This window comes from Lissotriton vulgaris, chromosome 4_1 (assembly GCF_964263255.1).
Source record: "Lissotriton vulgaris chromosome 4_1, aLisVul1.2, whole genome shotgun sequence".
In the NCBI taxonomy this organism is placed as follows: domain Eukaryota; kingdom Metazoa; phylum Chordata; class Amphibia; order Caudata; family Salamandridae; genus Lissotriton; species Lissotriton vulgaris.
The window spans coordinates 1904892494-1905180851 of NC_141691.1; the positions used below are offsets into that span (position 1 = coordinate 1904892494).

Genomic DNA, 288358 nt, shown 5'->3' on the forward strand with positions numbered 1-288358 from the left:
ACTCTCTGGAAATGTGGTGGAATAATAGGATTGGCCTGCGCATCACCTGGCATCCACACCGGTGGAACTTCACGCATGGGATACTGACCAGGCGTCGCCATCCACTCCTCAGTTTCATCTTTAAACAATGCTCGGGGTATCACAGTAGGACGAAAAGATAGAAGATGCTCGAGAGCACGTCGAACATTGCTATCCACTAATATACCACTCGCAAACTGAAGCTGAAGTTCAGTTACGTCAACCGGTACTTCGTTGACCTCATTCTTAGATATTGCTTCACGTAAGAATTTGCACATTTCGTCAAACACAAATCTCTGTGTTGGCTCGTTGAATTGGGAGAAAGTCTCAACAACTATGCGCGGGGGATTTTTAAAGGGGTATCTAATCCAATTACGCGCCATTTTGATTAATGTATCACGTTCCCTACCACCAGGAAGCTGACTTCGTCGTTGGGGAACATCAGAATCATCAGACCCAAGAAGCGGTCCAAAAGGAGAATAAAGATTAGCAACAGTGTTAGGAATGCGTCGCCGAACAGACGGAGAAGAGGAGTAAAGTACAGGAGCAACAATATGAGGGCTAAAGATAGGAGCAGCAGGAGCAGTAGGAGTAGCCACAAGAGCAGAAGTAGCGGGAACAACAGCTTGAGAAGGTATAGACGGTGGAGCAGTAGGGACAGTAGCAGGTAGAGGAATAGGGACAAGAGGATTCGCAAGGACAGGAACAGCGACAGGCTGATTACCTGCTGCCGGAACAGCAGGTTGGGGAACAGGGGGAACCACAGGAGCTGTGGTATCCTGTGCATAGGGAGGTGGCGACTTCAGTAGATAGGACAACAAAGGGTCCTCTACTGCTTCCTCTCCCTTCTTTTCCGTACCCGTCGGTAAAGCGGGATAACATTTATCCACTGTCATACGTTGTAATCTATCAAAAATTTCCTTTTCACTTTAGGGATTTTTGGGGGGAGTGGTTGGGATTGTTTTGAGGACTCAACTTCTGCAGTAGAGTGAAATATACGCTGCTTTTTAATTTATTGTAATTTGACGTACTTGTGTTTTTTTTCTTCTTTCGTAGTTGAAATTTTGTCTTTTGCTTGTTTTTTGTGTGGATTTTCTACTAATTCTGTTCAATGAGAAATAAAGACTTCTGTTTTTTCAAAAAAAAAAAAAAACAATTCCTTTTCCTTCTCTTCTTTATCACGCTGAAACTGCTCTGCATTTCTCATAGTGGTAACGATACCTTCTCTCTTATTACGTTTAAGCTGCTTGATTTCTTTCTGCTTGGCTTCTTTACGCCATAACCGAAAGGAATCAAACATGGCCGGCCTTGCTTTCTTTTGAAACAATTTAGCTTCAAGATTATCTAGAATCGGGGTCTCAAAACTACCATGAGGTGGCCAACTAAGGACACCGTCATTTTTAGTGTAACGAACCCAACAATCATTGAATGTGATAGGACCCACACCATGGCGACTATATAATTCATAAATTGGAGTTCCAACTGGAGGTATCGGACACGAGTCCTCCAATCGGGAATCCGCACCACAACCTCTAAAGCAACTGAACAAAGTGCTACGGCCAGGCATCATGCACACTAACCGAGTTTCACAAACGTCAAGGGTTATTGGATTACAATGTCCCTGCAAAAGTGCAAAAACCCTCGGTTTTTGGCGACTGCAGACGTCAAATAGAACAACTAAGAACAAAATACGAAGAACCACAAATGCAATGGAACCATGCAACAACTAAGCACCCACAACAACTAAGGATTTTGGGAGCGACCCACAAATACTTAACTCAAAGAACAATGGCGTCACCAGGAAGGCCCGTCAATCGTCTCACTGTACCAAGGTCTACGCCAGGCGCCAAAACAGGTCTACAGTCAGGGCAGCAGTCCGTCGCAGCCGTCAGGAGGCGGGGATCTTCGCGGGAAAAGTCTTCGGGCCACTTGTTTCGACAACAGGATCGATGAAGCGGAGTGCACCTTCCCTCAGAGATTTCACACGAAGTTCCTCACGATCGTCAGGCTTTGGACCGGTACCACTGATGCAGGCCCACGTTGGGCGCCAACTGAAGGACTGGGTTTTCTTAAGACCCAGCGGTGCCAGGGATAACACCTGAAACCTTTGTGTGTTACCTGTTCCGGCGTACAAATGACAGAGACACGGGACACTTCCTTCTGCGTCAAAGATTCGAGGTTTATTTACTGCAGGGAACACAGAAGTCACGAGAAGTACATAGCATGTATGTTCACGGAGACTGCTTCGAATTGTATCTGTGGATCGCTCCTTTTATACAGTTTTTCGTCATAAGATAACATGGCAAACAAAAGGTTACAACCAGGTTCCCACAGTAAATTTCATAGGGGGTCGCTTTCATGTATTCAGGGCTCGGAAAATAATTACAGTAGCATTTGCCGGTTCCCAACCGTAAAAGTACATCTTCCCACCATTAGTGCATTCCGTTCAGCTGTAAACGAATCAAGGAAGAGTCAGAAACAGGTGCAGAGGAAGACGAGGATAGCGAACAGATCGAAAAGAGTGTAAAAGGGGTGGTATCAGGAAACACGATTGCAGGGATCAAAGGAGACTTGCCTAATGAATGCACAACTGAGACAATAGACCGGCACGGCAAGATGAGCCTCAAGCGGGGCCATCTGCCTTACAGTATCATCCCCCTTGTCATAAAGACACCCTCAAAGGAACACGTGTCTTCCGCAAGAGTTTGGGAATCCCAGGGTCGCGAAGCGGACAGTGTCCGTTCGCTGGCTACTTGAGGGCAAGAAACAAAATGGATGCTGTATCTAAAATGGAACCCGTGGGTTCAGATGGAGAAACCCACGAAACAGACAAACGGTTTAGGTTAGCACAGCGAAAACGCGTACCCCCACTAAACTCGTCATTTGCGGTTCATAGATACCAAACTCGACCATATTCGGGCGAGTCGAAAACACCACTTAGAATTGTCACGGAACCTCAATAGTGGACAAGGAAAGCAAGTAGATCGATTGCACACCTCTTCGATGAAGAGGGCCCTCTTTTTTTTGAAGATCTCAGAAACCAACAGGGTTTTTCCTCGAAACAGATTGGTCACTGGGTCATGCCTTCTACCATCCGCCCACTGGTGCAGCGCCACCTTACTGCATTTGAGATATGGATATTATCCAAATCTAATAATTCCCACCTTATATCGCAGATATACTGTTCAATAAGACAAGCCCCAACACCTAATAAGACGCCAAGCCAAAAGAGATGGGAACTAGAATTAGGACATACACTTACCCAACAAGAATAGGAGAAAATCTACTACAGAGCCAAGCACGCTGCTCGTAACGTGGCTAGTGTAGAGACCACCACTAAAATAAAAACCTATTAGTAATTTATTGCTGTCAGGCTCCACAAAGGCAACCCAACAAAAGACTTCTTGTGCTGGCGCGGATTCGGTTCACCTGACACTCTGACACACATATTGTGGGACTGCCTTCAATCAACTCCCTATTGGGCGCAGGATATAGATTCTCATTTCGACCCTAAATTGCCCTGGTTTCCAACATACATTCTCCTAGGCTTACCGAACGCTCTCATGATCCCTCTTAAATCACGCAGAGGTTGCCAAATAACACTGGCCCTGGGGGGTGTCCCTCCAAAATATCCTTGCACATTGGGGAACATGCCGCCTCCCACCCACACGGGATGGTTGCATCAGATGTGGCAACTATTTATATTTAGCATCATTCATATCACAGACTTGATTTCTTACTCTCTGATGGCCGTTGTAGATATAAGAACATGTCTTACAATTCAGGTTATTTCATGCATTATTTAGAGATATCAATTATATTTTTAAACTTTAGAAAATAATAGAGTTGTCAGGACCGGCAGAGTGGATTATATGGACATTTCACAAGGTTTATCAGATGTCTTAGTAGAAATAGAGAACTGTAATCATATTGACTAAATACTAAAATGAATAATTCTTGTTGGTATCAACACCTCTGCAGAGCAGGTTGAGTCCAGCAGTAAGAGCATGTGAGGTGAAGATATCGAGTTTCTCTGTTTCTCCCTCTATGATCCCTTTCCCCTTTTCTCTGATCTACTGCTGATCGGCATAGATATTCTTCACATGGTCATAAGTGGATTCAGGACAATGTGGATACTAGCATCACTACTGTTTGGTTTGGATTGCCAGGTTAGTGCAACTCTGACACTTACTTGCCCTAATAGTCAAATATGCCTGCAGCAGGAGTTGAAGCACTTCCTTGAGGCATCACATGGGCTTCCCATCTGAAGCTGTTAATAGCAATGCCATTCAGATAAGTGACACTGACGTTTTGTAAAACCTGAATTATAAGTCTCCGGAAGGAAGTAGGAACATTTTTCAAACCAAAAAATATTAACTTGAACTGAGAGTGCTTCATGGGTGTGGAAAATATGGTCTTCTCCTTTATACCTCAGGTTGATCGGCCAATTAACAGATGTCAGGCACTTAAGTATTTGTCTGCCACATGTTAATTAGCTCATTAGCTCAAAGTATGGGCGGTGCATCAGTCCCTAATCTATCTAGAATCTAAGTTCTTGGGTCCTTCCTTAAAGGGTGCTTTTTCCCCTAGAACCACTGGATCAGAGCTAAATCTACTCAAGGAGTAATTCACCCCCCCAGGGGTGGCATCTTAGAATCTTGTAATGTGATGCTGATGCTTACCCTATCTGACAGCATATATAATTGTTTCGATAGGTACGCTGTTACCTATGTCAAAGATTTATCAGTCAGTGAATCCAGATTTCATGAGAGCAGTGCTGCAAACTGCCCCACTAACTGGAGACAGTCTTGCTGCTGTTCCTCTGTCAGAGAAGCAGAGAGTACCACTCCCTCCACTGAGCCATTCTTCTTGATTCTGGACAGGAAGTCATGGAGGGGCTCATTCATCTTTTCCTCTACTCCGTCTCTCTTCATTCACATATCCCTATCATCCCTGTCAAAGTTAGGTTCCAGGCCCTCACCCTCATCTCAGGGTGGCAAAATCCACAAGGTCAGTCAACCCACATCTCTTTTTTCTATCTCTGTGTGTGGCTATTCCACTTATTTTGGAGTGCCACCTCCACCAGTCACACCTTCTTGCCTGGCTGGTACCCTTCAATGTCCAAATGTGATCATACGATTATTTTATTAGTTCTTGTCTTGCCTTCAGATGTTTGTTGGCCTTTTTCATGTACTGACCAGCTTGAGCTTTTAAGACTAGCATTTAGTCCACTTTGTTTACTATGGCTTTCTTAGAAGTCTTTCCCATGCTTATCTCACAAGACCGAAGGGGTCGCTTACACTATGTCCAAACAGGATTTCAAAGGGATTGAAGTGCCCTGCTTTTTGTGGAACCACGCTGAAGGCAAAATGCATGGATGGTAACAGGGTGTCCCTCTTCACTGTTTTGAACTCCTTCCTTTGATCAACTTCTAATTTTAAGTTTCATTTTATGCATATAATTGTAAAATGTAGCCCTGTTGCTCGTATGGGTTTGAGTATATTATCCAACCATACAAACAGTCTAATGTTTTCTGATGCACTGTTAGAACAAAGCCCCAATATTAACAGTGCTTCAGAAGATCATATACTTTTGGCTGAAAAGCTCTGGCTGCTATCCAAGGTCACTATGACAGTGAAGTATCTAGATTTTATCTTTGCATTTCTGAATAAGGCAATTTCTCAGACAATGTGTTACAGGTTTTGCCGCAGAAGAAGATTTCGCTGTACCAAAAACACCAGAGGGTATTTATGATCATTTTCCAATTGGAAATGAGGTACAGTGCGACTGCAGGTAAAATGGTGATGTTACAAAACATTGTACCTTTAGGAATGCATCATGGGCTTCTATTTGTCCATTAAGATGGAAAACACCTGGTAATAATGCTTGTAGATGGTTTTCTTAAAGCCATGCTGGTCCAATAAAAAACCAAAGGGATAGTAGATGTACTGAGAACTTTCTCACTACATTAAATGTGAAAAAATTCTGTTAGGAACCTATATTACGCATTGAGCTCTATCACTGAACACATTGATTCTATGTAGTAATATTGAATGTTCCTTTTGTTTTTCCAGGGACCAAAGGAATCTGAATGGTGTATCTGCGAAATAATTGCTTTGTAACCTTTGCATATCATGCAAAAATCAACCTATTCGTGAAATGAAGCTTAGTTTTGAATCTTAGAGATTCAAGTAGAGAAACCAAGGAAAGGGGTTTCTGTTGATCAGAATCTGAAGATACTGAATAAGCGGATTTATTCATTGTCTGAAAGGGGTTCTTCTACTTTTAAAATAATAAAGGAAAGGTTAGAGTCTCATTCTAAAGAGCAGACTCAATTTAAGACACTATTTCAGTTGTAAACTGTACTTGAAATGGCCAAGTTTAAGCACATCCCTTGGAGCCTGTTAATGAAACAAGGTTGTTTGAAGATTATGATCTTATTTGCAAAAAACTTGCAATGTTCAAGAGAGAAACACTGAATAAGTTAAGACCTGTAGAGAAAATAGTACGTCCAGTCTAATTGTGGACTGATACTCCTAATGCCTCTCATCTGCTTCATGGTGGGCTAGGCAGGATTCTAATATTAGCAAAAGAGTACAATAAGTGCACGACACTGAAGTATACAGGTTTCAAAACATTGAGAATAGGACTCTTCTATTCAAATAAAGTTTTAAGTATGAAAGCCATTGTATCTCTGAAGGAAAACTGGGAATTTACTACTACGGGACAATGTGCAAATGAGTTGAGCATGATCTAAACATGTCAGCAAATAACACTGCATGAAGCTTGTAGTAAGTCATCCATAGCTAACAGGTGCGTATTAATAGCTTCAGCTAAGCCTAAAACATGTGAACTGAATAAACTGGCCATTATTGTTCCTCAAAAAACTTTGACCCAGAGCAAGAGAGAAAAAAAACAACGGGGAATGAAGGACAGAGAGAAAGTTTTTTAAAAAACGGTGATAATGGGGAGAAAACATGTATGAACAAGAACCTGCACGAGTGAGATAAAGAGGCAGGGAGTGTCTGGGGTTGGATTAAAGAGGCACGAGGGGGAATCAAGACTACACAGCCTTGGTACTCGGCATCTCGACCAATAAACGAGAAGCAAAGTTATCCGTTTCCATGAAACTTTGTTCATTACAAACTTAGGCCTTCGGTTTTCGAATTCTTTATTTGCTTCAGGACCTCCAAATAAGAAGTGAGCACTCCTTTTTTTTCACAGCAGATTTTATTGGGTTTTTGAAATAAGACAAGGCTATGATGGCTACATATTTCAAGAGCGAATGATAGGGTCCATGCCCTTGAATAACAATAACATGGAAAACTGGCACAGTCCTTCTCAATTCCCCCCCAAAACCAGGAAAGACCCCATGGATCCCCACTGCAAGTACACTGGTGGTTCATATCACGTTCCCTCATTTGGTATCTCAATGTCCAACTGGGTGTTGACAGTACTCACCGGGGCTAGGACAATGCCCTTATAATTGGCCCACTGGTGCCATATCTTGGGGTGTTTTCGAAGACAGCCCCTGGCTTGAAAGACAACTATTTATAAAAACCATATAACAGTCCATACCTCTTTTACATGCGCCTGTGGACGGTGGGGAGTTCGCTTTCCACATCTTAGCTATGCCCCTCTTGGCCAGTGTGAACCCCAAAAATAACTGGTGTCATTTATAGCTGTTCCTACCGCGACCCTCTATGCTATGAAGCATCTGTTTGGAATCTAGCAGGATCTCCCTAGAAAGAACCTCTGCCAGGCAAGATGTCACTCGCTGCCAGAACCACTTCAAGGACAAACAATCCCACATTGTGGGTAGTAAGGTGCCCTCGTCTATCACACACCGAAGGCACGTTGGCTACCCATTTTTCCCATGCGCCACAGGTGGTGCCTGGTGAAATAAGCTCTGTGCAGATATTTTGATTGAATCAGGCAAAGGCGAAAGGAAATAGTCACTTCACGGGGTTGTATGGCATTACAACACAGGCTTTTACCCCGCATGCCATTACAAAGCGTGGATTACAACGATAGTCGTTACAACGACTTTCGCTGGAGGGCGCTGGATAGTGGAATAGTTTAATTTTCTATTCCAACTCCAGCTCACGTTAACAGTAGAGAAGGTGTTGGATAGAAAATTAAACTATTCCCTATCCAACAGCGCCCTCCAGCGAAAGTCGTTGTAACGACTTTAGTTGTAATCCCTGCATTGTAATGGCATTGCAGGGTAATCCCCGCGTTGTCATGGTTGTTCACCCTTCACGGGGGACCCCAGGGCCTCGGTCCAGTCATCGGCTTCTACCTCACCAAAGTCCCCCATCACATGTCACCCGAAGAGTGTGTAGTGTTGTGGTACTATGTGTGATCAGTGACTGGTAGATTTGTGTAATTGTATGCATGCCTATGTCACCCTTTAATGGTTTGCCCTTCAGACGACTGAACTCTGGCACTCCTGAAAGTCACATAGATGGGGCGATATGGCATGACGGAGCTGTAGCTACTTATAGAAATGGCTACAATGAAGCTGAAACTCGGTCTGCAGCTAATGGAAGGATTTCAAGACGGGACCTTACATAACTTCGCCCAGGGGACAACCCTATATCATCCCATTTTTGGAACCCATTTAGTAAGGCTACCTGATGAAGAAGCATACCATGCCACAAGGGAGTCTCCCGTGACAATCTCCCCCACCACTCCATCCGCCGAAGGGAGCAACACCATATGGATATAACTACCCGCGTCGCAGGGGGAAGAAAGCCCAGCCCTATCCCACTGTAGAGGAGGTTCAGGAGTGGGGTTCCACCCATCTCCCATCCCTCCGTGGCATATTCTGGGTCATCTTGAGATATACCACCAGTCATTAATGATCAGTCGGTGTGAGGCAGCATAGTAGGATTGTACATCGGCGGACGCTATTCCCCAACAATAAGTGAACATGTCCGGACGGCAATGTGTGTTGCACCACCACCCCATAAAAACTGGTTTAGAACAGCATTAATCTGTTGGAACCATGACATTGGAATAGTGTGGGGGTAATTCTGGAGATGATAGGGCATACGAGGAAGAGAAACCATTTTAAAATTGGTCGATCTGCCCAGCAGGGAGACAAGTGACAGCATTGGGCACATTTTGTGGGACCATTATATTGAGGGGTCGGGGGACATAAATACCCCCAGATATTTGAAAGAATGTCTAGCCAGTGTTAAACCAGCCGCAGACTCCATGTCCAAAATGATCAGAAAATAATAAGACTATCGCACTCCCAATTGTGTTTGGTGTTTTAATCAAATAAACACATTTGCTCCTGGGCTCAAGACATTATTAATACTTAGATTTGATGCGTTTTCCTTAAGAGGCTTGCCATTAAAGGAATGCTTTAAGAATATAACATTATGATGTTGTAATGTGACAGTAACATTACCGATGATTGACTAACGGAAAAAAGACAGAAAAAAAGAAAAGAAAAGGAAAGCAAATAATTTGAATTTTAGATTACCTTTGGGTTACCATTTTATTTCTTTAAATACAATTGAGTGCAGATTGGGGACGTTTTCGCCTCTTAAGGAAAATGCATTGAATCTAAGCACACTCCATGTCGCCAGCAGAGCCTCTCACAGAGACCACCACTGACTTCCCAGCATTCATACATAGTCCAGTAGTGGCTTCAAATATCTGAATAATCTGCATAATATGGGGCTCAGAAGTCCGTGGATTTGTAAGAAAGAACAAAACATCATCTGCGTATAGTGCGATTCTGTCAGACCACTCCGGCGACCACTCAAAAGTCACGTACCTGAGCGTCCACCCTTAACCATGCAGCCAAAGGTTCCATAGCCAGACCGAACAACAGGGGAGACATCAGGCACCCCTGTGCAGTGCTACTATGGGTAAGGAAGGGGACAGACACCTCGTTTGCCACCCAGATATAAAAAGTAGACCTAGGATAGGAACCGCAGGGCAAAATTCAAGTTGAACGCTTTGTCAATATCCGCCAGGAATATGACTGCCAGACCTCCTAGACAATCAACCATGGCTAGGGCATTGTGAACATGTTGGATATTGTGGTGTGTGGGTCTATGAGGTATGAAGGCAGCCTGATCCGGCTGGGCCATGTCATGCATATGTCCCATGAGTCTGTTGGCAAGAGTTTTGGCGAGGAGGTTCACCTCGATATTGAGGATAGAGCTAGGGCGAAATGAGGAGTGGTCCTCAGGCGGGCGGTCCGGCTTAAGGAAGAAACCTTTTTCAACATGTCTCCGATCCAGTGGGAGCACTGGGTCTGCTAAAAGTAATTTAAAAGGACAGGATTAATACACGCAAAAGCAAGTGATCTGGGAAAAATCTACATATAACTATAGATCCTCAAACCTGGTGAGACATGGTCTCGCTTGAGGGATAACTGCATGTACCCTTATCCTCTTGCAATGGGCACCTTGATAGGAGGCAATGAGACCCAACTTTTACGGGTCCGTGAGAGGTGGATTCCCTTAAAGTTCTGGTGACCACTTTTTGCATCGCATTTCTTTCTTTTAATTTCTATTGCACTGACTGGCTCATTGACAGTGCATAGCAGAGTGACTTTCTGTAAATCCTGATAAATGCCCATACACCTTATCTAAGGGTAATTCGAAAGCAGAAACATATTGACCATAGAATAATTAGGGATACACAGATTTTTCCCTAATCACTCGCTTTTGTTTGTTTTAATTCTGACCTTAATGGACAACAATAAAATCTATTGTCTGTTTAGGCGATAGTTTTAACTTCACTCTGTACACCTTCTTACTCTCTGCTCCACTCACCCATATATCTTATACACATAGGGACAATTTAAGAACATCCAAAGAGCTTCTCTAAATTTTAGGAGTTTTACCCCACACCACAACTTTGTTGAAGTGTGAGAACGAACCCTATGGTGAAGCATGCCACCTGTTGGTGGATGCAGGTTTTCGTCCTGAAAAGAAAATATTTCTTCCATACTTAACAGTACATGCCAGCTCAATTTGTTGATTATCAAAAAGCCTTTTCTAGACCAGGGTATTTCAGTGTGCTTGTTGCACCCAATGCAAACCGCCGATCTCTCCAACCTTGGAAAAGATTCAGCGCAGGACTCTATGTTGGCTATTGCACATAACCAGTGGTGATATCTGCCACTTGACTTCATCTTAGGGATTCATTTTGGAGCAAAGAAAATATGCTATTGCCTTTTTATTACTGTAACCTGAAGTCATAATTAAAACACGCAGGGTAGCACAAAAGGATAAAGAATGGGGAAAAAAGCACTGGCAAAGTAAAAATTTGCTCCTCAGCCCTAGAACTCAAGTGCACTTCTTTTATGCACATGTGCATGTGCGATCAGTAAAATAGCTATCCCTCCTGGCGCAAGAGAGCCAGTGTTTGAAGTGGGCTTGCCCATTGCCCAAAGCTGTTGTGAGCAGAAACAAAACATGAATAGATTAATGGATAAAGGCTAATGTAAAGCCCTCCTATGTATGCATATATTTATGTGTTTAGTATTTATTTATGTATTTTTCCTTTATGATTTGTTTATTACATGAGGCTGGTGAGATAGCGAAAGCTGTATCTAGCTCAGACTTAAAAACTAAACTAAACAGCTTCATTTTAAAATGTTCAGCTATACAGGTCTATTCATTTATTCACTCACTCAAACAATCTCTCGCCTGCTAATAATGTGCCATAGAATCCAACGTTTTTCTGTTTTTCCTTTTCTATGGCCCGTCCACAACCTCCTCTTGCTGTTGTCTTACACATATTTATCACAGTGATTTTATATACTTTAGATGAATGGAGCCAACCAACCGTAGTATAATAATATTTGAAATGCTGTCGCCTCGTACGCCGAGTCTTGCTAAAATATGGACGTACTGAATGGCACTCACTGACTGTGGTTTCTCTTTATTGATTTAAGATACGAAATAAACTCATGAGAAGTGTATTCTTCTGTAAATGACTACAGTACACGGTTTATATTTCTATAATCAGTACCTTCAGAGGTATCCAAACTGGGAAACACTCAAAGAAAGTTTTATTTTCACACGTGGTACATCACTTTCGTAACAGGTGATCAAAAGGCACTTCGTTGACAGTATATAAATATCTTCACTTAATTAAAAGGCTAGAAAAGACCTATTAAACAATATATACAATAAAGAGTTCTATACAATTTTAATAGCCAGATACTGTTCTAAATTGCCGAAAGGGACATTTTTCTGCTTTCCCAAAATGACTCATATAAATGAAAATAGTTGAAACATGGCTGAAAACAGAAATAGGGCAAAATCTGTCTAATAAATGTTTTTCCGTACAGTAATGTCTGATTTCCCCTCTTTCTAATCTAACTATATTTAGAGACATGATTTTTGGAATGATAAGAACTACAAAAATCATACAACTGAAGAAAGCCTCATTGTTCATTGTACATTATGCATTATGCATCCTTCATTCGATTAGGAAAATACAATACAAAGCAGTGTTGTGCCGAAACATCGAAGGTTTACAAAAAGTTCTATTCCTTTTTTTCTCAAAAACTGCGCAAGCCCTGAAGCCCTTGTGACGACAGCGACAAGTCCACTGCCCTCAGTTGCATGACAAAATAGTTTTATACCATATGTGACTCGTTCCTTTGTCATCGGATGTTCCTAATAAAATAAAGCCCATACACATCTGGTATCATATAACCCGGTAAAATTGCACGGTGACGTAACACTCGCCGCTGACATCTGCCATGATCTGTAGTCAATGTGTGACTACTGGCAAGGTCAACTGGGTCTTCTGTCGTTCCGAGATGACTTAATTCAAAACCATTCCATTGGGCAAAATTATTAGCGTTTAGAAACAGCATAATTGCGATATAAAGCACTACATAAAATATATAATTATTATTATTGCAACTTCAAGAAGAAAGGAAATGCCAGAACATGTTTGTAGTTTCTTGCCTGGAAAAACCTTACTCACAGTAACTCATTGCAATTTAATACATTTCTGAAAAAGTAAGTACCTTGCACTGTCAAAGGAGGCGAGCATTGATCTGACACATTAGTCTGTTCTATACAGCTTCTTAATAGTGATGCACAATTTCAAAATCACAGATTAAAAAGATCATTTGTCAACCACTAGTCCAACATAAAAGGTGAATTTGCTGTCTTTAAAAAATCTAGCATTCTTAAAAATATATTATTTTCACTTTGTTCGCTATTATACGCATTGCAAGCACATGATACAGCCTTTTCATGAGTTGGACTTTCAGCTGGAAGATGTCGAGCTTTCTTGCCATTTTTCTCCTCGTGTGTAGACTATGTTAGCAAGGCCTTTGAATTCATCTTTGCAAATTGTGAAATATGAATCTAGTGAGAAGAAATAGATTTTATTTGATCAGTTTCTTGAAAAAGCTTCTGGGTCTTGGGTGCAGTCCGAGATATACTTGTAATCCTAAACTTTCTTGCTCACTTTGGAGAAGTTTGTATGTCCATCTAAGTCGAAAGTTAGGCCCCCCAGGTAGAAATCAAAATGCATACCAATATCATGATGATCAGGTAAATCGGACTTCTTGCTATGTTGAATTCTGAAAAAAGGAGACAAAATTAGCTCAAAAAAGCTATTGAACTTGCAAAATACAAACAGCAGCATACGCATTTTTTTATAAGGTACTGTATTTAATGAGTATAAGTGGAGACAAACACAAGGCTGCTTTAATTCAAGATGTTCATGATGTGAAAGTGACTCAACAGACCTCATGGTGGTGATAGTAAAAAGCATGTTAAGAAGCAGAAAGAGGGGCTTTGCTACTCCTAAACTGAGACAAAATCCGAACTTTACTACTCCTAAATGCCTTTTCTGAATACCGAAAGTCGTAAAGTTATGATTTTGTCTCACTTTAGGAGTAGTAAAGTTAGGGATCCTAACTTTACTACTCCTAAATGTCTTTTTTTGAATACCGAAAGTTCAAATTTTGTCTCAGATTACTTTTGGGAATCAGGCCCCCTAACTATACTACTCCTAAATGCCTTTTTTTGAATACCGAAAGTCGAAAAGTTAGGATTTTGTCTCAGATTACTTTTGTGAATTTGACCCAGTATATTTGACATGATGTTTAGTCCACACAATATCTTTTCGAAATACCTATCACCATGCCACGTGATCAAGCAGCAGTAAAACCAGCACAAGTGTCATGATGTGGTGGTCATGCACATTAATTATAGTATAGATTAACAGAACGTTAAAGAATTGTACCAGAAATAGTTTACAAACTCAATATGTGATTCCAAAGACGTAATGCGAAGTGTAGAATAATGAACGAAGATTCTATTTTTTTTATAAATGTTCTTTTTTATATATTGGATGTTTTAAGTAATGTAATGATATTATATAGTGTAATGATTTTAAAATACCGACATTTGAATAAATTTGACTTGACTTGATTCCAAAGAAGTAATAATGGCTGCCAGATTGAAGTAGAAAGCTTTCATTTCCAAGGTCAATATCAATTATGAAACTGAAAGTGCAGGCACTGCATATTTGGTGAGGCAGATTAAAGCTGACCTGGCACTTTTAATCCCCCCATATGCTCACCTGTACCGTTTTGAAGGCTGCTGGGGCTTCTTTGGAGTTGTTGCTGCACATGGGTGCAAACGAAGCTCAGAGCAATGAGCTCCTGCTATAGGTGTCTCCCTAGGACTACAGCCTTCATCCACAGCGCCTCCGTGCCAAGGGACTCAAATGGCCAACTTTCCATTATGATTTAGCTGACCACTTTGCATGAATGAACACACACTGCAAATGTGGAGACGGAGGACATTGTTCGGGGAGTGGAGCGATTATAAGTTGCCTAGCACCGTTTTTCACTTTCGTTCTACCTCCCCTACACTAAATCAGCCCATCTTATAAAATATAGCTAAGATGGATATTGAGTTTATCGAGTATGATTATTATTATTCATACTGTGAGTTTCACTCCCTTCACCACTTAAGGAAGACAGTCAGGGCATGCTATACTGAAATCAAATCTGCTCAGGTCTCGTACTTTGACACCAGAATCAATGCAGCTGCCAACTCCCCCAGAGAGAGATTCAAGATCACAAAAACTCTGCTTGAACGAACGTCTTATGGCCCACCCTCTGAATCCACCAATGAGAGGTGCAATGCATTGGCCAATTACTCTGACACCAAAATATCGGATATTTACCAACCTTTTCAAAATGTACATGTAGGTTCTTACCTCCTCCCCTTGTACAATAGTAAGGAGAGTAGTTCTCCTATCCTTTCTGAATGTCCCCCTCTGACGGTTGATAAGTTCATTGTCTTTTTTAGCCAAATCACTTCTGGGTCCCCCCTGCACCCCCTGAAAATTCTTACTTTTGCGGCAGCAAACATCTTCTTGATCCTGCTCTAAATAGTCAACCTCTCTCTGGATTCTGGAACAGTACTACAACCTCTGAAACATGCAGTGGTCGAAGTCATTGATAAAAAAAATTGATCCCACATGCCAGGGGATCTTTTGCCCAATTTCTCATATTCGAGGCATCAGCAAAGTTGCAGAGAAATATGTTAATAGACTTCTTTCAGACTTCCTTGAGACTAACCCCCTTTTGCGCCACACGCAAACTGGCTTTTGGCCCAAGCACAGTACTAGGACTGCCCTTTTGGCAGTTGTGGAGGATGCTAAAAGGAGATTGACCAAGGACATGACTACCATCGTACTTTTGGACCTGAGCGAGGCTTTTGACACCGTTGATCCTGGAAAGGATTGGCATGGCTGGTGAGCAGGTAAAGCTCTGCACTGGGTGGGCTCCTTCCTGAAGGAACGATCCTTCCCAATATTTTATGAAGTTTGCTCCTTAGACATTTCCCCAGTTACCTGTGGAGTGCCACAGCCATCTTCCCTGAGTCCCATGTTATTTAATGTGTATCTGCAACCACAGGCGGATATTACCTTTGAGATCTCCTTAGTCTCTTACGCAGATGACACACAGCTGTTTTTTAGGTCGAGCAGACCTAAAAAGCATGCGAAGCATGCTTTGTCTGCTCGACATCTTTTGCTGGCGTGTCTGGGGGAATGTGAGACAGCGATCACCCACGCGCCTCGCTGTCTCAGATTCCTCCTCGAGGGCGCGCACGTCGCCGTGCACATCCCCTGCCTGCCATTCACTCTCAATCACACACAGCCACACTCACGCATGCGCGCACACACACATACACCCACGCAACACAATGCATACAAACACACACGAGCGCCCATGCACGCACGCACATACATACATGCAGAGACACCCCCGCACACATACACACACAAGAGCACTGAGGCCCCCCCAGCCCTTTGGAACTTACCGGGCCAATCTCGGGGGACTCCACTCGCAGCACGCTCCTTTCCCGGGGCTCCCACTTGGTCAAGGGAGCCCGCAACACTTCCGCAACCTCCTGCTGGCGGCCCCGGGGCTCTCCACCGCTCACAGGAGCCCCGGGCCGCAAGACGGATTTACGCCTCCTGCCTCCTTTCCGGTCCGAACACGGCCACGCCCCCGTCACAAGGCGACCTTGCCTGACTTCCGGTGCGGCCGTGGCCGGATTCACTTCTGGCTTTCAGTTTCCCTCCCCCTGCCCCCCTCGGCTCCACGGATCCAGATCGCCCTGGAGTTTCTACCCGCATACACTGGACCGTTCTTCTTCATCCCACTTTCACTGATTGTTTGGGGTAATATTTCGGCTCTGCTGTATTTGCGTGTAATGCGCATGTTACATACACGCAATGTCGAGTGCGATAAGTTCACGCTGTGCAGTGGTTGGAAATATTTCATTTGACATTGAACTCTCTGAGCTGTGAGGTCCGTGTGATATTACACCGACTACCAATCAGGGACGATTAAGGCAAATTATGACCTGTTCATATATATAAAGTACTCACTCACTCGAAATTATTAATGTTCTGACCGTTCACAGGTCATGAGTATACATTTAACACTCAGTACACAGCCCTGAGTTTCAGCCCCAGGGAGTAGAGTGTTTCTGGCATACCAAGTGTTGGGCACTTTATGGTGACTTGGTACCCTGTGTGCTGGCATTGGCCTGATCAGCAGAGCAGGTATTCTGACTCAACAGTGTCACTCTGAAGTCTTGCATCTGGGGGGAATCGTGTAAAGATGCCTAATGAGACCAGATAAGGACCCATCAGTCTGTGCACCCCTGTTCGTGCACACCAGAGGCCAGCCTAGGCTCCAGAGCAGCCTTTGTAATCACACTCTAGGGGTGAGTTTAAAGATGACTCGTGTGTGTGTGTGGGTGGAGGGGGGCACACTATCACCCTGTGACCCCAGCTATACTGGCTAGTTCAACTTCTCCCCTTTTAAAGGAGCCACCCTTATCTTCAATTAAAACCTTATCTTCAATTAAAATATTGCCGTATTGTGTCAATTCCTGGTTATATAACCAAAGCATCTCTTACTCCCGGGCTTACCCGATCCCCTTTTATTTGTGACACGTGACTCTCTCTCCCATTCTCACCCTCAACCCACATTTCCTTTCTTCCCCTCTGCAGTGCTTTCACACAACGTTAGGGCGTTTAAGCACTGCACAATTACTCACCTTTACACATTAGCAGGTGCCCACCTCCCATATGCTGTACACTCGCCCTATGTCTGGTGCCTACTGCCCTCTCATGTCCTTCTCTGCCTTATGTCTTCTTTCCGCACTCAGCGCTTTAAAGCAGAGTCGAGAAGGGGTAAAGCCCTATAGAAACAAGCATTTGCAGTGCAATAGGGCTCACATTTGCAAGAATTTGGGCAGTTGACATTGTAAATGACAATGCCTTTTATTCACGTATTGACTTTTTAAAAACATAAATAAAAGACATTGACATTTGCACTGTCAATAGCTTAAACTCTCGCAAATGCGAGATATATTGCATTGCAAATGCTTGTTTCACTTGTTCCTGATGGAGATCCCTCAAACCCCACCTAGGGACCTTGTTAATGTTAATGTTAATGTTAATGGGTGTCTTATATAGCGCACGGCTACTCCAAGGAGTGTCCCGGCGCTTTCTGACCCACAGCTGAAAAGAAAGATGAGGAAATAAGGGACAGACCAGTTATTGACTGTAAAGCCAAGTTTTCAAGGCCTTTCTAAAGGCCAGCAGATTGGAAATGCGGCGAAGATCCACGGGAAGGGAGTTCCACAGTTTAGGGGCGAGATGTTTAAACGAGCGACCACCTATCCTGGCTTTCCTAATGGATGGGACAGTTGCCAGGCCAAGAGATTCAGATCTGAGAGATCGAGTGGGCTTATAGAAAAAAAGCCGTTTCTGAATGTAGTAGGCCCCGACCGAGTGGAGAGCCTTATGGGCCAACGTAAGTGCCTTGAAAACAATCCGCTTCCTGACAGGAAGCCAGTGAAGGGAGAGAAGCAACTCCGATGCCCTAGCATGGCGGGGTAGGCCAAAAATGGCCCTTGCCGCGGAGTTTTGGACCACTTGAAGTCTTTGCAGGAGGTAGTCCGGAAGACCGAGATAAAGGACATTGGAGTAGACGAGCCTAGAACAAATTAAGGCCTGTACCGTCAACCTCCTGTGGACCAGAGGAAGCAGAGGGAGGAATTTGCGCAGCATTTTTAACAGACCGAAGCATGTGCCCGTGAGACCTGTTATTTGGGATTTCAGTGAAAGGGTGTTATCAATTTTGACCCCAAGGTTTTTGGCCACCGAGGAGGAAGATGATGGAGGTGACATACTCACCGGCCACCATTCCTGCCAAGGCGGTCAACCTGACAGCCAAAGAAGAGCACCTCCGATTTGTCAGGGTTGCACTTGAGGCTGCTTCGCTGAAACCAGTCAAAGACAGCCCCAAGGCAGCCACGGATGCTCTCCCCGTCAAACTCCGCACCCTTTTTACAAGTGAAGAGAAGCTGTGTGTCGTCAGCGTATGATATGATCTGGGCACCAAGAGAGTCCGCCAGTACCGCCAGTGGAGTCATAAAGATGTTAAAAAGGGTCGGGCTAAGCACCGACCCTTGTGGGACTCCGACCTCCATCGGCGGCACCTTGGCAGAGTACGGGGGGGCCCAGGCCACTTGTCAACGACCCGCTAGATAGGATCTCAGCCAGCTCAACACCATCCCTCTGAGACCGATCTCATAGAGTCTACTCAAGAGTGCCTCATGGGGGACGGTGTCGAAGGCCGCCGACAGATCTAACATCACCAGCATAGCTCTTCCACCTGAGTCAAGAGCTTCCTTGATGGCTTCATTTACTTCCAAGAGAGCGGTCTCAGTGCTCAGATTGGAGCGGAAGCCTGACTGGGTGGGGTGGAGTAGACCATGGTCTTCCAGGAAGAGGAGAGCACAGAGTGGACGTGCTTCTCGACGATCTTAGCTAAACTAGGTAGGAGAGATATTGGTCTATAGTTTACATGCTTTTCCGGATCAAGGCCAGGTTTTTTCAAGAGTGGAACAACCATAGCCTTTTTCCAGGCCGGCGGGACAGTGCCACTTGTCAAGGATAGATTGAGAACAGGATTTATTAAAGGGTTCAAAATCTTGGCATTACTAGCTAAAAAGGTCGCCGGACAGGGGTCCAATGGAGAGCCTGATTTGATCCTGAGTAGGAGATCCAGAGAAGTAGATGTAGACAGAACTGGAAACTCCGATAAGACAGGACTGGATTCAGATGAAGAGGACAAAGGATTACAATCAGTGAGAACTGAGCTGAGGTCAGAGGGAGGGAAAGATTCTTGAATCAGTTTGATTTTAGTAGTGAAGAAATTTGCCAGCTCATTTACCCAAGGTTCAGAGAACTTGTGCTGAACTGCACTGGCTTTGGAAGAGACAAACTCCTTGACAATAGTGAAGATTTCTTTACAGGAGTTTGATGCTGACTCAATTCTGTTGGAAAAATAGTTCTTTTTTGCCTCCAGAATATCGGCGTGATAGGACTTAATAGATGATTTATAGACGGACTTGGCTTCCGCATCGTATTGCTTCCGCCAGAGTCTTTCTGCTAACTTACAGTTACGCCGAGCCAGAGCAAGAGACTCTGAGAACCATGGCGCCGAGCTACGCTTGGTGGATGAGCGAGGTGTAGAGAGTGGAGCAAGGTCATCTAGCCTCTCAGTCAGCCATTTCTGTAGCGTATCAAGGTCACTCTCCAAATGACCTGATAGAATGCAAGGATATTCCTGATATGCTTGAGCGAGGCTTTCAGGAGTGACTTTATGGTAAGGCCTACTGGGGTGCCTGAGATGGTTAGAGTTTGTACAGGATGGTTTACTTCTGCCCTGAATTAGAAAACAGATCAAAGAGTGGTCAGACCAGAGAACAGGGATGGGACAGGTCGTGATAAGGGGGATGGTGGAAAACACTTGATCCAAAGTGTGACCCTTATCATGAGTCGCACTCGACAAGTATGGAGTTAGACCTAGAGGGGCGGTGATGTCATTAATTTTGATTGCATCACTGTCTAACTCAACATCCATGTGAATGTTAAAATCCCCTAGCACTATACAGTGTTCACCCTTCAAGCAAAGAGTGGTGATAGCTGATTGAAACTCATCAAAGAAAGAAACCCCCAGGCCAGGAGGTCTATAAATCAGGAGCCCAGAGAACGATTGATGAGGGGACAAAGTGATGGAAAAGGCAAGAGATTCGCAACCAGAAATAGGCAAAGATGGTATGACTACACAAGTGAAAGATCTTTGAACTACAAGTGCGACCCCTCCACCCTTACCCAGTGATCTATCCTGTCTGTAAAGTATATAGTCCGGAGGAATGGCTGTCGCGATATCCGGGTTGAAGACTCATTGAGGCAGGTTTCCGTAAGCATAAGACATAATGGTTTTTCGGATGTCAACAACTCAAAAATGTCTAAGGCGTGCCTATGCAGAGAGCGGGTGTTAAGTAATAGGCACTTGAAGTTGTTAATGGGGAGTAAATGGGACCCCTCAGAAGCCCGGTAAATACTAGGGTACCACCCACAGCCTTGTTTTGAACAGATGGTCAGCTGACAGATAGAACTCAGGATTCTAGGGAGGAATTCCTTCCCCCAATAGGCCTTGGATTGGCCCTATGTCTTGGCCTTCCCCCAGCTGCCAAAACAGCAATAAAAAGCTTGGGGGTGTGGCTTGATAAGGCCCTAGCTATGGAGACCCAGGCCACTAATTTATCGGCCAGTTGTTTTAGAATCCTGCGCATGTTGCACAAGATTCTGCCCGTGCTCCCTCAGACCACAATAAGGCTGGTAGTTCAGACATTGATTATTTCATATCTGGACTACATCAACCCATTTTATTTATGCTCTCCTAGGGTAGTTACTCTGAATTTACAAGTGGTGCAAAATGCTGCTGCACCCATCCTACTTGGGAACCCTGGGCAGGAGTCAGTCAGACAGGGCTTGATAGATTTTTATTGGTTACCTGTTGCCCAGAGAATGGAAATCAATCCCTGTGCACTGTCTATGGAGTTTTACACTTGCAAGGTCCTCCTATCCTACACCAGCTCATCACCCACCATAGTCCAAATAGGCCACTCAGATCCTCTGATTTACATCTGGCTACCGTCCCCTCGGTTAGACGAGCAAGAAGTGGAAGACATTCTTTTAGTTTTAATGTGGCAAACTCTGGAACTCCTTTCCCTTGGCCATTCGAAACATGGATAATGAGCTAGAATTTTTCAAGGCCTTTTCAGGACCTGAAAATTTCAATGTGCTCTCTGACCTCCGTGGGATATTCCCTTCCTCATCCAGTGCTGGGATGCCTACGGGTCTCCATCTGCTTTATAAATCCAGTAGCATTATTATTATTATTATTACATTTCTTATATAGCGCCAGAATCGACCCCCGAAGGGGTATCTCCGCGCTTGCATTGGGAACCCGTCCTGGTTTTTCCCTGTGAGATAGCCCCTACAGGGCATCCCCAAGGTGAAAGCCAGGCATCCCGCCGCGTGGGGCCGTTGTGGAGATTAAGCAAGCTTAATGCCCAGAGTTGCAGAGTGTGAACCCATGATTAGGTCAGGCACCGAAGCGAGAATTATCGAGTCCGTGGACATATGAGCTCAACACCCTGCCGCGTCGGGAATCGAACCCTGGTCCCGGGTCTGACCTCTGCTTCAGGGTCTGCCTGCTCTAACCAGTGAGCCACACTTCTCCACCATAACATAACATACTAGACTCAGTTTGACTGCTCTCTATTGATACCTTTGAGAGGCATGTTTACAAAATGAACAATTTATTGAAATGGAATGAAATAGTCTTAAGCCCTGATACGTCATTGGCCAACTCAGAATTTTTTCCTATTATGTGAAAATATTGGACTAAGTTTAAGAACAGGCTCAAAATACGTAGAAAGTCCTATTAAAAGACAAACGAACTAAATAAGCTCTAGTGGGTGCATTTCAGCCATGGAACTAGAAAATTCCCATCTAATTTCGGCTTTATCACTCCACCTAAGAATGCTGGAAATAAACACTACATACTAACGGGGCATGGCCCACAAAACAGTGCCATTTCTCTGAGAAGGGTAGTTCCTTGGCCTTGAAATCAGGATGCTGCATTGTGCAGGAGTTGTCCTGTGATGCAACTTTTCTTTCCCAGCCACTGACAGGCACCTCTTTTCCAGCTTATATAGGGCTAATTGACTTAGATTTGGATATCTGGCCATTCTCCTCATGGTATCCGACCTGGCAACTTCACCTTCTGGGCTTCTGGGCTTGTGAGGTGGCCAAAGTGGTGGGAACCAAAACCACTGCTATCCTGCAGTGCAGCTTTATAGGCAGATTAATAGGATTGCAGAACAGAGCTGCATAATGCAAAACGGTTGGCTGGGCTACACAGGCCATGGAAGGAGTAGGGGTGTTGCTGCATGGGTGGCCTGGCATTTGGAGTCAGGTGATTGTAGAGGAGAGCATGCTTTAGGCCTAAGCAGACCAGACTTGAGCCTTAGTACACACTGCACCAGCCCAAGGAGCTGGATCCGAGGCCTAGCTGACCCGGCAGGTGCTGGGGACACAACAGGCTGTGAGCATCCGGAGAGCCCCTGGCGCTGTGGAGGAGACTGCACCTGCCGTATAGGAGACACAACATCAGGTCAAGTCTGGCAACTGTCAGCACTCCAAGTAAGGGGTGGACGTAGTGCAAATGAGAAGGGACGGGTGCAGAGAGTATGTACCGCGTATCCCTCATTTTGACCACTGCTTTGACAGTTCTGACCCTCTAAGTGGGATTTCTGTGCACCACATACTTAAAGACTCCCATTTTTCTTAGACCCCTATGTCCCTGCCTCTCTTGGCATCATCCACATTTTCCTTTTACTAGCCCTTGCTACTCTTACTCCCCTTCTTGGTACCATTTCCCTTTGCACTCTTTCCAGCCTTACATCTGGCCTCTTCTTTTCTGAAACAATGCTTCCTTCCCATTATAATCCTTGCTCATTATAATGGCCTCCCCATTTACTGGTACTCTGTCCTGGAAAGCCTTACAGGGGGATCCCCCTGACCTGGTTTGTAGGCTTTTTCGCCTCCTACTCTAGTCTGGCGTTCGTTGCTCTTCGCCCTGGCCACCCACCTGCCCCTCTCCAATGGCACTTACCTGTCCCTCTTCCATAAGTAGCCATCTGCCCTTCTTTCCCAGCACCCACCTGCTCTTCTTCCATGACAATCCCCTAGCACCCAGCCATCCTTCTTTTCTGACACCCCCTGGTGAACTTATGTGAGTTCAGTGGTGGGTCTGTATGAGGGCAGAGTAAGCATTGCCTCATTAGTGCAAAGGTGTGACACAAAGGGGGTAAAGGGGCCTATTGAGTGCAACATCAGCTGTTAGTGGAGTGTGAGCAGTGTACCTGTGTGGGTGGAAGATGAGTGGGGTGCCCATGTAAGCGATCATTAGGTAAATGTCTTTATTGAACCTGAACTCTGCCTGCATTTGCTAGTGACTTCACTCTCATTCTCTGCTTGCCACAGCTTTTCAATCTGCTGATTGAGCAGCTGGAAACAAGGATTTGACTCACTTCCCAGGATTGACCCCCATCAAGTAAGCACTTGGACACGCAGCGGATGTGCACCAAAGGCAAGTCTGTCTGCGCCGGTCCACGACCATGCTGCACCTTGCGTCAGAACCCCTATCAGTTCTGTTCTAGAGAGTAGCTCCTAAACTTGCAAAACTATGGTAACTCATCGAAATGTATATCTTTTATTGCATTCGATGAACTTTACCATAGCAATAACAATAGCTGCACCTCATGTGGAATTATTTAAGATCACTCACTGCACTCATCTGTAGTTCAGTCCCTGTCCCTCCAGCCTGCCATCCCCCAGGGAAGTGAATGTCTCCAGGAAGGCCAAATATATGGGATACCAGAATAATACCAGGTCTGTTGTTAAGAACAATGTGGACTTTGCAGATTTTATCAGGACACACAAGCCTGAATGGGTCTTTGTCACCAAAACCTGGGAAAAGAGGCATCTGTTCCTGGCCGGGTGGACACCATCCCCCCAGGCTTTACAATTTTTGGACTCATAAAAATAAGTACTCATGCTTCATGGAACCGCTTTCGACTTTGACCTACTGTGAAGTGTTACACTTTTCCATAAGAATAATGCCTACCAGCTCATTTGTTGGACCTACAGCTGCCTTAAAATCTGAGCATGCGCACCTAATGGAACCACACCTAGGGAAACACAACCTCATGATCCTAGGTGATTTGAACTTCCATCTGGAAGACAATACATGCAAAGACTTGAGGGACTCTGGGACATTTTGACATGTTGTGGACTCTCACACCTTGTCACAACACTCACACATGGAGCAGGCCATACTTTGGATGCCATTTTCTACGACTCTTGCCTGAAGGCCTTTGAGCCCCTAACACTAATCTGGTCCAACCACCATGCAGGCCCCTTCTCCCTTTCCTGGCCTCATATACAAGAGGTTCCTAACTGTGTGAACAACAAAATGCTTAAAAGAATCTGGTAAGGGCTCTCCCAAGAAACTCCATCTCTGGCCTTAAACAGCTGCAACATGACCGATCATGAGGACGTTCAACTTGCAGCCATAGAGTTCTCCTCCTGGCTCACTTCTGCTATCAATACTGTCACTCCCATTAGGAATTTGCACACACGTAGGAAGCTACTGACTTCCTCATGGTTTTCTGAGAGGCTTAGCCACCTAAGACAATCCTGTGGTCTCCAAAAACAGGCTTGGCGTAAAAGCTATGACCCGCAGGAAATGGCCCCCTACAAGTTGGTTAGGGGTAAATACAAAGCTGCCATTAACCCCTGTGCTGCGGCGGCTATTCCACCGCAGCACTAAGAGGGCGGAGGGACCGTGCGGCGCGCCCATGCTGGTGACGGAACCGCTCCATCACCAGCCGCGGTCGCGCTGTGCTCATGACGGAGCGGTTCCGTCACGGCCGCGTCCGCTTAATGGAACGCTCAGCGCAGGCGCGGAATCCGCGCCGCGCAGGCGTGCCGAGCGGGCCGTGACGGAACCGCTCCGTCATCAGCACAGCGCGACCGCGGCTGATGATGGAGCGATTCTCTCACCAGCAGGGGAGGGGTTAAATAAGAGAAATCCCTTGAGTGAACCAATAAGTTTGAATCAGCCAAATCTTCTAGAGATCTCTTCAAGCTGGTCAATCTGCTCTCCGTACCCTCAGGCTCCTCCAGCATAGAAGTGTCTCAGGATTTCTGTAATCGAATTGTGAGGTTTTTCAAACAAAAATACTCAATATCTATAAAGAACTTGATCTCCTTAATGCAGAGTCCCCTACCTCTCCCCAATGGGACACCTATGCAAAGAAAAGTCCACCAGAGACTATGGTAACCAGGGATAGTCTGATAGCATCCCTCTCTTGGTTTACTCAGTTGACACCTGAGGTAAGAGTCTCATCTACTTAAGATGAAGTCAGGCTTGCCCTTTGAACCTTGCCCTCCTAAGAATTAACGACATTCGAACCATTGTTGATGAAGGGCAGTCTGATCCTTTTGGATCTCTCTGCAGCCTTCGATACCATCTCCCCGATCCTGCTGGTGGGACGGCTGAAGGAATTGGAGCTCACAGACTCAGCGCTCAAGCTTTTAACTTCCTTTCTCAGTGACAGGTCGCAGACAGTAATCTTAGATCAATTCTTTTCTGAGCCTATCATCCTGCCATGTGGGTCTCCTCAGAGCTCCTCCCTGAACCTGACCCTATTCAATCTATATGCTAAGCTCATAAGGTCTTTTTGGGTTTCAGCCTCTCTCGTAAACTGATGACATGTAAATCATTGTGTCCATCACCAAAGATACAGAGTCCATTTACATCAACTTTAGAAACTGCATGCAGGCAGTATCCATCTGGATGCCCAAAATGAACTCAGACTTAATGGAGACAAGATTAAGGTCTTGATCTTTGGGAGCCAACCATCCATTTGGAATAATTCCTGTTAGCCAGAAAAGCTAGGCCCGTAACCCATTCCCTCTCATTCAGCAAAAAATCTTGGAGTGTTGGTTGGCATCAATCTGTCGTTTGACCTGCAGAATTCTCAGGAAAGATGCTTCCCTATATCTCCCTTTCAACAAGCAAGCAAGTGGCCCTTGCAATGATCTCATCCAGTTTGCACTATTGAAATGCGTTTTACCTGTATAGTAACAAAACTGCTGTTGCCAAGCTACAGCCGGTACAAAATGTGGCAGCAAGACTGATTCTCAATATTCCTAAATCTCAATCAGTCTCTGCAGACATATCTAAGCTCCACTGGTTACCTGCGGACAAACTTATTGTCTTTAAAGCTCTATGCATTGTTCACAAGGCATTGCGCATCATTGGGCCTGAAGTTCTTAAAACCACGTTTCAATAGTATACTTCCTCCAGACAGCTCCAGTCTTCAAGCCATAACCAGGTGCTTGTCCACAAATGTCGATAGGCAAAGATGGGGAAGCAGAGCTTTCTCAGTGACAGCAGCCTGGCACTGAAATTTCCTTCCCCACCTCATCATTAGCCTCAAGAATCACACCCCATTCCAAAAGGTCTTAAAAATGGGGCTCATCACTCTCTAAAGGAGGTTTCAAGGTCACTTAACGCTAAAACGCCTTTTTTCGGCTGTGCTCCCTCCCCCAGGTCTAACCGTTATTAGCACCTGGATGCCTTTAGACCTTTGTTTGCACTCTATGAATCCTTCTTCATTTCATTTCATATCTTTTGGACCATTGTCAATCTGGATTTCATCCCTACCATACCACTGGGTCAGCTCTAATCTCTGTCTCTAAGGAGTTTTGCTTGGATCAAGGTGGAAAAGCCGGGTTCATTCCTATAGACCTTAGTGCTGCCTTTGACACCATTTCTAAACCTATGCAGCAACACACTAACTTCAGCACACTGCTCTTAGGTTTCTTCTTTATTTTTGTCCAAGAGGACTCAGGCAGTCTACTTTGCTCCCTTCCATTCAGCCCTCAAACTAAGAAGCCTGGAGTAGTGCAGGGTTCCTCTATAAGACTCACTATATCATCTTTAGGTCTCCCCTGTTTGCTAATAATTTTTTTTATTTTTGGGTACAGTTTATTCTTATGCTAACGGCACCTCAATTATCATTTCTTTCAAGGATGAGTACCATTCTACCACTGACAATTTTCAGACCTGTATGTCATCTGTAGCCTCCCTGATGTCTACAAATGCACTTAAAACTCAATGGGTACAAAATGGAACTCCTGATACAGGAGTCTCCCTTTGTCGTGTAGTTCCTATGAACCTATATAGGCTCTGCATGTTTAGACAACATACACTGCGGGCTTGCTGTCCAAACTGATTCCTGTGGGCTTGCTGTCCAAACTGATTCCGGACAGCCCCCAGAGTATGTCAGCCTGTATACCAGCTAGCTCACAGTGCCACTAGAAACCACTCTTACCAAGGAGAAAATAGTTCTTGGCAACTATCAAACATGACAACCCTGATCCCTCAGAATCGTGAAAACAGTGCTACTAGTCGATCGGTCATTCGTGCTCACTTTGTCTCGGAGAGAGTTACACAGAATAAACGATAGGGACATTTCTCAATAAGTATTTATTGAACCAGCGTCATTCTAGTGTAAAATAGATGTGCTGAGACAACCATTAGACAGTAACAGATTATATATGATTTTAAGAACTAACAGAGTAAAAGGAAGGTAGATTTCTACCATACTGCTAAAACGATAAATACAGGCAAGTATTAGAATACATGACAGTAATAAAAGCATACTCCTACAATGCTACCCTAACTAGATGTACGTAAGTGTACCTAGCATGGATGTGGGTGTAAAGCCAAGAATCCCTCTAGGATAAAGTCAACCCTATTACCTGAAGTAAGAGACTGTGGGACCCCGTTCTAGTCTCGAGGTGGACAACCCGCAAGAGATGTCAGACCACTGCGAGTTGGAGTGTCTGCGTGCAGGAGCCTCATTGTCTCACATCAGTGTGTCGGCATGAATGTCCTTTTCTCCTCTCTCTACCTTAGCAAGAGATGGTGTATATATACCCAAAGTGATACCCCTTGGGGATATACCTTGCTGTGTCATGTCGAACTAGGATGACAGAAGGAATAACCCTTGTACATAGTTATTATGCAGGAGGTGTTCGGCCTGCTGTCCAGCTGTGATTCCAAGAAACTTCATGCATAATGATTAAGGCCTTTCGGAGAAAACCCCAGGTCCTCTCGTCATTGCCTCAACTAGGTAAAAGGTCAGTCCTAAGAACCGTTCTGTAGTACAATATGAGGGCAATGAAGGTGAAAGGTGCATTTAGTAGCTGAGCCGATATTGGGGTACCTGTATGGAACATAACACCTTCAGTTGGACTTCTAGATGGTAGCCCTCTCAGTTAGGACTGGGCCTGACTCCCAATCTTTTAGCTAAGAACCTTGGTGTACTATTTGACTGTCAACTCATTTTCTTTTATCAAGTGACCAAAGTATCTTCTGCCTGTTTCTTCTAACTTAGACTGCTTCTTACTCTGGTCCTTTTGGAGCACCATGAAAGAGTTGTCTGGTCCCTCATAATTTTTCGCCTGGACTACCAAGTTGTTTTGAACAATGCACAGGACTTGGTTACCTAATAAATGTGTTTAAACTAGTAAACTACAATTCTGATAGGTAATCCATATAAACCGCCCAGTGAGGCGTGATGGTGCTTTGGTGATTGAACCCAAAGTTACTTTGAAGAAAGTGTGGCTATAAGAACGTTGACCCTCCCTCGTCAGGAGCAAAGGAGTGAAGAGCTAAATATATCAATACCCACTGATGATTTAGCTAGTTGGGACATAAACATAAAGTCACTCCATGGTATGAATGGAAGCATTGTGTGTGAGTAGGGGTAATTCCTCATGCATGCATCCTAATATGAATGGCGGTGCCTCCAAGATATCGCCACCATATTGAGTCCCTTTTTCGCCCGGCCAGCAATCCGACCGGCGGAAAAGAGGCGGACAGTCTTCCCATCTGCCGCTGTGCCCCCGCCATACTAATATGGCGGGGTGAACCAGGGAAATTTGGCGGGCGGATCGCCACCACGGGCCGTCATTGTCCATCGCCGGACAGGCGGTGGTGATTCGCCCAATATCATAATGGGCCCCTTAGTTATTTTGTAAAGTGCATGGATGCCCAAAGGCTTCCCAGCGATGAGTAGTTGAGCTGCAGTGGGAAACTATGCCTGTTGAGGTTACGGGGGGAATAACCATGTCTTAAGCTTTTTCCTAAATCTGAATTCCTCTTCTAGCAGTCTCAGTTTGCGGGGCAAGGCATTCCAAAGTTTTAGGACCAGACGTGTGAAAGACTTGCCGTCCCATCTTGCTCTCTTGATTCTTGTGGTTCTAAGGAGGTGATCTTGAGATGATCTGAGAGTTCTGGTGGGGACATGTGGCAGGACCAGACCTCTGATTTTAGGGGGACCTCTGTTATTTATTGCCTTATGTGCCACGCAAAGGGCTTTGAATTTGATTGTTGCATCATCAGCCAGCCAAAGATGCAGTTCCAAGTACTCCCTCACTGATTCGTGAATTGGAGTTTTGAGGAGCCTAGCTGCCGCGTTCTGCAAGGTCCAGAGTTGCTTTATAACATACTTTGATGAACCCAAGAAAAGGGAATTACCGTAGTCCAGGCGTGAGACCACCAAGGATTGAATTACCGTTTTCCTTAGATGCTCAGGGATAAGTTCCAAGACTTTCCGGATCATTCTAAGTAATCCTAAACATGTGCAAATCAGCTTTCTTGCTTGGTTGTCCATTATTAGTGCTTAGTCCATCCATATTCCTAAATTCTTGATGGGGCACTTGTGGACAGGGGAGTTCCTCATAAAACTCGGCCAACTGGACAGAGGTCTGGGGACAGCGTTGTTCCCCAGAATCATCAGCTCTGTTTAGTCACCATTTAATTTCAAGCAGCAATTGGACATCATGTAGCCACTTTTTCCAAACAGGGTGCCTCAACATAACATTAATTTTATGGTGCCCTAGCAGGTTAATAAACTGGGAGTGTTCTGCAGTTTATGCTATTTGTTTAGTATATCCTTTTTGGTGATAGCAGGCCTATATAAAGTCTTGATTTTATTTTTTGAACCCACATATGTTAATGGACACATCAACATAGGGGATCCCCAGATCATTAGCATGGATCTCTGCTTGGGGATAGCTGCAGGAGGGCAATCCCCAAGCAGAGATCCACCACTAGACACCAAGAAGGGGGGAGTGGCCCCTTGACAAGGGCCTTTCCTCCCCCAAGGGGTTTGGGCATAATCAGTATTTCTGCCCCCCCCTCCACCCCCGGGGGCAGATAGGGGCAATAGCCCCTGGGTGGCAGAAAGCACACTAGAACTAGACACAAAGGATTTTTTAAATGTAAATTTAGGGGTGAGGCAGCCCAAAATAAGCTCGCAAATGCCCCCACCCCCAAACAAACTTGATAGTCTTTCTGCCCCAGGGGAAACTGGGAGCAGTTCTGCCCCCCCCCCCCGCCCCCAGGGGGGCAGAAATCCCACTAGGCAGGGATTATTTAGTTTGAAAATGTAGGGGGGGGGGCTGCCCAAAATGGGCATGCCAATGCTCCCACCCCCAAACACAAATACCCGGAGACGTGGGGGAATGCCGGGTGGGTGAAAGTTTGCAGATTCCACATCTTTCCCACACAAGTGAAGTATCAATTTTATCGAGAAACTTGGGGGAATGCTGCGTGGGTGGAAGTTTGTGGCTCCCCGCAGATTCCAGAACTGTCCATCACAGAATTGTGAGGAAAATGTGTTTTTTTTATACAAACTTTGAGGTTTGCAAGGGATTCTGGGTAACAAAACCTGGTGAGAGCCACACAAGTCAACCCATCCTGGAATCCCCTGGGTGTCTAAGTTTAAAAACATTCAGGTTTGTTAGGTTTCCCTAGGTGCCAGTTCAGCTAGGGTCCAGAATCCACAGCTAGACACATTGTGAAAAAAGGGTCAGTTTTCCGTGGAAAAATGTGATATGTACGCGTTGCATTTTGGGCTGTTTCCTGTGACAGGCACTAGGCCTGCCCATACAAGTGAGGTACCATTTTTATCGGGAGACTTTGGGATATGCTGGGCAAGTGGAAGTTTGTGGCTCCCCACAGATTCCAGAACTGTCCATCACAGAAATGTGAGGAAAATGTGAGTTTTTTTTTTTTTACAAACTTTGAGGTTTGCAAGGGATTCTGGGTAAGAGAGTCTGATGAGAGCCACATAAGTCACCCCATCCTGGATTCCCCAAGGGGTCTAGTTTGAAAAAATATACAGGTTTGATATTTTTCCTAGGTACCGGCTGAGTTAAGGTCCCTCAACCTACAGCTAGGCACATTGAAAAAATGTGATGTGTACATGTTGTGCTTTGAGCCGTTTCCTGTTGCGGGCACTAGGCCTAACCACACAAGTCAGGTACCATTTTTATCAGGAGACGTAGGGGAACACAGAATAGTGGAACAAGTGTTATTACCAATTGACTTTCTATGCATTTCTGCCTTCAAAATGTAAGACAATCTGTTTAAAAATAAGTAATTTGGAAAAATGTCCTCCGATTCACAAGCTAGTATGGGTATCCACATATTCAGACATGTGCCAATAACCACTGCTTCTAAACTCCATAATTCGTTCAAATTTCGGAAATTCATAGGTTTCCTTGATACTTTTCACTCTTTATATTTTACCAAATTAATTGCTGTATACCCAGTTCACAATGAAAAACCATTGCAGGGCACAGCTCAATTATTGGCTCTAGGCACCTTGGGTTCTTGGTGAGCCTTCAAGTCCATTAGGAGCCTGTCAGACAGTCAGAGGCCGGCCCGTAATCCATATGGAAACGTTCCGATTACGATGCTCGGTTTCCAGCAGGCTTTCCATGCTGGGCTTTCCAACATGGAAAGCCTGTCGGAATGAGAGTTTGGAGGCCCCTAGCAGGGCCCCCTTCTGGTTGCAGCCTCCGGTTAGGGGCCTGAGCGGGCACCTGTGGTGGCCCCTTGTTGATCCCTGCACCATGTGGTAGGCACTTTGCCACGCAGTGCAGGGATGAACATAAACTCCCAGTTTCCTATGGGAGCTAGTGCTACAGCCGGTTTATGAGCATAGCACATGCTCCGATCAGGAAATGTGAGTATATGACCGCAGCATGTGCGGTCGCATTGTAATTAGGTGGTCGGGACCACTGACCAGATGTCGATCGGACCTGTATCCATGACGGTTGACATCGTGATAAGCCCCTATTTTTTTGTTTGTGTTTTTAGTAAGATAATTTATTATGTGTGAAATTGTTTAAATTTGTCTTTTTAATTGTATTAATGTCTAAACATGATGGATTTATAACAATTTTTAGCGGCAGGATTGTGATTTAGGGGATAAAGGTGGGAAGATTTTTAAGAAGTTTAGATTTTTTTGTGTAAATTAATGTAACTTATTTCAATGATATACAATTAAATATTTTCAAAAATGTGCAAATTATTTTCTTTCATTAATAATTGTTATAAATAGATATTAATTATATTCAAAATATTGTAAGTATTAAAATAAATATTTAACTTGCAAAAAAGAAAACATTAAAATATATTAAAATAAAATGTATTAAAGTTAAATAATTTAAAACATTTTTAAATAACAAATTCCAAATGTATAATTTATATAAAAAAAATTAATAGCTGTAGCATATTTTGAAAACAATGAATTTTGAAAATTAATATCGTAAAAATATTTATTTTTGAATGCTTTAAAAAAATTGGTTTGATATACTTTTTTAATTTTGCGGTTGTCCATTTGGGATTATTATTTTATATTTTATTTTATGGTTCTAAGTTTGGGAATGGTAGCAAGTATTTAAAACATTATAATAATTATTCTTTTATATGTTAATGTTTAATTATGAATATATAGGTTTTCAGTTTTGGTTACTGTGTTATTAAGTATGTTTTAGTTTATTTTATAGATCAAAAATTATGTTTCAGTGTAGAGTATTGATTGTGTATATAAATGTTTTAGTATTTAGCCCTTTGCATAACATGTTTTAGATTGCAAAGGAAATAGTAAATTTCACTCCTTTAGTGTCCATCACCTCCCCCAAATTGTGTTAGATTGGAGTGGGAATAGTACATTTCACCCCTTTAGTGTCTAAAACCTTCCCCATATTGGGTTAAATTGGATTGGCAATTGTAAATGTCACCCCTTTAGTGTTCAACACATTCCTGAAATTGGGTTAGATTGGAGTGGGAATAGTAAATGTCAGCCCCTTAGTGCCAACATCTTCTCCAAATTGTTAAAGATTGCAGTCGAAATAGTAAATGCCACCCTTCATTGCCCAACACCTCCTCCAAATTTGTATGGATTGGAGTCACAATAGCAAATGTCACCCCTTTGGTGTCCAAGACTTTTCCCAAATTGATGTAGATTGGAGTGGGAAAGGTAAATGTCACCCCTTTAATGTCCAACATTTTCCAAAAATTGATTTAGATTGTAGTGGGAATAGTAAATATCACCCCTTTAGTATCCAACACCATCTCCAAATTGGTGTAGATTGGATTCAGAATAGTAAATGTCACCCATTTAGTATCCAACATCTTCCCCAAATTGGTTATTATTTGAGTGGGAACAGGAATGTCACCCTTTTAGTGTCCAACACCTTCCCAAAATTAGTTTAGATTGCAGAGGGAGTAGTAAATGTCACCCTTTTAGTGTCCAACACCTTCCCCAAATTGGGTGAGATTAGAGAGAAAATAGTAAATATAATCTCTTTAGTGTCCAACACTTTCTTAAAAACGGCTTACGTTGGAGTGTGATTATTTATTTTCATAATTTTAAAGTAAAATCCTTTGTTTAAATTGTATTGGCATGTAGTAGAAATAGTTTAGATGTGTTGATTAGTTGTGTTGGTGTTCAGAAATATAATAAAAACTTGTTAGTGGTATGTTGTAATAAATAATATAATTAATTACATATGTTTATAAAATAAAGATGTTACATGTTTCTAACTTTATTTATGTTTTCACAGTTTATTTAATGTATATTTTTACATTTTTAAACATATTTCAACTTAAAAAACACTTTCTACATAAATAAATAAAGAAAACATTTTATATTACATTGTTATTGTTACTTAAAAAATGTATATCATATTTAAACTGTATTGTTTGTCCTACATTTCCCACTTTTTCCCACTTGTTTAATTTTTTTTCAACATTTCCTAAATTATTGTATCTACACATTTTCAACATCATTTTAGTATACATTTTCTAGTATATACTAAGTAATTGTATTTATTTTATACTATTTTAAATTTATACTTTACAATTTCTAACAACCTTTTTTGATATGTTTAACATCTAATAATATTTAAAAAATTTCAATACATTTATTCAACCTTTTTAAATTATTGCCTATTCATTTATATGGGGAGATAGTCTTTTTTTAGTTTAATTTGGCAGGCCTTTTATTTTACCACTTCCTTCTATTTTTTAGTCTATTTGGGTCATTTGTATTCTATTTTCCGGTGAACCAAGTTGAGGTAAGGTGCTGCTGTTGTCAGAACAGGTAAGTCCTTTTTAAAGGTTTTTTAACGGTTTTTAGTGTAGGGGTGTGGGGGGAAATCTAGATATTAGCTATAGTACTTTTTTGTACATTTGGTATATTAATAGTAGTGTTTTTCACTAATATGTAGTTGTTCGTTTTCATGCACTGTTTAAGTAATTTATCGTTATGTTTTGTTATATTATGTTATGTTATTTATTTTATGCTGATTGAGTGTAATGTATATGTATATTTGGGAATGTAATGTGTTTTGCAGTTGGGTTTTCATTGTTATTTTAAAGGTTTTTGTCTACGAACATGTCTTATGGGCAATGGGAGTTACTGTTTTATTTTTAAGGAAATCAATTTTGGTTTATATTAAACCAATATTTGTGTTAGAAATTGGATTTTTGGTTGGCTAAGGCTTGCGCCAAAGCCAGGAAGAAACCACCACTCTAGTCAGGGCAAGGGAATTACACGCCACGATAACCCCTGCTCACCCCCTTGGTAGCTTGGCACAAGCAGTCAGGCTTATCCCGAAGGCAATGTGTAAAGCGTTTGCGCAACACACACACACACACAGCAGCGACACACTAGGCACACCACAAAAAGGAACTCCACACAAGGTTATATATAACAATAGCCTTTGTATTACCATAAACACATTAGATCATAATCACACAATTACACTGTGCTAACTGGCACTGGGCAGTATTTACAGGGGAATTTTTTTACCAGACAAGGCCACGTGGGCCACTGTCAGAATCAGCACTTAGTAGAAATATCACTTAGTAGAAATAACACTTCTAGAACATAGAATAATTGTAGCACACAATAACACTTGTAGAACACAACCAGTAACCACTGGTTAAAGGTAGGTACACACTATGCAATACTAATACTAATCACCATAAGCATAGATCAGGCAGGAAAACATAAACTCACTAGCATAAACTATACTAGGCAAAACAATCTCCTAAGCATAAAACACATTTAAAGGTATACGACAGTCATAAAGGCATTGCACATTACGCATAAATCACATTAGGCATTAGGTAATCACCATCACAAACATAGTATACCATCACCTTGCGCCAGAGTCACATCAGGTACTGACCCCAAGCCAACTGGCCTTCCAGGGGGCTCAAATGCCCAATGTCATGATTACTTTTGTGAATCAGGCCCAGTATGTTGATTATTTATATAAAAATGATTTGTCATGTTTGTTTAGATTTTGGGACAGTTTTTGGGGACTTTTGTAAGTTACTATTTTTTTTTAATTATGCTTTTGACTAACATTTCTAAGTAATGTACTTCTTTGTTGTTCATGAGGAGTTTGACTTTAAATTGTAATGTGCCAATCATTCTTTAGATTTGTATACAAAGTTTAGGTGCAATCTGGCTTACTGATTGCTCCATCCATAGTTGTTGGCAGCTTTGCTCTTTTTGTGATGATTCTATAGTGGATTGGAAGGCACTGTGCCATCCAGCCACTGCTTTGTTTGTTTTGGCTTCCTGTGCCAAGGTGCTGTCATAGACATTCCGCCATGGTACTTGGAATCTGGGTTGGTGTCTGTATCCGGAGCGATGCAGTCTGCCAACCGAAATGTTTTTGAAACAATCTATAAGAGGACCTAACTTGTCTTTGTTTAGTTGATAGTAAGGGGTTTCTATAAGTAAATTGTTGGGGTCAGCTAACTCTGTGACAAGGACATCACCAAGTGCCATAATTTGTTTTATTTCACTAGCAAATTGGGTGTTTGTAGCATATTCAACACTTAGGGCCGATTGTTGGAGGTGTATCTATATCCTTTGAATAACTGGTTGAAATAGTCTTCTATGGCTGTGTGGGGTAGATTTTTAAAAGGGTTTAAATCATGCCTTGTACAAAGTCTATGGTTATTTTTTGTGGGTAGTAATTATATGTTTTATATTTAATGTGATTTAAGAGTGTGTAGTAAGTGCTGCTTTGTTTATTTAGTAGTTGTTATTTTATGTAAGGGATGTTTCTGTTTTTATATTCACCATGTACAGCAGGTTATTACTTTTCGAAGTCTTAGGGCCCCATTACGAAGTCCACTCGCCACAGTAACGGAAAACGGGACTGACCGCCATAGGTGCGGTGGTCCCGCTGGGCCAATTAGGATGCGACCGCCACTCTGGCAGTCGCATCCCGCATCTACTACAATGCGGCAGGCAGCATCATGCGGTGCCTGCCACCTTGTGCATGCCAATGCCAAATGCACCCCCCAACACCCTCGGGGCCCACAACAGGCCCCCAAATCCAAAGACCGCATGCCTTTCCATGGCGGAAAGGCCTGAATCCGCACACATCGTGATATAACAGGCGGTGCCTGCTAGGCAAAGCCACCATATTATGGCCCAGGTCCGCAAAGTAGGCTATCGTAATGATTGCCTGCCTGCGGGAAAAGCGGCGGACGGTCTTTCCGTCCGCCGCTGTACCCCCCGCCATTGTAATATGGTGGGGTAAATGGCAGGAGGGCAGGGAAAGATGTCAGGTGGCCGACATCATAATGACCCCAATAGTGTTTTCTTTTAGGAAGTACATATAAAAAGATAGAAGTTGGGAAGTGGTTTGTTAATTATTTGTATTTTACATTTTTAATTTTATTTACAAGCAAGTTTTAGTTTAAATATAAGTTTTACTTACTTGGGTAGGTAGTTGATGAGATGTATGTATTTCTTCTTTAAGGGTCTGGACAGAGAATGCAGCAGAGTTTCCACTTCTTGTAGCGTTTGTTGTTTTTGAAGTATTTAGTTGATAAAATTTGTGTGAATTTTATACTGTTGATTTGTGTGTCTGATGTTATTGGTTAAGGTTGTTTATAGTTTGATTTTATTGGTTAGTTTAGTATTAGTTCAAATTTATTTTAACCTGTTATATCCTTATACGGTAAACATTAATTTAGGTTTTAATTATAATGTTTGATATATAGTTTGAAAGCTTTTAAAATAATTTTATATATATATATATATATATATATATATATATATATATATATATATATATATATATATATATATATATATATATATTCATTATTATTTAGATTGTTGTATAAATGTTTGCAGTAAATGCACTTTTTTTGGGTTATATTGTTATGAATTTAGTAAATATTTTATTATTTCATTGGGACGAATTATCAATATTTTGCTAATGTAATATATTTATTTCTAATTCAAACATGCGTATACAGTGTTTTATGTTTATTTTAAATCATTGTTTTATGTAAAAAATGCTTTTATATTTATTAATGGTAATTACTTTGGTAATATTATTGTAGTTGATATTAGGTGCATCAATATTTTTGACATTTTATATGATTATTGAAAGGTTCTGATATTTTTGTTACCGATTTTTGCGTTTTTGATATAAGTAAAAATCGATATTTTTAACAACGATATTTGTGTTTTTGATATTTGTGATTTTATTAGTTAAGTATAGGAAGGCGATGTTTTTGTTAAAAAAAATCATTTTTCAATATTTATGTGTTTCAATATTGTATGCATCGATATTGTATCAGTGATCCCTCCTGTGCAGAAGACAACAGCGGTCTCTGTCTTCACCAATTATGTCACATACAAAAACTTCCTAGAGGGCTGGTGTGCCTTGATGGTGGTTGGAAATGGAGTCCTGTTCCTGCTGATACGCTCACCTCCTACTAGCCTCAGACAAGTAAAGAGGCCAAGAGACGTCTCTCTCATGTAGCCTGACCCTCCAGATGTTGAATGGGTGACATGTATGAATGCAAAAACAACAGTTGATGGACAGAATGAAGAACAATGTCATACATTCACCCCAGTACAGAGATCTGGGACCAGGGCCGGACTGGGGACTTGGCAAAGTGTCCTGGGGGTTGAGGGTGCCGCCGAGCTCTTTGCCAGGGCCGGTTTTCGGCCGATTTTGTTACAGGGCCGATTTTGCAGCTATGCTGCAAAAATGGCCCTGTAACAACAACAGCCCCCATGGAACCCAAGCCAGCCCCCCACCTGTGCGGCGCACCAGGGGATTTCCCGGTGCCCGCTACGGCCAGTCCGGCCCTGTCTGGGCCTAAATCCACCGTTTTTTTGCTCATCATGCCATTCCAGTTTGAACCCAGCCATATGTAAATCAGTCTTGAACCTGTGCACCATGGGAACAGTCCAACCCGAACTGCCAATCCAGGTCCACCCTGGACTGGAAACAAGCATCCTAGGACCGGTTTCGGTCTTTCAGCCCTCATCTGCCAGGATAGCTTGATTCCAGTGGCATGGAGAGCACGGGGCTCACGTCTGAGCATACCCGTCCCAGGATGCTTGTTTCCGGTCCAGGGAAGACAGGGCTGGACTGTTCCCATGAGGCACAGGGGCAGACAGATTTGCATATGGCATGTCTGAACTGTGGTGGTGGAGTGAGCTAAAGAATGATGATGGATTAAACCCAGATCGGTTGACTGGGGGTGAGTGCTTGCATTGTTCAACACTCGGTCCATCATCCCCTTTGGTTTTGCTTTGACATGTATGAATGACACTTCCAGTAAATGAATGGCTTACAGGATTGATCCACCCTACATATGCCTTCCTATGGACTTAATAAAAGTGTGAATCCATGAAACAACATCTGAAGGAGCTTGACCAAAACCTCCCACTGTATATTATATTTTTCTTCATTAGATAAGCTCTGGCAAACAGCGAATGCTGAGAGTATAAACAGAAATTTTGCTGGGGTCCTGCAGATTCTAGGTATGTTATATGGGTGAAGGTTTTACAAATCACCTGTATTATATGGTATAGTAAGTCAAAGAAGAGAAGTATGATTCCTTATAGGCAGATATGAGAGTCACAAAGTTCCTCCTTCACTTTCTACAACTTTATTATGTCTAAGGATGGGAATGGAGCCTTGCCACATAATTAAACCACACCTAGTAATGCCTCCTACCAATTTTAAAACATATCTCCCTCTGATACTATGCAGATCAACATGTACCTGACATTTTACTCCTCTACTTCTAAACATGGAGTAGTGTCATGCTACACTACTCTGTGTTAGATTTGTAAACTAAATGAAAAACGTAGATTTACTGTGATTGCGGAATAATAAATAGCATGATAAGTTCATCCTAGGAGGGACATAATTTAGGAAATAATAATTGATGACATACCAAAATCTCTCAGATTTCTTTCACAGAAGTATCCAGGCCTTGTGTTGTAAACCTTTGGAGATAGAGTGAATCGCGGTTTTATTGGGCGTAGAAATGCCAGGTGCCTGGGAGAACGTGTAGTATTCAAGAATGGTCTTCTGTTGTGTGATATCCACTGTCTTTGATCATGCGAAAACTCACAACTATCTGCACAAGAGAGAATCAAATTAATATGATAAGGTCCTCAAATCACATGTTCTGAAAATACCATATATGATATCTACACATTACACATAATGCCTTTAAGGGTATTTTAACATAAGGTAATTCTTCAATGCTTAAAGTGATTACAAGATTGAATTTGGATTCTGCTGCATTATGCCGCATGTGAGCTACGATACTCACGCATCTTGATACTGATACGGGTCCGAAGTAATTTGCCAATAACAGCACAATTGATTGGATTGTGGGTCATACACCAAGACAAGCTACCACAATACTATCGCCAATAGAAGTGGAATGATAGATTTGACACTTTGGTACAGTCATCAAAGTTTTCAGCATTGATTGGGCATCACGTTGTTATGTTGGGAGTCTCTTGAAATTTCTAGCTGACACCAGTGCAGTTATACCCACAAGCCCTGAAGCCTCTGCTAAGGGACGAAATGCGTTGGCAACACTGAGATTCAAAGAAGAAAAGTTTGATAAAAAATGACCAAGAAGATTGTGAATAAAGAAATCTTTTTAAGAAAAACTTCGATGGAGTCTGTGCACTATTTAATCTAAACCATTTGTAAATATCATATATATCATCTCAGTTGCAATTAATTCTTAAATGCTGTTTTCACTGACTCATTTGTTTAAAATTCATAAGAAAGAGATAGACTTACAAAGAGAACTATGCACACACATACAAAAATGTGGGGGGCAATTATATAATACAATTGTTGGAGGACATTGCTGAAGAAGTGACATGACATGTTATGGCAACACTGCAAAGTTTAGTGGTGAGCAGTTTAGTTTCCACTGGTGGTAAAGGGACGGACGTGGTCATCTATGTAGTGTGCCCTATGCTGGCACTTTACACCCCTCAATGGCTTGGTCTTCTCATGCTCCCCATGCAATACAAATAGATCTTGGGGGCTGATTCAGCATATTGTCACTCTGGCAAATCCTTGGGTTATCAGACATGTGCAATAGTGGGAGTAGGGAGTGGTGCCTGTGTAGCAAATTAGTATCCAACATAGGTCCATCACAGTCAGATCCATGGCAGAAAACATACATTTGCATATTATTCATTTAAATGTACTCATTTTCACAGTCTTTGGTACACATGTTGGGCACACACACCACTGTTGCAGGAGGAGCTCATGTAAGCAACCCATTGTTTGGTGATTAAGGCCAGAAGGATACATCACTGCGATATATGCTCACTACTGACATGCGTAGTGATCAGCAGCTCACGAGTTAGATTCTCAACAAGGCTGACTTAAGGCTTCCATCCTTTTCAGGTTGTTGAAAAAGAGTACCAGTAAAATGGGCAATAATAAAACCTGCTGTTTATTTTACTTAAAAACGGCAGAAGTGTGTGATTATGTGCTGTACAAACACATAATAATAATAATCATTTCTTATTATTTTTGTTATTGTTGTTGTTGTTGGTATTATTGTTATCTTTAATTGTATTTGTACAGCTCTTAATCTCAAAATACTGTTCTTATTATTTATATTATTATCTAATATTATGCATAGGATTCTGCAATCTCTATATCAAATCCTCTTTAATTTTTATTAGACATGTGACATCTTTATTCACCTGTAATAAGAAAATGAAACAGCTGTTCAGCTACAATAACTTGATACAGTTGAGATGTGACACCACAATGCCTACTGCAAGAGCCAGAAGACAATTTGAAAGACTGGTTGTGGAGCAGAATTACAGCTACAAAGGGAATGAGAACTACTTTTTTAGGTCGTCTGTTCTGTTCTACCACTAATAGAAAGGAGATATTTATGGCAGCATGTTTCATTTTTGCATATTTATAGATATACACAAAAGTAGGAATCTCTGTGCATGTCACCATACATGCTGAACTACAGTCGTTTTGGAAAAGTGGAAAAAATAAAGTGATTCTGAGACTGCTCTGGCTCATGTGATTCTGCTGAAGAATTCCTGCATTGTAATATCCCGTCCTATGGAAGCAGCTGAAAATAATTGCAAGTGAAATCAGCTGTGGCCAATTTTTCAGGTCAGTCTTGACAGCACAGCTGTCTGCAGATGTACTGTAACCAACTCTTAAAAATAAACACAGAGAGTGCTTTGTCTGCACCTGAAGGAGTATCTCTCTCACCTCATGCTATTGACTGTTTGGTGTATCATTCCACCTCCTATGCAGTGTTTGCATGAGGGACCATTTTACATCTCAAAAGTATACTTTGAGTCATCACAATTTAAATGTGTTTTCTTGAGGGTGCGTTGAATACAGAAAGCAATACTTTCTTTGTTTTATCTTTTCACTGATGCAGCCTGTTTTAAATGTTTGGTGAGGCTGAAATAAACCAGACCAATTGGCTTCGTCAATTCTTGTTCTCACTGCCCTTGCATGTGAATCCTTGCGGTATAGGGACATAAAGTACATAAAACCCTGAAGAAATTACATTTGAGGGTACTGAGCCTCATTCCAAGAACCTATATTTCTAATATATATTTGAACACTGAGAGAAGCAGATCATCTGAGATGATTTGTGCATACTGATACAGCTAACCTTCCCATATTGACCTTCCAATATATTTGAACTACAGGATTTTGATTTTCTGAAGCCTGCTGGGAACGTTTACTGCGACTCAAGGGACGGTGTGATTCTTCCTATTGGATAGTAGATAAGAGCAACTCAAAGTAGCTTTTGAGATGATGTGATCGTCCCGGGTGACTTAAAGAGGAAAAGCCCTGGCTCAACAAATGTTTACATATGTCATGTCTAAAGCACGGTGGTTGATCATTAAAAATATCTTTTGAGAATTTTCACAGAACAGAAGTGGTAGACACCTCAAGACCTTGGGTCCTGGCACTAAACTCTTCTGACGTCTTCTGATTTAGAATTCAATCAAGATACCACAAGAATGGTCCAGTTTTCAGACCAAAGTGAAGAACATGGGCTGTGTTTGTGCCACAGGGTCAGCAGCCAATCCATGGAGGCATTTATACACCAGAATATGGATTTTAAAGACTGTCCTTGTTTTGATAGATAGTCCCTGTGTGCCATGTACCACCAAGTGTGGTATGAAGAGCCTGAGAGCTGGGGTCTGTTTTGCAGGTGAGTGATAGTTATGAAGGCGAGTAAGGGAGATTCACAGGAAGAGCTGAAGATGTTGATCTGTTTTCTGTGGTTGGGGTGAATCTGGGTGCCAATGCGGGTAGAGACTGTATTCAGGGTATTTGGATCAGGCACAAAAGGAAACAGTGACTGAGGTGAGGAAGTAGGAGGTGTTCAAGGCCCGGGCCCTTCCCAAGCACTAACAGCACCAAATACAAGTTGTATTTAGATTCCTCTGTCTTTGGATTTGAACATCTGAATGCAGATGTCGTCGGTGTCCTATTGAGAAGCAAGGATGTTTGAAAGGTGAGAACGTTGAGTATGCTCCTGTTAATATGGTGTTTGGGTAAGGGTAGCCTGATTATATTGCCAAGCTTTCATTCAGCTTGCAATTCAGCGGCTAGGTGGACCTTTGATGGCGGGGGTCGGGAGGGGTTAAAATTCACTAGATGACGGAAATGTGGGATACCCTGTTTTGCTGGTATTTGAAGCTATGTATGTGAGCAAAATGGCCAAATATCTTACAATTTTGTGCTGGTGTTGTAAGTTGTAAGCTGAACTGTAACTGTTAGGAGGCAGTCCAATGTAGAGTACTGCACTAGATATCAGTTAAACCTACATTCAGCAATGTATTCATTTAAGAAGGTACAGATTTATCCAACAGAAGACTGATCTATTGTAGGTTTTCTAGATTACTTCTTAGAGCATAGCCTACTACTATTTTGTATATAAACTGATATGCTGATATCCTGAAAATAATTAGGATCAAGATCATAATCAAAGATCAATAGCTTATTAGGCAAAACACATCAAAAACATTTAGTAATATAAGGCAAAACTCGTACCTCCATGTACAATTAGAAATCCCCCAGAGGAAACACGTCTTCTCAAAATCTCTGGCCTTGGATCACTTCTTTGTCCTTTCTCAAAAGGAATGCTGGGTCCTGCTTTGAAAAACAAATAAAGGTACCCTTTTTATACTGGTGGAATAAGCTTTAGGTTTATTATATGTAGAGTACGGTATTTACTTACAAACTTATAACAACTTATAAACTTATAACAAGAGAAGCATTTCTAAATATATGATTTTGCAGCTGTTGGTAAACCAGATTTTGCTTGAATACAGAAGTGAGTGTCTGGTTTCCATCTATAAGGAATTGGCTGCAATATTATTCTCAAAAAGCACTTTTAGGGCTCAGCTTCTGATGGAATTCCTGTTTTTTTCTGTCTAACTTGCTGTGATTCACACTTTGTACAAGGCCCTGTGGGGGGTTTGGTCCCCGGGGCCAGGCCCTGTGGCCAAGCTCCTACCCCGCACAGCCTAAGGTCGAGTGCAGTGTGAGGTTGGCTGCCATTGGGGTGGTTGGCCTTGCTGCAGGCCAGGCCTTGTGGCCAGCCCCCCACTGTGTACGACCAAAGGCTGTGCGCCTTGTGGGGTTGGCTGCATGTGGGGTATTGGGTTTACATTTGGTAGATCATTTATTACTTTATGTTTAAAAAAAAATAGAAATTCACTGAAAAAAACAAAAGTCAAAGTAACATTAGAGTTAGGTGAAATGTTCAGTAACAACTTACAGATAGAACTCTAAAAACCACTGAAATTCACCAGTTATTGTTATAGTTATCTCTATTAACTATAACTTGTGCCCTAAGGTACCAATAACTCATGTCCTTGCCATGCACTGCTAATTACCCCACATATTACATCACTCATGACATCTTCTATGACATCATTGATAATATATATAAATGTCAAAAATAAAAATATCACTGCAACATTTGCAATTAAATTATTGACACAAAAACAGTGCATAGCAAGGGCGCCAGTTATAGTTACCTTAGGGCACTAGTTACTTGAGATACCTATAACAGGTGAAATTCAGTGGATTTTAAAACATTACGTTGTAACTGAACATTTCACCTAACTATATATATATATATATATATATATATATATATATATATATATATATATATATATATATATATATATATATATATATATATATATATATATATTACCTACTGGCGATAGCCAGTAGGTATATATAGTTAGAATTTTTTCTCTATGGGACTTTTGAAAATTCTATGTCTAATAACTTTGGCGTTTGTGGACGGAATCGGCTGGAATTTTCAGGAAAATGGCACATTTTGATTCTGAGCAGCCCCTGAAAATTTGGTGGAGTTTCGTCAAGGGGGGGCTGAGAAAAAAGGGGGGTCCCAAAACGCGTTTTTTCCATTCATTTTTCCATAGGGCGGTTGGACTCACTTTTAGCTCGAACGGCTGAATGGATTTGCACGAAACTTGGCAAAATTGTAGGGACTGTTAGCCCGATGTGCCTTTGCCAGGTCTCAATATATGTGCTCCAGTAGTTTTTGAGAAATTAACGTTCAAACCAAGATATATATCTGTAACAGCGCTCTGGGCAGCGATCCGGTCCGCTTACTTTTCGCTTATCGGAACTTTGCGCGCAGAAAGCTGATTGGCTCTCCGCTGTCTGTCAACATTCTAAACAGTCCGGAGCGGCCGCCATCTTGTCTCTCGGTAGGATCGAGAGAGAAGAAGAGGTGGCAAACGAAAGGGGAATTTAATGAAAGGGGGCAAGGTATCCACCTCTTGACCCCCTAGGAATGTTGTTGGGGTTATTAAAGGGTCCCGTGGGGAAAAAAAAAAAAAAAATGATTTTTCACGGTAGAAGCGCTTCACGGGCCGCGAACTGGGCCGCAAACTGGTAGCGAAACGGGAATTCGCCATTTTGTGCTTCGTTAATTAAATTACTAGGTATAAGTGGGTGCGGGAGACGTATCCTAATCCCCTATGTTTCCTGAGGGTGGCTGAGGAGGCTGATATATGTTGATACATCTCTTCCAGCGGCTGTGCGTGAGCTTTTTTTTTTTTTTGCTGCGTGACAGTCCGGAGCGGCCGCCATCTTGTCTCTCGGTAGGATCGAGAGAGAAGAAAAGGTGAAAAACTAAGGGGGAATTTAATGAAAGGGGGCAAGGTATCCCCCTCTTGACCCCCTAGGAATGTTGTTGGGGTTATTAAAGGGTCCCGTGGGGAAAATAAAAAAAAATGATTTTTCACGGTAGAAGCGCTTCACGGGCCGCGAACTGGGCCGCAAACTGGTAGCGAAACGGGAATTCGCCATTTTGTGCTTCGTTAATTAAAGTACTAGGTATAAGGGGGTGCGGGAGACGTATCCTAATCCCCTATGTTTCCTGAGGGTGGCTGAGGAGGCTGATATATGTTGATACATCTCTTCCAGCGGCTGCGCCATCTTGCCTTTTTTCCAATGCCACAATTTTGTCGTGCACGGCAGCCATTTTAGATGCCAGGCTGGTCCCAGGCTATCACCTAACCCTGCGGATGTAGTTTATGGCCCCAGCTGTAGAGAATTCAGACATGCCAATCCTCCCGATTCAGGCGTGTGACTACTGATTTCAGTGCTAGTCTCCCGCCTCCCGATTTCTGCAAGCAAAAACCCGGGGGCATATTACGAACAACTAGCGATAATTTTTGTCTCTAACTTGTTTAGAGACAAAAATTATCGCCGTACATCGGAGATTTTTATCGCAGATAAACCTTGCTATTATCGCAGAAAAGTCAGCGATATTCATGTATTATCGAGCAAATGCTCTTCGCCATGTTATCCACCTCCCATTGGATAACATGGCTAAGAACTGCTCAGGGCAGGTGTTAGATTTTGGAGATATTCGCGCTTAGCGCGAATATCTCCAAAAGTTGGTAATAGAAGGTAGCGATGTTAGGGACTGTTTCCAGTCGCTAACATCTTGGCACGCCACTTTGCATGTCATTAGTGATAAGTATCACTGACATGCAAAGCGGGGCCCAAGATGGTCGCTATCTCCTTTTAGCTGTCACTAACTGGTGTTAGCGACAGCTTGGTAATAGGGAGATAATTTTATCTCCGCTTTCAAGGCTTTTAAAGCCAAAGAAGCGGAGATAAACCCCCTTGATAATATGCCCACGATTCCTTGGGGGTTTCAGCTGACAGGGCTTGGTATTGTGTTACATGGTAATTTTTCCAGGAAACGTCAGAGGGTCGATGCAGGGGTTCTAGAAGAGGTGATAAACCATTTAAGCCTCATGAACAAGCGCATGGTCTTTTAAAGATTTGTGAAGTACTCGGAGCGGCGGTGTGTGTGTTTCCTCTTTCAGGAGCGGGCGGGGGGGCACTGCCAGCAACTTGCTAGGTCAGGTAGTGTTCAACACGTGCATCACCCTTTCTCTGCTTGCTATTGCGCTCCATGCTTCGGAAAGGTAAGAAAAAGAACGCGCATTTGAGTTTGAAATGTCCGATCCTGCAGCAGCACACTTCCAAACCCACACATGACAATAACCCGATTCAAGGCCCCATTCACCCGTTTTTAAAAAAATAGATAACACTCCAACAAAGTAAGGTTATAAAACTTTATTAACTATTAACTTTAACGAACGGAACAAAAACTAAAAACATTTAAACATTTCTCAACACAAAAAGCAACAATGGTTAGAAGCTGTCTTTTGTGCGAATAGTCCCAAGGTAGCACAACGTGCAGAGTTCTGGACGGCACCCAGGTGATGTCGCCTGGGTGCCGCACTGGTTTAGGGATCCTACAATGCAGCACAGAAAAACAGCGTGGGGCGTCCCGGGTGGTGCGGGGGGAGGCCTCGTCAGTAGCGGTCTGTGTCCAGTGTCACATGGCTGACACAACATGTACGACAGGCACCCAGGTGATGTCCAGTAAACTGCCGCACTGGTTTTGGTATCCTACAATGCTACTCCGAAAATTGGCGTGCGGCGGCCCGGGGGGGGGCGTGGGGGAGGCGGCGTGAACGGGCCTCCCCAGGTGGCGGCCATCTAGCTGAGTTGCGCCCGCTCTTGCGGCTACAGCGTCTCGCTCACCATGTTGTTGAGTTGCTCCCACTCTTGCAGTGCAGCGATAGGCGGCTGCCACATGGCTCTTAAAATGGCGGACGGCTCCTCGGTTTTGGGCCTGGTCCACTGAAATGGCCCTGGGACACTTTGGAACTCGGACGCTTGCCTGCTAGGGCTTGGGCTCCATTCTCGAAAAGCGTCCCCTCAGCCGTGAAGATTGTACAAAAGTCTTGGGGGCCCCCGACTCCCGCAGGCTTCCGGTGGGGAGCGGCTGCCATGATTGCTCGCGGAATGACCACGACGGAGCCACGAGATGGTGGTGCTCTCATGCTGACGCCAGCTTCAGTCTGAATGATCCAGAAACAAGGTGGGGCTTTCATCGTTTGGGAAAAAAAAATGTTCTAAACCAATGAAAAGTGTTATTTTTAGGTCATATGACCAAGCCTTCCATCTTTAGGAAACCAAAAGTAAAATGAACCAATGAAAAGTTTTATAAAGAAGTCACATGACCTGTTATGCGGCATAGGGCTACAAAAACCGTAGAAAATCCGTTGGCACGTGAGGCGGCGTCAGTAGCGGACCGATGTGCGAATAGGCCGAAGGCAGCACAACGCGCTGAGATCCGGATGGCACCGAGGTGGTGTCAAGCAAATTGCCGTACTGGTGTGGCCATCCTACAATGCTGCGCCGAAAGACGGCGTGTCCAGCTGAGTTCCGGTCACTCTTGCGGTACAGTGAGTCGAACGCGCCGAGATCCGGATGGCACCGAGGTTGTGTCCAGCAAGTTGCTGCACTGGTGTGGCCATCCTACAATGCTGTGCCGAAAGTCGGCGTGGGGTGCCCCGTTGGCTTATGAGGTGATGTCAGTAGTGGACCGATGTGTGAATAGGTCGGAACCAGCACAAGGCGCCAAGATCCGAATGGCAAGTCCTGGATATTGAGTGCCATAGTTGAGAGTTCTGAGCTGTGCTTGTAAGACTATCTGAAGCTTATTTGCACCTGCTGCAGTTTCACTGTTGCCCAAGGTGGTGTCCAGCAAATTGCTGCAGTGGTGTGGCCATCCTACAATGCTGCGCCGAAAGACGGCGTGTCCAGCTGAGTTCCGGTCACTCTTGCGGTACAGTGAGTCGAACGCGCCGAGATCCGGATGGCACCGAGGTTGTGTCCAGCAAGTTGCCGCACTGGTGTGGCCATCCTACAATGCTGCGCCGAAAGACGGCGTGACCAGCTGAGTTCCGGTCACTCTTGCGGTACAGTGACTCGAACGCTCCGAGATCCGGATGGCACCGAGGTGGTGTCCAGCAAGTTGCCGCACTGGTGTGGCCATCCTACAATGCTGCGCCGAAAGTCAGTGTGGGGTGCCCCGTTGGCTTATGAGGTGATGTCAGTAGTGGACCGATGTGTGAATAGGTCGGAAGCAGCACAAGGCGCCCTGCACTGTTGAGCTTTTTTCAATGCCTGTTTTTTGTTGTTTCCCCTCCATCAAAAACAAAAAAAATATATATAAAACTGTGCAAAAATACAAAAAAATGTTTAGAAAAGCAGTGCTTGTAAGACTGTCTGAAGCTCCTTTGCACCTGCTGCAGCTTCACTATTGCCCTGGTGTGGACAAAGATCGCCCATGACTTAGGCTGATTGAGAGTTTGTAGAAAAATGGCTTCAGATTTTCCACATATTACTCTTCAACATTCTTCCTAAATGTAACAATGTGAGACTCACTAGGAGAACGGCTGTTTATCTTTCCTTTCAAAATGCTGCCAACAATATTTTCTGAATGGAAGACACCATCTTGTAGCATAAAGGGCCGAAAGGGGTTCTGGTCTGGCCGATTGTTGGTGAAGACATTTTGACTATATCTTGGACCTGCCCGGCCTCGCCCAAAATGGCGCCGGTATAAATGGGACTCGTAACTCCTTGCCCGCAAATGTATATCTAGAAAATGTTATTGTAAGTGGCCCTGTCTTATTTTAATTACAAAATGTACGTCCACCGATTCCGCAACTGTTAGACACCTTAGTTCTTGCAACCTAATGGCCCGCTCGTTACGTTCCTCTACAGTGTAAATGTCTCCTCATCATATACGATTTCAGTTTGCTCCGTGGCCGGCCCACGTGGTTATAGGCCCGTATTTGTATACTGATATTTTCACAATAAAGGTTTTTAAAACAAAACACGGTAGTAGTATTTACATTGGTAAAGTTTTTACTTTTAGTCACTGTTTTCGAATCAGTAAAAGGCAAGTGAAATAAAGCAGTCCAATTACATGACGGATAAAAGGTATAATATGTAGGAACGCAGTAAAGATAAATGGTCAAGGGCAGTTGTGTTTTTCATTTCTGCAACATAAAGTGATCGATAAGAATCTGATAATCAGGCGTATCGGCGACTAAGACAGCAGGCCGAGTCTCTCTTACTCAACGGCTCCGTCATGGAACGAAGAAACGCCCTTTTTCTCGAAAAAGGAATATATTTTACTTGCAGGACAGTTGTAAATTTTCCGGGAAAGTACATTAGCCTGGAATATTATAACATATGTTTGAAAAAAAAATAATGTTCGAAAAAAATAAAAAGCGTAATTTTTAGGTCATATGACCAAGCTTTTCATCATTAAATTAACAAAAGTAAAATGAACCAATGAAAAGTTTTATTAACAAGTCACATGACCTGTTATGCTTACGTTACGCGCTGCGCGCCGCGCCTCGGATCACTTCCGGGTGCGCTAACGCGGCGTGTCATAAAACGCATTACGCGACAACGTAGGTCAAGAATATAGTCTAAATGTCTCCACCAACCAGCGTTCAGAACACAACCCCTTTCAGCAGTCCAAAAAGTTCTGTTAAATGACAACAGAGGGGACAGGCAACAAGAACCATCAGTCAAAGAGGGGAGGGCAAATTCTTCTCTTCCGGGTCATGTTGGGGCGCTACCGGAACTGATCGAATTGGTAGTCTATAGTGTTTCTGGATGTTTCAGACTAAAGCTGGCGTCAGCATGAGACCACTACCATCTCGTAGCTCCGTCGTGGCCATTCCACGAGCAATCATGGCAGCCGCTCCCCACCAGAAGCCTGCGGGAGTCGGAGGCCCCCAAGACTTTTGTAGAATCTTCACGGCTGAGGGGACGCTTTTCGAGAATGGGACCCAAGCCCTATCAGGGAAGCGTCCGAGTTCCAAGGTGTCCCAGGGCCATTTTAGTGGACCAGGCCCAAAACCGAAGAGCCGGCCGCCATTTTGAGAGTCCTGTGGCAGCCGCCTATCGCTGCACCGCAAGAGCGGGAGCAACTTAACTACATGGTGAGCGAGACGCTGTAGTCGCAAGAGCGGGCGGTAAACAGCTGAATGGCGGAAGAGGCACAGTGTAGCAAAAGCGGGCGGAATGGCAACTAAAACGGTAAAGGGGCGCCCCACTACAGCGTGTCTTCAGGTCAAACGGATTGTGGGACAAAGTCCAGAATAGAAGAGTCATCAAAAGGCAAAAAGTTCCGCCGGACCCCGGGAGCCGGCCGCCTATGTCGGGGGCGATCTCAGGCTACACCAGTGCTATAAGACTTGGGGAGGGGGTCGGAGCCAAGCGTCTTCTCCGAGTCCGTGTCATCACACCGCCCCTCGGGGGCCTCCGTCAAGCGGTTTAGGGAGGTACCATATAACATTGTTTTCAAATGCAGTCAGGTCCACAAACGACCCTCACTTACTTTGGAATAGTGAAGCTGCAGTAGGTGGAAATAAGCTTCAGACAGTCTTACAAGCACTGCTTTGTAAACATTTTTTGTTTTTTTTGTATTTTTGCACAGTTTTATATATTTTTTTTGTTTTTGATGGAGGGGAAACAACAAAGCACAGGCATTGAAAAAGGCTCAAACTCAGAACTCTGAACTATGGCACCCAATATCCAGGACTTTCCATCCGGATCTTGGCGCCTTGTGCTGCTTCCGACCTATTCACACATCGGTCCACTACTGACATCATCTTATAAACCAACGTTATGTAAATAGTTATTTAATAAAATGTTTTACCCTGTTTCTTTGCTGGTGTGTTGTCTATATTTTTAATATTTGCATAGGGTTTGTCGTTATTTTGGGCGGGGTGGGTGACGGAGCCGAGCTGTCTTGCAGCCCTCATGGTGTGGAGCTCAGTTCATCTCACTATTTTCGTATTTCTCATGAAGGGTTGTTTATAATATTTCTATTTTAGCGAGGTCAAAAAGAGATCCAATTAGTGGCCTACTGATTTTGCTCGATTACTTTTATTTTTTTACACGATTTTTCACGATCTGCAAAGACTAAACAGAGTATTGCGACTTTGTGCTTGTTTGTAAATAGAGAATGAACCAAAGAGAATCAATTGAAAAACAGTAAATGCTTGGATAATAATCAATCAAATGGAGAGACAAGCAGGCAGGACGGATTACAACCGGGGTAAAGGCCTGCGTTAACTACTCTTCACTATCTGCAAAGAGAGAGTACTACTAAGAGAAAAGAGGGGAGGGGGGCAGCGTTCAAAGCACATCAGCGTGCATAAATACGAAAATGTTTTTATCTATCACGTACTTTACATTTTAAAGCTTTTCATATTTGCTATTAAAAAACCAATGAAATTCACAGAAAAAACCATAGGTTATAGTGGATATATAGTTAGGAATTTGCATTTACAAAACCTTGAAAATTCAATGAAAAAACCATTGGTTTTAGGCCATATATAGTTAGGAATTAGCATTTACAAAACCTTATTTTACTCGCATAAAACCATTGAAATTCCATATATAGTTAGAAGCGCTAACTATATATCGCGCACCCGCAATCCACTGCTGATGATGTCACATATTACATCATTCATGACATGGTCAGTGACATCACTGATGACATCACTGATGACATCTCAAATGACATCACTGATGACATCACTGATGACAACTCAAATGACATCACTGATGACATCTCAAATGACATCACTGATGACATCACTGATGACAACTCAAATGACATCACTGATGACATCTCATTTGTCATCACTGATCACATCACTCATGTGATAATACAATGAACCTCTTCAGACTCTAATATAACCTTACATACACTCAGTATAAACAGACACTCACAGACTGTCACTCATCCATGGAGTTACTCACACACCTAGTCAGTCATGCAAAGAATCAATCACACCTCCATTTCCTCCACTATACAGTTATACACATCTTACTTATTCAAACATATAATAACACATATTTACTCTCTTATATAATCCCTGATACAAGCTCACAGTGATTGATACAGCCACTCACACATTCACTGGCTCTTATGTTCAGTTATTTATATATGTCAACTCTCACATGTATTGTGTTTTACATACGTACTTACTTGCGCATGTAGCAATGAGAAATCCATTCACTCACCAACACACCCATGCACACTCAACCGCCCATATAGCTGTTTCCACATGCACTCTTGAACTCATACTCCTAGTGAATCAACTGCTTACACATCTATGCACAGAGTCACGCACCTCCCAGCCACCCACACACACACTCAGCCTCCCATTCAAATACTTGGGCAACCAATCAATAACCCATATGGCCACTCTTATAGCTACTGATCAACACATGCAGCAGCTTACACAACAACAAACATAATGATGCACAAATTAAGACAGTTTAGTCACTAACCCATGCACTCAGTGAGACACATTTAATCACTCCCTCATACAATCAGTCATGCACCTACTAAATCCTTCATCCAGACACTTATACATCCACTCATTCTTCAATATGTAAGACATATTTTAACTTTACAGAAACATACAGTCACTGGATGTTGCCATCAGTGATGTCATCAGTGATGTCATTTGAGATGTCATCAGTGATGTCATCAGTGATGTCACTGACCATGTCATGAATGATGTAATATGTGACATCATCAGCAGTGGATTGCGGGTGCGCGATATATAGTTAGCGCTTCTAACTATATATGGAATTTCAATGGTTTTATGCGAGTAAAATAAGGTTTTGTAAATGCTAATTCCTAACTATATATGGCCTAAAACCAATGGTTTTTTCATTGAATATATATATAGTTAGGTGAAAAGTTCAGTTTTATATATAAAACATTACGTTGTTACTGAACATTTCACCTAACTTACCAAAGTTTACACTTTGTTGAGCATTGAACTGCATGTCCCCAGAACACCTGCATGAAGTATACGCCCACTGGGGGCGGTGACATGGTGATGAATAAATTAACTAATTACGACAATGCTCGTTTTCAGTGGTGTTATGTGGCGGCCCTGGAAGAAGAGACAGAGAGTCTTGAAATGCGTCGGCCAATATGTAAATTAATGGGATGTGAGAAGCAGCCTGCAGATAAAAACCGTATGGTGGGACAATGTTGAGTGCCCTCTCAGTGCGCAAAGGCATTTTGGGAAATAATATATATATATATAAGAATATACATATATATATATATATATATTAGCTACTGGCGGTCGCCAGTAGGTATATATAGTTAAGATTTTTTCTCTATGGAACTTTTGAAAATTCTATGTCTAATAACTTTGGCGTTTGTGGACGGCAAGGGGGGGCCGAGAAAAAAGGGGGGTCCCAAAACACGTTTTTCCCATTCATTTTTCCATAGGGCCTTTGGCCTCACTTTTAGCTCGAACCGCTGAATGGATTTGCACGAAACTTGGCAAAATTGTAGGGACTATTAGCCCGAAGTGCCTTTGCTGGGTCTCAATATATGTGCTCCAGTGGATTTTGAGAAATTAACGTTTAAAAAAACAGATATATCTGTGACAGCGTCCCAGATAGCGCACCAGATCGCGTACTTTTCGCGTAACGGAGCTTTGCGTAGCGAAGCTGATTGGCTCTCCGGCGTCTGTCAACATTCTAAACAGTCCTGTGCGGCCGCCATCTTGTCTCTCGGTAGGATCGAGAGACAAGAGGAGGAGAAAAACGAAGGGGGAATTTAATGAAAGGGGGCAAGTAGATCCTTCTTGACCCCCTAGGAATGATGTTGGGGTTATTAAAGGGTCCCGTGGGGCAAATAAAAATAATTTGATTTTTCGCGGTAGAAGCGCTTCTCGGTTCGCGAACCGGGTCGCAAACTGGTAGCGAAACGTGAATTCGCCATTTTGTGTTTCGGGTTAATTAAATTACTAGGTATAAGGGGGTACGGGAGACGTATCCTGACCCCTTATGTTTTCTGAGGGTGGCTGAGGAGGCTCGTATATGTTGATACATGTCTTCCAGCGGCTGTGCGTGAGCGTTTTTTTTTTTTGCTGCGTGACGTCTGTTAACGTTCGATTCGATGGAAATCAGGAACTGTTGACCGCTATTTTGTCACTGCGAGTAAATATTTTGTTAAAAATAATTGTTATAAATTAATCCTTATTGATAAACATTGTCTGCACCATCTTGCCTTTTTTGCAATGCCACACTGTTGTTGAGCACGGCAGCCATTTTAGATGCCTTGACCAGACCCACTCTCTGCACGCCGCCGATCCTCAGCATGGTTCCCCACCCTCGCAAGCATCTCCCCCACGCACTGGTCACCCCCGCTCTCTCTCTCTCATGCATGGGCCAGAAACCTCCTCCCATCTGCGCTGTTCGTGAGCGTTTTTTTTTTTTGCTGCGTGACGTCTGGTAACGTTCGTTTCGATGGAAATCAGGAACTGTTGACCGCCATTTTGTCACTGCGATTAAATATTTTGTTAAAAATAATTGTTATAAATTAATCCTTATTGATAAACATTGTCTGCGCCATCTTGCCTTTTTTGCAATGCCACACTTTTGTTGAGCACGGCAGCCATTTTAGATGCCTTGACCAGACCCACTCTCTGCACGCCGCCGATCCTCAGCATGGCTCCCCACCCTCGCAAGCATCTCCCCCACGCACTGGTCACCCACGCTCTCTCTCTCATGCTTGGGCAATAAACCTCCCCCCATTTGCGCTGCTCTTCCCTGAGAATCACACCCTGTGCCCGCCCGACACCTCCCTTTCACCCTATTCACTACTGCACCCTCTGACACTCCTCTTCCTCTGTGTCTGATTGTCCAGGCCGGTCCCAGGCTATCACTTAGCCCTGCAGATGTAGTTTATGGCTCCAGCTGTAGAGAATCACCCCTCTTCAAAGGAGTTACAGTAGATCAAGGCCCCCACCCCATGAGATCCGTCACACCACACGCGTTCCTACTATCTGATAACGATCCTGTATTGTGATTGGTGAGGGGATTCTCACTGTGAGGGTGTGTGGGTCCGAGCCTGAAGTGGAAGATTCCAGGGATGCCTCTTTGTACATCAAAGTTTTTACAATTATGTGTCACATTAAAATATATAGCACTCCAACAAAGTAGTAGGATTATAAAACTTTATTAACTTATAAATATATACAACGCAACAAAAACAGTAAATACATTTAAACATTTTTAAGAAAAAAGAAGCAACAATGGTCAGTAGCTGTCTTTTGTGCGAATAGTCCCAAGGCAGCACAACGTGCTGAGTTCTGGACGGCACCCAGGTGATGTTACCTGGGTGCCGCACTGGTTTTTGGGATCCTACAATGCAGCTCCGAAAAACGGCGTGGGGCGTCCCGGGTGGTGCAGGGGGAGGCCTCCTCAGTAGCGGTCTGTTGTGCGAATAGTCCCAAGGCAGCAGAACGCGCTGAGATGTGGATGGCAACCAGGTGATGTCCAGTAAGTTGCCGCACTGGTTTTGGCATCCTACAATGCTGCTCCGAAAAACGGCGTGGGGCGCCCCTGGGGGGGGGGGGGGGTGGGAGGCGGCGTGAACGGGCCTTCCCAGGTGGAGGCTCGTCTGCTGTACTGGGGCGCCCCTTTACCGTTTCAGTTGCCATTCCGGCCGCTTTTGCTACACTGTGCCTCATCCTCCATTCAGCTGTTTATCGCCCGCTCTTGCGGCTACAGCGTCTCGCTCACCATGTAGTTGAGTTGCGCCCACTCTTGCGGTGCAGCGATAGGCGGCTGCCACAGGTCTCTTAAAATGGCTGACGGCTCTTCCGATTTGGGCCAGGTCCACTAAAATTGTCCTGGGACACCTTGGAACTCGGATGTCCCCTGAGCCTTGACGATTTTACAAAAGTCTTGGGGGCCCCCGACTCCCGCAGGCTTCCGGTGGGGAGCGGCTGCCATGATTGCTCGCGGAATGACCACGACGGAGCCACCAGATGGTGGTGCTCTCATGCTGACGCCAGCTTCAGTCTGAAACATCCAGAAACAAGGTGGGGCTTTCATCGTTTGGAAAAAAAAAATGTTTTAATCCAATGAAAAGTGTTATTTTTAGGTCATATGATCAAGCTTTCTATCATTAGGAAACCAAAAGTAAAATGAACCAATGAAAAGTTTTATAAACAAGTCACATGACCTGTTATGCTTACGTTACGCGCTGCTAGAAAAAGCGTAGAAAATCCGTTGGCACGTGAGGCGGCGTCAGTAGCGGACCGATGTGCGAATAGGCCGAAGGCAGCACAACGCGCCAAGATCCGGATGGCACCGAGGTGGTGTTCAGCAAGTTGCCGCATCCTACAATGCTGCGCCGAAAGTCGGCGTGGGGCGCCTCGTTGGCCTGTGAGGTCGCTTCAGTCAGTGGGGGCTGTTTGAGGATCTGACTGCATTGGAAAGCAATGTGATGCAGTGCGTCGCCCCCAAGATGGAGGCTCCTCGGCTGCAGTGGGGCGCCCCTTGGTGTTTCACTCGCTATCCAGCTGAGTTGTGTCCGCACTTGCGGCTACAGTAGGCCGAAGACAGCATAACGCGCCGAGATCCGGATGGCACCGAGGTGGTGTCCAGCAAGTTGCCGCACTGGTGTGGCCATCCTACAATGCTGCGCCGAAAGTCGGCGTGGGGTGCCCCGTTGGCTTATGAGGTGATGTCAGTAGTGGACCGATGTGTGAATAGGTCGGAACCAGCACAAGGCGCCAAGATCCGGATTGCAAGTCCTGGATGTTGAGAGCCATAGTTGAAAGTTCTGAGCAGTGCTTGTAACACTGTCTGAAGCTTATTTGCATCTGCTGCAGCTTCACTATTGCTCTGGTGTGGGCAAAGATCGCCCATGACATAGGCGGCCGGCACCCGAGGTCCGGCGGAACTTTTTTCCTTTTCCTTTCTGCATCTTGTCCCACAATCCGTTTGACCTGAAGACACGACCAGGTCCCTGAATGTGTGCAGGGGGACGCTATTGATTGAATCAAAATGGCGGCTTCACACAAAGCTGACTCAAGCGTTGCTGGTGATGCTATACAGTCAAAAACTGGTTTTCAGTTTGTACATTCTTCAGGATTTTTCCATCCAAGGCTGGTTGAGAGTTTGTAGAACAATGGCTTTAGATCTTGCCCTCCCCTCTTTTGACTGTTGGTTCTTGTTGCCTATCTCTTCTGTTGTCATTTAACTGAACCTTTTTTGACTGCCGAAAGGGGTTCTGGTCCGACCGCTGGTTGCTGGAGACATTTTGACTATATCCTGGACCTGCCCGGCCTCGCCCAAAATGGCGCTGGTATAAATGGGACTCGTAACTCCTTGTTGTTTACTGGTTGCACAACCTTGATATCACGAGATACGTATGCAGCTTTGAAGCACATGGCGGGCGGGGACGAGAATTGATTGAATATTTCGACATCCTTATTGATATTAAGTTCTGATGTGTTATTGATTACTGTACTATTGTAAGTTCGAATTAACGTCACCCATGGTACTTGCCCGCAAATGTATATCTAGAAAATTTTATTGTAAGTGGCCCTGTCGTATTTTAATTACAAAATGTACGCCCACCGATTCCGCAACTGTTAGACACCTTAGTTCTTGCAACCTAATGGCCTGCTCGTTACGTTCCTCTACAGTGTAAATGTCTCCTCATCATATACGATTCCAGTTTGCTCCGTGGCCGGCCCACGTGGTTATAGGCCCGTATTTGTATACTGACATTTTCACAATAAAGGTTTTTAAAACAAAACATGGTAGTAGTATTTACATTGTTAAAGTTTTTAATTTTAGTCACTCTTTTCGAATCAGTAAAAGGCAAGTGAAATAAAGCAGTCCAATTACATGACGGATAAAAGGTATAATACGCAGGAACGCAGTTAAGATAAATGGTCAAGGGCTGTTGTGTTTTTTACTCCTGCAACATAAAGTGATCGATAAGAATCTGATATTCAGGCGTATCGGCGACTAAGACAGCAGGCCGAGCATCTTTTGCTCAACGGCTCCGTCATGGGACGAAGAAACGCCCTTTTGCTAGAAAAAGGAATATATTTTACTTGCAGGACAGTTGTAAATTTTCCGGGAAAGTACATTAGCCTGGAACCTTATAACATACATGTTTAAGAAAAAATAATGTTCGAAAGCAATAAAAAGCGTAATTTTTAGGTCATATGACCAAGCCTTTCATCATTAGAATAACAAGAGTAAAATGAACCAATGAAAAGTTTTATAAACAAGTCACATGACCTGTTATGCTTACGTTACGCGCCGCGCCCCGGATCGCTTCCGGGTGCGCTAACGCGGCGCGTCATATGACGCATTACGCGACAACGTAGGTCCAAAATATAGTCAAAATGTCTCCACCAACCAGCGGTCGGAACACAACCCCTTTCAGCATTCTAAAAAGTTCTGTTAAATGACAAGAGAAGGGACAGGCAACAATAACCATCAGTCAAAGATGGGAGGGCAAGTTCTTCCCTACCGGGTCACGTTGGGGCGCTACCGGAACTGATCGAATTGGTAGTCTACAGTGTTTCTGGATGTTTCAGACTGAAGCTGGTGTCAGCATGAGAGCACCACCATCTCGTAGCTCAGTCGTGGCCATTCCGCAAGCAATCATGGCAGCCGCTCCCCACCAGAAGCCTGTGGGAGTTGGGGGCCCCCAAGACTTTTGTAGAATCTTCAAGGCTCAGGGGACGCTTTCGAGAATGGGGCCCATGCCCTAGCAGACAAGCGTCCGAGTTCCAAGGTGTCCCAGGGCCATTTTAGTGGACCACTCCCAAATCTGAAGAGCCGGCCGCCATTTTGAGAGTCCTGTGGCAGCCGCCTATCGCTGCATCGCAAGAGCGGGAGCAACTCAACTACATGGTGAGCGAGACGCTGTAGTCGCAAGAGCGGGCGGTAAACAGCTGAATGGCGGAAGAGGCACAGTGTAGCAAAAGCGGGCGGAATGGCAACTGAAACGGTAAAGGGGCGCCCCACTACAGCGTGTCTTCAGGTCAAACGGATTGTGGGACAAGGTCCAGAATGGAAGAGTCATCAAAAGGCAAAAAGTTCCGCCGGACCCCGGGAGCCGGCCGCCTATGTCGGGGGCGATTTTAGGCCACACCAGGGCAACACGACTTGGGGAGGGGGCAGGAGCCAAGCGCCCCCTCCCAGTCCGCGCCACCACACCGTATGTTGAAAATCTGAAGCCATCGTTCTACAAACTCTCAATCAGTCTTGGATGGAAAAATCTTGATGAATGTACAAACTGAAAACCAGTTATTGTCTGCATAGCATCAGCAGCAATGCTTGCTATCAGAGTGCATGAGTTTCATGCTCGATCGATTGAGCTAGCCGGATCAGGCAACAAAAAGTATAAAATAGTTATGTAAATAGTTATTTAATAAAATGTTTTACCCTGTTACTTTGCTGGTGTGTTGTATATATTTATAATATTTGCATAGAGTTTATCGTTATTTTGGGCGGGGTGGGTGACGGAGCCGAGCTGTCTTGCAGCTCTCATGGTGTGGAGCTCAGTTCATCTCACTATTTTCGTATTTCTCATGAAGGGTTGTTCCTAATGTTTCTATTTTAGCGAGGTCAAAAAGAGATCCCATTAGTGGCCTACTGATTTTGCTCGATTACTTTTGTTTTTTTACACGATTTTTCACTATCTGCAAAGACTAAACAGAGTATTGCGACTTTGTGCTTTTTTGTAAATAGAGATTGAACCAAAGAGAATCAATTCTAAAACAGTAAATGCTTGGATAACAATCAATCAAATGGAGAGACAAGCAGGCACGACGGATTACAACGGGGGCAAAGGCCTGCGTTAACTACCCTTCACTATCTGCAAAGAGAGAGTACTACTAAGAGAAAAGAGGGGAGGGGGGGCAGCCTTCAAAGCACATCAGCGTGCATAAACACGAAAAAGTTTTGACCTATCACGTACTTGACATTTGACAGCTTTTGATATTTGCTATTAAAAAACCATTGAAATTCACAGAAAAAAACCATAGGTTTTTGGCTATATATAGTTAGGGATTAGCATTTACAAAACCTGCAATAACTATATATCGCGCACCCGCAACCCACTGCTGATGATGTCACATATTACATCATTCGTGACATGGTCAGTGACATCACTGATGACATCTCAAATGACATCATTCATGACATGGTCAGTGACATCACTGATGACATCACTGATGACATCACTGATGACATCTCATTTGACATTACTGATCACATCACTGATAATATCATTCATGTGATAATACGATGAACCTCTTCAGACTCTAATATAACCTTAGATACAATCAGTGTAAACAGACAGTCACAGTTGTCACTCATCCATGGAGTTACTCCTACACCTAGTCAGTCATGCAAAGAATCAATCACACCTCCATTTCCTTAACTATACAGTTATACACACCTTACTTATTCAAACATATTCTAACACATATTTACTCTCTTATACAATCACTGATACAAGTTTTCAATGATCCATGCAGCCACTCACACATTCACTAGCTCTTATACACAGTAATTTATATGTCAACTCTCACATGTACTGTGTTTTACATATGTACTTACTTTGACATGTAGCACTGAGATATCCATTCACTCACCAATACACTCATGCACACAGTTAACCACCTATACAGCTGTTTCCACATGCAGTTTTGAACCCATACATCTAGTGAATCAACTGCTCACACATCTATGCACAGAGTCACACACCTCCCAGACACCCACACACACACACTCACTCTCCCATACAAATACTTGGGCAACCAATCAATAACCCACATAGTTACTCATATAGCTACTGATCAACAAATGCATCAGTTTACAGAACAACAGATATAATGATGCACAAATTAAGACAGTTTAGTCACTAACCCATGCACTCAGTGAGACACATTTAATCACTCACTCATACAGTCAGTCATGCACCTACTAAATCCTTCATCCAGACACTTATACATCCACTCATTCTTCAATATGTAAGACATATTTTAACTTTACAGAAACATACAGTCACTGGGTGTTGTCATCAGTGATGTCACTGACCATGTCATGAATGATGTAATATGTGACATCATCAGCAGTGGGTTGCGGGTGCGCGATATATAGTTATTGCATCTAACTATATATGCGAATTTCTATGGTTTTGTGCGAGTAAATTAAGGTTTTGTAAATGCTAATCCCTAACTATATATAGCCTAAAACCTATGGTTTTTTCGGCGAATATATATATATATATATATATATATATATATATATATATATATATATATATATATATATATATATATATATTACCTACTGGCGGTCGCCAGTAGGTAGTTATAGTTAGGATTTTTTTCAATGTTAAATCTCAAAATTCTATTTGGAATAACTTTGGCACCGGTTGACGAATCTGCCTGAAAATTTCCTGAAAATGGCCTCGCGGCGCCCCGGTCCTTCCCTGAAAGTTTGGGGGGGATTCGTCAAGCGGGGGCCAAGATAAAAGGGGGGTCCCAAAACGCGTTTTCCCCATGTTAATTTCCATAGGGCGGTCGATTTCACTTTTAGCCCGAACGGCTGAATGGATTTCCACCAAACTTGGCAAAATTGTAGGGACTGGTAGCCCGATGTGCCTTTGCTATGTCTCAAGATATGTGCTCCACTGGATTTTGAGTAATTTAGGTTCAAAAAAATATATATATCTATAGCAGCGCACCGGTACGCGCACCGGTGCGCGTACCGTGCACGCCACGCGACTTGCGTGAGGAAAGCTGATTGGCTCTCGGGTGTCTGTAAACATTCTAAACAGTCCGGAGCGGCCGCCATCTTGTGTCTCGGTAAAATCGAGACACAAGAGGTGGCCAAAACAAAGAGGGAAATGACCATAAGGGGGCAGAGTAGACCCCCCCTTGACCTCCTAGGTTTGATGTGGGGGCCATAAAAGGGCCCCGCGGGGCAAAAACAAAAAAAAAATTTTGATTTTCGCGGGGGGAGCGCCCGGTACGCGCACCGGTGCGCGTACCGGGGAGTGTACCATGGGGAAAAAGAATGACAGCTTTATAAGTAGCTGTTTAAAAAAAAAATGTTTTGTTGTTTTTTTATACATACACATACATATATAAATGCATATGCATATATATATGCATATATGTGTATATGTGTGCGTGTAGAGAGAGGTAGAGAGGTAGAGGTGTAGAGGTAGAGAGGTAGAGAGGTAGCGGTAGAGAGGTAGAGATTAGTAGAGAGAGAAGAAGAGAGAGGTAGAGGTAGAGAGTAGAGAGTGAGTAATAGAGAGTAGAGAGTGAGTAGTAGAGAGTAGTAGAGAGCAGTAGAGAGAGTAGCAGAGAGTGAGTAGTAGAGAGTAGTAGAGTGAATAGTAGAGTGAGTAGTAGAGAGTAGTAGAGAGTGAGTAGTAGAGAGTGAGTAGTAGAGAGTAGTAGTGAGTAGTAAAGAGTGAGTAGTAGGGAGAGAGTAGTAGAGAGTGAGTAGTAGAGAGTAGTAGATAGTGAGTAGTAGGGAGTAGCGAGTAGCGAGTAGTAGGGAGTGAGTAGTAGAGAGAGAGTAGTAGAGACTGTCTACTACTCATTCTCTAGAGTAGTAGAGAATGAGTAGTAGACAGTGAGTATTTGAGAGTAGTGGAGTCGGAGAGAGTAAGTAGTAGAGAGTAGTGGAGAATATTCCAAAGTTTGGCACAGCACCACTTTCACAATGAGTCCAATCAAATCATATCACTTAGAGTCCTTATTGAAGCGCTGAATCTTGGTGTATATTCAAATGCTTTTATTTTCCTTAAGTTTATGTACCACAGCCAGCCGAAAGGTTTCGTTCTGTACAACAGAACTTCTTCAGGGCGTTCTTATTTCCTTCAAGTTATGTCGGTATCCAGTTGTCATATAACTAGATATTTCTTCCAAATGTTAGACGAGACATAAGTATATTCTTATTCAAAGTGACTAGGTATCAATTTTACCAACAATTCGGGCAGACTTGAGTAATTTATAGCATCCTCAAAGTCAGTCTTTCAAAAATTCCAAAGTATAGGACATGATAATCCAAATCCAAATGTTTCTCAAGAAAAGTCATTTACAATCGTTCGGAATATCGGTGTTTGGGCAGATATGATCCAGGGACCCCCAGTATGCAAGGGGAATTAGTCCCCCCTCTGCAAACGCGCCAGTGGCCTGCATTGCAGAGAGGTGTAACAAGGGTGTGGCCTCATTACACTTCTCTGCAATGCAGCTCCCTCGCGCATACTGGAGGCTCCTGGTGGACTAGTTGACCCCAGGGACCCCCAGTATGCAAGGGGAATTAGTTCCCCCTCTGCAAACGCGGCAGTGGGCTGCGTTGCAGAGAGGTGTAACAAGGGGCATAGTCTCATTACACCTCTGCAATGCAGCCCCTGTCGCATACTGGAGGTTCCAGGTGGGCTAATTGGCCCCCAGGGGCCCCCAGTATGCAAGGGGAATTAGTTCCCCCTCTTTAAACATGCACAGGGGTTGCGTTGCAGAGAGGTGTAAAAAGGGTTGTGGCTTCATTACACCTCTCTGCAATGCAGTCCCCTGGCGCATACTGATGATTCCTGGTGGGATTTCAGGTCTTATATAGTTAGGAATTAGCATTAAAAAAACCTTTGAAATTCACTGAAAAAACCATAGGTTTCACACCAGTTATAGTTAGGAATTAGCATTTAAAAAACCTTTGAAATTCACTGAAAAAACCATAGGTTTCACACCAGTTATAGTTCGGAATTAGCATTTAAAAAACCTATTAAATTCACTGACAAAACCATAGGTTTCACACCAGTTATAGTTAGCAGGAAATTTTACTGACATAAAACCATTGAAATTCCCACGTTATAGTTAGTTGGACTCACTATAACTTGCGCGCCTGCAATGCACTGCTGATGACATCACATATTACATCACTCATGACATGGTCAGTGACATCACTCATGACATCACTGATGACACCATCCTTGTGACAGAGTGACAGACCTAATTTCAGTGTAATGTAACGCTTGAAACACATATTCATAAATAGAAACAAACATTTTCAAAAAAATGGAGGTACCCAAACCAGTAACAACAACCAATTCAGTAATTCCACCATCTATATACACATCCACTCATTCACCAACAGTTCTATATAGTTACTCATATATATACTCACTCATTATATGTAGTGATACACCTATACATCCTGTTACACATCAGCAGTCATCCAAAAGTTACTCACACACATACTCACACATGCAAATAAACTATTGAACATCCATTTATTTGCATATACATTTATACACACACTACCACCTTACTTCTAAGGAAACTTACACATACTTACTCTCTTAAACAATCACTTATAGAAACACATACTTATTTAAACAGGAACTCCTACAATCTCTCACTATATATACTATACTCACTTATATACATCAATACTCACATATACTAGATTAAAACATATGTCGTTACTAATGAAGACACTAGTGAGACAGTCATTCACTCACTAACACACACATATACACACTCATCCACCCATACAGTCCTGCACATATGCTGTCTTCAAAACACATACAAACAGTGAGTCAGTCACCAACCCCTGCAGCCACTTATACACAAAGAGAAACACTGATACAAACATTTAAATATTTAAACAATACTCGCTAATATATGTATTCACTAAGATACACTTAATAAGCCAGTTAACCAACCAATTTTTTTTTTAAAAATCATCCATTTACATACTTATTTAAACATTTATTCTTCCATCGACCTTTACAAATACATATATAAAACAAATTTATTTTTCAGAAAGACACACATTCACTGGATGGTGTCATCAGTGATGTCATGAGTGATGTCACTGACCATGTCATGAGTGATGTAATATGTGATGTCATCAGCAGTGCATTGCAGGCGCGCAAGTTATAGTGAGTCCAACTAACTATAACGTGGGAATATATATATATATATGTATATATATATATGTATGTATGTATATATATATATATATATATATATATATATATATATATGTATACTAGCAGCCCGCCCCAGCATTGCCTGGGGCATAAAGGGGCTGGGGGCAGTACACCCGCTCCCGCCCCGACCCCCTCCTGCACCGACTCCCTCCCGCCCCAACTCACATGCGCCCCGACTCACTTGTGCCCTCCTCCCGCCCCGACTCACTCGCGCCCTCCTCCGGCCCTGACTCACTCGCGCCCCCTCCCGCCCCGAGTCACTCGCGCCCCCCTTCCGCCCCGACATTTTCATTTACTGCTGCCTCCTTCTTGCCTCCCCCTGCATCACAGTCTCACTTTCCCTTTCCTTACCTGTGCCGCCGCTCCTCACTGCACAGCCGCTCGTCACTGCACCGCCCTCCTCCTTCGTCGTCATCACGCACGTCGCGTTGCGGCCAGCGCTAGGTCCCGACCGGCGCTACTTTCAGGGGACTACTTTGTTTACTTTCTTAATTTTTTTTATATACTTTTTTATTTTTATTTATATAGCCTATGTCCATCTACACACCCTGACATGTTCATAGATGTATCGGGTGTGTAGATTGGCGCTGTGTTTCCCGAGTTTACCTGGCCAAAAGGTGCAAGTTCTCTCTTTATAATAGTAGTATAGATATAGAGAGAGAGAGAAGTGAAATGTTCAGTAACAACGTAATGTTTTATATATATATATATATATATATATATCAAGGAAAAACTCGTCTCGAACCTCCAACGCTGCCCAATGTCACACAGCCCTGGACAAACGAAGAGAGGAACCCAGGAATAGTGCCAAACAAGTGCGTTTATTATTGCTCAATCTCGCCCAGCATGCCCGCCATTACGCGTTTCGACAGTATCCACTGTCTTGATCATATATATATATATATATATATATATACCAATCCCCTCCAAATTCTGAAGGAAGCCAGGACGCTCAGAGTTCGTTGCAGAATATTTTAATGGCAGTAGAATACGGTGCGACGCGTTTCGCCGATAAGGCTTGCTCACGCTCGTCAACAACACATAGTCAGCCATTTTTAAATGCTGAAAAACACACCCCCAGTGTACTACAGTGTAATCAGACGTTAACACAAAGTCGCCATCTTATAATATATAAAATACATTGGAAGAATTATCCTACAGTGTAATTCATACACAACAAGGCATCGTGTGCGTAAGAGGTTAAACATAATTCTTGCATAATGTATGCTAAGTAAAATTCAGCCACAGATAAGATATTGGGTTGTTATCCCCTCATGCGCTAGTAAAACCACATAGTCCAGTACAGATTGTTATCGAATATCCTTCAATCATTATACGCTAATATACTAAAGATCTTGTGATAGCGAGAGGTCGCGATCACGTGGTTTACTAGGAAACAATATCCCCGCGCTCATTGGCTGCTATGAATATGTCTGAAGTCAAACCCCATATGATTGGATATGGTCGCTAGGTAACGAGGGAAACAACAGTTGTCACGAAAAGGACATGTAGCAGTTAAATAGCAATGTAAGCATTGCCCAAGTGGGCAAATGAATAATAGTGTTAGATTGCAACATTTATAATATATACAATGATGTTACGATATAGAGTCCAATGATCGCGCCATTTCAGTGACAGTTCAAGGTCCTTGCCCCAGTGGGCATTAATGTTGTATTTCCACAAAATGTTCCAAACGAACTAGTATCCAAATCCAATCCACTCATGATATTACGCAATGCCACATAACGTCTGTGAAAGAAAAGGTTTCTTGTGTAAGTGAGTACAATTAAAATAGAAGGATTTAAAATACAGACAGCATATATACAGTACAGTTCATTGTAATGTGTGTATCATTCTTCATGTAAATGAATGGCCAGTTCCTCACTGGTGTTCAATCCTACAGGGGCCAGACATTGAAAATCTATAATGTATCTGGATTCAAGTTTTCTCATGGAGAGCTCACAGTTACCACCCCGTACCCCCAGATCCACACAATCAATTACCACCATGCGTAACTTAGTATCATCCTGCATGTGGTGGTCATAAAAGTGCCTGGCGACGGGATATTGCTTGGTATGATTCCGAATCGCTCTCAGATGTTCTAACACCCTCTTCTTGGCCTCATGTTTGGTACTGCCCACATACCACTTGTTACATGGGCAGATTAACAGGTAAATACTGTAGGGGGTGTTGCAGGATAAGCTCTTTTTAATGGTAAAAACCCTCGAAGTACCAGGTATGGTGAGAGATTTACAATTGGTACTGAACCTGCAGGCCTTACATCTCCTACAGCATGTGAATCCATTGGATGTGGCTTGGGTGGGGGAATTGGTGTCTGTCACATAATTGCTACTGAGCTCATCACGTAATGATCTGCCCTTTCTAAACGTTATCTGGGGGTTATCTCCTAGATATTTTTTGAGGTGATCATCCGTATTTAAGACATGCCAGTGTTTCTTAAGTACTTGTCTGACATCATGGGATTGACCAGAAAAGGTAGTGATGAATCTGATGGTTTCAGTTTGTTCTGACAAGGGTTTAATTGAGATGGAAGAATACCAGTATTTATATTGTGCCCATCCCAAAGTCCCAATATTGTACCTTCTCCCCAAACTCCACAAGGACCCAGATAATCCACCTGGTCGTCCGATCGTTTCCTCAATAGGATCCTGCCTTGAACATACATCGAAGTACATCGACCACTATTTAAGAACCTTTGTGGTAGGATTACCATCCTATGTTAAAGACACCACCCAATTCCTGAGCATAATCAATGGCATCCACTGGGAACGTGACTTTACTTTGGTCACTTTAGATGTGTGAAGTTTGTACACAAGTATTCAACATGAATATGGGCTACAAGCGGTCAGACACTATCTGAACTCCAGGTCCATTTCCCTGCTATTGCATTCACAAATGCTTCTATCTATGATAGACTTTTGTCTGAACAATAATTTTTTTTATTTCAATGACATCATGTATCGCCAGTCGCAGGGCACGGCCATGGGAACCTGCTTCGCCCCCAGCTATGCGAATCTTTTCATGGGCTGGTGGGAGGAGCAGGTTGTCCAAGAGATGGCGGAATTCACCAATGTGTCCCTGTGGCTGCGATACATTGATGATATTTTTTTCATTTGGAATGGTGATGAGAAGTCGGCGAAACATTTTGTTGACAAACTCAATATCAACACACTCAATCTAACTCTGACTGAACACATCAGTAAGAAGAAGATGGAGTTTTTGGATGTAGAAGTAGAAGTGATTGACAATACCTTGACCACTAAACTGTTTAGAAAAAGTACAGCAGGGAACAGCCTTCTGAAAGCATCCAGTTGCCATCCCAAAAGCCTCGTGTACAGTATCCCCTATGGAGAACTTTTGCGTGCTAGGAGAAACTGTAGCACACAAGAGAGTTACAAAGCTGAAGAAACAATCATGTGCCAAAGGTTCAGACAAAGAGGTTATGGCAATAAAATTATTGCCAAAGCCATAGAACGTAGTAGCAGCAAATCCCGTGAGGAACTGTTAGTTCCTAAATCACCACAAGAACAAACTGAAACCATCAGATTCATCACTACCTTTTCTGGTCAATCCCATGATGTCAGACAAGTACTTAAGAAACACTGGCATGTCTTAAATACGGATGATCACCTCAAAAAATATCTAGGAGATAACCCCCAGATAACGTTTAGAAAGGGCAGATCATTACGTGATGAGCTCAGTAGCAATTATGTGACAGACACCAATTCCCCCACCCAAGCCACATCCAATGGATTCACATGCTGTAGGAGATGTAAGGCCTGCAGGTTCAGTACCAATTGTAAATCTCTCACCATACCTGGTACTTCGAAGGTTTTTACCATTAAAAAGAGCTTATCCTGCAACACCCCCTACAGTATTTACCTGTTAATCTGCCCATGTAACAAGTGGTATGTGGGCAGTACCAAACATGAGGCCAAGAAGAGGGTGTTAGAACATCTGAGAGCGATTCGGAATCATACCAAGCAATATCCCGTCGCCAGGCACTTTTTTGACCACCACATGCAGGATGATACTAAGTTACGCATGGTGGTAATTGATTGTGTGGATCTGGGGGTACGGGGTGGTAACTGTGAGCTCTCCATGAGAAAACTTGAATCCAGATACATTATAGATTTTCAATGTCTGGCCCCTGTAGGATTGAACACCAGTGAGGAACTGGCCATTCATTTACATGAAGAATGATACACACATTACAATGAACTGTACTGTATATATGCTGTCTGTATTTTAAATCCTTCTATTTTAATTGTACTCACTTACACAAGAAACCTTTTCTTTCACAGACGTTATGTGGCATTGCGTAATATCATGAGTGGATTGGATTTGGATACTAGTTCGTTTGGAACATTTTGTGGAAATACAACATTAATGCCCACTGGGGCAAGGACCTTGAACTGTCACTGAAATGGCACGATCATTGGACTCTATATCGTAACATCATTGTATATATTATAAATGTTGCAATCTAACACTATTATTCATTTGCCCACTTGGGCAATGCTTACATTGCTATTTAACTGCTACATGTCCTTTTCGTGACAACTGTTGTTTCCCTCGTTACCTAGCGACCATATCCAATCATATGGGGTTTGACTTCAGACATATTCATAGCAGCCAATGAGCGCGGGGATATTGTTTCCTAGTAAACCACGTGATCGCGACCTCTCGCTATCACAAGATCTTTAGTATATTAGCGTATAATGATTGAAGGATATTCGATAACAATCTGTACTGGACTATGTGGTTTTACTAGCGCATGAGGGGATAACAACCCAATATCTTATCTGTGGCTGAATTTTACTTAGCATACATTATGCAAGAATTATGTTTAACCTCTTACGCACACGATGCCTTGTTGTGTATGAATTACACTGTAGGATAATTCTTCCAATGTATTTTATATATTATAAGATGGCGACTTTGTGTTAACGTCTGATTACACTGTAGTACACTGGGGGTGTGTTTTTCAGCATTTAAAAATGGCTGACTATGTGTTGTTGACGAGCGTGAGCAAGCCTTATCGGCGAAACGCGTCGCACCGTATTCTACTGCCATTAAAATATTCTGCAACGAACTCTGAGCGTCCTGGCTTCCTTCAGAATTTGGAGGGGATTGGTATATATTTGAGGCCTGTCGGTGGCCTAACCAGGACCGCGCCGGGACAACCCCACGCATCTACCGGCACTGGAGGAGATATATATATATATATATATATATATATATATATATATATATATATATATATATATATATATATATATATATATATATATGCAAAAAAGAAGGAGAGAACTCTGGGTAGTTAGGTGGATAGCAGCTCCTGCGTGAAAGGGTTTTGTTTTGACTTAATACTGGGTGCTCCTTTGTGTCTGGGCAAAGCTATACCTCTCTGAAGAGCTCTAATTAGAGTGAAACACTGTGTCAGGGGTTGCTTTTACTCATTTCAGGTTGGCTTGAGTTGGTATTTTACCAATTCAAAGCTGTACTATTGTGCCTGGAGAGATAAATGGCTTTTGTCATTTTACAGCTCGGCAAGGACAGCACTGTAGTAGTCCTATGCTTAAAGACTTTGCTGTGTAAATGGCAAAAGACTTTGTCATTTTCTATCTCGGCGTGGATAGCACTGTGCTAATCCTATGCTTAAAAACTTTGATAGAAAAACAAACATTTGAAGTGAGCAGATCTAGAGTGTCGCTGGTGTTGAGAGTGCTCTAACAGGAGCTGCTTTCCACCTAAACTTGAGAACTACCCAGAGTTCCCTCCTTCTTTTTTGCATTTTTGCATAATTTATGCGTCACTCTATGCCTGAAAGGGTTTTGCCAGTCGCCAGTAGGTAGTTATAGTTAGGATTTTTTTCAATGCAAAATCTCAAAATTCAATTGTGAATAACTTTGGTGCCGGTTGACGAATCTGCCTGAAAATTTCCTCAAATTTGCCTCGCAGAGCTCTGGTCCTTCCTTGAAAGTTTGGGGGGGGATTCGTCAAGCGGGGGCCGAGATAAAAGGGGGTCCCAAAACGTGTTTTCCCCATGTTAATTTCCATAGGGCGGTCAACCTCACTTTTAGCCCGAACGGCTGAATGGATTTCCACCAAACTTGGCAAAATTGTAGGGACTGGTATTCCGATGTGCCTTTGCTATGTCTCAAGATATATGCTCCAGTGGTTTTTACGAAAATTAACTTTGAAAAAATATATATTGGGCTACATTGGGCTATATATATGTTAGAGCCCAAATGTAGCCCAATGTAGCCCAAAAAAGCCCAAAGATGGCCACCAGAGACAAAAAAAAACAAATGTAGCCCAAATATCAGCCAGATGTAGCCCAACTATAGCCCAATGACAGAATGTCCCAGAGTGTTCTAAAGAACAACTAGAGCGCTAACAGTCTTACTTATGACAAAAGTATGGCACACCTGAAGTCATCTTGATTGGAATAAAGTGTTAACACTTAAAACATTTAATTTGCAAAGGAATAAAATGAGGGGGTTCCTTTTGCCATAGAAATTACGATTAGTGCTGAAGAAAGAAAAATTAGGGCACATTTTGAGTGACTTCTCAAATCCTCTTATATTTCATTAAAAAAATTCTGATATGGAGTCTCCCAAGATGGCCACCAGAGACAAAAGAGCCCAAATGTAGCCCAAATATCAGCCAGATGTAGCCCAACTATAGCCCAATGACAGAATGTCCCAGAGGGCTCTAAAGAACAACTAGAACGCTAACAGTCTTACTCATGACAAAAGTATGGCACACCTGAAGTCATCTTGATTGGAATAAAGTGGTAACACTTAATACATTTAATTTGAAAAGGAACAAAATGAGGGGTTTCATTTTGCCATAGAAAAGTTATATATATATATAAATATATATATATATATATATATATATATATATATATATATATATATATATATATATATATATATATATATATATATATATATATATATATATATATATATTTTTTTTTTATATATTCACTGAAAAAACCATAGGGTTCACACCAGTTATAGTTAGGGATTAGCATTTAAAAAACCTATGAAATTCACTGAAAAAATATAGGTTTCACACATTTTATAGTTAGGAATTAGCATTTAAAAAAACCTATGAAATTCACTGAAAAAACCATAGGTTCCACACCAGTTATAGTTAGGAATTAGCTTTTAAAAAACCTATGAAATTCACTGAAAAAACCATAGGTTTCACACCAGTTACAGTTGGGAATTAGCATTTAAAAAACCTATTAAATTCACTGAAAAAACCATAGGTTTCACACCAGTTATAGTTACCTGGAAATTTTACTGACATAAAACCATTGAAATTCCCACGTTATAGTTAGTTGGACTCACTATAACTTGCGCGCCTGTAATGCACTGCTAATGATGTCACATATTACATCACTCATGACATGGTCAGTGACTTCACTCATGACATCACTGATGACACCATCCTTGTGACAGAGTGACAGACCTCCTTTCAGTGTAATGTAACCCTTGAAACACATATTCAAAAATAGAAACTAACATTTTCAAAAACATGGAGATACCCATACTAGTTACAACAACCAATTCAGTAATTCCGCCATCTATATACACATCCACTCATTCACCAACAGTTCTATATAGTCACTCATACATATACTCACTCATCATATGTAGTGATACACCTATACATCCTGTTACACACCGACAGTCATCCAAAAGTTACTCACACACATACTCACACATGCAAATAAACTATTGAACATCCATTTATTTGCATATACAGCTATACACACACTACCACCTTACTTCTAAGGAAACTTACACATACTTACTCTCTTAAACAATCACTTATAGAAACACATACTTATTTAAACAGGAGCTCTTACAATCTCTCACTCTCACATGTACTCACTTATATACATCAATACTCCATATACTAGATTAAAACATATGTAGTTACTGATAAAGACACTAGTGAGACAGTCATTCACTCACTAACACACACATATACACACTCATCCACCCATACAGTCCTGCACATAAGCTGTCTTCAAAACACATACAAACAGTGAGTCAGTCATTGATGCATCTATGTGCTAAGTAATACCCCCACCAAACCATACAGACACTCTTACTGATACTAAAAAAATCTAATAACCCATATACACACACATGTAGTTACTCACCAACCCATGCAGCCACTTATACATAAAAGTGAAACACTGATACAAACATTTAAATATTTAAACATTACTCGCTAATATATGTATTCACTAAAATACACTTAATAAGCCAGTTAATCAATCATTTTTTTAAAAAAACATCCATTTTGACACTTATTTAAACATTTATTCTTCCATCCACCTTTACAAATACATATATAAAACGTATTTATTTTTCAGAAAGACACACATTCACTGGATGGTGTCATCAGTGATGTCATGAGTGATGTCACTGACCATGTCATGAGTGATGTAATATGTGACATCATCAGCAGTGCATTGCAGGCGCACAAGTTATAGTGAGTCCAACTAACTATAACGTGGGAATTTCAATAGTTTTATGTCAGTAAAATTTCCAGGTAACTATAACTGGTGTGAAACCTATGGATTTTTCAGTGAATATATATATATATATATAAATATATATATATAAAACGCAATCTTCACAACCTCCAACTTCTCGGCGAAATGAAGACACAGACCCCAGGCTGTAATATGGTAGATTTATTTAACCTCTCAGGCGACGCGTTTTGAGCAACTAGTGCTCTTGATCACACACCATACACCTGGTCAGCTCACCATTAGGTACTTTTTTTTTATAGTGATGCTCCACCTCTCTAGTGAGTCACGTGTTACATAAACACAAACAAAATACCAGTTTATACAACGCATGAATGCGAAGTGAGAACAATGAGGGCACAAAAAAATAATATTGCTGCATGAATGCATAATCTCCTTAAATCATATACAATGCGAGATAAAATACCCTGGAAATGAAATTTCATAACTGTTGCAAATCTGTAAATCAGATCAAATGAAACAATGTATATACAGATAAATATAGACCTATTTACACTAATTACATATAATATACCTATATACAAAAATGCCGAAAATGTAATACCTGGCCTCAATATGCATAGAAATATACCAGGTCTAAGATTAAAACATATGTAAACAGTTTCAATCAATGTATACGATAAATGCAATCTTATTGCTGTCAATCATAAAGTGCTTAGTGTGCCCTGATTGCCCACGTAGTACTAATTACCCTAACCAATTGGTGCTCAAAATTTCCTAATGAAATAAAAAATGTGAATATACCTTGAATTAATCAGAAAAAAGAGAAATTATTTTTGAACAATATTTACAAAGTACGTCTGGTTGTATAACAATAACGGGTAAATTGTTTCAGCTGGAAATTTCATAATAGTTGAATTCTCAAAACAACTTGTTCACCCGTGATGCAACAGGGGCCAATCAGATTTCAAAATTCTTAATGAGATTCAGTTCTGGAAGTCCCTAAACAATAAAAACATAACTTTGTGCTTAATCAACCAATAACAAAATATTGAAGCACACACACATGAATATACAGATGAAATAACTACAAAAAGTGATATAAATCTTCTGTGGTGTTAAGTCCATTCGGGTATTTGCTATCAAGCTCAACTATATATTCAGTCTCCTTTTTCCTCAGTAATTTTTCTCTGTCTCCCCCTCGTTTCAGAGGGGCCACTGCATCAATGACAAAATATGTCATATTGCTTAGATCATTGTTATGAGTTGATCTAAAGTGGCAAACTACGGGGTATGCACTGTAATTATTGACTATTGCACGTAAATGCTGTAAAATCCTGACGTGCACCTGCAGCTTGGTACTACCTATGTACCGTAGGCCACAGGTGCACGTCAGAACATACACTGCAAAGTCACTGTGGCAATTGTAATTCCCTCGAATAGCTTTACTGATTTGACTGAAAGGCGTATTGTAGTGCGTGGTATTGATGCCAAATTTGCACGCCCTACACGAAGAGCATTTGTAAAAACCATCTTTCTGTTTGAGCCAGGTGCTGCCACTACCTAGCTCAGGACTTGATTTCACCAAACTATTGTGCATGCTTCTAGACTTTTTATAGGTTATTGTAGGTGTAGCTGGCAATGTGCCACTAAAGAACCCATCGGTCATGAGAATTGGCCAATGTTTCTTTACAATAGACCTAATTTGTCTTTCCTGTTTTCTAAAGGATAAAATCAAGCGAGGAGTGTTGCTATTTCTCTCTGACTCTTGTGCTTCAGATTTCAACAGAGACTCCCTAGATCTTTCTCGACTGCGTCTCAGAGCACTTTCCAAAATGTTATCATTGTATCCTCTAGCTTTGAGTCTGGTAATAGTATTTTTAGCCTCATTTCCAAAAACCTCTGGAGTGCTGCTAATTCTTTTTATGCGCAGCAACTCTCCGTAAGGAACGTTGGCAATTACATGTTTAGGATGTTTACTACTGGCATGCAATATGCTATTCCCGGCCGTTGGTTTCCGGAAAAGCGATGTCGTCACCCTGTTAGTGTCAATGGTGATATGTACGTCTACAAAATCTGCCTGCACTTTACTTATGTTGGAGGTGAAGAAGAGATTTTCCTGATTGTGATTCAAAGCATCAACAAAATTTGAGGCGCTTTGTTCATCACCTTCCCATATACAGAACACGTCGTCTATGAACCGCATCCAGTATTTAACATGATTAAATCCAGGTGTTTTGATGAGACCATGCCCCTCCCACCAGCCCACGTGTAAACACGCGTAGCTGGGGGAGAAGCATGATCCCATCGCTATTTATATATATAAATATATATATATATATATTTATATATATATATATATATATATATATATATATATATATATATATATATACATATGTGATGATTTTTAACTCAAACCTATGGATTTGCTCAATTTATGGACTTGACATATAACATTCAGATGAAATCGATATTTTATGAATAATATTTGCTGGTTTTTACCTCAAATTGTGACTAGAGTTTCTTTGTTTGTACAAATAACCTGGTGGCAGCCTTATAAACAAGATATAATACTGACTTCAAAACACCAATGTCAACATACATGAATTCAATGTATGGGTTCCTTTAAATTTTGTTTTTAATGGAGGTTGCTCCGGGGGTTAAGATGCAGCGTTCAATCTCACAACGGCTCCGTCCCCTCCGAAGGACCACCCAAGGGAAAGAAGTACTGCAGAAATCAACCCCTCTGCTTCCTACCGTATTAGGCGTCTCAGGTTGGCTCTCCAAGTCCGTAGTTACAGTGGTCCAGGTGCTGGATGCCACTTCTATTTCACAAAAACGCCATGATTTTGTCGGAAAAGATGGGAAGCCGCTCTGCGTCCAGGTGCTTGTCTTTCATGGTCCGGGCCCACGTTTTACTGCATACTGGTTTCCCGCATTGAACCTCGTCCACCACCTTGTTCTTCGTATGTCGTAGGTACGGGAAGGCAGCACTACTCCAGTAAAAGAAGCATTAGGGTCCATTTTTGGCTTTAGGAAAGCGGATTTATTCTTTTTTCTATATTTTTTAATATGAGAAAACTGCAAGTGCAGGTAGAAAACAAATAAAACATTTTGGCCTAAGGCTTCTTCGGGGTCATAGAGTCGTGCTGTACACAGTGTCAATAAATAGGGATTATTCCGGTCCCTCCCACATCCATAAAAAACTAAATTTAAAGGAACCCATACATTGAATTCATGTATGTTGACATTGGTGTTTTGAAGACTGTATTGTATCTTGTTTATAAGGCTGCCACCAGGTTATTTGTATAAACAAAAAAACTCTAGTGACAATTTGATGTAAAATACCCACACATATTATTAATAAAATATTGTATTCATCTGAATGTTATATGATATGCAGAACAAGTCGATAAGTTGAGCAAATCCATAGGTTTGAGTTCAAAATCATTGCAGTAAAGTATCACGATTCAAAAGAACATCACTATTCTCTTAGTAGCAGAAACACAAATACAATTTAATGCTCTCCATATCTTCTTGTCTATTTTGATCACATCTTAATTGAGAATATCCACCCAATGTAATTACAAAGACCTGACATTATACATGAGCGTCCATAAACATGTAAACATAAAAATACTTAAAAATATCTAGGAATGTCATCAGGATAAGTGTAAAACAGTGCCCAACACTGGGCTGGAAAATATCAAAGTGAGAAGTAGTTAAACCAGCTTATTCAGGTGTGAATTATTATGATTAATAGTAATTAATCAAGACAGTATCAGTGTATACGTCACTGATTAACTGAAAGCTTTAAAGTTAGTACACAATATATATTCCCAAAGTATACAATTTAAAAGCCAGTTCCAGAGCACCCTAATTTCATGTATTCTCATAGCCCATAAGTTGCTAAAATGCCAACATATATATATAAGTTACCAGTAGGTCCTTATAGTTAGGACCAAGTTTCCATAGGAAAAGCATTTTTATGTTTTGCTAATAACTTTGGCGCCAATTGACAAATCTTCACGAAATGTGCAAAACTAGTTTGCCAGTCACTTCAGGTGCTGTATGGAAAGTTGGGCTCAAGAACAAGGGGGTGTCCCAAAACATGTTTTCCCAATACAATTTCCCATAGGTTATTTTTAGACGCGACTACAGCCAGAACCGTTGAACAGAGTTACACAAAATTTGGAAGAATGCTAAATCTTGGTCCAGAAAGAGTGCTTACTTTAATTTGGTGCAAATCTGTTTAGTAGTTTTGGAGTTATTAAAGTAAAAAGACTTATATATATATATATATCTAGAGACATGGTTCTGTGAAGTGACGCGATTGGCTGGCAGTAACCCAAGAGAAATGTTGCAGCCAATATTTTGTGGATTGGGACATGGTTCCCAGGGTGGAAAATAAAATGTAAAAGTTACAGAAGGGGTCAGAGTATAGGTAACCTGACCCCATGTGACTGATGAATGGGTCTTTGAGGGAATCCGCACGGGCAATAAGTTGTCCAAAAAGGTTTTTGTAGCGTGCAGCGATCCGCGGATCAGCCTGGATTCTCAAGGGTTCGGGTGGATCTGCAGATCCCATCCACAATTTAAAAAAACTACATACACCCACTCACAAACGCACAACCTACTCACACACTCACTTACACACTAACACACCTACCCACACAACCACTCCCACACCCATGTACACACTAATATAGGCACTCATACACCCACACAGTCATTCACACCGCCACTCACACACAGGCAGTGATACACTTATAGAAATTGTAATAGCATATGTTTGTATTAAATGTGTAATTGATTTAGTATTGAATGTAAGCAACATAACTGTCCGATTATTTATTTGTCTGAGGATTTGGGACAGATCTGTGGGTCCATAAAATAAAAATGTTTTAAAAAGGCTTGGTGTATTGCATTTATAGATAGAATACATTTAAGTTACCTTACCCTAATTTTAACATTTTCGTTCACATTATATAATACGAATGAAGGTGTGAATAAAATGCATTTATAAACTTGTAAAAATGTGCATTAGTAAATTGAACTTATGGGTCAAATCGTAGTACAATTTATACTTAAATGAATACTGAAATTCTCTTAAAAACCAAAGGTTAGAGGGACATTATAGTTAGACTCAGATTTTACACACACAAAAACATAGAAATTCAGCAGTTATAGCTATAGTTATCTCAAATAACTATAACTCATACCTTAAGGTAACCATAACGTGCGCCCTCGCCATGTACTGCTAATTACCCCACATATTACATCACTCATGACATATTCTATGATATTATTGACGATATCTCTGCAACATATGCAGTGAAATTATTGATGAGAAAACTGTGCATGATGGAGACACGAGTTATGGTTACCTTAAGGTATTCATTTGCAGAGGATCCCAGTGCTATTAATAACACTCCCACCAGGGGCGCCATAGCCCAGAGGATGTTGCAAAATACTGCTTTTGGGGAGGGGGCACCTGGCCCTCCTCCCTGATCATCGATGATACCCCATACCCTGGGGCTGTGGAGTAAAATAAGGAGAAGGAGTGTGCAGATCCGTCCCCAAGTCTTAATAGGCCTGGGACCCTAGCACATGGGGCTGAATGCCACATAAAAGGGGAGGGAGCGATGTATCCCCTTTCTCTGTGCCCGAAAAGGCCTCTGGGATCCCATCCTTTGGGCCAGCTCAATTACTGTGTTTCGGGTAGCCCACCCCTGTGACTCATTACTTTTTCTGGCTGCATTAGTGCTGGCAGGGAAACATATGTTTGCTCTCCCTCAGCATCTTTATTAAAGCTCTGCTGGGTGGAAGCAGACATGCCTTCCCTGCCTGCAGGATTGCGGGCAGGGAAGTCATATCTACTCTCACTCAACGGGAGCTTTAAAAATGCTTCTGCCATGTGGGAGCAGACATATTTCTCCCTGCCTGTGCAGGGAAACCCACACGGCTTCCATCCGGTGGGAACAAATTATAACAGCTGCCTCCACTGGGCATGAGCAATTGAAGCACCCACAGCACCCAGGATGGGTTTATTAGGGGAGCTGGCTGAGCCCACAAGGGATCTCCTCTTAGCCCCCAACTCGCTGTTCGATGTGTGCCCTGGGTGGGCACTGGTGCTCCCACCTAGAAGAAAGAGAGCCCCTGGGGGATTGGGTCCCGGCCCTTCTACAAATTCAGGAACTGGGGACCTCATCCTCTAGGGCTGAAAGCCATTAATAAGGGGAGGGGACCACTTAGTCCTCCTCGCCAAACCTTAATAGGACCCGGGGACCCCTTCACTTAGGGCTGAATGACATAGTAAAATGGAGGGGGCTGCACAGAACCCCCCTCCCTGAGCCTCAAAAGGCCACAGGACCAAACCCCCCAAGGCAGGCTCTTTTACTGTGTCCCGGGGAGCCCACTCCCACAATGCAATAGTTTTCATGCAACTATTAACATGGACGGAGAATTAAAAGTCTTCTCCCACCTGGTGGGAGCATATTGAAAGATCCAGCTGGGTGGGAGCAGACATGCCTCCCCTAAAGCAGCAGTGAATAACTATAAATGGTAAATTTCAGTGTTTATTTAGTTTAAAACATTATGTTATCACAGAAATTTTCACCTAACTGTAACATTACTTTTCAGTGAAGTGAATGTGTATGTGTGTATATATATATTGTGTATATATATATATATATATATATATATGTATATATGAAGTATGACCGCGTACTCCTGGATCACTCCAAACACGGACATGGACCACAATTCTTTCTTGCAGAGTTCGTTTATTGCATTGTTGCCATAACGTTTCAGCTCGTCTGTGCCTTGATCACATGACATGAGTGATGTATGTATGTATGTATGTGTGTTCTTATATAGCGCTCGACTTACCCTTGGGCATCTCGGCGCTTGCATTGGGAACCCGTCCTGGCTTTTCCCTGTGAGATAACCCGTACTGGGCATCCCCAAGGTGAAAGCCAGGCATCCCGCCGCGGGGGGCCGTAGTGGAGAATTAAGCAAGCTATTGCCCAGAGATGCAGAGTGTGAACCCGTGATTCGAGTAGGCACCGAAGCGAGAATTATCGAGTCCGTGGACACTTGGGCTCAGACCCTGCCGCGTCGGGAATTGAACCCTGGTCCCGGGTCTGATCTCTGCTTCAGGGTATGCCTGCTCTAACCACTGAGCCACACTTCTCCACGTAATATGTGAGGTCATAAGCAGTACATTTTGGAGGCATAAGTTATAGTTTGCTCAGATAACAATAACTGCTGAATTTCACTGGTTTTGTACAAGAGAAATCTGAGCCTAATTATAACATCCCTGTAACCTCAAATTTTTTCAGCGCATTTCTAAGATTTTTTTAAACCTATTTCCTAACTCTAACATCCGTGTAACCTTTATTTTTTTAGTGAAGGTTTTTTTAATATTATTTCCTAAATGTAACCACTAACCTTTGACAGTGAGTGTGTGAGTGAGTGCATGAGTGTCTCAGTAAGTCTGTGAGTGGGTTTGTAAGTCTCTAAGTAGGTCTGTGAGTCAGTGTTAAAATGTCTGAGGGGGTGTGTGTCTGCGTGTTCTCTGTTTTGCCATCTTCTGCTCTGTTTTGCCTTTCCTGCTCGCTTTTTCTTCCTCTGTTTTGCCTTTCCTGCTTGTTTTTCTGCCCTCTGCTTTGCCTCTTTCTGCTCGTTGCTGACTTTCATTTTGCCTCTTTCAGCTCGTTTCTCACCTTTATTTTGCCTTTTGCTGCTGATTGCTGGCCTCTGTTTTGACCCTTTTTGCTTGTTTCTCACCTTTATTTTGCCTCTTGCTGCGCGTTCCGGACCTTTATTCTGCCATTCTCTGCTCATTTCTCACATTTATTCTGCCTCTTTCTGCTCATTTCTCACCTTCATTTTGATCTTTCTGCTCTTTTCTGACCTTTATTCTGCCTCTTTCTGCTCGTTTCTCAGCTTTATCTTGTCTCTTCCTGCTCTTTGCTGACCTTATTCTGCCTCTTTCTTCTTGTTTCTGGCCTTTATTTTGTCTCTTTTTTCTCTATTCCCCTTGGACTGCAGGGGAGCCTCTAGGCAACCCGTCCCAGCTGCTCCCGCCTCCTGCGGAAAGGCAGCTCCCTCCGTCCAGGGCCACACTGAGAGGCCCGCCTCGACTTGGAAGATAAAACATGGATACAGTTAGAGTTTGGAGGGAATTTCCCTGTGCACTTCACGCTGATTTATGTTTCTTTAAGGAAGACAAAGAGAAGTTTTTAATGTCTGGATGGTAGCGGAATTAACCTTGAGTGAACCTGCAACCTGTTCAACATGAGCCACAGAATGGAACTATTCCTGGTAAAGGCTACGCTATGTACGAGGGCTGCGGTGACAACAAGGTTGTAATTTTGCCAAAAACAACATTGAAGTACCAAGTAGGTGAAAAAAGCAGTGATGGTGGATTCTGGGCATTGTGGTCCGAGTGCTACAATGTAAGACAATTGGGAAACTGTGCAGTGATGGGACACGATTATAATGAAAATACTTGATTTTCAAAGGATTTTCCTTATATAAATAACAAAAAAGTACTTACTGTGACTGCACGAAAGAGAAAACTACTTGCATTTATGTTTAAACACCCACTGCCGCTTTAATTGAAATGGTGGACATCAGTCCTTCTTCAATGTTTTTAGCTACGTTTTAAAAAGCTAACGAACCCATCAAGAGAAAACTGTGCATATGATTAAGCCTCGTGTGAGGTGAAACGCGTCATGCTGCTTCTGTCTCGAAATAAAATCTGAAATGATGCTACAGCATGCTGGAGTGGCCTGTTTCATCTTGCGAAGAGTAGCATGTGTTTTGTGGATATATTTATATATATATATATATATATATATATATATATATATATATATATATATATATATATATATACATATACATATATATATATATATATATATATATATATATATATATATATATATATATATATATATATATATATATATATATATATATATTACATACAGCTTAGAAGAGATACTAGCAAGATTTATTGCAAGACAAATTTTCTTCCCCCAAGGGTTTGTCTGTGGTGGTAGCCAAAACCAAATCCTTCCCTTCAAAAATAATCTGTGAAATTTCATATAATAAAATACCTATCTGTAGGCTTTAACACAAAAAAATAACAGTCCACACTTAAATGTTTATTGACTTTAACATATGTTTTTAATGATATGTCAGGCCTACTGCATTTATCATAACTTTTCCTAATAAACAGAACAGATCTATGGCATCAGAAATATTTTTTTCTAGTGAATTAGTCAGGCTTCAATTATTGAATTGCCACCATAACCAACTGAAGACTCGTGTACTGAGTTTACATTTTTCCACAGGACATCTATCAGTTATAGCCATAGAATTACAACGTTTACAAAAATACAGTTGGCAAAACAAAATAACATCTCTCCTAAGAGGGCCTAACAAGGATTATGACTACAGATCTTTAACCCACATTTTGCATACAAAGTAACTAGCATCAAAACTTGTGACTACTGAAGCAATCTAGGAGTGTCCATGTAACAAAAAATCGGCTTTAATTCAGAGTAATAACAATGCACCCTTAAATGTAACCCTAGGTGAAGCACTACGCTACGCTCGCGTAGTTTGCGAACTTTGCGCTACTTCGTACTACGTAAATTGCACGTAGCACAGTGCAAACACGCATAGCGTAGTGCAGCGGTCATTTTTTGCTTGCTCGCGGTACTCAGCTGCAAGTTGGCGACCACGAGCGAGCAAAATGACATCCGGCAAGACTTTTTCCTAGTTCGCGATCAGCAACAACAAGTTGCCGATCGCGAGCGTGGAAAATAAACCTCCCGGCAAGATTCTCAATGCAGGGCGGTCAGGTTTCTCATTGTGAGTGGTCGCGTATGCTCGCGACCGCTCGCAATGATAAACTACCAGTCCGCGTTGAGAAAGCAGCAGAAAACGACCGCTTGCACTGTGAAAGATGCGGTTTGCAGTGATTGCACAGTGCGGACAAGCATCCGGCACTGTGCAATCAGTGCGAACAGCATTTTGCACAGTGCACTACGCAGTTCACGTAGCAACGCGTAGCTCACGTAGTACGAACTGCACTTCGCGTAGCTACGCGTAGTGCTACTAGGCGAACTACGCCCAGGGTTACTTAAATACCTATTAGCTTTACCATATGCTTCGCCTAATCCATAAATGAAGCCTACTAACTTTTTTGTAACGTTTAATAATAAGTAATCAGGCATTTAGCCTTTACCATTGGCTTGTCATCCTAACCACACCACCCTATTGCACTGAGCATAAGCTTTTCAGAAAGCAGCCATGTGGCATACAGTCATAAAAGTACAAATGCAATATTACAGTTGGCAAAAATAAATACTACCTCTTCTAAGAGAGCCTAACAAGGACTATTAAAGGATATATTTTCTATTCCCAGTTTGTTTGGGTGAATTAGCAACACCAAAACCCTTTCAGTGAAATTGCATGTAACAAAATAACTGACTTCAGGTTTCAGCAAAGTGTAATTACAATCACTCCGTAAAAACCTATTGCCTTTAATAGATGCACTTCACAACAAGTAGGCCAGGCCAACTGGCTTTTTCATAACATGTCACAATAAAAAAATGAAACCTAAGAAATCTGGTATGACTTTTCCCAATGAACAGATTAACCTTAACCCTTCAATATTAGCTTTGCACCTTACCTAACACCAGCCAGTTCAAGTGCACATAAATAGCAACCATCATGTATACAGTTACAAAGTTACAAATATGTACAAAAATACAGCTTGCACAAGACAAGGCCTATCACGAATCACCACAGTAAAACTCCCCATGTTTTCTCTGAGTGGATAGGCAACGCCAAAACTGTTGCCTACTATGATAATCTGTGGTATTAAATGTAGCAAAATACCTGTATATTGCCTGCAACACAGTGTGATAACAACCAACTGTTAAGGGCTTACTGGCATAAACATATGCTTTTCACAAGTAATAGGATAGACCCACTGCCTGTGTCATAATGGTTTATAATAAGCAGGCAAAACCAATGGCATTAGACATAACGTTTCTCAGAGCACCAAATAGGAACATTTCCTTAACCAACTCAGGCCTTCAGTTTTGGGTGTTAACTTTTCCACAAGGCAACCGTCAGATACACGGCCATAAAATTAGAAATGTATACAAAATTAGAGTTGGCTATGCAAAATATTACGGGCCAGATGTAGGTATTCAAATACCGGTCGGAAACGGCCGAAACTACAGATTTTCAGCCGTTTCCGACCGGTATTTGGATATTGAGATGTAGGGGCATGTTAAATTACAGAATCGGTAATTTTACCGAATTTGTAATTTTTCCGATTCGGTAAAATACTGAATTGGTAAAATTACCGATTCTGTAATTCAACATGTAGGTAGCACTGTAATCAGTGCTACAAGGGTTTAAGAATTTGTTATTTACCACCAACTAGAAGTTGGTGGTGAATAATGAAAACCCTTCGAAAAGCATTTTTTTTGCTTTAAAAAACGTGCCATGTTGCAGAAATACATGCCCTAAGGGCATGTATATCAGCAACATGTGCACCCATGCACAATTGAGGGGTGCAACAGGGTGTCAAAGTGACACCTTGTCGCCCTTGCAAATTCGGTAATTTTACCGAATCGGTATTTACCGATTCGGTAATTGGCATTGATTCCTATGGGCCTCAAGGCCCATAGGAATCAATGGCAATTACCAAATCGGTAAATACCGATTCGGTAATTATCGAGTCATTCCGATTCGGTAATTTAAAAGTGAAATTACCTACATCCCATTTACCTACTCTCAAATACCGAATCGGTATGATTCGGTATTTATGAGTAGGTAAATCGAGATTACCTACATCTGGCCCTATATCTCCTAAAATGGCCTAACAAGGATTCTCACAGAGCAAACCTTCTATATCCATGGTTAGTCACACTGAGTGCTAAATGCCAAAACCATTGTCTACTATGGTAATCTGTGAGATTCCATGTACACCTATCTTGCAATTCAGGAGATTTTTTTGTGTAAGCACACCAGGGGAACCAATATATAGGTGGAGCCGCCTAAGCCCTTTTTCCAGTAGGTCTCTGACTTCTCTTTTTTGTTGCTCACTTAAGGTCATGCACCAATTGCACTGTCAAATCAGACCTAAAAATCTATGCAGATTAGTGTAGGCCTGGGCTCTGAAACACAAAACTGCACTCTGAAGTCCAATGTTAATGTCCTATTACTTACAGGTAAACTTCATTACCTTGATAAAGGTACTCCTCGTCCCAGTCATTACAATATGAGGCGGTCCCACCTCCCAACATGCATTCTAACACACTATTTTTTTTAATTTCCACAGAATAAAAGCCCCTCCCACCTGTCTCCATGCCTGCTAGTAACAAGACTAGACATAACAAAAGAAGGGGTAACGGAGGGGACATGACTGGGACGAGGAGGACCTTAATTGGGGGTTAGAAAGATTACTGGTAAGTAATGGGACAATATCCCCTAATAGTTCCTCCTCATCCTAGTCATTACAATATGAGGAATTAACGATCCCAAAATAAACAAGCATTTGCAATGCAATAGGTCTCACATTTGTGAGAGTTAGAGCCATTGGCGTAGTAAATGACAATGTTTTTTACTTTTGTATTTTGGTTTTGAGTGGATGTATATGGTGTGGAGTCAAATTATGTGGATTGCATTGGAATTGTTAGTTGTGGAATTGTGTAGTGTATTTGTATAGTTGAATTATGTGGTGTGGTGAATAGATGGATTGAGAGCTGCAGAAAATAGATAGAAAGGAAGATAGAGAAGCATAGGAAGTTTGTGCATGACGTGGTGAATGAGCTTGAAATAGTAGAGCAGAAAGACAGTGTGAGAAAGAGAAAGAAGTGAAGAGCTGGTCACAGATGTAAAAAGAGGGAGCGCAAAATCAATTTCACATAAAAATCAAACCAATATTCTGATTTACCAGCCAAGTGAGGTTTTGCAAAGCTGCATGCCTTCAGATGTGTTATTTGAGTTTTAATAAAGATTACACCCTCTACAATCCTTGTCAAATTAAAGTTCACAGAAAACAGATTCCATATCCTCCAGTAGATTGCACCCGTCCCATGCTTTGAAATGAGAACATAAATTAATTGCCATTTACATCGTGTGGGACACTGGCTCCCCGATGTTGTTAGCTTTTGACACACACAGGGGTTTAAGTGGGCCGGGTCTCAAGGGGTCTGAGCACCGGCAGTTTTTTTAAGAGGCCCTCGAAACGGGTCTCTATCGGGCTCTGTTTTGAGCCCTGGCACAGGCGGTCTGGTTCTTTTCCGGACTGCAGTGTTTGCTGTCACTGCAGTCCGGTAAAAAGTGCCAGGTCACAAAACAACCTGAGAAAGACCCGTTTCGAGACAGCAAGCACATCAATGTGCGCTGCTCATTTCTCACTAGCAGAGGATGTATGGCATGACGTCATGCCAGGTGAGCGTTGTGGGGGAAGGGAAATCCTTTAAAGATTCATTTTCTTTCTGGATTTCCCTTCTCTTTCTGAAACGCAAGAGCAGCAATATTGTGGTAGTGTCAGGAGGGCTTTAATTGGAAGCTTTTTAAACATTATATATAACAAGCCATAGTTGCAGCTTATTTATCTATGCAACTAATAACCATTGACAAAGCCAATAGTCCTTACTTGTTGTAGCTATGATGTTACTTGCTTTACCAATTCCAATTCCAAAAATTCTTTATTTCGGCCGCATAGGCCATAAAAGATACAGTAAAATACAGTACATATATACACAGTAAAATGGAATGCATATATTACACAATATTTACATATAAAAAGGCTAGAGGGTCTGCATGAGGTAAGGAAACACAGTGGCACCAATTCAGGGGGACATTTTCTTCCTTATTAACCACGCTGCCATTAGGAATTTTGATACCGCAAAAACAATGTGTCCCAGGGTGTTGGTTTTCATAACCCTGTATGCTTGTAGGTAATCCCGAAAACCCAGGTTTCGGCACAGCGGTGCAATCCAACGCTTCCTGGGATTCTGGTATGCGTGGCAAACAAACATTATGTGCAAATCATCTTCATTCTTGGTTTTACAACAAGGACAGAGTTTGTCACCCCCAGTGAGCCATTTGTGGGTAAATACCTTAGTGGGGAGTGTGCCAAACCTCCATTGCAGAAACAATTTCCTCGCCAGAAGAGGAAAAATAAAATCCATAAAAGGTTCAAAAAGGTAAGAATTTTTGGAGTTCATAAAACGACTCGTCAAGGTGCCGGTGCTATGAGCATTGTCCATGTCAGCCAAGTTTTTGTTTTTGTACAGCTGGGCAAGTGTTTTGCGTGTGATCCTTTGACAGCCCTGAACTGGATCATCCCAGAGGTCTGGCAAGTTTAAACTGGACAATTCTGATTTAATAAAAGCCAGCTAGGGGATTTTGTTACTGCCATTCAACCTCAGAACATGGATAAGGTCCTGTCTGTAGTGGTGCAGTTCCTCAGTGGACCATATCCGGTGCCAGAACTTCACGGGTTTGGACAAAAGATCTTCAGCGATGGAGTGTAGGCCCAAATCCAATCTTAGGGGGAGGAGTGGCGTTCCCTGCGGGAGAGCAAGTAGGCGTCTCAAGAATGTATTTTCCACCGCTAACAATGCCTTCCCTGCTTTGTAACCCCACAGCTCGCTGCCATACATGGCTGCTGCCTTCGCTTGGGATCTATAGGTTTCAAGGGCCGGACTTACAGGCTTAAAGGTGGATTTATTTGCCACCTTCAGGAGTGCGCCCGCTAGCTGGGATAGTTTCAGCCTTGATCTCGCTATCTAACAGTCCCAGGCCAGGTTTTCTTGTAATGTTACCCCCAGATAGACAAAGGTCGAGACCCTCTCAAGACTAACTTCCCCCAGTTTTGGGTTGGGTCTGGTTCTGGCAGGGGGATTAAAGATCATAAACTTAGTCTTTTCTGTGTTGACCTCCAACCCGTGTTGCCGACAGAAAAGGCCAAAACCATTCACAATCCTCTGGATCCCCATAGGGGATTTGGAAAGCAGGAGGGTATCATCAGCAAACATGATTGCCGGAACCCTCCTGCCTGCCAAAACCGGGGCATCATTGTCCTCGACAGTGTCAAGATGTTGAATGACACTGTTAATGAAGAGGCAGAAGAGGGTTGGCGCTAAGACACAGCCCTGTCTGACTCCTCTAAGGACAGGGAATTTGCCCGAGAGCTTACCATCCCTCCCACACCTTACTTGGGCATAGTTGTTCTCGTGGAGCCTGATGATAGTACTAAGAAGGTGTGGGGGCACTCCCAGCTCCTGCAAAACCTCCCAAAGTTTCCCTCTAGGGACTAGGTCAAAGGCTGACCTCAGATCCACGAAGACCATGTACAGTCTTCCACCCTCTATGGTAACCGTCTTCCAATATAGGAGAAGAAGGCGGAAGATCTGGTCCATGGTCGACGTGTTCTTTCTGAAGCCAGCCTGAAGGGGGGTCATGATGTCATTTTCCTCCACCCAGTCCAGGAGGTGATTAAGGATGAGGCGCGCAAAGAGCTTTTGGGGTACATCTATTAGGCTAATGGGCCTGTAGTTGGCGGGGAGCAGAGTAGATCCCTTCTTATGGATCGGAACAATCTCTGCCCCCAGCCACGACCCGGGGATTGACATACCTCCTAGGATGGCATTAAAAAGAATAAGAAGGTATGGGCCCCAGATGTCCAGGTGGTGCCTAAACAAATCCCCAGGTAGCCTATCTAGACCCGGCGCCTTCCCCGCTGGTAGTTGCTTCAGGGCTGCCTCCACTTCCCCCAGCGATAGTTCCAATTCACAGTCCTGTGTGCCACAGGGCGCAACCAGAGCTGTGGCAGGACAAGGATTGGTATCTTGATAAAGTTCCCCAAAATGGGCCTCCCAAACCTCGGGGGCAATATTGGGTTCTACTGCATTTTTGAGTTCCCCTATGCCATTATTAACAAGGGCCCAGAATTTACGGGAGTCCCTAACTTTTAGGGCATCATGAAGATCATGCCAATGATTCCAGTCCCACTCGGTCCTGGCAGACGCCATCACTGCTTTATAGTGTTTCCTATGGGCACGCACCTTGGCCTTATTAGACCCCTCTTTTATTGCAGCAATGAGCTCAGACTTTGCTGCCCTACAAGAGGAGGTATACCAGGTGGGAACATGGGTCTTTTTCTTTCTATTTGGCACCAGCGGGTGGAATACCTCAGCCAAATCTCTTACAAGACCCTGGTGGATATCACCCAGTTTCTCATTGTATTCCGGGGTTCTTGGTGCGTTTAGCAGTGCATCCACCTCCATAAACCTTGGGAGTGCCAACCCGTATAGTTTGCTAATGGCCTCTTCTGAGCTCACAAGTTTTCCCCACTTAACCCGTCGCCTGCTGGTTGCGAGAACCAAATCCCCCTCATCTCCCCCTGGGTTTTCTACCACTTTTCCCACTACATGGGGAGGCCACTGGATATTTAAACACAGGGCATTATGATCGCTATCTGACCTGTTTATTACCCTGAAGTCGAGGACTTTAGGCCAGAGTGTAATGTCCACCATGATGTAATCTATCCTCGACTCGTGACCCCTCCTATTAAAAGTGAACACTGAGGGAGTATCGGAAAGGGTACGCCCATTACAAGCCCTCAGTGCGTAGTTCAGGGTAAGGGACATAAGTTGTATTGCAAGGGGGGACCAGGCTTTGGGATATGGGGAGGACGAGGGTGGGACTCCCCAGTAGTCATCCTCAGCCGTGAGGGCACCCTCCGACATGCCCTCAAGGGGTTCAAAGTGGCAGTTGAAGTCTCCTCCAAGCACCACCTTGAGGTCTCCCGAGAGCTGCCCCAGGAAGGAGGAGAGGTCGTTTAGGGTTGGAGATTCGATTGGCGAGGCAACTGGTCGAGAGTAGACATTCACAAGGGCCCAAGATGGTTTACCAGGCCATGTGAGCCGAACACACTGGATGTCCTGGGAGGACGTATGTACCTGTTCCGCCTGGCATCCGGTGTGACTCGCAATCCAGATTGCCAGCCCGCCTGACGGCCTCCCCCTCCCACCCCATTTGGCAGGAATTTCAAATACATCAAACCCATTCCTGGTTACAGTGTCCCGCGCCCACGTTTCTTGAAGGAGGAGGATGTCGCTACTGGCCACTAGATGGTCCCACTCCGGTGTGCCCTCCTTGTTTGCAATACCCGCTACATTCCACGAAACAATTCTCAGGCCCTGATCTGTAGGTAGAGGGCCTTGACCCACAGTGGGGGATTGCGTAGGGACTATGGGTGGAGGAGTTCCTGGCACGATGGTAGATGGACCAGACAGCTCGTCCCCCCCGGGTTGCCGTATGTGGCCAGTCCCGATGTTGTGAGAAGTCCCCTGTAAGCCCAGACTGTCACCGCTGTTAGGTGGTCGATCTCTGGCGTTGACCTGCGGGGCGTATTCAATTGCAGGGGCTACAGTCATTCCCACCCGACTTTGCGCCTTGACTTTAGCCTTAACCTGGGGACCAAGTTCAGTTGCAGGGGCTCTGCTCTCTCCCACCCGCCTAAGAACCTCATCTACCATCTTTCCCGAGCCAGATGAGGTCTCACTGATTTGTAGTCAGTCGACCTGATCTAGGCAGGAGAATCTGTTGTGATGTATGAAGTTTACCTGTGCATGTGGAAGGTGGTGCCTTGGTCTATAGCGTGAGCCATCCACAGCAAAGCCCACTCTAGTCCACCCCTTCTCCCCCCTTGCCTCTGTGCTACTTGCATTTGGGTAGAAGTACGAAAGGGGGACTAATTCTATGTTGGACTTGTCAGGCCTTGCAAGCCAATTAGAGATGTAGTTGGCTACGTGGGGGCTTTTAAAACTTATGATGATGCAGTCCCCAGCCCTATTCTTTGGGGTGTGACCAATCCAAGGGATCCTCCTAGCCATCAGGACCTCGCCTTTCAGGCTAGGAGGCAGCGGCCTGTTGATGCTAAGCCAGCTTATCACCTTGTTTCGTAACGAGTCTTGGGGCTCCCTCATATCACCAGTTAACTCAGGTACTCCCACCATGATTACCGTGTATGGGACAGCTTCTGGGGGCAGGTTAACCACCCTGCGCCTATCACAGTGGGGAGCGGGACCATCAGTAGCGCCATTTGTAGGGATCACTTCTCCCCCAGTCTGTGGCGCTGGAAGTTGCTTTGATCTCCTTGGGGCCGGAACAGGGGGCCTGGGAGCCGAGGGCAACAAAGGGGGCGCCTGAGGAACAGGCGCACCGTCCGTGCCTAGCAGCACCGCATTAGCGCCCTGTGACGGTGCAGCGGACCGCCGGCTATTCACCAGGGAGGCCTGGGGGACTGGAGGGGGGTTAGTCACATTTGTGACTATCCCAGGGCTTTTCCTTAGATGACTGCTTTCCAAGGCCTTCAGTCTGGACTCTATGGCGTCCAGTTTAGCTGCAATGGGGGTTAACAAACTCCTCATAATGTCAGTGAGTGTGTTGACTAATGAGTCAGTGCTAGTGGAAGTGGAAGTTGCCCCACCAAAAACAAAAGGGCCCGTGTGCAAGGGTAGGGAAGCAGGAGCTGGAGAGCCCATGCGATTCGACCTGGACCCTGATAGGTTGAGGTCAGGAGAAGCAGAAATGTCTATGCTGTCAGTCTGATTTGGCTCTATTGTGTCGACTTTGGCCCTCTTTGCCTTCTTTGCTTTCCTGGACCTTTTCCTTTTGGGGGGGTGTTCTACTATGCTGCCTACATCGTCTATGGGCAAGTCGGCCTGACCTGGGTCTTGCAGGACTGTTCCCCTGCTTTCCGGAATGGTAGTATGGTCAGAGATCCCAGATAGCCGGGAGGAGTTCCTGTCCCTCTGCGTCAAAGGAGTTCTTAACTGCTGAAGGACCGACTCGATCGTCTGATCAATGCTGTCCATTAATGACATGTGGGTGGCATCCAGTGTGATCGGTGTACTAGCGTCTGTGGAAAAGGTATCCCCCTGATCCAGAAACACACTTTCCGGGCCCATCTCGAGGTGCGCCTCAGGGATTGACGAGCATTTACTAGCTAGGTTACTCGTCTTTGGGAAAAAAAAATCCAGAGTGCTTGTACCTTGTTGAGCAGACTTACTTCGTGAAGTTCTGGTCGCCATGATGGAGTATGTAAGGGGAGCTACAAGGCCCGGGGCGTCAGAGGGGTGGCCCGGTCCGGTCTCAGCCGGCCTCTAACGGCCTAGAACGGCCCGCTCTTTGCCCGGTCTTCGCCCCGGTGGCCGCCCCGCGCGCGTCCCGCGATGCGCGTGGGCAGGTTCACCTAAGTATGACAAGGGGGCGTGGCACTGGGAGGGGGCGCGGCGCGGCGGGAAGAGGAACCAGCTGACGATGACCAATGGAATGCTGGTCCTCGCAGTCCCGCTCGCCTGCGCCTCTCACCTCCACTGCGGCCGGACTCTCAGGCGGTGTCTCCCCAGGCAAGCACTCGTTGGCTCCCAGCCAGGACAGTGGCGAGCAGGTCAGCAGGGCAAATACTCCACACGAGCGGCTCCCGCGGAGCGGGGGCCGCGAGGAGTTAAGTAATGGCTCAGGCGGGGGGGCGCGGCACTGGGATGGGGCGCGGCGCGGCGGGAAGAGGAACCAGCTGACGATGACCAATGGAATGCTGGTCCTCGCAGTCCCGCTCGCCTGCGCCTCTCACCTCCACTGCGGCCGGACTCTCAGGCGGTGTCTCCCCAGGCAAGCACTCGTTGGCTCCCAGCCAGGACAGTGGCGAGCAGGTCAGCAGGGCAAATACTCCACACGAGCGGCACCCGCGGAGCGGGGGCCGCGAGGAGTTAAGTAATGGCTCAGGCGGGGGGGCGCGGCACTAGGAGGGGGCGCGGCGCGGCGGGAAGAGGAACCAGCTGACGATGACCAATGGAATGCTGGTCCTCGCAGTCCCGCTCGCCTGCGCCTCTCACCTCCACTGCGGCCGGACTCTCAGGCGGTGTCTCCCCAGGCAAGCACTCGTTGGCTCCCAGCCAGGACAGTGGCGAGCAGGTCAGCAGGGCAAATACTCCACACGAGCGGCACCCGCGGAGCGGGGGCCGCGAGGAGTTAAGTAATGGCTCAGGCGGGGGGGGCGCGGCACTGGGAGGGGGCGCGGCGCGGCGGGAAGAGGAACCAGCTGACGATGACCAATGGAATGCTGGTCCTCGCAGTCCCGCTCGCCTGCGCCTCTCACCTCCACTGCGGCCGGACTCTCAGGCGGTGTCTCCCCAGGCAAGCACTCGTTGGCTCCCAGCCAGGACAGTGGCGAGCAGGTCAGCAGGGCAAATACTCCACACGAGCGGCACCCGCGGAGCGGGGGCCGCGAGGAGTTAAGTAATGGCTCAGGCGGGGGGGCGCGGCACTGGGAGGGGGCGCGGCGCGGCGGGAAGAGGAACCAGCTGACGATGACCAATGGAATGCTGGTCCTCGCAGTCCCGCTCGCCTGCGCCTCTCACCTCCACTGCGGCCGGACTCTCAGGCGGTGTCTCCCCAGGCAAGCACTCGTTGGCTCCCAGCCAGGACAGTGGCGAGCAGGTCAGCAGGGCAAATACTCCACACGAGCGGCACCCGCGGAGCGGGGGCCGCGAGGAGTTAAGTAATGGCTCAGGCGGGGGGGCGCGGCACTGGGAGGGGGCGCGGCGCGGCGGGAAGAGGAACCAGCTGACGATGACCAATGGAATGCTGGTCCTCGCAGTCCCGCTCGCCTGCGCCTCTCACCTCCACTGCGGCCGGACTCTCAGGCGGTGTCTGCCCAGGCAAGCACTCGTTGGCTCCCAGCCAGGACAGTGGCGAGCAGGTCAGCAGGGCAAATACTCCACACGAGCGGCACCCGCGGAGCGGGGGCCGCGAGGAGTTAAGTAATGGCTCAGGCGGGGGGGCGCGGCACTGGGAGGGGGCGCGGCGCGGCGGGAAGAGGAACCAGCTGACGATGACCAATGGAATGCTGGTCCTCGCAGTCCCGCTCGCCTGCGCCTCTCACCTCCACTGCGGCAGGACTCTCAGGCGGTGTCTCCCCAGGCAAGCACTCGTTGGCTCCCAGCCAGGACAGTGGCGAGCAGGTCAGCAGGGCAAATACTCCACACGATCGGCACCCGCGGAGCGGGGGCCGCGAGGAGTTAAGTAATGGCTCAGGCGGGGGGGCGCGGCACTGGGAGGGGGCGCGGCGCGGCGGGAAGAGGAACCAGCTGACGATGACCAATGGAATGCTGGTCCTCGCAGTCCCGCTCGCCTGCGCCTCTCACCTCCACTGCGGCCGGACTCTCAGGCGGTGTCTCCCCAGGCAAGCACTCGTTGGCTCCCAGCCAGGACAGTGGCGAGCAGGTCAGCAGGGCAAATACTCCACACGAGCGGCACCGGGGGGCGCGGCACTGGGAGGGGGCGCGGCGCGGCGGGAAGAGGAACCAGCTGACGATGACCAATGGAATGCTGGTCCTCGCAGTCCCGCTCGCCTGCGCCTCTCACCTCCACTGCGGCCGGACTCTCAGGCGGTGTCTCCCCAGGCAAGCACTCGTTGGCTCCCAGCCAGGACAGTGGCGAGCAGGTCAGCAGGGCAAATACTCCACACGAGCGGCTTTACCACATATCTTGATGCAATGAAAGAGAAAGAAAAATACAAGTCGGGCGGCACACTATGCTAAACACAGATTTTTAGCATTAGGTGTTTAAAGCCACGCCCCTAATTACACTGGCCACACCCCTTTGAGAGACCCCCCAGTTTATTCATCCCACTTAAAGCCCTGGACACACACGTTGTTGTTTTCTGCAGGGAGCGCCCTCCACCATCAACAAACAATAATGAGGGAAAACAGTGCGGAGCACAGCAGTGGCCTCACGTTTCGTATGAGGGGGCCACTGCAGTATGCAATAATCAGCCCCTTACGAGGTCTGTCAGCCTGACACGCACGTCTCACATCTGGCTACTTACATATCTTGCAGCTGCTGACCAACTCCTAAAAAGAAACAACCAATGGCGTTGTAAATGACAATGTCTTTTTGCCCCCTGTTTCCCGCTGTATACAGACATACATAGAAATCGCACTACAAACTGGCACACATGCATGCACACGCTGAGAAACACACGCGACAGACACACTAATACATAGGGGTGCACCGAAGCACGTGATCAAACACGCAGGCACACTGAGTCACAGGCACACTGAAGCTTTGGGTCGGAATGGGCCCCTTTCAAACCTGGCTGACGCCTGGTTCCGCTACAGACATGACAGTCTACTTCCTGAAAATGCGAGTTATATAAGTATATTAAAAGAAAGTTGTAAGTATTTAAAAAATAAGTGTCTAAAAAGTGACCCACGGATTTTGACAGGAGCGCTCCATTGAGACAGCGTTTTCCTTGCTTAACTTTAAAGGACAGCAAGCTTTGTCACCGTGGCTATGATGAAACTAATGTGGAATTGATCCTCAGCTGCCTTGTATTCGCGTTTTGTTTCCTTGATTGTTTCGCTTTAAAGGTATTGCGCTTTCCCTCAAGGCTGCAATTTCCTAGTAACAGCCTGCTGCTGCATTTTCGGCCTCGAGAGATCATCTTCGGTGCTTGGAAATAAAAATGTGCTTTCAGTGGGAGAATCAAAACAGTGCTTTTAAAATGCAAACGTATCATGAGAAAAATTGTAAGACGCGTAGTTATAAAATATATTATTTCTCACCAGATTTAATTTGAAATGGAGAGTACCTGCACCTCTCAGCACTATGGCAGTATATTTAATGGGAGACTACATGCACTTTTCAGGAAATCAGTACTCTAAAAAGTGAGTACCTGAATATATATAAGCTCTGCAGAACACTGAATGCCCTACGAGGTAACCCATGCTGGGCTGTACAAGAGAAGCTGCAGGGAGGCAGAAGCGTGCACGCATGCATATACAAATGACTAATGTGCAATGATATGGTAGTGACGTTATTTCAAAGAATGCTTCTGTTGAAAGGTGAGGAAAGATGGAGGTAAGAGGGTGAGGAGGCGTTGTCAAGCTTGATCTAGGGGAGAAAGAGCAACATGCAGAGGCAGGTGCAAGCGGGGAGCGACTATATGGATGTGGCATAACAACCAAAACTGCCAACTCTGGCGGCATGAGGGACAGCAAAGCAAATCCTCAACAACAACAAAATTCAGAAAGCGGATCGAAAAGATGACCATCTGACACACTGCCACCGGTGGTGAGACTCGAACCCTTGCAATGGAGAGGCCTGTGACACCAATGGCACAAGACCTGTCTTTGAGCAACAGTTCCCAGCTGTAGAGTCTATCAAAACCTGCAATGCTGCCATGGAGATGCAGCCCAGCCAGGCGCAAGCGCGAAACCACCAGCAAGGCACCACAGGAACAACGCAGGGCTCCAGTGGCCAATCCGAAAGGGAGCCATGCTAAAAGCACAAATGTAAAAGGACCAAGCCCCATGAAATGGGACACTGAAAGCCATTAAAAACGGGCTGCCGCCTTCCCCGCAGCCGTGTGCACAAAAGCCACAGCCTGCGAGGACCAGGTCCTGCTAGAACTACTTAGCACTTGACTGGCCCCAACCCGCGGACTGCATAGTTGGCATATCACGTGCGATTCGCCCCACAAAACTTGGCCACCCTCTCCCACCACAAAAGGCACCATACCAGTGGGTGGTCTTCACTGCGTAGTCTTTATTAATTCTCATAAAGCCATCTTTGTTTGTTGATGCACTGTCAACATTCGACCAACTTTTATTACCAAAACAACACACATTAATAAGCATTGTGTGAAGCAATATTCATTTGAACCGCAGGTTACAGTATTTACAATTCAGGATCTCCAGAGCCCCTCTGGGTGCGGGTTGTACCAGCATGCCACAACCCACCTCCATTGCTTCCATTTGAGGTAACTACCCGTCGTCTACCCCCTAGACGCTGCCACCAGGGCACTGCTTTGCGCCTTTTACTGCGCACCAGCTCGCACAAAGTTGCTTCCTCCAAAACCCGGCATCTCGGGTAGGGCCGGAGAGTCCAGGACCACCAGCAGGACAGCCCTCTCTCCCGCCAGCCCGGAGCCCCATGGACTGCCCTCCCTGTTCCAGGATTAGGCCAGTCCCCGCCAAAAGGAGTCCCCGCCATTTTCCTTGCCCGGAACCCCGCCACAGGATGAGGAGCCTACTTGCGCTCTCGTCCTCCCCCAAAAAGCTGCTTCACCTTCCAGATCTAGCACTAAGGCCCCCCCCCCCTATAGTGTGGAGAATAATTCCAACCCTGTATTGGACAGATGTAGCCCATCTGCCAGGCACAATCCTATGTTGATGTCTGTATCATGGTATGCATAATGGGGAGTATCAGCGAACCTGCCAACCACTTCCCCAACCTCCTGATGCCTGTATCATGGCATGAATATTGGGGCGTATAGGCGAACCTGTTAACAACTCCCCCCCCTCCCGATTCCATTTCTGCACTAACTTGATCACCGCCTTTTGTGGCGCATTGTCCCCCCAAATGTCAAGCAGGAGCACCTCCGACCAAAATCATGATGGTGCCCGGCAGGGAGCTTCTTACCCCTAAGAGTGTAGAGAAGAGTGCCTCCTTCACCCTTCTTCTGCCCACCGGAATAATGCTATAGCTGCCTGCATGAATCACCAACACATCCGGGATGGGCATACCTCCCTGGATGCGCCAAAAATTTGGCCTGCTCTGCTTATACAGGAATTACCACACCAGCAGTTCCACTGCCATCGTCCAAACTAGCTGTGGTCTGCCATACCGTCCAAAACAATCATACCTCCATCTGCCCACACTTTTGATGGTTTCTGATGAGCGACCCAAAGTTTGCCTTTGTCCATGTTAATTGTGCTGCGCACCCCCTCGTCCTCGCCAAGAACTGCTGACGCTTACGACCAGAGCCACCCAGCATACAGGCAACTGGCAATTTAAGTACCTCTACCCTAATGTTCCTCGATTGTTTAGCAATGCCCCACATTGCCTGTGGTTTTAATTTTGCCACCAGTTACTGGGATGAGCCTTTAAAATGCCTTACCCATTCCATGTTAATTGTTCTGCGTAGCCTCGGTCCTCCCCCAGGACTGACGCTTAAAAGTAAGGGGTAATCCAGCATGTCAATGACTGGCAACATAAGTACAGCTGGATGTACCATGTTACAACGCATACCGTTACAACTACCTACCATTACAACGCGACCATTACAACGCATACCATTACAACGCATAGCGCTTTGAGGTGCTGGATAGTGGTAAGTATAATTTACTATTCTAACTCCAGTCCCCGTGGACCCTAGGGAAGGTGTTGGATAGTAAATTATACTTATTCCCTATCCTAGAGCGCCCCCCAGCGCAATGCGTTGTAATGGTATGCGTTGTAAAAGTCGCGTTGTAATGGTAGTGCGTTGTAACAAATGCGTTGTAACAGGTGTATACCGTACAGCTACCCTAATATTGAATTTGTCAGCAATTCCACACCATGCCTGTGCATTATGCCACAAAACTCCGCCACCTGTTATTGGGACGAGCCTTTCAAATGCCTTACCCACTCCATGCTAATTGTGCTACGCACCCTCAGTCCTCACCGAGGACTTCACCACCTGCAGTGGGACGAGCCTTTCAAATGCCTTACCCACTCCATGTTAATTGTGCTGTGCCCCCTCATGCTTCACCCAGGACTGCTGACGCCCATTAATGATGAAGCTTAAAGGAAAAGAACAACTCTGCATATATGTAACCGGCCATTTCAGTAAAGCTATCCTACTATTGAAAGCTTTGTAGTTGTACAACTTTTCATACATATCCAGGCCGATAATTTTTATTTCCTTCCAATCTGTTTTTTGGCAACGCCACAGCATTGAAAAGGCTCCTGCGCAATTGTGGATGCTTCCTTTCCTTCCCGACTCAGGCAATTACTGCCTGCTTGGGCTTTAAAACTCCCTGCTGTCTTTAGTGCCAAAAGACTATGTGCTGCTTACATTTGACTTCCTATAATTGCCATCCTCAAGGAATGAATGAGCATCAATGGTGCCCTTTTAGCTGCCCCATCCCTATGTGCCTAACAGATTACCAATAGTTAGAATAGGACGCTATCTTTCTATCACGACTGTCCTAAAACCAGGGTTCCCACCAGGTACTTATGTTCCTGTTCCCAGTCTTGTTTAATGTATCAATGAAACCACTTTGGAGCACTTCTGAGTAGCTCAGGAATTCTTTATTACCGAGCTGGAGACGATAATCCACATCTTACCTTAATTTTTCCTTTCCTACTGAAATCCTCTCCACTCCCCACCCCAGACAAGCACATGCATGCGAATCGCGCCCGATGGGGGTTCAGGGAGCACACAAAACACCCACCTTGGTAAGAGTAATGCGGCACAGAAAAGAAACAAGCAATGCAAAAAGAGAACAGAAAACTAGCGTTTTCCCCTACATATCGCTGGACAGGTAAAAAAGCAGGCATGGAGGCGGGTGTTAGGGGCATTTATTCTATGGAAATAAAACCAATACCACCTCATATTGCAATGACTGGTGCAAGGAGGACCCATGAGGGGGTAATGACTGCCCTCCTCCCATCTGTGCTTGTGCCAGAGAAAAAAACACAGTAAATGATCTAGTTGACTGAGACAATTTAATAGGATTGCAGTTTCATGTGTGTGCCCTAGTTCAAGCTCAGGCAGCTGGACAAATAAAAAAAAAATATCACAGCTATGTGGAGTGCAAGCACTTTTTTGTGTTTAAGCACACCAATTTGGCCCAATAAAATCATGTACTCCTAGTTACCAAAAACTGGGTGGAGCCAAAGCCCCTCTCCTGGAAGTGCTTCTTAAAGCCCTTTTTTAAGCCAGACTAAAAAAAACAATGGCATGTGTGTTGCGCTTTTTACTCTGCTTTTCTATAAATTAGCAAAGAACAGAATACATTCTTGAGTTGTTTAGCCTATGTATTTCTTAACTGGAATTTTTTTTAGTGTTCATTTGCCAAATACACTTTTCTCGGAAGAAGGCATTTCTGCTGGTACAAAACTACAAAAGGTAATCTTGTCATTCCTATACAGACCTGATTTCTTCTAGGTGCTGGAGAAGTGGAAATGTGTGTGAGGTCAGCCACAACTCATATTAAGACTGAGGTCTATCTCTCCCACAGTTCAACAATATGGTTCTCTACAGGCGGGGAATACAGATATCTTTGGTGTTGCTCAATAAGCATGGAGTCTACACTGATGTATAGCTTTTCGATCATGACTGTACTGAACAAAGGGGCATATTACCAAGGGCCTTATCGCCGCTTTAGCGGGAATTTTTCCCGCTAAAGCGGTGATAATTTAATCGCCCTATTACCTCGCTGTCGCTAACACCAGTTAGCAACAGCTAATAGGCGATAGCGGGCATTTAGGGGCCCACTTTGCATGTCAGCGATAATTATCACTAATGACATGCACAGTGGGCGTGCCAAGATGTTAGCGACTGGAAACAGTCGCTAACATCGCTATCCCCAACTTTTGGAAATTATCGCGCTAAGCCCGATTATCTCCAAAAGCTAACGCCTGCCCAGAGCAGTTCTTAGCCATGTTATCCAATGGTAGGTGGATAACATGGCTAAGAGCATTTGCTCGGTAATGCATGAATATCGCTGACTTTTCAGCGATATTCATGCATTTCGGCCGATTTTTATCGCTTAGGAGATAAACCTTGATTATATCAAGGCTCCTAAGCGATAAAAATAGGAGAAGCTCGGCGATATAATTTTGGCCGCTAACCAAGCTTAGCGATATTTTTCGCTTAAACTTGGTAATATGCCCCAAAGTGTTTTAGGCTACTGTGTACCACTCTCTCTAACCTCCACGGTTAAGGTAGTCCAGCAGACTAACACTCACCTTGGCCATTTACAGTGAACTAAAGGTCAAGAGCTCGAATGCCAACAAAACAGACTTCCATCCATCTTCGGTCAGTAAACTGAATGCAATTAAATTAGATAATAGTAATACCTGTTATCTGAGTGCTTAAAACTGCAGCCCTTTGGTGTGAAGCACAAAATAAAACCAAGGGGCAGAAATATAATTTTCAGTATTTAAAATAAATGCATTTGATAACAAATTTGGAATGAATATGTTATCTCTTCCCTAGACTCTACATTTTCTCAGTTTTTTTACATTCATGAAATAGATGGACTGGAATCATAGTACCTGCACTGTTATTGCTTTTAGAAAACGATGCTGCTTTCCCAGGGATTTTGCCCAAAACTGGTGGTGCTTGAACCGTGGGCCCAGCACAATCTTTCACAGCTGTAGGTGTCAGGAGAGGGGTCGGAGTCTCAAGTAGACGAGAATTTGCATTTTGAAGATCTTTTTCCACATTGAAATAAAAAAAATGAGCAAATGTTAAAGCTGAAATTATAGCACTTAATGACTGAATAAACAAGCAGTATGTCCAACAACTACCAAATTAACATGAGATTATGATGAGGAGGGCCGAATAAACAAATGATATGTTATTTTTTTAAAGGCCTTTTCAAACATTTTTAGACTTTAATGAGATCTATTATGGAAGCAAAATCATGCAAAAAAATACAAAAATCAATCACGACATGCCATAAATATCAAAGTAAACCTACATATAAGCTCCTGACATACAAGAATAAAGGAGAGGCACAAAAAGGAAAACAGACATATAAGGAAGCCACATCAACAACCCTAAATTAGCACCTACTCTGCCTACTAAGACCCATCTCTTCACCACTAACTGGACTTTAAACTTCTCTCAAACTCTGAGGGTCTAAGACTAGAGGGTCCTTACCTTGAGGGTAAGGACCTCAAATCAAGGTCTATTGAAGACACATGCTTCCATCATCCATTGTGAAATCTCCCCCTTGAAATGCCATCACATCCATCCTCAACATCATCAACCCTGCCTTTAGCACAGGTACCTTACCAGACGACTTCAAAACAGGACAAATACGGAAAACGAAATCTCTAAAATCTTGACCCAGACAAAAAGTGTCAGGACTCTGAAAAGTTATCAAGCTGACACTATTGGAGGGGTGGGAGGGAGGGACTGTGAATTTGTTTGAGTAAGGGCACAGAACATGTAGGTTTTCACATTATCGTTTTCATCTACTTTAAATACCAGACATATGGCTGTAGCAAGCCATGAAAGCTATAGAAGAGAGGACAATAAGAGTTAGGCTGATAAACTAGACCCAGTACAGGAACTTCTAGTTTGAGGGTCCATATATGTGGTATTACAGGCAGCAGGAGTATTTGAGTCCATTACAACAGTCCATATGCTGCCTGGCAACATTCCATTTTGTTGTATAGCTTTCCACTCCCAACTACCGTATTTTCCGGCGTATAAGACGACCCGGCGTATAAGACGACCCCCGACTTTGGCAGAAAAATTTTAGGTTTAGTGCTATACTCGCCGTATAAGACGACCCCCCACTTCCAGCGCAGCATAGCCATTCCGAGTATGTACCGGTATTTTGAACTTACCGTATTAGTCTAGTCCTCCTCCCTGTGGGTGAGCAGTAAGGCTTTATCAGTGGGCAGTGGGTACCTATAAGCGTTTATTTTACAAACTGAAAGACTGAACGCAAAGAAATTGGTTGTAGAAACAATCTTGCTTTACTCGGAAACATTTTATTTAAAACCATATCAAAAACTGTCACTTCTGAATAACGGCAAACATAAATAACGTAGTGCATGAAACAGTGCAAGTGCATTAAACGTTCTATAACTTCCCATAAATCCAAGCGATTTATAACGTTCCCTTTAAAAACCTTCAAAATCCTCCTCTTCGTCATCTGATCTCATAAGTAAGTCTATGAGATCCTGTGGTACATCTGTAAGGCAGTCATCGTATGGATCTTGTACCAATTCCGTATCAGATGATGTGGTCTCTTCTTCGGCATCCTCTTCACCTTCCCACAGATAGTCGTCCTCCATACCATCTAATGAGTTCGATATGCCACACTTCTTGAAAGACTTTATGACTGTTTCTGCATCGATGTCGTTCCAGGCCTTTATGACAAAGTTGCACAAAACATCCAACTGTGGCGCACGCATGTTTCCTCCTTTTGTGAATGTTTTTTCACCGCTAACCATCCACTCATTCCACTGTTCTCGGATGCGATCTTTAAATGGCTTGTTTAGGCACACATCCAGTGGCTGCACCAACGATGTCAGTCCTCCAGGTATAACAGCAGCATCCGTTTTCAGTCTTGCCAGCCTTTGCTTGGTGCTGGGAGTTAAATGAGCCCTGAACATATCCCACACCAGTAGACTACGCCTTTGTAGAAGTCCACCTGGTCGCCTGCTCCATACGTTATCAAGCCATAGCTTTACCCCTTCTTCATCCATCCATCCTTTCTCATTAACATGCACAAAACAACCAGCAGGAAACTTGAGTTTCGGCATTGTTTTCCTTTTAAAAATAACCATTGGCCTCAGTTTGCCACCATCAGCTGTGCATGCAAGTACCACAGTGAAACTGGACTTCTCATGTCCTGTTGTTTTTATTAAGATTGTCTTTTCGCCTTTTTGATGGACAGTTTTGTTGGCGATCATATCAAAATTCATCGGAGTTTCATCCATGTTTCCGATGCTACTTAGCGCATACACATGTTCATTGCGCAGCCTAATGACGTAGCGATGGAAGCTATGCATTTTGGCATCAAGATCCGCTGGTAATTTCTGGGCAATTTTTGTCTTTTGCCGCAATACCAGATTATGCCTTCCCAAGAATCTGGTACACCAGGACACAGTGGCCTTAAATCTGTGGCTGAGATCGGGATTAGATTTGGCCCACTGAAGTGCAACCAAGCGGATTTTATTTCGGGTCACGACATACCCGCTTTGCCGATGCTCGGCCACCATGTCTGCTACATGCTTTTCCAGTTCTGGCCAATGTGGGGTGCCTCTTCTTAGTGCACACTTGCCCCTTGGCATACTCCGCAATGCTTGCTCATTTGCTCTCCAGGCCCGAACCATCTTCTCTGTCACTCCATATTGCCTAGCAGCAGCACAGTTATTATGTTCCATGGCAAAAGCCACAACTTTGAGTTTGTAGCTGGCTTCATATTTTCTTCTCCTTGCCACTGCTGGAGCCTTGCTGAGTTCTAGACTGCCAGCCATTTGCTCTGGATGCGCTGCTGGAGCCTTGCCGGGTTCTTCGCTGTCTCCAATTTGCACGGAATGTGCTGCTGGAGCCTTGCCGGGTTCTTGACTGTCAGCCATTTGCACTCGATGTACGGTACTGGTGCTGTACAGAATGGACAGGTGCAGAGACTGTCTTCAACACCACACGTACGGTACGGCAAATACGCTATCTGGTCACGAGACTGTTTTTCCTCTTAGCAACAACCAGCCAATCACGGCAAGTGCTCTACTGCCTTCGGGAACATTCGGGAACATTGTACAGTCCCCTTTCTATGCCACGCCCATGCCAAGGGGAGAGGTGAGCGTGCCAAAACGTGCCAAACGTGCCAAACGTATCAACACACTGGGCGCTGCCATCTTCGGCGTTGGCTGCCCATTACCATGTACCGTGTTTCGGACGTCCTGCTGCCTCGTCCTGCTGCCTCGTCTGCCTGGGGATGTGCAAGCGGTTGGAGGCGCGTGTACAGCGGCAGCGGCAGTCGAGGTAAGACTCATGGCGCCATTTGCTCGCTTGTGAAGCGGTTTGACACCTTCGAGTGAAGTCCTTGCTATGAAAAAAACGCTCGCTTTCGATACTTCATGGCGCGGGGCCTGGGTGTGGACGTTGCCAGGGTCGGTGGCTGTATTTTTTGACATAAGGTGTGTTGTTTCTTGTTATTTCCTATTGTGAAGCGGTCTGACACCTTCGAGTGAAGTCCTCGCTATGACAAAAACACGCTCGCTTTCGATACTTGCACAATTCATGGCGCGGGGCCTGGGTGTGGACGTTGCCAGGGTCGGTGGCTGTATTTTTGGACGTTGCCAGGGTCGGTGGCTGTATTTTTTAACATAAGGTGTGTTGTTTCTTGTTATTTCGTATTGTGAAGCGGTCTGACACCTTCGAGTGAAGTCCTCGCTATGAAAAAGCGCATGGAAAAATACCATAAAATTTTGTACCCGGCGTATAAGACGACCCCCGACTTTCCAGAAAATTTTAAGGGGTTAAAAGGTCGTCTTATACGCCGGAAAATACGGTAGTTCAATTCACGTCTACCTGTTCCTTCCCTTTCCTTGTTTTCTCCCTATTGGTTCCCTCGAGTTAGGTAGGAAATTAGGCAGGGGTTTCTACATGCTTGTTTCTGCTTCCAGGTCAGAAATCCAACACTACGTTTCTTTGCTTCTTAGTATTCCTGAGTTCTCCTCCTGTTTCCGGGCTGGTGTAGGGTGTAGTGAGCCACCCGGATACACTCTGCTTGCCCTCAATTGGATATGCACCAAGTGCATCCTCTGGCCAGGTGTGGCCCGAGGCTATAATATAAATGGGAGTAGACTGCACGGGATCTTATTGTCGCACCATACAACCTGAGTGCATGTGTGTTCTTGTGGGCCAGGGGAGTGTGTGTGGGCCTAACCAGCGGGCCATTTTACCACTAAAAGGGTGCCCGTGACACTGTTGATGATCATGGAATCCCTCTCCCACACTCCAGAGCTGCCGCCTCCTGTGGTGCCACCTACTCCTTCGTGGCGGTGCACAGCCCCGCCTCTGCCTTCCCGCTGACCCCGCCTCTGCTCCCCCGGGGACGCAACCTGAATTTTCCTGCTGCCACCTCCACGCTGTGGCAGTCTCTCTCTCTCAACCACTAGGCTACCTTGTCCCCTTAGCGGGCCGAGAATTAGGCTGGGAGGCCTGCTACCGAACCACACCTGTGTGCTGCTTGGATCACGAGGTGAGTACCTGCTGTGGGCCCGCACTATTGCTGCTCCCTCCTCAACGGCCCCTTGCGTTGATACCACCTGCAGCCTTCAATAATGGTCAATAATGTATTGTTTATTGATAGACTACAACTGGTCTTGGCTTATATGGCGATATATAAACCGGCTTTGATTTAAGCAATGAAAACTAACCAGATCATACGGGTAAAGTAAATACAGTCGGGTAGTTTCACCTAAAAATAAAATAGAGATAATCAGGATAATCAATAAGTAAATATCTAACTTTAAAGCACAGAACGATCTAAGTGAAATACTAAAATGAGAATAACTTGTAACATATGGGAGGCCGATAATCATCCATTTTAGCAAGTGAGCAAATAAAAGAAATGCTACACGAACAATACATTTGCATATGAGGGAGACGGCAAAGTTCGGAACTAAAAGATGGCCGCCGTAATTTTGACCAGACCTAAATTTAGACATTAAACGCATTACAAACTCGAATGGATGAGCCCCACTAGATACAATAAAATTAAATAAATGGTGTATCTGGATAGTGGGGGAATAAATAATAATAATATAATAGTCATTAGTTCCCCGTTGAGAATGTTAGGACGGAAGAAACACATATTAATTGAGCGGGACCCACAATATGAATAATAATTGTTTGGTTAAAACATAAAAACAATAAAACAGAGTTGGGTCAATCTTTCATAAGGGAACAGTATAATCAAGTTGCATAAACATAGCTTATAAGGTAAATAAGGTCGCTAAAAGATGGCCGCCACGCTAACACCGATAGCGGTGATGCACAACTCCAAATCCCCAGGTGCAAGCAATTTGGCGTTCAACAGTCAATTAAGATGAGTATAAAAGAGAAGGACAGGGAAACCGATTACAGCCCTGAAGGACGGTCCGTGAGGTCTTTTTTGTTCCTGAGAGAGGAGAACTGCAAGTAAGTGGAAAAGCGACCCCTAGATAAATCTTTCGTTAAATATTCTCCACCTTTATAAAATATGATGCAAATGCCATACGCACCTTTTTTTTACATAGATTGGAGTAAGGCACCCCCAAGACCAGCGCAGTCTAATTACTATTAAAGCAAGAAGCTTACCTCGTTTTTTTGAAATAAGATGACAGGTACGATGTGAATAAATCAAAATAGACAGCCCTTCAATTAGAATAAAGTGAGGCATCAGCTAATCCTGAACTACCTTTTCCCAGAGCAAAGAATACATCTCTTTTAAACAACAAACGGCCGTCCTTCCGGGAATTAGAATACAAGATAGAAGGTAAGGTAGTAACTTCAAATATAGGATTATTAATCTTGATCAAAATGAGCTTATAGAAAGGCATTGACGAGTGCAAAAACAATAAAGTAATTATGAGGATATGTGAAGCTTGCAAATAACAGATCTTCACATAACAGTAAGGATAGTATCCCCTCCAAACAATGCACCTACGAGATGAAACTTAGGATGCTAACAATAATGTACGAGGATAAATGAATGTTCCTCAGCTTTCTTTTAAAAACTTTAGTATTGGAAAGAACAGACTAAAACCTGTGAAAGGAAGGAACGGTATGCACCTGTTACAACGCATTTTTTACTCCGCACTACCATTACAACGCGACTTTTACAACGCATACCATTACAACGCATTGCGCTGGGGGGCGCTCTAGGATAGGGAATAAGTATAATTTACTATCCAACACCTTCCCTAGGGTCCACGGGGACTGGAGTTAGAATAGTAAATTATACTTACCACTATCCAGCACCCCAAAGCGCTATGCGTTGTAATGGTATGCGTTGTAATGGTCGCGTTGTAATGGTAGGTAGTTGTAACGGTATGCGGAGTAACGTCATACATCCGGAAGGAACAGTCTCTGAACTTAAATGTGAAGGAGAGATAGCTTGTAGAATGATGTGTTAATTTAATAGGTAACTAGGATGTGTAAAGATATAACTATAGTTAACATGAAGTGTATGTAACAAAATGATCCCATTCTTAAACAGTGATAATTGATGAATCACCAGAAGGGCTTGTAATAGACGAAAACATCTTTCTACCAAGAACAACCTTCATGAAAATAAGGTAACCACAATTAACCGAACAGAATACAAATAATAGTCTGTATAACAGTATATAAATCTCTGCCTTTTTTTAGAAATGATACACAAACTGTAAGAGCTTGAAATCGCCCATTGACTAAAGCGACTAGCCAGCAGTCCAACTAGGTATGTACTGTAAACACCTGACACAATGCTAATTGTCCGTTCAGAAATGGTACATTAACCATAAGAGCTTAAAATAGCCCATGGTTGAAAGCGACCAACTAGCAGTTTAACCATGCAAGCTCAATGGCACTTGATGTGAAATCAAGTCAGTAAAATATGATTCATATGGGACCTCAAAGACGAGGGGCAACACAATGAGGTTGTGGAATAACAAATACTGTGTAGACCTGTATCACGATAAATCTAATGAGATAAATGAAATATCATAAAATGTGAATAACTAATGTGCATAATGTTTTAAATTAAAAAAAATTCAAGTTGTTTTTCTGTCAAAAGTCAAGAATCACGAGCGAAATGTGGAGACTAGAATTTGGTTAACTTTAGAAATGTTCATCTCTGTAACAACGTTTATGAAGATATGTTATTGTGTGTAATAAGTACTTTATGCTTTTGTATTAAATCTAGAGTGCTTTTTAAATGAAAAATTGTCCTGAAGAAGGTGACGACCTATATCACCGAAACGCCGCGTCGACATATTTTTCTCTGTTTAAGTGAACATTGTTTTTAATAATGAAATGTGTTTTTATGAATAAATATGTTTTTAACCCACAATACATGTAAAAATAGACAATAAATTTTAGAGATATATCTCGAAAAAATCTTTTTGCCTCCACACTCTCATTGTTTCAATTTGATGTCTGATATAAATATCTGAAATATATCAACCTTGTAAAATTGTACATTTGTTAATCCATATACAACCTCAGATAAAATCCAGTGTTTACCCATTGTCTTTTACCAGGATCCCTCAGAGACCTTAGTCTCTTCACTAAAGAATATATGAAAAGGGAACCTTTGTAATTGTTTTGTAGAACTAAACCTCTCCCTTTTCATAAAAGGGTTTCTCCTAATTTTTTCATTATTTTCATTATGAATGTCAGTGATGACATTCTCATCCATTCAGCAACAGCTGCGGAACATCACAAGCACCTGTGAGCCACACTGAAGAAACTCTTGGCGCACAGAGTCACTTTGCACACAGAAAAGTGCTAATGTGTTTAACAAAGAGGGAGAACAAGTCAAACCACGAAAATCACAAGCTAGTAAACAAGCCCAAGCACCTACCACAGTCTAAGAAGCACATAACTACCTATTGTCGTGGACTCATCCCATGCTTAGTGACTTTTTCGGAACCACTGAGGGCTCAGACCAAAGTGGACGCAAGATAGATGTGGAGCCAAAAGGAAGAAGACGACTTCCAGGAGAATAAAGACCCCTCTCAACAACACCACCATGGCGTATTTTGACCAGAGAAGCCAACGGAACTACTAGTGGATGCAAGTCGTGTGGGGCTCCTTGCAGTCCTCACTCAAGAACGTGAACCCGGCAGATGGGCAACACTGGTGTTCGCCAGCAAAGCACTGACACTGACCGAAACATGCTACGCCAAAATTGAAAGGGAAGCCCTGGCAATCAAGTGGGTGTGCGTGCACTTCCACCTGCACATGAGCGGTTGACCTTTCAAAGTTGTTACTGACCACCAGCCTCTCATTCTTTTGTTTTGAGCATCAGCCCCACATTCACCACCACGTATTCAGTGATGGGCTATTCAATTACAATAAAACAGAATAAAAAAGTGGTATATCGACCCGGGGCCAAGGCCCCTACAGTCTTCCTCTCCCATCACCCTACTTCAACAGATGACCCATCGGCCACCAACCTTGACACAGTGGAGGACTGTGTCAGCATGGTCTCGCAAACTGCAACCCCAAAGCACTGAGTCTGAACGACATCGAAGAAGCCACAAAGAGAGATGCTGTAATGATAAAAGTGAAAGCTGCCGTAAAGAAGGGTACCTGCTAGAACTTCTTGCAAGATGCTAATGATTGGACAACCATGAGAAGAGAGGTTAGCAAAAATGTGGAGAATATGCAACACATTTAGCACCACTCAGGATGATATCCTATTACGAGGACACCAGAATGTAATTCCAGCTGAGTTGCAAAGCCAATTGATGCTACTGGCCACACTGGGGGCATCAGGGCATCATGAAGATGAAGTTCCGGATGCGAGAAAAAAGTATGGTTCCCTGGATTGGAAACCGTAGTCAAGGAAGTTGTTCAACAATGTTTGCAAGCTTACAAGCCATCTGGAAAACCCGGCACCTATAATCACTGAAGATCCATGCACTGTCTCGTGGTTGTCTTGACTTTGGAAGCTTCCCAGACGGGATGGCTATGATGATCCTAATCGGTGGCTGCTCCAAATATCCTATCATCGAGGGGGTTAAATCTACTATGTTTACGCATGTGGCCCGCATCCTAGAGAAAACGTTTGCCCTCTTCGGTTTGCCTTCTGAAATCAAAACTGACACTGCTTTTCCAAGGGGCAGAACTCAAAGACCTTCTCTAACAACTAGGGATACATCATCGCTACATCACCCCGCAATGGACACAGGCTAATGGCAAGGCTGAAAAATGTATGCAAACTCTGAATAAAACTCTCCGGAATGCAGTAGCTGAACATACAAACCCGGAACGAAGCCTCCAGCTGTTCCTCTGTGAATACCATGAAACGCCTCATTGCACCACACAACAAACCCCATGGACTCTAATGTTTAATGGACCCCAGCGAGACACTATTCCGACATATCCAGGGTGGGCGCCACATCATATGTTCCCCAAGAAACTCACACCAGGGCACACAGATGCAATGAGCAAACAAGCCAAAGGCAAAGGGCGAAAACACAAATGATCTCGCCGGGTAACATGGTAGTAATCAGAGACCACGGACCCGTGTGGAAGTTCAGAATACCTTATGAACCAGGACCATGGACTGGGTTGACGGTTGACGGAACCATGGTTAAGGCAAAGAAAGGTAGAGAAACAGTTGCAGGGAACATCTCATGGTTCAAAAAGATAAATGTTGGAATCCAACAGACTGCCAACAGGGAGGACCTGGAGTAAACCGGCTTGGCCCGAAGCTGATGAATATGATGAGACCTCTCCCAAGCTGATGAAGCCATCTTTATCCGTTACAGTAATGACCCTTGCCTCCTGAACCTCCTCAATGTCTCTACAGTATTCAACATAGTCAGCCACAAAGCCCTTATCCACACCCTGGAAAGACACATGGAATTCTTTAGCAAAGTGCTGCAATATTTCACATCCAACCACGCTCATCTTGTCCAAATAGGAAGTGAAATATCCAGGCACCTCCCCAGCTCCTGCGGAGTAGGCTTCTACCTGTCTGCATGTAACCCCTTAGATTCACACTGTACAGCATCAAGATTTAACCAATAAACCGGTGCCTTTCAACCCTTACTCAAAACCTTTTAGAAGTACGACATTCAGCAACTACAAAGGTGCTTCGTTCGAATCCAGAACTGGATGTCCAGCAATTACTTGAAGCTAAACTTGACAAATGTATGCATGTATGTATGCATGTGGTATTTGTGTAGCTTGAACCTAGTTGAAAGGCAGCAGACAGACTGAATTTTCCCTGCTTACCAACAGAATCAAATAACCTAAGTTAAAGTGTAGCTATCCAACAGCAACCGAGACCCCCACCACCCCTCCATGCAATCTAGCACTCAGTACAAAATTCCTTGGATTCTCCTTTGATTCAGACTTCTTCTTCAAAGAACACATCATTCAAAAAACTAAGGCAGCATGGTATCAGCTCTCTCTTATGAAAAAGGTGAAACATATCCTCCCTGGAATTGACTTCCAAGAAGTCGCTCTCATTTGAATGGAGGCCACTTAAAACAAATTGGCATCATTCCCCAACTATGAATTAACTACATTGACTTGTCCTCCAGGTCCTATTTTTCTCAAATATACAAAAAAAAGGAGTATGAGGGAATTTTTAGCCACTGGATGGGCTCACCCTGGTCTTACAATGACCCAAAATACAAAGATAGCTCAACTAAACCATCAATTCAATGTTTCTCCAAAATTCTGTTCTCAACAAGCCATGCAACATTTCATAATTTTAGTAGCATCACCTCAATAAACAACACCATATTGGTCGTTGACAGTAATCTTGACTGACCGCCTGTGTTTCTGATCACTGCTTTACTCATCCCTCATCTAAGTGAGCTATACTCTAGGACCCTCATTCTAAAGTACAGTGGTTCTTAACCTTTTAACTACTGTGGACCGTCACTGAGACACTACTGGAAGCCAAGGACCCCACCATAAGCAATTTATATTTTCGGAATATTTTATTTTATCCACAAACAAAAGATATGCAAGATTCGAAATAAAAAAATTGGAAGGTTGGAGCTTTCCAAAATGTAGATGTGGTTCTAAAAGACAAAGTGATATGCTAGACTCTAGCATATCACTCTGTTACTTTTTGTTCCCATTGCATGCTCTCTTTTTGTCAGTGCATACCAGTGCTGCTTCAATTAGTCTATCAATCGTCAAAACTAGATCTCATTTGCTGTTCTTACACTGCTCCCAAAAATCAAGCTAAGGATACCAACTTAATTTTCGGGTTTCATTTTCAACTCCCTTCACATTTATACAGCCTTTCCAAACATAATTTTTTTTTTTGCTTTTTTATGTATATGTACTTTATTTAATAACCGCAAAAGAAGTGGGTTGCCTAATAGGAATACAGAGACTGAAACCTGTTTGGGATCAGAAGCTACCTGCTACTGGTCGCATTGGACCCTTCAAAATAAGGAGGCGAGCCTTAATGGAAGAGGATGCCTCACACACTTTATGGTGTCATGCTTCATCATTGGCATCCTCTCCCCACCCTGGTGAGATGGTACTACCAGGGCGGACTCAACCCCCGCGAAGACTTGATGGTAGGAGGGAGTTCTTACATAAAACTTACAGAATAAGGTTGGGATCCAGATCTATTAAAAATACCTTAAGGTTCCTCGGTTATCACCTTTATTAGTGAGCACCTTAGGTACACTAAAAACAAAATCAGTATTATTTGAAAGATGAAAGTGTCCCCTCTATGAAGATACAAGCACGACCAGTGATGTGTGTTCATATTAAACATTGCATGTTGACTGGTGGGCTTTGAGGTAACGTGGGCCGAAATATTATCCTGGGAAGCAATTCTCAGTAGGCACTAGGGAATATGTTAGTTTGTCGGACAGTGTACCCCATCAAAGGCTGACCGTCCCCCACTGTTGCCAGTAGCGTACAGCTATCCACTAAACCCTTGTTTGGTATTTATAACTTCCTCCCACTGCAGGTCAGGGACAGAAGAAATAAAGGTGGAGATCTGTGGTTTGAACACACATTCATTCAAAATTCAAGAAATCACTTGGCTGTCGTTTTTAGCAGCATTATGCAGCGCTGAAGGGCAGTCCCTGGAGATGTTAAGGTGGAGAGATTCGCGCTGCTTCTGCAAGAACTATGCACTCAAAAGTATTTGTGGAGCATATACTCGCATTTTGACTTTAAACCATTTCTTGGAACCCGCGCAAACAAACAAGCAGTCAGCAAAGAAGACCACGACTGCCGATGTCCCTTGGAATTTAAACGACGTTGCAATGCAGGCCCTCAAATTTTGCACAAATGACATTTACAGGTTCCGAGCAGGCTGGCGGGTAGAAGGTGGGGTGGGGGACGGTACCCGGAACCCGAGCCTCCGATGCCAAGGCCTAGGGCTGGCGAAACACTCTCGGCACCCACACCCGCCTCGGCGTGTGAGCAATAGGCCCCAGGCGGCGAACGCTTAATACTGTAGATACTTACGTTGCCAGTAAATGCATTCCTTTCTGCCAATGGAATGGACCGTCTAACATGAGTGACGGGATGCTGTGTGGGATCACTGACATAATATCTACTACAAAAATATAGGCATTTAAAATATCGACTCCAAAATATCGACTACAAAAATATCAAAGTCCTATCTACAAACAGGTAAGTACAAAAATATTGAATCAAAAATATCGTTTAAAAATATGTACTTCATAAAAATATCGAATTTATTAAAATTAATGTCAAATAAAAAAATAATAAAAATAAATAACTAAAATATACTTAAAAATACTTAAATAACCTTAAAATTATTAAATAATTAATTTAAGTTATAAAAAAATAATACAATTTTATTTGTTAAAACATATATATATATTAACATATTATTATTATAAAATGTACAATATTATTACCGTAGCATAGCAGGAACATTAAAATTACTATTCCTACTCCAAAGAGTGCAACAGTAGGGAAAGCGTTGGATAGCGTAGGGGTAAAAATTACTATTCCCACCCAAAAGAGTGCAACAGTAGAAAAAGGGTTGGATAGCGTAGGGGTAAAAATAACTATTCCCACTCCAGTGAGTGCAACAGTCGGGAAAGCGTTGGATAACGTAGGGGTAAAAATTACTATTCCCACTCCAGTGAGTGCAACAGTAGAGAAAGCGTTGGATAGCGTAGGGGTAAAAATTACTATTCCCACTGCAGTGAGTGCAACAGTAGGGAAAGCGTTGGATAGTGTAGGGGTGAAAATTACTATTCCCACTCCAGAGAGTGCAACAGTAGGGAAAGTAAATACTTCATATATTAGTTAAAAATATATAAATTAATATCTATAAAACATTTATTAAAAGTAATTACCAATTTAATATAATATAGTAATTAATCAATTAAAATTACACATTATAATTAATTATTACAATTAGTTACCTATTAATACAAATTAATTAAAAATTAACAATTAATTAATTAACAATAAAACATTAATTACCAATTAATTCTAATTAAATACAATTAAATACATTGAATTATTTAATTATTTATAAATAAATTACTTCCCACCCTATTCACCTATAAACCCACAACCCGCTACAGAAAATAAATTAGTAAAATTAACATAATTAGCAATTAATTAAAGTTTAATTGGCAATTAATTTTAATTAATTACCAAATATACATTAATTAACAATTAATTAAAAATGAATACCAATAAATAAATGTACATATTTTATTAATTATAATTAAATTACTTCCCACCCTATTCCCCTATAAACCCACAACCCGCTACACAAAATAAATTAGTAAAATTAACATAATTAGCAATTAATCAAATAATTAAAATTAATTGCCAATAAAAATGTAATTAATTACCAAATATTAATTAATTAACAATTAATTAAAAATGAATACCAATAAATAAATTTACATATTTAATTAATCATAATTAAATTACTTCCCACCCTATTCCCCTATCAACCCACTACAGAATTAAATGACGTAAAAATTAAAAAACAACATTCATTAATTAAAATAAATATAACATAAATACACACTTTTCAAACATATAATAACATAAAAAACACTATAAGAAATTCGATTGGATTAAAAATTCGATAATTTTGATAACCTATATTATATACTTCGTTATTTTAACTTTCTATATTTTTAACATTCGATATTACATTACTTACCTCAAAAACTATATATTTGATGTCTATATTCTATCCATTCGATATTTTGTCCATTCTATATTTTAAACTCGATATTATGTTCATTCGATATTTTTTTTTACTCAATATTTTGACTGTTTACCGCTGTGTGTAATGTTACACCGTTACACACACGCATGTTTGTGAAGCACTTTAAATGGTTTAATTTTTTCGTGCAGGCCACCCCAAAGCAGACACACATAGTGGGCCTCGCAGGGATTAGGCCCGGGTCGTCTGCCCCTGTAGCGCGTTGCGGTTCGCTTCCCCCAGCTTCCTGAACGAGGCTAGGCCATACCACCCTCCACACCCCGACCAGACATCCCCAGAGGTTTCCCTCCTCGCTTTCCCCACCAGCCGGACAGGGTTCCTCATGGCCAGGGCCCATGCTGTGGCAAGCTCCCAACGCACCCTCGCAGTGTCCTGCTCGAAGATTCGTTCTCCTATCCTAGGGGTGGTGCGTGAGTTAGGGGACAGTCTAGGGTTCCTCGAATACCATTCCTTCCGTCCCTGAGGCGCTATGAACTTGCTCACCACTGCAGGTATGATGGCTGAGTGAGCTGAATACTCACTGTGGTGGATGGCTAGTTTGACTTCGCTTGCATTCGAAGTGGGGGGGGAGGGAGACACCACCGTGTCTCCGTTTCCGGTTGGGGGGGCGAGTTGGTCCGAGGTTGCGCCGTCCGGGCGACTGGTTGTTCCTTAACTTTACTCCTGGGGGTGGCCGCGCTTCAGTCGGGTGGGTGGCTCAGGTTCGGAGCTTCCTTGATGCGCTATTGGCGGTGGCAACTATCCCCTCAGCCCCCCCAATTGACTCCTTTGCAAGGAGCACATCCAAACTCGTCAGATTGCCTGTGGTCGAGTGTGGTCTAAAGACCATGAAGGCATGCCTGCGGGGCGTGTGTTCGAATCAAAGGGGTTTCCTCGGATATTCTAGTCTCAAGGCGCGCTCCCGGCCTCAGATTCCCTGTGTGCGCCTGCTGTGAGGGACCACCAACTGGTTCGGGGAGCGTGGGGGGAAATGACTACCCCTTGGGTTAGGTGGTGGTTAGTTCTGCTTGCCTTTGTAGGGAGGTGGCAGTTTGGCCATGCACCTCCCCTGCTGTGGGCTTTTTGTGTGCCAGTGGTGCTTCAGGGGTGCTTGGATTCCCCCGCAGCCTGGGGCTTTCTATCACCCGGGTACAAACTGCAGCACCAGGGATCCGACCGCCCTACTCACCTTGTGCAGCCTGCAAATTTTTTCCGGCCCTCCAGGACTGGGGAAGGGCCACGGGTTCGGGCCGCGAAATTGCAGGGCATCCTACACTGCCTTACAAGGGAACTGAGAGTAACTGCAATTCTCAGCACTGATACGATACATTTACTTAATTGAAGAGTGCCTGAACTTTCGAGGAGACAACTGGTACTATGGTTTCTCAGTACCAAGACTTGTCCATTTCCATTTAAATACCATCCCACATGCAATAAACCTTGTAAGCTGTAGAAGAGCACCCATCCCATTCTTTTGAAGCAAAGCGAGCTGGGACCAGTGCTGCACCGTCTGCCGCATCCGAGCTCAACTGTATGAACTAGAGTAGAAATGCTTATGCCAGCCTGGCTTCCATCTCTCTCTATAGTCTGTTCTCTTCTCGCTGTTTACTCCTTGCAAAGGGCGCCTCGTTGCTGCCTCCCGCTTGGCGCTGATCAATGTTGACAAGCTTCGAAGGAGTGGGGGGTGCAGCTAGTCTTCAGGCGCAACCACCGCTCTTAAACTTCATGCTTGTCTGCGCTCGGTGCAATTAGGTCCATAGTGCAGGGGAGGCAGGCACGGTCAAGCCGGTGACGAGGTTTGCGGATTTATTGGGGCTCAACGTTTAATTGCGCATATGCGCACCATCAGGATCGTCGCCGCGCTGCGAGGCAGCTGCCCCCCATAAGCGAGGGGGGTAAAGACAGGCCATTACTCCAGGGATGAGGCCGCTCGTGTGCATTGGTAACGGCAGTGTCAATGGCAATGCAATCATTTTATTTGTATTTTATAGAAAGGATGCCTTAGTCCAGCACACATTGCTACACGCCCGCATGTGTTTTTGTGGTTGTGTGGATCGGGCCAGCGGGGGCAGGTCTCAAAAGCTGTGATCCAACATTCCAGTGTAATATGATGACAGTACACAACCACAGATGACTTTCACCATTGAAAGATGGCAATTCTGTTTTAAAAGCCTTTGTTCTGAAGCGCGTTAAAGTTAGTAAAGGTGAAACTGGTGTAAAGTTACTAACTGGTTTTGTCCTCCGCAGATACTTTGCATTGCCAACCGAAGGTTCACTTATGTTAAAAGACCGAGGTTGATGGTGCAACCAGTGCCTATCTGGGCAAGGATGAGGCAGTGTCCTCTTTACCACCCCTTGGTTCGCCATAGTGTCCAGTCCAAGGTTTGTGAAATTAAATACATGGGGATACTGCGTGGCCAGTGATATAACTCATACCTGGTGTAAGTCGCTTTGGGAAAGTTAAAGAAAGGGGTCACCCAGCTATTGGTACATTGTTTGCACAGGTGTGATATTTGCTAATGTTTAAATCGTCCGCCTTTGCTACTACTACTTTTGGTTTTAACGGGTAATAGGTTTGTACTTCTTGCGCCAAATCGACGGTTCTCACTCAGAAGCACAGTGCTGATTTCACCGGGTATATATTTGTTGTCGCGCAGTACAGCTGTGGTGCCCTAGCTAGTCGCAGTGTTGGAACACACTCTTGAAACCAAAAATGGTCTATGGCAGTAGAACTCGGCACACCTGATTGCATCAATTGTTTAATCCTATCCAGTGCATCATTGCCTCATAGGAAGACTCAGCTAGTGGCATTTTGAGGTCTGGCTAGGAGGCGCTTCTTGTTCCGCAGCAGTAACATATATAAATATATATAGAGTAACAGGCCCCCTTTTGTTGTCAGGGGGCCAGGGCGTCCATCATCTTTGTGGAGGCATGTTTGGGCTTGTGGCCAGGCAGCGGTGGTTTGGGATGCCGCTAGCGCTGCGAGACGGCCAGTGCAGTATTTACATTTGTTTTGAGACAGGATGGGGGCACTGGTGATCAAAAGGGCGACTTGGGAACTGCAAAGCCAGTTTTGGGTCCCGGTGTTGGCTTTGCACCGAGTGGCCCAGGGCAGGTCAGTTAGTTCACCATGCCAGTTGATGGCTATAATTGGGTGCAGTGCAGCAGTATTTCCTAGGTACTCCATTCAGTGGTTCCTGAAATGGAACACGTTGCGCGGCATCAGTGGAGCAGTGGCAGTCATGTAGGATTAGTAAGAAGGTGCTCTGGGCCAGCAATGGGGTCTGGGAAGAACCCTGCTGTTATAGGGCATGCTCAAGCACAGTGTATGACTTACCACAGCCTACATTTCATTGGGGGCACTCAAGTTTCATGCAGGCGGCGTTGTTCATGGTTGGGTTCTGACAATGGTGCGTTGGGTGAGTGACTTGCGCATCGGCCATGAAGCCAAGTACACTTCACGGGGCTCTGCTCACACCAAAGTTGGCCAGGATCACATGAAGCACAGGATGAGAGTGCGGTGTCAGTCATATGGGTCGATTTATGAGAAATAGGCCAGAGGTAGCTAATAAGACATCACAGACTTTGTGGTAAATATATTTTACCGTATACGAGTTTGCCATATAATTTCAGACAGGTAAAAGAATAGCTCAATCAAATGAGAGGCAGAGTCCGTGATGTCTGAGTCATACGGGCTTTAATCAAAAATGGCTCGAGCCATGGAAATCAATTCCATCAATACAAGGGTTCGGGGGTATGCAATGATGGCAGAAAGATGTCAACGATTTATTAACAGTACATGACATATATAGTAAAATGACACAATGGCAATGGATACAGTAGGCGTGACAAGTGAAATGTATATGATAAGAACACATGTGCGTAGCAAAAAGGCGTGTACAAGGGCGTGCACAGAGGCGTGTACTGGAAACGTCATAGAAAAGTGTCATATGTGGGTGGGTGCGTAGGGAATTCTGCAAAGTCAGCAGGAAGTGCGGATGCGCGCGCAGCTATCATGACGTGACATAGATGTGGTAACTGGGGAGAACTTTAACGCTGGTAGAGGAGACAGAAGTCTGGGATGTCAGAACGACCTGGACCTATAACATATCTGGTATCTTATGTTTGGAGGATGTATTATCTGGAGTAAAAGGTCTCTCGGGCAGAGGCTATACTATACTGAATGCTAGTGTGTGCATATATGTCTACGTGTCTACGTGCGGGGCCATGGGCCTACTATGGCAACGGGAACTGCAAATTACTTGCACGGAGACAGGAAGGCTTGCTCTTTGCTCTGCAGCCGGGGATATGTTTACCTAAATCACTAGACAGGAATGTGTTTTCGAGGAGGCTGAACAGATAACTTGAAGGCAAAATACGGTTTTGGCAGGCAGGCCAGGCCGAGCCAGGCACCGCTTCGCTTGGCAGGAAGTAAGGCAGAGGTCAGGGATGCATCTCCATGCTGTAGCTTCCAGAGGCAGAGACAGAAGTGGCTCGAAGGCAGAAATCAGGGCCTAGCTCGGCAGAGCCAGGAAAAACGTGAAAGTGCACCATGTAAAGACGGTGGCACGGCGTACTTAGGAACTGAATTATCGATCCATTCATGGTGGATCTGATAGAGGACATGTTGACGTTGGACGCAAATGTGTTTGCGTCTTCAGATTCGGTTATGGAGGGAAATTACATGTACTTTAATCTCGTACATGGAGCCGTTGGGGTACACGTTAGGGGACATACTTGACCATAAAAATGTCAATTACCTCAACTTGATCAGTGATGATATCATGGTTCATCTTTTGTCCCAATATAGACAGAAGTTACGGACAGGCTCTGTTTTGCAAAAAAATAGTTATTTTGTCTCCGCATGTGCCTCTTTTGCAGGACAACAAGGTCAATTTAGTCTCCAACGCGGGATTGTACGCCGCTATTCCGTTTCCAAAGGGTCCCGCTTCCTGCTTTCAGTACCGGGCTTACGTGCAGGTGACCTGCTGGCTGTTGCGGAAGTTGATTAGCGTAATGGTCACAATTGCGGTTGAGCTTGGTACTCATGGTAGGTAGACACTTAATGCAATGTTCAACACGTTAAGGTTATAGTCCCACCAGTGCAGAACTGATGCATTTTCAATATGCCATGCAGCGAAGCCAGAATTGTGGCTTCAGTTTTCTTATGCAACTAAGAAGCATTGTTAAAGCCGATGGTACTGGCGTGTTGTAAGGGCACTATGGTTTTTTAGTGTATACTCAGAGGTAATGTCAGAAGCCACAAATTAACAATCTGCCTTTGACACCGGTTACCAGCCCAATGGTGGGACAGTATAATCTTACACTTGCTCAGGAAATGTATACACAAAGAGAGGCATTGCGAAATACCGAGGCTGCATTGTGCATTTGGCTACGAGGGCCTCGTGGGGAACACCTGCGGGCACCATATAGAATCAGGTACTATGTACACTCAGTGGGCATTCCTTTGCAGCCAAGAGCAGGTATCAGGTCGCTTCAGTTAAGACACATTCACCCGCACTTTAGCCAGGGCAGCAGGCGGGCGGTGGTAGTTGTCATCCAACAAGTGCGCTGGCGCAGGGAAGTTTTGTAACACTGCGTTAGAGCCAAATGGCGACAGGATATTATAGACCTTGTGGCATCCCGATAGACAGGAAAGGGCATGTTTTTGCATGGAATATTCCCCCTGATTCCTACAGACTTGTTTGCTCCCTGGTTATCCATATCGAGGCCGGAGCCAGAGACTGGAAGGGGCATCTTCTACCACCGATGTCCCAAATACATTGATAGTCAATGCTGGGGTAGATGTACGCATGTTTACTTCTTGGCCTGTCCCAAATTTTGGGGTCAAACGGGGGTTGCGTATTAAGTCCTTAGGAATCACTCAGCATTCCTTCAATCCAAATAAAGGCAGTTAGCGTTACATCAGCGAGTGGGTAACATACACCTGTTATCAGCGCCGGCATGCCCCGGGGGCATGCGTGCTTCACACAAACACAGAGCGGCAACCAGGGTACTAAGTGGCAAAAACCAGTAAATAGGTTGAATATATGTCTTTCCGACCTGACAGCTGTGTGGATCCAGTCTCTTCGAAGTGTATGCCCAGGTGATAATTGTGTGCTTCTTAGGTTCTCATGACTGATTCGGTTTGTGGTAGCACACCGACCTACGGTGCTGCCGTCCCAGGAAATGGGGGAACAAGGTGCCAAGCACAAAAGATTATGTAATAGAGCATTTGGCACAGCCAGTGTTCAACTAATTTAAGTTAGCGGGGCAGGTTATCCTTCACCCCTGGGGCTGCTCAGTGTGGGCAGTGTGAAGCCGCGCCCCCCCTATTCGTAAATATGCTAGGGTGGGGGTACGTAGGACTTAGTCAAATCCTGAAGGTTAGGCTCCATATGACCGGCAGTGGGCACTGTATAAAATCAGAAATTCTCTGAGCAGGTATGCCTAGGGGGGGTTTCACCACGGAGGGAGCTGAGCTGGCATTCCCCATAAGGATCAAGGGATGCCGGGCAAGGGCAGGAGGGCCTCCCTTACTCATTGTCACATACTCCTAGTTATGGACACTCAAGTGCGTCCGGATTTGAAAGCAAAAGGACTGTGCAAAGGCTAAAGTATAATCCTTCTCGCCCTTTAGCCTAAAGTAGGCAGGCGGGTGTGGGAGCGGTCAGCTAACAAGTGGGCTGCTGTCCTTTAGATGTGGGGCACAGGTATGCAGGACACACAGTGCTAGTTGGACAGCAGCTAGGTGAGATCAGCAAATTCAGGGGGCTTTGTGAGCCATGGTGTCTGAATCTGCCTCGCCCAGAGCTGGCACGGGGCAGAGTCATGTGAAGCAGTAGAACTTTCCCATATGGGGGATTAGTTCTTGGTACAAGTTCACAGGCCAGAATGGCTTTTGGTTTCATGAGACACTAGCGGTCTAAAGTTACGGGCTATTGGGATATTGATGGGGTCTCCTTCCCGTGGATTGGCAGGGGGCCTGTAAATGAGAAGTTGCAGGTGAGAAAGGAGCTGTTTTGGTGGGGGGTTCTGTCGGCGACGGTGGCCGCCGCCAGAGCTGTGGTGGAGTTACAGGGTGATCTGGAAGCAAATGGGTACAGAAGGGTACCTCTGCACTGCACATAGGGGTGCCAGAGCCCAGGAGCCTCACGGGAGGTTCCTGAAAAACGTGTTGGCGCCCTGTTAGTCCTTCGGGCGGTTGTGGGCCTGAACAACTGGGGGCTTGCCTTGCTACGCTCCGCCCTGAAAGGGGCGTGAGTAATAAGGGACCAGGTGTCAGGTGATCCCGGAGGAGGATCACCAGAAGGGGCAACACAGATGGGGTTCGCCCCAGTGCTGCTGGCAGCCTTACTGTGCTTTTGCCAAAACACTTGTTGTTTTCTTGGCTCATCAGGTGGGCAGGTGGCGAGAATGCTGCCTGCCCTTGGATCGCCCGTAAGATAACCCACCATATTACATAACGTTGTATGTAATAAACCTTAAGCAGATTTTCCCAATACAAAATCTGTGTGGTGTGTACCTATTTGCATGCATGCTATGTGTTTGGAGGTGGGGAGTGTTGCCATGATGGAACTATGCGGCTGCCCGAGGCCACCGTAGGAGGCCACTCAAGAGGCATTGGGCAATCTAGTGGCATCGGGCACCCCACACCCCCTCCTCCTGAGGGGGCAGGGACTCTGATGGAGTCCCCTTCCTGGGTGCGGCCGGTGCTGCGTCATGTCCTGTGTGCGAGGTGGGGTGAGGGGTATATAGGTCCCCCTCACCACGCTGATGACCTCTTTGTCGCACCAGACACGCCACAGTCGCTGCCTCGCGGGATACGCCGTCTCCCACCCTACAGCTTACCTGGCATGGATGGTGGTAGGAAGTATGGTGAGAATGTTGTAATCTTGTACTTTTTTCATTGCAGGCGGAATTACAGATCGATCTGGAAGCAAATGGGTACATAAGGGTGCCTCTGCACAGCACATAGGTGTGCCAGAGCCCATGAGCCTCATGGGAGGTTCCTGGAAACCGTGTCGATGTCCCATTAGTCCTTCGGGCGGTTGTGGGCCTGAACTACTGGGGACTTGCCTTGCTACACTCCGCCCTGAAAGGGGCGTGATTAATAAGGGACCAGTTGTCATGTGATCCGGGAGGAGGATCACCAGAAGGGGCAGCACAAATGTGGTTCGCCCCAATGCTGCTTGGCTCGTCAGGTGGGAAGGTGGCAAGAATGCTGCCTGTCCTTGGATCGCCCGTAAGATAACCCATCATATTACATAACGTTGTATGTAATAAACCTGCAGCAGTTTTTCCCAATACAAAATCTGTGTGGTGTGTACTTATTTGCATGCATGCTATGTGCTTGGGGGGAGTTGCCATGATGGTATTATGTACAAAGGTGCCCTTCTACACCTACTGCAGTACGCTGCGACAGACAGCATTCCTGCTCCACAGTTTCAGGCCCTAACATTGTACATGGTGCCACCACCATAAAATTCAAGAACATGAACACGCAGTAAAACAAAGACGTGACCCTTTCCTACCTAAGGGAGTGTTAGAGCAGAAGTCAAGGAAGTGTAATGTAACTGACGTGAACGTTGTATTTCCTACTCCTCTCGCTACACATCTAATTTAAGCCGCATTATCCAGAAACATTGGAAAAATGAACCATATTCTAGGCCAGCCTGAAATTTATGTTACAAACACCTGCTTAACCAAGCGTAATTTTGCATTCCATTATGATATTACGTCACATCGCTCGATTAGGACTGCTCGCAGCAAAACATACGAAAACAAAGCTAATGACCAGAACACAAGCAGCAGCTGTTTGCGTCGCTTGTGTTTTTTAGGTTTCGCCTGGCCGTAGCACTGCGCAGCAGTGCTCGCGCAGGCGAAATCTTTTGATCTACAGTATGGGGCTTTGTCCCACCTTTCTCTTCCATTGGCTAGCTCCATAAATGAAGGCTTGCCATTGCAAGAGATGATTGTCAATTACTCTTTCCCTCGTCACGACGCGATTTGGGGGCGTTTCTGTGTCTTTTTTTAAGTCCCGCCCCTTTTGTCGTCATGCCTTTCTGGGCGTTTTTTGTTGCCGGATTGATTTTTTCTGTTTGTATCTTTTATGTAATTCTAAGTACTTATGTATCGCAACTGGTTCTTTTGTAAAGCGCTCGGACACCTTCGGGTAATGTTCGCGCTATATAAAATCGCATTATTTATTTGTTTAGTTTGTATAGCGCAAACAGCTACCCAACAAAGGGTTTCCCGGCGCTTGTGATTCAGTGAAGGGAGTTTGGACAGCTGACTTAGATGTTGAACAGCCAGGTTTTTATGGCTTTTCTGAATCTGGTATAGTTAACCTCTGAGTGCAAAGATTGTGGCATGGAGTTCCACAGGGAGGGGCCAAGGTAAGCAAAGGATCTGCCTCCCATGCGTGATAGTCTTATTTTAGGCACAGCAAATTTGTTCGCTGTTGCAGATCTCAGCGTCCTGGATGGCCGGTAACTTTGTACCAGACTTAGCAGATATTTAGGAGCTTTGTTTGCTGAGATTTTATGCATAAAGCATAGTGATTTGAATTTGATTCTGCTCTCAATTTTTAACCAGTGCAATTCTCGTATGAGTTTGGTAGTGGGTGCATGGATAGGAATTTTACCTAACAGTCTTGCAGCAGCATTCTGCACAGTTTGTAGTTTGCGGACTGTGGCTTTGTTGGCCCCTAAGTATAGTACATTGGCATAGTCCAATCTAGATGTTATAAGGGCGTTAATGACAGTTCTTTTAGTGTGATCTGGTAGCATCCAGCAGATTTTCTTTAGCCACTTCAAGATGACAAAGCAGGTGGCTGATGTTTTGATGGCCTGCTGGTGCATACTAAGAGTGTCATCTACCACAAAGCCAAGGTTACGGGCCTGGTTAGTTGGAATAGGAGGAGAGCCCATTTCTGGGGGCCAGTGTTGGGGTCCCCAGAGTTCTTTATTTTTTCCTAGGATTATGAGTTCGGTTTTTTCACCGTTTAATTTTAAGAAATTATTTTTCATCCATCCAGCAATTTTTGTAAGCCCAGTTCTCAAGATAGAAGGATCATTATTGTCTGTTGGTGGAAGGGAAAAGAGAAGCTGAGAATCATCAGCATAGGAGAACATTATCAGCCCAGTATCCTTAGCTATTTTTGCAAGAGGGCTCATATATAGATTAAAAAGTAGTGGGCTTAAAATTGAACCCTGAGGGACGCCATGTTTAAAGGTATAGGTATCAGAGTACGTGCAGTTTGAAAAGATTTGAAAAGTTCTATTTTCAAGTAGGGATGTGATCCAATTTAAAGCAGGGCCACAGATGCCCATTGAACGAAGGGTTTTTATTAGTACCGCATGTGAAACAGTGTCAAATGCGGCACTGAGGTCTAAAAGCACCAGTGCCACTGTTTCACCCTTGTCTATCATTTGACGAATATTTTCGGTTACACCTAGGAGAGTGGTTTCTGTTGAAAAACCTGCTCGGAAGCCATATTGATGGGGAGGTAACAAGTCATGTGTCGTTATATAATTTGAGAGACAGCGGTGGACATGTTTCTCTAGAATTTTTGCAAAAATAGGTAGGAGAGATATTGGTCGGAAGTTTGTGGGTACCTTCGGGTCAGCATTAGCTTTTTTTAGGAGGGGATGGATCATGGCATGCTTCCATTCCTGTGGAACACATTCTTCTTGCAAGGATTTATTTAGAAGGTCTGTGATTGTAGATAAGGCTTTCCTGCTAAGTAGTTTTAAGATGGAACAGGGTAGCGGGTCTTTAGGCGAACCTGATTTAATCGTGCTTAGAAGTTTGGTGACAGTGTCAACGTTGAGTGTAGACCAAGCACTCAGAGAAGGGGTAGAGGGTTTATCAGAAGGGGTGGCAGAATTGGTCTCTTCACTGTCTAATCTATTAACATCACTACCGTCATAATGATTTTCCTCATGATTGTCCTGATTAGGTTGGATGGCCTGATAAATTCTATCAACTTTGTCGACAAAAAATGCGGCAAGTTGATTGCATTGAGTTTTATTTAGATCAGGTGGAGTTGGTGAGGTATTGGAGCCAGCTAGCTCTCTGACTGTTTTGAAGAGTGTTTTAGCTTGATTTAAAGCTGCAGTAATTTTTGAGCAGACAAAGTTGGCTTTTGCTCTGCTGCACAGCTTTTGGTATTGATTTAGTTGATTTGTGTATTCATTTTTAGCTTCAACGGAGTAGGACTTTCTCCATTGACGCTAAATAAAATGAATAATTCCATGATTTATTGAAGTTGGGCTAGATTTGGTAGAAGTTTAGGGCTAGTTTGGGCTTCTTTCATAGAGGCAAGTGCTCGTTTTCGAATTCGAGTTTAGAAACACAATTGGGGGGGACACCTGTCCGTTTGCGGACGAAAAATTCTACATATCCTTGCTAACTTTACTACTACTGGTGAGTGCAATAGTTTCCGAGGCAAGTATGCCCTTGCTGTTTTTGCATTTGCCATAATTGTGCCTAATTTAAACTAATTATTCCAAATTTACGGCAAAGCAAATTATGCAAATTTCGCACACCTCTATTTTTCACACTGTGTGTTCCTCCGATCCAGATCCGCCTGGCAGCCAGTGTGGCTCTAGACACTGCCCAGAGCCACCCGGCCTATACCATGGTCCGGACGACGTCACTTCCTGCGCCCAGCCTTCCGTTGCTTGCTGCTGCTGGCCTCGGAGTCTCCCCGCCAGGTCCGTAGTCTCACCCCTCCCTAACGGTACCGGTAACGTGAGTGTTCTGTGCAGGGAGGGCGAACTCTGCCAGCCCCCGTTTCTTTGCCACAGGCCCCAAGTCACGCTCCATCTTGTGCCCGCGCTGCTGAAAGTGCTCCAGTGTGCATGGCCATCTCCTAGACTGGCCAGACAATCACCACGTCTGGGCTGCCTGGAGCAGCGGTGAGTATTACTTTCGGTTATAGAATGGGTCTGCTCATTCATCCCCGCATCTATCCCAGATAAGAGTGTGTGTGCCTGCTAGATGCATAGCATCGCTAAGGATCCAGTCCACTATACCTTGGTCGGGATGACGTCACTTCCACGTGCATAGTGTTGTTTGCCTGTGGATTAAATTGGGAACTAGTAGTTAAGCCTTGTTGCTGCTCCCTATAACTAGACATAGAAATGAGTTAGAAGGCATCACTCAAGTGTTAACAAAAACCTGGCCAAAAACGTCAGTGTCACTGTATACTTTATCATTACTAACCGTTATATACTATACTCTCTGGGGCCCGCTGCAATGACACTAAATAAAACCAAAAACAGGGAGAGGGAAAGGGAAAGAAATCGTTTTATTATTAAATGTTAATTTGTTCTTCTGTTTTCCTGGACAAGTTTTATACATTGTTATTTTAGCCTCCGCTTTGACGAGTATCTATCTGTCTGTCTATCCTTGCCTACTCACTTCTTTTCCTCACTGTTTACCTCTTACCAACTGCCACCATTTATCCCTGCAACCATCCACCCAAGCATCATCCATCCATTCATCCGTCCGTCCATGCAGTCATTCATTCATCCGCACATCTATCTCTCTTTTGGTCGTTCTTTCCTGCCTATCTTCCTCTTTCCCTACACCCCTCATTGCATCCACCTGTCCATCAATCAGTCCAATCCCCCACCTATCATTATATTCGTCATAACTCCTACGCATGTAAAGCTACCATATTCATTCACTTTTAACTCACTTTTAATATCAGTATTCACCGAGGGCTCTATTCTTATCTACATTAAAATAAACTTGAAAATAACTTGTGGCTTCCGAGGGGACTAATCTTCATAAGCATGCTCGCCCCTTCCGAGTGCTGGATGCTGACTTGTAAAAGAATTACACACCAGGTGCCCGCCAATAGTGATTTCTCTAACAGAGCCTAGTTATGATGGTTGTTTTGAGATCTGGCCTTTCAGGCGGATTTAGCTGTATCACCAGTCTACTGTTTTTGGTTTTTGTTCGGTCTGGCCCTTAAGACATTTGTTTTCTCTAAAAATTTCCGTCATAATCTATCCTCTTAGAGGGGCTTTGGTCTGAGGTTCTGTAATTCTCGAGTCTGACTCCATTTTGTTCTGTGCCACCATTTTGTGTTGCCCTCACGTAGGCCTGTGAAGGTAGCCTGGCGAACAAAGTGGCCTGGCCTTCTTAGTCCATGTATACATTAACTAAGGTTTCTTTTTTGACTCTGAACTGAACTGTAAGAAACTGACCTCTTCACCTGAAACGGACTTCGCAAAGCCAATTTCCCTGATCAATCTTTGTCTGAGATTGCCAATCAATGTTCAGGACATCGTTAACTTTTAGTTTCCTTGCACATGCCTTATCTTGTTCATCATCTGTTACTGTTTCTTTTTATGTTTCTTCATTACATGGGTTATGCTTTCAATTATAGGTTTGTCCGGCTTTTAGAGGTTGAATTTGGGACATTCTTAATGATTGACTTTTGGGTTGGGATACTGTACATGTAATCATGCCATGCCCTGCAGTGCCATCTAAATCAGATTAACCTTTGTGAACTATGTAATTATAATGTTTTGCCCATATCCTGCTCAAACCCTAAAGGCTACTCACCTGCTGACCCTCCAGATTTTCCATTTGTTTACGAATTTAATGGGTACAACTCCCTTACATGCCTGGGGCGGGATAAAGAGTATATAGGACGTGAAGTAAGACCATTCTAGCAGACTGCCTCATTCAGTTGCTAAGGCTTCTGTGTGACGTAGTCTCACTCATTTGAGGTTAATAAAAATGTACTTTTATATTCCAGCTTCTGTGTCAAGTTCTTCTTTGTGAGTTTAAAAGGACTAAGTATCAGTGGAACCCCTGAGAAGTGGATTGTTGATTTCTACAGGTCAGAAAATCTTCTTCCGTAAATCTGTTAAAAAAAAAACAGCCATCAAGTCCAGACCTATTGGTTTTGCCAAAGCTTGTTTGCTGGTGTTTGTCTAGTTTCTGTCTAGTGTTTGTCTGTCGAGCAGTCTTTTCTCCTCTGCCTTTATTCCCTCTCTCCCCTTCAGTCTTCGGAGCTTGTTGCTTCTATTCCCTCTAGAAGCCGGCTTCTCTCTTTAACCTCTCGCTGCTGTCATCAGCCTCTCATACCTACACTCTCGTCTCATGCTGTCACTACAGCAGTCTCAACTCCTCCGCCCTTCTTACCTCTCTCCTCTTCAGTCTTCAGAGGTTGTTGCATCCATTCCCTCTTGAAGCCGGCTTCTCTCTTTAACTCTTTGCTGCTGACATCAGCCATTCGTACCTCCGCTCTCGTCTCATACTATCACTCCAGCAGTCTCTTCGCCTCCGCCCTCCTTCCCTCTCTCAAAGCTGCCAACTTTATAGCTGGAGAAGCAGGTTCAAGTCTTGTTATTATAGTCCAATTTTCATTTTTTTGAAGAATGCAGTTCTACCGCTTATATTTGTCCATCGGCCTCTCATTTAGTTGTTCCCAAAATCCTTTTTGTCTCGAGAAAGTGAGGTCATGTCGTCGTGGTTAGAGACGTAGTAAAGTGACAACTTGAAACCTGCGTTGAATGTGTGTGGGGTTCTGTCTGTGTGTGTGTGGGGTTCTGTCTGTGTGTGTGGGGTTCTGTCTGTGTGTGTGTGGGGTTCTGTCTGTGTGTGTGTGGTGTTCTGTCTGTGTGTGTGGGGGGTTCTGTCTGTGTGTGTGTGTGGGGGGTTCTGTCTGTGTGTGTGGGGTTCTGTGTGTGTGTGTGGTTCTGTCTGTGTGTGTGTGTGGTTCTGTCTGTGTGTGTGTGGTTCTGTCTGTGTGTGTGTGTGGTTCTGTCTGTGTGTGTGTGTGGTTCTGTCTGTGTGCGGGTGCATGTGGCTCTGTGTATTGCTCTGTGTGGGTGCAAATGCTATAGGTCTCACATTTGCGAGAGATTAAGCTATTGGCATTGTAAATGACAATGCCATTTATTTATCTATTTTCAAAATCAACACATAAATAAAAATGTTGTCAATTACAATGCCAATAGCTCTAACGTTTGCAAAGGCGAGACCGTTGCATTGTAAATGCTTGTTGTTTTATTGTTCTCAAGCAAAATAAGTCCTCGCATTTAAAATGGATGCACCAAGGATCCATTTTGCTTCAAAATATAGTGCTAAATGCTGTTTTTGCATTTGCCATAATTGTGCCTAATTTAAACTAATTATTCCAAATTTACGGCAAAGCAAATTATGCAAATTTCGCACCCCTCTATTTTTCACACTGTGTGTTAAAAATGGGAAGTGGCCTTAAAGAATAATATTTGCCACTAAAAAGAAGTAGGAAATCAAGAGAAAAAGTGATCGTCTTTAATGTGCCACTGCTGTGCTTGCTAAACTGTGTCACACGTAGATTCTGCACAGGTGGAGATAGGGAAAAACATAAATGGCGGCCAGGGATCTGCTGCAGGTCTCCACTGTGTTTGTGAGTCAGACCCCAAGAGCCTCTCACTACTGTGACTTACCGGTAATCATCTTCAGCGTTTAGCCTGTCCACTGAGATTGGTTTTTCAGACATCTTGCATTGTTCACCCTGAGGCCTTAATAGCTTCTCTCTTAAAATTCAATTGATTTGATTCCTGCTATTATTTAGAAGCAAGAACTCATTACACCGCATAATGCTGATGTTCATTTCCTGGTACATATTAGATCACGTAGGCAATATGATAAATCAAATAAATAAACGCTAACAGGGGAGTCCAAATAAATCAGCTGACAATAATAATAGCTAATAATGTAGAACACCATCCGGCGATTGGGCTCGGTTTGTAACTGAAAGAGAAAAGTTCGATTTGCTACAAAGATTTGTTATATGAAATGAACCAAAGCTGCCCTGAGTTCAGGGATTAGTGGAGAATATTTTCTTTTAAAGAGCAATGAATCCCAAAAATACTTGCATGTTGCAGTATTTGTAGGGCCCTTAGAGTTCTGTTGCATATCAGCACCATATGATCTTTCGATAAGGTGTCTTAGCAAGGTGGGCCATCCGGGGGCGTAGCTTAGTCGGTAAGATTTGTTGGGTGTGAATCTCAAATTTCTCAAACAATAAAGCAGTGGTCCACAGGGTGAATATGTGAGGTTATCCAGGTTTGGGGTGGATTGTTCCCATGAGGAGGAGGGTCAGTAGTGATTACCATTAGGTGGGCCTATAGAGCTGAGTTAAAATTTGGCGGACAGTTACTTTGTTCGAGTGGCAAAGGATTACAATGTCTGCCATACTCAAGGTCCACCACCCCGATTTGGAGTTGAACGGATCACAAGTTTTACACCAACGAAGTAAAATGTACTCTGTCAATGGAAAATTCCTTTAACAGTCCAACGGAAGAGGAGCATTCATAAGTAAGCCATCCAACTGCACGCCCTAATTTGAGTTAATGGTCAGATGTTTTTTTGTTTACCGTACATCATCGCCAGAAATATCCACCGACAATAAAAATAAATGACTGACCCACACCATGGCAGAAATCTGGTGTAGGGGTCATTAGTATTTTTCTTTTCAAAAGTAAACTCCCACTTTGGAAGTTTGTTTCTGACAAATATAAAACTTAGAAAAAGTTTGATGGCCAGTTGTCATGCTTGAAGGAGCTGTCCATTACACTTTTCTTACATTGACATGAACTGCTATAACTGGTCTGGCAAACATCTCTAAACGTGGCAGGGGAAGTAACGGCAGCAAAGTTCTCCACCACCCTGTCTGCCTTTACTCAGCCTGATAAATCTTAAATCAGGCACTCTGCATAAAGTGGCACAGTGGATGAAAAATAATGGTTTAGAATGCAACCCCAAGGGATTGCCAGTAGTTAAACTATTTGCGAGCATTGGTTTGGGGTGCTTGATTGCCAGTAGTATACCTGGAAACCTGAGACTGCATAGCTTTCCAAACCTACTATTGCCAACGTTTGAGAATTTTAAAAAGTAGTACATTTGCATCCATTCAAGGAGAACTTCTATGGATCCAAGTTTGCTAATTTTGTGGTAAACTGGTCACTGAGGTGCTCTTCAAAGAGGTAATGTTGCGTGTCCTGAGGAGAGCAAATCTGTGCCATAGCTTCAAAGAAATTGCACAGTTCTACTCTCCTACAGTAAGAAAATGAGAACAGATCTCCTATTTCATTCCCTATTGTACCTATAACCACGTTTGCATGTTTATTTTAGGTGCACTGCCTTGACAATGACAGGGTGTTTAAAATAACTCTCACTCACCTACCTAGTAAGTGACATGCTTCATCATAGGATTCCCACCCTGGTCGCCGAGTGCTCCCAGGGTGTGCTGTGGCACCTGATTACAGAGGAGCTGGTTTTATGAGGGGAGAACAGTGATGATTAGTTAATTAGTGAAAAGTGCAGTTTTAAAATTTGCTCAAGAATTCCAGTCAACGGGACATACATTTTAAAGAGGGAAGTCTTGGTAAATGTAAAAAATATAGTTGAAGATTTATGTGGGATATTAAATTGATCCCACTTATCCTCAAAGCGATCTACATGTTCAGCCATGTTTTAGCAGAGGCTCTCAGGCTCAGGATGGCTGTCGTCAGAACCAAAAAAATGAAAGACCAGCATGTACGCTAGGGCATGCAGGGATGGTGTGCGTGGATTGTACGTACAACCCACCGACTTGTCAGGAAAATCACAGTTGTTTTTCTTTTTTTTGTGGTGGTAGCCTTCTGCTACCTGGGATAGGTCGAGGGGGTGGATCCTGTTGTTAAACTTTTGTCAAGGCATCTCACCCTCCATAGTACCTGCCTCACCTCGTTCGTCCCGCATCTTCAAACAGTTCTACTCTCTCCATGCGCTGAACAGTTTGGGCTGCTTCGGGCCAATGAAGGCACCCTTGCACCATAGTGCAAAGGTGTCTGCATTATGGTCAAGATAGTTTTTTTGTAGTAAGAACTAGAGTACCTTCATGAACAAAAACTATGCTTGGAGGCTTTTTTCCCTTTGTATGTCTGTTGCAGAATGCAGCACATCTGCAAAGAGGAAATAATGAATATAAATAAAGATATGTCCCCTTATTACGCCAACCTCATGCAGAAACACTATTTTTGCTCAAATCCATGTCCACAACTCTTTGTGAATATATGTTTGTATCACAATCCAGGGGTGAACGCACACGAATGCCCATGCACCACCCATGTCATGCCTACCTGACACAAAGTAATGCAAAGCAGGTCAATGACCTGCGTTGTGTTGCTTTTTCTTACAAAACCAGGCAAATCAACATTTGTGTGATTTTGTAAATACCAAAAATTATTTAGCATCAGGCATTCATTTAAAGAGTGATATAACCCTGACTCAAAATCTTTGTGATCCGGGCATAAATATATTTGTATGTTTCTGATCCAAAAAATGAGTAAGTTACAACCTCTTAGTGAAATCAGGATGACAAAAAAAACCAGACAAAGCAGACCCGACTCAGGGCTCCCAGACCCAACTACTAAGCCAAGAATGTATTTATTTAAGGTGTCACCTGCCCCAGAATCTATGCCCCTGGGAAATGCGAAAGAGTGTTGCCTGCCCTGTACTACATATGTGTATTTGCCCATCCCCAATACTTACTGTTAGCAAGTGGGTTACTGGTTGACTGGGGTCTGAACCCTGGTCAATCAGCAACCACAACCTTGTAAGGGTAGAGCACAATTGAATCCCAAATTAACCAGTGCTCAACCTCCTGGTAGTTTGGCACCGAGCAGTCAGGCTTAACCAAGAGGCAATGTGTAAAGTATTTGTAATGTAATGTAATAAGGCAAGTTCAATGTTATGCTATGGGAGAGAGAGGCCTTGCAGTAGTGAAAAACAAATGTAAGAGTTTTCCACTACCAGGACATGCAAAATGTGGTAGTACATGTACAATTCTTTTATTACATTGGACCCTCCCTCTGTGCTGTTCATGCCTACCCTAGGGGTAACTTATATGTTTTAAAAATAAACTTTTGGGCCTGGTAAAAGGTTTATTTTGCCAGGTTGAAAGGGCAGTTTAAAACTGCGCACACAGGCTCTGCAATGGAAGGCTGAAGACAAGTTTAAAGGGCTACTTAAGTGGGTGGCATCAGTGCTGCAGGCCCACTAGCAACATTTAATTTACAGGCCATGGGCATATGTAGCTTACTAACTTGGAACTTGAAAGAAAATTAAATATGCTAATTGGATGTAAGACAATTCCACCATGTTTAGAGTAGAGAGCACATGCACTTTAGCACAGTTTAGCAGTGGTAAATTGACAAAGTCTTAAAGCCACCAAAAAGAAATTCAGCACAAATGAGAGAAGGAAGCAGAAAGGGACAGGTCAAAACTTTTTTTTAATGTAAAATATCAAACTCGAACATGGGGCACCCTTCGAGATCTCCCTAGGTAGAAGTGATTGTTTAGCCGCCAGTAGAACGTTTATGTAGATCAGTGGCCCTCTTCGTCTTCTTTCCTTTCATGACAGCAAACTAACTTAGTAAGATACTTTGAAAGGACTCTGGCATCTTAATGCCCAAGATTCCCTCTATGGTTCCCATTACTTCTTTCCAGAAGCTCATTATGCGAGTGCAATTCCATAAAATATGTGACAAGATGCCTACCTCTCAGCATACCCTCCACTTCAAGGCAGATTGTTTCTTATTTATTGAATGGGTTTCCAGTGCCACATAAGCAAATCTTACAATGGAATACTGCTTCCAACTTAAATCCTGAGAGGGACTCACCAAACTCCTCCTGGTGAGTCTTTCTCAGGGTGTTCTTTCTATCAGTTAGCACCTTATAAATTCTGGCTACCAGATGAGTGTCACTTAAAACTCCTCTAAGCAATTCCTCAAACCGGGTCAAATGGTTTGTTGACACTTGTCTAATAGGCTGTTATATTGTTTTTCGTGCAATGTTAACCGAGTAATCAGATAACCAAGTCATAATCTGTAGATAAAAGAATAGCAATTGCCCCTTTTGCATTACTAGCTATTTATGTCATTTATGTCATAGTATTTATTTATTAGAAAGTATCTTTAGCTCAAGATTTTTGTATACAAATTATAATCACCTTTAGTTTTGTTAGATATTTGTTTTTTTCATGTAGCCCCGCTTCCCAGATTCCATGAAAGGAGAGGAAGCATTTGGGAAAGCTAACAGATGGATAACATTTTGAGATTTATTCCTGTTCAATGTAATGTAAATGCCATTTGTAAAGCGCACAGCTACCTCAAACGGAGGTGTCCTGGCGCTGTCCATATACCGCTTAGGAACCCTTCCTGGTTTTTCCCTGTGGAATGTCCACTCCTGGCACCCCCAAGGTGAAGCCAGGCATCCCAGCGCTGTTGGGGCTGTTGTGGAGATTAAGCAAGCTATTGCCCAGAGTTGCAGCATGGGACCCATGATTAGACTAGGCACGAGGCGAGAATTATCAGGTCCAAGGAAATTGAGCTCAAGACCCGCCGACGCTGGTATTGAACCCTGGTCCCGGAAAAGACCTCTGCATCAGGGTCTGCTGCTCTAACCATTTGAGCCACACGTCTCCACACTGTTCCTGGTAACCAAGTCCAGGATAGCTCCTGATCCCGATTCTGACTATTACTGTTTGCTGCAAGGTTCTAACAAATCTGCCTACTGGGTTGATCTGAATGACTGTCGAACAGGCTGCATTCTGTAGGGTGAGTGATCTTTTTTGCGTTATGCAGAATATGGCATTAAATCTTTTAGCAATATCATTTATTTCCAAGCTATCTATTTCGGTAATATGTGTACTGGTTGTACATCAAAGCCATTATTCCAAAATAATTCACAGTTACCCAGAATTATCGAAGGTGCAGGACTTTACCAAATTCTACCTTTACTTCGGACAGATCATTTTTATCATTGAACAGAACGCGTTTTATTTCAACCGAGGACAGTGATTGAAGTTGTGGAAGAGTATGTAACAAACGCAGTACCCTTGATCTAATTAGTGGACCGTTATCTCCTGTGTTAACTGAGTAATAAAAGGACAGATGTACAATGCCACATGCTATAAACAGACGCTTATAGGCTAAGCAACATTTTCTGTTGGTAGCATGTGTGACTGTAGATACATATGCTCGGAAAAGACTTTAAAGCAGTGCCCTCCATAAGTGGTGGATAGCGAGTAGATGATGGAGATGTCTGGCCAACCACAGCCAGCTATCAAGCTAAAATGCCCACACGGTGGTGCTTAGTGAAAGCGCATTGACCGGGTGGCTGCTTTGCAGCTGTCAACTAGTGAAACGTTCCCTAAGGAAGTCTTGATTGCTCCTTTCTTACAGGTGGAGTGTGCCCTGGAGGTTCAGGTAAGATTCTCTTAGCTTTGTGGTAGCAAGTTTGAATTCACTTGATTATCCAACTTGTTGTGCCTACTTTAGAGATGTGATGTTCCCTGGAAGGTTTTGCGAAGGCTGAAAAAGAATTAATCAGCCTTACAAAAAGACTCATTCTTGTCAATGTAGTACATAAGAATTTTTTAGACATGTGTAAAGTTCTTTCCACTACTGAATCCAACTGCAGAAAGAAGACTCTGAGATCTATTGTCTGATTAAGGTGAAATGGTGAAACCACTTTATAGAAAACTTAGGATTGGTCCTCAGAACCACCTTATATCTGTGAACCTGAATTAATAGTTTATGTAATATGTGTGCTTGTAACTCACTAATGCACCTAAAGGGAAGTAATGCATTAAGAAGGCTACCTTTTAGGAAAAGAACTGTAAGGGACATGAGTGTGAAGGTTTGAAAGGTGGCCCCATAAGCCTCATGGACTATGTTAAGGTTCCACATGGGGGCAGGAGGTATTTGAGGAGGTATGGCTCTCTTAAGACTTTCCATGAAAGCCTTGACTACTGGGATTCCATTCTGGGGTGAATGATCCCTGTGTTGCATGTATGCTGCCACAGCAGTGAAGGGTGAGTAAGATTGATATGGGTATCTTTGTGAGCCTTCTTGTTGTTCCATAGAGACTCAGCATTTTAGACTTTTACTATCTAGTTTTTTAGTTTGCTGTCTAATATCAGATTGACTCTAAGTCCAGTAATATTTGTTGTAAGTGCGAAGTCTTGATCAGCTTATTAGAAAGCAGTTTGGTGATATATTAAGTTCCATTTCAATCCAGTATGGCTGAAAATTGGTCCTTTCAGAGAGCTAGCGAATACCGTAACTAGTCAAGGATGCAGTTTGCAAAATTAAACCAATTGTGAAAATTATACCCACCTTGGAATTGATCTAATCATAGCATAGATTGTTCTAGGCACTCATGTTTTTTCAATTCCATAAAAACGAGACAATGACTTTATTTATAGCTGAAAATGTATTTGATAGTCTGATAGGGAGCATGCTAGATGTGAAATTAATAAAAGAGGTAATAAGCATTTTTAAAGTTTCAAATTGTCCCCACGAAGATAACTATTTTGGAGACTGGAAATCCAGAAGACTTTTTAATTTTTGTAATTGTGTTCTATTTGTTGTACCTAATTGATTCTAGTAGACAATTTGTGACCCATATACCAGGGCATTTATTACATTTGGATTGCCAATGAAGGCCGGAGAGGGCAATACTATCAGAGAGGAATAAAGGGATTATTGGGAGAACTTCTGCCTTATCTTTGTTCTGGGTATATCCTGAAGTGATGGAGAAGTAATGATAATTTCTAAGAGAGCTAAGACGTCTTTGACAATATTATGATGTCATTTGTGTATGTGGCTGTTTTTAGTATGTCAAATTTAAATTAGAAGTCACTAATATCCTCGCAGAGATTTATGGCTTGTAAAAGACTGTCAAGAGCTAATAAAAAAACAAGTGGGGATAAGGGCCATCCTTGGTGAGTCCCTTGACCTGGTGTGATTGGGTCTGAGAGGTCACAGTTTATTCGAACTCTAGCATTGAATTTATAGTGCCATAGTCATGATGATAAAATGTGTGCCTGGATCATGATGGTGCAGGACAGCTTCCAGGTAAGGCCAGCTCACTTTGTCGATAGCTGTCTCTGCATCTAGTCCAATAGCCGAGTCTGGGATTGGGCAAACCTTCTCAGTAATATGACAAAATGTGCAGATATTTTCGTTGTCTAGGGATTTATGGATGAGTTCGGAAATTGCTTGAACCATTGCAAATATTGTAGCATCCATACTGATTAGGTTGTGGGCCTGTAATTTTTCAGCTCTAGGGAGTCTTTACCATTTTTAGTGGCTCGAGGATTTCATTACCTAATGATTTATAGAAACTGATGAGGAATTCGTCAGAATAGGGTGCTTTGTCAGAGGAGATAGATTTGATTGTATCTAATATTTCCACTGTTTGAATAGGTTTATTTAGGTTGTGTTCCTCATACTCAGGTGACACAATTTGCCTATAAATTCCCAGCTTTTTTTTTTAGATATGAGGGCGTTTGTTTTTGTAAAGCTCCCCTAAAAACCTCCGAACACTTTTGTTGTTTCTGTGTCTCTGGTAATGACCTGCCCTATTTTGTTTTAATGCTGGAAAATGTACTTTTTTTCCTTTTGAATTTTAAGCAGGCAGCAGATTTTGGATAAACTAGAACATTTGGAGATTCTATATTACTTTTTAATTTTTTTTAATTTTTTCATATGATTTAAGCCTACCTCCTGGGTTTTGGATGACCCCTATCTATCAATGTATCCTAACATCATAATTTTCCTAGTAACCAAGATACTCTTTTTAGGCGTTTGATTCAAGAATGCTACAGAACTTGAGAGAAAGGGAAATGGGATATTTTCCAAACTGGGCTACTGACAGATTTTCAGCTGTAAACATTAGCTCCTGAAGGACCGAAATGTAACTACTACTACTATCACCTCTGCAAATGGCTCATTGCTCAGTACAATGAGCCATTAATAAATGGAAAAGGCAAGACTCCATACACCAGCTGCTAATCTACTGGCAATGCTCTCTACATAGGAATAGACACACACCTCCTACAGAGACTTCAAACCATAAAGAACGCAGCACCCAGACTCGTCCTTGACTTCCGACAATGAACCCACATAACACCCCACCTCAGGCAACTCTACTGGCTCCCCGTACAAACGAGATACCAATTCAAGCTGCTGACCAACACACACAAGGTTCTACACAATGGGCCTACAATAACTACTTCCTGAACTTCCACCAACCATCGAGAAGATTACACTTTGCCTCCCTATCACTTGCCCACACTCCCCACATCCACCAAAGCAGAAGTGGAGGACACTCCTTCTCCTACATCGCAAGAAAGACCTGAACGGCCTTCCCATGCAGCTAAGGAACATAACCTCACTTCCTGAATTCCGAAGGGCCCTCAAAACCTGGCTGCTTGAATGAGCCTTCAGGGACCTGCAAGCGCCTGGACACCCTTTCATGTGATTAGCAGTGGTATATAAAACTTGATTGACTGACTTCCATTTCACCTAATCCCCAATCCTGTGAATCTAGCAATCTCTAAACAAACTCTGGGACCAGAGATGGGAGGCAAATGGGTCAAGCTAGAATATTCAGCAACTTTATTTGCAATCAATAGGATACAAGGACATTGGTTGAGCTGATGGAAATGTATACTACAACCAATCTGCCTGGGTGTCATCTATCCTGTTCAGTAATGCAGTTCTTTTTTGTTTATTTATTTCTTTGTTTTTATATAGCAGTGGCTTGTTTCCTTGAACCACTTTACAAAGTTAGGAAGTAGTTTATTTGGAGATCCATCTAGAGCTGTGTGATATAAAGTCCGCAGTGGGCTGACTAAAGAAGACTTTCATGTCAATCTTAGAGGATAGATAGTACATAAAACATCAGAGCAAGATTTGATAGGATCATTCAATATCCTTAGGTAAACATCCATAATAAATTCATACAATGGAAATCCCATATGATTCAGGCTGGCTGAAGTTGAGTCCATTGCTGAAAATTCTAGAGAACTGTTCTTGAGGAAGAACCATATACCTCTGGTGGTGGAAAGCCCATATCCTCCCTCAGTCTTGTCAGAATGGACTGCAACAATTCCCTGAAAATATGTTTTCTTTTTGTTCAGTTCTGAAGAACTCTACCTCTTTCTTCTCTCCATCAGAGTCACGTTCAAGCTCCTCACACACGCCTAACCAGCCCCCCATTACGCTGGACCAGCATACCTGAACCTCGGCCTCTCATTCCACGCACCCACCAGACACCTCCGCTCCTCCGAACTGGCCCTTGCCCCCGTCCCTCGGATTTGCAAGACCAGGACCAGAGGAAGATCCTTTTCCTACCTTGCTGCCAAAACCTAGAACACCCTGCTTCTCCACCTCAGGCTTTCCCCATAGCTGACCCAATTCAGCAAGGATCTCAAGACCTGGCTCTTCGACTGAACCTCAGCACCCAGGAGGACCACCAAGACAAAATGGATTCAGAAATAAGCTCCCTCATCCTCTGCTTCAAAATAGAGTGTGATTGCACTTGGAAAGCCTTGCCCTTCCTCCTGCCTGGTCTGGTGTCTCATCTACATTATGGTACTATATGAAACTAAGATAAAAACTACATTTATTTAGATCAGGCTTCTCCATCAGTTCTCATTCCAGATGTCTAGCTGTTCTTTGGAGACAATTTAGTTGGGCAGGACTAACTGGCCTCCAATTTATCTGAAATAATGTCTATTAATGAAGCTCTCAGCAACGTACCATGATGGCTTCAGCCCACAACTGCTCATATGCGTCAACTCCTGGGTTTCTGCAGTCCCTGTCCTCAGATTCAGCATTCACATAGTCCAAGGAGCTACAAATCACTTGGCACCAACTCACCATGCTCCACAGAGCAACAGTTCTCTTCCATAAGAAGACGTCCGTATGTATGTACAAACCCTGATCTAGTCTCATTTTGGTGGAGGCAACACCATGCTCACCCACATCCCTTAAGCATATAAGCTCCTCTGGAGAGAGTCATTACCTCAGCGTAACTGATTAAGGGTCTCAGGAAATTTAACAGAATTTCGTTCACCTTCCAATAACTCTACTGCCTCACTCTGTCAGTCCATATCCTTGCTGCACCAACTACAAAGCAGCAAACTTGAGCTCTGCACCATATTTGCAGCACCAACCCCTTCAAACTAAAGAAAAGAAAGCTAGAAAGAAGAAAAGACACCAAGCCTTCTCTAACTGTGCACCTATGATATGGATATTTGTCTGCCGTCAGATCTGGCACGATCCATTCTATTTAAGCAACAGTTTATCTACTTTTGACTCTAGCTAGTAACCCCATTTCCTCTGCCTGCACTCTTTCTCTCCCCCTTTTTCCGTTCAACTTTCCTATGCATCCAGTTTTGTACATCTCTCCAATGAACGTAGCTGGGTTTGCGCTATCGAATCAACATGTGTAAATGCTTACAATTTGTGAATTCAGTGAGCAATCCTGTTGCTATTAGTGAGTGGTAAAATTGTTTTTTATTTGAAAAAGCAGCACTTTTCCAAAAGGTCAACATATAAAATGTACAATCGCTGATTTAACTCACAAGCTATATTTTTAGTGCAATGTTGGCTCGCGATCCGATTTATCCAAAATCCAAGCAAACGCCACACACAAGTTTTTTCTTCTCCTGAAGGAGAATTCAAACTTGAGATTTAGTCAAGGTATGGTCCCATCTGGCCACTGTTGAGAGAAATGGTGTTGTTGCTTTACTACAGCAATGCCACCATGGATGGTAATTAGGGACAGCAAGAGGAAGCACCTGCTACCCTTACCTCGCTCTTTGCTACACCCTTCCCTGCCCCTGCTGCCCTTGGTCTCAAGGATACTGAAGATAGTGTCTGGGTCAAAAAGTAGGCCTCTATTAATCTTGTCTTCTTTCTGTAGTTTACTTGATTAGGTCTTACCCTGGCCCCTCAGCAGCCAACAAGAGACTCTTGAGGGACATCAGGGGTCAAAGGGAGCACAGTGTCCCTCGTGCTAATCCTAGCATTCTAACGACTCGGCCTCGGCAGCTGCATGAGCAAACCAGTATTAATGCACTTTTTTAATGGGAAATTAGATGGCAATCTTTTGGCCTGTCTAGCTGCTAAATGTTTTAGGCGCCACTACATTGGAGTTTTTAGCCATTTAAACACCTACGGACCAATTAAAAAAATAGATATAACTCTATATTCATAGTTTAACGCCATTTGGATGCAGATGTACTCATTTTTTTGCATTTCCAAAAATTCCTGGTGGACTTCCAGAAAGCTGCGACAGTCACCACTTTCCAGGAGTACTCTTAAAAGTAAGTGCATGGTGTAGAATTATCTAAATCTTTAGGAAAAGTGCACCAGTTATCTCATTTTTTCCGCGTTCCCTGACATCCATAGGAAGTACTAAATCTAGAAATAAATCCTCTGCCTTACTATGCTAGCGATGAAAGTGATAAGACTGTGGTGGATTTGCTTCCGAATTTAGCACTTCTTTTCCATTACCACTACACCTGTGTGAAATGTTATTTTACGCTTGCACAATTTGCGTAACTGGTGTCATTACTTGCTATGAAAACTATACAAAATGTCGGAATTAAGCCTGTGTGAAATATTGTATAGTTTGTGGCTACAGAGGAAATACTCAACAAAAAACATTCACTCAAGATACCTCAAAGTTCATTTCAGATGATGTTTGTGCAATTTCACATAATGTTCCTCTCATTTGACATCCTTTTGAGAAAACAATTACACGATTTCGATTTTGCACGCCTCTCACCCCCAAATTTAAATTCTGCCTCAGCTGGAAGCATCAACTATTTCAGCTTTTATTAACGTAATGTTCTACAACTGAATAATAAACAGCTGGTGTACTTCGCATATCTACCCATAGGTACACTTGTGACCTTCTAATGTGATTACCAGGGTCGATGTTCCTTTCGTCCTCTGCATCACTCTCCTCTCTGTCCTCAAAATCACATCCGTGTGGTGGTACCACATCACTCATCGCACTGCTGCCCACCATGGAGTTACTTTGACTCATGTCAAAAAGACTGGCAAGAGATTTGCAGAGTTTTTTCTTCTTTCTTCTAAAAATTCTGAGAAGACATAGGGATGCATTAATGCAGGATTCTGACACTTTGTTTAATTAATTGAACCTAATTATAGCATTGGGTTAACAAGTATTCATCTCCCTCTGTGCAAACATTGGGAGTTGAAATAGTGTAGCACAGACTGTAGTAGTAGAGTAAGCTTTATTTCATTTTTTAGGAGAATCATAAAAGCACACAATAGCAGACGGGGAAGTCTATCAAATCTGAAATATACTCCATGCCCACTTCCTCATGCAGAATCTCAGAAGCAGTGCTAGCTGGTACTTTGAGCAAGATTTTCAAAAAGGAATTTTCAACCACCTGAAGCTGGGATGCAGGAACTTGGCCCCAAATTCCGTAACCATAACATGCCAATGGCACACACGTGGCCCTAAAGACATTAGTTACAGCCTCCACGTTAGTATTTGTATTTTATAAAGCCCAAGGGACATCACAGCACTAGGATAGTTGAAAAAACAGTTTAGAGTGAAATTTGGTACATGCTAAGTACATCGGGCTTAAAGCCAAAATGGGTAGCTTCGTTAGTGTGGCCCAAACTTTTGGCCGTGAGGCCAACCTTACTGACCGCTGCTTTGAATCTGGAAGAAATGTTCTTTAATTACTCACCATGTATAAGTCTCACACCATGTAAATATAATTTTCAATAAAAAATTACTGAAATCAAAAAGAAGGGGTTGCCAGGAATGTGAGGAATCACAAAGTATCCCCAGATAAGAAAGAAGCACAGACTGTGCTACTAGTTGGTTGCATGTGATCTCCGCTTGTGGGGCTGTTTCCATAAAATTAAAGAAATTATTGCAACCATTTCCAATTAGGCCAGTACACATTTGTTAATGGTTAATGTTGCATGCGCATGCATAAAATACTAATGAGCACTTACTATACCGAAGTGTACGTAAAAACAGGATACACGTGTGCACCTACAGGAACGTATGTGCAAAAAATACACAACTCCATGGAAGTAAATTTTGGGAAGATATCCTTAAACTGTGGAATCCTGTTTAATTACACATATCTTGTTCGCTATAGATGCGCTATAGTTGTGTTTGGATCTACTTAAGCAAAAGAAATCACTGAAAAAACAAAGGTTAAAGTGACGTTATAGTTAGGTGTTGGAATGAGAATGTTAAATAAAAAGCACCAAAATACACCAGTTATAGTTTAGTCAAAATACTACAACTTTCGCCCCTATCAGGCAATGCTTATGACCTCATTTATTATATATTTATTATAGCTGAAATTGGACTATCTATGGGACACTAAAGATGTGACCTGCTTCCCTACGAAGGCAAAGCTGAAAGAACTATATTGGGAAATGGTGTATCTTACAATGTTTAGTGATGGTACAAGTACAAGCCTAACATCTCGCTTCTTAGATATAAAAATGTACCCCTCATGCGAATCCTTTTGGGATGTCATCGAAAAACCATATGATAGAAAACTTTATTTTCAATTTCGCATAGGTACACTCCCGGTGAATGCCTTCAAGAAGCATTGGTCCCCAGCATGGGATGAACACTGTCACCATTGTAATGAACAAACTGAGCACATCTCCCATTTCTTGTTCTGCTGCCCATTGTATTCGTCCCCCAGACGTAAATGGTTAAAACCTGTGTGCTCAAATATGGGAACCCGTAGCCAATCTGAAGCTCTTAGGATACTTGAAACAGATTGTTCCACAGTGCTCGTGGTTGGGGTAGCAAAATTTCTGGCTTGGTCATGGTTAATTCGTACCCGATCGCTAATGGCAATCGCATCCCAATGAAATTATGTACATTATCAATTCTGCACTTTGCCATATGAAATATTGTATTCTAATTTTTTTGAAAAATTTACTTTTTAAGAAGTGTGATAATTTAGTGTATTTTTATCATGTATTTATTCGACAATTCGTGTTTAATATGTATTTTTAGAAAGTATTTTTATGTGTAGTATTTATTGTATTAGGGCTAGGTGAATGCTTTTATGACAAATGTCGAATAAAGCTTTAAAACGGCAACGGCATTTATTATGTCACTTATGACATGTTAAACTAAAAAAAAAGTAAGAGTGTTACTAGAATCTGTTAGTAGGACATAATTTTGTCAGGATTAGGACAAGGAAGGCGGATGATAGGTAATGTTTTTTTTCGTGGTTTGCCCAATCTGACAGTGCAGGACCCTAAAGGCCCCTTTGGAAATTTGAAGTCAATTAATGAGACGAGACAAGGATTGAAGTTCCTATGACTAGAGTCCACGATCTGCTCCTATGAATCTTGTTTAGGTAGAATCGATAACGGTGTGATTATGGAAGGTTTTTATTTACTGTACCTTACTAGACGCTCTTTGTAAGTGACAATTGTCTTAGTTGGTGAAAGGGTTAAATTGCCTTCCTCACTGCTGAGGATACTGTCTTCATCCAAAACATAGTAGCCATTGGTGAGGAGTCGTGGGCTATGACGACATGTCAAGTAAAATCTCGACAGGGTACTTATTGCAGAATCACCGCAAAATGAGCAATTGCGAAACCAGTCACCAGCATCACTGTCACTAGGAAATGAGAAAAAAAGCATTGTTTTGTGGCAAATTCAATACCAATACATTTCCTCTACTAAACAGTTTCTCCAATAAGCTTAAAACAATCATATCACTCTCTCTGAAATGATGGCTGTACTTTTATAGAGTGAGACACCTGTCAGTTGAGCATGTATCACAAACCACACATATTTTATATGTACATTTCTTGTAGTGTCTCTAGGTAGTATAAAGAAAAAACACGTTTGACATATATTAATGCCTATATTTAACCATTATGGTAAAATGGAGTAACAACATGTTTTGAAAAAACAAATAAGTTTTTCTGACATATAAATTTGGACATAGAATTATATGTTTGGTAATAATTTCTCTTGGTAAATAAATCACTTAGACAATTCACTAATTTAACTGTGCATCATGAGATTACACCACATTAGCATTGAAATGATTTTAACAACTAATTCAAATCCTTCAGGCATAGGCCTTCATTACGAGTTGCATGGTACTAGCGGGGTGCAAACTACGCACACAAAATTAACGTTACCATATAGTAAAACACCACCAGGGTCTGTTATTTCAAATCAACTTCAGTTCTTTAAGTATGAATAGTATTCTTAACATGCATGTGACTTTGTCTGATTAGCAGCTCGTTTGAAATTGAACACTGAAATACAAGGATTGGTGATATTTCCTCCCTTTTATTACTGTTATTTATATTTTCCACAGCGGCCCCTGGAGAAAGGACAGAGGTCCCGAAATGCATTGGCCAAAAACATGTACGTACAATAACAGAAATGTCTGCAATAGACATCATTATTTTGTCACCTAGGCCATTCGTTCTTTGAAATGTATTTATGTTTATCTTAGAACACATCAGTGTAAAATGTCTTGATGAATGATTATTCACAGTGACATACTTTACCTGAACTGTCACATTAAAAATGGAATTAGAAGATTAAGGTGGTGAAATAAATCCTTTGATAGATTCCAGGTTACAAGTGACAAGCATCAATAGAAGCATTGAATACACCACCAGTGCCATGCGATTACCAGATAATCCCCCAGAGTGCTGGTCTAAGTGAGCTATGGGGAAGGTGCTGGGTGGGGCTGGATGGCAGGTTCCAAACAAATGCTGTTGCAGCTAAAGTCTAATGGAATTTTACCACCTGGAAATACTGGCTGGTACAATCAGGTCTTGTGTTCCTTCACCCAGGAAAACCAGGTAAAGGAACACTGGGCTAGTTTTGATCAGGTGGTGCGATGTTATGCTTCTAAATACTGCTCCGGTTGACTCATAATGAGGGCCATAGTACACTCCAATGCAAGTGATGAAATGATTGCACATTGTGTTTAGGGGTAATATTAACCTCTTTACTGTTCTACATTCTACAACCGTATGCTCATGCTCTATCTCTCTCTCCATATAATCTTTGTCTTCATCATTCTTTAATATCTTGGCTTGTAGCTCCATTTAAACTGTGAAAATCTCCGCATATCTATATCAAATAAAATTCAGAGAAAAACCCAGGGCCCGATTCACAGAATGAATTTAAGACTCAGTCCTAAACTTACTACTATTTTGGTATTCACAGAATGCACTTCTACTTTTGGCATTCAAAGAATGAATTTAAGACTCAATCCTAAACTTACTACTATTTTGGTATTCACAGAAGGAACTTACTACTTTTGGTATTCACAGAAGTTAGGATTTTGTCTTAAGTTTGTCTTAAAACAAACTTAAGACAGACTTAAGTTAGGATTTTGTCTTATTAAGTCTGTCTTAAGTCTGTCTTAAGTTTGTCTTAAGACAAACTTAAGACAAAATCCTAACTTCTGTGAATACCAAAAGTAGTAAGTTTATTCTGTGAATGCCAAAAGTAGTAAGTGCATTCTGTGAATACCAAAATAGTGGTAAGTTTAGGATTGAGTCTTAAGTTAATTCTGTGAATCGGGACCACAGAGATTAAAGTGACATTATAGTTAGGTGTTGAACTGAGATATGAACTAACGTTCCAAAAACTGGAAACCCCCAGAAAATTGCCAGTTATAGTTTAATGAACTACCTTTAACTTGCGTTCCTGCCAAGCACTGCTTATGACCTCACATATTACATCACTTGTGATATGTTAAATGACATAAATTATGACATCACTCATGAGATAAGCAATAATGATGGGATCATCCAGCATTATAGTGTCTTGTAGGGTTTCTCTACTTGAAGTAATTGAGCATGCTACACCTGTGGCTTAATTTCTATCTCCATTCAAGTGAAAATGGATATAACGTTTGATTACATGTTGAACACATAGCATAACTGTCAAGTCTCACGCCTTTGGTGACTCCTACCCACAAAATACCTCCATAGACTTCACTGGTACATCACCCCTTTTTACAATTCAAACAACCTCCACCAACCCGATTCCCTGCCCTGTGTCCATTCCACTGCACGTGGAGAGCCCCCACTGCACACAACATACAACCTGTACAGTGGCAGTTGGTAGCAGTGTCTGATCTATGACCAGACCATTGTAAAAACAATGCAGGCATTTTTGGTACATTGGTACCGCAGTACACAGTGCATACTGTGTTATCATTTTTTTGTGTACCCTTTCTTTTACTGGCTATAGATATACCCAGGGTCTGTATTTTTAATGTCACAAGTGGACTGCAGCCCTCATTTGCCACCCACTTCAGTGACAATGGAAACATGACTGGAAACAGCTATAGAATTAATTATTTGACCTTTTAAAATATTTATACCAAATACAATTTATTGATGAAGTCAGATTTGTAATACATATTTTAGAGCAGGTACTGTAAAAAAATTACCTTCTGCCTGGTTAAAGCGTCTAACTGTCACCTGGCAGATAATGGCCCCCATGTGGTGAGGTAGTAATTTCTCCAAAGAGTAAACATTCAACTGATCTAAATGGGCATTAACTGACATTAAAGTGTCAAGTCCTGCTTAAATGTCACATCCTGCTTGCCAGGTCTGCTATGATTTTTCATATGACCTTTGGTGTGCACTTCAAGAGAGCCATAGTAGTACTACTAAATGTACTACAACATGTAGTTTGTGAATAGGCCCCAATGAGTATGGATAGGAAAAGGGAGTTAACATATACTGGCATTAGAACTATGTTTAGTTTATTGATAGATCAAATTACGGCCCCATTAATTTGGGTATTAAATGCTGTCTGGACCTTGCCTATTTTGGGTAGACTAGATAGTTTTCTGAATTGAAGAATTTATAGAAAAAAAATAACGTTGAAGACATTTGATTGGACAATGGACAATGCATAATTACTAGCTAGACATTATATGAAGGGGGCATATGTTCAGAACTGGTAAATTTCAGATCTACTGGTATGTGATCTAGTAGGTTCTTTCATAAATCAATGCATTTACTCCTCTAATCTGAAAAGGCACAATATTGACGTCTCTTTTCCTTACAACATTCATCCATTTCAATGGAAGATGAAGTAGTCACTGGTAGTCACGTTCTAATATTGATATTTTAACTATTTCAAGCTGTCTCTTGGCCTTATTTGTTAATCCACTGATGTTCCAGCTAAGTAAGTCATTTTATATCTACTCATTTCTCTTTTTATAAGCGCCACTTTATTTCAAGGCATCTACCATTCTCAGTACAACAAGTTGTGTGCCAAGAGGTTCTCCAACTCTTCCCTTTTCACAAGGGCACAATCACGGGTGATCATTTATGCTGGACAAGCCCTCAAAATATTTAAAAGATAATATAAGAATCTCTCTCATTCTGATACTTCGTTACATCACTTCCATCCTGATGGAACTCCATTGGCTCCCTTGCCAGCCTGTACCATCTTCAAAATCAGCTCCATCATTTACAAAGCGATTATGACCAGCACCCCCGCTTATCTTAAAAACAAGCTCAGCATCTCAAGGGGCTCTCACCACACCAACAGCCATGCCACTATCAGACTGGAGAAGTAAACAAAAAAACCAAAAAGAAACAGACCTTTTTCATTGATGCATGTAGCATCAGGAAGAACATCCATGTAGCCATAAGAATTGCCCCAACACTTCTCCAATTTAGGAAACTGTTCAAAATGGACCTCTTTAAAGAGCACTCAATTAAAATGCATTACCTCAATTATAGAATAACCCTTTATGGGGCATGTTACAATCTATCTTCTGGTTGGCAGAAGCTTCCCGCTTAAATATTAGTTCTAAAATCTCTACCTGACTTGTTTCTGGAATATTTTTGCTCCTTGATTCAGATATTTTAAAATTAGGCCAGTGGGGCAGGAATTCAGGAGGTACACCTCCTTAATGTATACACAGTGTGGTGCCAATATGTGCTGAGCCCACCACAAGAACGCAGGATCAAGTGTAGGGCTTGATTAGCTAATTTAAATATTGCTGGAACAACTTACCTTGTGGAAGACCCATCCAATTGATTATTTCTATACCAACCTTATCGGCTGACATAATTTTATCCCAAGGAAATGGAGACTAGGTCTACCTTTCAATTTTTCCCCTCAAATGCTCATCACAGAAAGAATAAGCATCCCTCCTCTCCCCAATGGGTACAGACAGAGCCCGGAGGACCCTCAGACTCAATGTTATAGCCTCAGAAGATTCTTGTGGTCCTATTCATTTCCTTTGTGTTATTGCAGCCATGAGAACATCACTCTTTCCCTACCAGCAAGCCTATTACCGCTACAACCGGCTAGTCAATCAATCAATCAATCAATCAATCAAAGCATTTATATAGTGCACTACTCACCCAGAGGGTCTCAAGGCGCTAGGGGAGGGGGGTCCGCTACTGCTCGAACAGCCAGGTCTTGAGTTGCTTCCTGAAGGCGAGGTGGTCCTGGGTCAGGCGGAGGTGGGTCGGGAGGGAGTTCCATGTCTTGGCGGCGAGGTAGGAGAAGGACCGTGGCCGGTCGATCTAAGCTGGCGTTTGGGAGCGTAGAAGTTGAGGCGGCTGTTGAGGTATCCTGGGCCTTGATTGTGTAGGGCTTTGTGTGCGTGGGTGAGGAGTCGGAAGGTGATTCTCTTGTTGACCGGGAGCCAGTGCAGGTCTCTCAGGTGTCCGGAGATGTGGCTGCGACGGGGGATGTTCAGGATGAGTCGTGCTGAGGCGTTCTGGATCCGCTGGAGTCTCTTCTGGAGTTTGGCGGTGGTTCCGGCGTAGAGGGAGTTGCCGTAGTCCAAACGGCTGGTGACGAGGGCCTGGGTGACCGTCTTCCTGGTCTCGGTGGGGATCCACCGGAGGATCTTACGTAGCATGCGCAAGATGTTGAAGCACGACGAGGAGACGGCGTTGACTTGTCTGGTCATGGAGAGGGAGGAGTCCAGGATGAAGCCCAGGTTGCGTGCGTGGTCTGTTGGTTTGGGTGCGCTGCCTAGGGCGGGGGGCCAACAAGAGTCGTCCCAGGCGGAGGGTGAGGATCCCAGGATGAGGACTTCCGTCTTGTCCGAGTTCAGTTTCAGGCGGCTGTTCTTCATCCATTCGGCTACCTCTTTCATCCCTTCGTGAAGGTTGGCTCTGGCGGTGGCGTGGTCGTTGGTGAGGGAGAGAATCAGCTGGGTGTCGTCGGCGTGGGAGATGATGTTGAGGTTGTGCTGGCGTGCGATGTCTGCAAGGGGGCTCATGTAGACGTTGAAGAGGGTTGGACTGAGCGAGGAGCCTTGAGGAACGCCGCAGATGAATTCGGTGGCTTCAGATCTGAACTGGGGGAGGTGGACTCTCTGTGTCCTTCCGGCGAGGAAGGAGATGATCCACTCCAGTGCCTTCTCCTGGATTCCGACGTTGCTGAGTCGCTGCACTAGTGTAGGGTGGCAGACAGTGTCGAAGGCCGCGGAGAGGTCTAGGAGGATGAGGGCTGCTGTTTCTCCGTTGTCAAGCAGTGCTCGGATGTCATCGGTGGCTGCGATCAGGGCGGTCTCGGTGCTGTGGTTGGCCCGGAAGCCAGACTGCGAGAGGTCGAGGGATCCGTTGGTCTCGAGGAAGGTGGCCAGCTGCTTGTTGACGGTCTTCTCGATGACTTTTGCAGGAAACGGGAGCAGCGAGATTGGGCGGTAGTTCTTGAGGTCGGTGGGGTCGGCTGATGGCTTTTTTAGTAGAGCACTGAGTTCGGCGTGCTTCCAGCTCTCCGGGAAGGTAGCGGTGTCGAAGGAGGTGTTGATGATGTCCCGCAGGTGGGGTGCAATGACAGCGTCGGCCTTGTTGAAGACGTGGTGAGGGCAGGGGTCGGTAGGAGATCCGGAGTGGATGGAGTTCATCGTGCGGACGGTGTCTTCGGTGCTGATCGGGGTCCAGGCGCAGAGGGTGGTGGTGGGGGGCGGTGGTTCGGTCGTGGCGTGCGTCGGTTGAGTGCTGAAACTGTTGTGTATGTCCGCGATCTTGTTGTGGAAGTAGGAGGCGAGGGAGTTGCAGAGGTCTTGCGAAGGGGTGATGTTATTGGTTCCGGCGTTGGGGTTGGAGAGCTCTTTAACGATGTTGAAGAGTTCCTTGCTGTTGTGTGCGTTGTTGTCCAGTGGTTCCCTGAATGCGGTTTTCTTTGTGGCGTGGATGAGTTGGTGGTGCTTTCGGGTGGCGAGGTTGAGGGCAGTCATGTTGTCCGGTGTTGGGTCTCTGTGCCAGGTTCTCTCGAGGGCTCGGCAGTTCTTCTTGGAGCTCTTGAGTTCGTCGGTGAACCATGGGGCTTTCTTGCTACCGGTCTGCTAGGCGGGGTCTTCAGAGGGGCGAGGTTGTCTGCGAAGTTGCTGATCCACTTCACGAGGTTGGTGGCCGCCTGGCTTGGGTTTGTTGCGCTGGTGGGAGGGTTCATGCTCAGGAGGTCGCGAGCTGGTCGGCTGTGATCTTGTTCCAGCTTCTGCGTGCAACCTGTTGCTGGTGGTGGTGGATCGTGGTCCTTCTGAAGCTGAAGTGGACGCAGCTGTGGTCCGTCCAATGGAGTCCGGTGGCGTGGCTGAAGGCGATGTCCTTGCTGGATGAGAAGACGGGGTCGAGTGTGTGTCCGGCGTAGTGGGTGGGGGTGGTGACCAGCTGCTTGAGTCCCAGGTTTGCGAGGTTGTCCAGCAGGGTGGTGGTGTTGCGGTGGTTGTTGTTCTCCAGGTGGAAGTTGAGGTCCCCGAGGAGGATGTAGTCAGTGGAGAGGAGGGCGTGCGGGCTGATGAAGTCGGCGATGTCTTCGCTGAATGTGTGCGTGGTCCCGGGGGTCTGTAGATGAGGGTGCCTCTGAGGGTGGTCTTGGGGTTGATGTGGACCTGGAAGTGCAGGTGCTTGGCGGGTGCGAGGGTGTCGTCGGTGTTGGTCGTGATGCGGATGGTGTTCCTGTGGATGATGGCGATGCCTCCTCCGGTCTGGTTGATGTGGTCCCTTCGGATGATCTTGTAGCCGTCTGGGATGGCGATGGCGATGTCGGGCGCTGAAGAGGCGTTCATCCAGGTTTCCGTGAGGAAGGCGACGTCTGGTGAAGTTGTGTCGAGCAGGTTCCAGAGCTCGATGGTGTGTCTGTGGACGGAGCGGGTGTTGAGCAGGATGCATTTCAGGTGGCTGCTGCTGTTGCTCGTCTTGGTCTTGGTTGGTGCAGGAGTAGTGCAGGTCCGGAAGCAGGTGAACTTGCAGGAGTTGCAGCAGAAGGGTCCGTGGGTGCGTCTCGGGGTGGCTCGGTCGCATCCTGGTGACCAGCATCGGACTAAAAGAACAAACAATATCTAGAAATGAAGGTTTCCTTGAACACAAAAGAACCTCTGGGCTCTCAGCAGTCTGGTTTTCACCCTGAGCACAAGATCTGAGACAGCAGTGATAACAGGCTGGAATGATCTCATGGTTCCGCCCTTTAAGGCATACATTTGCCTTCTGAGCTCTCATTGCACTGGAACCTTCAGCACCTATCAACACTGTGCTCTAAATATAACTTTGACCCTCCTAAAAACACTGGGTTAATGCCTAACCCTTCCTTGTTGTAAATCTTTCTTTGACCCCGCATGAAAACAAAGGGGTCATGCCTATCTCTTCCTTGTAGAAAATGTATCTTTGACCCCCCCTTCCTGAAAGCGAAAGGCTTGTAACTTTCTCTTCCTTGTTCTCACTCTGTCTTTGACCCCTCCTAAAACTCCAAAATATGCCTTTATCCACATAGTCTTACGTGAAAGTCACCAAATCTGAGTGTCAGCGGCTCGCTCTGAGAGCTCCAGGGAGCTCACATGGAGCATGGATTTGGTAGACGGTGGCTCACAAATAGTTTGCTGAAGACAAGTTCCTACAATGCAAAGTTCTTGCTGTTAGGGCGTTGCCATCTAATTCTACTACAAGAGCCATGAGTCTGCCCACTTATCATGTTCGAATTTCTTATTAAGTTTGTAGATAAAGTACAAATTATTGGATGTATCTTTACTGCAGATCTTATTTTCTGCAAAAAAAAATTGCAAATTGGTCGGGGACTGATGACTTAAACTATGTCAGCTCAACAGTGTACTCCCATTTTTACCTACGACCCTCATAGGGCAACTTGTGTAAACTCTCAGTTGGATTCTGGTAATACGATAAAGGGAGGTCGCCCCGGGTAGCAGCGATAGAATGTACCTGCAGGGGCAATATTTGATCTCCGATGGTGGGACCTGTGCCCACACCTTTAGCAATCTCTTCAGTGGTTGCCAACGAGCAACAGGGAATGTTTTATGATTCTGCCTCTGGTGTACAAAAGCTTTCTAGGGCTCGGGCCTCAACATCTGGTAAAATATTTAATTAGGTATCCGCCAAACTGATCCTTGCACTGGAATTACCAGGCAGTTTACTGCATGTTTTTCCCAAATTCCAGGACTTTTTCCTCTCATTTATTCCTTCTGCAGGGGTGGAGGCGTTATTACCGGGTGCATTAAACCATGCAACCATGCAGTGATGGTATTTTCACATGGAACATGTGCATACACTGCTCTACACGTCTCATAATCTTCCTCTAAGTGTAAAACAGCAGGAGACTAATGACGTACAGTTCTTCGCCCAAAGACATGGAATGTACTTCCATTTTACATCTATAAGTAACCATCTCTACTGGCTTACAGATCAACTGTGAAACTATACCTGCTGTGTCAGGATTCTAACTGCTTCTTCCCCTGTTGGAGGCGTAGGGAAGCCCCACCAGTTACAGCGGGGGTGATAGGCTTAAAGTTTTATTTTTGCTTTTTGTGCCCAGTTATTTATGAGGAAGCCCGTAAGTAACGTCACAAGAACACCACACTAGAGATCAGAGGGGGGTCGAGAGGAAGCTATGGGACAACAAGGAAGAGAAATGACAAATGGGAAGAACGGAGAGAAAGAGGGGATAGGGGAACTAGAGAGAGGGGTAACAAAAAGTGTGGCATGAGTAAAAAAAAAGCAGACAAGAAATTAAAATGGAAAGGTAGAAAAATTAGAGAAACCGAGTTTTTATGAGAAGGAACCCAACGCTCAGCACCAACACCTCCTGCGGAAAACTTGCAAAGGTGGTCGGACTTCCTTGCTTACTCACTCGGTGCCCCTCAGGTATGATCAAAGTCGGAGTATTTTAATGTTCTGGCTACTCACTTTGTAGATGCCCAGATGTCATTTGGTCAATGGTGTGTGCAATATAATCAAACAAGCATTTGCAATGCAATAGGTTTTGCACTTACACGAGTTTAAGCTATTGGCATTGTGAATGACAATGCCTTTTATTTATGTGTTAAAAACCAAAACATAAATGAAAGGCATAGTCATTTACAATGCCAATAGCTCAAACTTGTGTAAATGTGAGACCTATTGCGTTGCAAATGCTTGTTTGCATGAAAATCCTCATGTTTTTAGACTGATGCTGCTGATTTTTCGTCTCTGAAGTGCACTGATCCCTGCCAAACAGACCTCAGCGCGAGTGCTCTGACCCTTAAAAGGTGTTTGCCTGATTGCTTCCCCCAAAGTTGGCATTAGCTCACTTGCTTTTAAGTGCATAGGATGTGGTATCAGGGGTATCCATGGCCTGTAAGTTAAAGCGTCTCTTGTGGCCAGCAGCACTTATTGTGCCATCACGGCTTGAAGATGGCTCCATGACATCTACTGAGGTTTGTTGACTGAAGTGTCACGAGGCCAGTGAGAGATGGATCTTTCTAGCGATTTGCATTATTTTATCTTTTTTTGGCGTATTGTTAAGTTCAAATATGCTTATAATTGAAGCATCCCTTTTACATCATAAAATGAGCCTGTGGTATTGTGGCCGATGTAACTCCAGATTCACACACAGGAGCTCAAACAATAGAACGTTGAATCCCAATGCAAAACATGAAGTAACCCTTCTATTTAACTGCTGCTTTAATTGCTGCATGATGATTGGCATGCTTATTTTCAATTGCACCTTTTCTTAGCCTGAACTGTAGTGTGGCTTTTCCTAATCATATTCCTGTGACCTGCCCGCTGCCCCCGATTCCACCCGTCATGATTCAAACATGCAAAGGGCTCCAAAGTGGGCACATTGTGGAAGAAACCATTAGTATATACAATATGCCCCCTTGGCGCCCCTCCTTAATGCGATTCAGAATGGAGTGCAAAACCTATTTTGTGCGTCCGAATTGCAAAATGGTATTAGGAAATAGAAAAAAAAGCCATTTTGCTGTCGTAAAGCTTGTGAATGTGAAAATCACAGGGTTTGCGATGGCAAAATGGCTTTCTGCAACTGGCCCAATATTCCATTGCGTGGTGTTCATACAAAGAGCTGTGCATTCAGTGAGTTGTCCAATCCAATCCTAAAAATTCTTTATTTCGGCCATTTAGACCATAAAAGATACATATAAAAACATACATCATAAAACATCCACATTACATTAAAACATTATATAAAAACATTACTTTGAAAGGGGGAAAAGGGAAAAAAGAATCAGTTCCCTTTGGCAATCAGGAGGCGGATTGACATTACAGTTATATCAGAGTTCCGTCCTTTAATAGTCAGGCTTTTAATAGTTTTCTCCTGATGTGCCACATCGCCATTAAGAATTTAGCAACTGCAAATACTAAATGAGGGGAAGTATTTGTTTTCAATATTCTGTATGAAATCGCAAGGCTCCTTACGCCCAAATTCCTACATAGAGGCACTAGCCAATATTTCCTTGGTCTATTGTAGGCTGGGCAAACGAACAGGACATGAATTTCCTCCTCATCATAGTTGCTACACCCAGGGCAAGTTTTATCATCCCCCTTTGCCCATTTACATGTAAAAGAATTGATGGGCAGTGTACCTAGCCTCCATTGGATGAACAGTTTTCTTGCCAATATCGGGAAAATGATATCCATAAAACTTTCAAAGTGATAAGAATTCTGGGAGTCCAGGAATCGCTCAGTTAAAATCCCAATGTGGGGTGCAAACACAAGGTAAGCAAGACTTCTCTCCTTATGAATCTCCACCAGTCTTTTTCGAGAGACTTTTTGGCAGCCTAACTCAGGGGCCTCCCATAACTCATGAAGACTCAGCCGGTACAGTTCTTTCTTTACTAATGCCAGCCACGGAATTCTATCACACTGGTTCAAATTCATTACGTGGATGAGATCTTGCCTATAGTGTGCAAGCTCACTGGTGGACCAGAGCCTATGCCAAAATCTTAGTGGCTTTGATTCCAAATCCTCACCTATGGGGGGAAGACCCACATCTAATCTTAAGGGAAGCAGGGGTGTGCCACGGGGAAGGGCCAGGAGACGCCTCAAGAAGTTGTTTTCTACACTGGCCAGCGCTGTCCCTGCTTTATACCCCCATAGCTCGCTACCATATGATGCAGCCGCTTTAGCTTGTGTTTTATACATTTCTACTGCCGGGGTGATAGGTTTAAAAGTAGAAGTGTTCGCGACCTTCAAAATTGCCCCTGACAATTGGGACAGCTTTATCCGAGATCTTTCTATTTGTGGTTCCCAGGATAAATTCTCATGTAGGGTTACCCCCAAATACTGAAATGTTCTTACCCTCTCCAGTCTCACTGAGCTCAATAATGGATTAGGTCTAGTCTTGGGTGAGGGGTTAAATATCATGAACTTAGTCTTCCCTGTATTGATCTCTAGACCATATTGTCTACAGAAAAGACCAAATCCATCCAGGATCCGTTGAATCCCCATCGGGGATTAGGAAAGCAGGAGGGTATCATCAGCAAACATGATGGTCGGCACCCTCCTGCCTGCCACAACTGGAGCGTCATTGTCCCTCACATTACCAAGGTAGGATATAACATTATTAACATAAAGGCAAAACAGGGTTGGCGCCAGGACGCAACCCTGCCTTACCCCCCTAAAGACTGGGAACCTTTTTGACAATGCTCCGTCCCTCCCGCACCTGACCTGAGCAAAATTACTATCATGGAGCCTAATTATGGCCCGTAGAAGGTGGATAGGGACACCCAGCTCTTTTAAAACCTCCCAGAGTTTCATTCGAGGGACCAAATCGAATGCTGACCTCAGGTCCACGAACACCATATACAGCCTCCCCTCCTCGATCCTCACAGTTTTCCAGTAGAGGAGAACGAGGCGGAAAATCTGGTCCATGGTGGACGTGTTTTTCCTGAAGCCAGTCTGGAGGGGGCGCAGAATTTTTTTGCCCTCCATCCAGTCTAAAAGATGGTCCAGTAGAAGGCGGGAAAAAAGTTTTTGAGGGACATCTATAAGGCTGATCGGCCTGTAGTTGGCTGGGAGAAGAGGACAGCCCTTCTTGAAGATAGGAACAATCTCCGCCCCCAGCCAAGTACAGGGGATCTCCATACCTCCCGCGATGGAATTACAGAGAATGAGGAGGTACGGGGCCCAGATCTCAGGGTGGAACCTAAAGAGGTCACCAGGCAGTCTATCGAGTCCCGGGGCTTTCCCCATCGCCAGTCTCTCTATCGCACTGACCACCTCCCCAAGGCTACATTCCAATCCGTCATCAGGATGGGATAGAATACTAGCAGCCACATCATTGGCAAATTCAAAGGTATCTTCATATAGTTTGCCAAAGTGGGCTTCCCAAACAGGAGCTGCAATGTTAGGCTCCACTGCAGCTTTGGGTTCACCTGTGCCAATGTTTATGAAGGACCAGAATCTCTTGGAGTCCCTCGTTTCTAAAGCTAGGGAGAGGTCCTGCCATCTATTCCAATCCCATTCTGACCTTGCCAGTGCCATTGTTATCCTGTATTCCCGCCTAAGCTCGGCTACCTTTCCCCTGTCTGTACCTGCTTTTATTGCTGCTATTAGTTCTGTCTTAGCCTTTTTACAGACAGAGTTATACCAGGTGGAGGTTCGGGTCTTTTGCTTGTGCTGCACTACCACCGGGTAGAGGACCTCACCTAGAGCTCCCACTAACTCTTCATGGATTTGGGCTAATGTCTTGTTGAAGTCTTGGGGTCTAGGTTGATTGATTAAGTCGTCCAAGTCCTTTAGCCCGGGGAGTGCTAGATCATAGATTTTCCTAATACTCTCGTCTGAATTTGCCAGTTTCTCCCATTTTACCCTACGCCTGTTGGAGCTGAGAACCAGCTTCCCTAAATCCTCACTGGGCTCAACGGGCTGCGATCCAGCAACGACTACAGGGTACACCATATCTAGTAGAAGTGCATTATGATCGCTGTCCGTTCTTGCAACTACTCTGAAATCCTGGACCTTGGACCACAAGCTGATGTCTACAAAAATGTAGTCCAGCCGCGATTCTTGATCCTTCCTATTGAAGGTACATAGCGAGGGGGTATCTGAAATTGTGCAACCATTACAAGCCCTTAACTCAAAATTAAGTGTCAAGGACGTAATTTGCACCGCAAGAGGAGACCAAGATTTGGGGTGGGGGGATTGACATGGTGGAACACCCCAAAAGTCATCTTCTGCAGTGAGTGCACCTTCCCTCAACCCTTCCAGAGGTTCAAAGTGACAATTAAAATCTCCACCCATCACTATCTTACAGTCTTTAGGGAGTTGGCCCAAAAAGGACGAAAGATCATCAAGTGTGGGTGATTTCATGGTTGCACCAACTGAGCGAGAGTACACGTTGATAATTGCCATCTTAAAGGCATTAGGCCACGAGTAAAACACACTGTATGTCCTGCGAGAATGTGGCTACATTCTCCGCATTACATCCAATGTGACTGGCTACCCACACCGCCAAGCCACCTGGAGGCCTCCCTTTGCCACTCCAGCTGGCTTTGATTTCAAAAATTGCATAGCCCGTTCTAGACAGGGGTTCCCTGGCTCAAGTCTCTTGAAAGAGACAAACATCACTATTACCTACTAAGGAGTCCCCGTCATCAGTATATAATTTGTTGGCAATACCCGCCACATTCCAGGACAGGACCTTCAAAGTTTCGGGTAGAGATTTAGAGCCCGGTCCCCCAGTTTTCTCGTGTACAATGACCACTGAAGGAACAGCAGACCCTTGCAGTTGTGTTGTTTCCGGGTTGAGTGGAGCAAGAGGTATGTGTTCGAGTCAGGCAGGTCAGTGGGTGTTAGTATGTGAGCAGGTGGACTACCAGGTGAAATGTTTTCTTGGCCCCGCGTCCTAAGAGGAGTTAGGTTGTCTGAATGGAATGTATCACTTCCACGAGTGGTGGTGCCAGCATTACCTCCCACGATCCCCAGCCCTGTAGAATCACTAGTGGTTGACCGAATCTGTTTACAGTGACTTGGGTTCACTTTTGTGCTATTAGTCCTCGGAGGCAACAATATATTAATGGGGGACCCCAACCGTCATTCGCAATCTTTGAGGCCTGAAAAGACTTCAAATCTGTTGGTGACTTCCAAAGGGGTAAAAGGGAGCAAATGTTCCATCCCCTTTGTTTCTGACGAGTGGTTCACCCCCCCAAAATTACTACCATAACCCCTATAAGGTACAGTGTCCCACCCAAATGCGTTCTTTGGGGCCATAGGATTGGGCATCATCGGCAAATACTGATTATTGAATTTTGTGCATGGATTATTCAATAGGGCAGGACACACAATGGGAGCCACTAGGGCTCTTGGATAGAAGTATGTAAGATCACAGGGGACGGTTGTTTTACCTACGTTCCCTGGTATGCAATTAAGGATGTGCCTGACCGCCCCTGGATCTCTAAAGTTTACCACTATAAGATCACCCTTAATGTCTTTTTCTCGGCTGCCCAACCATGGGAGTCGACGTACATGCACAATCTCCCCGTTGATGTTACCAGGGAGCGGTCTAATCTGGGTGAGCCAATGCATAGTTTTTTTTTAAACTGGACAGGGCCTTCTCTCCTATAAGCCTCAAGTGTAGGGACACCCGTGAGCACCACCACGTAGGGAACCGCTTCTCGGGGTAGTTCGACCTGGCAGCCCCTACGGTGTTCAGCTCTATTAGGGGACGCCCTCCCTCTTACCTCCCGCATGCTTCTTGCAGCAGTACTATTTCTCCCCTTCAGGATTGCGCCAGAAGCATGGGGGACAGGTTGGTGGGCAGGTTTGGAAGAATTTACCGCCTGTTGGTTACGGCTCGCTATTTTGCTAGATGCATTTGAGTCCTTGTGAGAGGCAGGAATAGAAGATGTAACTGCGACAGCAGGGGTTGGGACTAGGTTAACAGGATCTTTTGGTTGGCCCACTTTGTTGGAAATAGCCATTTCCAACTGCCCCAACCGTTGCTCTACCCCCATTAATCTTTCGAGAATTGGTAATGTATATGTCCTGAATAGGTGTTCAAGAGTGTCAAGAGAAAGGACAGACGACTGTAGATCCAGCGAACTGTCCCTAAAAGATTCTGGGACAAATGTCGGATCAGTCGGTATAGGAGGTGACGGTATTTCTTGAGGGGCCATTTGAATTTCTTCAGGTGTTAGAGTGTCCTTTGGTTTGGGTGCCGCAGCAGTGTTAGCCCCTTTGCCTTTGCCAAAGGGGCAACCCTACCTCTTTGTTGAGCACCACCCCTCCTCCGTCTTTTGTTTGGCGGCGGGCCATGTACTTTGGGCACCTCCAATTTCCTGGGTTTATTTCTAGCAGTCACTTTCGCAACTCGTGGGGTATCAGATGAGGCTTCTAGCCCTGTACTGGAGCTGCTCGGAATTAATGTGATATTAGTGGCCGTGCTGTTTGAATCAGCTAATGTGTAGGGTGTGAGGGGTGTGTCTCGGAGAAGTACTGGAATACCCTGAGTGGCTAGTGGATCCTCGTTTTCTAGGACCACGCCTATACCGGGAGTGAGGGTCTGTGGTGCTGTGGCTGGAGAGCTTCTGGCTTTAATACCTTCAATGGAGCGACATCGCTCAGCCCTCTGTTCAGCCAGTGCATTTTCCCTATCTATATCAGGGATAGGTTTTTTAAAATAATTATCTAGGGTGCCTTTACTATTATTTCCCCCTGCAGTGCTCAGTGAGTTGTGTCCATCGTTGTACTGGTGCGCCTCTGGTACAGTGATATTAAGGAGGGAAATTGTGCCATTTCCTTGGTCCTAAAAGATGGATCAATATCCCTGTTATGTAGAGACTAACTACCGACCACAAAGTCTTTAAAATCCACGTTTTAATATAAAAAGATGCGTTTCTTCATTATTTACCTTGAAAAGGAATACTCAAAAACGTTGGTGTGTAGATCCACATTAGGCGTACGTCTGACTGGAGGATCTGTGGGGAAACAAAAGAGATAACAATAAAGGAATAAACAGAACAAGCCACAGCTATACTAAGTATCATGCCTGTCAGTCACAAAGGCTGACAGAGGCGCAGTCTTCGCCTGTGGCTCCCACCGCCTGTTTAATGCACTTCTGCGTGGGACATTTTAAGGCAAAGTGTATTGATTTTTTCTATTACAGGCATATATACAAAAAGAAAACGCTTCAAAAATGCCCAAAGACACCTTTAGGCAGCATACGGTGCAGAAAACGTAGTCGTCGTACTCTCATACGGCAATTTAGTAGTGCTGCAGAAGCACAGGGGCCCTTATTTATGAGGCCTTGCGTCAGTTTTGCGCCGCCGGTGCGTCACTTTTTGTGACGCACCAGCGGCGTAAAATATGCGCCTTGTTGCGCCATATTTAAAAAGTGACGCATCTAGGTAGATGCGTCACTTTTTAAGCCCCTTAGCCACATTATACCTGCGTCAGGTATAATGTATGCAGAGAGGGCGTTCCCCCGCAAAAAAGCCTCGTAATAGTGACGCAGTGAAATCTATGAGATTTCACTGCGTCACTTTTAGGATGCTGTTGCGTCAAAATCTTGCGCCTGCCTCACAGCAGGCGTAAGACTGACGCAAGCCCTTTCACATGGGGCTTTCCCCATGTGAAAGGACGCATTGCTGGAGTTGCGTCACTTTTGTGACACACTCCAGCAATGCGTCACTTTTGCGCTTACAGATACGTCAGAAATACTGACATATCTGTAAGTCCTTGCGACATGATGTGTCACACATTAATTATGACGCATCATTGGTGTCGCAAGGAGTGCGCAGTGAAAAGTGACGCATCGCTGTTTTCACGCAGCGATGCGTCACTTTTCATAAATGAGGCCCAGGGTTCGTGCTGTAATTATGCGGGGATGAAACTGACAATGCTGCGCGTCAGGTGCACTGTCTCGTGGCAGCGGCCTTTTAATTTGCTGGCGGTATTGGTCATATTACATAAACAGTTTTGAAGCAGCAATAGTGTAATCTCTTGGCAGTAAAAGCTATAAGAGTTTTTTTTTAATGTATCGAGAACACAACTATTTTTTGAAATACAAAGGGCAACAAGCAACATACATGACATTGTTCTGTGTGTTGCGAACATCACGCACTGCTCATGATAAATGCAAATATTAACAACAACTTTAATACTGGCAAAGTTAAAACAACACGCATACCAACCCGGTTACTTGATATAGACATTACCGCCAACACACAACTGTTTTTGTGCAACCGAAGTTGGTGGTTATATGTCCAACTGTGCCTTAAAGCAGTCCTTCCCCATAAACCCCCACCGCCGCCCCAATTCTAACCCCACCCCAGCATCACCAGTAGGAGCCGCAGAAGGGTTTATAGAGGGGAAAGCAACCACAAAGGTACAGACGAGACACGCTGCATCTCCTGCGACAACAGCTCTGAGAGAGCTGCCAGGGACGGCTTTAGGCATGTACAAGCTGTGCACCTGCACAGGGCCGCCAAAGCGCAGGGGCCGCCACGCCAATATATGTCCTTATTATAATAATCCTCTGAGGATGGATACATATTTGCGTGGCGGCCCCTGGCAGGGATTTTGCGGCCTCCGGCTCTGTTCCACTTCTAAACATCCTGACCCCCCCTCTTCGGGCCCCGCCCGGCCCCCCTCTTCCGGGACCCCCTACCTACACTCCCTTCCCAGGGCCACCATGATCCTAGAGCCACCCCTGGCGCTGCCCACGCTGACACATGATCACAGGTGTCGCTGTGAGTCACACATGTATTGCACGGTTGACTGAGGAAGATATACAAGAAATTATGTCTGAATGCACCCCAACTTCAGCGCGTGACTCTCTTTCTAGAAAGTGTACACGAAAACGACAGGATGTCCATTTATTTACCTTCAGGTTTCCCCCACCTATCAACCTACCCCAGCATTGATCCCAGATCTGTACTACCGGCTGTGTTTACTGTTGCCAACAAGTAACAGTTTTACCTCTGAAAAATAGCCTCATCCCCAGACTCTGACACTCTGCTTTGGTACTCTACCTCTGGCCTCACAAGAACAGCTCCACAGCAGTTTCTAGCAGCTCCTCTGCCTGGCTACGGTCGGTCCCAGCTACGCCAGCTCCTCTACATGCATGCAATCGTAGTATGCCTGAGCAGCAACGTATCTTTCAGGCACAGGGTGCATGCACGGTGCCATGAGCTTGACGGCAGCAGATGGTTTGAAACCAAAAAGGACCCTATAGCATGTGCCGTACAGCAGCCACTCGCAAATGCCATACTTATGCGCTTGGTAAACCTGCATAAAGTAAGGTGGATAAACCCAGCCTTCGCCCAATGTGATGGTGGGGGAGGCTCTGGGAGAAGCCGCTAAAATAATATATAACATGATTCCATCTGGGCAAGGAGCATACCACAGTGATCCAGCCATTTGTTTATTGATAACTGAAAGTTTGTGTGGGGGAAATACACAAAGTGATTAAAACTGCCCTCACACACAGCAAGCTGTGTCATGCTTCATCATAGGGCTACTGTCACACCTCCTCGCAAACCAACGCTGGAGGTGAAGCAATAAGGAGGGGGAAGAAAATACAACATAAATTGAGAGAAACAGGATCCTACGTGAAAAAATGTGCAGATATACTGGTTTAAAACTGGTCTCAGGGAGTCCCTATTACAATTTTAATACTCGGTACCCTGTCCAGACTGAAGAGCGAGGACACGGCTGCACGCTGAAGTGGGCAGACCAGAAGTGCCCATCCAGCTCCCACAACAGCACACAAGGGTGCTGGCTGCGCGGGAGCCGGAGGTGGGCTCCTCAGGCTGCTCTCCAACACGAAGGCAATTAGGGGTCCCGGGTGGGAATGGGACCCCCGACTGGACACGAGGAGATGCACGGGGCCCGGGTGGCTCCCCAAGCCACATTCCTTCGCCTGTGGGTCCGGGTGAGACCGGGTCCCCCAACGAGGCCTAATGATGCGGCAAAGCCGCTACCCGCTCACCTTGGCTCTCCCTGGCACAGCAGGAGAGCCGCTCATCACAGGATGTATGATGATGCAACGCAAACTAAAACAACGCATACCATCACATTGCATTTTTTACCTCGTATGCATCCTTACATCGCATGCATTTACCCCACAAACCATGACATCACACTCCGCCTCCACATGCATGCAAAAGACCTTCACAACGCACACAAATACCGCGCACTCTATTACACCGCAAAATTCTTCCTAACGGCCCCCAAAACACACTACAACGCCCTGACACAAAACAGTAAAGTGTATAAAACGCTCCAACACAACAACCTAATATAGCAACGTACCAAACACAGTACAACCCCCCTGACACTACCCTCAACCCTAAGGCGTAAACAGTAAAGCCAAAAATAGTACCATACACTACTATTAACCCTAAGCCCTAACCCTAAAGCCTAAAACACTACTATATAAGAGTCTTAACCCTAAGCCCTAAAGCCTAAAACACTACCAGATACGACTCTTAACCCTAAGCCCTAACCCCAAAGCCTAAAACACTACCATATACGACCCTTAGCCCTAAGCCCTAAACTCTAAAGCCTAAAACACTACCATATACGACCCTTAACCCTAAGCTCTAAACCCTAAAACACTACCATTTCACGCTATTAACCCTAAGCCCTAAAGCCTAAAACAGTCCCCTCCACTACACTCCTCATCAACTAACCTAAACCCTAAAACACTACGAATACACTGTCGTCCTTACCTGTGTCTCATCGTGGTTCCAGCGTTGTCTCCCCGCCGTCCGTGCCCCAGCACCCACGTTGTAAAAGTGCCTGCGATGTATTGGCGTGCGTAGCGAACCCACGCGTCGTAACGTCGCATGCGTTCTGACGGCACGAGAAGTAAACGCATGCAATGTAACGCATGCGTTGCGATGGTCGTTCGCCCTCATCACATATTCATGAATACGAGCATGAAGCGCCCTACATTGCCTTGCAAGGCATGATGAATTGATCATTTTGGTGATTGGTGGCCCCCCAGAAGAGGGGGGTCACCCTCTATTGTAAAAAAGGTGCTGTGGTAGCTGCTGTAGAAGCGCAGTCTCCCCCCAAGCACGAAGAGACATCCCACCCTAAGTTTCTTGGGGATTTGAAAGAATAACCCCTCAATGGCTCAGCCAGCATTTAACACCTTCTGGGCTGGAACTGTTGTTCTACAGCTGAGGGTGTATTGAGAAGTCCATCATGGAGTGAAGGGCTGAGTTGGGGATGTCTGGAGAAGGGCATTCCCTGGAGGTGAAGAGGTGTAATTGCACCAAAATTGTTATTTCTTTTAGAGGGACTGAAGTTCACAGGGACAGATTTATTACTTCTGGCGCATCTCTGCTAATCAGCAGGGATGCGCCAGAAGAGTTGCGACGCATCTGCCCACCCGTGTGCCCCCACTGATGCGCCCCATTTGCAATGTGGCGCGGGGGATGTGTGTTGCATCCCCCGGTGGAAAGGCGGCACATTGCTGGAGTTGCATTGCAAGCGCGATGCAGCTCCAGCAAGGCTCGGGTGCCCCTATCCCTAGCATGCTGCGTCAATCCTTATGCCTGCTTCAAGCAGGCGCAGGGTTTTGACCTTTTAGCCTTAAAAGTGACTGGGTGAAATCTTGTAGATTTCACTCAGACACTTTTAGGAGGCGTTCCTGTGCCGGAACGCCCCCTGGGTGCTGGCATGCCCGCATGTGGCGCAGGGCTTTACAACGTGACGCATCTCCCTAGATGCGTCACATTGTCAATACCCCGCAGCATGGTGCTGCCTTTGCGCTGCCACTGCGTCACAAGACGCAACGGCGGCGCAAATGTGGCGTAAGGGGCTTGTAAATCTGCCCCACAGTGTTTAATGTGAAGAACATGATCAAAGTGATGTCATAAGCAAAGGGGGGTTATGTTGTCAGACATTCCTGCTAGGGTGTCTGGCTGTATATGCATAATCCTGTCATTTCACCTGTGATGCCTTTAGGGGCTGGAATTGCAATGCATTCTAATGATACCCAAATGTTATGAGTACTATCATTCTAAAGTGATGCTTAACTGTGTATCCTTGCTGCTGCGCTTAGGCGAAGAACCCAGACTGCTAGCCCTTAAGATGTAGAGGTGTATACTTCATGGTCAGTAGGAAATGCTCAGTCAGGGTTGTGTGTCACAAAGGCAGTGTTACCTATTTTAAATGCTTATTGAGATACTGGGGGGTCGCCACTGTGATGGTGCCAATGCGCAGGGCCCTCGCTCCAGGTTATGTTCAACTAACTGCATTGGGGGCAAGATGATGTGCATACATGGGAGTGGTGGTACTAGACCCAACCCCATGCGGGAGGGGTGGAGATGTTATGCAATGTCACAAAGTAATTCCAACAGCTTATGAATATTTGTAAATTGGTGCATAGTATTGAGTAGTGTGTGTATTTAATAAATGTACTCTTACTTTTATAAAGCAAAGTACAGACTGGACAATCAATTATTGAGAGTTATTTCTGCGCACCTGCCAATGGTGATTACTAGCCCACACCACCTTCCTTGAGTAAGTCTCAGACTGCTCGGCAACTATACCCTCTGAGAGTCAGGCGCTGCAATTGGGTGTTTCGTTCCCAGTGAAGGACAAATGCTGTCATGTTATTTGTGCAGGCCTCACAGATGCTGCCTCGTTTTCCAAAAGATACACATAACATTCAGGGAGCAAAATGGAGAAATACAATTAATCGTACCATTAGACGATAGGGTGCTAAGTGAACCACTAATAGAAAAAGGCATTCTCCCAGGTATATAGGAAGATCATTGTTAGATTTCGGGGTCTCTAGTTGGAAAAGGTAGGTACTTGTGACAAATATGGACCCTTGCCTCTAGTCAGGGTAAGGGGGATACACTCTTTAGATAACCCCTGATCACCCCCTTGGTAGCTTGGCACGAGCAGACAGGCTTATCAAAGGCAATGTGTAAAGTATTTGTACCAACAATCACAGTAACACAGTGAAAACACCACAAATGGACTCCACACCAGTTTAGAAAAATAAAAGTATTTAATCTAAACTAAACAAGACCAAAGCGACAAAAATCCAACATACACAGTTCAAGGATATGATTTCAAAAGAGTTCTTAAGGTTGCGTTAAAATAATCCGCAGTTGCGTCATGTTTTAGCCAAAAGTACCTTTAGATGCGACAAAAGTTCCAAATGGAAGCTGCAGCGTTGAAAAACAAGCGATGCATCACTCCTGAAACCATGGGGAGGCGATGCGACAGCCCCGCTGGACACAGCGGGTGTGTTGGGACGAATCCGGTCTGTATGGGAAGGGATGCGATACCTTGTATGGATTCCGCTGCGCAGGTTCGGTAGGAAGCGTCTCGCAAAGGTACGATCCGATGATCTTCGGGACGGCGACGATCTCATTTGAGGCGGCGAAGCGCAGCGCGGCATCGATCTTCTTATCTCGCGGCCCCTCGATGCGATGGCTCTGCGACAACTCTCGCAGCGACGTGATGCGGACCGCAAGCAGGCGGTGCAACTATCTCACCCAGTGACGACAGGCTCTGCGACGATACTCGCGGCGATGGTACTTTTCCCGCACCGGAGCGATCTGTTCCGCAAGCAAAGGATGCGTCGGTTTTTTCAGCGGCAACAGGCACTGCGACAATCTCGATCTTCGCGGCGGCTGGAATTTCCTCGCACTGACGGGATGCGCTCCACAAGCGAGGGATGTGTGAAAATTTGCAGATTGTCTTAGTTTCTCCTTGTCCAGCTTCCCAAACAACAGGTACAACTTCCAGAGGCACCACAACTGGACCAAGCACTCTAGGAAGAACAAAACTCTCTCAGTAGAATTCAGGGAGGAAGCTGGGGGTGAAGTCCTTTTGTTCCTGGGACTTCTTAACAGGGAGCCAGATCTACTCAGACCCTTGGAGATCTCTTCAAGCAAGGGGACACAGCACAAAGCAAAGTCCTTCTCCTCTCCTTGGCAGAAAAGCAACTGCAGGTCAGCCCACAAGTACACAGCAGGACAGTCCTTCCTCTTCAGTCTTCCAGCTTTCTCCTTGGCAGAGGTTCCTTCTTGATTCCAGGATGATCTAATTTTCTTTAGTCTGGGGTCCTATACTTATACCCCTAAAAGTCTTTGTTTCCTTTGTGCAGGAGGGCTCTGAGCCTGGTCTGAACCAGTTCTGGGTGTTCCTTGAGCTCTTTGTTTTCCTGACTTCTCCTTTCCTTTCCGAGAGAGGGGCAGGGTCGTCAGCCGCCCAGCAGGAGGTGGAGCCAGCATTGTGGAAGGCAGGCACAGCCCTATTCAGGCCCAGGTGCTACCCCCTCTCACCACTCTAGATGCAGATGGAGCTATTCAGCCCAAGGATGGCCTACTCAGCCTCTGGGAGCCACCCAGCCCCTGCCATTCACAAACCAGACAGTCAATTCACAAACAGGCCAAGGCACACAGAAAGGTCATTCAAACACACAGGAGCTTAGAGGGTACAGCTAGTCATAGGTCGCCCTCCACTCATAATACAACAAACAAATACAAGACCTAGACTTTTTGGGCACTTCTGGACCTATCCTTCTGTTGTGAGCATACCAAGTTTTTGCACTAATGTTGCAAGATGCCACTCCCCTATCATTAGCTTGTTGGGATAGTGGGTATAGCTCTGGATGGTGCCTTCTTTAATAATCGCCCGTACCAAGATAATCAAGAAAATCAATACAGTTGTGAGACGACATACACTTACACACTTTAGTGTCAACCAATACTACATAAATGACAAAAAAAGTCAGTGAGAGCGAGAAAACACCTCACGGGCGCACCACCAACGGGAACCTGGCAGGTACTCTCCAGGATTGCCCTGTTGTCATCATTGGTGCTTTCAAGCTCGGAAAAAATAGAGTGAAGTGTCCAATACACATAACGAGTTTGTGTCAAGAAATATGCCATGAAGAGAGAGGAAAAACTCAAACTGTGATTTACAACATGTAAAAACACATCACACATCAACACAGATAAATAACTTTATTCACTCTCTTGTGTTGGGTGTGAGAATGTAAAAATAGTAAGACACAGAAAGGTCAGACAAGAGAACAGCCACTTTCTAAAAAGTGCTGTTCTCAAACACAGGATTTAAAAACTACCTTTCCTAAAAGATGTGTTATTAAATTCTGAGTTCAGGGATACCAGAGTTTTATGTCCTATCTTGCTCCTATGGAAAGATATGCAGGTAACCACTGTACACCGCATTCCCCATGATAGCCTATGGGCAAGATAGCCTAACAATAGTGAAAAAACGAAAATGGCTGTAAATCTCTACCAGAGCATGTCACCTGTACTAGTACATGCTCTACCTTTCACACTGAACCCTGCCCATGGGGGTACCTTGGGCCTTCCATAGGGGTGTCCAATATGTACAGAAAGGGAAGGGTTAGGCCTGGTCAGTGGGGACACTGGCCAGGTTGACATGGCAATTCACAGACTGCACCCAGGCACTGCGGTGGCAGGCCTGAGGCACCATTTTAGGGCTACTCATGTGGGGGGCACAGTCAGTGCTGCAGGCCCACTAGTAGCATCTGAATCACCAGCCCTGGCACACTCAGTGCACTTTACTTAGGACTTGTTGGTGATACAAATATGCCAATCAAGGATAACCAATTACAATAACAGTTTACTCAGGGAGCACTTGCACTTTGACACTGATCAGCAGTGGCAAAGTGCCCAAAGCATCTAAATTAGCAAAAAGAAAATAAAGCACAGCGTCAAAAATACAGGAGGTAGAGGCAAAAAGTCAGGGGAAACCACGCCAAGGATGCCAGGTCTAACAATCATGAACAACTTCCCAGAAGAAGTGGGCAAACTCAGAACGGACTGGGTTAGAGACATGGGCCCACTCCAAGACGGGGAGTGGGAGGAGGCATTACAAGCCCCAGGAGAGATCGTAATACATTCTGCATTTAGACTGATAAAGCTGTGGATGCTGAATAGATCCTAGTATTCTATGACCACATTACACAAGGGGGGGAGGACCAGCAGTGACAGATGTAGCAGGGGGTGTGACAAAGTGGGGGATTTCATGCACAAAATCTGGTCCGGTGGGGGAATCCAGCGCTACTGGGTGGAGGTGATGGATGGACTACTCACAGCGACAGGGAGGAAAATAGGGAGTTATGGGGCGACGGTAGTACACCTATAATACGCCAAGCTTCTACTAGAGGTTGGACTCATTGTAGTAAAAATAAATATATAGCAAGGAGTTGGGGAGCACCCGAACTACTAGACATCAAAACCTGGATGGAAGATATGGACTGGTGCATGTTGGTGGAGAAACAAGTTTACAAAGAGAGGGGTTGCCTTAAAAAACAAGATACGGTCTGACTCACCTGGCAATGATTCAGCGGCCAGTATGTGATTCCATGGCGGAGAAGAGATGCAACACAATCGGAAGAGTGGAGGATAGGTAAGGAGGGGAGGAGAAAACAAGGGGATCCGAGGAGGAATAAGTAAAATGCCACTGACTCTGTGGTGCAATTGTTACCTGACAAGTACTGGAATAACTATGGCTGTCTATGTTTATTGTTGTAAAATCAATAAACATATTAATAAGAAATAATCTTTCCATCATTTAGCTGTAAGCATTTTTGCCATCTGCATGCTTCCTTCAATAGACTGGCTCACTTTCATAATACACAATATTTACATCGTGTATTAATTTGTCAAATATATATTTAGCTGATTTTCTTCAGATACAATTGGGGGGTATAGCTGTCATATTACAAACTAACACTTAAGAGGGGTTGTGATATGCATCAAGCCCTTATGCGTTTTATAGACCTCAACAGATATTAACAAGAGGGAGAGGATGTGGAACCAGGTCCGACTCTCGGAAGGGACGCTCAACATCATGTGATTCTGGGCAAATCACCTAATCTCCCTGTGCGTAACAAAAATAAATGTGTCCATCTGTAACGCAACTGGTGCTTATGTACAGTGCTCTGATACCTTGGTTTGCGCTATATAAAACTCTTTTAAAAGGTCTGTATTGCTTGTTTTTAACTTCTGTACATGTAGTTGAGTGCACCCACTTTATGCGGTGCGTTTGTTTTAAGACAAGGTCTTGCTTTGCTTGCATTGAATCTGCAGAATAATGTTCTTATTTTTGTGCATACAAATTGCCTATGCCTTCCGCTCCATACTGCTCATCTTGATGGGGAACTTTCCACTTCTGAACTGGTCAGTGTTAGGAGGGAAAATCTCCCCTACAGAACAAACTTGTTCGAGCTCCAGCTTTCTGAATGTAAAGTGCACTGAAGCTTCTGATGCTCTCCATGAAAGGGGAGAGCGGTCAAATGTTGCTACTTGCGCAACCTGGGTTCCGGGTGAGATTTGCCCCTCACCAGCTCCATAGCGGTATTTTGAGAACAACCATATATGAGCTTCTGTCATTTGGGAAATGCAAGAGAAAGCTCCAATGGTTAGGGACATGCTAGCCATCTGGGCACTGTACTGAAGGCCACAGGAATGTAGTAGGCATGTGGGGGTAGTTCGTGGCTCTGCAACAAGGAAGCACAATAAGATAATGCTGTAAGGAAGATAGAGAAATATAAGACTGATTGATTAAGGATATGTGATTAACAACTTTTGAGGTTTATATTCAATTTGTTCTAATAAGATTAATGATTGCTCAGTTATCCTTTTTATGATGATAATCTTTATGCATATGTTTAGTAGATTACTATATAATAAACTAGCTTACCCGTCGCGAGTTGCTGCGATTTCAGAAGAAAGGAAATTTAAGGAAACTTGCTATGATAACATTCAATTTATATTGTGTCATTTTTATTGAAGCGTATTCATTTTAATATGTAAAACATTTTAAAGTGTTGTTTTAATTCTGTTTATTTATTCGAGTGCTTGTGGATAAACTGTATTTTTTTTTTTCCGTCTGGTGCGTACACGAATAAATCAGAAGGTTTTCCAACGCGTGAGCTGGCCACATACAGTTGTCCATGTGTAGTCCACACACTTGCAGGGATTATCCTTGTGCTTTGTTGATGGTCATTGCAAAAGCGAGTGGCACCGTAAACTTTAAACGTTCAGAATTGGAAAGATTATGAGGACCCTGGGGGAACGGGGGCCGATATTCAACAAATGTTTCTTTTTTTTTTTGCCAGAAACCTTTGCGCGAGTGTACTCAACAACTTCCCAAGGTTTCATGGCGATCGGATGAATGGTGCATAAAGGACAAACAGACATACTTTCGTTTTTATATATATAGATAATAATTATTATAAAAATCCAAGGTTTATGTCCATGCTGATTTGCGGGGTGTGGGTACTAATCCTAATTTATTTCCTGCAAGAGTTTCGCTGGCAAGTATTCTGGATTCCTAACACCCCCATGTCCCAATGACTATAGCTGAACTAAGAGGGGTGGTGGGTGTAACCTATCTCTTTTTCATTTTCTCCTAGAGGCCAAGGCGGTGCACACCCTTCTGGGCCACAGTGGGAGTAGTGGGTGGTTCATAATGTGAAGACATTTAAATGCACTTAAAAATCACTCTGTCACTCACTGATAAGCAAGGGGTGTATTGTCTCTGGTGCGAAATTTAATATTTTACACACAATGAATGAATGATCTAGTATCTCAGGTTTTTCTATAATTTGAGAAAATATTTGTGAATCAGATATTTCTGTGTGTGTGTGTTTAAATGTTAAGAGTGAATATTGGTATCCATTTGGTTCACTATGTGTTTGGCACCTAAAAAGGTTATTTCACTGCACACTAATCTTTATCAATGGTGGACAAGACACACTGCACTTACGTATTCTCAGGGCCCGTTCCAAAAGCAGTGTTAACAACTGAGTTGGGGATGCTTCCCATCCCATTTCTATGTTTAGTATAGATTTCCACTGCTTTGGTAAAATGCCCCCTTTAAACGTCTTCCTATGTGGCTAGTTTTTTAGCAACAGTGGCCTTCTGCTGAACTTCATTTGAGGGCAAAATATATATCACACCGTGGCTAGTTAAAGTTAGTCTGACATCGGGCTTTCTGGTGCGGAAGCCTACAAAATTCAAAAGACAAGGTGAAGTATGTACTTCTTCAGAATTGATGAAAGAACTCCACTTTTGTAAAATGCAGCAGCTCACTTGGCTCAGGCTTTCCTCGCTGGTCACCAAAGTGGAATAAACCCACACATCTGGAAACACAAAACAATCCTACCATTGCTCAAGAAACCCTCAGTAGTCCCCAACTAGAGACTGATTTTCCTGCTTTCATACTCGTCCAAGGTACTAGATTAAATCATCAACAAACATCTCAAGGAATACCTAAACAAACACCAACTCCTCAACACCATGCAGTCTGGATTTAGACCCAACCCCAGTACCAAAACTGCCCTCATCGCTGCCACAGATGACATCCACAGGATACTGGACATTGGAGATGCAGTAGCCTTTATTCTCCTGTACCTCCCTGCAGTATTTGCCATGGTCTCTCATCCAATCCGCATCCAACGCCTGCACAACATCAGGATAAAGCTGGATCTAGTTCTTTCTGACTGTCAGGACTCAGTCATCCTGCCACCCTTGACCTCAGATGCCTTGAGTTCATCAAGGGTCTTCCCTGAACTGGACCGTCTTCAATGCTTACATGATCCCCCTGGCCAGCATCATCATCAGCTCTCACAACATCAATGTCCTCTCCTATGCTGATGGCACACAACTTATTCTCTTCCTCACGGACAAGACATAAAACACACAGAAGTTCACAACATGCGTGACTTAAATCGCCGATTCGATGAAGTCCAACTGTCTGATGCTGAATACTAACAAGACCGAAGTTATGATCTTTGGGAAGAGATCCTCACTGTGAGACTCCACCTGGCAGCTGACAGAGCTAGGACTGATACACACCCTCAATAACCACGCCAAGAACCTCGGGACCATCATCAACTGAAAATGCTAAGGAAGATTTTCAAATGCCTCCCAACCAACACCCAGAAAACCATCACCCATGCTGTCAGCACCAGCAAGCTGTACTATGGGGACATCCTCTACTCTGAGATCAACAAACAACTCACCAGCAGGTTGCTGACCACTTAGAACTCGACTGAAAGATTCATTCTCAACTTCCCACGCCCGCACCCATCTCTCTTCAGCTAAAGGAGCTAAACTGGCTCCCCTTTCACAAACAAGCACAATTTAAACTCCTCAGCCACACTTTCAAAGCACAACATAACTTTGGTCCAGCAAACCTCAACAATCGCATCTGCTTTAGCAAACCACAGTCTCACTCATTCTAACTCAGTTTCACTAATTTCCACTCATTCCCACTCATTCAGTATCACCTAGGCTCATTCTGACTTACTCTGACTCACTCAGTGTCACTAACTCCCCTAGTCTCACTAAGTTTCAGTAAGTCTTTATGTTTCTTACTTAGTTTTATTCAATCTCACTCAATCTCAGTCAGTACACGTATTCTCGATCAATAACTCTGACTCACCTAGTCTCACTCATTCTAACTCAGTCCCATTTATTCTCACTCTTTCTTACACAGTTCCACTCATTCTTACTCAATCTCACTCAGACTCACATAACCTCCCTCACTCTGAGTCACTCACTTTCACTCTGACTCAATTTTACTCAATCAGACTCACTGATTCTCATTTTTTCTGATTCACTCATTCTCACTCTGACTCAGTCTTACTCAGTTCCACACATTCTCACTCATTCTGACTCCCTCTGGATCACTCAGCCACATTCTGCCTCTTTCACATTCACTCTGACACACTCTGTCTCTTCTGTCTTACTCAGTCATGCTCAGTGTCACTGGCTCACTCAATCTCAGCCAGTCTCTCTCATTCTCACTCAATTGCACTCATTCTCAGGCAGCAACACTTATTCTCACTCAATCACTCTGATTCACATATTCCCACTCTTCCAATCAATCAATCAAGGTTTGTGAAGCGCAGCTACTCACCCGGAAGGGTCTCAAGGCACTGGGGGTAAGCGGGAGGAGTGGGTGGGCTCAGCCCCACTTATTCCCAATCAATCACTTGAAGTCAACTATTCTCAGTCAGTGTCGCTTATTGTCACTCAGACTTTATTTATTTATTTATTTATTTATGAGATTTATAGAGCGCGAACGAATGCCCGAGGGCGTCTCAGCGCTAAAGCTCAATTCATGACTCTCCTGATTTTGGATCCCGGCGTGGGTTACTGGTTAAACAGCCAGGTCTTTAAACTTCTGCGAAAAGAGAGAAGAGTGTGACTTAGCCTGATTGACAGCGGAAGTGAATTCCAAAGTCTGGCTGCCGTAACTGGGAACCGTCTGTCTCCCCAGGAAACTGTTTTAGTACGAGGAACGGTTAAGTGGTGCAAAGTCACCGATCTCAGTTGTCTTGGAGGACAGTAAGGTGTTATCTGGTTTCTAAGAAACGGCGGACCTAAGTTGTGTAATGCTTTGAATACAATGCAAAGCGTCTTGAATTTTATTCGATTTTTGATTGTTAAACAATGAAGATTCCGAATGGTTTGGGCAATTGGTTTAAATTTAGGGGTCCTGGAAATCAGTCTTGCCGCAGCATTTTGTACTGATTGCATTTTGTTAACCACCCGAGTTTGTGCGTTGGCAAACAAGCCATTGCAGTAGTCGAGTGATGAAAGTACAAGTGTGCTTACCAGGGGTTTGCCTGGGCTGTCAGGTAGGAATGGGATGATTTTTTTTATAAGTTTGAGCTTATGAAAAGCTGTTGCCGCTATTTGATTAGCGTGAGCAGAAAAATTAAGATTTTCATCAAATACAACTCCTAAATTCCTAACCTTTGGAACGGGGTTGGGCAAGGATCCAAAGGCGGACAGCCACCATACGGGGGACCAGCAAGGGGAGAGTTTCCAGAAGATGACCACCTCAGTCTTCTGAGAGTTAAGTTTAAGGCAGCTGGAGGACATCCAATCTCCAATCGCCAGCATGCCGTCCTGGAAGCGTTCCGCCACCTCTTCTCCATCGTTGTTGATGGCGAGAACTAACTGGATGTCATCTGCATAGGAGGTAAGACCCATCCCAAATTGCTTGATAACTGTAGCTAGGTCCGACACGTAAATGTTAAAGAGTGTCGGACTTAGGGATGAGCCTTGAGGAACCCCACACGGTATAGAAAGCTCGCTCAATTGAAATGGTCCTAATGTAACTGCCTGAGTCCTTCCAGATAAAAAAGAGGCAAGTAGGTTTCTTTGCTCCCAGTTGGATTCCCATCTTTCCGACACGGTCGATCAAGATGGAATGATCGACCATGTCGAAGGCCGCAGATAGGTCCAGCAGTACAAGCACTGCTGTACCTCCCTGGTCTCTGATGACTCTAATGTCATCAGCGGCTTTGATGAGTGCCGTTTCGGTGCCATGAAGTTTGCGGAACCCGAACTGGGTGTTGTCCAGCAGGCAGTGTTCTTCGATGTAATCAGACAGCTGGAGATTCATAGCTTTCTCTACCACCTTAACTAAAAAAGGAAGGCTAGCTATAGGTCGATAGTTTTTTAAATCGTCTTTGGCCAGATGTTGTTTTTTTAGAAGCGGCTTTAAAAGGGCGTTTTTCAGCGCATTGGGATAGAGCCCTGATTTAAACATGGCATTACATATTTGCGTGACTACACGAGTTAATAGGTCCATGACAGGTGGAAAATTTTTGGGTGGGCATGGGTCCAGAGCCGATCCTGTTTTTATGGTGTTGATGATGTCCAAAGTTTGTTGCTCTGTCATGTCTTTAAAATGGGTAAGGGAGCAAACAGAGGGTGTCGTACAGGCGGGATGTGTGATGGAATTGTCCTTGGAGGAGAAGGCTAAATAGATGTCGCTAACCTTTGTATAAAAGTAATTGGCCAGTGCGTCACAGAAAGATTGGGAAGGGGGGGGGGGGGCTAAGTCAGGAGTTTTTCCTACTAGTTCCTTCACAACGTCATAGAGTTGTTTACTGGAGTTCTTTGCATTTTCTATTTGGTCGCTAAAGAACGTCTTTTTTGCCTTGGTAATCATTTTTTTATAAATAGCAAGTGTCTCTTTGTAACGGGATTTACTTTCTAGGTTGTAGGTTTTTCGCCAAAGTCTCACATGATTCCTGCAAATTTGTTTTTGTTTCCTGAGCTCTTCCGAGGACCATGGTGCAGAGGGGCTATCCTGTTTCTAGATAAGGTTTTATATGGTACCACCGCCTTTATAGCATTGCCTAGCCAGTCTGAATATTGATTCATGGCTATGTTTGGGTCTGCTGAAATAATCGGGCAGGTGCTATTCAGTAATTCTCTAAAGTCTGCATAATCAAGGTCCTTCCAAGCTTTAAAAGGTGCGCGACAGGGATCAATCGGTCTGTCTATTGGGGCATCATTGCTAGAAATAGCACAGAGCATGGCATGATGATCAGACCAAGGGAGCGGGAGGACATCTTGTACAAGGATCCCCTTAAAATTAGAAAAAATGCCCTCCAACGTGTGACCAGCCTCATGTGTGGGCGAGGTAACTAGTTGGGAAAGTCCTAATGTTTCCATGTCTGACAGTAATGCATGTGTTTCATTGTTGTCTTTTTTATCTATGTGACAATTAAAGTCACCTAAAACTGTAAAGGAGTCTTCTATTGCTAATGATTCAAGCATTGAGTTCAAGTTGGAGAGAAAATCAGTGCGTGCTCCTGGCGGTCTATACAATAGAACTCCTTTAAAATTATGCGAGGGTGTCAACATAATAGCAAAAAGAATTGCTTCACAGGTTGATGACAGTATGGGAGACGTCACTGTAAGATGCTACAGGCAATTATAGCCAAACCACCACCCTCCTTTCTCTGTCTGTCCTGTCGATAGACCTTATATCCTGAAGGAACTGCAACCACTAAGTCAGGATCTGAAGCATTATCCATCCATGTCTCTGTGACAAATAAAATGTCTATTTTCCTATCCTTAATGAAGTCTGAAATATCCTGTCTATGTCTAACTAGTGATCAAGCATTAATAAGTGCTATGGATATGTTAATGTTTATTTTGGCGCTCTTTTTACTAGCAATGACATTGTTCATAACGAAAGGAAGGGAAGATTTGCAATAAGGGCAACTAATAACGGTCATTGAGGGAATAGATTCTGGGTCATGCTTTACGCAGTTTCTGTGAGAAAGTGGTCAGTATTGTATTAACTCGGCTTTGGGGTAGGGGATTCGGCCCTGCGTTCGGCCAGGGGTCATGGCCATAGGACCGGTCCCGGCGCGGACGGGCGCAGACGGCCTTGCCTTTGGCGCGCCCGCTGCGCCCGCCCGCTGCGCGGTCGGGATATCATTGTCCTTATATCCGGTTGTGAGGAGGGTGGGAGGCGGCCAACAGCTGGACCGCAACCCATTCCTCCGCTCAATATGGCGACTGCAACCCTTTCTCCGAGGGCGTCAACACCTAGTCGTGTGCGACAGGGATCGGGGTTCGAGAGTGACAAGGTCACGAAAGTGCAGGTATTAAAATACAATACAGTAATTCACGGCGCAAAATAAAGTTAAATTGCAGTTTTAAAACAAAATGATGCCAGGCTAAACCCCCGGCTTCCGCCTCAGGGGAGAAACATATATTTGACTCACTTAGTCTCACCCTGACTCATTCAGTTTCGCACACAACTCACTGTCAATTCTCTCTCGATCATCCACATTCATTTCCATTCATACTCACTCTTATCACTCCTTCCCACTCACTCGTTCACTGACTCTCTCTCTCACACATATATATGTTCCTACATACACATGCTTTCACACATCAGCACACCACATTTAAACACTTTCTTAACTTACCTTGCTGCCTGCACAGGTCCTGTTTGGCCACCTGCTCCTGCCTGCTACAACCTGCACTGGAGCACGAAGCCTTGAGCCTGCACTGCCCCAGATACCAGGCTGAGGCCTGTCTGTGTCGGCTTGGGGAAGGGCAGGGCGGCAAAGTGATTGGCATGTAGCCCCAAACACTGCAGGGTTAGGCCTACAGCACCAGAGGCTACCTCTAGCGGCGACCCTTTATTACATCACAGATAGGAAGACACAGAGGGGCGCCAGGGACCCGAGGCAGGGCTGGAATTTCATCAGCCCTAGGCAATGTCTCTGATGGTTTGTGCTGGCGCCTTCATGCGCCTGCGCCAGCCAACGGAGGGCTTCCCTAGCTGCTTCAGGCTGGGCTCAGCATATATTTTCATTACACCAAGAGTGAATAATAGGTCATTATTCACTCTTGGTATGATAAAAACAGGCCCTAACACAAGAGGGTAGCCTTGGAGCCCTTAAAGGAAAGCCGCCACTGCAGTCTGCACAGAACCTGCTCTCTATCGGTAACATTACTTCCTAACCCCTGGAAACAGTTTAAATGTAGTGTGTTCTATGTAAATGTACTGAAAAATACATAGATGAATAAGATGATGGTCAGAGAGGCAATATTACAGAAACTCTAGCACGTAGCATGGAAAATGTATACACATATCTTGGTTCATATTGTGACCACCAAGGTTTTTCAGGCTAGCACCTTCTATTTTCTATGGTTTTGTATGTGTAACTGTTTTCTTTAACTGACTTACATAAAGTATACATTCTTCTGTGAAGCTATATAACTGGCGTCACATTGAATTGAATGATATAATAGGTCAGGTTCTATTGCTAACCCCTGCAGCCTGTAAAATAAGCCTTGAAAGCTCAGCTTCACCCCCCCAGGAGAGGTGAGTGCCTAGGGAAGTACTTTGGTTATGAAACGGGAGTGCAATAATAGTATTGGAGCCCCTGGGGCACCAGTGGAATACAATGGCACCTTCGCAGGATGCTTTCCAGTAACTTATACTTGCTCCAGGCCACCAAATAAGGCCTCACCTTGTTCAACAGGATAAGGATTGTATATGAAGGATGTAAAGCAGATTAAAGTAAACCATTAAGCAATACCTCAGTAAAAACGTCAACAGAGCATCAGACATGGTTGCCTACACAGGTATTGTTTGTTGTTATTTTTTGCCCTGGCCCTACAGACATTTACAGCACTAATGGAATGCAAATGAATTGTGACAAATAAATAGAGGGTTACAACATAAGAAATATACAGTTGTCTTATGTTTCTTGCAGTAGATTTAACTGACGACTTCAATACACTTTTCGTCGGGCTGTCCAGACATGTCACCATGGTTCAAGCAGGTCAGGTTTCAGTTTCCAATCCTAGCTTCACCCTACATTTTAAAGCCTTTACATAGAATCACGTTCATCTTATTTCACCTGGTCTTTGGGACCAGAAATCAAGTTTCCTCCCAGAGTACTTGCTTTTCTGCAAAGAACCCTTAAAGTTGTGTGCAGAACACGTGCTTTATGTTGGTCTATTCAGCTCATTTCTCCACCGTGCAGGGGCGTTTCTTGGTTCAGTTCCTGGTTCAGACCCTTCGATGGTGGTCTATGTCAGGGTTCTCCAAAGTCGATCCTGGAGGGCTAGATCCTGGCCAGATTTTTGGCATATCCCCATTTAGATAAATGCAGTTATCTTAAAAACCTGGTCAAGGACCGCCTTAGAGAACCCTGGTCTATGTGAACACACACAAATCAGCAGCAGCCATCTTAAAGCTGTCTGCTGTCCCCCAAAAAGCATTGACTACTTACCATTCCATCATGGCTTCCTGTCTACATTCTGCATTGACTGCCTCACTGTGACTGCTAGTTAGACCTGTTTATTTTGTGTCAGTATTCCTGGATGTGCTACCGGCACGTCTGGGTTTCCTCAATCTTCCTGCAAACTGCGGTTCTACAAGCTCCACCATTAAAGATCCAGTTATAATAGATCCACTTTTGTTCTTTCCATTTGGCTGCCATCACCTACAGCCTTGTGACTTTCCCTTCAGTGACTCCAGTTTCTGTCTGTCTGAAGCTTTACTGTTTTATTTTACATTATGTAATATTACATTTACGTCATTCTGACGTCCTAGAGCTATTTCTATGCTTTTTCTATAGTTGATGCAACCACTTCTAGTTAATAAATATAACTTCTAATGATTGTTTTAGAATGAATATGGCTGTGACATTGAGAATAGAATCTGTGCTATTGATACATATATTCAGGTAGCTGTCACTAACCCTACATTTACCACCAGACCTCTACGTAGCACTGGACCACTCAGCCATATTTGCTCACATATATCAGAGCTGCTGTATGGCATCGTGAATCTTCCCCAGTTTCATCCGGTTAAAACTCCTGGCATTCACAGTTGGAAAACGACCCTCATCCTGGCACAATTAACAACTTAAAATAAGTAACCTTTCTCCCCACCCCCCCGCCCACAAGTAGCCTGTACTAGCATTATTTATTTAACTCTGCAAACTGATCTCCTGCTGCAGCTCTGTCACATGCGCCGCTCACTGGGCCCCTCATCCCTCAGGTCTCTTCTATGTGTGTCCATCATCCTTACCGTCACATATTTCTGCAACATCCTACTTAATGCATCTGCAGTGCCAGCAAGGTACAGCGTGACTCTTGAACTGATGAGCAGTCACTGCTGAGGTGACTCTCCTCAACATTCCAGCTGCCTCTATGAGGTCATCGTAGCAGTGGTGGCAGAAACAGTGGTTGATATTCATGCCACAAAGCACCTTTTGGGTTTCACCCACAGATCACTTTAGCTGTCTCACGAAAAACAACGTCATCACACAACACATGCCACACAACACACATAATAGGCTATATATAGACACATACAGACTCCCTGACAGAGAGTGGGGCTTTTAAACAGCCCCTGTTGGACATGGGCCACTGTGGTTCAGCTGGTTTTATGCATTTTCTAACTAGATTGTCCATCAGCAGCGGTATCAACAAATGGCATTTTGTGGATGTGAACACCCTAAAGAAGTAGCCGTGGAGGGTGCAGAGGAGGGCGCCAAGTTCCAGTAGCTTCAGGGGTGCTACTGGGCGGTTCATTGTCTATCTGGCACCCCCACTCATATTATTTTATTATATATTGTTATATGTTCTTCTATATCAATTTTTCTTCTATGGCCGTTTACCATGACAGAACGGGAAAATGTAAAAAGCTAAAATGGCCGCCAGTGCGTAATGACACATGCCTGAGTACGGGCATACGTGCAAATGTGTTATCCCACACTCGTGGCCATCTAGGAATTATTTTTGTACCAAATAAATAGCGGTTCTATTTTAAAAAAAGGCAAATTTGACATAGTCTTTTTCTCTTCAGTCCTCCATACACTATCGCGGCACAAAGAGAGTGCCCCATTGGCTTCTATTAGTAACAGTGTCAAGTTCTCTCGACAAACTGATACCTCCGAGGCTCCAGACTGAGCTCCAAGCCATCAAGGATCCCACACCGGTTACATTCTACCTGGCTGGGGCGAGGAGCGAACCCAAGGATGACATATTCCAGCTGGGTGAGGGCTTGGCATCCATTTAACTGAAGCTGTCCCAATGATGACCAAGGACAACAGTCCTGAGAGAAGCACATGTGCTGATGGCTGGCTTGGAGCCTTGTGAACTCTGTCTGGGCCTATAGTGAGTAAGCGACGAGCACTAGTGCGAGCGATAGTTCTCATTGCAGTAAACTAGAACACCTATTTAACTGTGCAAAGTATCTAAAAATGTTTGGAAATTTGGGTCACCAACTTATGCATGAAATCTGCTAGCAGCCCATTAATTTCCTGGAAGTTTACGAATAAAGCAGTTGGGGTTCTGGTGTGGGAGCTCCTGGGCTAAGGCTGTAGTAGACAATCAATCCGTTGTTGCATCTTTGTAGCTCAATTAGAGCACCCCAAAAACATCCAGAAGTCTGCAACCTTATATGACCATTACATGATCCACCATGCCAACACATGAAATGTTACTGCCCTCTGGCTCCACAGCAAGGAATAGTCGAACGTCGAGTTAGAACACAATACGCTGGCACCATAGTACTTTATTTATGTAGGGGATTCTATTCTCTTAAAACCTCAGCTGCCACCAAAAGGTGACATCAGCTGCTTATGCGTCGTTGCATAGTCGTTTGCTGGTGGCACTCCAAGGAAAATATAGTGCGGAGAGGGGCGGCTCCCCCGTTTCAGCAGAGGACCATCGCCCCACAGGCCAGAGCTGAGAAAGAAAATGGCAATAACGTTTATTTATTACCATTTAATTTTTCAGCAACCGACCCGTCCTGAATGGAGTGCCAAGACTGGGCGGGGCCAGTGCTGCCAGGTGGCAGCAGAGAGCGCTTTAAAATGTGCATGTCTTTTTGGACGGCCATCTTGCTACAGCCAGCCTAATGTCCACAGAGCCAAATGCTATGGTTTGAGCAAAATACTTTGATTAGGGGCACTATGACAGGGCTGCTGTGGGTGTCAGTGAGAGCATGGTTTTATAAAATTTATAAACATGTGTGCCTATGAATGGGATAAATGAATGAATGAATGAATGAATGAATATTGCAACTAATAAAGCGCAAGAATTACCGGAAGTGTTGTGGTGCTATGCAGAGCAGAGAAGAGCGGAGGATAACCTGAATAGAGATAAAGGAGTTATATGTGTACAGGTGGGTGACTGAGAGACTGTGTTGTATGTACTTGTGGCACAGGACATACCTTTTCCCATGTGTGGCACTGTTACATGTATAACACAAATGGGAGAAATTTAAAGTGCAGAAAAATTTTCTGCACAAATGTTCTGAGTATGCAACATTTTTCTGCACTTTTTAATTTCTCCAACTTAAAATATTGGCTGTATTTTTCACTTACAAATATGGCACTGTATCGATGCAATTAAACTGAACAGTTGTGTTTTTTTACGGAGTTTTATATAGCACGAACTTGACCCAAGGTATCAGGTATCAGAGCGCTTTATACGTGTACCGGTTGTGTTACATGAGGACACATCAATTTTTGTTAGGCACAGGGAGATTAAGTGATATGCCCAGATTCGTAGGATGTTGCTCGTCCTTGCCGAGACTCGAACCCCGTTCCCCAGATTTGTAGTCGACCGCCCTAGCCATTAGGCTAGGTCTTTGACCTTGTTTATGTGGATTCCATAAAACTCATCATTTACATTTTCTTCCACTTCAAGTGTTACATTTACAAACATCAAGCACCTTGCTCCCAGTGGCCTGTAGACATGGTGCCATATTTATAACAGACATATAAATGTGTTTAAATTAGATGAATTTTAAGTGAATAAACATGCTTCATAAGACATTAAGATGTATTTGGCTTAAGAGAAAATGGAGAAAGACCTTCATACTTAATGTTTCATAGAAAAAGTCTTCTTCACTTTAAATTTCTCCCATTTGAAAAAAATGACTATTTTTCATCTATAAAGCCGGCACCTGTCTACTGGCCACTGGGAGCAAAAGGCCACCTGCTTGTAAATGGGAGAACATTAAAATGAAGAGTTATTAATTGAGGTAACTATTCATTTTAATTTTCTCCTATTTAAAAGCATCCAGAAACATAATTTTGTTATCCCGCTCCAATATTTAATCTACAAGGACTATTATTTAAGAGTTAAATACTTCAGTGCCTCAGTTCTCCACCTCTGTGACCCAGCCTGGCCCATAAGTCTGACTGGGCACTGCTCATTATCAGGCCCTGCTATCTGCAGCCTGATAATAATAATGAAGTGAAAGTTAAAAGAAAAATGTGACCCTGTGCTTATTTAAAAATGATCTCAAAGCTGCGAGCTACTTTGAAGGTGTATGGGAGCTACTGGTAGCTCGCGATCAACTGGTTGGAGACACCTCACTCTGCAGGAGCCCACCTTCTCCATAGGGCTTTATTGGGAATCACTAGGTTGCCCTCATCTACAAAATGTAGAATGGGCAACCTGTTAGGATATAGGGAAGATAGTGAGGTTGTATGGGGGTAGCCGAGAATGCCACTTATCCAGTTGTTCCAAATAAATTTGGTATCAGAACAATATCTGTTAGGAACCAGGGGAAATGGTAGAAGGGGAACACACCAGTCACAATGGTTAGAGGAAGGCACTAGATGTCAGCTCAGGACAATCATGGAACCACTGCTCGATACTCTGTGAAAGAAAACAGCATAGACAAATCAATTTTCTTTCATGGTAAATGTTTTGTGTTCAGTAATAGAAATACCCATTCTTGGTGCGGAATGACCTCTGCATCTAGCTGACAAGGAGGACCAAAGCCTTAGGACACCAGAACAAGATAAACAAGGTCAATTAGGTAAGATCACATGACCATGAGATCAAATTTTAAATGAGGTCTAAGGAAAGAAAGAGGGAACTGAAAAGGGAATCATAATGATGGTTGTCACTGACAAACTAAGCTGCAGCAAATAAGCCAAAACAATGAGGAATGATGCCAGGGACATAAGCCAGTGCACAAGGAGATTTTATATTACCATTTACCACATTGCCCCGGAAGCTCTGACCTGGACCCAGGAAGTGATTTCCTGTAAGTCTAGCTTTAACTAGTGCACTACCGCAGGGACCATATTTTCACTGTTTTATCTCTTATCAGCCAGTATTTATGCAAACCCTGACACAACCCTACCCTCAAAGGTTCAGCCATCTCCCCATTTCTTTAATTTAAAAAAGCTCAGAGAGGTCCAATTAAGATGCAGGATGGATGAATCTATCCTACATTTTATATAACACAAAACCCAATAAATTTACATACAAATCTTGAATTCAAGTTAGTGTTATTGTGATAATCTGACATGGATCTACCCCTGCTGGACCAACACTGGACAAGTTTGATTAAAGCAAAGAAACTGGTGCTCATGTAAAGCACTCTGTTACCTGATATCCTCGCGTCTAGTTTGCGCTATATAAAACTAAAAAAAAAAAAAGTGAATTATACAGTGATATGTAAAATGACAGAGTGTCAAGAGTGTCAAGTACTACTTTCCATGATCTGGAAGGGTGTAAAAAGTGTTGCTAGCATATGTGCAAAACTTGTTAGCGCATGTGCACTTTACTCTCACTTTTACTGATACAGCCCCAGAAGGCAGCAGTTGTACTTACAATGCACAGTTTGTAGCACTGCAATGTAGATTGTTGTGCAACTGATTGCTTATGATATTTCCTTGCTTAAGTTTGTGACTTCCTTTTTCCTCAGTCTCTTACATCATATTTATCAGTAAGGAGCAGTTGGATTTTTTTGCCTGATGGACCTGAAGTGTGAGTTTGTCAGGAGTCTGAGCAGTAGTAACAGACCCTCAGCCGGCAGGGACTGTGAGAATGAGCATCTAGACCTTGTGGTACAGAACCACTGGTGGCCATAGGAAGGTAGTGAATACCTGGACCAACCTTCCAGTGTAGAGAGTGGAGCGAAAACAACTGAATTCACTCAGACCGGACACAGAAATATACATTGGGAGTCTCAGTAGGAACAATGGCACACATTTACAAATGCATATTATTACATGAGTGAGTGTGACTTAAACCTATGCATTCAGGAGGTAGCCAGGTTTAATTCACATCTACTCACAACATAGTTGAGGTAAATCGGGTCCTGTCTCCAGATAGGTCAGAATGGGTAATCTTCTTTCTCTTTAGTAGGATTTCCAATGTAAGTTCAGATTTTAGGATAGCCATTTACTTTGTTAATGAAGTCCATTACTCGCTGAAACAAATAATCTAATTGGTGGGAATGAAAAGTCCTTTCTACGGTAATGGTCCTGTACCCCTGCCCTGAGTGCCTAACTGCACTTTTGTCTGGATCCCAAATGCTGATTTTTGTTGTCATAGGCAAACACAGATTATGCATGTGCACCATGAAATCCTAGGTTGCCTGCAAGGAGATGATCACCCAAATGGGACGGGTACTTCACAACATGGTCAGATGCCAGGGACGACGACTCCTGTAGCCACACATTTGTCAGGGAGCAGTATTTGTCAGTGTTCTACCCAGTCTGCCAAACACAAGGTAGAAATTCCTCGTATCACCTGCATGTAGAGGTGTTACTTCAGTTAGGAGGGATTTACTATCTCTACTTTTGTAAGCTCTGATGAATTCCCAAGACTGTGTATTTGGATAGTTTATGGGAAGAAACATGTTGGCAGGAAAATAGTTGTGAGGGTCGGATTGCTTCACAGCAAAAATAACATAGATGTGAAGGTCATAGTGCCCAGAAACATCTTTCTCAGTTCTTCTAACCAACCTTGGGTACCTAATAATAACAGGAATTCCTCCAGGGTTACCCTAAGGTATTTTTATCTGGATTCCTGTAATTATCCAGGAATTAAATATCAATAACTCCTTCATACTTATGAGTTTGAGTCCGCCCTGGTAGTACCATCTTACCAGGGTAGGGTGAGGAAGCCTATGATAAAGCATGCCACATTACGTGGGTCCGGCTTCCTCATCCAGAACAACTGGATCTGGTTTTTCATCCAAGGGGCATTTAATACGGAACACAGTGTTCTTCTGCACTCTCTCTCTTGATACACTGTACACATTGTGATTAGATGTGTTAACGTTTTGGAGGATGTATGGTTTCCTTCTCCCCTTCATCACCCCCTGTGCTTGTACATTACATGGAAAACACTGGGCTCCATTTTGGTGAAGACTAGAAGAGTAGAGGAGCCCCCAATAGATTTGTGTGTTGCTGCATGTGAGCTGGATGGGACACAATGGAAAAGGGAGAGAGAGATTCCCCCTGTGCACTTCTAAGAGTGATCTTTGATTCAGTACAGATCACAAGGAAGGGACATGGACACAACTCAGGAAGGAGATGGAACTGATAAGGGAATCATAAAGAGTAGGGCTGGAAGTCCGGGATTAACCTGATGCACATATCACTGTGGCTGTGAACTCCAGTCACTTCTATTGCCTCCTTTGTGGGACTACCAGCTTTGGAATCTCTCTTGCTGTGAGACACAGACATTCAAGAGGAAGATGAGAGGAGAGAAGGGTGTACTTCAAAAGAAGCAGAGCCCCAACATAAGACCCAGAACCTAAATCACATTTGGTAGCTGGAAATTGACTTTAAGAAGGGAAGACCCCAAAGATGGGTGAGGGGACATCACCAAGGTAAACCAAGATCACCTGCTCTGGAGCCTGAAGCACCAGTGCCTGCCTGCTTACTACTACCAATGTGCCCTGTGAGGAAGAGGAAAGTGTTGGAGGGAACGAGGTCCAGTGGGGAAGGTTGTTGTCCATGTGCAGAATCGGATTGGGGACTCCTGTGCGTGAGGAAGGGACCCTGTGAACTTAGCAGTGAATTAAGGGCCGAGCGAGAAGGAGTGACGCCTGTACTGCCTCTTTGCAGTGACCTCCATATGCCACAAGGAGCAACATGGAATTATTGCTGGCAAAACACCAAGATCTGTGCAGGCCTTAGTAGCAACCCAGTATGTCAGTAGGGTATGCCATGGTATAGGTAGCTGTGAAGTGAAGACTTATTCTTTGCCATCAGGTACCACAGCAAATCTGTAAACCGGGGGGGCTGCTGGTACCACGTACTGTAAAGTTTGGGTTGTTGCCCTGAAAATTGAAGCTGTGATCTGTAAGTCAAAAACAAACACTAAGACCTGCCCCTGACTTGTCCTGTGGAGTGTGGAGGACTTTGAGAGAATATCACTCTGCCACCGGTACCAGATCTGGAGCACCAGGATTAAATCCTCCCTTCACAACACACCCACCTCCCGTTTGGGGAGGGCTGAACTTACCAAGCAAACAGAAGCTAAAACACCTCCAATCGCTGTTGCAGACATCCACGAAGCGCAAGGAGAGCCTGCATCTGCCAGGTTCTGCTGCGCATCCATCATTCAGAATTATTAGACCTAGTAGGACTTGAGCATTGTGAGTGCCTGCACTTGGGGCACCTGCTGAGATTCTGAGCACTTCTTCATGCTGTATTGGATAAGACTTGATATGTGCCTTCCAAGCCCCAGGGGACTCACTGCTAAAGATGTTTCATTGTCACAAACACTTTTGACTCTCAGAGTCGACAGTAAAGTGAACATCCTCTGTATGTGGCCACTAGTGAATGGAAATAACCCCAACCACATTACCAGGAAGAGGGTGGGACAGGGACATGCCAGTTAAACATTAGAGCCCGAAACTCAAGGGGGTTGTGTTATTGCTTATGAATGTCGCAATACTTCTTTGAATGTTAGAAATAAAAGACTTAATTTTAATATAAAAGGAAATATTTAACTGTACATTGATTTATTGATATTGCTGAGTGCATTTTGAGTTATGAATCATGTTCACTAACCTGTATCTTCCTCCCTGAGGGAGCCTTTGACTGCTCGTCCACAGCTACCGCTGAGAGTTAAGTGTAGAAGGGGTACCTGACCTAGTTGCTAAAGATCCATAGTAGCTTGGGCCCCAGAGCATTGGTACTAAAAGACCTCGAACACCACGGCTGGGTCCAGTAGCCACTGTGTGCACTGTGGCCTTCTGAAAGGGGTTTGCCTCTTATATACATTTTCCAAAAATAACTGTTCTGTAAAAGTGAAGCTCGGTGTTTCTAGCTGTTATGAATCTGCCAAAATGCACCCCGAATTTCTACCAACGTAAATAATAACTTTACATACATTTACTTGCGACAGGCGTTGACTGTAGATGAGGCAGGCCGTGCATTTTGATGTGGTCTCTGTAGTTCTGTGCCTGTCAAAGAACATGCGAAAATGGCAAAATAAAGATTTAGTTCTAATGTAGGCAACTGATATCATGGATCATAACATGAGAAAATGTAAACATTACTCTATTTTCCTTTTCAGCTTTTAATACCAATGCCATAGGATGGGATTGATTTAGATATAACAGGACACAGTGCTTCCATGACCACACTTCAATTGTACATGATGTGCCCTCACCAGATAAAAATAACACCAGGGCAAGAAATTCCGGCACATGCCCTCCAGCATATGTGGAAGACAACACTTTATTGAAAGTAAGGAAGTCAGACCTCCTTTGTGAATCTAAAGCATGTGACTTGGTTATCCCTCTGCTGCAGTAAGGTGACCTGTAGCCTATAAATCACCTCCCCTGCTCTCCTCTGCTCATTCTATCTAACAGGTAAGCGACTGTGTCTTACCACCACACGGGGTGATGTCCTGTTAGAGCTTTGGGGTGCATTGTGTACTATAGGGGGGCTAGCAGGTGCAATTTTTATAATACTGTTACTATTTTCTCTAATGTTTGCAAAGTTTGCAATTTTCATGCCTTTCAGTTGTGATTAGCAAAGTGGTTTTAGGTTGCTATTAGCCTGGAAGTTTCACTAAAGAAGTCATAGTACAAGCACTAACTAGCATTGCGCTCCAGGCCTTTTTTAGGTTTCACTAAATACAGCTATAACTGTCATGGAGACTTGATGCTATCAATACTTTATAAAAATGCATACATCAAGTAGTACAGAGAGAGTGGGATTGTGTCATATTCCTTGTGTCATATTCTTATGTAGTTTTCAGGGTCTGTCATTGGTTGGATGAACTGTCTTTCACGCCCATGACAATGTATTAAAGGTTACATTGTCCAATTACTGATTTCATTAGGTTTTGGGGGTATGATAGACCTTCATATAGTCATCATTTCCTGCGTCTCCAATGCCAATAGCTTGCTTCCCTTAATCTCATCATTCTCACCCTTGCCATCCATCCTTGCTCCTCTGTTCACCCCCTTCCGTCTTATTGCTCCCTCATTCGTTCTTCCACATTTCTCCCTCTCCATCATCCCCTATTCATTCATCCTTTCCTCTCATCTCCCTTATAAGTCATTCTCCCTTCCCTGTTCATGTTGTTCACTGCTCCTTGATCCCCTCTTCAAACTTGGTACAAAAACACTGATTGCCAATGTTATTCTCAATCCAAAAGGGATAACTTGGAATTTTGTAATAATTGTACATCCCAGTATTACCAATAGATGCAGTATTTGTAATTTTGGGTGCTAATATTTCCAAGAGCTTTGTAATGTGGCCCTAATTCAGGCTTCATACTCACTAACCATTGACACCTCACCACTGATACTACTGAACCCCCATTGACACTGAGCAGCTGCTAATCTTGACAAATTAATTGTAAGAACCTTTTGGAAACACTAAGCTACTGATAATACTGCTAGACTTAAATTACTGAGCCACTGACCACTTTGGGCCACTGGTTAGCTACTAGGCATACTAAACCACTGATACTTAACAACAATTATTTCAGTATCAAAGATAATACCGAGCCATTTGTGAAACCTCAGTATTCAAAATCAGTGGGTCCGTTTCTTACAGTACTGAGCCACTGACTATGCTGAGAAAGTGTTCAAATTGAGTCCACAGCAATACAGACCCCTGGATGTGAGAAAGCACCCTTTTTTTCTGACTGGTATTACTGGACACTGGGTGACTCTATGCCTAGGCCCCAGTTTATCTGCCCTGGCCCCAAAAACATAGTAACATTAGCTAATCCTTAACTAACATATTTAATTAGCTTTGCACTAAGGCCATAGAATATGGTTTAGGAAAATACACAAATGGCATGGACAGTTGAATGCCACCTAGGGACTGCAGCCCTTATTATGCCATCCACTAGAGTGACCAAGAAAACATGGCTTCAGACCTACCTGTGTAGCTTGACTCCTGCAGTATTTAAACCTGCAGGTGATACTGGTGAATAATCCTTTTGACAGGACAGAACCCTATTTTTTTAATATTAAATGTCACCCCTGAGTAGGCCTTGTAGCCCACAAGGTATAATGCCTGGTATTTAAAAGTTGTACGTGCAAGAATATAATGGGGCAGGTTCTTACAATAACTAACCCCCAAGCACTATTTACACTGTTAGGGCTGTAGCTGTGATATAAAATAATATCTGTTATATTTGTATTGGGATAAGCTACAGAGGCGATTACACCACTATTGTTAATACTTATTAAACATTCTATTAATTGGTGAAGTATGATTTCTAGCAAATATTTAGGAAAAGAGACTTTTAGAAAGTTACACTTTACCTGGTTGAACTTTCAGTAGGCTAAGTAACATTAGCCAGCAGCTGGACCCTGCCAGTGCTTCCCCCTAATGAGGTGGAAACACTGCTGCCAGAGCAGGAACAAAGGCATAGGACGTTTTGACAGGAAGATGTGGTGGTGAGGAATTTGAATCCTGTCAGCTCAGAAAGGAGAGCTGGGAGGGTCCAGGAACTTTATTAACTTGAAAGGACCAGGAAAGGATATGCTCAGTCCAACTTACCTTGAAAGTATTGTGAGTGAGACCCAGGTAGAGACTCACCCACAATAAAGGTCCAAAAACTAGGGAACCAATTTGCAACAGGAACCACATTTACTAATAAAGCTCATATTGTTGAGTCTGCTCAATCAGAAGTAAGTACAAAGGGAGACCTGAGGAAGGGAAGCCTTTTTTTCTTAGGCCATCTGTCAGCAAATTTGCACAAGGGTAGTGGGAGGGGAAGCTGGTCCCAAAACCATGTTGGCGTGGCTAAAGGGGAGTAGACTGCTCATTTCTCTACACACACCACTGGCTGGCACACATGCTCCCTTCAGGAGCAAAACAATAGATTCTGCCATGTTGGATTTTCTCAGAATAGTGCACTGTGAAATAGTTTGCAGTAAAGCAAACAGGATGTGCAGCAAAAGTTGGAATTTTTGTCCTTGGGAGCTTTTTCCTCAATGGTTAGGGAGTGCCCAGAAATCACCTCCACCCATTGGCAAAAGTAAATCTTACAATTGTGGCACCTCACCCACGGCTCACCAGAACATATTCTAGTACTGGACCTGCTGCTGGAGACATGTGTGGAGACTTTGAAGGGTTGGACACTGTCCCATTTCTACTGGTGAAAAGCCACTTCTCAAGAAGACCAATGTTGACCCCTAATGACCCCAAGAACTATAGCCGTATCTGTCTTCTCCCAGCCCCAGCTAAGATCCTGGAGAATCACCTCAACCTTCACCTGATAGCTCAAGTGGAGGAGCAGAATCTGCTGGACATGTCACAGTTCGGTTTCAGAAAAATTGTAGATTTCAAAAGACACAGATGCATCTACAGCCAAATTCAATAACAACATGACTGGAGTGGCCAGGTGGATGGGCAAGGACTATCTGAAACTAAATAGTCAGAGGATGGAACAGGAATTTGTGGTCCAATATGTAGGGTATCTTTCCTATTCCAGTGGACAAAGCAAAGAATCTAGGTGTTATCCTGGATAGCGAGTTATCACTGGGCCGGCAGGTAAATCACTCAGTGGCAACATGCTTTTGGATCATCAAAATACTGAGGAAAGTCTTTCCATTCATTTTTCTCCCGGCACGTAGACAGTAGCCCTTGCGCTTGTCTCATCAAGCATTGACTATTGCACTGTACTTTACTTGGAGACCAACAACATGACTCAAGCAAAGCTGCAACTAGCGCAGAATGCGGTGGCAAGGCTGACTTTGAATATCCCTAAACGTCACTCGGTGTCCAAAGGACTACATGAACTGCACTGGCTTCCAGTAAAAAAAGTGCATTATGTTCAAGGCCCTCTGTATTTGCTTAGGGCTTGGAATGTCAATCCTGATGGAATCAAAACCATGTTTCAATGGTACACTCCTAAGAGAAATCTTCGTTCCATTAATCAAAATTGGGTAACTGTACCCGGAGTTCAAAAGAAGAGGTGGGGAGGCAGAGCTTTCTCGGTTTTGACAGCAAGGCTCCGGAATGCACTTCCACAACGCCTCCTGTGTCTGAAACTGCATCCTCCCTTCAGGAAAACCTTAGAGACATGCCTTTTCATTTTGTAGGGTGATCTAGTTCCCTTGGCACCTTTTGGAACCAGCATATCGTGAAGCGGCATAGCAGGACTTTAGTGCCTTGAAGCCTAAAGGCATTTGTTGCACTCTCATCGATCTTGTTCATATCATACCACACCCAGGGCTAACAATTGGACTCAAATGGTCAGTTTGATGACCTCCTGGCTAGCTAGACAAACACAACAAGCTGCAAGAGGCCCTTTTCCTGGAGTACAGAGCTGACCAGTATCATCTGGACAAGAACTGGACCCTGTTGTTGGCCTCTGCTGGAATGGGTCCTGGTTGCTGATTTAGCCTGAAAAGTTTTTGATCTTATTCCTTGCGGCTGACTCACATCTATCCTGGCTATTAACCAACTTTTTTACAATTGAAAATACCAAGCCTTCAACAGTACTGATAGTTAACTTTTGTAAAAGCTATAAGGCAAGCCTATCTGACTTTCCCCCAAGCGGTCACTTGGGCAACATTCACAAACTAGGATGCACAATTAAAAACAATGAATTTATTAATTATATTTAAATGTATTCATTTTCAATAAGCGTTACATTGTTCATCAACAAAATTGTCAATCAAGTCTTTGTGTTAAAAAAAAACATTAAACGTGTCTGAGTCTGTCCTTAACAAACTTTGCAAAATACAACATTTGATGGACAGAATGCAGAACAATGTCAAACATTCACCCCAGTACAGAGCTCTGGGCCTAAATCCATCGTTTTTTTGCTCACCATACCACCCCAGTTCAGACATGGCCATATGCAAATCAGGCTAGACCCTGTGCCTCAAGGGAACAGTCCAGCCCGAAATGCCAAGCCATGTCTTCCCTGGACCGGAATCAAGCATCCTAGGACCGGTTTCTGGCTATCAGCCGTCTTCAGCCAGGCTAGCTTAGCTCCAGTGGCGTGGAGAGCACGGTACTCACGTCTGAGCATACCCGTCCCACTCGGGGTGACAAATGCAAAATACAACAGTTGATGGACAGAATGCAGAACAATGTCATACATTCACCCCAGTACAGAGATCTGGGCCAAAATCCATCGTTTTTTTGCTCACCACACCACCCCAGTTCAGACATGGCCATATGCAAATCAGCCTTGACCCTGTGCCTCATGGGAACAGTCCAACCCGAACTGCCAAGCCATGTCTTCCCTGGACCGGAATCAAGCATCCTAGGACCGGTTTCTGGCTATCAGCCGTCTTCAGCCAGGTTAGCTTGACTCCAGTGGCGTGGAGAGCACGGGACTCACGTCTGAGCATATCCGTCCCACTCGGGGTGACAAATGCAAAATACAACAGCTGATGGACAGAATGCAGAACAATGTCATACATTCACCCCGGTACAGAGAGCTGGGCCTAAATCCATAGTTTTTTTGCTCACCACACAACCCCAGTTCAGACATGGCCATATGCAAAGCAGCCTTGACCCTGTGCCTCATGGGAACAGTCCAGCCCGAACTGCCAAGCCATTTCTTCCCTGGACCGGAATCAAGCATCCTAGGACCGGTTTCTGGCTATCAGCCGTCTTCAGCCAGGATAACTTGATTCCAGTGGCGTGAAGAGCACGGGACTCACGACTGAGCATACCCGTCCCACTCGAGGTGACAAATGCAAAATACAACAGTTGATGGACAGAATGCCGAACAATGTCATACATTCACCCCAGTACAGAGATCTAGACCTAGATCCATCGTTTTTTTGCTCACCATACCACCCCAGTTCAGACATGGCCATATGCAAATCAGCCTTGACCCTGTGCCTCATGGGAACAGTCCAGTCTGAACTGCCAAGCCATGTCTTCCCTGGACCGGAATCAAGCATACTAGGAACGGTTTCTGTTTATCAGCCATCTTCAGCCAGGATAGCTTGACTCCAGTGGCGTGGAGAGCACGGGACTCACGTCTGAGCATATCCGTCCCATTCGGGGTGACAAATGCAAAATACAACAGTTGATGGACAGAATGCAGGACAATGTCATACATTCACCCCAGTACAGAGATCTGGGCCTAAATCCATCGTTTTTTTGCTCACCATACCACCCCAGTTCAGACATGGCCATATGCAAATCAGGCTAGACCCTGTGCCTCAAGGGAACAGTCCAGCCCGAAATGCCAAGCCATGTCTTCCCTGGACCGGAATCAAGCATCCTAGGACCGGTTTCTGGCTATCAGCCGTCTTCAGCCAGGATAGCTTGACTCCAGTGACGTGTAGAGCACGTCACTCACATCTGAGCATTGAAGGGTAATGTTTTCAAAATCATGCCTTCGGGAGCTGCTGCGCTCCATGTAGCCCCATACAACACTTAAATATTATGTTGGTGGTCCCCCGTCCAGTTTGAGGCAAATCTTGCTGGCATTATGAGGACTTCCCAGACCGGGAGCAGTGCATACTAAACAAGTGATATTTCTGTCGCTTTTTCACTCAATGCAGTTCTTCACAGGTGCCTCAGTCCAATTGGGGACACCTGCACACTGGGAGCCTGCAGGAGAAGCCTCAAGGCCTCTACAGCACTGCTAGCTCCCTGCATTCAGCAGGAGCTGGATTTGCGTGTTTGCAGCTCCTGCTGTCCTCAACAATTGGGATCCAGAAGAGTATTCTATCTGCTTAGAGTGTAAACTGGAGGTCTTAAAGCAGGGTGCATCTCCCCTCTTTTGACAAGCCTAAACCTGCCTTTTAAATATTAATAGGTCACCCCTTCTAAGTAGGCCTTGCTGCCCATGAAGGTAAGATGCATGATATTTAATAGTAGGATATTTGGAAATTATTGTTGAACATGGCCTTGCAGTGAAATATTCCCAAAAGATATTTTCAGGAAGACAAGTTGCTTACATAGGGAAACATTAGGCTATATTCTTACATTTAATAAATGCTGAATTCATATTGGTAGCAGATAGAGAAAAAATTCAAGAACTCATTTTTATATTTATTCTAAATCAAATTTGATGGTGAAATCAAATTATGTCTACCTATTGAGCAAAAGGCACTTTTAAATAGTTAGCATTGCACCCAGACAGTAGACAAAGAGCTTGGGTGTGGAGAGATCTTTTTCTTCCTTTCACAGTATACCCTTGGAGTTGTGACAACCCCCTTCCTGAGCTTCATCAAATTGCTATCCAGTCACTGGAATATGTAGCTCACATATATTCCTGGCTCCCATTTATCTTCCTAGAGAATCTGGCCCCAAAACCAGTGGCAGGAGGAAACTGTCCCAGAACCGGCTTGATATGACCACAAGGGAGGGTTTGCTCATTATCATAGCCACCCTTCTCGGTGGGCACAGGAACACTGACCAGGGCAAGAAGGGTTCTGCCATATAGGATTATCCCAAAATGATTATTTTGACAGGTAGAGCATGCAGTTTCAAATTGCCACTGTCATGTAACCTGTGTGCAGCTATCAGTCTGTGCACAACAGTAGTTTCTCACACAAATGCCATACACATGTTCATGTGTAACCAGCCCAGTTCCCCTTACTATACGTACTATAGCTGCGCCAAAGTGGCTTTATCTTAAAAGGTGGACACTGGTTTTAAACACTCTCAATCCAATTTACCTTGAACGTGTTGTGAGTGAGACTGAGGTAGTGAGACTTACCCTCAAAAAAGGTCCAATAACTGGGTGACCCATTTGCAACAGGATCCTAAGTTACTAATCATGCTCATATGGGTGAGCTGTCTGTTAGAGCCATCAGTGCGTAACCTTCAGTACACAAGGTGAGAACCTTGTACTGGCAACTCAACCATTCAGCATTCATAGCTTGATAAAATAATGATTATTCCCATGAGTATTATCTTCCTGGAGCCCAGATGGGCAATTAACGTTTTTGGTATGTGCTATGACCTAGCCCAGGCAGCAGAAGAGCTGGGGGAAGGAGTTGGCAGAGGCGACTGCAGCCACGGGGGTTCTGGTGTCCCCTGCCAGAGCTGTGGAGTGCTGGTGAGTTCGCCGCCCCTGCTGATTCCAAGGGAGAAGTCTGTAAGGCCGGCGCAGTATGAGCGGCCAGGTGAGGCACGGCTGAGTGGCCTGCCGGTCGGCCTGAGTTACCCCGGCGGCGCCTCTGCTCTGTGGCGGGAGAACCCCACCATGCTAGAGCACTGCCAGCGCTCCCCATGGGAAATCAGTGGAGACACTGAACATTAAGTGAGGCTGCAAGAGGGCCCACGGTGTGCATGCCAGCCTAGTGACAGACAGGGGAACTACACTGGTGGTAAGGTGATATGGTGAAGGGACCCTATCCAGCAGTCACCAGTACAGATTATAGAACTGGCCTCACTGCACACTGAGTGGTGAGGAGCGGGAGCGAGGCCATTGCGGGGACAATGATTGCACTATCGACCCATTCTACTCCTGGAACAGGAACGCTCCCTCTTGACTTTTGCGGGCTGGGTGAGACCCCACCCAACTCCCCGCGACTTCTGCAGATCTGAAGCCTGAGTGAAAGGGGGTGAAGGACTGGTGATCTGGGGGAGCAATCTCCCTGGCATTGGTGGGAGTGTCCATGAAGAGCAATTTCTGGTGGCCGCGGGCAGACAGTGTTCGTCTGGGGCTGCGAAGATGGGTAAACTGCGGGGGAAGCAAGGCTGGGAACAAGAGGAGGATCAACAGGAACAAGCACGGGGTAGCCCGGACACTCAGCCAAAATCCTATCTGTCCAAGATACTGGTGGCCATCTCTGACACAAAGACCACGCTTCGCCAGGACATCAGCATGGTATCGGTTGGCCTTGGACTCCTTCGCGCGGAACATCAAAAACTCAACAAAAGGGTGAATGTGGTGGAGTCCGGGCTGGAGGAACTATCACCTGCACATAGGGCCCTCTCGGGGCAGGTGGTGGAACTAACTGATAGGGTCTGGACCCTGGAACGCCGAGCGGCGGATGGAAAAGGACGTAGTCGCCGAAATAACGTTCTGATCCTTGGTTTGCCAGAGGGGATCGAGAAGTGCAACATGGTGGCATATTTGGAACTGTGGCTCAATGAAGTGGTGGCGCTAGGAGTATGGATGCCATTTTTCACCCTGGAAAGGGTGCATCGAGGGCTGGGCTGCCCTCCGCGACCTGTGGTGGCCAGACTACTGCACTATAGAAACAGAGACATCCTTCTGCCGAAAGCCCTCACAGATGACCCCTTTGTGGTGAATAATGCAAAAGTCTAAATGTTCCCTGACTACACCTTGGAAGTCCAACGGAAGCGTGCCTCATACATTGTGGTCAAGAAGGCACTCAGTGATGAAGGCATCCAGCTTTCTCTTATGTTCCCAGGCAGACTCTGCATTGTGGTAGACGGCAAGACTCACTTTTGCAAGGATCCCAAAATTGCTTGGGATTAGATAAAGGCGTACCGTACCGAAATACCTGAGCCAGAACCGAAAACCCAACGAGCGGGAAAGAGCTGCAGGGCTGCAAGCGGTAGCGGAAATCAGCCAGAAAAGTGGTTCCTCATTAGAGGAAGGTTCGAGATCCATAAAGGGAACTGAGGGTTCGAGCTCCTACTCCTCCGACAGGAACAGCCTGGAGCTCCCGGTGGTGACCCCGAACACTGCAGATGACATTACATGACTAGAGATGGCCTGCCTGGGTTGGTTGTAAGTCCTGGGTCAGTGCATGGGACACCACTGTACGCCATAATTTGTTCTATGCTCTTGCTGTTCTCAACAGAGTAGGAGTCCATGGCCCCCTCGAAGCGTTCACTATGATCGGTTGGGCCTTAACGGTTTCGTACTACAGTACACTTGGAATTTGGGCAGAATGCTCTGGGGCCGGGGAGTTGTCGTAAGTTGGGATTTTGGTGTTTAATTTGCTATGTTCCTCATGCATGCGGAGATGTTGCATTTTTTAATCATATTGGCTCAGGAGGGGTGGGTAATCTCAGAAGGGGCATCGCGTAGAATTATGTAGGATGGCGGTCGAATACCAAGACCTGAAGTGGCTCACATGGAACATTAGGGGATGGGGTCTGTGTCCAAACGCCATAATATTTACAGCTACCTGAAGCTCTAAGGAGTCCAGATAGCACTCTTGCAGGATATGCATCTCGTTCAGAGGAAAGTTGGGAAACTAAGGAGAAGATGGAGGGGACAGATTTTTGCCAACACGTTTTCAGCGTATGCTTGAGGGGTGCTGATATGGATCTGGCCGGGGGTCCCTTTTAAGGCAACTTGCATGCTAATTGATAAGGAGGGAAGGTATGTGTTACTCGCGGGCGAATATTGGGTTGGGAGATTACACTATGCTGCTGCTATGCCCCCAACCATGATCAAATGGCATATTTGTCCTCCCTCTCCACTCACATAGCAGATATAAAAGTGGGGCAGATAGTGATGGAGGACATTTTAATTGTGTAGCGGATGTACAGCTGGTTCTTTCCCGCCCCCCCTCTCGGGATCTCAGGCGCACAGACTGGCAGCTGGACTGCGGGAGTGGTTGGCACACTGGGACTTGCAAGATATATGGAGGCTCCAGCATAGTGGAGATAGGGAATACTCCTTTTACTCCCACTTACATCATCTTCACACAAGATTAGATGCATTTTGGTGCTCCCTGGCAATCAGCACTCTCATTAAACACCCTGAATACTTCAGCTGCACATTTTCGGATCATAGCCTCCTGTTGATATCGTACCATCCCCACAGACGGAGGCCCCCAATACCTACATGGAGACTTAACCCTGTGCCACTGGAGGATGTACCGTTTGTGGAATCTTTGCGATCTCTTATAGACACATACTTCACCGAAAACACAGCCACAGCCTCTACCGCACTAGTAGAATGGGAGGCATTTAAAGTGGTGGTGTGGGAGCATTGCATTGGACAGACAACAGGAATACAAAGGGCACTACACCGAGAAATCTTGGATCTGGAGTGAGAAATGCGCACATTGGATAATTTGGAGGGCCCGGGGATGCAAGCACAATTATTGGCTAGACGAAAACAATATGATGAGGTGCTGGAACAGGTTTGATCAAATGATTATAAAGCATAAATGGACAGAGTACATAACGAGGAGGGGAAGGATGGACGCTTGCTGGCATGGCTCATTAGACCTGAGTTACGGGGCTTTCTGAGAACTCGTATAAAAAACAATGAGGACGTGATCGAATATGACCCGGACAGGATTAACTGTATCTTTCAGGGATACTATGAACGACTATATACCACCCCACAATGTGCCTCACAGGTGGAGCTTAGGACTTTCCTGGTCCCTCTGAATCTCAGTGTGGTGAATGACGAGACTGAGAGGGAGTTGGAGGGGCAGGTTACCCTGCAAAAGGTTAGTGGTGCTATTACTCTGGCGGCGAGTGGTAAGACGCCAGGCCCTGACGTCCTCCCGGCTCAATTCTGTGCAAAGTATGTAACCGGACTGGCCCCTCGCCTGGAAACTATGTAAACTGAAGCTATTCGACTGGGATGGGAGCCATCCTCCACGCGGTCTGCACTGGTAGTCCCACTCCCCAAGACTAAGTGTCAGTAGGCGGGGAAGAGAGAATTCCGGCCCCTGTCCATGCTTAACACTGACTTTAAGCTATTAAGTAAGATACTGGCAATTAGATTACTCCCACACATAAAGCGTCTGGTTCATCCTGATCAAAGTTGGTTCATCCCCTCCCGTAACACTTCGTACAATCTACATAGATTATACTCAGTGCTCTACCACTCAGGGGCCGGGAAGCCGTCACAGGCTGCTTTTCTCTCAGTTGACCTGGAGAAAGCATGTGATACGGAGAGCTGGGATTACCTAATTGAGGTCATGCGAAAAATGGGGCTGGGGTGGTCTGGCTAAAATGGGTCCAATTGTTATATACTTCCCCCACAGTGAGGGTTAAAATGTATAATACTATCTCTCTACAGTATACAACATCACGCAGTACTTGCCAGGGATGCCCTTTATCCCCACTCTTGTTTGCGGTAGCGGTAGAACCGCTAGCCAAGCTTTTTCGCTAGGGTGGGGAGGGCCTGGGATTGATGTTGATTGGCAGAACATACTTGATCTCTTTATATGCTGATGACTCACTGATTTACCTAGGAAACGCCGTGAGAGGGGCGGGAATCGCCTTTAGGCACCTGGAGGATTTTGGTTGCCTGTCAGGCATTCAGGTTAATCACCCCAAGATGCATTTGTTTCCAGCGGTTGGACCCTCCACTAGAACCTGGGAACTTCCTGCAGAGCATAACTGGACCCCCAGTACCTTTAAATACTTAGGTATCGGGATCTTTCACTCATTGGAGGGCATGAGGGAGGGTAATTTGGGCCAGGCACTCAGCTCGCTTCACTCTAGTGTGGCCTTTTGTAGCTCATTGCGGCTACCATTAATGGCCAAGAAGGTTACGTTGCCCCACCTACTGCATTTCTTTGCTAATCTACTGGTGCCGATGCCCGTGGGGTGGTTTTGGCCACTAGACGCACTGGTACGAGACCTCATCTGGGCGGATGGGAGATGCAAAGTGTCACTGCGGACTCTACAGCGCCCCATAAGAGAGGCGGGACTCGGAGTACCGGACTTTGAACTGTATCAAATGGCTGCACAACTGCATTGGGTTGCCCAATGGTTAGAGGGGGTGAAACAGGACGGAACTTACCTGATAGAACCCGGGCAGCGCCCATGCCTACTGCTGGCCAAGCTGCTAAATCAGGCTGTGAGGGTTCCATATATCTCAACATTACAGTCCACGGCCTTACAGGGCTGGAGAAGGAGCATGGCAAGTCCACCGGTTATTCCAAGATATTCACCGACATTATCACTGGCGGGGTTATCCTCTGACGTTCGGATGTCAACTTCTGCCACTTTGTCAAGGCAGACCCTTTCCATCATTGTATTCCAGGACTATACATTTGCCCCCTGCAGTTAGAGTTTTGGTGAAAGCCCACTGACTAGTGGGCCCGTTATTTGCATCAAAACTGCCCCTCTATTTCTGACTCTGTACTTGACACCCCCACTCAGCATTCAACAAGGCTACCTCAGGACTCTTCTACTCCACCCTGAAGACTCGGGACCCCTAGTCTGCTGATCCTCTTAGTTCTATCGAAATTAGCATTCAACAAGGCTACCTCCGAACTCGTCCACCGCTTCCATAAGCCTTAGCACGCTTGGACTACCGAATGCTCTTTTCTTTTTGCTGATGATTATTCTAATATGCTTAACTACCTTGAAGCAATTCTGTAAAGCTCTCCGATACCCTCAGGTCTGGTCAGCGCTATATATAAAATTTATAAAATAAATAAATAAAATAAAAATCTTGACATTGTGAATTTCCTATTTTGGAGCTTCAGCTAGGATAAAGAGACTGTTCTCCCCTCTAAAAAAAATCTTTTTTCGCTATTCCATTTTCTGGTTTAAATCTTTTTATTGATTTCAGAACAAAGAACAAAATTGAGAACACGTCCCCCATCTCTCAGAATCATCTTATTACAAACATGTTTCACGGTAAGCGTTATTACTTTAGTAAATGCATGGAGCGGGCCTGTTAGATCAAATTGTTAACAGTGCAGAGAGAAATAATACTTTAAAAAAAAAAAGGAAAGCCCAACAATCCCACCCTCCCCTTGTCCACCAGATTAAGGAGAGTTGGAAGGGAACTAGGAAAGTATGAGGCCCAGCGAGGTTCATCGCGGTCTCTGAGTTTTGTGCGAAGAGCTCACCTGTGGTATTTGCGTATCCGCCAGGCGCACAATAGTCGTAGGTATCTAGGGCAGGTCAGCTCTCTGAACTCTGTTACAAGCAACGTCAGGAAAGGGCGCCATAGCTCAGGGAACTCTGACCCCCTACCTGCCAGAGTGAGAGTCGGTTTCTCCATTCCTAGCACCATCCAGAGTCTCTGGAGCCATCCAGAGTGCGGTGGGTGTTGGGGAGTTGCCAGCGTTCAAGTATGTTCTAAGTAGCCGTCCCCAGGACGATCGCGATCAGTCGTCCTCTTCGGGACTTAGCTGGGTACATTAGTGGGTTGGGTAGGCCTAAGAGGATGTAGGTTGGGAAGTGTGGAAGTTGTGTGTCAAGGTGAGAATCTATTTCGTTTAAGATTTGGGACCAGTATGGTTGGATATGATTACAGCTCCACAAGAGATGTTTCAATGTACCCACCTCCCCACAGCCTCTCCAGCACAAGGCGCTCTGACGGGGATCGAATGATGGAGACGTTCCGGTGTATAGTACCAATAGGTTACCACCTTGGTCAGTGTCTCGATGAGACCTGTGTAGTACGCTGAATGCCGAGCCCTGTAACAGAAACTGTCCCATTCTTTGTGAGTTAAGGTGCGGCCTAAGTCCCTCTCCCATCGTGCCTGCCCTGCGTTATACGTGTATACAGTGGCGAGCAATAAGTACTTGTAGAGATCTGAGATGAGTTTTTTGTCAGAAGATCTGGTGACAAGCCACTTCTCGTATGCGGTCAGTAATCGCTGGGCACCCATCTTAACATGTGGTTGGAGAGTCCAGTGTCTAAGCTGCAAGTAGGACAACCTCTCCGTCTCCGGAATTCCGTAGTCTGTCTGAAGCCGTGGGAATGGAATGATTCCATCCAGGTCAAACAGATGACCCAGCGCTCTGCAGGGGGCGGAGCGCCAGTGTGCGAAGGCCTTTGGAACTGTACCTGGGTGAAAATCTGGGTTGTTGCATAGTGGTGTGAGTGGGGAGGGAAACATTGTCAGTTTGTGAGCAGTGGCAGTGCGATCCCAAGCTTCTATCATGGTGCTCGTGATGTAGGAGGCATAGAGTTTAGGTGGCCTATGTGGCTTATGAAGGAAGGGGATACCCTGCAGGGGCGTGCCAGCTACTGCTTGATCCTGAAATTACCAATGCTTCTCAGATTCAAGACGACTTCATTCCACTAAGTAGCGAAGCTGTGAGGCATAAAAGTATAGCTGTAAGTCGGGGACCCCCACACCCCCCCGCTCTGGTGGCAGAATTGCTATGGTGTGCTTGAATCGGGGTTTGCAGGCCTGCCATATGAAGCGCGCTAAGTCTGATTGAGTTTGCTGAATCCAACCCGCTGGAGGGTGCAGGGGGAGTGTCTGGAAGAGGAACAGGATCTGGGGAAGTATGGTCATCTTGGTGGCCGCTATCCTGCCGAGCCAAGTTAAAGTGTGATGTTTCCATTGGTCTAATCCTTTGCGAATGTGGGTGCGAAGCCTCTCATAATTGGCAGTGATAGTGGAGGGGATAGTGGCGCCTAGTTGCACTCCTAAGTATTGTATGGTAGAGGTGGACCACTGTATCGGATGTTATTCTCTAATGTGGGCTAATGTGTGCGGTGTGAGGGAGATATCATGGGCGGTCGATTTGCCCATGTTAATCTTGAACCCTGAGGCCTGCGCAAAACCATGTAATTCAATAAAGAGAGCCCTCAATGCTTGGATTGGATTAGAGAGGGAGAGGAGGATATCATCTGCATACAGGCTGATGGTATGAATATCCCCGCCAAACGTAATCCTGGATATGAGGTGGTGGTGCCTAATTCACCGCACCAGTGGCTCTATGTAGAGCGCAAAGAGGAGGGGGGAGAGATTGCACCCCTGCCTCATGCCTCTTCTTATGGGGAATCGGGACGATGTCTGGCCATTTACTCGAACCGTTGTGTAAGGTGAGCGATAGCAATTCAGTATGCGCGTGCGCAGTTTGTCCCCAAAGCCAAATTTCAAAAGGACCTGCTCCAGATAAGGCCAGTGCACCCTATCAACGGCCTTCTCTGCGTCTATGGCCAGTAGCATATATTCCCCTCCGGTGCGAGAAGCCTTATCAATGAGGTGCAGGACTCTTTTAGTGTTATCGCTAGTCTGTCTTTGTGATATGAACCCCGCTTGGTCTGGTTCCACTAATTGAGACAAGTACGGCGCTAGACGGGTCGCTAAGATGCTCTGGGTAAAGCTTTATATCAATATTTAGGCGGGAGATAGGCTTGTAAGCGCTGCAGAGAGTCGTGTCCTTTCCAGGCTTAGGGATGACCACTATAGAAGCCTCCAGCATTTCCCCGGGGATACCTCCAGTGTGTGCAAAGGTGTTAAAGAGGTCTCGTTCCAGAGGGGCAATTTGGCCGCAAAAGGTTTTATAGAAAGCTGCTCAGTTGCCATCGGGTCCCAGAGATTTCCCAAACCGGAGACGGGAGATTGCTGCGATAACTTCTTCCGTCCCAATATCCCTGTCGAGACAGTCCGCCTGCTCTGGAGAGAGCGCCGGCAGCCACTCCGCCTCCAGGTAATCAAGGCTATGTAGAGCATCAAGAGAGTCACTCGAGTACAGGCTTGCATAGAAATCTCGGAAGACTTTGGCTATAGCTGCATCCTCCGACGTGAGTCCCCCTCCCCCGCATCCCAAATACCCTGCACTCCCTGACGGTGTCGCGCCTCCCGCAGTTTATGAGCCAGGAGGCGGCCGCACCTGTCACCTCCAGTATAATAGGAGTGGAGGAGGCGGAGGCAGAGGGCAGAGTATTCGGCCTTATCCTGATCCAGCGCCACAAGTTTCTTCCTCTTTACGCAGAGTTGTCGCCAGGCCCTAGCAGCATCCGTGCGCTGATGCATCTGTTCTAGCTCCGCCACCCGCCTGGTTAGCTCAGATCGCTTTTGACTGCGCTCTACGTTGTTGGCCGCAGATATGGCGATGAACTCTCCCCGCAGGACGGCTTTGAGGGCAGACCATTGCGTCGCTAGGGACGTGTCGGGATTAGCATTTAGGGCCAGGAAATTTGTGATAGCCGTCTTGATTTGAGTAAACGTGGAAGCCTGGTGTAGTAGTGTATCGCGCAGGTGCCAATGTCGCAGTGGTTGTCGAGCGTGTGGGAAATGGAAGGTGGCCATGACTGGGGAGTGATCGGAGAGGGATGCAGTGAGGATCTCAGTGCCTGTCGCTATAGCTAGTAAGGGGGAGGAGCTAAGGAGGTAATCTAATCTGGCATATGTTTTGTGCGCCCCAAGAAGTAGGTATAGGCTTGGCTATGAGGGTGAAAGTGTTGCCACATGTCCGTGAGTCCCAGCTCTCGTAGATGATCCAGGTCAGCCTGGGAAAGAGCCCCAACCTGTGTTGTGCGCTGACAAGAGCGGTCAGTGACGTTATCGAAGACCATGTTTAAATCTCCCCCTAGCAGCAGTCGTTGTTCAGAATTAGCTGTAGCCTCTGTGAGTACTGTGTGAAACAATTTCCCTTGTCCTTCGTTAGGAGCATACACAGAACCCACTATGAGGGAGGTACCTGCCACCAGAAATTGGTATGTAAGTAAACGGCCCTTAATCTCGGCTTCCCTTTGGAGAACCTTGCCCCGAAAGGAGCAGGATACTAGGATGGCAACCCTGGCAGATTTGGTGGAGTTAGAGGAGAACAGTTGCGTGGGAAATGCACGGGACTTCATTCTGTGGCGATCCTTGGCATTAAGTTGGGTCTCTTGTAAGAGGCAGATATCAGCGGTCGACTGTTTAAATAGTGGAGAACCGCCCTGCGTTTGATCGGGTTGTTGAGACCACGAACATTGAGGGTAAGTTCCTTAAGTAGTTCCGGCGACATATGTCATACAAATGGGGAACTGACTGGATCAGGCCCCAAGGGAGCCTCTCGCGTGCCCATAGCTAAGAGAGGAAAGGCGCGGTACATAGGAGTTGGGGCCTGGCGCACGGCAGGGGGGGGAGGTGGACAAGGGGGACAACGACCAAACAAAAAAAGAAAAAAAGAAGATCCCCAAAACCCCACACAAAAAAGTACCCAGCCCACCCTAGCCCAGAAACAGTTTGAACAAGAACAGTCCCTGATAAAAAGTCCGCCGTCCCAAGACGAATGGTATGACAACCACTTGGGGTACATAGTATGGTCAATGAGGAGGGATATCCTCCCCCCGCCGCCCACCCAAAACCAGCAAGGATGCGTCAGAAGGGATTAAAAATGTGGATTAGCACCTAGGCCTTCATTTATCTTCCGAGCCCTCTCCAGCGAGGGCCTCTGTAGCTGCAGCCAGAGCATCTTGTTGGTTTTGAGCGATTTCTGAGGGGGGCGGTCTCTGAGGGCGCCATCTCCTGGCTTGTTGTTGCCATCCCGACGGAGAGAAAGCCAGCCCGCACTCTAGCCATCCACGTCGCCTCCTCGCTTGGCGGTGTCAGGCCCAGCAGGCCGCAGGTGGCAGGCGGCCATCAGAGAACGAAGCTGGTGCAGTTTGCGGTTGAATCGAAAGATGAGGCGGAATGGGTGCCCCCAGGAATACGAAATCCCTTGCTGCCATAGATGGTCAGTCACAGGGTGGAACTGCCTACGTCTCTGCAGCATGACCAGTGCCAGGTCCTGATACAGTACCGGGGAGTGACCCTGGAATGAAATCGGGTGGAGAGTCCTCGCATTGGAGAGGATAGCTTCTTTGGTCTTGAAGTCCTGCACACACACTAATATATCCGCCGGTGGCGCTTAGGGGTCGCGGGTGGTCCCACTCTGTGTGCTCTGTCCAAGACGACATCGGTTGTGTGGGACTTACCGAGTATATGCTAGAAGAGGCCGGTGGTGAAGGTGAACAAGTCTTGGGTATCCTCTGAGCTCCCCCCCCCTCACCCCCTCCTCCGGATCCGGATGTTATGCCTGTAGGATTGTTTTTCGATATCCTCCAGGTGCATCTGCATATCCATGTTCTGGTCTTGCAACCTGATGACTTCTTGCTGCAGTGTCGTCAAGTCCGTAACCGTGGAATCGCTTTTCTCTTCGAGTGTAGCCACCTGCTCTCCAATACTGTCGACATCACGGCGTACGTCTTTAAGTTCTGTGGTAAATTCGGCCTTCACCGACTGGATATCTTCCCTCAGAGTGAGGAATAGCGACTCCAAGAAGGCCTTCGTGATGGGTTCGTTCCCAGCGGTCGCGTGCTGCTTTGACGTCTCGGCTTCCGGCGCTGTATTTGCCTTGTTTAGAGTGGACTGCGAATGGCCAAAGATGTCCTTCAGGGATTTCACCTTGGCGTTCCTGGCTCTGGACATGTTCTCCTGCACTCCCCAAGCACCTGGCAAAGCAAGATCCAAAAACCAGGCGGGAGCGGGTCTGCCAGCAGGGAGCCGCTGCTTTCAGAAGGCGTATAATGATTGTGTAGAGACTACCGGGAGTTTCCCATGGTTGTGCCACTTGAGATTTAGGAGCAGGCTCAAGGTCCAGAGTCGTGTTGTCGCCCAGGGCCCGGGCACATGTTTCGCAGGGGCGACTGCTTCTCGTCACTTCGGGTTGGAGGAGTGCACAGCCCAGTGCCTTTGCAAAACCCCAAGGCCACCTGCTGCGCTGTACCCGGTTTTGGTGCAAGGTCCTATTTCATGTCTAGTCGGGCCTTCAGTAGCTTCTCAAGGGCCCACCTCGATTCCCGCCATCCCAGAGGCCACGGGGGCAGGGTGAGTGCCAGCAACAGTCCCGGGTATGGCCCGCTAGATACAGGGTGTCGGGCAGCTGTACTGGCGTCGGTTAGGGAGGGAGGACCCGCAAACTTGTGTCACCCACAGTTATGTTGATCCCGAGCCCAAGCAGCCAAGTCATCTGTCCGCGTGCCCACAATTCCCAATGCGCCACCTCAGTGAGTGCCAGCAAGCCGCCCCCTGCAAGCCTAGGCCCACGCTCATCCACGGCTTCCAAGCGACCCCCTCCATTGTGTAAAGGAAGAGTGATGCACGGGGGGGTTGCAGCGATCTGTAGAACTGGCGTGGGGAAGCAGCACTATCTTTGGGTCTACCCTTAGTCGCCCCGGCCTCACCTGAGTCACTGCTACGCCGGGTGTTGCGATGCCGGATCCGCCGCCCACTGCAAGCCGGGGATCTGCACGGCCCGGCTCGATGGCAGAAGAGACCGGGCCGCAAGCAGCACTCAACCCCCACTCGATGGGGAGCTCAGCTAAGCCTCCTCCTCAGGTTCCTAGAGCAGCCGGGCAGGCCCCAATCAAGTGTCTCCGCCGTCGTGGCCCAAGGAGCAACACGGGTCTCTCTCCAGAATAGTCCACACCCACACCAAGGGGTCCGCTGCCGGTGATTGCTCCTATGTCCGATGGAATGCTAGGCGGCGAAGGGGCCTCGGTGCCCCCGGGCACTCCTCTTGCCGCGTTGGATGCTAATGCGTCCGGCTCTCCGCCCACTGTGATATGCGTGGCCCAGTCCGGTAGCAAAAGAGACCGGTCTGCCGGCAGCACTCGACCTGCATCCAGTGGCGGGCTCCGCTGGACCTCTGTCACAGCCTCGCTGCACAGTCGGGCAGCTCCATATAGAGGGCCCTCGCCCTCATGGCTGTAGTAGCAATGTGAGTCTCGCCCGGAGTAGGCCGTAATTTCACCGTGGGGCTCCGCAGCTGACAGTTGTCTCAGTGTAGGAGGGGAGCACCGGACTGCAGGTGAGCTCCGATGATGGTGAGTCGTCTTCTCTCCTAGAGCAATGGCCTCAACTGCTCCAGAGGCCTTCTCCGGCCCCCCGTGATGGGCCGCAATCCACTTCCACAGCGCCTTGTGTGCTGCGGGGTTGGTTGGCTGCTACAAGGGGTGGTCGAACACCTCTGCATGCAGGAGTGCCGCAGATGGCCATGGTCCAGTGTGGACGCCCGTTGATACAGTCGCAAAGGCCGTTACCAAGGCCTACGGGCTTGCTTAGTCTGCAGCCGCCACAGGTGCGCCTCTGGTGGGCTTGGGGTCACTTGAGGCCGGGGATCAATTCGGCTCAGGGCACCGGGCAGGCTCAGGGACCACTCTCAATGTTGCTGATATCGGTAGGTACTAATCTCTCGGGACGTGTCTGTGAGCCGGGGAGGTGCTGGGGGTGAAGCTGGCGCAGGGGAATGTACACACTCTCGACGGAGGCCGCTGAGAAGCCTCCCGGCAGCGGCCGCTGCGGCGTCACCTGTGTGCGATCCAAGCCTCCGGCGCTCTTCCATCGGCTGAGCAGGGGGACAGGAGACCAGTGGGGCAGACGGCGGGGAAGGAAGCTGGCCTCGGTGATCCAATCTCGAACCACTGCGTTGTCGGGCCGCACTCACGTGGGCGGCCTGGTCTGCCTCCCGGTGTCTCCACTCCCACCTCCACCATCACCGCTGGAAGTCAAGTTCCGGGCTCAAGTTGGACCAGTGGGTGCTGCCAGAGTTCGCGCGTCCGGTCCCATGCTAATCAGGCCCCAGGGAAGCAGTGCTATGCTGTCACAGGCGGACGACGGGCAGGAGCCAGAAAACGAGCGTCCTACCTCGCCTCCATCTTGACCAACCCCTTCGCTATTTTATTTTAAACCAGTATTTTGAAGAACGTTGTGAGCCCCCCATACATGCTTTCTCAATGAGTGCAGACTGGATGGCAATTGCCACAGCATTATATATATATGGACAGCACCCTGATGAAGATCGCACCATCATCTTTCATCTCTCAGTAACTTCTGAAACACACGTCGGCGCACCTGTGTCTACACAACATTTGACCTTAGAGAATTTTTTAATACTGCACTGTTACAGTTTTCACTTTAGGAATTAAGATTCCACTATTTATTCGTATTTTATGCCTCGATATTTATATATATATATATTGTCTTTCAATGTGAATGTATGTGATCGTCTTGTTTGAATTTGTCATGTAGTGAAAAAAAATGAAACGGCCAACATCTCTTGAAAACGTACATGGCTAGTATCTCAAAATTGAACACCACGCAAACCATAAAAGGACTAATTGTAACACTGGCGACGATTTTAAAGAACCTGCGTGCTACTTCAATAGAGATTAGACTTTTAAAACTGAAGAAACTACAACCTTTGGATTTTAACAAACTTGGTACCTCCAATGCCCCACCAGTGACCATTTCATCGGTCACCCCAACCAGTAAGTGCCAGTTTGTCTCAGACTTTCCTTTGTTGTCTTAAAGCCTGCCTGTCTTTGCTGAACTGTCCCTGTATTGGCCTGAGTAACTTAATATAACCTGCATTGGGAGAGCATCAGTTGTGACCTGGATATCAATTTCCTTCAACTTCCTGATTGTGCCCTCATCACCTGTGAACAGTCAGCCCTAACATGGGCCTGCCAGTTCCTGTTGGACTTACCGTTTTCTCTCTGTTGAACCCTTAAAAAGTCATATTGCCTTGGAACATAATCTCCTGAAAGAGTTTGATGTGTGACCCTATGCTCCAAACCTGCGTTTAGCAAACAGACTTCTGATTTCAACAGAGAGTGAGATCACTACTTTGTTTGGAAACTGCTGCTTTGGATGGACTATTTATGTTTTCATACACTGGGACAGTGTCTCCTGGTACAGGCAACTTTCTATTGTGAAGTCCCCCAGAGATTTTGCATTGCTTGTGCTGAAGTTCAAGCTCCGGTATTGTTTGCTGGCAAAGTCACCACATTGGCTATTTGTCGACTTTGTCCACAATTCCACACAAAGGTATAAAGTGCCTTTTATTGTTTGTGTGGTGTTCAATTGTGAGATACTAGCCATGTACGTTTTCAAGAGATGTTGGCAGTTTCATTTTCTTTTAAAAAAACAAAACCGTTAACTTCTTGCAACCTCCGTTGCTGTCAGCGTGAGCCATACCAATTTGAAAGTGGCCTCACGCACGTCTTCTTGTCTTCTTCCTCAAGACTCTGTGACGCTTCCTCCGCGTCAAGACTGCTGCTGGCAACATTTCCTGCATGTTCGTGCCTGGAGCCACCCGGCACACCTCAAGGTGTTGCCATCTTGTGATTGGCATGTTTGCTTTTGTTTGTGATGCGTGCCGCCAACCACGTTTCTTCCTACCAAGCGTTATGAGTTCCGGTTGTCTTCCGCCTTACACCTTGGGGAATTAACTACTTCGAAGATATATGGTGAGCCAGCATGAATAAAGAAGAAATAGCTAATGTTTTCACAACCTTGATGTTCATCTTAAAACTGAGGAGGTTGCTTTTGGTTATTCCAGTCATGTCTTCACCTGACTTTCATCCTTCATGTTGAACTTTACTGGGAAGCTACATTTGTCTTCTTGACCTCCCCTGGATCGGCTTTGCAAGTTTTAATCTGCAAGCAAGGTATTGTTTCCCCCATTTCCAAGTTTATGGATGACCACGGTGACTACTTCATTTATTTTAGCTTATTGTTTTCTTAGGACCGTGCATCTTTCATAATGTTGTTGTTTGTGCTCAAATGCTTTAATTGTATCGTTCCTTAAGGTTCAACTTCATGTGTGCTTTCTATGTGATGATTATACCATTTACTGGTACCTGATCTTGTATTTGTATGTTAAGGGGTGAGTGAGTGTAGTGTCCTTGTTTTGCATTTGTATGAACAGAGGGAGAGAGAGTGTAGTGCCCCTGGTCTGCGCGTTATGGGTGTCCACATGAGAGGTCTACCTTTTGTGTAGCTTTTCTGACTTACTTGTATTGGATGTACCCTCTGAGTGGTTGCCTCATGAGAGGTATTTGGACTGTGCATTACGGGTGCGCACATGAGAAGACTAATTCCTTTTTAGCTTCTCTGGAATTACCCTTGTTTGGGAAGAAGAGAATGTTCTTTAGCTTCTCTGGATTTACCCTTGTTTTGGGAAGATGAGAATGCTCTTTAGCTTCTCTGGATTTTCCCTTGTTTGGGAAGAAGAGAATGGGGCATATTATCAAGGGGGTTTATCTACGCTTTTTTGGCTTTAAAAGCCAAGAAAGCGGAGATACAATTATCTCCCTATTACCTAGCTGTCGCTAACACCAGTTAGCGACAGCTAGTAGGAGATAGCGACCATCTTGGGCCCCACTTTGCATGTCAGTAATATTTATCACTAATGACATGCAAAGTGGGCGTGCCAAGATGTTAGCGACTGGAAACAGTCGCTAACATCGCTATCTCCTATTACCAACCTTTGGAGATATTCGCGCTAAGCGCGATTATCTCCAAAAGCTAACACCTGTCCTGAGCAGTTCTTAGCCATGTTATCCAATGGGAGTTGGATAACATGGCTAAGAGCATTAGCTCGCTAATGCATGAATATCGCTGACTTTTCTGCGATATTCATGCATTGCGGCCGATTTTTATCGCATTTGCGATAAACCTTGGTAATACCAAGGTTTATCTGCAATAAAAATCGCCGCAGCTCGGCGATAATTTTTTCACGCTAACCAAGCTATAGCGATAATTATCGCTATTGCTTGGTAATATGCCCCAATGTTCTTTAGCTTCTCTGGATTTAGCCTTGTTTGGGAAGGAGAGAATGTTTTGTTAGCTTCTCTGGATTTACTCTTGTTTTTGGTTGAGGTATTTGTATCACCGTTAGGGGTTGCAAAATTACCCTGATAATGTTACGTCTTGAAGCTTTGTGTTATTCTTGAAGCTCGTTGACTTTTTGTATGTGTGTATGTCCACCTCCGCACATTTTATTTATAACTAGTCATATTGCATGTATGTACAATGATCTCACATGCTTGTATTTTTACAATTCTGATGAGGAGGGGATGTGTTGTAATCTAGTAAATGATTAACGCATCCTCTCTGTTGTTGCCCTTTGCCTTGCTGCTCAGTCTATGTGATGTCATCAGATTGTTGGGAGTGTTTGAGTGGAAGAAGGAATCAGTTGGTGTGCAAGGGCTGAGCGGCAAGGAGGCTGCTCCTGGTGGGGCATTGTATGAGGCATAGCATGAGACATAACTTGGATCCTATCTGAAGAATAAAGCTGTGAACCTAATATACATCTCTGGACTACGTATCTTTCTTTTAATTGTAACATAGTACATTGATTTTTGTCTTGGTTTTTAGTGTAATGATTTGGTTTATTTGTGACTTTCTATATATTTGGAGCTCGCAGACTGTATATGTCTGTATCATTGTTAAATACTACTACTATATAGGTTTTTTCTAAAACAAATGACAATCCCAATAAAGTAAAATGTTTATCGGCTTCGCTGCAGCCGGAATTCCCCCGCTGTGCTGGAGAATTCTATGTGTGCACGGTTCAGAAGGCGCCCGGCCATCCTCCGCACATGCCCACCATGATGTCAGACGGCTGGAGGCCATCCGACGCACAGAAGTGGTTATAATAAAAAAAAAATCAATAAATTATTAATAACACTGGTCTGATGTATGGTACATTTATATCATAAATGTAGTATTTATCAATATATATTTTGGAAAAGTTTTTGTTGACTTTTTGTTATAAGTATTTTTCCCTGGTTTCTTCTCCATGTTTAAATCAATTTTTCAGGGACCCTCTTTGTGTATTTGGACAAAGCAACTGGCGCCTTGGATAGAGGCTGGGAATGAGACAATGGGAGATTGCTATCATAACAAATGCTTACTTCCCTTTGTTGAACTAATGGATGGGTATGACTCCCTCCAGGCCAGCCCCTTATGTATGAAGTGTTGATACGGGCATTTGGGCAACTGAGGGGAGCAGGGAGAGAGGAACCGGACAAACATATGGCCCTCCATTCACTGCTTACACTTGATACAGCAGGTCATCAAATAAAGTGGTTTTATGCATCGCTCCTAAAGGCATCCCTGACTCCGATGCCAAACTTAAGGGGTTGATGGGAGAGATTCCTTGATAGGGCACTCACTGATATAGAGTAGCGCCAAGTTTTAGAATCACCCAGGACAATCTCCCACAACACCCGTCCAAAATACTTGCAATTTTAGTACGTCCACATGACATATATAACCCCCCACCGCATCTGGGCCAACTGTGGAGGAAAGCCAAGAGGCTGCCCGAGGTGTAGTCAATTAGAGGCTGACTTCCTTCTTATGACCTGGAGCTGTGCGTCACGATGAAATTTCTATCGAGCAGTACTGACCAAGATTAATGGTACGCTGAATCGTAGACTGGATTACTCAGTGGAGGTTTGCTTACTTAGTCTATACCCTAGGCCACCCAAATGCAGGCTGGTGAACAGATTTATTGAGTTGTCCCTGGCACTAGCTAAGAGGCGAATTGCGATAACATGGAAATCAGCCATAGGACCGCAGATCAGCACGTGGACCCAAGAGGTATCTAGGTGGGCTGCTGCAGAGGGTAGAGCTTTGAATAGGGAGGAGTAGAGGGGCCTGCATAGGCACCCGATTGCTGAAGCATGGAGGCACATTTTGTTTAACTGGGCCCCCCAAGACATTCTAATAGTGAGGAAGACGAAAGTGAGACGTAGAGTAAGAGGCAGAGGCATTGAGGCAGTGAGGGGGCAATGTGTGCTAACCGACACGACAGGGACACTCCGGTTGCTGATTCTGAGACACCTCTACCCTCCCCTTCCCCCAATACGGTTTGCGCTTCAGAACAAACACATGGGTCTATCCGATGTTAATAATGATTAGACGACTTGTCCCACCTCAACAAGAATATACTAGTTTACCACTTCTCACACCAAGTCTGTCAGAGATATGGACATCCGCATGCATTGTTTGAAGATGTTCTTCTTTTTTAATATTTTATTGATTAAGAGTTATCTGTGGCATGTCCGATCCGTGGAGTAGCCGGTGAATATCACGGTGTTCACTTGCAATGAGTAGGTCCCAGGAGGTACGTAATATGGCATGTAAGGCGCATCTTTGATATGTGAAATGGGGGACGTTAATAAGTTGAAGCCCTTCCGAGATGGACAGAGGAGTATGTCTGATGTATATATGGTTCCACAACCTCATACTCTGTCTGCTGTCTACAAATATAAATGTGATGCAACAATACCTTATGACACACACTAAGTGCCCCACCAGGAAGAAATCAGTTAAATCTTGTTCCACCAACACTATTCTAATAATAAATGCCTACAGTATACTGCTATGTATGATTACAAAATGCCAATAAAGATATTTTCCCCCCCAAAAAATCAGACATAAATACAATTCTGCCACTATTCTAGGATTTTAGCAAAATAAAATGGAAATATTGATAAAAATTGTCTACATTTTGATATAGTCTACAAATAAATTAGGCAAGAATTATGGAATTTTTCTTCTGTCTTTTGTAAAGGATCTCTCTCAAACCCCCTAAACTTCTGCACTCAAGTTATCCTTGGCCAGATTTACTAACATTTCGTGTCATCCTTGTACCACTTTTGTGGCGCATCCAGTAGATATTTACAAAGCCACACAAGGGGAAATTTGCAAAGCCTTGTGTGGCTTTGCAAAAAAAAATGTGGAACGCAATGCAGCGGCTTGCACTGCATGGTGTTACATTTCATTCTGGGAGGCGCCTCCCAGAATGAAATGTAGCACAATGCAGCGCAAGCCGCTGCATTGTGTTCCACTTTTTTTGCGATCCCATGCATCCATCTATGGTTTTCACGCGCTCCCAGGTTTACAAAGGTTTGTATACCTGGGATTGCATTAAATCGCTAAGCCTCCCAAGGGCTGGCGTAACGAGGAGAAAACATTTTTTGTCTCTTCATTATTTCCTCTTTCTGTGTGTGCTATTGCAGCACACATCGGAAAATGCCTCGAGAGATTGTTTTTGTGCAACTAAGGCATCCCTTCCTGCACAAAAACAATTCTCCTTGAAACGCAGGCACCGTTGCGTGGTGACTGCGTGAAGAACACCAGCGCTAGGAGACAGCAGAAGTGTGCTATATCTTAGTAGATAGCTTGCTTTCCACACATTGCAGCACAGCAAGTTGCTTTGTTACACTGCACTGCTTTGCGTGAAAGGTTAGTAAATCTGCCCCCCTATGTATGGAATCTAATCGGTTTCAACATAGTAATACATGAACATCGATTCCAATTTTGGAGCTGTCTTATCTTTCTTTATAAATAAAATGCAGTAATCTGCAGTTTGTTTTTCCTATGTTTTTAATTTTATTAAACGCACTATGCATCCTATTTCTGAGGAAGTAGGGACGAAGTTTCTTATGCATCTCTAAAAGCAAAGCAAAGAAATATACAAATGTGGGCTGCATCTTCTCCTAACTTAGATTGCAAACATTTGGGAATGGAGCAAAGGGTTTCTTCTGTGCAGTGGAAGAGATCTGGCAGTCTAGTGCAAAACTCAATGTTCCAGGGACACAAAAGACCCCCAGCACATCACTCTGCTCCCACACCCTTCACTCTCCGGGCCTGGAATAATATCCCTTTTGTCCCTCACTAATCTTTTTTTTTCAAAATGTGTTTATTTGCATTCCCCCCCCCCCCCCCGCCCCCCCCCCCAAAAAAAAAACAACATACAGAACTAAAAACAAAAAACGAGAAAAGACAGTCAGTTCAAATCATGACATATACAATCCTTGGGAACATGGAAGATACAGAGCACACAGTAGATGTGTTTCCACTGGCTAGCGCATGTATAACAGATGACCTGTAAGACGCAGCCACTTCAACACTGTCGATGTGACCTCATAATCAGTGCCATAAACACACAGTGACTACCAACAAACACAGCAGAGCTATGCATCATAATTAACATCAGAATGCAGTATCAAGTATGTCCCTTGAACCTATGACACCTGCGGTGTCTGTGATGGTGTGTCGTTAGGCTCCTGTGAGCGCTGTATATATGCGAGCAAGGGTTGCCAAATGTCCAACGGTCTAGAAGCAGGCGGCTGCATTTGAGCATATGTATCGCTGGTGGTGTTGCAATATGTCATGCTGTGCAACCATGCATGAAGTGTGGGCTAACTTTACCCGCCCACTTAAGGGCCACCTCACCTTTGGCTAACAAGAGCGCTATCACTACAAAACGACGCCGGGACTTGGAGAGGTCGTGGACGTACCCCAATAGGGCAAGGAGAGGTGATGGTACTATGTCTAAGTCAACCATCTTAGACAGCTCACTAAAAATGGAAGTCCAATAAACCTCCAATTTGGGACATGTCCATGTCATGTGTGCAAAGTCCACCTGCGGGGTTTTACACTTCGGGCAGGTGTCAGACAGCGCTGGGTCAATGCGGTGTAGTTTGCGAGGGTGAAATAAAGATGCCGCAGAAACTTGAAATGCAGCAATTTATGACGATGGTTCGGGGATATTCTCCGTGTTTGCTCACAGCAATGGCACCATTGAAGATCAGTTAAGGGATGTCCAAGATCGCCCTCCCAGGCAGCCCTCACCGCCGTGTCTCTACTTGGTAGCAATCCTATCGCCCCTTTATACAGTCTAGCAACCAAGTGGTTCCCATCACCTCCACTAATGACTTCATCAGAAGAGGAAACTCAGTGGGAGCCAATGGGTAGCTCTCAATACAGGCACGGAGCGCCCTTTGCACACGCATGAGCACAAAATGGTCTAAATTTGTAGCATCCCGGAACCGAGGATCCTCCGTGCGCGAGAATATGTGCCCCCCAGGGAACAAGTCCCCAAAGGTGCGCAGCCGGAGTTTAGATAGTGTGCGCTTGACTAGCGCTTCTTGCAGGATAGGTATCCAGCTGTTACCGGCCAGGGGAAGTGCATGAAAGTACAGGATATTCATGCTAGTTACCTTCGCCAGCTTGTGCCAAGCCCAACTCGTGGTGGACAGCGTTTGAATATCACGCGGATCCCGAAGGAAACCGCGCGGCAGCAGTGCATAAAGCGGGTCCGGAAGTGCCAAATTCGCCTCAGACCAATAGTACGGAATCCGGATATCCGTGTTATGCCAGTGCCGAGCGAAACTGGCCTGGGCAACCAAATAGTAGATTTGCAAGTTCGGGACGCCAAATCCACCTGTCTCGTATGGTTGCACCAAAGTGTCCCATCCAACTCGAGGCTGTTTCCCACCCCACACCAACTTCCCAAGCAAAGTGCGTAGTCTAGAAAAAAAACGTTATGGAGAGGGATTGGGATGTTCGTAAAAAAATTAAAATACTGTGGCAACACCACCATTTTTATTAAGGCTATGCGGCCTGCCATGGACAGGGGGAGTCGAAACCACAGCCCCACTTTGCTCTCGAGCCCCTCGACCGCCGGGCCATAGTTCAACTGTAAGACACGGTCCCAGTCCCTATGGATATGGACAGCTAGGTACTTGACCGAGTCATCGCACCAAGTTAATGGGTAGTCCCTGGTCCTGGCGCAAACCGCATCAGTCAGTGGAAACACCTCTGATTTACCCCAATTAATTTGTAAACCGGACAAGGTGCCATATCTAGTAACCTCGCCAAGCAGAGGTTGTAAATTGTCATCAGGGCGCCGCACATATAATATAATGTGGTCGGCATAAAGTGTGAGCAACATCGGTCCCGTCTTGAATTGTAAGCCATGGTGGCTGTGTTTACTCTGTAAATGGTGCACCAGCGGGTCTAGCGCCAGTATAAAAGAAGGGGGGACAGGGGGCATCCCTGCCGCGTCCCGCGGGTAAGTGGGAATGCCCTAGTCCGTGTGCCATTGAGGCGAATGCAGGCCGTCAGCTGGGTATACAACAGTCTAACCACCGCCAAAAACCGCTCAGGGATCCCCAGGGAGCGCATGGTGGTATATAGGAACGGCCATTCCAGTGAATCGAACGCCTTCTCAGCATCCAACAACATCGCTGCAGCCGATAAATGTGATGCTCAATAATCAATGCAAGCCTAATGGCAATTGCTTTAGCGAAAATCTTATTGTCAAAGTTCGGTAGTGACAGGGGCCTGTATGAGGAGCATTTCAGATGGTCTTTACTGGGTTTGGGTATTAAAATTATGACTCCTTCCCTAAGAGTGGGCGGAAGTATCCCCTTATCTACTGCCTCCTGGAAAACGTCTATAAGATGAGGGACTAACAGATCTTTATACTTTTTATAGAAACAGCCAGTAAAACCGTCCAACCCAGGCACCTTAGCGCCATCCAGCGCATCAATGGCGTCCGAGATCTCACCCTCCGTAACGGGCGTAGCTAGGAACTCCTGATGCACCTTGCCCAACCAGGAGAGGGAAATCTCATTGAGGTGTTGAGGTACTCCTGGCAATCCTCCAGGGTCGAATCAGCCCTAGAGGTGTATAATTCCATACAATATTTCAGCACCTCGCGCAACACCCCCACATTCCCAGTTATCCGCTCTCCGGAGTCCCCAGTCAATGCTGCTATGTACGTGGGTCTGCGAGTGTATCGCATCAGCCGTGCCAGTGTCCTACCAGGCCGTTCTCCCTACGAGCTATGGAGTATTTACCCAGAAAGTTGGCCTCTCTATCCGCAGCTTCATTGAACTCGGCCAGCAGAGAAGCATGACTAAGCGCATCAGAGGAGTCTGGTGCGTGTGAGCTACCGTCGAGGTCCCGTAGTTTGGTCTCTACATGCGCAAGTGTGAGGCGAAGTGACCGGAGCACACCAGCTTGTTTGGAGATACAAATACCCCTAGCGTATGCCTTAAATGCCTCCCAGAGGGTGGCCTTGGTGTCAACGGTACCCACGTTCAGTTGGAAATATTCCACGATAGCTTCCCCCAATTCAGTTGCCAAAACAGAGCCTTGTAGGGCCATGTCCGGAAACCACCAAATGCGCTCCACCCCCCAGCCCTAGGAATACGCAACTGTACTAGTACCGGAGAATGGTCAGACAATGTACTCGGCAAATGCTTCACATCACTAAGCCACAGTAACGAGGCTGCCGAGAGGCACCAATAATCGATGCAAGTCCAAGTATTGTGGGGTGCAGAGTAGTGCGTGTATCCTAAGTCGCTGCCAGAGTGGTGGCGCCAGGCATCTACCAGATCCAATTGTTCGAGGACACCCCACAAAGCGTGCCGCGTGCGTGGTTTAGTGACTGTAGTGTGTGAAGTACTATCCAGCTCCGGGTTGTGTCAAGTTAAAATCACCTCCTAAATAGACACACTCAGCCCCCATGTGAAGATTGTTAAAAAGCTCAGGGTCCTCTACGTTCGGGCATAAACATTAACAAAGAGTACGGAGTGTTCCAGCATATATCCCTTAACCAACACGTATCTCCAGCCCTCATCCCTGCATACCTCCTCCTCATGAAAGGGCAATCTCTTGTGAATTAGCACAGCCACACCTCGGGCATAGGAGCTATAACCCGCAAAGTATCTATGAGACCCCCAGGCTGCAGCAACTAATGGGGTAGCAGATTTAGACAGGTGAGTCTCTTGCAGGAAGGCGACGTCTACCTGGTGGTGCTGTAAGTAGCTTGTTACTAGCTTACACTTGCGAGCGTTATTAAGACCCCGAACATTCCAAGACAACAGAGACACATCAGCTTCCGCCAGAACATTCCTAGCCATAATCTAGTACAAAGAAAATAATTGACAGCTCTATACGCATAATAGGCATGCTAAACCACAAAATGCACACAATACCACAAATAGTACACAAATTCGACCAACTTACCCAAACCCCTCCCACCCCCCTACCCACCCGCCCCACCAAACGTGGGGGGAAAACCCAATCCCACATTAGAACTCCAAGATGTGACAGCAAACTGAAAACCCCAACAATGAGCCCCCAAAAAACCAAACAAATGTGCATCGGCACAAGGGAGGTATCAACACCCCGTCGTAACCCCATACCATAGCATAACAGAGCAACATCTTCGCACCTCTGTGGCGGCACAGCCCGCGGTGCCATTGAGGCGCCACTGTGGAGAGCTGCAATAAGAAGGAAAAAAATGAAAGAAACACACACATAACGTGGTGAGCAGTGTCAGCAATTACAATAGAGAAGCACAACACACAGAGCTAACTGGTTCCAAAAAGATCAGCACTCGCTCCTGAATCCGGAATGTCCAGAGCGCCAGAGTTCTTCTTTGCAGCATTTGAGTATTGGTGACAAAACTCCTGAGCTTCATGGAGGGTGTCGAAAACCCGTGACCGTCCATCCACATCCACCTTTAGACGCGCAGGGTACAGCATTCCGTAGCACAGGCCAAGTTTCTGCAGTGCAGCCTTAACCCCAGCATATTTCCTGCGCACCTCCTGCACCATCGCTGTGAAATCAGGGAAAAGGGAGATGGCGGAGCCCTGCCAGTTCAGTTGCCCCTTATCCCTAGCCAACCGCAAAGCAGCATCCCTGTCCCTGAAATTCAAAAGACGTGCTATAATCGGGCATGGAGGACACCCCGGATTCGGTCGAGGCCCCTGGATGCGGTGCGCACGTTCCACTACAAATGTTTCGGTGAATGAGTCCCTGCCAAAGAGGTCAGTGAGGAGTTTTTCAACAAATCGGTCCAACCTGCCTGTGTTGGTCGACTCGGCCACTCCCGTAATATGGATATTATTTCTGCGCCCCCGGGCCTTCAAATCCTCGTTCTTCATTGCTACTGTTTTAAGGAGCCTCTCCATCCTCTCATACTTTTTGGCCATTTGGGCCGCCCCATCCTCCAGGTCGGAGATCCTACTTTCCGCCACCGTCAGACGCCCCTCATGATTGTCTAAACGGGCCCCCATCGCATCTAGGCGTTGGTCAAGGGCATCAAATCTGGTGTCCTGGGCCTTGAATCCTGCCCGCAGCTCAGCCAGGAGGCCCTCCGTCCCCGTCGCCGCTGTCGCAGGAACCTCGCCGCCCTCCGCCATGGGAGATTACTGCGCCGCCGTGCAAGGCCCCGAAGCTTTGAAAGGAAGTGTGCTCTTACGACCCATACCCCCTATACTGGCTGCGCAGCGTAAGTAGAGGTAGCAAGAAGCAGCGCAGTGAAACAGCCCCCGTAGGTAGTCACCGGTCACAGCAGTCCCAAATATGTAGAAAACAAGGCAAGGCGGGGCTGCAGCTAGTCAGCAGGAAGCCTTGCAGCACCCAGAGTGGTCTCCAGCGGGGGAAGAATGAAGGTCCAGCTGGGAGCACCCCCAAACGAGCACAGGCGCCAAAAGTAAGCTAAATGCAGTGCCAGACCAGAAGGTGCAGGGGCATCCACACAGGCCCAAACACAGGGCAAGGCACTGGTGATTTTGGCTCCAGGCAGCAGAGGAGTAGGGCATCAATGGGGGCTCAGGTGGAGGACCCCGCAGGAAGGGTACCTATGGCAGGCAGGGCAACCGCTGTCAGACGCCAGGGATCTAACACAGGTGGGGGGTCTCCAGGTACATCAGTGAGGTAGGGCTTCGGCCAGCGCCGGTCCGCCGACACACTCGCGGCCTCCAACTCCTCGAGGCCACCACCGTAGCCTGCACACAGCCTCAATGACTAGGGAGCCAATGACCCCCGCAGCCGCTTACCGCCCATCCACGGACAGCTATGCAGGCCCTCTGACGCGGTACAGCTCACGTCCCAGCCATGTCGGAAGCATCACGCAAGGCCCCGGCTTTAGCTCCCGGCACAGGCCCAACCATGCGGCATCTCTCTCCACACGGCGCCGCTTCGCTCCACAGGTAGTGTGCGGTCTGAAGCTGCAGCCGCCGCAGTCCTCCCCCTCTTACTCGCCTCTCGGGGTCATTCCTGCAGCAAGACACCCGTCGGCGCTGCCACAGATGAAGTAGAAAGGACGGGCTACGGCGGAGCTGCCAGCCTACGCAGCCATCACGGTTGGCGGCTAGGCCACGCCCCTCCCCCACTAATCTTCATAAGTAACATCAGTAGGGGGTCACTGCAGCTGATGCTGAACATGCTTTGTTCTCAAAAGAAGCCTTATGACCAGTATATGTCCCTGATTATTGATGATGCATAGGACACTATTCTGGGCCAGAATTCCATGATTTCCACTGCCCCTCACAATGCTGCAATTTATTTATTTTATTTATGTATTTTATTTCAAAGGTTTTATATAGCGCTGCTGGACCCAAGAGTATCAGAGCGCTTTACAAGGAAGGTGAACATAATAAGATAACATTAGCATTGTGCAAACAAATCACAATATAGTGTTGCATTCAGAAGAGCTAAGGGGACAAAGAAACAGAGAGATAACATTAAGGGGAAGATGAATATTGAAAGTTAAGAGAGAGAAGGGGGTGTAGAGAGGGGGAGTGAGAATATAAAAAGATTGAGACGGGTTGGGGAGAGGAGTGGACAAGAGAAGAGAAAAGAGTGAACATGTTCAGAGTTAGTAACATTCAGGGCTGGTTTCTCGACCGAAACCACTCTCCTTGGCGTGTCAGAATCCATCAGGCAAAGGGTGGACAACGGGGAGACCGTGGCACTCATTTTATTGGATCTGAGTGCCGCATTTGACACCGTCTCCCATCCCATCCTATTGTCCACCCTGAGAGAGGTGGGTATCGATGGCACCGCCCTGGCCTGGATCTCTGATTTTCTGTCTAATCGCACGTTTCAAGTTTTCTCCTCTACTTCTGACTCCTCTACTTTTCCTTCCAATCACGGTGTTCCCCAAGGTTCTATTCTCAGCCCCTTGTTTTTTAATTTATATGTGAGACCTCTTGCTTTTTTGGCGGAACAGGCAGGTCTCTCTATTTACTCCTACGCTGATGACACTCAGGTCATCTACTCCCTTTCTACTAATAAGCATCTCCCCTTCTCCTCTCTTCAAGCTGGTCTTACACAGATCTCGGCATGGATGTTGGAGCACAAATTAAAATTAAACGGGGAAAAAACTGAGCTTCTCCTGTTTGGCCATGACACTCCACTCTGGGGCCCACAACATTGGCCTCCGGAGATGGGCCCTCTCCCTACCCCAACCTCTTCTGCTCGCAATCTTGGTATCCTCCTGGACAACCAATTGTCCTTCAGGCAGCACGTCGTGAAAGTTTCCGCCACCTGCACCACCATCATCAGGTGGCTTAGGAAAATCTCGTGGATGCTGCCTTCCGACACCCTGAGAACTGTAGTCCAGGCTCTTGTCATCTCTCGCCTGGACTATGGCAACATCTTACTTTTGGGTGCCTGTAAGGAGGTAACGAAGAAGTACCAGGTAGTACAAAATATGGCTGTTCGCCTTATTTGTAATCTACCCGCTAGATCCTCAGCCTCGTCCCATATGCGTAAATTACATTGGCTGAAGATCGAGAGTAGGGTCAAATTTAAGGCACTATGCTTCATGCATAAAATAATGTCCGGAAAAGCTCCTCGCTACTTATCTGCCCTGGTTCAGCACTATCTCCCACCACGTACGCTCAGGTCCTCTACCCAGAACAAGTTCCGGATTCCGCGCATCAAGAGAGCAAAAATGGGAGGGCGCTCCTTTTCCTTCCTGGCTCCCTCTCTTTGGAACTCTCTACCTCCCCCTCTGCGCTCTGAAAAGTGCTTCCTTACCTTCCGCAAGGGAATTAAGACCTGGCTTTTCGATCTGTAAAATTGCTGACTGGACCCTCCCACACTTTTGCATACTGCGATTACTCTCAGCGCCGGGAAACCTACGGGTAGCTGTGCGCTTAAGAAATGTAATAATAAATAAATAAATAAATACCCCAATATTTGTTGAGAAGAAGTACTTTGAGTTCTTTTTTGAAGAGAGGGTAAGAGGGATTGCAGCGAAGATCCTTGGGGAGAGAATTCCAAATCGTAGGAGCATTGCCAGAGAATGCACGGGATTGGGTCTTTTGACATTTGAGTCTGGGAGGGATCAGGACAAGGGAGTTTGTGCTACTCAGGGACCTGGAGCACCCTGCTTTGTGTAGTTTGATTGCAAGGTAAGAGGGGGTGTTTTGGTGCAGACAGTACTTATGGCAAAGCTGCCTCTTTTCAACTGGCCGGGGATGAGATGTTGCACAAGAACCTACTATCAAGGATCTTCCTACATTTATCCTTGAGGTCGATGCCTCACAATACCAATAGTGCCATACAGCAGGGCAAGAAAATCCTGTTTGGAGTGCACAGTACTCTGATTATTATATTGTGCAGTCGTTGCCTTAAATCCTTGCTCTAGCTGACGTAAGCATGCCAGCTTCAGAGGCACTTTAGATTAGCAGCACTGCAGAGAATTCCGTCACTCCTATCTGGAAAGTGCTCAACGCCTTCAGCTGGCAGAGGACAGAACATTCAAGGGGCCTTCAGTTGCCATGCAACAACAACAAGAAAAAATAGAGACAGCCACCAGCTCCACCAAATCCAACTTTAGAGGTAGGTGCTTCAAGGAAATCTTTCAATTTGTGGAGGAAGTACAAAATTCTCCTTTAGTTCTCTTCGGAGGGAAGATCGGCCGGCTGAAATACCTAGCTAAAGAGATTGATGGATAGGTAATATGCAAATGACAATATTTTTGTAGAGCTCACCACACAATAAACTGTGGTTCGCCTTTCTGTATAGAAAAGGTGTGTTTTTCACAAGTGAAAGGTACAATGTCGACTTTTGGGCCACGGTTGCAGTATGTGACTTTTAAGTTAAACACAGATTTTCTCTCTACGTCTCGTCTATCAGCATACCTCAGCATCATCCCTTTCGTCTTTTAAGTTAGACACAGTAACTATCAGCTGCCAATAGATCAGCCCGCCCGGGATGAATAATTAAATGAAGATTAGCGTTTGAAGTCAGGTAAATTCACAGTGGAATTTATAGAAAGTATCTTAAGTACGGTTACCAACTCACACTGACGTCATGGAATATCCAGGGTATGTCTCCGTCCATCATATGGCCTACTGTCACGTGTGCAGCTGCACCAACCGCATCCTTGTAAATCACAACAAGTAAATATTTACATTCTGCAGGGCTCTTTCAGCCACTCATTTATCCCAGTGACAGATGGCACTGCTGAGGTAAAACCTGCTAATCTCTGCACACTATTCTAACAACCTTAAGCCGCATTTAGGCTCCCTGCCTTCTCTGCAGATGGCCGCCTCACCTCCTACATACAGGCCTTCACAAGGAGGTCTAGGGCGTTTGCCTGTTTCTCAAACTTGCAGTTTCAATACAACACGAGCTTTTTAGTGCTGCGTTGATGATAGTGATCAGGCTTGCACTAGTGCCCGAGAGGAAGGGAAGGTGTGACCAGTATTTGACATGCAGATACAGAAGTGCAGGTACTCACAAGTTACAATACCTGCTTACTCCTGAGATGTGCTGGTACTCTCCCTTTCAAACTAAAAAAATGCAGGTACTCAAGGGCAGATTTACAAGCCTCTTGGGCCACATTTGCATAATTTTTAACACAGGAAAAATTATGCAAAAATGGCTTTCAAATCTGCCCCTTAGTACCTGCCCATTTAACGCACTCTGTGGGAGGCAAGCCTAGCCCCTTCCTGCTGTGAAGTGGAGCCACCAGGTAAGAGAATGGATTTAAGTAAGCTGGGTCTCTCGGAACCTCAAACACAGTAGTAATTAAAAACAGACATTGAAACAACCAGACCCTATATTAATGTCCTTAACTTTAGTGACAAAAATATTGGAGGGTTTCTGAACAATGGAATATAAAAAACATCAGCGATTTAGCTCTGTTTATGTTTCACTTTTGCATTCCTCAAGAGTATTAGCTATATCCAGGATTCTGTGTTTCTGTATTTTTTCATGTTGCATATTAATATTGAAAAGTGCATCTTTTGAACTGAGTCACCTTCGGGTGTTTGTAACGGACCTCGATTGAGAGCCCTGGAGTTGAGGCTGAAGGCAGTGTGCGTTTCTCACAGTGCCTGTCTGTCAGTCAAAAAGGTATTCAAATACACTGTCATTCAATCTTTGGCCCCTCTGCAGAACACACAGAGCAATGGTCACGTATTCCAGTTGCAATTGTGATTCTTTGCAAATAGGTGGGAAGGATGTACACAGTTGTCAAAATACTGACAAGTTAAAATCAAAAGAAAATGTGAGGCTTACAGTTGAGTGGGTGATTTGTTTGGAGAAAGCTGAAGTGAAGGAGATGCCAGGAAGTATAATTAGGAGAAAGTGAAAAGAGTGTGCTGAAGACGAAAGTGATGATGTTGAGATACACTGAAACTAGATGTGGAGAGAAAAAACACGTACATGCCTGAACTTCAATCGACCAAAAAGCCAGGGTAGCAGAGGTGACACAGCACACAAGCCATTTGATGATTACTTTCACTCGCACACACATTCTTACACATACACATACACGTATTCTTACACATACACATACACGTATTCTTACACATACACATACACGTACCGTCTCTCACATGAACCCACTCACCCACAAGCATTCACGCAACATACATTTAAGGGCATTTTTTGCATACCTCAGCTGACAGGGAGTGTCATATTCCAGCTAATTGTACTCCATTTTTTTATTACACTAATAGTGAAGAGTATATTATTCACTATTAGTGTAATGAAAAAGTTGACAGAAAATAAGGAAAGTGGAGCCCCAACCAATGTCCATAAGGGCAGCTGCCATGTCAATGATTTTGCCACATCTGTGACCCAGGGTCGCAGAGATAGTGCCAGGGGTCGCAGCTGCAATCCCTAAATGACGTCCATGCATATATGTCTAACAGAGTGAATATAACAGGATATAACAGCAGCAATTGAAACACTCTGAAGACCACTACCCCTTCCACTGGCGTCAGTAAAGTTTAATTCACAGCGTCACAATTTCAAAATGGAAACATTTTAAATATTAATAGTTTACAACAAGATCATTGTTGTTACTCGTTCATCTTAAACAGCTAACAACCATTGACAAAGCCAATAGTCCAGGCTGTGTTTTCGGTGTATGTTATATGTTGTGTTATATTTCTGGATGCAATCACAGAAAGCTCAGAGAGGAACGCAAATACCGGTGAGGTGGCACACCAGGGGAACCACAGAAATGTACTTACGCCACCCTTACGTCACTTTTCCCATGATAAAAATGACGCTAAAGTGGCGCAAGGGGTATGTAAATCTGCCCCTTTATGTTTCAGCCACACACTTAATTACATAGGCTGCTCTTCCTTTGAGGTCCCCCACTGCCCCGGATAAGAGTATAACAGCAGGTAGCTCCATGAATCAATCACCTTGAACAGCCACAACTTAAAAATAGTTTGTCCTATTGCTACTTTGCAGTAGGAGTGGTTGCATATTAGTGATAGGGTACCACCTGGCAGGGGTGCGCTCAATCCCACAAGGGTGTCGGCAGGGACCTCTATTCTACTGCTAATAAGGATGCTCGAAATAACTCAGTGGGTTGGGCTCCTGCAGGAAAGACAAACAGCAGAGTTAACTTTCTCCCTAGCAGTTAAAAGTTTGAGACATTCCTAAATGCAAGCACCAGTCAGTGACAGTGAACTTTGTTGCCACACGACGTTACCTTTGGTTGAATCTCCAGTCACGTCTTTCAGGTGATGTGGATTATTGACAGTTGCACTTCCGCCCGGAAAGAGTGCAAGCCTGTTTGTAACCCAGCGGGTCCCTTCATCAGACTGAAGCTAAGAACGCTCTCAGGGCTGCGACCTCGCTCGAGACACTCTCTGTGCGCAGGCTTCCTGCTAATGTCCTCTCGAAGCTGCCCTGGACTGACTCAAATGTCTGGCTGTAGCGATGCTGTCCCGTGCACCGGCCAGCTGAGCTCGGAGGGCCTGAGACCCGCAGCCAGCTCCCTCTGCAGCCTCTTGTTTCCTTTCAAAAGCCGCCAGTGCGATAGGAGGCCCCGGAGCCCATGAGGTCACGCTTCCTGTTGCAGCAACAGCCTCGGCTCTCAAGGGTTTGTTTCTGAAGTGCAACCCTCCGAGAGCAGGGCACACCGAAGCATCACCCGCCGAGAGATAAAGAGTCAGACAGGCTTTGATAAAGTGTGTTTTTATTCAAACGCGCCCCCCTGGCAGGACTTTCTTCAGACTTTGGGTCGGTTCCCTCGTCGGTCTGTGGCTGCAGTCTGCACCACAGAATCCCTTCCTGCAGGGGTTTCATCCCACAGACTGCACACACAGCAGGAGGTTGTTGTTGGCCACCAGCCAGTTGTAGCTACTCGATTTAGCAGAAACCGTCTGGATAACAAGCGACAGCTCAGAATAATGCCATAAGCTAAAGGCGTTACTAGCCAATGGGAAGAAGGCCGCCGAGGATGCTTCTTACATTGATGACGTTTGAAAATAGACGAGGCTTTGACCAATCAGATGTCTGCCCGTGAGAAAGAATCTAGTTACTGGCTGGATTAGAACAGCTCAAGTTTGTCTCTACTGAGGCGTTTACTCCATTTGGTAGAGCAAAATGTAATGATGCTCTTTCTCCCCCCAATAACTTTCGGAGTCGGATGGTGGTACCAACCTCTTTATTCAGGTACATAGATACAAGGAGCGCAAAGCATGTCCGGCGCCCAGCCTGCTCGCGCTCTGAATGCCGCGCTACGCCTGCCGCGCCTCTACGTCAACGTACGTCACGTAGCCACGTGACGTACCGTGCTAGCGCGCTCACTACATATCTCCCTTTTTTCCAAAGAGTTATGTGAACAAGTCCTGACTCATATCGTAGTCTCTGAACCTCACTGGTGGGACCACCGCCCTGCCCCTTCTCGTCAGTCTTACCGGGGGACTGGCAGTCGTTGCTTCTTCACTCTGTCCACTCTCTAGCGCAGCCGCGCCAGGCACGCTCCGACTGCTGTCTTCCTCCGGCTGACACTCTGCACTTGCCTCTTGATCTTCGTTACTACTTTCTCCTAAGTCCGGGCCTTCGCCTCCATAGTCACTGGAGTGGTCACTGTTGCTCTCACTCTCTTCCATGTTGGCTCTGCTTCTCCAGTTGAGTATTTTATTGCACCTGGCCATGCGATCCTGCGACCACACGTTTCCATCGCTCAGCAAAGCCGCCCGGCCCTTGATTTCCACAACTCTCAGGGGCCTGCTGTACTTACTTTCCCCTTTTTTCTGCAGAGTGGGCAATCTTACTCTCACCCATTCCCCCTTTTCGAGGGCAGTGTCTTTTACATTCCTCCTCGCATCATAGTGTTTGGTATACACTGCTTGTGCCTTCTTCAGATTGGCTTGCACCACTGCCGGTGACCACTCACTCTTAATAACTCTGTCCTTCCATATCCTGTTGTCTTGGGTGAACGGCTCCCGGCCTCTTAATATCTGGAAAGGGCTATAGCCAGTGTTCGTGGGAGTTATCCGATACGCCCACACCATGTGCCATATCTCCGCCTCCCAGTCTTTGTTGTCTGCAATAGCCGCTTGTATCGAGCCCATCACCACTCTATTGAAGCGCTCCACCAACCCATTCCCCGCTGGGTGATATATGGATGTGTGTTTAGACGCTATTCCATTTCTTTGCATAAATTGGTTCCATCTGTCAGAGCGGAATTGGGGCCCATTGTCACTAAGGACACACTTAGGGATGCCCTCTCTCACGAAGGTCTCCGCCATGAAGCTCACTATTTTCTCAGTGTCCATTGTTTCTTCGATCTTTACTTCCGGCCATTTCGAATAACGATCCACCATTACACAAATGTATTTCTGTATACCTTGTGCATTCAGCACTGGCCCTAAAATGTCGATGGACAGTTCCTCCCACGGGTTTTGTGGAGGATCAATCTTTCCCAGGGCAGGGCGCAATGGTTTCAGCGTTTTGTCCGCGCCCTGGCACCTCAGGCACTCTCTCACATGTCTTTCCGCTCTTATGTCCATTCCTGGCCACCAATAATTCTGCTTGGCCCTTAGTTTCAGCTTTCCCACTCCCAGGTGGCCTTCGTGTAACATGTCCATCAATCTGGATATCATCGTTGACGGGGGTATGACTCTTTCCCCTCTGTATATAAATGTTCCCTGGTCATCCATAGATAGTTCCTCTCTCACCTCGAAGTAGGGGACAAGGCCACGCTCTAATTTGCATTTGTCCGGCCAGCCTCTCACAATGTAGTCCTTCACTTTCTCCAGATTCGGGTCTCCTTCATATGCCGTTCTCCATTCCTGTTTGCTGATGGATACTTCGAGGTCCTCGGTGAGTGCGACCCACTCTTCCCCCGCCTCGGGGCATTCTGTACTGGGCTCCATCGCTGCCGCCCTACTCAGGTAGTCCGCCACTTTGTTCCTGTTCCCTGGAATGTGTTCAACATCATAACGGCACTCCATTAATTTGAGCGACATTTTCGAGATCCTCGGTGTCGCTTCCGCATGTCCACTAGATGTGAGCACTTTGAGCAGGGGCTTGTGATCGGTCCTCAACCGGAACCTTGTGCCCCACAGGAACTGCCGGAACCGGGACATGGCCCACACCACCGCCAACATTTCTTTTTCAATCACACTATATCTCTTTTCAGTGTCATTCAGGGTGCGGGATGCGAAGCATATGGTTTCGACTCTCCCTTGGCCTCGGTCTTGCATGAGGACTGCGCCCAGTCCTTTATCACTCGCATCTGTGGTGAGTATGGTGCTTCCTTGGGGGTCGAACCCTTGCAGTGGAATTGCCCCTGCCACTTCTCTCTTTATCATTTCAAATTCCCGTTGAGCTTCCTCTGACCAACAGAACTCGCTGTTCTCTCGGGTTGACAGCCTCATATGGTGAGTTTTCGAGGCGAAATGTTCAATGAATTTCCCATAGTATTCCGCCATTCCCAGGAATGACCTGACTTCCTCCTTGGTAGCTGGTGATGGTGCGTCGCAGATCGCCTTTACATTTTCACTCTTGGGAGTCACTCCTTGAGCACTGATTTCGTGGCCCAAGTACGTTACCTTCTCCATCCCTATCCGGCATTTGGCCCATTCTGCTGTGAGGCCCTTCCCTTCCAGGATGCCCAACACCGCCTCCAGCTTCCTGTCGTGGTCCATCCTGTCCTGGCCCATCACCAATATATCGTCCTGGAAGTATTGCACTCCCTTGAGGTCCTGAAACAGCTGATGCATGAGCTTTTGAAATACTGCAGCCGCCGAGGCTAGTCCGAACGGCATGCGGCGGAATCGATAGCATCCAAAGGGAGTTATGAAGGATGTTAAGCTGCGGCTCTCTGGGTGTAACGCTATCTGGTGATACGCTGAAGTCAAGTCTATGGTGGAGTACCACTGAATACCCCTTGTGCTGGCCAGCATCTCCTCTATCCGGGGAAGGGGAAACTTCTCCACCACTATATTTTTGTTCAATTCACGTAGGTCCACGCATAAACGGACCTTCCCATTCGGTTTCTTCACCACCACCAACGGCGATAGCCATTCAGCACAGGCTATCGGCTCGATGATCCCTCTTTTCTCCAGCTGTTGTAGTTCTTCCTTCACGTCATCCCTTACTGCTAGCGGGATGTTTCTCACCTTGTGTGCCACCGGTACAGCTCCTTTTTTGAGTATGATCTTGTGTGCAAATCTGTCGAGTCTGCCCACTGAGCCTCCGAAGACCGTTGGGAACTTCTTCCTCCATTTATTCGTGTCCAGCGCTTCCTCCGGCTCCGTCAATAATATCTGTTCCTTGCCTCCCGGGTCCAGCTTGATGCCCAGGTCTCCTTGGTCGAGCCACCCTAGGACGGAGGGACCTTTCTCGGAGACATACAGTTTGCACCTGGCCTCTCTGCCCCTGAACTCGAAGTTCAATCTCCTGCACCCGGCCATGGGGATTCGATCACCATTGTAGGTAACGGGACGTATGTCCAGCTTGTCCAGCTCGGGGCCCAGTCGCGGAGCAAACTTCTCTTCCCACACGCTCCGGGGGATGATGGTGTAAGGCGACCCTGTGTCTGCCACCACTTGGACTTCGACGCCTCCGATCTTCATTTCCATGACGGGTTTCATCGTTCTTCCTCCGCCGGTGCCACGGCCTCGGTCGTTTATGCTTAAGATTTCGTCGTAAATGCAGAGGACTGTGATCACCTCTTCCTCTGCTGCTTCTTCTGGCTCCTCCGATGCTTGGGCCACGTACTTCACTGCGTTCTTGGCTGCCTTCTTCCTGCACGCCTTTTCAAAATGGCCGACTATTCCACAGAACGTGCATTTGGCGCGAAGCGCGGGGCACTTCCGGTCGTGCGCCTCGTGCGTCCAACTGCCGCATCTGTAGCAAGGCCGTTTGTTACTTCCGGCCTGTTTGCCAGGGTTGCCTGGGCTGTTCCGCCATTTGTCGGGACCCTTTTCTGGCTGTTTCCGTGCCTGATTATCCTTGTGGTGTTCTTCCTCGTCCACTTTGTTCACCGTTCCACTGGGCACGATCTCTTTCTTCGTAGCCGCTGCACACCTTCGTGCCAGTTCAGCCCTTTTTACTATCACCAACACGTCCTTGAGAGAGGTGTCCCCTGCGGCCCATAGCTTGTCCTGCACGCTCGTGCACGTGGTGTGCATCACCACTTGGTCTTTTATGAATTCACTTTCCCAGTTGGCATATTTGCACGAGACCGCCAGTTTCTTCAACGCCGCCACATACTCTTCCACCGTTTCCCCGGGTAGTTGCTTCCTTTGCTGGAAGTTAAACCTGTCTACTGAGACGCACACTGAGGGTTTGAAGTGTTCTTCTAGGTCTTCCAGCGCATGGGCATACACGTCGTCATCCTCTGTCTCTCTCTTCTTCGGCACCAAGCTTTTGTAGATCCTTAGGCCTTCTGGGCCCAGATTTAGCAGCAGGATGCGTTTCTTTCTCGGCGGCTTGAACTTCTCCTCGCTCTCGTCTTCCATCACTTCTATGAAATTGTCTATGTATTCCTTCCAGTCCTCCCATTTCATGAGCGGTTCCCCTGGTCGGGGAAGGAACTGGACTGGCGCTATCGCGTAGCCCGCTTGTGCATTCATCTTCTCCGCCCGGGCTGCGGGCAGCGTACCTTCCAGGCTTCTCGGGCTCCCTGGTTCACCGTTTCGTTCTTCCTTCTTGAGCAAAGGTGGAGGGCTGTTCCTTTCAGCCCTTTCCTGTTCGGGTGGAGTAGCCAGTGCGTATCCCGGTGGGCCGTGACCGTGACTGGCTTCCTACCTTGGTTGTTCAGGGTTCTTCGACCGTCGCTATTTGTGCTCTCGGTGCTCTGTTTTCTTTGCTGATGGTTGCGTTGCGCTCCTTGCCGTGCCCTATGAGGGTGGGGTCGCTGTGCGTACCCTCGGGCCTTCCTCGTTTCTCCTGCGCCACCACTCCGTTCCGCCGTGCTTCTCGTAGTCTGCGTGGTGGGGGTCGTGGGTCGGTATCCCACCCTCGTCGCCACTGTAATGATGCTCTTTCTCCCCCCAATAACTTTCGGAGTCGGATGGTGGTACCAACCTCTTTATTCAGGTACATACATACAAGGAGCGCAAAGCATGTCCGGCGCCCAGCCTGCTCGCGCTCTGAATGCCGCGCTACGCCTGCCGCGCCTCTACGTCAACGTACGTCACGTAGCCACGTGACGTACCGTGCTAGCGCGCTCACTACACAAAATGTCAGCTATACCGGCGCTATAAGCGACCTAAGGAAATAATGCAGCTACAGTGTGCCATAACTTATTGAGAGTTAGTGAGCTTATGTCACCACCTGTATCAATGCGGCGCCGGTCATCGGAGGTGTTTAAATTGAGCAGTGAGTTTATAAAAAACAAGCACCCGGCGTTGTAAGAGATGACAATTGGGAAGTTATAATGTGGGATCTCGTTGCGAGGTACTAGTTGGGTGAGTGTAGCATGCTGTATGGTGAAGTCAGCCAAATGGTGAAGTGCGCTGATACAGTGCACCTGAATGTATGCCAGGGGCGCAACTAGGTCTTAATTTCGGGGGGGGGCTAACATGGCAGAGGAAGGGGCGTGGCTAATGTAAATCAATGGGGCGGAGCTAAAATGGCAGATAATCAGGATCGGTTAATGCTCGGGTCAAGCTGAGAAAAAAATGTGGTGAATTCTGCATTTGAAACTGGACAACAATTAAAGCACACATTTTTGTTAGTTTGATGCATTGCCCCCCAAAACCCATACTCACCCTGAATCTTAAAATTACCCCTGGCACTCCAAAACACATACCCACGCTGATCCCTAAAATTAACCCCTTGACACCCTAAAACCCATAGCCGCCCTGAAATCTGTAATTACCCCTGGCACCCCAAAACCCATACCCATCCTATCCCTAAAATTATCCCTCCCCGGCACCCCAAAACCCATACCCACCCCACACCCTAAAATTACCCCCAGGTACCCCAAAACCCATACTCATGCTGAACCATAAATTCCCATCTGGCACCCCATAACCCATACCCACCATGAACCCTAAAATAGCCCCCTGACATCCCAAACCCACACCTGCCCTAAACCCTAAAATTACCCCTGGCACTATAAAACACATACCCACGCTGAACCCTAAAATTAATCCCATGGCACCTCAAAACCCACACCCACCCTGAACCTTACAATTACCCCTGGCACCCCAAACCCCATACCCATGAACCCTAAAATTACCCCTGGCACACCAAAACACATACCCACGCTGAACCCTAAAATGTCCCCTGGCACCCCATACCCACCCTGAACCATAAATTCCCCGCTGGCACCCCATAACCTATACCCACCCTGAACCCTAAAATTGCCCCCCGACACCCCAAAACCCACACCTGCCCTGAACCCTAAAATTACCCCTTGCACACCAAAACACATACCCACGCTGAACCCTAAAATGTCCCCTGACATCCCAAAACCCACACCTGCCCTAAACCCTAAAATTACCCCTGGCACCCCAAAACCCCTACCCATGCTGAACCATAAATTCCCCCCGGCACCCCATACCCACCTTGAACCATAAATTTCCCCCTGACACCCCAAAACCCACACTTGCCCTGAACCCTAAAATTACCCCTGGCACACCAAAACACATACCCACGCTGAACCCTAAAATGTCCCCTGGCACCCCATACCCACCCTAAACCCTAAAATAGCCCCCTGACATCCCAAAACCCACACCTGCCCTAAACCCTAAAATTACCCCTGGCCCCCCAAAACCCATACCCATGCTGAACCATAAATCCCCCCCGGCACCCCATAACCCATACCCACCCTGAACCATAAATTTCCCCCTGACACCCCAAAACCCACACCTGCCCTGAACCCTAAAATTACCCCTGGCACACCAAAACACATACCCACGCTGAACCCTAAAATGTCCGCTGGCACCCCATACCCACCCTAAACCCTAAAATAGCCCCCTGACATCCCAAAACCCACACCTGCCCTAAACCCTAAAATTACCCCTTGCACACCAAAACACATACCCACGCTGAACCCTAAAATGTCCCCTGGCACCCCATACCCACCCTGAACCCTAAAATAGCCCCCTGACATCCCAAAACCCACACCTGCCCTAAACCCTAAAATTACCCCTGGCACCCCAAAACCCATACCCATGCTGAACCATAAATTACCCCCCGGCACCCCATAACCCATACCCACCATGAACCATAAATTCCCCCCTGGCACCCCATAACCCATACCCACCCTGAACCCTAAAATTGCCCCCTGACACCCCAAAACTCACACCTGCCCTGAACCCTAAAATTACCCCTGGCACACCAAAACACATACCCGCTCAGAACCCTAAAATTACCCCCTGGCACCCCAATCCGTAACCCACCCGTAACCCACCCTGAACCATACAATTACTCCCTGGCACCCTAAAACCCACACCCACCCTGAACTCTAAAATTACCCACTAGCACCCCAAAAAAAAATGAACACTACAAACTTACACTACATTTGCATATTTGGAGGGGACTGTCCACTTTGACGTTTCTATATATGTAAGTCAAGAACAACATTCACAGTAACCTAGATATGTAGGCAGTATGTAATGCTGTGCTGAAAAATGCATTAAAGTTACTGGAACTTACACAAAAAACTGCTGCCTGCTCTTCTGATACTATACTGCGGAGTCTGGCTGATCAGCAGCACTGTGTCCTGGCATCCAGCCCCTCCCGAAGGTCTCACTGTTTAGATCAATGTGGGTCAAATGCACAGACAGCAGGGGGAAAGGGATGGCCAGTGCAGGTGAAGCTTTTCCTTTGTAAATTAATTCCTGCTGGCGTCATAGGGTTTGCTGTCTGTGCATTTGTATGGAATACACATCTATACAAGTGCACGGACAGCACACCCTGGACTAAGAGGCCAGCAGAAATTCCTTTACAAAGGAAAAGCATCACCTTAACTGGCCAGCCCTTTCCCCCTGCTGTGCACTTCACACCCCATGTTCACAACCCATCAAGTGCTTAGGTGAAATCCCTGCCTTCAGGCAAGGATTTCACCTCGGCGGCGCCACTGGAAAGGAAAACAAGAGTTCAGGGCAGGGGGTTCACTCACTGAAACTGTTCAGAGGCTGTCTGGTTCGGGCTGCTGGGCCTCTAAGAAAGCATTTAAAAAATCACTTTCTCGGATCGGATGCGCAGCCTTCTTGCACCATTTCAGTGCGTGTAATCTTAGCCCGGGTAGAGGAGGCGACGGGGGGGGCTGAAGCCCGATGAGCCCAATGGGTGTTGCGCGCCTGATGTATGCTGGAGTGGATGGTAGACAAATGTAAATGACACCAACCACAGACTAATGAATGAAGCCTGGCTGAAACCCATATAAGGAGCTATGTTATTCACATCATTTTAGAGAAATCAAAATGTCATGGCAAACACAGACCTAAATTAGTCAGGCATTGGCTGCACGCCCTTTTCTTTTAAGAAAAAGAGAAAGAAAGAGCAAAGGAAAGAAACAAAGCAAGAAAGAAATAAGGCAAGCTATAGTCAAGTAGGGAAGAAAGCAAGCACGAAGGAAGGAAGGAAAGAAACACAGTAGGCATGCAAGAAAAAAGACAAGAAGGAAAGAATGAAAGAGAGAGAAGGAAAGAGAGAAGAAAAGAAAAGGAAATAAAGAAAGAGAAGGAAAGAGACAAACATAGAGAAGGAAAGGGAGTAGGGAAGAAAGAGGGAAGGAAAGAAAGATTGAAAAAGGAAGAAAGAGAAGAAAGAAAAGAAAAGGAAGGAAAGAAAGAAAGAAAAGAAATGAGCAAGAGAAAGACAGACAGAAAGAAGGCAATAATGAAAACAAGCACTGGCGTTGCCAATAGGTCTCGCAGTAGGAAAGTTGGAGCTATTACAATTGCAAATAACAATGCCTTTTATTTTTGTTTTCATTTTAAAAACATAAAGGGCTTTGTCATTTACAAAACCAATAGCTCCAACTTTCCTACTGCGAGACCTATTGTGCACTGCACAGTGTGGGTGAAAGTGGCACTGCGTGTGTGTGAGTGGCTTTGAGTGAGTTGTGTTGCGTGGGTGAGTGGCGTTGCATGTGTGAGTGTTGTTGCGTGGGTGAGTGGCATTGCGTGGGTGAGTGGCGTTGCGTGTGTGAGTAGCGTTGCGTGGGTGAGTGGCATTGCGTGGGTGTGAGTGGCATTGTGTGTCTGAAAGTGGTGCTGTGTGGGTAAAAGTGGCGTTGCGTGTGTGAGTGGGGTTGCGTGTGTGAGTGGGGTTGCGTGTGTGAGTGGGGTTGCGTGTGTGAGTGGCGTTGCGTGTGTGAGTGGCGTTGCATGTGTGAGTGGCGTTGCATGTGTGAGTGGCATTGCATGGGTGAGAGTGGATTTGCGGGTGTGAATGGATTTGCGTGTGTGAGTGGCGTTGCGTGTGTGAGTGGTGTTGCGTGTCTGAAAGTGGTGCTGTGTGGGTAAAAGTGGTGTTGCGTGTGTGAGTGGCGTTGCGTGTGTGAGTGGCATTGCGTGTGTGAGTGGTGTTGCATGTGTGAGTGGCATTGCATGTGTGAGTGGCGTTGCATGCGTGAGTGGCGTTGCATGTGTGAGAGTGGCGTTGCGTGTGTGAGAGTGGGCTTGCGTGGGTGTGAGTGGATTTGCGGGTGTGAGTGGATTTGCCGGTGTGAGTGGATTTGCTGGTGTGAGTGGCGTTGCGTGGGTGAGTGGCGTTGCGTGGGTGAGTGGCGTTGCGTGGGTGAGTGGCGTTGCGTGGGTGAGTGGCGTTGCGTTTGTGAGTGGCGTTGCGTGTGTGAGTGGCGTTGCGTGTGGGTGAGTGGCGTTGCGTGTGTGAGTAGCGTTGCGTGGGTGAGTGGCGTTGCGTGGGTGAGTGGCGTTGCGTGGGTGAGTGGCATTGCGTGTGTGAGTGGCATTGCGTGTGTGAGTGTCGTTGCGTGTGTGAGCGGCGTTGCGTGTGTGAGCGGCGTTGCGTGGGTGAGCGGCGTTGCGTGGGTGAGGGGCGTTGCGTGGATGAGGGGCGTTGCGTGGATGAGCGGCGTTGCGTGGGTGAGCGGCGTTGCGTGGGTGAGTGGCGTTGCGTGGGTGAGTGGCGTTGCGTGGGTGAGTGGCGTTGCGTGGGTGAGTGGCGTTGCATGTGTGAGTGGCGTTGCATGTGTGAGTGGCGTTGCATGTGTGAGTGGCGTTGCATGTGTGAGTGACGTTGCGTGGATGAGTGGCGTTGCGTGGATGAGTGGCATTGCGTGGATGAGTGGGGTTGCGTGGATGAGTGGGGTTGCGTGGATGAGTGGGGTTGCGTGGGTGAGTTGTGTTGCATGTGTGAGTGGTGTTGCTTGGGTGAGTGGCGTTGCTTGGGTGAGTGTGGCATTGCGTGGGTGATAGTGGGCTTGCGTGGGTGTGAGTGGCGTTGCGTGTCTGAAAGTGGTGCTGTGTGGGTGAAAGTGGCACTGCGTGGGTGTGAGTGGCTTTGCGTGAGTGAGTGAGTGAGTGAGTGAGTGAGTGGCATTGCGTGGGCGAGTGTGGTGTTGCGTGGATGATAGTGGGCTTGCATGGGTGTGAGTGGCGTTGCGTGTCTGTAAGTGTTGCTGTGTGGGTGAAAGTGGCACAGAGCCTTTGATGTGGCCTGGCGCAGGAGAAATGCTGCTGCTGCTAATTAAATATAAAAAGTGTTTAGGGACTCACGGCTGCCGAGAGTAACAAGGCAGTGCTGGGAGGGGGGCTGCGCACCAACTGAAGTGCTCTGGTTTCACGGCCTGCGGCCGGCCGTGTGAAGTGATAAGCCTTTGAAGTACACAGGCATGCTGTGACTGAGGTGTGAGAGGTCTGGCAGGGAACAGATGGCCTGGCTGTGAAGCAGGGGGCGGGGCAGCGCTGGGGAAGCCTGTGGGAGGGTGATTGATGCCTTTGATGTGGGGAGGGAGGAGAGCCTTTTGCGAGCCTGCAGGAGAAATGCTGCCGATGCGCGTGCATGTTTAATCACGTGATTCACGTGAACTTAAAGAAAACCGCGGCTGAAAGCCCATGGTTTGAAGTGGATTTTGCCGACTTGAATTCTCCCCATTTCCCATTCCTGCGGAATGGTAAAGGCGAGACCTAAAAAGCAAGAGAAAGACAGAAATAAAGAAGAAAAGAGAAATAAAGAAAAGGAAATGGAAAGAGAGAAGGAAAAAAGAAAAGAAAGAAGGAAAGAATAAAAAAATAAAAAAGGCAAGAACAAAATAGGAAGTAGGAAGAAAAAAGAACTAGACAGTAAGAGAATAGGAACGAGAAGGCAAGAATGAAATAAGATAAGAAAGAAAGAAGGAAGGAAACAAACAAATTAGAAAAGAAAGAAGAGAGAAATAAAAAAAAAGTAAAAGGAGGATAACTTAATACAGAACAGTTTCAAATTGGCAAAATCTGGTATGCTGTGAAATGTTAACAGTCACAAAAGCGAAAGACTCCAAAAGGAATTTACAGCAGCATTGACAGGGGATGGGATCTGATAAAAATGAAATTGTACAAGAAGCTTCCTGTTATCACATCAATCACTAAACACAAAGGCAAAACTAAGGTAATTATAAAGTAATCGCAAAAAAACATTGGCACTGATGGTAACTAGCTTGTGTGCAAATGTGTTCCTTGTGACAGAGCAAAATGCAGTCACTGAAAGCGAAATTAATCAGTGGCTTAAGTAGGCTGGCTCACTGCTCCGTGCTATGTATTGTAGTGGGCAGAAGCAAAATGTGAATGACACAACAACAGACGAGTGGACAGAGAGAGGTGGCTGAAAGGCCGTATATGTAAGTCTATCTTACATATTTAAAATCAAAAGGTCTTGGCTAATGCGAGACCTAAAAACGCAAGTTTGAATTTGTAAGCATTAGTCTACAATTCATACTATTACTCTTTGTGCACCTTTCCCTCATAGTTTTATGAGTCGTTGACACATTTTCAAAGTTCTTTTTGGGTCTTTAGATCGGTAGTACTATATACACCCATAGTACTGGCATGTCCAGAATCACTCAGAATAAAAATACCTAGAACAACCAGTGTATCCCTTTCATTGGCAGTTGTTCAGGTATGTGTAAAAAACAATCAGTGATGGTAAAAAGTCAGGCGCAATGATCTTATTAACCTAATATGCTTGTTGACATGTTGCAGCCCATTAGAACTGGCTTATGTGGGTCCAGGGCAATCTTGTATGCTGTACAACCATTGTATCCCTTTTATTTTCAATTATTCCGGTTTGGTTAAAAACTAATCGCGGAGCTAAAAAGTCGAATGTAATGATCTTATTATCCCAATATTCTTGTTGACATGTTTCAGTCCATAAAAACTGGCTTCTATGGGTCCAGGTCGTTAATCAGGACAAATAAGTGCCCCAGAAAGCGTTGATCTGTCAATACATGCTACTTCAGGGGGGACAGACAATTATGCAACACAAACGTTCGTGCATCTGATGTATTACTAGCCCGCTCTACCGTAGGAATGTGCAAACTGATTTCTGTAAGAGAAAGACACAACATATTGTATAGAGAGTAGACATACACTTCGTTGAACTCCTGATCCACTGCGTGTCTAGTGTTTTTCACACTGCGATCATGAAGATACAGGTGATACTCTTAAAAAGTAGCACCCACATCATTCCTCTATTAATATAAATTGCTGGATTGGCATCTCGTTAATGTAGACCATGGCTCCATATTGTGAACACATGCGTAGACGTGTATCAAGGTCAAAAGTCGAGGCAAGCGTAACATAAAAACATGTAACACACATTGATATATGACACACCGGAGAATACACCACAGACAAGGCTCTGCATATAAAGCGGTCCTTTCGCAAAAACTGCAGGTAAGTCTAGGTGTGATTGTATCATCACGGGAGTAACACTTTACTGCTTGAAAAACCTATTTTTCTGCCTCCCTCCTCTACATGTCCCCTCTTCCTACCTTTTCTACAGCAACAGCTTGTGGATTAGAAATTTGAACAAACCCCTCCCCCAGGTGCACTCATTGGGCTATTGTTGGGCAATCACTTGGCTGGGCCTGCAGGTTAGCCAAAGAGGCTGAGAGACAGTCAGTTGACCTCACCACCAGCCTTTATAAGACCCCGTCTCAGGAGGTCTCAGCCTAGGCTTCAAGGATAAGAGCAGAGAGGACAAGAGCAATTGCCTTTTTGGGCCTGTTCGGGACAGATTAGGCCTATGGTCAGAAATGATGCCGTTTTTAGGGCTCGCCTGCTGATGCGCTTCTGCGCATCGCTGGCGAAGCTCTATTATGGCTTAAACAGAGCTTACCTCAAACAAAGAGGTCAGTGCGTATCTTGATGACCTTGGGATACACACATGTGGTTAAAATACCCCTCACACACCAAAAGGGCCCTTGGTGTCATGCTTCATCATCAGGGTCTTCCCGCCCGGCTGCCGGACGGGGCAGTGCTGCGACAAGCAACTACGCTGGAGCACCTTTTTAATTGTGGGTGCTATGTGAGTGAATGGAGTGAGTGTCAGTGGGGTCAGGGGTGATAGGTGAGTGATGTTAAAAAATACCTGGCCTAGTGATACAAAAAACTATTTAATAAGCACTGGCTGGTATTGTTAAAAAAAAGGTGGTGTCGGAAAGAGTAAGCAGGTTTATGAGCTTACTTTCCTGTGTGGGTCGACATGTTTCGGGGCGACATGCCCCTTCGTCAGGACCGGGGTAAGAGATCCCCCTGTCACTCACTAGTGTGTCGCCACGGTGGGTCTTATTTTTACAAAAAAATGAAAATAAAGGGATCAATGTGTATGTATATATATTTTATATTACTAGATACACATCCCTAGCTATGAAGTAAAGTACTCATGTAGTATGCTCTTTACGATGAGGACCAGTGCCTCATGGGCCAGCGCTAGATCAGAGGGTATAATAGGGGTCCAATCAACCCGCAGCCTCGAACGAGGCTGCGGGTTGATTGGACCCCTATTATACCCTCTGATCTAGCGCTGGCCCATGAGGCACTGGTCCTCATCGTAAAGAGCATACTACATGAGTACTTTACTTCATAGCTAGGGATGTGTATCTAGTAATATAAAATATATATACATACACATTGATCCCTTTATTTTCATTTTTTTGTAAAAATAAGACCCACCGTGGCGACACACTAGTGAGTGACAGGGGGATCTCTTACCCCGGTCCTGACGAAGGGGCATGTCGCCCCGAAACATGTCGACCCACACAGGAAAGTAAGCTCATAAACCTGCTTACTCTTTCCGACACCACCTTTTTTTTAACAATACCAGCCAGTGCTTATTAAATAGTTTTTTGTATCACTAGGCCAGGTATTTTTTAACATCACTCACCTATCACCCCTGACCCCACTGACACTCACTCCATTCACTCACATAGCACCCACAATTAAAAAGGTGCTCCAGCGTAGTCGCTTGTCGCAGCACTGCCCCGTCCGGCAGCCGGGCGGGAAGACCCCGATGATGAAGCATGACACCAAGGGCCCTTTTGGTGTGTGAGGGGTATTTTAACCACATGTGTGTATCCCAAGGTCATCAAGATACGCACTGACCTCTTTGTTTGAGGTGGACCTGTTTGATTACAGTTACTTTTGCAAGAGGAGGACGTGCCCACCTCGGTGCCACACAGCACCACCTCTTCCTCCCCCTTTTGATTTCCTTACTTAAACAGAGCTTAACCACCACTGGCGATTCCACTGGCGATTCCTTCAAGTGCATGTGCTTTTTAGGTCATTGCGCAAGCACAGGCCCTAAAAAGCGCGTGCACAATGCCACCAGCTGCCTGCCTGCCTGCCTCGCATCACCACATGAAAGGCAGCCCTCCCAGCGCATTTCTCACCCCCTAATTATTCACGGCCGGCTGGCCGTACTTTCAGTTTCACACGGCCGCTAGGCCATGTCTCCTTTTAAAACCTGTTTAACTTGTTTTATTCTGCTGTCCTTCACCCCCAGGTCCCCCTGATCGGAGAGATTAGGCGCTCTAACTTTAACGAATATGAGACCGATAATATTTGAACTGTGCGCGGTAATTGGTTTCCGTGTGCATCCGCCCTTCAAAGTTGGCAGTAATTCAGGGCAAGATTACCAGCAGCATTGTTTCGCAAAAGACATCCTGTGTAATCGAGGCAGGGGCTGTTCAGACAGTGGAGAGGCTGCGATTAGAGCCTGACCGGGCACAAACATCCCGAAGGCAGTCAGCCGGTGGCGCTCCTGCAGACTTTCCTCCCAATCATTCGTTCTCTTATCACTTAGTGCCGGTTTTTAACAATAATACATTAATAATGTAGGAGGCTGCTAATTCGTGCGTATTTCCTGCACATATTTCTTTTACATTGTGGCGGTTTCGCAGATTAGCGTCATTAGAGGACCCAATACGCAACTTTACACCTGGGTGGTGTAAACCGAGGATTTACGGAAATGAAAAAAATAAAATTGCGCAGTTTAACATTCTAATGCTTTGACTCCAGACACGTTTCCCCCACGGTGTCCATCTTCTATTTCTACTTTTACCATTGCCTCTTCCTCTGTGTGCATCACGAGTCAGCCGGACGAAGAGGCCTCCGCCTCCCTCTACGAGATCCGGCCGTTTAAAAAACAGATGTGACTTGCATAGAAAGTGTTACGTTTTTTTTTTATATCTGGCCCGTTCCTCCACTGCCCCTTTGTTACCCTTTTCTTTTGAATGATCAATTTTTTCCAGAGATTTCAGATAGGTCTCTAAAAAGGTGCAACAGTTGGCATTTTTCCCACTTGGCAATATGTTTAGGTCTTGGTTTAACACCACAGCTGTTAGAACGGGCATATTGTTTCCAACATACATTGGGCATTCACTCCACCTATTTCATTTATAGGCCATAATTCTCTTTCAGCCACTGGCTTGACACTTTGTCAATTACATATTGGCTCAGCCCAGAGAACTACTTCTTTCTTCCCCACTGTCTCTCACCTTATGTATAGGTTTTGCAGTAACCCGTCACCTTCAATGGGGTGCAGGTACTGTAATGCATTCAAGAATATTTTTTATTGGCCTACCTCTATCTGCTTCTTATGTACATATTTATGCCCATCTGAATGTGCACTAGCACATAAAACCCAGACCTATTGGCTTTGCTAATGCCCGGTTTATTAAAGATGAAGGACAAAGCAAGGTGAAGTTTGTTTAACTGACAACAGTATCTCCAGAAGTCCTAGTCGGCAATTAGCTCCATATCCTAATGGTTAATTTGAAAGACTCCTGTTTTCAGCACTTCCATATAGCTTTTAGGTCTCGCCTATGGATAGCTTCAGCTGTCTGTTGTCAAAATACATTTTGTGTGCAACGCCAACAATTACAGCAGCTTTGGGGAAACTTATAGTTTATCATTGTATGGATTTTTTTGCCAATGCCATTTGCTTGCTAAGAATTCAATGGCTTGCTTTATTTACTCTTTTTGCGTTTGTCACTACATTCGAGTATTGCTTCTTTACAACACTTTTGAGTGGATAACTTGTACCTTTCATTGCTTACATTAAGGGAACTACTTTTTAGATCTGGCATTAGCCAAGACCATCCACCTATTTCATTTATAGGCCATAATTCTCTTTCAGCCACCACATCCACATCCACCGCATCCACCACCACCACATCCACCACCACCAACACATCCACCACCACATCCACCACCACATCCACCACCACCACCACCGCATCCACCAACACCGCATCCACCACCACCACCACATCCACCACCGCATCCACCACCACATTCACCACACCCACCACCACCACATCCACCACACCCACCACCACCACATCCACCACACCCACCACCACCACATCCACCACACCCACCACCACCACATCCACCACATCCACCACCACTACATCCACCACCCCATCCACCACCACCACTGCATCCACCACCACCACTGCATCCACCACCACCACCGCATCCACCACCACCACATCCACTGCATCCACCACCACCACATCCACCACCCCATCCACCACCACCACCCCATCCACCACCACCACTGCATCCACCACCACCAACACCCCATCCTCCACCACCACTGCATCCACCACCACCACTGCATCCAACACCACCACATCCACTGCATCCACCACCACCACTACATCCACCACCCCATCCACCACCACCACCCCATCCACCACCACCACTGCATCCACCACCACCAACACCCCATCCACCACCACCACTGCATCCACCACCACCACCGCATCCACCACATCCACTGCATCCACCACCACCACATCCACCACCACATCCACCATCACCTCCACAGCCACCATGACATCCACCACATCCACATCCACCGCATCCACCACCACCACATCCACCACATCCACATCCACCGCATCCACCACCACCACATCCACCACCAGCACCACATCCACCCCCACATCCACCACCACACCCACCACCACCACCACATCCACCACCACCACCGCATCCACCAACACCACATCCACCACCACCACCACAGCCACCACCGCATCCACCACCACCACATATACCACCACATCCACCACCACTTTCACCACACCCACCACCACCACCACTACATCCACAACCCCATCCATCACCACCACCCCATCCACCACCACCACTGCATCCACCACCACCAACACCCCATCCACCACCACCACTGCATCCACCACCACCACCGCATCCACCACCACCACATCCACTGCATCCACCACATCCACCACCCCATCCACCACCACCACCCCATCCACCACCAACACCCCATCCACCACCAACACCCCATCCACCACCAACACCCTATCCACCACCACTGCATCCACCACCACCACCGCATCCACCAGCACCACATCCACTGCATCCACCACCACCACATCCACCACACCCACCACCACTACATCCACCACCCCATCCACCACCACCACTGCATCCACCACCACCAACACCCCATCCACCACCAACACCCCATCCACCACCACCACTGCATCCACCATCACCACCGCATCCACCACCACCACATCCACTGCATCCACCACATCCACCACCACATCCACCACCACATCCACCATCACCTCCACATCCACCATGACATCCACCGCCACATCCACCACCACATCCACCACATCCACATCCACCGCATCCACCACCACCGCATCCACCACCACATCCACCACCACATCCACCAACACTTTAACCACACCCACCACCACCACATCCACCACACCCACCACCACTAAATCCACCACCCCATCCACCAACACCACCACCCCATCCACCACCACTGCATCCACCACCGCATCCACCACCACCACATCCACCGCATCCACCACCACATCCACCATCACCACCACATCCACCACCACATACACCATCACCTCCACATCCATCATGACATCCACCGCCACATCCACCACATCCACCGCATCCACCACCACATCCACCGCATCCACCGCCGCATCCAACACCTCATCCACCACCTCATCCACCATCACCACCACATCCACCACCACATCCACCACCACATCCACCACCACATCCACCATCACATCCACCATCACATCCACCATCACCTCCACATCCACCATGACATCCACCGCCACATCCACCACCACATCCACCACATCCACCACATCCACATCCACCACCACCACATCCACCACCACCACATCCACCACCACCACATCCACCACCACCACCACATCCACCACCACATCCACCACCACACCCACCACCACCACATCCACCACCCCATCCACCACCACCACTGCATCCACCACCACCAACACCCCATCCACCACCACCACTGCATCCACCACCACCACTGCATCCACCACCACCACTGCATCCACCACCACCACAGCATCCACCACCACCACATCCACCGCATCCACCACCACATCCACCATCACCACCACATCCACCACCACATCCACCATCCCCTCCACATCCACCATGACATCCACCGCCACATCCACCACCACATCCACCACCACTTTCACCACATCCACCACCACCACATCCACCACCACATCCAACACATCCACCCCCACTTCCACCCCCACTTCCACCACCACCACATCCACCACTGCATCCACCACCACCACATCCACCACCACCACCGCATCCACCAACACCACATCCACCACACCCACCACCACCACATCCACCACCACATCCACCACCACATCCAACACATCCACCACCACTTCCACCACCACCGCATCCACCACCACCACATCCACCACCGCATCCACCACCACCACATCCACCACCGCATCCACCACCACCGCATCCACCACCACCACATCCACCACCACCACCGCACCCACCACCACCGCATCCACCAACACCACATCCACCAACTCCACATCCACCACCGCATCCACCACCACATCCACCACCACCATATCCCCCAGATCCACCACCACCACATCTATGTGTGTGTGTGTGTGTGTGTGTGTGTGTGCGTGTGTGTGTGTGTGTGTGTGTGTGTGTGTCTGTGTGTGTGTAGGTGCAAATGCAATGTTCTTGGATTTTCGTCACAATAAAATACACTGAACATAATCTTCACAAAAGTTATTTACAAACGTTTAAGGTATTGCCATTATAAATTACAATAACTTTTATTTAAGTATTAATTAATTACAAAATTAAAAGCCATTGTTATTTGTAATATCAATACATCTAAGTCACGTAAATACAACACACATTGCATTACAAATACTATAGGTGTCACATTTGCGAAAGTTAAAACTATTGACATTGTAACTGACAAAGCTATTAATTTAGCTATTTTCAAAACCATCACATAAATAAAAAAAGTGTCATTTACTATACCAATCGCTCAAACTTTCCTAATGCGAGACCTATTGCATTTCCAATGCTTGTTTTTTATTAACAACCTCTACATAAGCCATCTATTCCCACACCCAGACACACACTCTCAACAAATACACAGTAATCAATCATAAGAATACAAACTGAAACCACTCTTCACTCACTCACCAAACAGTACACATCTTCACAAAATAAACCTATGTAACTTCTTGATCAGAGGGGTGTAGCCGCAATCCTGTTACTTGAATTTAGAGCTGCTTTTGACACTATGGATCACAACACCATGATCCGCAGGCTGAAGGAGGCAGGTATCAGAGACAGTGCCCTGGGCTGGCTGTTCTTATTTTTGAAAGATAGATCCATCCATTTAATGGAAGGTGCGCATTTCTCAGATATCTTACAGATCTCATATGGAGTCCCACAAGGATCCGCCCTTAGTCCCGCTTTATTCAACCTCTGTATGCATCCAATGGTGTATATAGTGCAGACATTTGGATTATCCATCAAGTCATATGCAGATGATACTCAGCTGGTATTATTGGTGAGGAAGGGCCTTCAATCCAATTACAACCAACTGGCCCCTGCATGGAAAAAAGTAGCAGAATGGATGACCAGGTGTAGCTTAAAGTTGAATGGCGATAAAACAGACCTGATGTTCTTGGGCAACAATTCTGTGCCCAGGGCTACCATTAGCTGGCCACTTGAACTTGGCACAACCCTATTCCAAAATCGTTCTGTAATAAACCTGGGAAATTGGCTAGACCACAATCTCTCCATGGAAATACATGCTAAACAAGCATTTGCAATGCAATTGGTCTCGCATTAGGAAAGTGTGAGCTATTGGTATTGTAAATGACAACATTTTCTAATATGTGTTGGCTTTGAAAATATATAAAATAATAGCATTGTTATTCACAAAGACAATAGCTTACACTTTCCGAATGCAAGTCCTATTGGCTATGGCAATGCTTGTTGGTAGCAAGCAAGGACAGTGCTGGTGTGGTGCTGAGTGATGATGTGGTTGGGCTGAGTGATGTGGTGGTGTATTAGCGTGATGTGGTGGTGTATTAGAGTGATGTGGTGGTGTCCCAGAGTGATGTGGTGGTGTCCCAGAGTGATGTGATGGTGTCCCCGAGTGATGTGGTGGTGTCCCTGATCGATGTGGTGGTGTCCCTGATTGATGTGGGGATGCCCCTGAGTGATGTGCTGGTGCACCTGAGTGGTGCCCCTCAGTGATGTGGTGGTGTTCCTGAGCGATGTGGTGGTGTCCCTGAGTAATGTGGTGGTGTCCCTGAGTAATGTGGTGGTGTCCCTGAGTGATGTGGTGGTGCCCCTGAGGGATGTGGTGGTGTCCCCGAGTGATGTGGCGGTGTTCCTGAGTGATGTGGTGGTGTCCCTGAGTGATGTGGTGGTGCCCCTAAGTGGTGTCCCTGAGTGATGTGGTGGTGTTCCTGTGATGTGGTGGTATTCCTGAGTGATGTGGTGGTGTTCGTGAGTGATGTGGTGGTGTCCCTCAGTGATGTGGTGGTGCCCCTGAGTGGTGCCCCTGAGTGATGTGGTGGTGCCACTGAGTGATGTGGTGGTGTCCCTGAGTGATGTGGTGGTGTCCCTGAGTGATGTGGTGGTGTCCCTGAGTGATGTGGTGGGGTCCCTGAGTGATGTGGCGGTGCCCCTGAGTGGTGCCCCTGAGTGATGTGGTGGTGCCCCTGAGTGATGTGGTGGTGTCCCTGAGTGATGTGGTGGTGTCCCCGAGTGATGTGGTGGTGTCCCCGAGTGATGTGGTGGTGTCCCCGAGTGATGTGGTGGTGTCCCTGAGTGATGTGGTGGTGCCCCTGAGTGATGTGGTGGTGTTCCTGAGTGATGTGGTGATGTCCCAGAGTGATGTGGTGGTGTCCCTGAGTGATGTGGTGGTGTTCCTGAGTGATGTGGTGGTGTCCCTGAGTGATGTGGTGGTGTCTCTGAGTGATGTGGTGGTGTCCCTTAGTGATGTAGTGGGGTCCCTGAGTGATGTGGCGTTGCCCCTGAGTGGTGCCCCTGAGTGATGTGGTGGTGCCTCTGAGTGATGTGGTGGTGTCCCTGTGTGATGTGGTGGTGTCCCCGAGTGATGTGGTGGTGCCCCTGAGTGATGTGGTGGTGTTCCTGAGTGATGTGGTGGTGTCCCAGAGTGATGTGGTGGTGTCCCGGAGTGATGTGGTGGTGTCCCTGAGTGATGTGGTGGTGTTCCTGAGTGATGTGGTGGTGTCCCTGAGTGATGTGGTGGTGCCCCTGAGTGTTGCCCCTGAGTGATGTGGTGGTGTCCCTGAGTGATGTGGTGGTGTTCCTGAGTGATGTGGTGGTGTCCCTGAGTGATGTGGTGGAGTCCCTGAGTGATGTGGGGGTGTTCCTGAGTGATGTGGTGTGTGAGGGTGTGTGGGGGTGAGGGTGAGTGAGGGTGAGAGGGTTGTGAGGGTGAGGGGTGTGAGGTTGTGATGGTGAGTGAGGGTGTGTGATGATGTGAGGGTGAGGGGGTGTGAGGGTGAGTGAGGAGGAGGGGGTGTGAGGGTGAGGGTGAGGGTGTGTGAGGCTGAGTGACGGTGAGTGAGGGTGTGTGAGGGTGGGTGTGGGTGTGAGGGTGAGTGAGGATGTGTGAGGGTGTGAGGGTGGGTGAGGGTGTGAGTGTGTTTGGGGGTGTGTGAGGGTGTGAGGGTGAGGGAAGGTGTGTGAGGGCGGGTGTGAGTGTGAGTGAGGGTGAGAGGGTGTGTGAGGGTGAGGGTGTGTGGGGGTTTGAGGGGGTGAGGGTGAGAGGGTTGCGAGGGTGAGGGGGGTGAAGGTGTGATGGTGAGGGTGAGTGAGGGTGGGTGGGGGTGTGTGAGGGTGAGAGGGTGTGTGAGGGTGAGGAGGTGTGAGGGTGAGGGTCCGAAGTAAAGCCAGCCTCCTGTGCGCATAGAGCCCGAGATCTTCTTAGAAGATAAATGATTTAGAGTTGATTGGAGCTACATTGCCAACAAGTGCACCAGAGACTGGCTGGTTCTTATTATTGAAACAGCGAAAAGGTTAAGTGAAGAGCTTCTTAAAGAAATCTTAGACATAGAAGAAGCTATAAAAGCAGACAAGACCATCATAGACACCAAAGAACAACTTAGCAAAATACAAAACGACCTAGGTGAATACCAGGCATATATGGTAAATCAAAAAATTAAAGGCCTGAAACGAAATCTAGAAAGGGTCAGCCCCGAATGGGCATATCCCTATACTGAAGACTGTTATTACCAACAAGGCCAAGAGCAAACTATTCAACCCCAAGGCCAACGAGGGGTGTGGCGCCAAGGGAGGAGGGCACCAAACAACTGGTCCTTCGGCAATACAAGTAGTGAAGAGGAGGACGTTAATATTGAAACAAATACCTCCAATCAGCGGATTAGGTTTGATCCTCATGATAGGACAAACGAGGATCTAGGGGCCCTGTTCAGGGTTTTTTTAGGTCAGCAATCGCTACACACTCTGAACCAAAGAGAGACCAGTCACAGGGGCAGAGGACGAGGGCGTGCCCGACAGAACCTCAATACAACATGGCACACTTCCTCACCCAGGATTACACGGAGCCGAGGCAGAACCCCCCAACAACTATAATACAGAGCAACATTGTAGTAAATTTGTCAGGACACCAAGTGAGTGAGGATGAACTCTGTGTCCTCAACAAAGGCCTGGGATATGTACCCACGCCGAAACATGACAGTTTCCAGTTGAGAGGGGAAATATATGGGCTCATGAGAAAAATTAAACTTAAAAAGATTTTTCATGGATGAGAACAAGACAAACAAAATAACCATTCTTTATTTACCACCAACTTGAGATGTCCATCCACTTTCTGCCCTCCTAGCAACACAGTAGGCTCAGAAGTCCAAGTGTTTGAACAGAAAGTCCTGCAGGACATTACCAACTTAGAACAAAATACCAACCGAACACTTAACATGAACATGAGCAAAAAAGACTGGGAGGCCCTGAGAGCTCTAGAAAGAAATACGGAAATTACCATCAAACTGGCCGATAAAGGCGGGAGGTGGTGGTAATGGATACAGCAAACTACGAAAAAGAAGTACAGAGACTACTGGGGGACCGCCATAACTATAGACCTTTAGTTAAGGACCCCACCAGAGAGTTGCAGAATACCATCATTCGGTTGGTAACACAAGCTAAAGAAAAGAAATGGGTGACATATAATGAGGCTGAATTTCTAGTTAATTTAAAACCCAGGATGCCGGCATTCTATATAGTGCCAAAAATTCATAAGGTACAACGGCCACACCCGGGACGCCCGATCGTATAGGGCATTCAATCATTGTTAGAGCCATTATCCCAATTCTCTGATTTTTTCCTCAGAGAATGTGTAGTCACACAACCATCTTATGTCCAAGACACCACAGATGTGTTTAGAATTTTGGAAGATTCCATCTATGACCAACAGAACAACTGGTTGGTCACCATAGACATAGAATCATTATACACCAGCATCCCCCAGGAAGCGACGCTGGTGGCAGCAGAGCGCTCCCTGGGGGAATGCGAATGGTTCTATGACACGCCTCAAATATTTGTATTACAATGCATAGAGATCGCATTAACTAACAACTTTTTTGCATTCAGGGACCAGATGTACCTACAGGTCTCTGGGACGTCGATGGGGGCTACATTCGCCCCCAGTTTGAGGCGCATTACATTAACCATGACTCTAATCTCTTCCAGAGGAACATTGTCCTCTGGAAGAGATATATGGATGATGTGTTATGCATATGGCGAGGCTCTGAAAACAGACTACAGGACTTTTTGATATGGCTGAACAATTTGGATCCATGCCTGAAGTTTACATGGACGATCAGCAGGTCTTCAGTCACGTATCTTGACCTAGATATCCGTGTAGAAGATAATAAACTGGTAACAAGTGTCCATCAGAAGCTAATGGATAAAAATTCACTGCTACATTACAGATCGTATCATCCATGAGCCCTTCGTGATGATTTGCCGGTGGGGCTGTTTTTGAGATACCGTCGAAACTGCTCATCAGTACATGAGTTCAGGGAACAAGCCCAGGATTTGGCATCTAAATTGGAAGAACGCAAATACCCCAGAAAGATAATCAGGCAAGCTCAGAAACATGCTTTCAATACTCCACGAGCTGCTCTATTAGATCCCACAGTTAAGAACAGCGAGGAATGCATCCCAGTTGTAACCACTTTTGGACCAATATCCACCAAAGTACGTCAGATCGTCAGACGGCATTGGCATCTCTTGAGTACTAAAACTATGAAGATGCCGCAGCCTAGCTTTCGCGTTCAAGCGCTCAATGAATCTTCGGGACCGGCTAGTCCATACCCGACCCAGACAAAGGGCACAAGAGAGCAACCTTCCCAACGGTCATTTTCCTTGTGGGGGTTGCTCGGTTTGTGAGCTTACGATACCCACCAAGGCAGTGTCCCTAAAAGGCAATCAAATCTGGCATTTGAACAAATACAGTAACTGCAACACCTGCAACGTTATTTACAGATTGAGCTGCCCCTGTAATCTACACTACATCGGGCTTACGTCACGTAAAGTGAAGATCAGAGACCAGGAACACTTGAGCACCTTGCTGGTTGGCAAACTCACCACAAAACTGGTGCAGCACTTCAAAGAATTGAAACACACCCCGAGAGACATTCGGTGGGTTGTCTTGGAGAAAGTACAGGGAGATCAGTTCAACATGGACCGAAGATTAAGTACCAGGGAAGCCAGATGGATTTACCAGGAGGGCGTAGATCAGGAAGAACTAAACAACCTGATTGATTGGGGCAAGGTTGACATCTAAGAATATGATGAATCTAAAATTAAGATTAGAGTAAGAACTGGACAATATGATAGCTGCATTTTAATCACTGACAAGCAGGTCACATCGAAACTTGTCTTGTCTAACATCTAAATATAGATAGTCCAATGATCATGCAGGCACATACACATAGAACAACTATATGGGTCGGACATCAGCATCCATACATCATGAACTTTGAAATGACAAGATATCAACACTTGCTACGGGTATGAAAGTGCAGCGAACAAATCTGAATAAAGTTTTATTCAAAAAGGTTTAATTTAAAAAAACAGATAAACTGATATATAGTACCATCATTGAAAGTATAGGAGAAGAATACCCATTGAACATCTTAAGGAAACAACATACTACAGTTCGTGCTCGTAATGCTACTAATAAAGTTTTGGTGTTTTGAGTGAACTAGATAAATTGACAGGAATGTTAGGATGAAGGGCTTGCCGTCCAACAAACTAGATACATGAGGCCCATATCAGAATAGCTGTTCAACAGCATGAAGGCAGATGTGCATTTAACATAACGAGAAATTGCAGGAAAATGTGTTAAACATCGCCTTAAAAAACAAAAATAAAAAAATAAAAAAATAAAATCACAAACAGTGTTTAAAATAAGCCGCCATTGCATATACAAACAGCGTATCTCCCAGGGACATACATAAAGGGTGTATCACTGAGATAGATGTATTTGGATCATGCACAGGTCATGTAAATAATAGGAACTCCAGACACTACAAAATGGCGCCAAAAATTCCTTATTCTAAACCTCAACTTGACTAACACGAGTTGCGATCACGTGTATGACCGTGATCCCACGAGTTACGCGGTTTCGCGGAGAGGCCAATAGAATTTAAAAACAGAGCCGAACCGGGGAGAAGGAAGGGGTTGAGGCAACGCTCGGCTACAGACGAAATCCCGGTAAGAGTATGCATGAGATCATGCCGTATGTGTGAGCAAGCTTGAACGGGGAACCGCTGATTGCTGTATAGAAATAGACAAACTGAAGCATGGGGACATCCGCTAAGCCCGGTGTGTAATAGATCAAGAGCTCGCCAATTGCAGTCAGAAACATTGGTGAGCGACACACATAACGGCTGGGGGACGCCAACCATTAAAGAGGCACTACCTTGACAAAGAGTTTAGCGCTAGAGCTAAGAATTACACTCCATGATGATAGACATACAGATCAGGAGCTAACTCCAAATGCTCTATGTTTTCACAGGCTGACGCTGGCAGCAAAAGGGATCAAAAATAAAATAATAAGGAGTGACAAGAGCACACCCACGCTCAAGGTATAGGTATACCTGACGAATATCCATAAATGGTAAATCATTTGTGATATACAAGGGGAGAGAACCATGTGTACATAACAATTTTAACAGATTGAATATAGAAAACAACTTGTGCCCACTGACATAATTGCGCTGTGTTCTCCTATGTTGTTCACAGGCACCTATATGAGAGTTGGTGTAGGGTGGAGTGACAGACCCACGCCCTGAAGAAGTTGCCGTAAGTTTTTAAGGGGCAACGAAACATGTCGGCTTTTTTAAATTGAACTGTCACACAGAACAGAATAAAGTACAGGAGGCCAGTGTGATAGAGTTCGGTTTTATTATCACAGGATCAGAATGTCACAGTAATTGAAACATCTTTTCCTCATGTTGGGTCCATACTTGCAGGCTTGGCATACAGGCAGGCACTGGTACCCTAGCACTTTCACTCACTTTTATTTACAACTTCTTTACGCACATCTTCACTTTTTCTTCGGAATGGTGGCAGCTGATGATGAGAACCTAGGCAGCAGGCAAGTACCATCCTGCTAGCATCCATGGTGTTGCTCCCATGAGGCTCCGTCGTTCCCCTTTCACACTTTTTTCTGTTCTCTGTTTCCTCTCCTTTCACTTCCTAAGGGACGGGAGGGTTGAGAGACAGAGGAGTTAGAGTGAAAACAGCGCAATCTTTTAAATTGACGTTTTAAATGTGATAATGTGATCTCCACCTAGTGAGGTAAGATGGCTGAAGTGAAAGCCACTGTTCCAACAAAATAATTTTATTAGTTGGCTAGAGCTAGGAGAAGGACACTCAACCACAGAACAGGTCTTGTATTGTATATGCTATGGTGAGAGGGGGACGACCTGTTTTTTTGATCCTCTTTGCTCCTTTTGGAAGCAGCACTTGGTCGTGGCAACTGTCAGCGTTGCGATATGAAGCATAGTGATGTGGCGTGCAGTGCCTTCAAGTCACAGTGCAGGCATCAGCTCGGTGATGGTTATCCAGCGGCGTTAGTGAGACCAGGGCTGCGGCCAAAGCGGGGCGGTAGTCGTTGCAGTGCTGACAGGTTACGGTGCAAGCGACAGTACCGATTAATGGGTACTGGCATCTGTGTACCCAGATTGTGGTGTGGGACGGGGCAGTGCATCATGTGACTTATGTGCGGTACCCCAATCCACGGGGCAGATTCGTGTGTTTAGGTCAGCGGGCAGCGATATCATCAGTGAGATCAGGGGGGTGGACTGAAGCGAAGCGGTGCAGAATGCAGTGCCCACAGGTCACGGTACAATTAGTGGCTTGGTGGTGGCGGCGGTCATCATCGTCATCAGAGAGACCAGTGTTGCGGTGCGGCAGTGCCCTCTGCCGTGCCTTCAGAACACGGAACCAGCAGCAGTGCAGATGACAGCTGCTTTCCCCCTCCCTGGCAACTGAAACCCAAGGCTCCAGAGGCGGTACCCAGAGGTAAGTGAAGTATTTTCTCTCCCTGATACTTCGTGATTAGGAGGCAAGCTCAATCTCAAGCCCTTGGAGATACTCAGCAGCAAGTGAAGTGAGGTCAGTCTAGTCCTTTCACTGCCCAAGACTGAAGCAGCGACTGCAGGCCAACCCAGCAAAGCAACAACACAGCAAAGGGGCAGTACTCCTCCCGCAGTTCTTGCAGCTTTTCTTTATTTGGCAAAGTTCCTTGATCCAATCAACGTCTCTGAAGTCTTTTATCTCCCTGAGTCTTCCAACAGGAGGCAAGCCCAACTTCAGGCCCTTGGAGAAAACTCTACCAGCAGGATGATGAAAGTACAATCCAGTCCTTTCCCCACCCAAGACAGAAGCAGCAGGAAAGTGGCAGTTCCTCCTGACAGGTTTTCCAGCTCTCCTTCCCAGCAGGTTCCTTTGTTCAGCAGTCATCTGAAGTTCCCGGGGTCTGGGTCCCAATATTTATACTCAGTTTTTCTTTGTTCGTTTGGGAAGAGAGTGTCTGTGCTCAACCCAAAAAAGTTCTGTCCTCTCTGGTCCAGCTTCCCGACAGGAGGTGGAGACAGCATTGTGCAAGGGAGACAGGGCCTATTCAGGTGCAAGAGAAATCTCCTATCACCACTCTAAATGCAGACCAGGAATATTTAGATGCTAGTGAAACTCCTCCCACTACTCTGAAGGCAGCCCAGGTTCATTCAACCAAACACTGACTCATCCACAAAGGGCAGGACACATCTTGACCCCCCGTGGCTGTCTACAGTCAATGCACACCCCTAGCCTCTGTCACTCCAAACCCAGACAGGCAATCCACAACAAAGCAGAGGCACACAGGGTGGCTAAACAAGAAAATACAGACTTTCTAAAAGTGGTATTTTCAAACACACAACATAAAAATCATCTTTACTAAAAGATGCCCTTTTACATTCTGAGTTCAGGCATACTAAACACCATTTCTCCATTGTGTCCCAATGGGAAGTAAGCTTTTACAAAGCATCTCCCATTCTATCCTATGGGACAGATTGCCTCTGAATAGTGAAAAAACGAAATACACAGTATTTCATTATCGGGACATGTCTCACAAACATCAGTACATGCCCTACCTTTCTCATACACTGCACTCTGCCAACAAGGGTACCTAGGGTCTACCGAGTAGTCAATTTGTAAAACAATAAGTGCTGTGGCGTGCGTCAGGAGGCAGCTTGCACCAGCCGATGTCTCCTGTTGGTGCAGCCTAAAAAAAACAACTACTAACCATGAAAGTAGGGAGAAGATGTGGCATAATTGCAAGAGCTTCAGAGCTGGTGAATGAGGTTCGAGTCTTGGCCTCGGCTCAGCATCCTGTGATTCTGGGCAAATCCCTAAATGTGTCATTATCTGGTGCTCTTGATAGCGCCGGTGTTAATGATTAAAAGCCGTTGCTGAGCACTGGAAACCACCGGCTCAAATTAAGCACCTGGCCTACCTTAGGGGTGACTCATTTGTAATAAAAGGGAAAGTTAGGGCTTGGCAAGTGGGTGCACTTGCGAGGTCTACATGGCAGTCACAACTGTGCACAGACACTACGGTGGCAGGTCTGAGGACCCTTTGAAGGGCTGCTTGTGTGGGTGGCACAATCAGTGCTGCGGGCTAAATAGCAGCATTTGATTTATAGGCCCTGGACACACAGTGCACTGTACAAGGGACTTACAGGTAAATAAAGTAAGCCAATCATGGAAACACCAATCCATAAACACACTTTAAGCAGAGAGCACTTAGCACTGAATAGCAGTGGTAAAGTGCACAGAGTTCTAAAACTAACAACAACAGTTTCAAAAACACGAGGCCAAAAATCAAAAAGTCTGGGGGGGGGGGGGGGGTTGGGGGGTATAAACCCGCTTAAAAAGCCAAGCCTAACAGTCATCTGTCAACTACCAGACATTATAACAGATTTGGTTAGCTTTGCCTGCGTGTTTTGTTTAGTTTGATATTTTCTTGGTAGCACTTGCTCATTTTCCTCTCATGAGCTTATTCCTCAACTACAGATATACAACTCTGTCCCCACACCACACTCTTGTGAACATAAACAGTAATATATATGTTGGCCACACAGCTGAAAGAGGAGATGGGAGCGGCCCCATTCTCTCAGCTCCAGAGCCCCAGCTGAAGTCATCTCCGACTTTCGGCAGAATTTTTGGGGTATGGGTTGAGGGGTAGGTCAGGCCAGATTTCTGGTACAACAACAGAGCTTCACAATGCGCAGTAGCAAGCTCGGTGTGTCTTGTCATTGGGATCATTATGCCAGTCTACATTTGCACTCCACATGTTGACCCTAGTGTCTTATATTCCCCCAATTTGTCTTCATTCCTACTGCGTCATATAGAAGGCAGACACTAAACTGTGTCGTAACAGCACTACCTTTTATGAGTGATGTACCTTTCATGATTTAGGGCCACAGGAAGCGTTGTGTGGTAATGTCACTGCCACAATAACAAGGCTGTGCATCAATGTCGTCCATAGATGACGCAAGCAAAGTTGGAAGGATTTGGCTGGCAAACTTAATTAATGTAATTAATGTGGGCCTAAACGATTGCAAAGCACCCCTTTCAGACTTATATCTGATGCATGGTGCCCTATTCCCTGCATCGAGTTCAGGTGCAAGGCTGGGTGCTCCCTTCGTCTTGCTACAAGGTAAGGTTTGGAGACATTTCTTGCAGTCTGGTGTCCTCTTGAGGTCATTGGTTGTAGATCCATAAGGCAGTTGCCTTCAATGGCCTTAATGTAGCAATGGCCCAGCTTCCAGCTAATACTAATGCCAGAAGAGAAACATGCAGTAAAAAATGTATTTGGCATGAATAAATATGTTCATATGTATTTTAATGTAACACATACAGAAACAGTAAATGAGCTGTTTCTTGACAACGGTGGATAAAAGGCCTACATTTCTAACCCTCTATGAAAGTAGTTTGTGGCTTACAAAGAAACCTTTTGAAACGGGACGTACTTTAGACCAACCATAGAAAAAAAACATCAAGCCAAAAGATTAAAAAATACTAAAATATTAAAAATAAGCTGTACAAAAGGAAGAACACTACACAAATGATAATTTTATAGCCACATTTTTTACTTCATCTTTCACAAAACCTGTTCATAAAAATCAGAAGCATTGAGTGATAGTCCCTCAGACCATGACATGAAAGGATGAACAGTCTTACCCAGAGTTCAAATGCTAATGATCCTAACGATATACATAAGTATTCTGGTGGCCAGCTTAGTAGCTTCTTTTGGTCACATTTTAATTTCTTGTATCCGTTTAAAGGCCTGTATCCACTAAATTATTTATCCTTTTCGCCAATTAATTTGCTCACATCAATTGTTATTATGGGATTTGCGTTCGGTTTTATAGGCTTTGACTTCTTCTGCATTTGATCCCCCTAGGCAACCAGACATTATATTTGTGGCCTTAAAAGTTGATTTTCTGGTAGCTATTATATCTGTCAATAGGATATGGGATCCTGCTACTCTTATGGCCAGAGAGCCTCTCCTTACCTTCTTTGAGTGCAACGTGGGGCTTTGTTCCGATTCTTCTTCTGTCCCAAAGGTGCCTTCTGCCTTTCACAGGGATTACGGCTGGTTCTCTCAGCTCTTTTGGAGGTGTCTGATGCTTCTCAGGAGATGGGTTGTCATCTCCTGAATGTGAAAAGGGCATTGCAGCTTTATTTGGCCACAATGGAATCTTTCGCAAATCTGACTCCCTTTTTGTTTCTTTTGATTCTTCTTGCAAGGATGAGAACGCTTTTTTGGTTTCCATTACCAGAGGGACCTAGCTTACTCCATAGTGGGTGAACCCCAACCCTGGTGGCATTCATGGTCATTCTACTAGGAGCCTTTCCCCCTCCTGAGCTGAGGGACGTGGTTTTTACATTGCTGAAATTTGTTGGGCCACTACTTGGACAGGTCCAAAAACTTTTGTTAGTTATTATCGCATTCAGAATGTTTTGCATGCTCATATGAGTCTTGGACGTGAGGTTTTGGATTCTGGATTGGCTTTGCTCGAGCTTTAGTTTGTTCTGTTGTGTTTTTCATTAATACCATTGTGATTGTGGCAGCAGCTTGGTTTTTGTTGTGATTGGTGTTGTTGCTGGCCTAGTCTGAAGATCTTGCTAGGACCGCTTTGATATTGTCTCAATTACTTACAGGTATTCTTAATTACTCCTAGTGCTGTTTGTTCCTGTCCCATTCATTACACCCCTCTCGCCCTCCCAGGCATCAGGACCTTCAAACTGTTGAGGGAGCTTGGTGTTCCAGGAGGAATGCTGGGTAAAGTGTATCCTGATAGGCTATTAGCTGTGAGAGATGGACATTTTTCAAGCATTTCCTTTTCTCTTTTCTGTCTCAGGAGGTGGATTCACCTCATTGGTAATGAATGGGAGAAGGACAAACAGGACTAGGAATAATGAAGATTACCTGTATGTAATTGAGACATTAGCTTCATCTTATATCTTTATGTGACAATATATAGGCCACCTGCTTCCGCTGCTTGGACGTCAGTGAACTGATGGAATAATTGATAAATAAATCAATAAATTGATCAGGGATAAATATTCAATAACATCACATACTCTGGCACATACTCATTCACCCAAATCCCTGATATGCTGGGGTCGAGTTTTATGATAAATACCTTAGTTCACTATTATTTTCTAATGTATATCTGAGATATCCTGTACTGCTACGTATTGATATGTAAATCAACTTTCCATCTACCTGGTCGATGAACCAACTAGTTGAAGAGTCGATGGCAATGGTAAAATAGATTTTTAATCATAAACTTAGCTAAATAACCCCAGACTGTCGTGAGATTCAAAATTGTGTATTTAATAATATTAAATGCTCAATGCAAATACATTCATAATTTCAAATTTCATAAATTCATAATTCATAATACTGCAGGTTGCCTCGTACAACATCTCAAGGGCTCTACCCATAACTGATGTCATACTCTTGACCACATCTATCCAACTTGCATGAAGGTATCAGTGATCTCAAAACCTTTTGTTCCATGCCTTTAGATACAATTGAGATCTTGAGGAGGTTTGAGCCAAAATGACTACCAAGTCCTTTACAAAGGCTTTCTGGCCACCCATTATGCTTTCAGTGGACCACATTGAAGGCTGTTATTCCTCTTATTCTTACACTACTTGCAACACCACTGCTTTGAATATGTTCGCTCTCTTGCCTTAACTCTCTTCTTGTATGTCTTCTTCCACTTCATGCCCTTAAGAAAGTTGGTTCACTAACGAGCTGCAACATATGGAATTAACCTGTTAGCAAAACGAACATCATTGTTAGGCACCAAAAAAACATCTGTGTGCAGAGGCCTGCATAACTACAAGAAAGCAGTTGTAATTGCACGTGCTAACTTTGGGCCAAATATTCTAAACATTTTTACAATTCCAAACAATCAAAATGCTGTATGCGACCAAAAATACGTTTTCACAATGTATCAATGGCAATTTAGAAGTCAGTACATTTTTTAACAACTCCTAAAAATGCTTAGAATCTCCATACCCAATTGCTGTTTGAAAGCGGCGAGTTCTGGGTGTCTCTTCAAAATAATGATTTAGTATCAGGTTTATCAATGATTTGCAACTATAATTCCAGTCATAAACCATTGAAAAGTTATAGCATAACATAACATAGCATAACATATATTATAGACCCCATGATGGGGTGATAACCTATTCACAAAAGGGAAGAGGTCCCCTTGGACCCCCTACGCTTTGTGAACATTGAAAAAAGTATTGGGGAGAGGACGCAGTGATCCATTGGACCATTGTTAACTTTCAGTGAAACATTTTAAAGAACTGTCGGTAGGAAGCACAAATGCATTTTCTAATCTAGTTTACGAGAATATATATTGTTTTAATGTCCTAAACCCATTTAGCAATTCGGTAAAAAGTTACCTTGAAACAGTGATTCTGTTAAATAATCCACAGGAACTGGTGGGGAAGCAGGTTGATTTATTAAGCAGCACAGCAACATAAACAGTAGTCTCTTGGTCCACAGGAACAGTGCAACTGACCTGTAGGCAAGAACACAGTAGTGTTCTAAGAACACTTAAAGAAAAACATGCAGGATTTAAAGGTACAGGAAAATGCAATGAGGTGAAAATGTAACACATCTCCCTTTCATAAAAAAGAAAGAAAAAAGGTTAAGAAGCATAACCATGAAATTTCACAGGAAACGATCTAGGGCGGTTAGATAACTTAACCCTTGAAGCAATGGAACTGCTGGTAGGCTTGGGAACGGCGGAAATGGAAGTTTGCTGCACAGTGGGACACTTTGCAACCCGCTTAAAATTCCATAACCTGCCATCCTGGGTAATGACACTATTTCTAAAAACTTTTACAAGTTTCATTGGCTTACTAAACTTATCAGAACATTTTGAAAGAATACCAGGTCTCTTGATCCTCACCACATCTCCCACAGAAAAATCAGGAGATTTAACGTTCCACTTTTTGTCATACCACAATTTACTTTTTGATTGTTTATTCTCAACTTTCTGAGATGCTTGTTCAACCAACTCTTGTGAAAAAGACTTGTTGAGACATTTATCCCTGAACCACCAAGGACAAATGGTAGAAGCAGGATCACGTCCTTTAAGCAAACGAAAAGGACTGACTTCAGTGGTTGAATGAGGAGTAATTCTGTAACACCACAACTTTTCTCTTAAGGAAGTTTTCCAATCTGACCCAGACTTACAGACCTCAGATATAAAACCCTTCAAAACTCTATTAAAACGCTCCACCAAACCATTTTCATGTGGTTCATAAAAGGAAACAGTGTTGTGCTTGATGGAATGTAATTTGAGAAAAGTCTCCATTTCTAGTGAGGTAAGTTGCACGCCATTATCCGTGACCAAAGTGGACGGACAGCCCTCTCTAGAAAAAACTTCCTTAAAAAATTCTATAACAACATTGGTGGAAGTAGAAGAAACAAATTTAACTTCTGGCCATTTTGAGTGGTAATCCATAAGCACAAGAGCATAGCGGGAATCAGAGGGAAGACACATAAAAGGACCAGAAATGTCAAAGGCAAGTTTTTTCCAAGGCAAAGTGGGCCAAGGGGTCGTCTTCAATGGGGGAACATTAACTTTCAACATTTTGTCGTTTCCTACACAAACAGAACACTCTCTGACCTTGTGTTCAACCAAACGATCCAACGATGGCCACCAGAAATAATTCCTAATCAATCTTTTCATGGCCGACATACCTGGATGTGATTTATGTGCAAGATCTAGAATCAAATTTTGTATATCAAAAGGTGGAACACATTTACCAGATTTAAAAACTAAATCATTCTCCAACTCAAGCTCAGTTGAAATATTAAAAAATGGCATAACATTTTCTTTTAACAATTTTTTATCAGGCCAACCTTCTAGAATGAATTTTTTAATATTTTGTAAAGTGAGATCTTGTTCATCAGCAGTTTTCCATAAGTCTTCAGAAATCTCATTGAAAGAGGTAGAGAGAACATCCTGCAAACAAGTGACCACATCAGTGTCATTCAAACTCTTGCACACAGAAACTGGAGATGGATGACGAGACAAGAAGTCTGCCACCACATTTCTTTTTCCAGGGACATACTCCGGAGTGAAAGAATATTCTTGGAGTCGTGAAGTAAGTCTGGAAATGCGAGCTGTGGCATTCCAACCTCCACCTGGGGACAGAATGTTAACCAATGGTTTGTGATCAGTTCTCAGAACAAATTTATTTCCCCAAATGAAATTTCTAAAGTGCTCAATAGCCCAAACACAAGCTAAAAGCTCTTTTTCAATGACCGCATATCTACGTTCCGTATCATTGAGGGTACGGGACGCAAAACACACATTCCACTCATCTTTGCCAGACTTTTGAGACAAAACAGACCCAAGACCATACATACTGGCATCCACCGTGATGACACACAACTTATTCAAACAGAAAGGTCTAAGTGTTGGAGCATGCAAAATATCAGACTTGATGCGTTCAAAAGCTACCTGTTGTTCCCCTTCCCAAACAAACGAATTACCATGTCTCAAAAGCTTCCTCAGAGGCTCCATTTTGGTGGCAAAATTATTTACAAATTTACTATAGTATTCACACATTCCTGCAAAGGATAATAACTGGTCTTTATTTGTTGGCGGTGGGGCATTACTAATACCATCAACATTCGATCTTTTCGGCACTACACCATCACCTGATAATGTGTGTCCCAAATATTCAACTGAAGATTGAAATAACTTGCACTTGCTGGCTTTCAAGGTTAAACCGCTATTCCTTAGCTTTTCACACACAGATCGTAAATGACCAATATGGTCCTCCACAGTACCAGAAAAAATTAAAATGTCATCTTGAAAACATTTCACAAACTGATCCACATCCCTAAAAATATTGTACATGACCCTTTGGAAAACTGAGGCAGCTGAGGCTAAACCAAACGGCATTCTGTTATACTGAAAAAGACCATGAGGAGTAATAAAAGCTGTTAGACACTTGGATTCATCGGTAAGTGTGATCTGGTGATAGGCCGATCTTAGATCCAGGGTAGAAAAAACCTTAGCACCTTCCAACATGGAAACCACCTCATTTATATTTGGAAGGGGATGACAGTCCACAATAATGGCCAAATTAAGTGCCCTGAGGTCCACACACATTCTCAAAGATTTGTCCGGTTTCCTGACCAAAACAATCGGGGAAACCCATTCTGCAGAATCAATAGGTTCAATGATTTTTTCAGCCACTAAATCATCTAACATTTTCCTCAGATCTTCCCTCACATTAATGGGTACCCCTCTCAGCTTTTGCCTAACCGGAACAGCACCAGATCTCAGTTTTATTTTGTGAGAAAAATTTTTAAGCATACCTAACTTATCAGAAAAAACATCCTTAAATTCACTTTTAATAATATCGGTTCCTCCTTCATTTGAAATAGAGGAAATGCTATTATCTTCAAAAATTTCACCTAAAATAACAGGATCTTTGGCACGAGGATTTAAAATAATACCAAATTTCCACAAATCTTTCCATCCAATGACATTCACGCCTTTGACTGCAATATACAATTTAATATCAACAGTCCTGGATTTGAAAGTAATTCTGACTTGAAAAAGACCTAACATTGCTACAATAGTACCATTGAAACTAATTGCACTAATCTCAGAGGGAAGAATGTCTTTTAAATTCAGAACCTGTTTTAACCGTTCTTCAAAATAATCCTTGGTAATAATGGTCCAAGGTGAACCCGAATCAGCCATCAAGTTAAGGCTGACACCCAAAACAAACATCTCACAAATGGGTTTTTTAATAAGCTGATCATTGTCATCGATCAAAGAAATCTCTTCAGCCAAATAAACTACAAAACCTTTATTGGATGTATCACAATGCTCTAAACTAATACAGGCACAACTGCAAGTTTTTGAAGGACCTTCTGTAACAACTGCTACTTTATCTTTGGGACTTTGCATAGACATCCTTGAATCTCTACAAACAGTGGAGAAATGTCCTAACCTTCCACACTTCCTGCACTCTTTGTTGATAGCAGGGCATCCAGCATATGAAGCAACATGCATTTTACTACCACATTTATAACAAATCATAGCTTTCCCATACCTCTTAAAATTACTTGTGTTGTTGAATCTATTGGTATTGGCAAATGCTTGTTGACTTTCATTGATTTGTCCTTCTTTATGTTTAACAAGACAAACTTCATCATGGGAATCAGGCTTATTAGTAACATGTTTTTGAACAGTGAGCATCCATTTCTCAGACTGTTCTAAAGACTTCGCAATAGCAATAGCTTCTGATAACTTTGGATCACCTAACTCCCATAAGCGTTCTTGCGTTTTCTTGTTTTTCACATGGACTATAATCTGATCTCTCAACATCTCATTACAAATGGCACCAAAATTACAATGAATAGACAAAGATCTCAATGCAGTCATAAATTCATCAAATGATTCAGATTCTTGTTGCGCCCGAGTGTAAAATTTATACCTATTTAGTGCTATATTTGAAACTGGTTTAAAACGTTTCTCAATTCTAAGAAGAGCCTCTTTATATACATTAGTACCTTCTCCTTCACCTAACTCAGGCGGAATAGGAGGTAAAGCTCTAAATACCATTTGCCCCTCAGAACCCAGACAGTGTAAAAGAATACTTTTCTTCCTTTCAGAACCCATGCGTTCTCCATCTATTGCCTTCATGTAGTTAAAAAATTCTTCTTTCCAACGAGTCCATGGAATGGGTGGATCACCCTTATTCTGCAAAAAATTTTCAGGTGGGTCAAACTGCATATTCTCTATTTTAGTGCCTCTTTTTTTTTTTTAAATAATGAAACTAAAATAATAATAACTAATTTGTCAGATAAAACAAGTGAACACAATTGTAAATAGCTTCTGAACCAACACAATAGCAGGTAAGTCAAAACACAACAGTAAATTCTTTAACTTGCTGATGAGAAGCTTGTCCCATGCGTTTTCCTTCAGAGTAAGAACAAAAAAAATTTTGATTAATAAAACAAAATGTGTTATACCAGAATAGTGAAGATATCCTTGTCTCTCTGTTGTTTCCTTCTAAAAGTATCCTCGTTTCTTAGATAATAACTTAAAAGAAACACGAGTGAAAAAAAAACGGAGAAATGCGGTGATCGGTTGCTGTGGAAACGCGATCTGATTCAATCCCAATCCAAAATGGCCGCCGCGCTTGAGATTAATGCGTGATTACGTCACCACGCGCTGATCTGCCTTTGCGCCAATGTCTCTCCCTTCTGACGTCTTGTAGCGCGAGGACTTCTCAGCAGAGCAGCTGGCGCGGGTGACAAACCTCGCGCACGATAACGAGATGATGCAATCCCGAGCGGAATCTCGAGCGCCGACGAGCTCGTGCCACACAACAGCTGATGCGGACTCGCGCTGATGCAGTCTCGCGTCTGTCACACGCACAACTACCGATCCACCAGCCAGAGTCAGATAATTCAAAGGTAAACAAGCAGAAATACCTTAAAATGTTGCAAAATCAACAAATTTCCGTTGGTAGGAGTTCTTTAAATCGGATTTTCTTCTTTTGTTGAATAAAGTTCTTGTCAATCTTCCTAGATGCCTCTTAAAGGGAAGAAGCTCTTGATAGTAGGTTTTCTTTTTTAAACAAACAAAAAAATCGATGAACTCCACCTCTGTGCTGCTCTTCAACCAGTTTAAGGTCACCCTCCTCGCCAATTTTGTTAAATAATCCACAGGAACTGGTGGGAAGCAGGTTGATTTATTAAGCAGCACAGCAACATAAACAGTAGTCTCTTGGTCCACAGGAACAGTGCAACTGACCTGTAGGCAAGAACACAGTAGTGTTCTAAGAACACTTAAAGAAAAACATGCAGGATTTAAAGGTACAGGAAAATGCAATGAGGTGAAAATGTAACAGATTCCTTATGGTATGCATTAATCTTTTGCAACAGAAATCAGCTCGCAAAACTATAATATTTTACCTACTACTGAAAGCTACTCCTAACTGTTTGCAAAAGGAATTGTCCAAAAACATTTTTGGAGTGGTCTATCGGGCCACTGCCAACACTAAGAAATTAGTTTTAAAAACGTTTCTGTTTTTAAAGCACATCTCCTTTTTTCTAAGGAAAATAGGCTGCATTTTTGTTTTATAAAAAAAAAGTTTGCTCTTTTTAAAAGCAATCACAGACATGGTTGTCTGTTGACCCCAGCCAGACACTTTCCCTGTGGTGGCACTGTATCATAGTGGGCTGCAATCAGTAGCGGTCCATGGTGGGAGTGCTGTTGGGTGCTGACGTGGGGAGGGGGAGGGGCAGGGGTAGGGTGGGGGGTAGTAAACTACGGATTACGTCCGATTTCAGGTAAATAAACATATAAATAAATAAAATGAATTTCGTTGCATGCACTGCATCACCAAATGCGAGTTTGGACAGAACAAGGGAGATGGTAGCTTGAACCTTGTGTGGAAATCCCAAATGGGGGAAGATTCGTCGCAGAGTATTTATAGTAACAAAGCTTGATCTTGCTAGTTTGTCCAGACTATCAGTTTGCCCAGGAAAGGCCCATTAGTAATGCGTCTGTAGTTGTCAGGGTTCAACGGGTCCAAGTTTGTTTTCTCCAGTAAAGGGCATATTTGAATTTTCTGGTAGTTTAAGAATCGTTGATGATTTTTCATACTGGAGTGGCAGCAGAGGTTGTTAGAAGAATACTCTTGAAGGTTTGTGGTGGACATGGGTCAGAAAGGTTGCATGCAGACCTGCTTGCTTTGACCAGGTCCATAAATTCATCATGTGGAATGTGTTGGAAGTAACGGAGAGGCTGAGTTAGAGTATTTTTGGATTGTTGTTTTGTAAAAGGGTTAGTGCTTGTGCTTTGTCTCTGTTTTAAGTATGAGTCCAACGTGTCTGCTTTGTCCGTGTAATGATTTGCCAGTTTGTCAGTGAAATCTTCAGTAATGTGATGAGTCCCTTCTAGGCAATTTGGTTTACGAAATCCATTGAGTATTTTATAGAATTCCTTGTCTGGTTTGTTTTTTGTTTTGAGCCAGGCACGTTGCAGCTTTCTAATTTGTAGTTTTATGTCTTTTATATCTGTATTTCTCCAGGGGGCTTGTTTTCTTTGGTTCTGTGTGTGATTTGCACAGGGAAGATGGAGAGGGTCTTCCCGGATATCCCGGGTCAGCTATTAGCATTGCATATCCAAATACAAGGCAGCAGATACACAATATCTACTGTCTATGCTCCCAATGAAAGGCAGGAAACCTTTTTCAGGGATACCTTGGGTCGCCTACTGACCACTCCGGACAGGCAGCTGGTGGTGGGGGCTGACTTCAATATTGTATTGGACACAGAAAAAGATAGATCTATCCTTCGAGCAGGTCAAGATGGGGGGCCCACTTTGGGCACCAATAACTGGTTGGTTGAATCAGGGCTGACAGATATATGACGACACACACACCCCACAGAAGGAGACTACACAATCTTTTCAGCGGCCCATCAAACATACACATGCATTGATTACTTCATTACAACTTCAGGGATAACACGGGACACAATCTAGGCAGACATATGAGTTGCTGCACACTCTGACCACTCTCACATCAGTATGCGATTCCATCCTAGAAAGCAGTTGATGTCTCCCCGCCGTTGGCACCTTAATGCGAAACTCCTCACATATGACAAAATACGAGCTGACACCTTAAGGGCACTGACCTCCTTCATGGTGCCCAACGACTCCCCCGAGACTGACATCTACACACTGTGGGAAACGCTAAAAGTAGTCCTTCGGGCCATTTCATTTTAATCGTCACTGAGTATAACAGAGAGCGGTAGGATAAACGCTGTTATCTGGAAGAACAGATTAAGGAGCTGGAGACACCCAATGCCTGGTCGGGGTCTATGGCAGTTCGCGGCCAACTAACAGCCAGCTGAAAACAATTGCATGCAATAGACATGGGAAGGGTGGAATACGCTTTAACAAAGATAAGAGTATGAAGTTCCTTGGTGATGTAGTAATCACCGGTATCGTGCCACAGCTAGTGAAGTCTGACAGTATATTACAGGAGGTCATGGAGGGGAATTCCTCCTTTCGGAACTAGAGCTCTCACACACCCAGCAAGTTAGGTGTCATGCTTCATCATTTGAGCCTGCTCCTCGTCGGACCGGTGCCGCAATGCCCAACGGGCACCCTCAAAGGGGCTCTTTAACGGAGATCTTTTGTTCCTTGCCGTAAGGGTGCAGTGGGTGTGAGGGGCCTAGTTGAATGTAGATGTGTATTGTGATGTTAAAACAGGTGAGGGAAGTTTTTTATGCTAAGGCTTTATTCTCTGAGGGACCCTGCCTGAGTAAAATAATAGGGGAGGGGTAGCTTATTTTGTTCTTAATGTGACAAATTGCATACTCTACTCCCAGATGGTCGACATGTTTCTCGCCCTAAACTAGTGATGCAATGATCATCGGCGATTCTTCAGGACCGTGAAAAAATATATTAAAAGGAAAAACTATCTACATGTGTGTGGTACGGTGCTCTGCTACCTACCACTGGCTTTACCCTCGGGATCTGTCCATTAGGGAAGTGAGGCAGCCTATAATATTATAGGATTGAACCTCATCAGGTGCAGCGGAGTGTCATGGGGTTGACCCGTATATTCACACAGTGTTAAGTTAGCATGGGTTTATTAAGAAGTTAACCCAGGTCAGCCTAAATCTTAAAAGCAGATTTGGGGTAAGAACAAAAAACAGGGGAAACAACAAAAGAAACAGGAGTCGCGTCCTGCATCTCCAGTGCCTGCGTCTACTGAATGCGTATATGATTTGCGCGACCGCACTACGATTAAGTCACCTGATAGATTTCAGGTTTCTGATCAACGTTCTCCTCGTTCTTTGCAGGGCACATTGGCCTCATCGACCGGTGGTGGAGGAGGAGGCGGCAGAGGTCGGGGTGGTCAGCAGTGTCGCGACCAGCCCCCCCCCGAAAGACGGAAAAGGTAAGCAGGATGATTCTACACCGAACAGACCCCAGTTTCAGAAAAAGAAAGTCATCGCTTTAACAGCGCGATATGCCACAGATAGTGAGAACGCAGCTTCGTAATCAGGCCAACTAACAGCCAGCTGAAAACAATTGCATGCAATAGACATGGGAAGGGTGGAATACGCTTTAACAAAGATAAGAGTATGAAGTTCCTTGGTGATGTAGTAATCACCAGGATCGTGCCACAGCTAGTGAAGTCTGACAGTATATTACAGGAGGTCATGGAGGGGAATTCCTCCTTTCGGAACTAGAGCTCTCACACACCCAGCAAGTTAGGTGTCATGCTTCATCATTTGAGCCTGCTCCTCGTCGGACCGGTGCCGCAATGCCCAACGGGCACCCTTAAAGGGGCTCTTTAACGGAGATCTTTTGTTCCTTGCCGTAAGGGTGCAGTGGGTGTGAGGGGCCTAGTTGAGTGTAGATGTGTATTGTGATGTTAAAACAGGTGAGGGAAGTTTTTTTGCTAAGGCTTTATTCTCTGAGGGACCCTGCCTGAGTAAAATAATAGGGGAGGGGTAACCTATTTTGTTCTTAATGTGACAAATTGCATACTCTACTCCCAGATGGTCGACATGTTTCTCGCCCTAAACTAGTCATGCAATGATCATCGGCGATTCTTCAGGACCGTGAAAAAATATATTAAAAGGAAAAACTATCTACATGTGTGTGGTAAGGTGCTCTGCTACCTACCACTGGCTTTACACTAGGGATTTGTCTATTAGGGAAGTGAGGCAGCCTATAATATTATAGGATTGAACCTCATCAGGTGCAGCGGAGTGTCATGGGGTTGACCCGTATATTCACACAGTGTTAAGTTAGCATGGGTTTATTAAGAAGTTTAAACAACATTTTACTTTCCTGCTCTGGTTTGCACACAGCACGCATTTGCGCTATTGCTTAGAGAAGGCCAAGTATTTTCCTTCACATGAGAAAGAAAGCAATTTTTCTGCATTTCTAAACTGCCTCGTTAGATTTGTCTGCACAGTGAGCGCCTAGGCAGTCAAGGTTATCTCGGACACTGTGTCTATTGTTCGAAATGATCAGCGCACGTTCTAGCCATAACACACATGCAGCTGTGGCCACCTCGGATATTGGCGTGTTTAATAAGGCACTGCGTAGGCATGATCACACACACTTGGAGAACATTCATATGCTGAGCGCTTGTGCAGAACTCGATGTGATCCACTTCTGCTAAGTACCAGAGGTATGGGGCCGCCCGGCTAAGCCTATGAGACCTTCTATTAGTTATAAAATAATCACTAGCATGGGAGGGTGAAATATCGGTGTATATTCAACCTGTTTAACATGCTTTCTCCCTTTGTATTTTATGGAATAGTAACTATGCAGACAGTACTGACAGTATTGATTCTGATAATATGTCTGCTTGTATTTGCGATCATGCTGAGTTTGAGATCACGGCATTAGAAATAAACATTTCAAGCTTGCTCGTGTTTCATTTACTCCCTATTCTGGACTGATATTAGAGTGTAACGAAAGAGTGTTCTTGTTTTCCACATCACCTGAGGTATCCTAAGTTTCATGTTCTGGGTTGACTAATCATTTGGGTTTTTGCTGTGGGACGAAGAACCTGTTAGTCACTGCTGCTAATCTGGTAGGGGATTTTGGATACTAAGGTGAGTTTTGGCACACCTTAATTCACTGAGGTCCTAAGTCTCTATGCACAGTTCTGTGTAGGAACAGAATCCCTGCTACATGGCGCCCACCGTGGTTTGGTCGTATTTACAAGACCCTTGAGTAGTGCTTGTATCAGTCCTTAACCCCCTCACGGTTGTTTCTGGTTAACAGTGGTGAGGGACAAACCTACCTATAATTACATAGGTCTTTTCAAGCTTGAATCTTTTCACACGGTTTTCTTTTGAATTACTACCCAGTTGTGCTACATAGTTTTGCATTGTACCGCTTTCTTCCTGTGTCGTTATGGGTGACGTAGATATACCGCAGCATAGTCGCATTGCGGTTCGCAATCATTTGCAAACTTATAACGTCGCCTTGGAAGGCATGGTTGGTATCATGGTAGTGAGTGCTGAAGTTGCTTACCCTTTTGAGATCTTTTACTCGTGGGTGACATTTCCTGCTGTGATCGCGGCTTCTGGTGTGTTTCACACTTATACTCACACAGCCGTGCCAGTGGAATATGTTCTGTATAGGACACAGGAAGTTCCAATTAATGCTTGGCAGCATCGTGCTTGGTTTAATGGCGCCCTTCCCCACTCTTTGGCCACGACTAAATTAGGTCCTTTGTCTATTCCAGGTGCTACATGGCCTGTTTTAGCTTGATTTACACTGCATCCTCAAGCGGGGGTGGTTCCCCAGCTGATATAAGGCGCCTACATACAACTGCAATTGCAGTTATTAGGGCCTTAGTACAATATATCACCCGCAATGTCCAGGGCGGGGCCCCTGGTGCTGCGGCGCTTCCAGCCGGACCAAGCGGAATGAAGCTTAGTCCTGTAATGGTTGATGCAGTATTGGGCTAGCGTCCCCAGGAAAAGGATGATATGCCTTTCTGGCTTGCCGAGAAATTTGACCAACTGGAAGCAGTTTTTCCAAATTCGACTCCTGTGGAGAAACACATGATTCTGACCATTAGTATGCCCAAGGACTTGGTACCGGATGCCGGTGACTGTAAGTCATGGGGTAGGGTTTTTGCGGCAGTGTACACTAGGTGCTTTGACACTCCGTCAATGACTGTCCTTCCCTCGGTCATTAAGCGTGTTCAAGGTGAGTACGGACCTGAGGCAGCGATTGAATTGGGAATGAGGCTTTGCGGCTCTTTTGACGTAGTTTCCAATCTCGTCCTTGCTAATTTTAAGGGAGATGCGATAAGCTTTCAAGTGTCTAATGCTGTACAGGCCATTCCTGATGCCGACAAACCCCGGCAGTTACAGAGGATTATGTCAATCCATTCTCCACTAAGGAGAAGAGTCAAACACAGGCTTCTAAATCTGTTAACCCAGGACAGCCTAAATCTCAAAAGCAGATTTGGGGTAAGAACAAAAAACAGGGGAAACAACAAAAGAAACAGGAGTCGCGTCCTGCATCTCCAGTGCCTGCGTCTACTGAATGCGTATATGATTTGCGCGACCGCACTACCATTAAGTCACCTGATAGATTTCAGGTTTCTGATCAACGTTCTCCTCGTTCTTGCAGGACACATCGGCCTCATCGACTGGTGGTGGAGGAGGAGGCGGCAGAGGTCGGGGTGGTCAGCAGTGTCGCGACCAGCCCCCCCGAAAGACGGAAAAGGTAAGCAGGATGATTCTACACCGAACAGACCCCAGTTTCAGAAAAAGAAAGTCATCGCTTTAACAGCGCAATATGCCACAGATAGTGAGAACGCAGCTTCGTAATCAGACGTGAGTGCTGACGCTGCTGGACAGCGCGGCGGAGATTACCATTGTTCGAGAGGCGCTCCATCCACTATTGAAGGTGACAGCGACTGACCAGTATGTTGTTGTTGAGACAGCTGATACTAGAGTAGCTCCCCCTGACAGGCTTTATGAGATTAAACTTCTAATTGAAGGTGATGTACAACGTCCCATAAAAGGGTTATTTTGGGAAAATTTGACTACTACGTATGACATTTTGTTAGCTGAGGCTGACTGGCCCCACCTTTTGTTCTCGCTGCTCCGCGAGGGGAGGAGGTAATCCTCCCCAGTTTTGCGCACACAGTGTCAAAGGTGCATGCATTGAATTTTGCAGAAATGTGAGCTAAGGCCCTTGCACCGGCGTTGTACCGTACTCACTGTGGTTGGGATAAATTCTCCCCCCGACATGAGAGTCCCTTACGGTCTATGCCACAGCCTCAACCCCAATATCCCATTCGACGTGAAGCTAAGGCTTCCGTAGCAGAAATCCTTGAACAATTGGAATATCAAGGAGTAATTGAAACTTGTGTGTCTCCGATGAATAACCCACTTTTTACTGTGACCAAGCCTGACAGTTCATACTTGGATTTTGGATTACCGGCATTTAAACTCGCATTGCCGTGCCTGTGCAGTACAGAATACTCACGGCTCTACCTTAGTGGATGGTCTTGTGCGAAAAAGGTTTAAAACCACACTTGACATTTCCAATGTTTTTTTTGCACACAACTTGTCTGTTTTAAGTTCCCAATGGACAAGTTTTTCCAGTGGTGGCAAAAAACGCCAATTTAAACGCTTGGCTATGGGCTATAAGAATAGTCCAGGTGTGTTTGCTGCCCGTATTGTTTCTCTATTAGAGAGTGTCGACCCAGATGCATGTTCTTATGTGGATGACATTTATCTCACAGACGACGAACTTTGGGCGCATATGTGCCGCTTTGACCACATAATTTGTTGCTTTGCGGACTTCGGTTACAAATTCAACTTTGCAAAGTCTCACATTCCAGAGTACACAGTGTTGTTCCTGGGCTATGAGCTCAACAATGAAGGTCGAGGATTGGCCCCTCACTTCTTGGAGAAATGCACACAACTGCACGCTCCGACAACTGTGAAAAAATTGCAATCTTTGCTGGGATTTTTTAATTTCGGGCGTACTTACATTCCCGAATATTCCCAGCATATCAAGCCACTGTATGCTTTGATACAGCCAACTTTTACCAAATCGTGCTGGCTGCCTGAACACTCAGCCATTTTGCAATCTTTGCAGGCAGATCTTTTAGAATCTAAATTCTTGCAAACTCGTGATAACCACACCAACTTGGTGATAAGAATCGTTCCTGGGGTGGGTTTCACGTACCTTACTTTTAACAAAGGAGACACAGTACCTATTGCTTACAAGTCACACCTGTACACTTCGGTTGAAATGCGGTTTTCCACTGTGGAAAAAGTTTTGACAGCAGTGCAGATGGCGATTCTTAAGGAACGCGCACTGTCGCAGGGAAAACGCATGTTGGTTGTACCCCGTATCCTGACCTGGATGCGGAGACAAATGCCAGTGTACCAAATTCTAAAGCTTTGGACCCACGGTGGATACAATGGGCCAAATCTCTGACGTCTCCGGATGTCACGTTTGTTTTTGATGCCTCCTTGCAGTCGCAGGAGTACTTGCAGTAGGAATTTGTTCACCCTGCTCCTTTGACTATGCGTCCATTGGAGGAGTTCCATTGTATCATTTACACTGACGGTTCTGCGCAAGTTGCGCATGGGTCTAAGCAGGCATATATCTCAGCCTACGCAATTGTGGTCGGTACCATCGTAGATGGAGAGTTCAAGTCCGATGTCGTGCATACACAGACATTAGGGGACTGTACCACCCAATTGGCAGAGCTCCGTGCTCTACTGCTTGCATTGGATCCTAGTGTGACTACTCTTATTGTGAGCGATTCTTACGACTGTGTCCAGTCTTACAATGACAATCTGTTCTTTTGGACTCAAAATGAATATCGAGATTCCAAAGGTAGCACAATAAAACATAAAATGATCTGGGTCCGAGTGGCTGAACTTAAAGAGCGACTGCCACTCGCGTATGTAATTCACACTCTAGGTCATCAGTGTGTGGGAGTACACGCTGTCGGAAATATTTTGGCCGATGAGGCCGCTAAATCAACAGTATTGACATATTTAGTTGCATCAGTTACACGTTCCCAAACTGAAATTGATGATGCAGCAATTGCCGCTACTGAGAAGGGAGGTAAATGTCCTACGGGATTTCCTTCGAAGTATTCCAATCACTTAAGTCCTGATAAAGTTCCTTATGTGAAAACACCCAATGTTGGTGAAAGATTGATTCCCAACGCGGACCGCAGACACATGCTGATTACAGCTTCCCGCGAAGGTGTTGCATTCGCGCATGCGGGCGTTTCGGCTACTGTATCTCAGCTTCAACAACGCTTCTGGTGGCAGGGCCTGTACAAACAGATGCGTGATTATGTCCTTCAATGTGACATTTGCCAGCAGATCAAGCCTTCGTCTGCTACGCGTCCACCACAGACTCATTTGTACATTTCTAATAAATCCCTTGGGTGCGTTTATTTGGATCACTGCGGTCCTTTTTCTTCTGATACTGCATATAAGTACATCTTAGTAGCAGTCGATTCTTGCACACGCTTTTTTTGGGTCTGGCCACACCACAGCGCTGATTCGCAAACTGTCATAGGAGACTTGCGTGTCTTTGTCGGGATTTTTGCCTGTGGCACCTTCCATTCGGACCAGGGTCCAGCGTTAGCCTCTAAGGTGTACAAGGATGCCACGTGTTCATTGGGGGTCCAAGTCAAATTTTTGTCTCCATACCGACCTGAGGGTAATAGTGTTGTGGAGCGAATGAACCGTGATTTTGACAGTTAGAGTTATAGGTCCTAGCAGGAACTGGCTAGCCCACCTCAATGGCGTACAGCGTGCACTTAATAATCTACCTAGAAGGTCTCTGGGTGGGCGGACCCCATACGAAATGCTCTTTGGTATCAAAATGTTCGTCCCGGACCTTGAAGGTTTAGACCGGGTGGCGGCTGCTGCCCCTTTTGACGTAGATGAACACTGCCATGTTTTACAGGATCTACAAAAGACGAGAGACAGTCATGCAAAGGAACACTTGCCCTCCACAACTGATGCTGAGTTGCAGATCCGGTAGTTGGCTGGCTACCCCAAGTCGGAGAACTGGTCCGAGAGAAGATCAAGAATAAAAAAGAATGTGGCCCTTCGTATCGAGCTCCGGTTCCTGTGCTTGGTGCGCAGGGCACAAGAACAGTCATTTTACCACCACTTCCAGGTCCTAAAGAAAAGAGGTACATCTCCATTGACAATGTCAAATTACACAGAGTTGCTGATTCTTCTTAGTATGACACCTGCGGTCTCCTGCCCGACGCTACAGAGAAATTCTGTTCTGGTTTCGGCTCCTAGGAACAGGCCTGTGGATGTTGTTTTGGAGATGCCTACTATTTCGATTCCTTTATTGACCTCTTCACCCGAAGTTCACCTTAATGAAACCGAATACATTTACCCCACTGACTTATCGATGCCTGATTCACAGACGTGTATGGCCAATGAGTCCAGATTTTCTTTTGACACTTTTTCTTTTTTTTTTTTTTTTTTTTTTTTTTTTGAGATTTTTCTTTTGACTCCGGACTGGTGGCCCCAAGATCTTGGCCCCGTCCCTGAGCCCAAAACGGTGGTAAAAGATCTGGGAGTGAAACTGGATCATGAGCTCACCCTAACACAACAAACTAATCAAGTGGTGGGTTCATGTTTTCATGTTATTGGTCTTCTCAGGAGAGTATTCCCTCTGCTACCGGATTTCACCAGGAGAACGTTGGTCCAGTCACTAGTGTTAAGTAGGCTGGACTACTGCAATGGTCTGTTGCTGGGTGCCAATGAGGGTATCTTGGCTAGATTGCAAGTTGTGCAAAACACTGCTGCACGACTAGTTTTAAACGTCCCGCCTCGTACTCCCTCAAAACCATTGTTGGTCAAACTGCACTGGCTCCCGGTAAGGCAGAGGGTGATGTTTAAGATCTGCTGTGTCATCCATAAATGCCTTATGGGAAAGGGTCCTGGCTACCTCACTGAAAAATTCATCCCTTATGTCCCATCTAGATCCTTGAGATCAGGAGATCAGGAATTGTTATGTGTTCCTAGGGCCATGAAGGCTAGAAAGGGAGGTAGGGCCCTATCTGTAGCCGGCCCTAAGTTGTGGAACCAACTCCCGAAGGAAATCAGAGTATGCAGGGAACATTTCCCTTTTAGGAAGAAACTCAAAACGTTCCTTTTTAATTATTAGCTGGTTTAGGGCTTGAATTAAATTATGACGAGTTGCTGTTCTTTAGTTGCTGCCAAAGGCGCGGAGATACTCCTCCGGGAGTCGATTCACAGTGCCATACAAACATGCAAATAAACTCTTCCACATCGAAGTCTCCTTCAAATTTTTTCTGTTTTTTGCTACTTGGTTTAAAAAACATTTTTGGATTCCCCCTTGGACATACATCTGGTTGATTCGTTTTTCAATTTTTTTGTTCATGTCCATTGGATTTGTGGTTACTTTTTTCAGCCTTGTGAATTGCCACTACGTTGAGGAAAGAACTGTGATTCGGCCGCTTAATGGAACTTTGGCACCCCACTCTTCGTCCCACATTCAAAGATTCCGGAAAGAGATGGCTTTTGTAAATATTATTTCTTGGCCCATCTTAGATGGGATTGTTTGGGATGCTGTAAAATTTCAGATACATGGGCCTACAGAGGTTATCAATGTGCCGAATGTCCTAAGAGTTTCTATGGGAGATGTGATTAAACAGAACATTTGTTCTGGTGATTGGGATGTTCAAGCCGTAGAGGCTTTGTTTTCAGACTTGAAATACTATGCTGCCTTTGATGCTGGGGATTTATATTTAAATTCTTCAAATTATGGTGATTTGTATTGTTACCAACATTTTGGTAATCACTACCTGCACAAGGCTAATACAAGAAGGAACATAGTTAATTACACCCAATAAGAACATTGCCCCGTGCCATTAGAAGGCAGCTCCAGTTCCTTTTTAAAGGAATTCACATATTTTACTGACTTCATTCAGTCGAGTCCTAATTTCTTCTATTTTAAGATGACAGAAAAGTCCTCTTCCAAAGTTAGACTAACCCACACAAAATTATTGCATTGCAAGTCCTTTTTAGACCATTTGGCTGTTGGGGGCTATGAACTGTGGAAAGAAAAGATTGATCTTAAATCTGTTTGGGGTTCTGAAAGTTGGCAGGTGCAAGGCACAGAAGCTTTGCATCGTGCATGTCTCATCCCGAACCATATGTTGTTTTTAAATTCTACTATTTCTCAGACAACATGCTTTGGATTGGCTACTCCTAAAAAAATGAATGTTCCTTATTTTCCAGAATTAGAAGAATACCCCGGTTTGGATAATAATACCAGTTTGTCCATTAAAGAATTACAGACCCTGATGCTGAATTCTACATTTAACATTTCCAGTTTAGACCCTGAAGGTTGGTTGATGTGGCACAAAAGTGCAGATTCCTGCCAACATCATTTTCTGGGTTTGGCCCCTGGCTACTCACAGGTTAGGGTTGATCCACATTTTATAAGTGACCATTCAGTCACTACTTATTCAGTCGGCAAGCTAAGCCAGAGTTGTCTCAAGCACTCGACTTTAGCGTCGGTTAAGTTGCATTTATCAAAACTAACTGACGATGTTGATCTGAATGATTTTGTTAAGGGTCCTGCTTCGGGCTGATCTAAACGTTGGATATATGCTGCTCACAATGAGATTTGGAAACTGTCTCAGATTGAGGCTGCTTCTAGATTGAGAGCTATAGAACAAGCAAATTTGGAAAAAGTGCTTGCAGTTGTAGATAATAGCATTAAAACACTGTCTTCTCGCATTTACACATTAGATAATATTGTTTCTTCTGTCATTGATATTGTGCAAGAAGATGTTTCTATGTTGTTTCATGGTCAAAATCAACTGTGTTGTATCATGCAATTTGCATGGATTTTTCAAACGTTAAAAGCTGGCAAAGTGCCCTGGGACTACATGAACACTTCCTCGCTATTTGCCCCGTTTAATTTTACTGACAAGCAACAATTCATGTCAATGAAGGATGACACGTTTTCTATGTTACATATTGAAAAATTGGAACCATTGCCATTTTCTGTGGCCGAGACAAAATTTGCTGTGTGGCTTATCCACGGACTAATAACGCTGCCTTTTTTACTTTTCAAATTTGAAGCATGCATGACATATTATGCTATAGGAAGGTATGAACCTTTAGGCAGCGCCTATCTCCATGAAGCTTGGTCACTGCCGTTTACTTATAGATGTCTGAGGGAGGGTAAAGAAGTTTTTTTGAACGGTGTGGACTGCACCACAACACCTGATCACTCATTAATATGTAGGAATATACAATTGCATGGCTCTTGTAATCAGAATGCGCCTAATTTGACTTGCGTATTAAAGGGTACTCCTACACCTGCTATCACACCGACATTCACATTACTGGCAAACAGTAGTTATTTACTTTTAAACTAATGAAGATTGTTGTGGGTTGATTGCCGCAATTCCTTACATAGTTACGGTTACGGAAAGAATAGTTTGTTGTAAAAACGTCTTGTTTCCTCCTCCACATGGAAAACTGGATGTTTCCATCTGGCCGTCGATTCCGACCTTAAAAGCAGAGTTCAACAAAATGAGCCATATAAGAGCTCTTTTGTCCCAGAAAGAAGTTGCCCTTACATCTGCTCGAGAAACATTTGTCCTTCACGTGGCAAACCCCTGCACAGAAGTGCATGCTTTAACGCTGCCTCGACCACTGGGCTGGCTCACTTTTAAAAAATTGGTAGTAGTGGCCTCGTGACTTCCTTCCAAACTTTATTTGGTGTGTTCCCAGCGTTTTTTCATTCGATTTTCTCCATCCTCTTTGGTGGATTTCCCTTAATGCTCGCATTACTGGCCGGTGTGCTGCTATTGTTTTGTTTATTCCAAAAAGGATGCGCATCCTGGGTCAAACGACAATATGTCCCGGCTGTTTCTGCTCCGCAACCGAATGCTTAGTTACTATGGAGTGCTGCCTCTTGCTACATTGAGTGCGGCATATGGATTATCGTTTCGATTTTCCTTTTTTACATGCGTCCAGCCTGTCTTTCATTGCCTGAGCTATGATTTCGACTGGTCCCTGGATTTGTGTCTCTGCAGTACGGTATCTCCTAACGCAGATTATGATCCGCTGATGAGCCCCTTAGTTGCTCATGAATTGCTCTGTTCTGGCGGCGGGATTATGGCCTTTGCAGCTATGCATGGAGTCTTGGAAAGTTGGAATGTATTTGCAGCAGTGCATGACTTCTTGGCACGCAGTTACATTGAAGAAGACCCGAGTTATCCTCTGATGGTGCTAGAGGCTCCGGTCATTGAGGAACATGTATGTTAATTGCCATTACTGAACTGGATGGCTGAGATGTTCTCGGATGAGAATAGTGACTTCCTGTTGGAGGCTGTCGCTTCATACTGTGCATACACACTGTTAGAGTGAGATTTTTTCTTCAATAACTCTCTTTCAGGACTGACGTCATGTGTTGACCAGCAGATTTTTTTATCCTTATCCCGTTTCCATACTGAATTTTTATTTTTTTCAGAGTTGTTCCCGTTTTTTCCATTTTTTAGGCACCTATTTGAACTTGAATCTGCTTTGCACTTGAACTCTGGGTTCATGGTTTGCCCTCTTTCTTCCACGTGCTCCGATTAAGGGAGAGTGTCATGGGGTTGACCCGTATATTCATACAGTGCTAATTTAGCATGGGTTTATTAAGAAGTTTAAACGCCATTTTACTTTCCCGCTCTGCTTTGCACACGGCACGCATTTGCGCTATTGTTTAGAGAAGGCCAAGTATTTTGCTTCACATGAGAAAGAAAGCTGTTTTTCTGCATTTCTAAACTGCCTCGTTAGTTTTGTCTGCACAGTGAGCGCCTAGACAGTCATGGTTATCTCGGGCACTGTGTTTGTTGTTCG

General features: G+C 45.0%; 1 protein-coding gene across 2 annotated transcripts; it reads right to left on the minus strand.

Moving 5' to 3' along the window:
* Positions 1–11920: 11920 nt before the first annotated feature.
* Positions 11921–233742, minus strand: TMEM71 (transmembrane protein 71). Of its 2 annotated transcripts, XM_086966230.1 has the most exons (9): positions 233215–233742; positions 193178–193250; positions 164599–164665; positions 147890–148108; positions 145390–145565; positions 103233–103391; positions 44299–44400; positions 40160–40345; positions 11921–13600 (listed from the first exon to the last, which is right to left on the minus strand). In XM_086966230.1, the coding sequence occupies exons 2-9, from the start codon at positions 193221–193223 to the stop codon at positions 13521–13523; spliced, it is 1035 nt and encodes a 344-aa protein (XP_086822356.1). In that variant the 5' UTR covers positions 193224–193250; positions 233215–233742; the 3' UTR covers positions 11921–13520. The 2 variants fall into 2 exon arrangements, with proteins under 2 accessions (XP_086822356.1, XP_086822358.1); XM_086966232.1 differs by lacking the exon at positions 103233–103391.
* Between the last annotated feature and the right edge of the window lie 54616 nt (positions 233743–288358).

What these genes read in the sequence shown, in the direction of transcription:
- TMEM71 (XM_086966230.1), bottom strand. Translation starts at nt 193,223, where the DNA reads ATGCACGGCCTGCCTCATCTACAGTCAACGCCTGTCGCAAGTAAAT. An exon ending in TTTGAGTATTCCTTTTCAAG is followed by an intron (nt 148,109 to 164,598) that starts GTAAATAATGAA and finishes CTCATTTCCTAG; the next exon opens with TGACAGTGATGCTGGTGACT. An exon ending in TAAAAGCAATAACAGTGCAG is followed by an intron (nt 44,401 to 103,232) that starts GTACTATGATTC and finishes TGTTTTTCAAAG; the next exon opens with CAGGACCCAGCATTCCTTTT.